Source organism: Trachypithecus francoisi, unplaced genomic scaffold (genome assembly GCF_009764315.1).
Source record: "Trachypithecus francoisi isolate TF-2019V2 unplaced genomic scaffold, Tfra_2.0 Lachesis_group21, whole genome shotgun sequence".
NCBI classification, from domain to species: domain Eukaryota; kingdom Metazoa; phylum Chordata; class Mammalia; order Primates; family Cercopithecidae; genus Trachypithecus; species Trachypithecus francoisi.
Window position 1 is genome coordinate 36,978,622 of NW_022681467.1, and position 288,358 is coordinate 37,266,979.

At 41.9% G+C, this 288,358-nt stretch overlaps 1 protein-coding gene across 1 annotated transcript; it reads right to left on the bottom strand.

Moving 5' to 3' along the window:
• Positions 1-9,860: 9,860 nt before the first annotated feature.
• On the bottom strand, positions 9,861-224,947 carry CHD6 (chromodomain helicase DNA binding protein 6). The gene is given in 38 exon segments (XM_033186434.1): positions 9,861-12,826; positions 19,561-19,583; positions 19,586-19,679; positions 20,689-20,880; positions 22,534-22,986; positions 23,926-24,132; positions 24,533-24,684; positions 28,126-29,697; positions 31,064-31,272; positions 32,766-32,982; positions 33,658-33,718; positions 46,777-46,837; positions 49,497-49,626; positions 55,539-55,642; positions 57,748-57,837; positions 60,795-60,954; positions 61,682-61,881; positions 62,591-62,793; positions 64,480-64,590; positions 65,667-65,846; positions 67,126-67,290; positions 83,723-83,918; positions 93,969-94,179; positions 95,013-95,268; positions 98,308-98,451; positions 99,068-99,244; positions 100,406-100,649; positions 102,272-102,393; positions 104,112-104,246; positions 104,432-104,518; positions 108,256-108,373; positions 109,038-109,096; positions 110,125-110,187; positions 123,719-123,868; positions 125,675-125,822; positions 143,626-144,146; positions 161,718-161,768; positions 224,875-224,947. Coding segments are annotated over 37 exon segments (8,145 nt in total). The 5' UTR covers positions 161,751-161,768; positions 224,875-224,947; the 3' UTR covers positions 9,861-11,929.
• Between the last annotated feature and the right edge of the window lie 63,411 nt (positions 224,948-288,358).

Sequence of the window (288,358 nt, forward strand, 5' to 3'; positions counted from 1 at the left end):
GGTGCACACCCATAGTTCTAGTTACTTGGGAGGCTCACAGAGGATCACCTGAGCCTGGGAGTTCAAGGTTACGGCAAGCACTCCAGCCTGGGTGATGGAATGAGAAATGAAACCCTGTCTCTAAATAAACAAATGAATAAATAAAAAGATCTGCCTCTGTATAACAGGAGTTTGAATTTAGGGCTCAAAAAGGTCAAGCACATTCTCAAAATCACTCAGAGAGTGACAAAATCAGGATTCAATTTCACATCTTTCTAATTCCAGAGCCTGACTTTTTTTTCACTCTGCTAAAAAAAAGTGAGGTCACAGGCACATGGCAGGCATGGAGCCCCGGGCGAGCCAGGTCTCAGTCTGGGTCAGTGTCGCACCAGGGCTGCGGTCAGAACCACAGTCGTTCTGGAGACAGGGCCAAGCTAGGGTTAGAGGTCAGGGTGGCCAGGCCTGAGAACAACAAGCTTTCCGGGCTCTTTGCCACCAGCCAGACGCAGGGTCCTGGGATTGGTGGCAGGGCCTGCTGGAGCCCCCAGCTCCCTCTTTCCACCCCCCATCTAGGGCCTGGCCTGACCTTCTTCCCCAGGGCAAGGAACTGGCCTGGCTTTTATCCTGGAGGAGGTTGCAGCTGCTCCTGCAGCCCTGGTCCCAGCAGACAAAGGCGCTTTCTTTCCTAGCACAAGGTCTTGATTGCATGTTGCCCTGGATCCAAAAGTTCCTATGGAGGAAGCGGTTCCCTCCCCGGGTGTGTGTGTGTGTGTGTGTGTGCACATGTGTGCTGGGTTTCAGGGAGTTGGGTTTCAGGGAGTGCAAGTCCTCTCCCAGCCTCCTGCGTTTAGCCTGGCATTGCTCGATCTGCATCCTTTGTGTATATCTCTAAGTGTTGATGCATGTGTGTGTACATGGTGGTGTGTGATTGTACGTGTGAGCATGTGTGCATGTCCCTGCAGCTGCAGGTGTGACTACCTAGTATGTACCTGTGCATATTTCTGTACACATCAGCACGTGCTTCTACACAGTCACAAGCCTGTGTATCTGTGTGACTTGTGTCTGTGCCCACATGCGTTTGGGGGTGTATGCGTATGTTTCATGTGTGTGTCTACATGAGACACCTGGTACCAGGTCCCTACCTCTGCTGCCTCTGGCCGTGCCTCCCCACACCTTTTGCTGCTGTGTGGGGGCTCTGCAGTATGCAGGTTCTCCTAAAATAGCCCCCTTTCTTCTTCCCAACCCCCGGCCCCGCCTCTGCATTTGTCTGGGAACAACCTGGCCTCTTTCGGCTCCGGGAGGGAGACAGGTTTGTACAGCTTGGCTTGGCCCATACACTTTCCAAAAGCTCTCTGGCTCCCAGCCAAACTCTTTATAAAAGGCTCATGGGGAATAGCCTAACAGGAAGGTGGGAACTCTGCCTGGGGGGCTCAGGAACCCTGCTCCAAGCCCCAAGATTAAATGGGAGCATCAGTCAGCTGAGCTTCAGCCAGAGAGGGCCCTGCAGCCTGAAGCCGAACTTGGTTAATGGACCCTTCACCCGCAAAGACGGGGACACAGCATCTCAGGGTCTCATGTCCAGGGTGGCAGAGCTGGGAGGGGTCCCAGGGCTCAGGCAGCTCAATTCCCCATGGGCACACCGGAGGGAGAGGCCCAGAGGGATGCCCCAGGCCAGGCAGGAGCTGAGCCCCTTCCTGGCATCCTGCAGCCCCAGGCCCTGGTGACCCTGCCATGGATAACCCTGGGTCTGCCTCTTCTGCAGGGAGATGGGTGCCACTGTCAGACTTCAGAGTAGCAGGCTCTGAGCCTGGCTGGCCCTTTTGCTCAAGGTCTCCTGAGTCCATATCACAAAGTCAGTGTTTGATCACAGGGTTGGTTTACCCAGCACTTGCCTTACTTGGGGTTCTGGGGACCTCCAGCTGTTTCTCCTAGTCCCACTGAGGCACAAGGGAGAGGCTTTCTGTACTGCTGTCTCCCCTATTGGGGCTCAACCCAGTTGTTTTTTTTTTTTTCTTTGAGACTGAGTCTCGCTCTATTGCCCAGGTTGGAATGCAGTGGTGTGATCCCAGCTCACTGGAACCTCCGCCTCCCGGGTTCAAGCGATTCTCCTGCATCAGCCTCCTAAGTAGCTGGGATTACAGGCACGCACCACTATGCCTGGCTAATTTTTGTATTTTTAGTAGAGACGGGGTTTCACCATGTTGGCCAGGCTGGTCTCGAACTCCTAACCTCAAGAGATCCACCCACCTCGGCCTCCCAAAGTGTTGGGATTACAGGTGTGAGCCACCGGACCCAGCTTCTACTGGGTCTTAAGGGTGCCTTAGGGTGAAGATGGGAGGGCGGTCCAACGGGTAAGAACCTATCCCAAGTGGATGCTCAGGGCACAGGTGGCAGCCCCCTCACTGGTTCATCACAGGAGGCACAGGGGCTACTGCTGGAGATGCCACAGTCATGTGGGAGGGGCAGGCTGGTGGGGCACCTGAGGAAGAGGAGCCTGGAAGCCTGGTTCCAGACATGGCTCCAGGGGCCTCCTGGGTGCTGGAAACAGATGAGAGACACCCTCAAAGAGGATGGTTCCTTCAGTCCATCCCCACTGACCCCCGCCAATCACCCCTCTCCTCTTCCCTTCAGGAACCCTTTTCCTGGCAGGAGGGATGGTAGTTGGGAAGCTTTGCTCTTATCTGTCATATGCCCAAGCCAGGCACCGAAACTCAAAAGCCAGACAGAGAATCTTTTTTTGTCTGCTTCCCATTGTCATATCTTGTCCTTGAGAAACACTCATGGACCAGTCCAGCTTGAAAGGGAGTCAGAGAACACAAGAAACAACCAGGAACTCCAAAGAAAGGTCAGGGTTTCAAGAACGTTGTGCCACCCCAGTTGACTGTGCAGAGAAAGTACCTCTTTGGACAGAGGTTTTATGTCTTTGAACTCTTGTTCCTTACAGAGGCTGGGAGTGGTTGGACTCATGGGGTGGGGGTGGTAGAACCCGACCCCTTGTCCTTGGGCCTGTTTTGGGGGTGCTGGGTTGTATAGTGGGAGTGGAGTTGGTGGGGGCTCTGAATCCTCCTCCCACACTCAGTCTAGGGATGGGAGCTGCCTCTGTGTTCCCTCATGGGATGCTAATTATCCTCAACTTGTCTGGGGGAAGAAAGGAAGTAGCTGCAGGGGCTTAGCCAGGAGGAACACCTGCTCCCCTGCTCCACCACCGTCCAGCTCTCCCTCCCTCCCTCCTTCCCTCTCTCTCAGATGCACACCAACACTAGGAGTATCCTTATATACGTATGTCCTGCTTCTTGACGGGGAAATTTGACAAGGGACTGGGGTCAGGGTAGGAGTATCCTCTACCTGGGGAGGCCCAAGGGGCTGCGCGGCTGGGGGCTTTCCTCAGCCTTGTACAATCCACCGCCGCACCCCCAACCCCTGCCCAAGGCACTCACCGGGCCTTGGCCTCCGGGCTCTTTGCCGGTCTGGAAAGTCTGGGATCTGTGAATGGAAAAGCCTGGGTCAGAGCTGGAGTGGGGAGTGGGTGGGATTTGGGAGCTGTGTCTACAGAGTTTAGAGTTTTCTTGGTCTGAGCCAGGAAAGAGTCTAAATACCCAGCAGTGCTGAGTCCTTGCCTGCCCTGTGCAGCATGAACCTTCCTTGGCCCGGCTCTCCTGACCCACGCAGGCTTTGGGAGTCCCTGAGGATTTTCAAAGAGCCTCAAGGCGCTGGATACAGAGAAAGGTGAGGCCAGGTTGTCATCCTGAGGGGGAACAGGCACACACGGCCAGCAGGGGCCTGATGGTAGATGAGACCAGGGGGACGTGGCAAAGCTGCTTCAGGCTGGCCACAGCACTCTGTCGACCTGGACTCTTGAGCCTGTCGTAGTGTCCTGCTTCTGAGAGCCAGCTGGACATCTCAGTGGGGAACAGGACAGTCACTCTTGAGGCAGGAGGATCGCTTGAGCCCAGGAGTTCGAGGCTGCAGTGAGCTGTGATCACACCACTGCACTCCAGCCTGGGTGACAGAGGGAGACCTTGTCTCAAAAAAACAAGAACAACCAAAAAAGGCTCCGTGTGAAGAGGGGAGGGGGACGGGCAGCTCCAGTGTTTCCTCCAAAGTGAAAGTATCCCCTCGGGTTTGGAGGCTGGCCCTCAAGAAGCATGCCCAAAGCCGAGGGCTTCTTGGAAGTATTTTATCTCAAAAGTAGACATGAATCTTATATTCCACTATGTGATTCACTTTTATACAAAACCATGTTTGAGTTAATATGAAATATACATACACATATATGTATTTTTTGAGATGGAGTCTCGCTCTGTTGCCCAGGCTGGAGTGCAATGGTGCTATCTCGGCTCACTGCAACCCCTGCCTCCTGAGTTCAAGCAATTCTCCTGCTTCAGCCTCCCAAGTAGCTGGGATTACAGGCACCTCCCAACACACCTGGCTAATTTTTGTATTTTTAGCAGAGGTGGGCTTTTGCCATGTTGGCCAGGCTGGTCTCAAACTACTGACCTCAGGTGACCCACCCACCTTGGCCTCCCAAAGAGCTGGGATTACAGGCATGAGCCACTGTGCCTGGCCATATGAAATACTTTTAATGAGTTTTTGCATTGAATCTATGAATAAAATTGATGCTGCAGGATGGGGATCGACAAACATTTTCTGCAAAGGATCAGACAGTATAATAAATATTTTAGACTTTGCAGGCTGTGTGGTCTCTGTGACTACTGCTTCATAGCCCAAAAGCAGCTTTGAGTATAGCTGTGTTCAATAAAACTTTATTTACAGCCACTGGAATTTGGATTTGGGATTTTTTTTTTTTTTGAGACGGAAGTCTTGCTCTGTCACCCAGGCTGGAGAGCAGTGGTGCGATCTTGGCTCGCTGCAAGCTCCGCCTCCCGGGTTCACGCCGTTCTCCTGCCTCAGCCTCCCGAGTAGCTGGGACTACAGGCGCCCGCCACCACGCCTGGCTAATCTTTTGTATTTTTAGTAGAGACAGGGTTTCACCGTGTTAGCCAGGATGGTCTCGATCTCCTGACCTCATGGTCCGCTCGTCTCGGCCTCCCAAAGTGCTGGGATTACAGGCGTGAGGGGATCATTTTTATGGTCATGAAATATTTCCCTTTGATTGTCCAATTATTTATAAATATGAGTCCTGGTTCTTGGCTTGTGGGCCGTAGCTCTGACTCCACCGCGGGAAGAAAGTGTGTTGGGCCTGTGGCTCCACATGCAAAGCCAAGGCCTGAGCAAGAACACTAGATTTTGGAATCAGACCCATCTCTAAGTTCTTGTACTTCCTCATTAGTTGTGCCACTGAAGGCAGGTGACAACCTACCAGAGCCTGGTCCTCCTGGAGAACATGGTTTGGAATGAGCTCACAGAAGGCCTACACAGTGGCCTGCAGAGTAGGTATTGACTAAGCAGTGCTGTGGCCACCTTTAGTGGTGCACGTGGCTGAGCTTCCCTGGGTAGGAGGAAGGTCATGGCCAGCGTATGGGTGGGTAAGATGTGCCTCTTCCCCTCCCTGGTCAGCTCCCCCATCCTTTTCCCCAGGTCATTCTAGCTGAACAGTTGTCCTACCCTCTGCCATCCTTCTTTCCACCTTCCAAGATTGGACACTGCTTCTCACAGGGCTCCTTGGCCCTGGGCTGGTGAGTCCAAGCATTTAGACACTTACTCCCTAGGATAAGCCCCAGCTCAGAGGCCTCCCAACACCAGCACAGCAGGGATGGGAAGGAAAAACTGAGGCTAACTGCCTCCCCACTGGCCTCAAGGATGGTAGCTGCAGCCCAAGGGCAGCAAGGGCCAGAGCAACCTCTCTCCCCTTGCTCATCATTTGTGCTTAGTGCTATTTTATGAAGCTGCACTCTAGAGGGATGGCCTGCTCCAAGCCTCAGACTAAAGATGCCCATCCTGGCTCCCCTCCTGATCAGTTTACAGTTCTGGGTTTACTCCTTCTGAGTCCCCGCAGCCCAGTCCTGACATTTTCCAGCTGGATGATTGGGCAAGTTACTTAGCCTCTTTAGGCCTGGGCCTGTTTCCTTGTATGTATGAGGACAACCACATAGGGTTATTGTGGGGATTAAGAATTTGGCCATAACATACATAGAACAAATCCTACTCACAGGAAGTGCCTAGTAAACAGCACACTATTGCTGCTAAGTAAGGTTACCAGATAAAATACAGGATGTCTGGTTAAATTTGAGTTCCAGATAAACAATAAATTTTTTTAGGCTGGGGGTGGTGGCTCATGCCTGTAATCCCAGCGCTTTGGGAGGCTGAGGTGGGAGGATTGCTTGAGGCCAGGAGTTTGAGACCAGCTAGGGCAACATATCAAGATCCCATCTCTACAAAAGATAAAAAATTAGCTGGGCATGGTGGCTCATGCCTGTGGTCCCAGTTACTCCAGAGGCTGAGGAGGGGGCATCACTTAAGCCTGGGAGTTTTGAGGTTGCATTTTTTTTTTTTTTTTTTTTTTAGAGACAGGGTCTGGCTCTGCTGGCCAGGCTGGAGTGTAGTGTTGTGATCACAGCTTCCTGCAGCCTCAACCTCCTGGGCTCAAGTGATCCTCCCACCTCAGCCTCCTGAGTAGCAGGGACAATAGGCACACAACATCATGCCTGGCTAATTTTTCAAAATATTTTTTGTAGAGATGAGGACTCCCTATGTTGCCCAGGCTCAAACTCCTGGATTCAAGTGATCCTCCCCGCTCAGCCTTCCAAAGTGCTGGAATTACATGGTGGGCCACCGCACCCAGCCAAAAATATTTAAATAAATTTAAAAAGGGAAAAATTTAAAAAGTGCATATACCAAATACTGTATGGGATATACTTACTCTAAAACATGTTTACATGGAATTAAAATTTAACTGGGTGTTAACTTTCCCTCCTAAATCTGGTACTCCTACACTGAGGGAGGCTCCAGAAACCCACAAACCTTCCTGTTCCCCAGCCCCAAAACAGTCCCCACATCCCTCTAGTCCACCCAGCACAACGGGCCCATGCAGAAAAACCTTCTTTCCTGTGGGCAGGACAGAAAGCTGGTTTCCCGCAGTGCTCTGAACCCAATCCCAGATCCACTCTGTACTTGCCTTGGGATTGGAACAAGCTCTTCCTTGCCCCTTCCTTATCCTACTTTTCCAGTGAGACTGGTAAATTCTCTTGCTGGCTATCCAGAAGGAGTAAAAGACCTGTGACTCAAAAGAATCAGCAGTATTAAGAACCTGATTGATTGGGCCAGTGGCTCACGCCTGTCATCCCAGCACTTCGGGAGGCCGAGGCGGGTGGATCACCTGATGTTGGGGATTTGAGACCAGCCTGACCAACATGGAGAAACCCTGTCTCTACTAAAAATACAAAATTAGCCGGGCATTGTGGTGGGCACCTGTAATCCCAGCTACTCAGGAGGCTGAGGCAGGAAAATCGCTTGAACCCAGGAGGCAGAGGTTGCAGTGAGCCGAGATTGCATCATTGCACTCCAGCCTGGGCAACAAGAGCGAAACTCCATCTCAAAAAAATAAAAATAAACAAAGACTCTGATCATTTCAATGAATCCCATCAACAGCCCTATTAGTGCAAATTATCATTATCCCCTTTTTACAGATGAGGAAACAGACTTGGAGAAGGGTGTTCCAAGTGACTGTTCCTTCCCTACAACTGGCTGTCATTCTAGTTCTTCCCATTGTCCTCCAAGGCTTGGGCTGAGCCAGAACTCAAACCCCAAGGCTGTCTAGGAGGCACCAACTTGTCACAGCCATGCTCAGACTCCATGTCCAAATCGACCTCATAAAACAGCTTCCCAGAAGAAGCCAGCATTGAACTCACTCTTTCCCCTATTCCCTACTTTGTCCCACAGATACCTTGTTGAGTTTGGATTATGAAAGTGGCCACAATGTCCGCCACTAGGCTGCCAAGATCCCACTTACTGGGCTGGGTGAACCCTACTTCTGACCTAAGAAAGAAATCCTGTGGTTTCCAGAAGAGGCAAATGAACAATACTTCTTACAAGAGGCCATTTAAGCAATTTGGTGTAAATGACTCTAGCATCAAGTTTTCCAGAGGGTGTGACACTTATTTGAGTGTTCTGTTTTTCCTGATGCCAATTTTTCTGAGTGTAATTTCTTCACTCAGTTTTGGTTTCTGAGATAGAGGCCCCAGACTGTTATCGCGAAAGGCAAAATTAGGGTGCCGTCTCCCCAGCTGGTGGGACTGCGGGGTCTAGCCCAGCTCTGCTGTTCAGGATTGACAAGATAGCTTTGGAAGTCTCTCTGCTAGTTTTCAGGAGGCAAATTCGATGTTGGCATCCCTCTACCCAGTGCCCAAGATGCTGTGAGGACACATGAGGTCACTAATGGCAAACACACACCAACAGTAGTCCAGTGTGCTGAACCAACTATTCCTATTCTGTCGTTGTACAAGGTAGTATTTCCTGGGACAGCGTTTTAGGTAAAAAATGAAACCAAGACCCTTTACTACTTCTTCTGTTTAAGTTGTTATGAGGGCTCCCTATGTCTTGATTAGAGGCCTGTAACACCTAAGGCCTTACTGTAACAATGGCCATCCATGCTTCAGGCCATTCATGCACCCATCTGGTGGTGTTTAGTTGGGAGCCAACAAGATGAGGCTGGGTCAGTCTCTTGCTCAGCCTTCAAAGAGGCTGTGGCACTTTCCTGCCAGCCTCATTGATAACTTCTGACTCCCCCCTTTTGGGGTTGAGACACCAGGCTCAGGAGCACAGTTCTGAAAAACCTTGAGAATTTCAGCTACCCTGGTGGTCCTGTGTTTTATGAACCTACTCTAACCCACTCAAGTCTAGTTCCCCTATACACTGCAAGTGTGTGATTGAGTTGGGACTCTTGGTATGGAGCTTAAGAAGTGGCACTGGGGATGTACCAGCTGACAGCGTTCAGGCCTTGAGTCAGTGGAGGAGGATGCTGTGCTGCCAACTTTTTTTTTTTGAGATGGAACCTCACTCTGTCACCCAGGCTGGAGTGCAGTGGCACGATCTCGGCTCACTGCAATCTCTGCCTTCCAGGTTTAAGTGATTCTCCTGCCTCAGCTTCCCGAGTAGCTGGGATTACAGGTGCCCGCCACCATGCCCAGTTTATTTTTGTATTTTCAGTAAAGACGGGGTTTCACCATGTTGGCCAGGCTGGTCTCAAACTCCTGACCTTAAGTGATCCGCCTACCTCGACCTCCCAAAGTGCTGCGATTATAGGCATGAGCCACCTCGCCCACCCCCGACTCCCTTCTAGGGCATGTTTTAACCAGGTGTTCTAGTCAGTCGGTCGAGAGACAGGCCAAGTCAACCCTCATGATGAATACTCAGCAAGTCCTCCACAGGGTGCCCAGCACGGATCGGACACCTTGGAAAGACAGTGGGCATACCATGCACTCATAAATGCCCCAGGCAGCAAGAGACACCCAAGTGCCACTGAATTCCTCAAATACAAATGTGACTTTTAAACTTTTTTTTTTGTTTTTAAATCCAGGATCAAGACCACAATTTATTATGTAAGACATGGGGTGAAGAATGATCAAGAAAAGTTATGGCTGTGAGTGACATGGAATTAGATGAAAAGGCTCAAGTTTGCTGAAGAGTTTAAATTTGGCTTTTGCTCTTGGAAATGTCAAAATAATCATAAGAAGCACTTGTGCCTTACAGAGCAAATAATCCACAGAGTGTCAGTTTCATTTTGCAAACAGGGTCACAACAGCAGTCAAATAGAAGCCTAAACACCCAGAGAGTTAACATACAGATTCGATAAGGTATCACAAGGGATTGAGCATGCTGGTGGGTTTTTAAGTCAGATCCACATTGAACCCTGTGACCTACTGGAGGTTATAAGTGGAACCCGGGGAAAGCAGCTTTTCCATACAAAACAACAACAACACAACGACAACAAAGAAAACCAGACTCTGCTGGATGTCTGTAATACTCATTTGCAGTAAGGCTTTCAAGATACAGGAATTTTTATAGCATTTGTATTTTAAGGATTTAGGGCAAATACATTTTTTTTTTCTACTTGATAAAAAGAAAATTAGTACTTAAAAGGTTCAAAAATATATTGATTGAGTTATTTTTTTTACATAAATAAATTATATTGATTTTTAGGATTTAACAGCTGAAAAAACCCTTTCTGCTTCCACTGGAGGCAAAACTGAACAAAATGTTAGTTAAATAGAGAGAGCAGCATTTCTAAGAAATCTGTGGTCAGCATGATAGACCATCTATGCTACAAGGATGTCATTGAATAGGATTTGTTCAATTATTGGATTCTTCTGTGATTGGTTATAGAATTTCTGGTTTATATCTGATTCATAAAACTGGGACTCCACTTTTTGAAGATACATCTGATTGACTTTTTTCAGTCATGATTTAACAGACTTCTTTGAGATGCTCATTTTAACATTTACATAATTTATAATCCCAAATGTATAAAAGACAATGACAAAAGCATCATAAATAAATAATGCAAAATGAAATAGTTACGTCAAACTTTTGGACCTTCTGATAAATTAGCAAAACTGTAACAGAAAAAGTAAAAAATACAGTAAATGTGACAACGAAAAGTGAAACTGGTACTAGTAACACTTGCAACATTTCCAAGGGTCCTGCGCAGCCCTGCGCCGCCCTGCGCCCCCAGAGTACTGAACCATGAGCTTACTTCAAGTCTTAGAGTGTGAACTACCTGTGAAGAGTGAGACCATTAGAAGGGACGTTAACACGAAGGTGAAAGGACATGGGGAAGTGCTGCTTAGGCAGGTTCTTTCTCAGTTCCTAAACAAGGAGAAGCTGAGGAAGAAGAGAAAATAATGTTGACTTGCAACATAGTTTCGATTAACTGATAATTTGGGATTTGGGTCCAACTGTAAGATATAAACAGAATGGAGAAATTAATGGAGAAGTAACTTTTCACAGCTGTATTATAAAGGATGGCACATATCTGACAGCCTCAGACATTCCTGATCAAAGGACCTACTAGCAAGTGTCAAAGTGTTGGGCAACTGTCTTCTTGCAGGCTCCAGAAAGAGCCTTATTGGTGAAGGAAAGCCTGAAGTGAAAATCCATTCGGTCTTGGTGCTCTTTAAACACAGAGAGGCAAATTAATGGCTGGAGAAATCTGTAAGCAAACCAGGTGGGAGCAGAGCGCCAGCTGTGTGTGTGTGAAGCAGCGTGTGGCTCCACGGAGCGCGGGTCCTGGCCCCACCCCCATCGCCAGCAATAACTCATGGTGGGTAAAGCTTTCTTGCAGCGAGAGGCATCTTTTCACTGGGGAGAGGGACGTATAGAAAATAATGCCTAGTCAGTCAGTATTTCTTCTTGCTGCAGGTGTCTGAAAAACCATGAAGGGGGAAATTATATTATTACCAGTAAGGTTTTTGTTTTTTATAAAGAAATGAATATATGTATTTTCAACCATTAGTTATATGCTTCTGTCTATACTACTCACTTAGGAATCATGATAAAATAGGGAATTATTTTAACTCAAAAATATGCACCAGCACTTCCTTTTTCTGTGCTTTTTGGTTCCCTGTGACATTCCTCCTGTGCAACCCAGCTCATAGAAAAAGAGCTCCTCTTTGTCTCTGTTCTTCAGCCCTTCAATGGTAAATCCCTAGACAGCTTTCTTTTGCCATTTTTCCTCCTCGAGTGAGTGGGAAACTTGGAAGAGAAGGGGGTGGGCGCGTCACCAAGTACTGTATTAGCTACGATTGCTGGAATGAACGGGATGAACAGAATGTGAATTCTGTGCCTCCTAGACTAGGTAGACAACACTTATCTAATGAAGTGGTGAGACCCCGCAACTATTAACATCTGTTACCATAGTTCTCAGACAGGAAATCAGGTAGGTCATCTTACTTATGGAAACACAGGTTCTTATGGAGGTGAAGTGAGGGAAGTAACAAACCTTTATGGGATAAGAAACTTACAAGTCACAATAATTTCTTAAACGAAAAAAGTTCTAATTGGGGTCGTTGTTGGAGTCTTTGAGTGCCCCCTCCCCAGCCTGTGCCACATGTTCTCTCTCTGCAGGCAAAAGGGCACTGGGTTCGGCACAGTTCTCATCACTGCTGGGCTCCCTTTCGCAGCTGGGAGCAGGCTCTGGGTGGGAGTTGGGGTTGTCCCCCTTTGTCTTCTTCTTCTTCCTCTTTTGGCTCTCCAGGCCTACTATTTCTGAGTGTCTGGCCTGCTGCATGGCTGGCAGAGCCATGCCCATACCAGGGGAGAGGAACATGGATGGGTAAATGAGTCCAGGAGATACTCCGGGGATGAGAAATGGGTTAAAAGCCACAGGACTACTAGTAGTTATTGCAGGTTCAGACTGATCAGAAAATGGACCTGGACCAGGCTTGTCCTCAGCTAAAGTGTCTGTTTTCACATCATGGCTACTCGGCTTGTCTCCCGCAGTCTTTTCAGTCACTGCCGTACCACTTTTCGTTGTGCTTGACAGAGACGCTGGAGCAGTGGAAGTGCAGGTGGTTGCCATGGGTGGACTGAGGAGTCCCCCAACACCAAACATCTGGGGCACAGCAGCCATGCCCGGCAGCATCATGGGCAGCATGCTCAGGGTACTTTTGACCTCTTCACCCGTTGGCATCGTGGCAAAGCCAGCTGGAAACCCCACCAGCCCGGTGAGGGGGATGCCTGCCATATTTCTCATGTTCTGAAGTCCTACCAGGTCCATCCCAGCAATCAGTCCATTCATGAACAGCGGCCCCATTCCAGAGGGAGAGTCTGCCACAATGGAAGGAGCCTTCAGGAGCTCGCTCCGAGGCCGCCTCCCCCTCCTGCGGGGGCCCGTATCTCGAAGCACAGCCTCACCCAGGGTGTGATTGAACTTGTTTTCTGGAAGAAACCCCTGGAGAAACAAAGAAACACAAAATGCTGAGGCGACAGGATGGCAGGTGGTCAGCTGAGGGTGACGACCAGGGCTCTGCACTGGCCTGGCCTGTCTCCAGCTGCACGAAGGGTTCCCAGGAAAAGGAGCACCTCCCGCCTACTTGTGCAGCTCTCCGGCCTGACTGTACCTGACAGGCTTCTCCCTCAGCAGCTGAGAGCATTTTGTGGCATGGGCACAACTAGGGCACCTGTCACTGCCCAGTGGTAATTCCAACATGCTGACTGGCAAAAGTGGCATCCAGCCTGTGAGAAGCTGGCAGAAGAGAGTGGGGAGCTGGAGAAAGCACTAAAAGTGCCCTGGTTCTCGGTGAGACTATTGTGGCTGAGACCCCTTCACCAGATCCCAACGCTTGCCTTCCTCTTGACACAGGTTTTTACTGAAGCAACAAAGAATATGTAAGACAGGGTTTTGAAGGCAGACAGACCCGAATTTAAATCCTGACGGCAACCTTCTAGCTGTGGGACTCAAGACATGTCAGTTAGCCTCTGAGTTTAAGTAAAAAAGGACAATGGCAGCTATCTTTAGAGTCTCTGAAAGTGTCGTGTTTAATACATTACCTGATCCATAGGAAGCAGTGCTTGCTAATGGCACATTATTTATTGTGTGTATGCCCCACCCCTCTCTGAATACAATGGGATGTGTACATGTTTGCTGAAGAAATGAAGGACTTCTTGAACATTGTTGGGGAAACTGCCACCAAAATAAGTCATGTTCTCCCTAAGGGAGACCATCTATTTTTTCTCTATTTGGAGGTTCGCTCTTCAATTTTCTTCATTAGCAGAGAGCTCTGAAGTAAAGCACTTCTGCTCCATGTGGACCACACTGTGACAGGGCCAGGGCCCTCAACACGGGTGATCTGGCACCTGCACTGGACATTCCCATAACCCATCAGGACGGCTGAGCTGCACAGAATCACAGGGGAGGGCAGACCGCTTCAGCAGCATCAGCAAGCCGGAGGCAGCACGTGGAGAGGGAGGTGCAGGCTGCAGCCCCACACCCTTCTTCTTGAGAGTGGAGCTCAGGAGCTCTGCAGGGCAGAGAGGATGCAGCCAGGAACCTGGTCCCTGGAGCGTAAACAAACCACTGCAATTACAATGGATCTTTCTCTGAATTTATAATCCCTAGAGAGAGAGAGAATTTCTTCCCCACAGATGGGGAGTGATTTCTTTCAGGACTTAGGGCCGCAGGCCCGGCGCCCCTGGAGAACTGCATGCCTTTCTCTCTTCTGATTGCCCTCCACACCTCACTGCTATCAGCTACTTTATCAAGTAGTACATGCCCATGGTATGAAAAAAGGTGAACTGTACTTGTGCAGTTGAGCAGTCTCAGAGTTTCCTCACACAGAGGAGGTGTACAGTGTGAGGACAAAGCCCTCCCCTGCTGGCACCCTCCCTGACTGCCTGGGCATCTTCTTCTTACGGTTCCTGCTACAAAGTCAGTGCTGTTTTACCCCCTTCCCTTTGATTACAGCAATGGTGAAGCAAAATGTTCACAGTGGCCTCAATGGATCTTGTCACACTGGATTCCACTGAGGTCAATGATCACCATCAAGGCCGGAATGTGGAGCCTACGGAGCAGCAAGAAGCAGGAGAGCTCAATAGTGAGGGGTGAGGCCTCCGGGCTGCTGAGGCGACTCCTCGGGCTGCACCTGCGGCCTTTTCAGGATTCTCCTTTGGAATACCTTCCCTTCCACTAGAGTCTGCAGAGTCGGGGGTGGTGATGTGATAAGCAGCAGCTGAGGCTCCATCAGCCCACAGCCTCCTTGTCTGTGGGAAATCAGAGGCAGGGATCTGGCTGTACCTCTCAATGGGGCACACTCTTGGGGCGAAAAAGGAGGTGCGGGTCTCACCAAGAGACACCAGAATGACTGAAAAAACCCCACAGAACATAGAGAAAGAAGGCAGGGAAGCTGAGGATATCTCTGGGCTGAGACTTGCCACCAGGCCTGAGGGCTATTAAGAAATCGATTTACAATCTGCCTAAGGGCACCTACTTTTAACTTTAGTTCGGCAGCCCTGACATTTCCCATTTTTTTCACTGCCTCTCTTCTCCTTAAACTATGAAAGAAGCAAATCCTTGGAAGACCCACCAGATTTTTATTTAAGGGGCAGCTGTAACCTTAGTTGGTGGCACTGGTTTCAGGTTCTCATGGGCTGTAAGGACACATGTGTGTGGGGGGCCCCAAATGAGCAGCAGCTGGACTGTGTTGGCTCCCATGGCAGTGGGCACTCAGCAGCGAGGGGAACGGCTGTCGGAGGCAGCAGGGAAGGCAGTGGTGATAAGAGGACGAGCAGCAGAAGAGTGCGAGACGCCATGAGGAAGCACTGATCACGTGTCAGGCACTGTACGGAGGGCTCCAGCAGCGTCTCATCGAATCAGTAAATCAGCCCTGTGGAGTCATGCCTGCTTTACAGAGAATTTACAGATTCATAGGTATGTGAAAACGTGCATATCTGAATGTTTCTGAGTCCCCAGAAATATTTTTTGAACTCCTACACCTGTCCTTCAGTTTCCCAAGAATATATATATATATAAAACCCCAGTTCATCATAGACAAAAAAGCTTTATGATGGCAACTTTAAGAAAATTCTTCTCAAAAAGCCTTGGTTTGCATCACAGGGCTGGAAGAAATCCCTGAAACTGTTATATTTAGTCCCCTTCGTTTTCACAAGTGGGGGTGGGGGTGGGGGTGGGCAGGGTACAGTTGGTCAGGGACATAGCAGGTGAGAACACAGGCCCAGCCCAGGCCTCTTTCCACAGCACACCGCACCCTCTCTTCTTCCCAGCATGACCTGCCACTTGCAATTTGCTAGGCTGACAACTGCCCCTCTGGCTCTAGGGAGGATCACTGGGGAAGCAATTCCTGGCTGGTTCCTATTTCTAAAGAGAGACAGTAGGACTTGATGGATCGGGGCCAGGCTAAAAGGATAATTTCTCACCAGTCTGTCTTGAGCTCATCAATGCAAATCGCCTCATTCTGGGCCAGCCACTCTGTCTACACGGCAGTCTCAGGCCCTTGCTGGCATGGCACCACAGCCCAGGGTGCTTCAGCCAGGGTAACCACAACTTGACCATATACCTTTCTGAGCCCTCTTCCTGCAGCCTACCCACAACCGAGAGGCAGAGAAGGATGCTGGGGAGTATCTTTCTTTTACATCCACAAATGTGCCCTCAAAACTCTCCAGCGAGAGGGGGCATATTCCATCTCAGAAGTCTTTCTGTTAGGAAGAAAACAAGCCCAGCACTAGATGAATGGTGCCTCCTTCTTATTTTCAAGGAATCTGCTATAAATCAGGTCTTCTTTAACATGCTTTGAGACCCTCCTCAGGGTATCTAGCACCAGGCTATGCCCCAAAGGACCTTTGGCCACCTTGGCCCTGGCCCAGTAAGTACAAATAGCAATCTCAGGATATGGGATGTCAAAAGCATCCTTTCCCTGCCCTTGCTGAGAACCATGGGTGTAGAGAGAATGGTGGGTCCTTTCAGAAATGAGAACTTGCTTAGAAGGCACAAGCTGATCTTTCTTCCCCTCTAGATGTGGAGAATAGCAGCAGAAAGGCCCCAAGGATAAAGAGAACGCTCTTCATTTGCAGCAAAACAAGAGTGCTGGCAAAGGAAGTCAGCTTTAACCACGTCCTGTGGAGGAGTCACCCCAGCCACCAGCTGCTGCCCACCCCAGTCAGGTGCCCCTCCCAGCAGCGCGGCGACCACACACAGCGACCAGGCGGGCTTTGGCAGCTCTCCCTCCCGGTAATTATACCCTGGGAGCAAACCTGCTTCCCCTTCCAGGAAAGGCCTGCGGAGGGGGCAAAGAGAACAAGGAAAAGGAGCTTCCTTATGTTCAAGCACACTGGAGGCAAATCTGCTTTCTATCTAATTTGCACAGGCATCCAGCCCAAGAACATCCTCATCAATGCATGGTAGCATTATTCCAACTCTAAAACTTAACTCTGGGTGGAGTTAAAAGAAGGTGGTGACCGGAGCTTCCTTTCTCCTCCGAAGGTTAGTACATTCATCCAACAAATACGTGTTGGGTGAAAAGAGACCTAACAACGAAAAGCGATGTCTGGCTCTTCATTTAAAAATCCTAAAACCAGACCAGAACACAACAGAAACCAGCTCTAAAGACATTTTTAGCATAACTGGTGGAATCTCAATATAGACTAGATAACAGGTATTATTAATATGCACATGTAATAATAGCAATAATTATGCAGGAAAACATTCTTTATAAGATGCATGCTAAAGTATTTAGGGGTGATATGTCATGTCTGCAACTTACTGTCAAATGGCCCAGCAAAACCCCAAAACTATACACATATAGGTAAAACCAATATATACATATGTAACTTACATATATAAACTATATTAAGTATATATGTGTGTATACATATATTTAATGAGTAACCACTAGGTACTGGGCATTAAAAATTGAATCCCACAACCTTCCATGCAGCCTGTGCTATAATTCTGTGGACAGCACCCATCCAAACCACAGCGCATATGGCAGAAGGGCCTTCGAACGAAGGGAGGAGGAATTCCTTGTGAGATTTAAATCTATTTCTAAAAACAGGGGTAGGGTTTCTGCTATAAATGTGTGTCCCTTCAGATTCCTATGTTGAAATCCTGTGCCCCAAGGTGATGGTAATAGGATGCAGGGGGTTTAGGGTGGTGATTAGGTCACAGGGGCTGAGCCTTCATGAATGGAATTAGTGACCTTATGAGAGCTGGCTGTCCCTTCCTCCACGAGAGGGCAGCTGTAACCACGTCCTGTGGAGGAGTCACCCCAGCCACCAGCTAGTATTTCTAAAGAGAGACAGTAGGACTTGATGGATGAGAAGTGATGGTGAGAAGACATCTGTCTGGATGATGTGGTATGGGGCCTCACCAGACACCCAATCTGCCAGTGCCTTGACCTGTCAGTACCTTGACTTTGGACATTTGGGTCTCCAGAACTGTGAGGAATAAATTTCTGTTGCTCATAAGCCCCCCAGTATTCTGTTATGGTAGCCTGAATGGACTAAGTATCTATGGCAAAGAAAAAGAGTACAGTGCACCCTAGAAGGCCCTGTTCCAAGAGGAGCTGCAGGAGACACACGGGTGCCCCTGTTGGGAAGGCTGAGCTGCCTGAGGTCTTGTTCTTGTCTTACTGCAGGAAAAGGGCCTCCGAGGCAGGGAGTGTGTTTATTTAACAAAGGAGGCTAACACATCTCTGGGAAGAGGCTGGCTTGCAAGAACAGCTAAGAGATGGGTTTTCTGGCAAAGGGTCAGCATCTGTAGGGAGGGATGAACATTAGTTTCCAAGGAACATGAGGGAAACTGTTAGACATGGAGAGGGAAACAAGCAAGCCAAGGGGGAACTACGTGGCTCTTCCTGACACATCTCTAAAGCAAGAGCTCAGAGACTACAACAAAGCAAGCATTGGAGGTCTTCCCTTGACGGCGTATCTGAGACACCGTGCGCCGAGACAAAAGGAGAAGGTGGGAGGCAGTGTGAAGGGGCGAGGAAAGACAGAGGGGACACAAACAAAGGTGAAACCAACTCATACTGCTGCGGGTGAAAGAAAGTGGGGGGGAGAATCCTAAGAAAAGGGTGGAAGGGACATTTTCTGAGACTAAAGCAAGAGGGGAAAGAAAGAGCAGCTTCTGCAACGTGACAAACTGTCTAGGGTCCAAGTCCCCCCTCAAAGGGGCTGTGGTAGCAGATGGAGATGAGCAATGGCCACTGGTGGGGCTACTAGACCAGCAGTAATCCAGGTGACAAACTCTGGAACAAGTTCCCTGAGAACATTAAATGCCAACCTCTTTCTGCACCAGGAGGAAATGACTAGGGTGGGCGGTCTTTTGGAGCTATAAAAAGAAATCACATTCAAGCAATCCCACCGAGAAGGGAATTCCTACTCCAGGAAAGAGGTAGCTGGCAGAGTACCTAAGAGAAGGCATTCAGGAAAGCTTGAGTTTATGGAACAACCTGGGAAAGGCAAAAGTCCCCACGAGGATCTTCAGAAGCTCCCTAGTCGGGCAGAAAGTGCTTTTAGGAGGTTAAAAGCACATTTATGTATAATTTGCCCAAGCTCAACACATTTTCAACTTGAAATGTTGTTACCGCCCCCTAGAGGTTATGACTTTTGTAGTCCAAATTTGTACTAATCTGTAAACTATCATTAACTCGGATTCGTTACACTAGAAGTATTCTGCAGAAGTCTTTGAAGTCCCTTCCAGTCTCATGATACTATAATAGGAAAAGGGTAGTGCTTAGAGTCAGCTGTTTTTCATTGCCAGTGAGGCCGGACTAGGAAGAAATGTCTTAAACGGTAGCCATAAAAACCTAAATTAGGAAACGAAAACTTCCAATAAGGAATTTTGTTCACTAACAAAGGTTAAAATTTCTTTCCCCTTGCAACTCTACACACAGGAGAAACAAAACACAAACCCAAGCTTTGGCAATGGTTTAACAAACAATTCTGGAGGTAAGGGTTGAAAACAAATGACCACTGGGAGTCACAGAGTGCTCAAAAATGCCACAGCACCATTTCTTGCTGCTAATCAACTTCCTGTGCTGGCTTCTAGTCCTCTTGAAAGATGTCTCCCAGCGAACCCCTTCCCAGCTGGGGCTTTCTCTCAAGTGTATAAGGCATGGCTCAACCAGGATGCTCCTCCTGCCCCCACACTCACGTGGCCTTCTTCCTTACCCTCAGTCCTGGCTCCTTGGGGACGCAGGAACCCTCTCTTCCCCACTCAGAGAGCTGACATCTAATTTTCCAGGTTCTTTACAGCGTGGCCTCCTCTGCTTTGGTTTGTCTGAAAAATTCTAGGATGAAAACGGAGACCAACATTACAAAACACGCTATCCCAGATTGTTCTGATGAGGCTGATGCTTTTCAACTGGTTTTGCTATTGTTCTCTTCAATGGCTGTCTGCACAGGAGCTGGCCAGGTTAAACTAAAGGAAATAGCTACCTGGCCTCACCTAGGCTTTCTCTCCTGAAGCACCAGTGTTCCTACAGTAAGCTGGAAAACAGGCTGTGTGGGCCCCCGGCGCTCCAGACTAGAACACATGAGCCAATTCACCAGGCTGCCAGGGCCCTGTTAATCCCTGGCCTTTTCCTCTTGATCGTTTCCTTGGATTCTCTCATCACTGCTACTTGCCTGGCTGGTTTCGCCTGTCTCTGGAGGGTGCGCATCTGTGAATGTGTTCTCCTCTTCTTGTGTGCTCTCTACATAGGTATCTTAATAGTTAGGTGCATTCAGGACAGAGACGGTGGTGGGGTAGGTGAGCAAGTGAGAAGAGAAAAACCAAAAAAGACATCGAGCTCAAGAGTCCTCTTCCAAAAATGTCTAGTCTGAGGGACTTAGGACAAAGGCAGTAAGGCGATTTGAAGGGAATGTCCCAAAGCAGAGTAACCATAAAACTAAGGACAGTCCCCCCACCACCACAAATGGTAATGTATTAACTTGAAAAGAATACAAAGGAACATTTTCATAGGTGGCCAAGTTTATGCAACGTGAAGATTTCTTTATGAGCTTATGATACTGTGTGGCAATGTTTGTGGGGACGGGGGACAAGTTCTGTCCTCTTAGGATTTTGCATGTCTACTTTTTGGCATAGTATTTTGAGATGGGCTATCATTTCTATTACTGGAGAATTTAATCAAAATTTAAACTTAAAAACAAAAGTCCTTTAACATGATGTTGTCAGCTGACAGATTTCTCCCAAATAGCTCCCAACTTTCTGGTTTCCCTCAGCATGCTTTCATCAAAAATAGCAACAAGTCAGCAGGAAGTAAACAGTGATCTCAGGCAGCACCAACAAACACTTACTGCCCCAAAACCAGGAACTTCTAAGGAGTAGTCAGCCTGCTGCCTCAGCCAGTCAAGCAGACTCTTGCTGGGAATGGCTTTCTCGGCTTGGCTGCTGGCTGCCGTGGCTGGCTCGGGAGCCGAGGTGGCAGGCCCTGGCCCCTCAGGGTGTGTGGTGCTCAAGGTGGCCTGCCCTGGGTCTTCATGGACTTCCTGGATGAAGGAAAAACGAGTATGTATAATCACGACAGAATGAAAATTAGTTTCTAAAAAAAGAAAACACGTAAGGGGTTATTTGGATCACGCCATCTATTTCCACCCTGATATTACTCAGCTGGGGTGCCTGAATTAGAACCCTACACATACCACTGACCCACACACACATAAGCTCTTGCAAGTGATTTGGTGTTCCGTTCACCTGAGCGCTCCTCTCCCGCTCTTGTCCACTTGGTACACTTTAACTGCATCCTGACTGCCGGATTTAGTTTTCCTCCTCTGTCACCACTGCCCACTGTCCCAGGCAGCACTCACTGCTCCAGCTCCTGTCCCCACAGCACTCTGTCCCTAGCTCTCTCATGTAAAGAAGACGCCATACCACAATTGACTCACCCTCTATAGTCTGAATGGCTGTCTTACCTCTGTTTCACCTTTACCTCTCTTTATAAAGCCTATAATGGGGTCTGTAACAATGTCAATGCTAAATAAGTGTTTGCATTAATAAATTAAAAAAATACCCTGAGGACAAGAGGGAAAATTTTTATTGGTCATTCCACTGGAATTCTATGATCATTATAGAGAAACTATGGTGTTGCACATCTAAAAAAGGTAACGAACTTCTTAAAAGCTTGCAGGATTGAGCAGGGAAAGGACGTGTCATTTCAGCCTCCCAAATTACTTTGGAAGTCTAAGAGGAAGACATAACCCAAGCAATATGGCTTAGCAGTAAAGTTCTCAGCCCCTAGAGAACAAGGTCCTTGGTTTGGTTTTCTGCTTTGTCACTTACTAGCTGGATAATCTGGGCGAAATTATTTAATGCTTTAAAGCCTTATTTTCCTCATCTATAAAATGGGAATAACAAGCCCATCTTCAGTGTGGTTGTGAGGAACAAAGAAGATAATCACGTAAAGCCTTGAACATGGTAAGTAGTAGGCACTCAGTGAGTACTAGCCATTACTATTCCTTTTAAAATAAGAAAACATCAAATGGATTCTCAAAATCCAGTAAATGGGAAAACCCAAAATACAACATTAAGCATCAAATAAAGCATAAAAGGGATCTCTCTTGGCCAGGTATACGGTTTCTGACCTTTTCTGTTGTTTGCAAATGATTTCCTTTGAGTTTGGAACAAACTGTCTTAGCATGATCTCCGTGAATCTTCAACCCTCCGTGGTAGATGCTGTTGCCCCACTTTATAGAGGAGCAAAGTGAGGCTCAGTTGTAGCCCAATGTCACCCAGTACGTCAAGCAGAAGAGCCAGGATCACATTCAGGTAGCCCTGACTCCTGTTCTTTCTCCCATACCCCAGTCTCGGAGAGCCTCACTACCCCGGAGAAAAGCCGCTGCACACTCAACCCTGCCATCAACAGTGGCTCTTCTGAAACCCTGGAGGAGCAGGGTTGTTCCTATTTGAAATGGCAAGACCTCCTGGCTCATTTCTCCAGGCTGTAAGCAGATTAAGCGCCATTAATGAGTTAGTAACTATCTAGTTCTACAGAGGATGGAGGGCATCTTATAATGAGAGAAAATAAAGCAGGACAACTGAAATAGAGATAAAAGATCCACAAATTATTTTGTGTCTGAGGAAGAAGGATTTGTTTCTCAGTGTAGAAACGTCAATGTTTTTAATCTAATGACCTCAATACCCACCAAGATTCCCGCCTGAAGTGTTTGCTCCTTCAAAAAGATGAGGTCCATCCCTCCTTCAACATGTTTCCGCCTCCCTCTCCGCCTCCTCGTGGCCGCATCATCTCTTCTGAGGTTTCCATTGACAATCTGTCCGGTCACAGGATGGATCAGGCCAGCTTGCAGAATCCCAGACAAGTCCATGCCAAGGGCTCCCTGAAGTGAACTGATAGCCCCAATCTTAGGGGTGCTGGTGCTCACTGGGAAAGGGGATGTGGCTCCTGGGGACCCCTCTGATGAGCAGGAGAGGTCCATAGCTGACTCCCCATGCCAGCCATTGAGGATGACAGGGGTGTGCCCGTGGGTGGCAGAGAACTGCTCCAGGCCCCGAGCCTTTGCATCCCTCTCCACCTCAAACGCATAGGGACGCCTGTGCTTTTGTTCATCCTTTGTGAATACTGGAGCTAAGAAGCTCTCCTGTGAACACACAAACAGCAAGAGAGGTCTGAATGCCACACAAGTGGCTGAACGCCAGCTCTTTCTCCAGGCCTGATTTCCCTAGGCCTCCTATTATTTCCAATCATCTTTTTAGGAGTTCTTCTAACTCGGGCCTCCTCAAATCCGAACAGCTTGTTAAAATGCAGATTCTACTTCAGTGGGTCTGAGGTAGAGCCTGAGAGTCTGCTTTTTTAACAGGTTTTCAGGTGCTGCTCAAGTTGCTAGTCCATGAACTACATTTGGTGTTGCAAGATGATAACTCAGGAATGCTCAACTTCAGCCGTGCATCAGAATCATCTGGGAAGTTTAAAACAACCCAGTACCCAGGACACACTCTGGACTGATTAAATCAGAATCATTAGCTTGTCAAGGTCCCCAGCTGATTGCAATGTGCAGTTGAGCATGAGAACCAGCATGTTAATAATGTACCTCAAAACTCATCACCCCCACCAAAATGCTCACTCCTGCCTTGATTTCCCTAATTTCTATCAACTTCCATTGTTAGCTCAGTTCTCTAAGGGTCAACCACACTGTTCCATTCATGCTTCCCTTTCCTTATATATTTGTTAGTCATGGAGTCATCTTCGTCAGTTCCCCCCATCTTTGTATCCACTCTGAACCAACTGGGGTCTAGAACCCTCTTTACCAGTTTCCTGCTTGGCCCTCCTAGTCAAGCTGTATACCACTCTAGGTGAGCTGCAAACCCCTGCTTTCATCATGCCTTCTCCTGCTCCAATACTTTTACTAGCTCTCCACTACATACAGGATAAAGTCTAAATTCCCCAATCAACACTAATGGCTTGGCAAAACAAACCCCTATCCACTAAGTAAACACTTGCTGAATGAATGAACTCAACTGAGACGTGGAACATGCCCACCATTCTCTGTTTTGTGGTCATTCCATTCTTGCCGGCTCACCTTCTGAATCTGGGCCGCCAATCCTGCGCCGTTGCTGAAGCTGTGTTCTGCTGCTTCCGGCTCTGAGAGGCTGGTTCGAGAACCAGCACTGCTGGTTAACACCGGGGCGGGCAGTGTGCCTGAGGGCTCATACTGCTGGCTGGAGGGCCACTTCCCCTTTAACACCACGTGGCAGATATTATCTAGGCGGTTAATTATCACGCGGTCCTAGAAAAAAGGATAAAGCTCTGATGAATAAGGATCGAGTTACCTAAACTCACAAAATCCTTTGAGATCAAGGGTGAAGCTTTTCACCAGAAGGAGTCGATAAGAAAAGAGCACACTCAAACATACTCACTTTATAAGCCTTAAAATAAAAATCATAGTTTAGACAATACAAATGAAAGCCATGGCACTATAAATATGAGGACAATCTGACACCTTCATCTTACAGTCGAATTAGTTAAGTGCATGTATCTTTAATGTTCAAATGCTACATAACTAATACCTTTTAAAGGTATAAAACATTTCTGAGTTTGTTGTTCAGAACTATTTCTAAAAGGTTTAAAAACAATTCAAAGCTGAGAATGGTTTTGGGGCGGGGTGGGAAATGCAAGCTCTGGGGTACCTTTGGCCACTCAGAGAAGGAATAGAGAGTTTTCTCCTGTAGCAGCTGAGCAATAGTGGGAGCTCGAGCCTCCTGTAGCTCATCCCCAATGTCTCCTGCGATGCCTGATGTTGAGCTCTTGCTCTCCTCTTCAGAGTACTTCCCTGGATAATCTGGGAAGAGGTTAAAAAATTACTCAGGCACTTAATTGTAGTAGTGAGATAATAGTGATCTGAGAGATTAGGATATCCTGATCTTTTCCTTTTTCTTTTTAAATTAGCTTACTCTGTGCTAATTTATTTTAAATGGAATATTAATTATGATATCTTCTATTTCTAGGAGAACCGTGTCAGTTAAGCCAGAAAAGCAAATCCTGCTCTGGGACTCCCAAGGCAAGTCCTCTAGTGAGCATTTGCATCCACATCCCAACACAAGACAAGACAAGAGAAAGGAAATTTTTCTTGTGTATCCAAGAGTGAAAGGGGATGACTAATCACAAAGAGGCTTCTCACTCAGTGTAGTGGTCAAGGGAAAGCTGAATATTCTAATACTTTGAGATCTTTGAAGGGACAGTCTATGAAATGGAACAGCAAGAGGGTGATTAATATGAGAAAGGATGAAAGTCATGAAGCTTACAACAAATGTCAGACAGACCGGTTCATGTAAAAGATGCCAAGAAAATCAGAACATTTCAATTACTTCACTCACGGAAAGAAATGGACATGCAACTTATTCTTTCAAGCTTCAGTAATGGTGAAAGTTTATCATCAACGTGAATAGATCTTCAAAGATCCACTTACAGGAAATGAACAGACAATGGCAAAGCACTTAAGGCAGGAAAAGTTGTTGACCTCTTTCTTGGTTCAATGACAAGGAGCATCCATGCTTTGAAATGTGGATATTTCATTTTTGAATGTGCAACAAGTCTCCTAGGGAACTGCAGCGACCTGACCATGAAAAACAGGGCCTTGCTAGGCCTGGTGGACTCAGGACAGTCAGACAGATATGGCCCAGGCCCTCAAGGTTCTTACGGCCCTATGAGGGAAGACAGCCAGGAAAGCAGTGACAATAAAAGAGCAATTAAAATTACAAGCTGTGATAAGTGCTATAAAGGGAAAGAAACCAAGTGCCATGATAGGGAACAACAGGGAAGAACCTACTCAAGTAGGTTGTTAGAGAGTCTCTCGGAGGAGGGAAGTCCCATGAAGATGAGGCGGCAATGGGGAAGGGTATTGTGGACATGCTAGGAACTAAGTGAAGGCCAGGTGAAAAGTACAAAGATGAGGCTAGAGGGGTGGAAATCATCTAGAACATGCTGAGTCCTGTAGGCCAGGATAGAGAATTTGGATTTTATTCTAGATTCAATGGGGGACCACCACTGAAAGGTTTTAAGCAGAGGAGTTGAATTTAAGTTTTTTTTTAAAAAGTGAAATCATGTGAGAGAGAAAACCTGGAAAAAGCCAGGAGACCCGGGCCCTGACAGGTGTACCAGTTAATTACTGCTCCTTCAGGACTGTAGATTTCTAGTCTCGAAAGCAGGGCTAACTCTCTCTGCCTTACCTGTCCCACACCTCTTATGTGTGGAGGATCCCTTCCAAGGTCTGCAGAAGCACTTTTAAAACCATCGGTGAAAGGGACTCCCACCCACACGTGCACATGATGCTCACCAAAGCTTAGTAAGGTCACTGCTTCCTCTACTCTGACTTAGCAAGGCTGATGCTGCCATCAAAGGATACTAGTTCAGGAACATAATTTCTCCTCTAAACCGTACCTTGTACTCACTTGACTGCCTGGGTTTCCAAGGACCGATAATTTGATTTTTACCCACAACAGGGTTCAAAAAGCAACGTGGGTTTTATAATTCAACACATGGCAGCAAAGCTTCGTGGCCTGCCGTGAGGAGGATCAGGTATAGTTGCAGACTGGTTCCTTCTGGCTTGGCTGAGGTTACGATTCTATCAAGCTACTTTCAATTTGGCATCTCGGTTTTTATCTCAGCTAGTGTGTAAATTTTAATTTGGGTTCAGAACTCTTCCCAAGAGTTCTGAATAAAACCAAGGAGTTTAAAAAGAAAAAGCTAGATAACTTGAGGCTGGGTGCAGTGGTTCACGTCTATAATCGCAGCACTTTGGGAGGCTGAGGCAAGTGGATTGCTTGAAGCCAGAAGTTCAAAACCAGCCTGGACAACATGGTGAAACCCTATCTGTATTAAAAATACAAAAATTAGTCGGATGTGGTGGCACACACCTGTAATCCCAGCTTGGGATGTTGAACCCAGGAGGCAGAGGTTGTAGTGAGCTGAGATCGTGCCACTGCACTCCAGCCTAGGTGACAGAGCAAGACTCTGTCTCAAAAAAAAAAAAAAAAAAAGCTAGATAACCTGAGGGACTTAGCTTAGCTCCTTTCTTTCCCTCTTTAACATAAAATTAGTGCCCCAGAAAGGGATGATGTGTCTGTCTACATCCCTCAGCATCACAGCGGACCAGGCATGAAGGGAGTTGTTTTTGGTTTTTTGTTCACCCTAATAGGCCTTCTTGGATCTGAAAAAAATTATTATTATTATTATTATTATTTTTTTTGAGACAGAGTCTCACTCTGCCCCCAGGCTGGAGTGCAGTGGCCGGTTCTCAGCTCACTGCAAGCTCCGCCTCCCGGGTTCAGGCCATTCTCCTGCCTCAGCCTCCCGAGTAGCTGGGACTACAGGCGCCCGCCACCTCGCCCAGCTAATTTTTTTGTATTTTTAGTAGAGACGGGGTTTCACCGTGTTAGCCAGGATGGTTTCGATCTCCTGACCTCGTGATTCGCCCGTCTCGGCCTCCCAAAGTGCTGGGATTACAGGCTTGAGCCACCGTGCCCGGCCAATTAACTGAAAAAAATTAAAACTACAGCTAACAATCATTTGTTGCTGTTGTTCCCCACGAACCCTAATCACTGTATGTCTACTCTTGCAAAGCCCATAGAATCTCAGGGTCACCTAGATTCTTAACATTTTGAAATTCCTTCTAGCTTGAACCCTTATCTAAGATCTCCCTATTTAAAAGGATCAAATCTATTTTCTTTATTGCTGTAAACTTTTTATTTCTTTTGAGTTACTGAAAGGAATCTAAACCAAATGCACTGACCTTAAGTCACACAGTTTTGACAACAACATGAATAAATGGCTTTTTTGCCCACCTTAACAAGGATCAAATTTATTTGTATTTTTGTTCAGTTCCTGAAAAATTAACTGCCCCCGTATTAAACTGCAAGTTCCTAACATCCCAAGGCTGTTCCACGTTAGCTAGTTTGAAGCACCTTATCTAGGGGAAGAACAAACTATTTCCCCTTAACACCATACACAGCATCTATTGAATGAACACACACAAGCCCCTGCCCAAATTATATGGGTGAGGCAGCCAAAGTGCTATGATTGTCTATGATCTTCAATTTGCTACAACATGACCACAGTTACTAAGCTATTTGAATTTTCGGTCCAGGGCCTATGACCTTTGGTGAGAGCAGGCAGGTCTGTTTCAGAAGCTGTAAAAATGTGAAGCACTCGCTCCCCCAAAACCCAACCCCCGTCATGTGTGAACTAGTTTATCCAAAATACGACAAGATCCTACATACTCTACCTTGACTATGGCAGTTTCCATCTCTATCATACTCATCTTTATTCTCAAAATCCATGTCTTCTGATTTGAGTTCACTTCCTTCGAGGGGATATGTGGGGAAAACTTTTTGCCCCTCTGCACTTTCTTTCCAAGGTTCTTTTAAAAGCTCATGCTTCACTTTAAACGGCTCTGATGGAACAGCAGTGGGTTCACCCTCCATGGCGATAGTATTGGTTTTGCTTTTGAACAGATCTGGGATATAAGCCTTGGGTTTCTCGATTTCAAATTCATCATTCTCAAGGCCATGCATCCACCTCTCCATGTGTTTGCAGTGGCATTGACAGGCTGCTGGAGGCTGGAAAGCCCTCGGTAGTCCAGGAGTCTGGTTTGCCACCTCTAAGCTTCCTTTCTTGGTTTCATCTGCATGGAAGCCTTGGTTCTTTTCCCTTGAGATGTCAACAGTGGGCTCTGTGAGATGCAATACCTCTGGCCTTTCCTCCATGCCTACTGCCATGGCTAAGTTTTCCTCTTCGTTTTCTTCCTCTTCCTCCTCATCACTGTGGTTCTGACTCAAAATCAATTTACTTTCTAAGCTTTTGTTTTCCAATAAATCAATTAATTGCTGATCTGATGACAGGTTTCTTTTGGAGTCACAGACACTAAGACTGCACATATCTACAAACCCACTTTCATTTCCTGGATTCAAGGAAGGGGAAGCTAAACACTTGGCTTCCAGCTGGCTGATGCTTTCGAGTCTCTGTCCTGCCTCACTGAAGCACAGCTCCTCTTCCTTTGAAATAGACATCAACAAATGTTTTCCATTTTTGATGTTTGCTTGAGCTACTCCTCCTGCTTCTAAGCTACCCATAAAAGTGGGGCCGGAAGCTATTTCTGCCTCATGGCCACCAGGCTGGCAGTTCCCATCTTTGCTTATTGAGATGGTAATAACATCTTTTCTACATTCTGTATTGGTACTTGGGCTCTCCCGAAAAGAGCCTGGTTCTTGGCTGAGCACCTTCTTACCATACATCATGCTCTCTAAGGATTCAGGCAGCAGGCTTTCATCATGGTTGATGGAAATGACATCCTGAACTTTAGAAATAAAGTTTTCACAAGTCACATCAGGCAGGCTGAGATGATCATCTCTGCTTTCCACTTTCACTAGATTCTCAGGTTCATTTTCAAGGGACTCTGAAGTCCTACTCATTTGAGTATATGTAAGAGATTCATACAATTTGGAGTTGGTCTGGTAAAGACAACAGAGATTTCCTGGTGCCTGGGTGTCAGATCTTTTATGCTGGGCATAGTTTCTATAGGCATCCAGGAAGGACAGCTGGGGGTCGTTCATGATGTAACAGTCAGTGCGGTTCAGCCCATGTTTGGCAGTGCCGATGAGCAGGTCTCGATCATGCTTCCCACACTCCCACCAGACTGGGAGGTAGAGGCTGGGCCTGCACAGCTGGAGGCGTTCATGCAGCTGAGGGCACTTAAGCACTTGCTCTCGAACTTTGCGTAACAGTTCAATGCGGTACAGAGTTCTTGCAGCACGTTCCTCAGTGATGGGTTCAACGTAGATGGTGGTATCTGGGGGACCTGGAGAGAAAGGAAAATAAAGGCTATCACTTAAGGTGGTAGCCTCAGACACTTCTGCCCACCTGAGCCCCTGCATCTTTGGCCGTGGAGTTCAGCTCTCTGGCTCCTCAGCACAGCAGTTTTAGGTGTGTGGGCCCTTGCTAAAACAGGAAACCTAAAAAGAATGGAAGGACAGACCCAAGGGGTGTGAAAGAAGAGCATTAAAACTCCAGTTCTGAAAATAGTATTAGTTTTCTTTAAATAAGTATGTACTAGGCCAGGCATAGTATAGTAGTAGTTCACGCCTATAATCCCAGCACTTTGAGAGGCAGAGGCTAAGAGGATAGCTTGAGGCCAGGAGTTCAAGACCAGCCCGGGCAACAAAGTGAGACCCCCTGCCAAGTCTACAAAAAATAAAGAAAATTATCTGGGCATGGTACCATGTGCCCACAGTCTGGCTGTTTGGAAGGCTGAGGCAAGAGGATCTGGGAGCTCAGGAGTTTGAGGCTATAGTGAGCTGTGATCATGCCACTGTACTCTACACTAGGTACTTTATACATGTTACTTAGTTCTCATGAAAATCCCACCATACCATCATCATGCCTGTCCTGTTTCAAGGATAAGGAAATTGGCTCAGATAAACCACCTTGCTCCAGGTGACAGAACCAGGATTTAAATCCAGGTTTTGTCAGTGTGACTCCAAGGTCCACATCTTTCCAATATATTCAGCTTCCTGGCTTGGATGACACCACTTTAGCCCTGCCACATAGGAGGCAAAGGCTGGGACGTCTTGTGCGTGCTGCCATCAGCCCTGAACCCACACTGAGTAGGTTCAATGTTTGCTTTAGCTTTCCTAAAATATTGTCCCATGGTCCAGAGGAACTCCATCTACAAATACGAGGCTAAAGGGAGGCGTTGCAAGTGTCAACCAGGAAGACATTTTTCAAAAGGGTTCTCTATTGGATCAGGGGATATTTAAATGACAGCCACTTACTTTCTATGGTTACAAGTCGACATGTGAGGAAATACTTCAAGTTATTAAGATTTAATCTAAGGAAGGTGCGAAGTTCAGAGTAGGATAGATCTGAACATGACTTAAAAAAAAACCCTTATACTTTGGAGAAAGCGGTTAATAGTATCTCAATATTTGTGATGTTTTAAGCTGAATTTCAACTTTCACTGAAGTTACATCATTTTGGGAGAGAGATTTTATTTTATGAGGTGGACCCATTTAGAAGTTTATGAATTTCTAAAAGCCCACTCATCTTTACCTAAATTCCTCATGTAGACTCCAGTTTTAATAGGTATACCTAAAGTAATTCTGCAATTTGAAAATCAGAATGTTCTTTCCTTGTATCATCTGACAATATACTGATAGTTTTCTCACCGCCATCTTTCCATGTGGGTAGACGACAGACATTCCGGCACATGGCCACAAAACTATAAAAATACTGTTCCAGGCTCTCATCCGACTTCTTGTCCAAACGGGAAATGATGCGGAACTGTGTCCAGTCAAAAGTTTTCTTTTCTTGATCGTAAACAACACCAAAGGAAGACACTGTTCTATAGAAGTCTGCTTGTTCTCTCCTGGTCCACCTTGAGATGTAATCAGAAAGGAAGAGTGAGCTGTTTCTTCTTTTTTAAAGCCAATAACTGCTTATTGAGAGCCTACTATGAAAGCCCATAAAGTCAATAAAGGAGGCAGAGCTGGTTTGTCTCTTTTGTTATTTTTATTTAAGTTAAACTGGGCTGAGAGGCTTATAATGAAAACAGCCTATTATTCTACTCCCAAAAAGGTAATCACTTCCAAATCTTTCAGCTCTTTCTTCTGGTATTTACCTCCCTATTTCTAAACCAGGTACCCACTTGCTACCTCTTGATTCATCAATTTTAGGAATCACCTAGTTAACTTCTGCCTGTAGAAGATGAATATTTTAAAAGTACTATATATACTTAAATATCTAGCCTTGTTTTTTTTTTTTTTTTTTTTTTTTTAACCTGTATGGCAATATAGAAGCAGAGAATCCTGGAGGGATCTTCCAGACCATTAAATTCAACCTCCTCATCTTACTGGTGTCCCGAAGGGAAGTGACTACTTCAGTGACACAACCCCTGCCTCCTCACCTCATACTGCTTTTCTTTGTGGTTTTATGTAGGTAGGTTGTCCATGACAATTATTTTCTCTGGGACACCAAAGTCCTCTAGTCTTTATATCCTATATGAGTAAGTCAATGACTTAAGGGAGGTGGATAATTATATACCACCACAGCCTTTACGTGGGGCTCCTGGGCAGGGTGCTCTCCAATCCAGAGGGAGTCTAGCTAGGCATGGGGGTAACAGGGTGAGGGGTCAGAGAAAGAGTGAGAAGCAGAGAAGAAGTGGCTCTGGTTCTTCTCTTTGGAGATGTGTAAGAAGGAAGAAATATATTCCCTCAAGTATCAAATTTCCTAAGTCAGGAGTACAGAGAAGAAACTGAATCTGTTATGCAGTCTTCTTTTAATTCATGGGATGTTTCATCAGAAGGATAGCGAAATACGACTCAAGGAATTGCAGCTTCATTGATACCTTCTGGTGACACCATTCCTAGCCTATGCTGGCCTTCTGTAAGCCTTTTAGAGCTTAATTCTCAGATGGGCAAGTAACTGCTGGTAATTTATTCCTTCCTTCTGGGCTTGCATTTTATGGTATTTATTACCCTGAAAGGCTTGATAAGGATTTAGCTGTAAGACAGCTTCAATGTTCCCTTTGTTACTAAAAGAATTAGGGGATCTGAAAGGGTCTGACACATTCCACTGTGGTGTTTCTAAACCACATCCCCAGACACTGGGGTTTAATTTAGGTAAGAGTGTCAAGTTAGAAAATCACAAAAATCTGGAAACTGTAAAGACAGGGTAGGGTGTTCCTAGACCTCATCAGACTCCCGTCACCATGACACCATCACAACTGAAGGCTGAAGGTAATGAATTCTGGAGGTAACCTAACTTCACAAGACAACAGAAATATACTCGCCCTCCAAGCTACCAGCTTTACCTTTTGAAAACGTTACCCAGTGGGTGGCTGAGCATGCCCCTTTGGCCACTGGCTTTTACCTCTTTTGGGCTTCCTTGTTCATGAGGTCCATTTCTGAGGTTCTCCTGAACATCTCTTCCTGAACCCAGTATCCTTGGCTACCTGGTCCCAGAATTTCAGGCCGGCACAGTTCCTTGCGGTTGCAGCGCTGGTAAACAGTGACCAGACGTCTGAGACGAGCTGTGAGGGCAGATGAAACTGGCCAGGGCGATTTGTCTGGGTCGGAGCCATCCTGGGCTTCAAACATCAGTGAGGATATTAGTATTTACAAACAGAACTAAAACAGGAATGACTGTCTTTTGGTTTTGTTTAAATAAAAACAAAGCTGACTCAATAACTTACTCAAAGTAGTTACTGTTTTAATAATTGGCCCAGGAGCTAGGCATGGCTGGAAGGGCTGCAATTTTGCCTTAGATACAGCTTATGCTGTGGTCAATTCTGTTATCTCTCAAACACAGAAGTACCTTTTGTGGTGGCAGAAGTCATCTGAGGACTTTGCTGTAAAGCACAGGAATGAGCAGACCCTTTGTTGCCTGGGCTTTCCAATTACCAAAGCTCCTGTCATGACTGAATTCAGAAAATTCAAAAACCAAACCAAACTAAACCAACCCCTCCAATCTTTCTTTAAAAAAAGAAAATCAATGTCATCACAATTCCTTTTTACCTCTCAGACCCTATTTTAACTTAAGATACTAACGTTTACTTCACTTTCAAATTTTAATGCCAGGTAGAGGAAGCTAGAGCCATGTTAAAGCTCCATGTGTGACTCCAGGGGATTTTGATGAAGGTCAACTTATTTTGCTTTTTAAAAGAGCCTCCTTAAAAAACTACATGTTAATTATATATAAATTCCATGATAACTAACAAACTAGGACCTTACTTTCCTATGCCTTCAGAAGGACATAGTCTCACCTGCCCGGCTGTCATCCTTCTTTTCGCCAAAAATGCCATCACCTCCATCACTGGAACTCTCCTAGGGATAAACAAACCCATCCCATCAGCAAAACTGCAGCTTAGAAGAAACCAGCTCAGAGAGGCTTGATACGGAAAAAGTAAGCATCACGCATAAGAGACGTCCCCTGCCCACGAACAACTCAGACCAAGGTAGGACCTGATAAAGCTTGCTTCTGTACAATCTTAAAAGAGCCAGAAAGCAGTTTATTTAAAATAAGTTTTTTCTTTTTTTTTCTTTTCCTGGAACCATGTGGGATGCTTCTGCCTGTAAGAAAATCAGCCTGAGCAATGATGAACTGGCACACTCTCTGGCAATTACATTTTACGAGTACTATTTTAGTTGTGAATTTAAATATTTGCCTTACCATCATCACTTGCAATTTAATACTGTCATTTCTTTTCATAAAGGTTGTGCCTGCATTTCTGTTCTTTTGCTGTGAAAAAGTGTCATGTTCGTGTTCATTATGCTTAACTTACTTCACAGCAACAGACACTATTTTCATAAAACACTACTGCTCCAGACATGAAACCTGATGGCGCAAAACCCCAGGAATTTAAAATTAAAATCATGACTTGAGCTCTAAGTGAATCTGGAGTAATATCACAAGCACTGAGCTTGCCCAAGTCGGTGTATGTGTCAAACTGCTTTAATGGATTCCTTCACAAACCCTTCTTGGTCTCAGGAATGGAACTTTAAAAACTCCTTATATATATAATTCAGGTGGGAATTTGAGGGGTAAGAGAAGTGACTGTGCTATTTTTCAACTGGACTCTAATTTCAACACTAAAACTTACTATATTTTGACTAGTATCTTTTGACCTGAATGACAGTACAGAACCACCTCAGGATTCAAGACTTTCCTATTTTGGAGCACAGGGTCAGAGAGAAGGGTCAGCAAACTGAGGCCTGCAGACTTTCTGTGTGGCCCTCAAGCTAAGAATGGTTCTTACATTTTTAAAGAGTGAAAAAAAGGGAAGAATATGCAACAGAAGCCACATATGGCCTTCTAGCCCAAGGTATTTACTCTCTGGTCCTTTACTTGCTACTTCCTGGAATACACAACACAGGAGACCAGTAACCTAGCATGGTAGGAATGCAGACACCCACGACTGCCAACAGTGAAAACTCAAAATGCTCTCTTTGGGCCCCTGATACCACGCAAAGAACAGGAGACTATTTTCTGAATGAATTTCTCTCTTACGCAGAACAGTGATAATAGCTAATATTACCGAGAACTATGTGTTAAGCATTGCACAAAACCTTTAACATGGCTCATCTCATTTAGTTATCAGCACTGTCTCATGAGATAGAAACCATTACTGTGCTCATTTTACTAATGCAGAAAACAAGTCCTAGAGAAGTTCAGTAACTTGCCCAAGGTCACACATCTGGAAAGTGGCAGAGCTGGGATTCAAATACAGGTAATCTGATTTGAGAGACAACACCTTCAACTGTCAAGCTGTCTAAAAAAGGACAAGAGAGTCTTAGATGAAAATTTGTTTTGGAGAGTGAAAACGTATTTATAACAGAAGTGGGGAACACTAGCTAATCTCCTTTGCCCAGGCCAGAATTGTCTCCCGTTATCTAACGTTAATGAAGAGTGAAAACCCAGGGCTGATCTACTGTACCATTTTGACGTGGCAGTTAAATATACCATCTTATCTTATACTACTCTTTAGGCAGTTAAAAAACAACCTACTATGCCTTATATAATTTCCTGCCAGAGAGAACCTTTTACATATCCCCATGGTATCTGTGAAGATCCTTTGAATGCTGAAATGTATAAATGTAGTACTTCCAGCTGAGAAATGTTCTACAGTCTGTACAACACGGGTGGCAGGCCCCAGAGCTGCCATGTTCCTTCTTGCCATGTAGTGGTGGATGACATGGGCATCATCATACCCCAAGTCCATGAGAGCAGGCTCCCAGCTTGGTGTGAGGCAGGCACACAGCAAATGCTAGCTTCCCTTCCAGTCCACCTAGTAGTTTCTGTTGGTAGTTAGTAAACATGAACAGTTTTAGGCAAAACTCTTAAGTAAGGAAAGCTTTTAGTATTCATAGTGTTTCTCTGTTCCTGTATTCTCTTGAAGGTACTTCCTCTGTCTAGAAATGATAGAATGAAGAAGACCTACTTTGTTAGTAGCTCAAGTGAAAAAGATGTCAGACTTTTAGTTAAGAACCAGTTTAATCTGAGTGTGTGAGGTGCTGTAGCAGTGACAGAACTGAGCATGCAGAGGCCCTGCATCTGAACTATGTAGTCTAATATTTGCTACCTCAATTTCTGCTTACATGAATCAACTTGAAAGAAATGTTCTGCCGGGCACGGTGGCTCAAGCCTGTAATTCCAGCACTTTGGGAGGCCGAGACGGGCGGATCACGAGGTCAGGAGATCGAGACCATCCTGGCTAACATGGTGAAACCCCGTCTCTACTAAAAAATACAAAAAACTAGCTGGGCGAGGTGGCAGGCGCCTGTAGTCCCAGCCACTCGGGAGGCTGAGGCAGGAGAATGGCGTAAACCCAGGAGGCGGAGCTTGCAGTGAGCTGAGATCCGGCCACTGCACTCCAGCCTGGGCGGCAGAGCGAGACTCCGTCAAAAAAAAAAAAAAAAAAGAAATGTTCATCTTCGAAGAGGTATGAATCAATCATCTCAGAGTGAAGGGCCCCAGAGTGCTGATAAGAATGTCAACAACAAAGCACACTGATTGGTTACAACGTGCAATTTCTCCATCTTGAGGACACACGTGGTTTGGAGTCCCATGATCCACGGCTCTCTGGCCTCGGGCAAGTTGTTTTGAGCTCTCTCAAGCTCATTTCTTTTTTTGCAAAATGGAGAATGGCATAATCTTCAGGTGGAAAGCAGATATACCTCAAATGCCATTAACACAATATTCGAGGATTTTATTATGGAAAGATTGCAGAATATAGAAAAAGAAGAGGGCAGAGGGATACCATTCTTGTGTCCCCTGGCTGTATGACTTTTTTGCAGCTGATTAAAACTTAGCTCCCTTTTGCTGTGCAGAAGAAACTACCATCAGAGTGAACAGGCAACCTACAGAATGGGAGAAAATTTTTGCAATCTACTCATCTGACAAAGGGCTAATATCCAGAATCTACAAAGAACTCAAACAAATTTACAAGAAAAAAACAAACAACCCCATCAAAAAGTGGGCAAAGGATATGAACAGACATTTCTCAAAAGAAGACATTCATACAGCCAACAGACACATGAAAGAATGCTCATCATCACTCGCCACCAGAGAAATGCAAATCAAAACCACACTGAGATACCATCTCACACCAGTTAGAATGGCAATCATTAAAAAGTCAGGAAACAACAGGTGCTGGAGAGGATGTGGAGAAATAGGAACACTTTTACACTGTTGGTGGGATTGTAAACTAGTTCAACCATTATGGAAAACAGTATGGCGATTCCTCAAGGATCTAGAACTAGATGTACCATATGACCCAGCCATCCCACTAGTGGGTATATACCCAAAGGATTATAAATCATGCTGCTATAAAGACACATGCACACGTATGTTTATTGCGGCACTATTCACAATAGCAAAGACTTGGAATCAACCCAATGTCCATCTGTGACAGACTGGATTAAGAAAATGTGGCACATATACACCATGGAATACTATGCAGCCATAAAAAAGGATGAGTTTGCGTCCTTTGTAGGGACATGGATGCAGCTGGAAACCATCATTCTTAGCAAACTATCACAAGAACAGAAAACCAAACACCGCATGTTCTCACTCATAGGTGGGAACTGAACAATGAGATCACTTGGACTCGGGAAGGGGAACATCACACACTGGGGCCTATCATGGGGAGGGGGGAGGCGGGAGGGATTGCATTGGGAGTTATACCTGATATAAATGATGAATTGATGGGTGCTGACAAGTTGATGGGTGCAGCACACCAACATGGCACAAGTATACATATGTAACAAACCTGCACGCTATGCACACGTACCCTAGAACTTAAAGTATAAAAAAAAACTTAGCTCCCCCGGCCGGGTGCAGTGGCTCACGCCTGTAATCCCAGCGCTTTTGGAGGCCGAGGTGGGTCGATCACATGAGGTCAGGAACTCGAGACCAGCCCGACCAACATGGTGAAACCCTATCTCTATTAAAAATACCAAATTAGCTGGGTGTGGTGGCGCATGCCTGTAATCCCAGCTACTCGGGAGGCTGAGGCAGGAGAATCGCTTGAATCCGGGAGGCAGAGGTTGCAGTGAGCCTAGATCGCGCCATTGCACTGCTGCCTGGGCAACAGGAGCGAAACTCCATCTCAAAAAACAACAACAACAATAACAAAAACCTGAGCTCCCTCATCTCCACAATGGGCATAAGAATAATGCCTAACAGACTGGGAAGTGTGCTTTGTAAGTGTGAAAGTATACACAAATACTAGTATTTGAGTTCACAGAACCCTCAAACTCCTAACTCACAAGAAGAGGGTGCTTGTTCAGTTCCTAAAGTTTTCGTACAATGGAATTTGGCCATTTTAGGCATTACATTTTCCTGTAAGCTCTTGGCCACGACCTCATCCTTTTACGCACTGACCTCATGGTTCAGAGAGCACCTGAGATGTCACAGCCACCTATGGTAGGAACTGTGGCACAGCACGGACATGCATCCTTTTGACAGCGTAACTACAATAATGAAAATTGTGCTGTTACTTATTGCTATTTCTGTTAAAAGACGTGTTACTCTCCCCACATACTGGCTGTGATAGAGAAAGACTTTGTTTACAATTCCAGGCTCCAGACCATTCCAACCCAAATATACTTTCAGACTAACTGCTTTAGAAGGTTTCTGTAGGTTCACTGAATCTGGCTGCATGTTGACATCTGTAATGATTTGCCAATCAAAAGTGCTATTGGTATTAAAACAGAGGGTGGGGGAAGCTGTAACTTAGATCATTTCAAATCTCCCTTCAAATTGTAACATTCTATGGCTCTCTGAATGCCACATTTTAAGAGGACAACAACCACTGTGGGCTCTGGAAGGTGCTGGAATAGCAAGGGGTCTGGAGATGATATGATATAGAGGGACTAGAGCTATTTCACCTGAAAAGAAATTTAAAGATATTAAGGTCATGAGCTGGTCTCAGGCAATTTAAAATTCTATCAGAGAGGGGAAAAACTACAGTACCATAAAGAAAGCTAGATGGAACCCATGGAACCAGATGGGAGGCAGATTTCTGGTGTGGTAAAAAGAAGTATCATCCAACAATAAAATAGACTCCCTTAGAAGGTGGCATGTTCCTCTTGTTTTCCTCATGAACTCCCGGGAGTCCCTCGTCGACCTGAACGACCCCCTGACAGCCCTGCTGAAGAGGGAACGCCACACTGAGACTACTCAGGCATGTGCCAGGGCTCCTTGTAATGCTAAGACTCTACCAATCTGCTAAATGGTTCCCTTTCTATGCCCAGGTCTGTTTAATTCAGGGGAACTGCTCTGATGAACAGACTCTTTTTACACAATGCTTTGAGCTTCTTTAACTCTGCCTGAGGACTGAACTGGGAGAAAGAAATACCCAAACAGTGTCTTCAGTGCAGGAGGTAGGGAGCAAGAGTGAAGCAGGGTGGGCAGCAGGCCTGGCTCAGATGCTGGCCATCCCTCTATGTGTGTGGTTTTAGCATGCGGACTAGAAGTCAAGGTGAATCCGTTTATAGTCTGTCCACCTCAGAATCTGGGGAAACTCACTCCCCATTTCATTTGCTTTTGATGATATTCTATACCCCAGGTTTTAAGGATGTGAAGAGCAAAAGAAATCATAGAAGTGTTAATTTTGTAAATGAATACAAAGTACTTCCAGAATGTAACCCTAATATATAAGAGAACTTAAGTTATTTTTACGGATTCTGCCATGGCCCTCCAGTGTCCTCCTAAGCATGTCCAGTTTAACATCAGTGGCTTTCAGAGGCTGGCCTCTTCATATGAGCTGCTGCTGGGAGGAAGGGGCATAAACGCACACCTGCAATACTCTCTACTGTCTGGACTACAAAAAGAATACTTGACTACAACAAAGAATGCCGGCATATCTAGAGAATTACAAGTCTTAGCTCTGTCATCTAGTGGTTGTGAGAATTTGGTCAAGTCCTTTAACTTTCAGGGAGGGTCTAAAGTTTTCTCAGCCCTCAAATGAAGACAGGGTGAGGTGAGGATCAACTTAAACAAATGGAGTAACTGGTTTGAAAAGAGTCAAGTTCCATATGAGAATAAGGTATTATGTTCATTTCTTTGGTACTTGAGTTGTTTCTACAGGGAACACACACCCCAAATTACACATAAAAGAAATAATATAAACTAGGGACTGAAATAGCAAAACATGATTTTTTTTTTTTTTTTTTTTTGAGATGAAGTCTAGCTCTGTCACTCAGGCTGGAGTGCGGTGGCTCGATCTTGGCTCACTGCAACCTCTGCCTCAGCCTCCTGAGTAGCTGGGAATATAGGCGCATGCCACCATGTCTGGCTAATTTTTTATATTTTTAGTAGAGACAGGGTTTCACCATGTTGGTCAGACTGGTCTTGAACTTCTGACCTCGTGATCGGCCCGCCTCAGCCTCCCAAAGGCTGGCATTACAGGCGTGAGCCACTGTGCCCAGCCCAGAACATGGATTTGAATTGTCAAGACAAGAACCTAACTTCCTTCATGTTACTGGGGTCTGAAGCTTCATGCTGATTTGCTTCAATCCACTGCTTCTCAAAGCTTGAGGACACAGGGAAACACATCTTTGAAAAATTACTATTATCTATTTTAAGAAAGGGATGCCATTGTTACTGTTACAGGGGTCAGAGCTGATGGAGGCCAAAGTGAGTAAATACAATACATTCTGCAAGCTAGAATCAACAGAAGAGAATGGAAAATAATGAATAATTTTTGGGTAGTGATCAGGAGAAGAAGAGGGAGGACCCTTGCAGGGGAGTCACTTGGGGACAATGCTACAGTAACTTCTGGGATCCAGAATCCATACATTCTAACATTTGCTCTATTACTCAATGCTAGAGAAAATTTGGTCACATGGTGCTGGGGCCCAGGTAAGGTTTCAGGTCTGCTTTCGCAAAATCTCAGAAACTCATTTTAAAAATGCAATACAGACTGCCGCTTCTGGGATGCATTTCCCTATTCTTTAAGTACAATTAAACCCTCTAGATATTAAATTTGAAACAAGCATAAGAAAACTCTGAAAGGTGAAAAAAAGAAAGGACAAACTAGAGACCTCAGGACCCAAGGAATGACATGATGAAAAAACCCTGTTTTTTTTTTGTTTTTTTTTGGCTTCATATATCCTAGATTTGGAGGTAAAGAAGCACGCTACCTGGAAATTGTAAAGGAGGCAGACAAAAAAAGCCCTCAAAAAAAACCTTCTGGGTGCAGTGGCTCACACCTGTAATCCCAGCACTTTGGGAGGCTGAGGCGGGTGGATCACCTGAGGTCAGGAATTTGAGACCAGCCTGGTCAACATGGTGAAACCCTGTCTCTACTAAAAATACAAAAAAATTAGCTGGGCATGGTGGCACATGCCTGTAGTCCCAGCTACTTGGGAGGCTGAGGCAGGAGAATCACTTGAAGCTGGGAGGCAGAAACTGTAGGGAGCCAAGATCATGCCATTGCACTCCAGCCTGGGCAACAAGAGTAAAACTCAGTCTCAAAAAAAAAAAAAAAGAAGCAAGCCTGCTTCCTGCTTTCTCTAGTTAAGGACTAGGAAGAGGCAGGTTTAACAGGTTAGGAACACAGAAAATATTAAGACAATAACTGCTATACCCCAGCCTAACAATGCAGAAGAAACTGTGTCTCAACTCTACCCAATGGCAGCAACAGTTGAGTGGGAGCTTAGACTTCTACTTTTTCCAGGTGGTTGGTAATAGGGTACTCCATTCCCTTGCTGGGGTGGTATCAGAAAAAGCTAAGCAGGAAGTCAGGACTTTCAACCCTGACAGGTAGTAATGAGGTTCCCTACCCCTACCCATGGTGGAGCTAAACTTCCATCCCTGCTCAAAGAAATGAGAAACATTCCCTTTAGGGGTTAATGGGAGAAGACTGGGAACATGAATTTTTGCTTCCACCTCCCAGAAACAAGGTGCTCCCCATCTCCACACCTCTGTTTCCCTGCCAAGACAGATGCTGAAAGAGAATGTTTAAATAAGATCCAGAGTCTCACAATATAATGTCCAAAATGTCCAGGTTCCAATAAAAAAATCACATACCAAGAACCAAGAAGACCTCAAACTGAATGAAAAAAAGACAAAAGAGGCCAATGCTGAGAGGAAAGATCTTAGAATGATCTTATGTAAGAATTTAACAGTCATCAGTGAGCCATTCTGAACACGCTTGCCACAAATGAAAAAAAACAAAGTTTCAGCAAAGAAACAAAGATCCAAATAATCTTTGGATTCAAACGGAAATTTTAGGTTTGAAAAGTACAATAAACTGGAACAAAAACCAAAACCAAAAATGAAAACCCAAAACCCTCAACAGAAGGCTCAACAGCAGAATGGAGGAGGAAAATAATCAGTGACCTCAAAGACAGAAAAATGGAAAGTACCCAATGTGAATAACAGAAAAAAAAATGAACAGAGCCTTAGAGACCCATGGGTCTATAACAAAATATCTAATCTTCATTTTATTGGTATCCCAGAAGGCAAGGAGAAAGAGGACAGGGCAGAAGAAATACGTGAAGAAATCATGGCTGAAAACGTTTCACATTTAGCAAAAGACAGAAATCAGATTTAAGAAGACGAGTGAATTCCAAATAGGGTAAACTCACAGAAATCCATAAACACATAAAATCATAAACTTCTGAAAACTAAAGTCCAAGAAAAAATCTTGAAGGCATCAAGAGAGAAAAGACACATTACCAAGAGGGAAAAAACTTGAATGACAAATTTCTCATCAGAAACCATGGAGGTCAGAAGGAAGCGGCAGAACATTAAGAGCTGAAAGAAAAGAACTATCGCCCCGGAATCCTCCATTTGGTGAAAATATCCTTGGGGAATAAAGGGGATATTAAGACATTCTCAGATGAGAAAAACTAAGGATATTAAGACATTCTCAGATGAAGAAAAACTAAAAGAACTGTCTGACAGTTCTCTAGCCTACCTTCAAAGAACAGCTAAAGAGATTTCTCTAAACAGAAAGAAAACAATAAAAGAAGGAACCTTGGAACACCAGGAAGAAAAAGAACACAGTAAAAAAAAAATAGGTAAATATAGCATACTTGAGTTTTCTCTTGAGTTTTCTAAGCGATGTTTGACAGTTGAGGCAAAAATTTTACCATTGTCTGATAAGAATGGTTAAGACAGCTGTATCACAAATGAGAGAGGATAAAGGAACAAAAATGGAAGGTTTCTACGCTTCACTTAAGCTGATAAAATGATAGTATTAGTAGACTGTGATACATTACATATAAATATATGAAACACCTAGAAGCATTAAAAAGCTAAAAAATATAGATAAATCAGAATAAAATCATACAAAATGCTCATGTAAACCAGAGGAAGGCAGGAAAAATAAAAAATCAGGGAAAACAAAGACAATAAAATGACAGGCTTAAGCTTTAATGTATCAATAATTACATTAAGTGTAAATGGTCTGAATAATACCGACTAGAAGACAGAGACTGGCAGAGCATATTAAAGATTATGATCTACCTGTATGCTATCTATAGGAAACTCACTTCAAATACAATAAAGTCAGGTTGAAAGTAAAAGAATAAAAAAGTTATATTTATGCACACTATATAAGGGAAAGTAGCCATATTAATTTATCAGATAAAGTATACTTCAGAGTAAAGAAAATTACCAGAGGCAAGAGACAGACATTATATAATGATAACAGGGTCAATTTGCCAAGAACATGTAATTCTCTCTATACATTTTTTTGAGACAGAATCTCGCTCTGTTGCCCAGGCTGGAGTGCAGTGGCGTGATCATGGCTCACTGCAACCTCTGCCTTCTGGTTTAAGTGGTTCTCATGCCTCAGCCTCCTAAGTAGCTGGGATTACAGGCATGCGCCACCATGCCTGGCTAATTTTGTATTTTTTGTAGAGATGGGGTTTCACCATGTTGGTCAGGCTGGTCTCAAACCCCTGGCCTTAAGCGATCTGCCTTCTTTGGCCTCCCAAAGTGCGGGGACTACAGGCATGAGTCACTGTGCCCGGCAAGAACATATAATTCTAAATGTGTATGCACCCACCAGAGCTGCAAAATATATGAAGCAAAAACTGATAGAACTGAAAGGAGAAATAAATAAATCCACAATTACAGTTGGAGGCTTCAATATTCTTCTCTCAACAACTGATGAAACAACTAGACATTTAATCAGTAAGGATACAGAAAAACTCAACAACTTCATCGACCAATAGGACCTAGTCAACATTTATGAAATGCTGCATCCAACGACACCAAAATGCATATTCTTTTCAAGTGCCCATGGAACATATACCAAGATATACCATAACCTGGGCCATAAAACAAACTTAATAAATTTAAAACAACTGGAATCATATAGAATGTGTTCTCTGATTATAATAGAATCAAACTAGAGCTTAGTAACAGCAAGTTAATGGGGAAATCTCCAAACACTTGGACACTAAATAATAAACACCTAAATAATTCATGGAACAAAGGAAATTTAAAAAAATTAAACTGAATGAAAGTGAAAATACAATGCAAAATTAATGAAACATAACTAAAGCAAGGCTGAGGGAAATTTATAGCACTAAATGCATATTTTAGACAAACAGAAAAGTTTCAAATCACTAATATAGAAACTCCCACCTCAAAAACTTAGAAAAGGGCTGGGCACAATGGCTCATGCCTATAATTCCAACACTTCGGGAGGCCGGAGAGGGAGGAATGCTTGAACCCAGGGGTTCCATACTAGCCTGGGCAACATAGCAAGACCCTGTCTCTACAAAAAAATAGAAAAATAGAAAAAATTAGCTAGGTGTGGTGGTAGGGACCTGTGGTCCCTACTACTTGGGAGGCTGAACTGCAGGCATCACTTGAGCCTGGGAGGTCGAGGCTTTAGTGAGCTATGACTGCATCACCACACTCCAGTCTAGGTGAAAGAGTGAGACCCTAAGTCAAAAAAAAAAAAAAAAAGTAAATGAAAAGGTATATAGTAAGATTCAGTATTGTAAAAACTCAATGAAGATGCCAAATCTCCCCAAAGTGATATAAAGGTTTAAAGCAATGCCTATCAAAATCCCAGCAACAGTTTCTGTGGATAAGATTATCCTAAAATTTATATGGAAAGCCAAAGGAACAAGAAAAGCACAAACAATTTTGAAAAAGGAGAAAAAAGTGGGAGGTATCAATCTATCAAATTTTAAAACTTATGGTATTACGGCACTCAAGATTATGTGCTACTGGCAGAGGAAAAGACAAATAGATAAATGGAAAACAGCAGAGAACTCAGAAATAGAACCCACAAATATGCCAAACTGATTTTTCATTTTTTAAAAAAAAGTTTTCATAGAGACAAGTTCTCACCATGTTGCCCAGGCTAGTCTTGAACTCCTGGGCTCAAGGGATCCTCCCTAAAAAGACACACTTACAGGGTGGGAGAAAATACTTGCAAAGTACGTATCTGACAAAAGACTAGTATCTAGAATATATAAAGAACTCTAGAAAATCAACACTAAAACAATGAAATTAGAAAACAGGCAAGAGACATAAACATTTCACTGAAAAGGATATACAGATGGCGATTAAATACATAAAAGATGTTCAACATCATTTAGCCATCAGAGAAATGCAAATTAAAATCACAACAAGGTATTATACACACCTACCAGAATGGCTCAAGTAAATAATAGTGACCACACCAAATGCCGGTGAGGATGGAGAATACAGAGAAAGTGGATCTCTCAAGCATTGCTAGTGGCAGTGTAAAATGGTACAGCCACTCTGGAAAACAATTTGGCAATTTCTTAAAAAACAAAACATGTAACTATCATATGACCCAGCCATTACACTCCTGGGCATTTATCCCAGAGAAATGAAAATGTATGTTCACACAAAAATCTATATGCAAATGTTTACAGTGGACTTAATAGTCAAAAACTGGAAACAACCCAGATGTCTGTCCTTCAATGGATGAATAGTTGAACAAACTGTGGTTCCTCCAAACCACTGAATACTACTCAGCAGTGAAAAGGAATGAACTGTTGATACAGAAGACCACCTTGATGAATCCCAGGGACTTATTCTGCGTGAAAAAGCCTATCCCCAAAGTTCACATACTGTATGATTCCATTATAGAACACTCTTAAAATGACATAGTCGTAAAAAATAGAGAACAGACGAGTGGTTGCCAGGAATTTAAAGAGGGGTGAAGGCAGAAGGAAGAGGATACGGTTATAAGACAGCAACAGGATGAATCTTTGTGGTCATGGAAATGTCCTGTATCTTTATCTATATCAGTATCCTGATTGTGATACTGTACTACGATATTGTAAGACGCCACTATGAGGGGAAACGGGATAAAAGGTATATGTGATTTCTGTATTATATTTTGTGACTGCTTCTGAAATACATAGTTATCTCAAAATAAAAAGTTTAATTGGAATAAAAATGCAATTGCAGTCTGTATATTTTAAGTTTTTATAATAAAATGTTGGGGAAAATGCAGTGTAACTGTAGCAATGCAATCAAGTTCCCCCAGATCACTACCAAGATAGGAATTTCCTTCTTTTTTTTTTTTTTTTTTTTTTGAGACGGAGTCTCGCTCTGCCAGGCTAGAGTGCAGTGGCCGGATCTCAGCTCACTGCAAGCTCCGCCTCCGGGTTTACGCCATTCTCCTGCCTCAGCCTCCCGAGTAGCTGGGACTACAGGCGCCCGCCACCTCGCCCGGCTAGTTTTTTGTATTTTTTAGTAGAGACGGGGTTTCACCGTGTTAGCCAGGAGGGTCTCGATCTCCTGACCTCGTGATCCACCCGTCTCGGCCTCCCAAAGTGCTGGGATTACAGGCTTGAGCCACCGCGCCCGGCCAGGAATTTCCTTCTTAATATGAAAGACAGTGTAGACAACCAGTACTGCACATTTGACTCACCATTTGTTTCTGGAGGCCATCTACTTTGTCCTCAGCATTGTCTTCTTTGTCTGTGTTGCCTCTAAATAAAAGTAAAAAAAAGGCATCACATACTACCTAGGTCCCCCTTATCCACAGTTTCAGTTACCCTGGTCAACCACAGTCCAAAAATACTAAGATATTTTTGGGGAGAGACAGGGCGAGAGAGAGAGATCACATTTACATAACTTTTATTATGGTATATTGTTATAATTGTTCTATTATTATTGCTGTTAATCCCTTACTGTCCCTAATTTATAAATTAATCTTTAGCATAGGTATGTTCATATAGGAGAAAACACAGTTTATACAGGGTTTGGTACTATCTGAAATTTCAGGTATCCCCATGAATAAAGGGGGACTTCTGAGTCAGCCCTCTGTATCCACGGAGGATTGGTTCTCGGATCCTCAGGGATACCAATATCGGCAGATGATCAAGCCCCTTGGTTAGCCCTCTGTATCTGAGAGTTCTGCATCCACAGACAAGGAGGGCTGACAATAGATCCCTTCTACCGCAGGCATTCCAAGTCTTAGTTTTTCCCTCCCTTGTGGGAGAACTCAAGAGACACTGAGAATGAAAGAAACTATTACCAAACAGTCACCACTTCTACAGGCAAGGACCTTTATTCAACTGAGACTGCAGCATGAGGCTCCAGCCTCATGTCTACTCAGGCAAGCTCAGAAAAAGGTAATTCCTGCCCATCAAGAGTCATCTGAACAAGTGATTCTGATAAAAGAACACACTCTAGAAACTGAAGGCTGTGCACATCAAATGAGGCCTAATGTTGCAACTCCCCGGTCACAGTAGGAGAGAATCTTCCCACAGAATCACATTGGGCAAAAATCACTCCTTGGCTTGGAAGGGAGCTCTGCTGTCACTGGTTAACAAGGACATTTTCCCCTTGTTACCATCAGACCCTTGACGCTAGCTCAGCTGCCTAATGTCTTCTCTGTCGTAAGCTTAACTATTGCTGATGCCTACCTGTTTTTCATGATTCTTTTAAAAACTAACTTTGAGGGTGGGTGCAGTGACTCACGCCTGCAATCTCAGCCCTTTGGGAGGCTGAGGTGGGCGGATCACCTGAGGTCAGGAGTTCGAGACCAGCCTGGCCAACATGGTGAAACTCCATCTCTACTAAAAATACAACAACTCGCCAGGCGTGGTGGTGGGTGCCTGTAATCCCAGCTACTCGGGAGGCTGAGGCAGGAGAATTGCTTGAAACTGGGAGGTGGAGGCTGCAATGAACCGAGATCATGCCACTGCACTTCAGCCTGGGTGAAAGAGTGAGACCTCGTCTCAAAAAACAAACAAACAAACAAACAAAAAAACACACACAAACAAACAAACAAAAAAAAAACCCAAAAAACTGACTTTGATATATTCCTGTCCCAAATACTCTTGTCCTTGCTGCTCAAGTCCTAGAGGCAAGATAAGCTCCTGACTTTACTGCTTAACCGTAGAAAGAAAAGCCAACCCACAAAAAATAGCCTTTATGCCACATTCAGGCACCCATCCAGGGAGTGTTTTCCCTGAATCACTGAATGTAACATGAGAATCACCAGTCATATGGGTCTTTGTTAACATCTCCCAGAATGCACCTCTGTTATCTGTCCTCAAGAAACATGCTGGGGCAGCTGAAGTGATCATGAGGGGTTAAGGACAGATGGAAAATGCACTGCACACTTTTCTTAGCCTCAGCAAATAGTTAGGGGCTCCTGGCAGTGCCACACTCTCAGGTCTGTCCACAGTCCTGGGCAACGCAAAGCAGTATCTGCTATTTTTGGGGAGAAACTAAGAGATAAATGCTAAGAGCTAAATGCTATGTTTTGGCCGGGCGTGGCGTCTCACGCCTGTAATCCCAGCACTTTCGGAGGCCAAGGCGGGCGGATCACGAGGTCAGGAGTTTAAAACCAGCCTGGCCAACATGGTGAAACCCCGTCTCTACTAAAAATACAAAAATCAGCTGGGCATGGTGGCGCGTGCCTGTAGTTCCAGCTACTCAGGAGGCTGAGGCAGGAGGATTGCTTGAATGCAGAAGGCGGAGGTTGCAGTGAGCCAAGATTGTGTCACTGCACTCTCGCCTAGGCGACAAAGCAAGACTCCATCTCAAAAAAAAAAAAAAGCTATGTTTTCAAAAATATAGATATAATTTGAAGAACTACAATTTTTAGCTGTTTATTTAGTTTTCCTATGTATTTATGTCAAGAGTAAATAAAAATCAGTCAAAGGAGATGCTTTCCATACTTTTTTGCACAGAATCCATGGACAAGCTGAAATGCCATGGCCGTCAAGGAGCGGCCCCTAAATCCATGTTGCTCAGGGACGATGCAATCCTTAGACAACACTGGCATTTCAGCTGAGGAGCTAGTTCAAAGTCAGGAAGGCTGTGCTTATGTCTGTTCTTAGCTTTCTGCCAGGCATGGGAGGTCTGAATTCTTCCACAGGAATCCTCTGACCAGACAAGGGATGGGCATGGTTAAAAAGCTGGGCAGGCTTTTAGAAAGGTGGGCAGCCTGGGGAACTCATGCGGAATAGGAACCGGTGTTTGGTTCAAATTATGAGAAACAGCAGCAGTGTGGCAAGGTGTAGAGAGATGCCAGACATTGAGGAAGAGATACAAAGTGTGCTGGGTGCATGAGGAAGGGGTCACAGATCAGTGGCATGGCACGTCACATCAGGGCTGGCCGACGTGGCTTCTCACCTTTCAGGAATGTCTGAAGTCCCATCCGTAACACCCTGTTCTGCAGAAAGGGACTTCTCATCGGGCATCCCAACTTTCTCCAGGAAGCAAAGTGCTGGATCTGCTCGCATGGCTTTGTACCTTTCATAACCTGATCAAGAGTGGTGAGAAATGCCCGAAGTCACGTTAGAACTCACAACATTTGCTTTGGGCCCTAGTCTTTTTGTTTTCCTTATTTAGTAAAGAACAAAACAAACACACAAAAAAAAACTTATTTAAGATTAATGAGATCCTATAAGACTATCAGGGAAAGATCCTGGTGCTAAAGTGGACACCTTTTGAGTAGTGTTTGACCAATAAACAATGGCTTACGGAAATACTCAGTGTCCACGAAAAGATGCAACTGTACAGATACAATTCTGTTTGCTGCTTCCTGTGAGTTGGTTTTGCAACTTCTTCCCCCATCCTCAACACTGGATACCTTGTTATGTCCTTAGTGGGCCTTGTTTTCTTATAGCTCACTTTTATCCCATGTGTTGGAAAGGGAAGCTGAACATGATGGATGACAGGACTGAAATTTAAAGAGAACTACGATGATTGTTTATTGCATTAAGACAGACCTGTGGCCTCTGTATCACAAACTCAGTATGAATCTTAATCCACACTGGCCAGGGCTTTGGAATTGCTCCTCATCACACCCCAAAGTTAACAACAGACAGTGTTTTGACCCCGAAGAGGGGCCTCAAAAAAGAAGCAAAACAATTTTAATAACCCTCATTTTCAGTTTGATAAAGTCTATGAGTGAGGATTTATTTTATTGAACCTAATGTACTCTTAGAATGAGACAGCATTTGGCCACATAAAAGGCAGAGTCCCCATGACAGGAGATGGAAGAGCTGAGTGTAAATAAGAACCAGCCTGGCTCTTAGGAACAAACCTGATTTTACTGCTTGGTATTTCATTTCTATCTTGGTTTTTGTTCTCGTTATCACTGTTGATGCAGTTGTATCCTTCACGCTGTAGGTAGCACCTGGTTCTTTTCCCTGAGGAGCTGTGGCTAGCTGATCTTTTAATTCACAGTGGCTCTCCTGCCATCTCCATGACAGGTGCTGCCCACATGGGGTACCTGGCATGAGAAGCTCTGCAGTGCCTTATGTTCTTTACTCACTTATGCCTTACGGCAATTACTTGACTGCTCTAAGTCTCTCATAAGGTCGTGAGCTTCCTAGGAGCAGAACCTGTATCTATTTTTGCTCATCATTATATAGTCAGTATCTAGCAAAGGGCCTGACACGGTACAGACTGAACAAACAACTGACCAGATGAGTCGATTTTGCTCAGATTATTTCTCTTCCAATCATTGTCGTAGGAAGAAGAATCGCTCTCACCCTTTCCCCATGTTCCTGTCTCAGCTCACATCAAAAGAGAAACTTCCCCAATACTCCTTTTAAGGAGGTTCCAGTCAGTTTCTCCACCTGCTCCTCATGAAGAGAGGGGTAATTTTTTTTTTTTTTTTTTTTTTTTTTTTTTGAGACAGAGTCTGGCTCTGTCGCCCAGGCTGGAATGCAGTGGCCGGATCTCAGCTCACTGCAAGCTCCGCCTCCCGGGTTTATGCCATTCTCCTGCCTCCGCCTCCCAAGTAGCTGGGACTACAGGCGCCCGCCTCGTCGCCTGGCTAGTTTTTTTTTTTTGTATTCTTTAGTAGAGACGGAGTTTCACCGTATTAGCCAGGGTGGTCTCGATCTCCTGACCGTCTCGGCCTCCCAAAGTGCTGGGATTACAGGCTTGAGCCACCACGCCCGGCCGAGAGGGGTAATTTAAATGACAGGTGAGATGGTGAAATCCTTCCCTTATTGTCCCCTTACTACTGAGGGAGGCCAACTGTCCAGGAGTATACCACCTTCACACTCTGTGCTCAGGCATGGAACAGGCTGGGACCCTCCCTGACCTGGGCAAGTTTTTATTCTGTAGACTTTCTCTTGTCATGTGTGGATCTGAAGCCTAGAGACAGATTCAGTAATTTTATTTCTCAATTAGGTGTGAAGCTGGAGGCGAGGAAGAATGACTATTTTAGTCCCCTAGAAAACCCTAACAACTGTACTGAAAAGAGGCGAGTAGGAGCTGCAACAGCAATACAAAGACAAACAGCAATGTGACAGGCCTGTGAGGGGGTGTCCGCTGCCTGCCTCTTTTCACTTAGTCTATAAGCTGCTAAGAATATCAACAGAAATACTAAAGTCCGTATGTCATGGAAAATTTCACAGATCCAGGCTACCTTGGAGGGGCAGCAGTCACTCAACCCAACTGAGCTGTCAAGAGCATCATTTAGAACAGGTTTGCCACAGAAGCCTTCTTGCTGCAGGCTAAAGCTCCAACCAAAAACTAAGCCAGTGCTAATGGGGTCAGCTTGGAGATGGATCCATGGCTATATTCATCTCATTTAACAGGGTTACAGCAGGCTTTGTCTGGAGCGGACTACAAGATCCACAAGGCCGGGCATGGTGGCTCACGCCTGTAATCCCAGCACTTTAGGAGGTGGAGGCAAGAGGATTGTTTTGAGTCTAGGAGTTCGAGACCGGCCTAAGCAACATATGAGATCCCCTCTTTACAAAAAATTAAAAAAAACAAAAAAAAATTTGCCAGGCATGGTGGTGTGCACCTGTAGCCCCAGCTACTTGGGAGGCTGAGGTGGACGGATCACTTGAACCTGGGAGTTCAAGGCTACAATGAACTGTGATCACGCCACTGTACTCCAGCCTGAGTGACAAGAGTGAGACACTGTCTCTTAAAAAAAAAAAAAAAAAAATTCACAAAACCTCAGTCAACGAATAGTCATGTGTTTCTTAACAAAGAAAATGGTTGCAGCCCTACAGCTCACACTTAACCAAGGCATGCAGGTGAAGTGAAGAGGGCTTCCTGACACAATATCCCTGAAAAGTGAACACTAGACAGACTGGCTTTCTGAAAATGGCCGAGTATCACATCTCCAGAGCTGCTGACTATCTGAGAAGCTGTCACCTGGTAAGACATGTTGTGTGTGCTTGGTTAAACTGTGATGAGGGCTAAGATTAGAAAGGGGTGATCAGATGTGCTACCCAGATGAAGACAGGTCTAAGACTAAGCTCATGGAATAGGTAGCAGCCAGGCAGGGGCAGGATCTGATGACTCCGGAGGGTGCCAAGGAGGATGGGCCCATGAGGCATCTGTCCAACCTCATCTAAGTTGACTCCAATGTAACCATCCAACTAAACTGATCTGGCCCTATGCAGAGTCTGCATTTATGGCTTAGGATTAGTCTCTTAGCACTGAGAACAGAGGCTGTTTCTTCTCTTGTCTTTCTAGCATTATCTGCTAAACTCATCCTGTACAATGAGACACTTCAAACACTGCACAAGTCACCTTCAAGGCCTCTGCCCCTCAGGTGTAACTGTAAATTCCAAGTTCACCTCCACTGACAATCTGTGAGATTCTGAATGGAATTTAGTGATGAAGTGTCATCTTAACATCTCACAGGTGTGATCAGGAAAAACAATTTATACTCCCCAAACCTGCTTCAATGAGCAGAAGAGTTTGGGAGCGACCTTATGTATCATCTGGGCTGACTCTATCTCCAATATGAGACTAAGAGATCAACTGATTAATCCCAATACACTGAATGGTGATTAGGGATTAGGAAACTAGAAAGTGGAGCACCAAAAATAACTTGTCTTTTCCAGGTGAGAAAGCGTCTTGGACCTCCTTAGATTCCTGTCCACTTCTACACATTCTGAGGCTGTGTCCTTCATGTGAGAATTATTATATCTTCCCAGTGAGTTGTATCTATCATCATTGCGTAATGACCCCCTTTCATTACACAATGAAAAATGATGCTTTTTGCCTCACAGACTGTGTGTGATACTGATTTGCCTTACTGGGTTGTTGTTAGTATTTTCTGGGCATGTCTTGTTTCACCTCTTGGATGTCAACTTCACTCTGTCCTCTACGTCTCATCTTCTCTTTCATGTCTTCATCTCTTTATCTCTCAGGGATCTGTTTCTTTAGCTCTGCTTTCTTGGACCAGAGAGCTTTTTCTTGCTTCCCTTTCCTGGAGGGGCAACCCTTTCAAGGCCATGTTTTCCATGTCTGTGGGTATTAAAAACCCAGTGCCTCTGGTCCACTATCATATTGGCCCCCTAAGCTTTCAGTTCTGCTTTAAATGGCTTCTGCATTGGGGACTTGCCTTATTTCTTCCAAGTCCTGATATGCCTTGATTTTCTCTATGTCTATAGTGGGTGTGTTGGGGTGGGGGAGGAAGAAGTAGCAGCATCTAAATTCTACCTGCCATACTTCTGGGACTTCAGATGTGTTCTCTTTTCACAGCATGTTGTTGCCATGCAGGGATCTGACAATGTGCCCTAAAACCACCACTGAAATGAGACCCAGGGTCACTGGACCTTCCCCACACACCAAATTCAGATGCTCTGGAATCTGTCTGTCTTTAGCAGCCTGTCGTCTTCTGGGGTCCTTCCAAAACTAGGTTAAACCAAGTCTGGGTTGCACTGTGGTCCCCTGTGACTAACAGGGAGGTCACACACTTCTTTCTACTTTGGAGCTGAGTTCTACCTCTGCACTGTCCAACAGAGGAGCCACTAACAGATGCTAGTAACAGATGCTAAAGTAACAACAAACAACAGAGGAGTCACAACAGAGGAGCCATGGGGCTATTTAAATTTGAATTAATTAAAAGTACATACAAATACACTTGCTCAGTTACATTAGTCACATTGCAAGTGCTCAACAGCCACACAGGGCTAGTGGCTTCCACAGCAGACAGTGCAGAATTAGGGCATTTCGATCATCGCATGTAGTTCTACTGGACAGCACCGCTTTAGCCTAACCCCAGCGGTTTGACAAAGGGTTCTCAGCAGCACTGCACCACTGAAGCCTGCATTCTCAATACCAGCATGCAAGTTTTGAGTGGATTCCAAATTAAAATATGTATAGGCATGGTTGTTACTTAAATATAGCTGGTTAGCCTGTAAAAGTTGAAGAATTCCCTTTAAAGAACATGCATGAGAAAGTTAACAACCTTCCAAAGGTAGAGTAATATGGTAGAGTGGAATAGCACCTAGCACCTCGTATGTACCAAGCACTGTTCTAGCTGGTCTACATTTAATGTAATATTTAATCTTTAAACAATCCCTAGGTAGGCTGTTTTGATACTATACATCCTCCATTGTATAAGTGAGAAAATAAGTCAGAGAAGCTTATGACTTGCCCAATGCCACACATTTAGTAAGCAGTGGAGTTGATAGCTAAAGTCAGGTATACCTAATTCTTTTCACTTTAAACCTTGCTCCTCATTTTAGAATTTCTGTGGATTCACCTGGCAGGGAAAGTGTCTATCAGGCATACTATGGGTGACTATCACTGGACCCTTTCATCATTCATTTTAATGGTTGGCAGCTGGCTGAAAGCAAGGGCAGCTGTTTAAAACACTGCCAGAGGTGAAGAAAGGGAGCACTTACTTCAGTTTTTCTAAGTGTTTAAAAAACCTCTCAGTCCCCTTTAGTGGCTCAATTACCAAATTTTTAAAAAAGATAGTCTATGCTATCTTCTGTGCTTAGTTTTTAAAATGCCAATGGAGTAAAAGATACACACTAGGAATATATAGATTATCTAGAATGACCTTATAATTCTGCACATATATGAAATGCTGAAACTTAGCATTTCCCACCATTTGTTTACTCCTTCATTCAAGGTGCCTACTATGTGCCAGGCACTGGGACTATTAGAGGCAGTCCCATATCTGACAGCATGGACAAGCAAGGGAGGAAGATATACACCAAACAGGTTCTTTGTGGCCTGAATGTTCCTCAATAATACAATATTCGCAGTATTACTGTGAGCCATATATTCCTCTGGTGGAAGTTCCAAGGGGGCAGCAGTGAAGCTCTACTTTTTGAGATGAATGTGTAACGGAATGATGGAGTTTTGCAGGAACATGCCGAGCTTAGAGCAGCTGAACTCATCCTTCCTGGGGGAAACTGATCCAGAAGGGAACGCCTTCAGAGAAATACACACCATGCTTGAACACGCCAATGAGAAGGGACTTATCGGCTTCAGCATCCCACCAATCCACTGGGATCTCCATGTAGTCAATGTCGGGCAGAGGCACATCCAGCTCCCTAGGGAAGGAAGGGTGTAGACTCAAAACAACACAAAAGCTACCGGCCCAATCCTGGTATTAGGCCACAGTCCTAGTGGCATGCTGAGATGCTAAGGTAACAATAAACAAAAGAGTTAGGAAGGCTATGGGTCATCGTTTCTCAACCAGAGCTTTGCATGAGAATCACTTAGGGAGTGATTTAAGCATAAGTACTTGATTTCCAGGCTCCACCTTTGACAGCCTGACACAGTCTTGAAGCACCTCTTGGAGAACCCAGTGTCAGTTGGTCCAGCGTGGCAATTTGGGATCCACATGTATGGAGTTCTAATGTGCACCTTATGTGAACCACAGCAAAGGCCATTGATATATTGGACATCTGAAGGTAGAGCTTCCCCAACAGTTGAATTCATACATGATTGAATGTTTAAAATAGTACCCAAATCATCGTGGCTCAGTATGTTGCCGCAACAAGTAGAGATTTTACATACCATTTAAGAACAAGAGTCCACTCTGGAACAGGTGGGTATATCAGGAGGCCTTTCAGAGGGTAAGTGCCATAACAGGTGGCACCTCCTGGCAGTGGTCCATTAGATTAAAAATGGTCAAAAACTGCATTGCCCCTGGCCAGAGGGATGCACATAACTCACCCTAGGCCAGACATGCAGGTGTTAGCCCCTCTCTGAGTTTCTGTCCGTGTTTTGAGAGCTCATATAAACCCTAAGTTCACTGTCCTCATTCATCTGAGTACAATCCTCGCTCTTTAAGGCTTTGGGGTTTAGGGAATAGCATGCACCTGGATGGCTTCTCCCTCCCCCTCCAGCTGCCTCCGAAGTTTCTTCTTCCGTCAGGCTCTTACTGTGACACAGGACTGAATGCTCCCTACCAGGTCCAGCTTCCTCTGTGGGGGTAGTGTTTCCTGACCCCCACCTTTCCAGGGATCCATGGCTCTGCCTGCACAGTGCCATGGCTGAATGACTTCTCTGGGATGAACTGCTGTTCACGTCTCATGGCAACTTCTCCACAAGAAGGTTTTCAACCTTAACAGGAGCAGTAAGAGACAGAGGAATGCAGAGGAAGGAAGAGGGTGGGCAGCGGACTTACTCTCTCCGTGTTCTACCTAGCTACCACCTATGACTTCCTACACATGACAGTGGTAAGTTCAGACTACTTCTGCCAGGTAACACCTGATGGAAATTATCAGGCAGAATTCTGCTGCATTTATAAGAGTCAAATTGAACCTGTCTATCAAACACACAACCTCCGCATCCCTGCTGGAAATTACAACAGTGACTCTGAAAGGCATAAAAAGTGACAACAGTTGCTGAGAAGCCTGGCCCTGATTACAAGTTGCCCCATGGGTAGGGTTGTCTATGTCCCTCCCTCTTACTTTAGAGCTCCTATGAACTCTAGAGACACTAGCATTGTCCAAAGGAAAGCAAGAGAAAGAAGAAACCATGGCCCCAGGTAATCTCAACACAAAGTCCGAATATCAGCACTCTTGGTATTCTCTAGGAATGACAGGTGTGCACAGGGCTAGCAAACTGCACCTGGTTACCCCATTTACAAACTGGGTCTTTCTGACAGCTTTATTAAGGGCCAGTTGAGAACCTGGTAGCCTCACTCTTGGAAATCTTGGGATACTCCCACAGGATTCTATAGCTTTCAAAACACTAATTTGCAAAACTAACATGCAACAAATCAAATAGGCCACACATATTATTCATATGATCAGCAAATAAAAGAAATATGTATATGAGTACTATCGCAAAGAATGGGATGGTGGGTAAAACTTCCAGTCTATACATGTCAGATCAGTAACTGACACTCATTCTACAGTAAATGACTGTTTCAAAAGAAAATTTACAACACTTTTGAGGGAAATAAAATGAACTAACACCAAAAGCTAGGTTTCTAAGAAATGGTTTTCTCCTTTATTTTATTTGTAGATGACCTGATGAATTGTCCTTATTCTACTTGCCTGTTCTCCCATCCGGGTCACTGGTCCTGGGCAGGGGGTAGGAGGAACATGGGCCTCTTTAAGCACAGGCACGTTTGGCCAGCTCCATGAATAGGCATTTTATGTCAATTCTTTAATGTTGACATGTTAAGTTTGATTTGTTTTACCTGGCAGGAGTTCCTTCAAATGCTTTCTCAGCTGCTTCTCCCAGTATTTCACCTTTCAGGTAGTACAGCATCCGGACTTGCAAAAGTACTCTATGAAAGTTGAACACATTATTGCAAACAAATTAGAACCATAACTGTCTGTGAACCACATGCCCAAGTTAACACTGGGAAATTCTGGACATTCCCATGTAGTTAATATTATGAAGCAATAGAAGAGAAGGCACTAGAGAAACAAAACATTATGGCAGACATTATTATTCTCATTCCCATTTTACAAAAAAAAAAGACTACATCAGTTATCTGTTAGATCATCCTGTGAGCCACAGGGGGCAGCAGGAACAGACAGCGCTTCTCATCTTTGAGAGTACTCCCCACTTCCATGTGGCCACAGTGACCTCTTAGGCAGAGGTGGCTTCTGAAAGGCCAGCTACTGAAGAGTGAGTAGGGTGAACAGTGGTGCTTTCAAACAGTTTCACTTGTACACAGTTAAATGAATAAATGAATAAAGGCAAGTGTCTATTTTTCATGGCAGTATGTCTTCTCTTCTGAGGTGCTCAATTCATTTTTATTCTGTATGGACCACAGTCAGGCTCCATGGGAATGCATCAAACATGTCTCAGACAAAGCAATTAAGCAAGTATTTGTCGGGCAACTACTATATGCTCTGCATCTTGCCGGATGCTATAGGTATGTAACAAAAGTAATGCCTTTCGCCATCGGAGGACCCTTGCCCACAAGCCGGCATCATGCTCTTGGGCATCCCAGCCCGCAGAGTCATGAGCCAATACCCAGTCTGTGGTATTCTGTTATAGCAGCAGAAAATGGACTATGACAAAGGCCTCTAAGAAAGCACAATTTCTATCTATTAGATCTGGGTAGAAAGTGCCACTGTGGGCTCAAGTTGTAAGTGGAAACACACAAAGTCAGAACATACAGATTGCAAAGAACCCTTATTATCTCTGGTATACCATTTCTCATCTCAGCTGTCAATCAACTCAAATAATTCTGAGAGTATTTATTATTATTATTATTTTTTGAGATGGAGTTTTGCTCTTGTTGCCCAGGCTGGAGTGCAATGGCACAATCTTGGTTCACTGCAACCTCCCGCTCCCGGCTTCAAGCTGTTCTCCTGCCTCAGCCTCCCGAGTAGCTGGGATTACAGGTGCCCGCCACCACACCTGGCTAATTTTTTACATTTTTAGTAGAGATGGGGTTTCACCATATTGGCCAGGCTGGTCCTGAACTCCTGACCTCAGATGATTCACCCATCCCGGCCTCCCAAAGTGCTGGGATTATAGGCGTGAGCCACTACACCCAACCTGTTTGTTTGTTTATTTTTAAAGCCCAGAGAATGAGAACTCTTAAGAATTTACAACCACTGCCAATCCTTAATTTGTAGATGGTCATAGCTGACAGCCTCCTTAGTAAAAACTACAACAGAATGGCAGAGTCCTGCCTGCTGAGACTTAGCTCAATTAAAGTAGGGCTTTCCTGAAAATGTCTGTCTCCTTAAGACAGGGAGAGCTATTTCCATTTCCACAAAGAGAAACAAACGTGTTGATGTCTGACAATATCTGCAGCATGAGAGAACAGAATTTAAAGCCAATAATATTCAATTCTCCTCCAAATGGAAGGGAAATAAATTCAGAGGATGGATGGACAATTCCTTCTAGCCAGTCCCTCCTCCCAGCTGGCATCTGAACTCCAAGGGACACACAGCTGCAGCAGCTTTGCAACGCCCTTGGTTTAGCCAAAGAAAACAATCCATTAATATTTTGGGTGGCGACATATCCTTTTTTTCTTTTTAAAAGTATTTTACTGATGTGAAATATACTTCCATAATGTGCACAATGCAAAAATGTATAACTTAATGAATTCCTACAAACAAAACATACATGTGTATTCAGCATCCAGATCAGGAAGCAGACTATTTTCCCTTAAGTCCCCTTGGTATTCCCTTCCAGTTACTATCCCACCCCCAGTGAATAACCATTATCCTGTCTGCTTTTAGCTTGGATTTGAAACAGTGCTTTTTCACTTTTTAAAGGTTCTTTAGATGATAATTTCATGGATAAAATAATAATTGTGCTAATAATAACAACACATTGAGTGCTTACTGCTGTCTCTGAAGAGCTTGTACTTTTGTGTACAATAGTTTTTATTACAGTATTGGGCATGAGACTTATCTTCAAATATTTGAGGTGATCAAGGGAAAGGATTAAACTTTATCTGTAAAAGAGGAAAAAAACACCACACAACCCAACAACTACAGAATCATTAAGAAGATGTTACAGGGAGATGGGAAAACCCAAGCAAAAGCTCTTAACCTATAAGGTAATAAATTCTTGATTACCAGAGGTATGCAACCGGACGCCCTCACACTGCCTACCAGGAATGCTGGGAAGATAACTCTTGCATGACTTTGACATGAATTACAACATTTCAAGGGTCAGATACATTGCACAGTGGTGCAAATATCCACATGCAAACTTGCCACTTGTCGCTGAATGCCCTAAGTCCCCAAGACTAAACTACATATGAACAAAGTTTCATTTTCAATCACTGTTTTCTTTTTGCTGCCTCCATCCCACTCAACCCCAGCTGTTAGCCTACAGATACAAAGCATACTACCTTAAATGCATGCCTATCAAATAACTGAAGGGCATGAATGGCAACAGCAAACTGGAAGAGGAGGGTGAGAGTGGCAACGACTAAGGCCACAATGTTCTGCCCTTGTTAATGTGACCTCAGGGGCAGAGGATGAACTCACTGGTTTTTGAGAGTCAAAACAGAAAAATCCTCAGAGGTATATACAATGCAATGGCAGAGGGGCCAGATTCTGTGGGAGAGCAGAGGTACTGTTAAAGGAGTTACAGGACCTGTAACATGAATTCTGACCCAGCTGAGACCACAGATAACACATCCTGTCTTTCTAGACCTCGCATGAAAGTAGCACAAGAGCATGAAGCAGTCTCCCTGTGACGTTCCCAGGAATCGAAGCAGTCTGAGCCCGGCTGCCACCAGGGTATGGGAGGAGGGACACTCACTTGTTGCAGTGCTGTTTGAGATGTTTCTTATAGCTGTCATCATGCAAGACCACCTCGGGGTTGCAGGTGGCCAGCCAATCTGCATCCTTTAGCTCTGGGATTAGTAGTTGGTTCTTCGTCTTCTTCCCCTTCCTCCCTCTAGGGACTGGGGGAGACAAGCCTGAAACAGAAAAAGAGCATAGGGCAAGTGGATAGCCAAGGGGGGTTAAACACAAGTTTTAGAACAGAGCTGGACTGGGGTTTGTTAGAACAGAGTTGGGCTGTGGTCTGGATAGCACACCCTACTCCTTAGCCCATAGATGGTGGTGGTGGGAAGGCCATGCACTTGGTCTCCTCCTTAGTAAACAAACTCCAGGACCACTTAGTCTGTCAGTAAGATTTCCCAAGTACCCTGTGAGGATTAAGAAAGGTGTAACATAACCTGTGCCCTTTGGGAACTTACAACCTGGCTGGGAGAAAAGGAGTAATTGACTTGAAACTTCAAGGGGAGCCTTAACCAAGGACAGGGAAGAAGGAGTGTGGCACAAGAAAAGGCACAGACAGAGGTGGGACAGGGACAGGATGGTGAAATGCAAAAGGCAAGTCAGAGAGCACTGAGTGTGCATCCCTAATTCAGAGGGGGAACCCGTGTGACACTCAGGTTAGTGGGCAGGACCGGATGCGGGAAACTTTAAGAGGGCCCAGTTGTACTTAAACAAAATATCACAGGTAACACTGGGAGATTCTGAGGCAGAACTGAAAGCAACATCTTTTCCCACTGGTAACATTCTGAAAAACATCTGAGAAAGAGAAGTCTCCCAAAGCACAGCAACACAGCCCTGCAGAGGAAGAGGGAATGAAGTGCATGGGAATCTGTGCTTCTTAGGTGTGGCCCTGCCACCTCTCACCTGAGTGGTTCTGGAGGGTCTGGGCTTGCCTGTCTTTGGTAGGTGTGATCAGTTCTCAAATGAAACTCTTGATCTTCTCGTCCCCCTTATAATGCTTGACACAGTACACCAGGAGGGCACGGCAAATCATCTCCATGTCCTTCTCGTTCAGATGCCATTTGAATCGGCCATGAGTCAGGATGTCCTTCCACCGGCCCCAGCTGACAGTGGACATACAGACAGGTGTTGGAGGGAGGATGGGCCAGGCCATGCATGCAGCCTCCCCACAGGAGGAGAAACAAGAGCCATACATGCTTTTGTTCTCTGTAGGTCTGTTAATCATCCCAAGGGCTTTGTCCCGAAAGGCCTTTGAGGACCACCTGACTGTAGCACACCAAATATCACTAAGGTGGACGTTGGACACTGAGAACTTCATATGGCCACTGCAATGTTAAAAACGGAGGGACCAAAATACTGGGAGCAGGGAATAAATTCGGAATTAAAGAGTCCAGCAGCATTATTCAAAAGCAATGATGAGCTCACAGAAGCTGAACCTTTGATTTCTACCAGAGTCAAAGCCCCGCATGAATCATGCCTTGACTATAACATCTGTTGTGTGGACTCCTCCTATATCCTTGGGGGATGGGGGGAAGCAGGAAATCAGTACCAGACAGCAAATTAGTACCAGAGATTTGCTGTGACAGGCATATGAGAAAACCATGGCATGTCTGCATTGTGGTTGCAGAGCACATGGTGACTGAGAGGGATTGTGGGCAGAAGGCATGGTTCTCTCTTGCTCCAAAAGATCCCCCTCTGCCCTATAATCCCAAAGGTGACTGGAGAGACATCCTAGACAAATCTTGGGGACTGAAAAACAGAGGGGAACAAACAACAACAACAGCAACAAAACCAAGCAGAGCCAATACCCACCCAAAGATGAGCAGGTTCTTCTCTACCCGGAAGCACTCCGCTCGGAGGTAGCGTCTGGCTTTGTCATTGAGGCGCCTGGATCTCGTAAGACTTTCATCTGAGTCGCTGTCTAACTCTGAAAACTCCATGAGCTCGTCTTCCTCAAACGAATTGTAGTGTTTGGTCTGCTTTCTCACGCGAGGTCGGTCAATTACTAAGCTTTCCTAGAAATGGAGAGGACTACTGGGAAGAAAGTCCTCTTTTCTCTACTCCTATCACAATGTGTAAGTGTATCCCCAGGACACATTTGGGATAGAACCATGCCCCTGTCTCATCCTCCAGCACTAAAGGCTCTTCCCAGCACATCTGCTGTCTCCATGACCACAGGACAAGGAGACAGGATTCTCTGGGACTTGCTCAAGTTGGTGTGCTCCCTGGCCCCCAGTGCTGCTTGTCACCATCTGTTCTTTCTGTAGTCATTCTACCCAGGGTGTGGGCAGGCAAGGCCCCCCCAGTGACCGAAGTGGTGGTCAGCTCTTGCTAAGAAAGCCTGGAGTGGTGAAGACCCAGCTGTTCTGCCCAGCATGCAGAGAGCAGTCTGCACTCTGGAGACAAGACAAGCCAGAGAATTCCATCTGCTCAGCAACTTTCTGAAGACAAACGCATATTCCTACTTTATTTATCTGCCTTCGACTGGTTCTATCCACTAACCCTTTGCCTTTCACTGAAAATACCATCTCCAGCTCAGGAGCCTCAGTCACTCTGATGGCTCCCCTGGCCATGTGTCTTCTATAGTCTCCATTGCTTCCTGCTCCTCACTCCTTCTCCCTATACCTCTTCCCCAAGCCAGGTTAACTTCCTGAGTACTCCACACAGCCCAGATAACAAATGTCCAGTGTTATCCCTGCTTTGATCACTGTGCTTCCCAACAAAGAAGGCTCCAATTGCTTCTGCCTGGCTACAGAGCCACAGTGCTTTCTTCCTCTGCTTGGACCCAATGTCCTGCACACACAGTAGTTTCTTGATTGTGACACTGTGAAACACTTAGAACAGGTTACTAAAGGGGACTGTAGGATCTTCTTAAATGAGGAAAATCAGCATTTCTATTTATAGGAGAGAAGGGGCTGGATTAAGCAACCTGTGGTGGTTCTGGCTGGGTGCTGGTTACTGAATTAGCTAGCTACAAGGAGGGACTGTCTCCCGGGTCTGTGGAACCATGAGAGTTCAATACTTACCTGAGAAGACACTCATCCTGAACTGAGGTGACAGGGTCAGAGATGAAGGAAGGGAAACCAACATTTAACAGGTGCCTCACAGTGGGCTGGGCACTGGTGCCAGTTATATCCACAAATGCTACCTTGTAACCCCACAGCGTGGGCCTCACCACCTCCTCTTCTACTAATCTCAGTGGGGGTCAAGTACTTCAGCCAAAGGCATACTCTGGTTTCACTCCAAAGTCCATTCTCTTTCTCATGTTTAGAATTAAGAAAACATGAGACACTGAAAGAATGGAGGTAAAGCCAACAAACTTTTGTCATGCTTTTTCCCTCTTCCTATTATGTGTGAAGTTTCTCTCACAGGAAGTGTTGAAATAGAAATAAAATAGTCACATGCAAGGGACAGAATGTTGGCTTGAGACAGAGGCCTGAACTTGACCCTGTGTCCAGTTCCAGTTCTAATTGCCTCCATCTAATTTCCCAGGTGCCCAACAGACTGAATGGCCATTTAAAAATGACAACAGTTAAGATTTACTGAGTGTTGTCTATGCGCCAGGCATATTTCAAGTATGGTACAAATATCATTTAAGAACCAAGACTCAAGAGTAAATAATGACTTGAGCTGTGTAGGAATTTACTATCATGTATGACATAAGTGAATGTTCCATGGAATAAAATATTATTATGCTGTACCTTTTCATTGTTTGCTTCAGTGTCCAGTTCAGCTATTTTAGCCCATTTCTGCCAAAAGTTAGGATCATCTAAAGAAATATCTGTTCTGTTTCCTGAAGCCACAAAGCTAGCCTGTGAAGAAGACAAGAATTAATAAACTGTGCTTGAACACAGTACAAACTAATAAAACACCAGTGTTACTTCAAATACAGGAGAAACCTAAGTATATTATCTATTTGCATTCAAAATCAAACCCTTAACAGGGCTTCCAAAATGAATGTGAAAATCTCAAGGTTATTCTTACTTTTTCCTTTTATTTTAAAGATTGGGTGAGCAAATTACAATTTCAACTGAAGGGATCATTTTTTTTGGAGCTTAAGCTTGGAAGCAGGAAGGCAAACCCTGGAAGACAACGGCAATGTGCCACTTGGTGTCTAGTTCCCTGTGAAAGAGTTAACTCTTAAAACTTTTCTAGATTTTTTTTCAGTGCAACAGTTACCAAATGTCTGCTATGGAAAAGGTACTGGGCTGGGCAGTATGAGGTGTAGAGACAAGGGATCGTTCACCCATATTCTCCTTATAAAACACAGAACGTCCCACTAAAAAACTTCTAGGTGTCACCAAACAGGAGATTTAATCAAACAGGTCGCAAAGCTCTCACAGGACTCTGCAGTGGCTGTGGCTACGGAAAACCTGAGAGTGATCTGCTAAGTTTTAAATCCAGTGGCCTCAACAGCAGAGAAAAGAGGCACCCAGACTAGAAGCTGGGAATTTTAAGTAAAATATCTTTCCCATTAAATAAACAAACTAATTGCTTGAGTTTGGGGAATGGAGTGTTCACTGGAGCTTCCGCTCTCTATTGGTGATTAAGAAGTGGTCTATAAGGAAATCAAGATGTCCACTGGAAGGTTTCAGAGCAGTCCTTGCAAATAGAGCCAACTGAGAATAGGAGTGTTTATTCTGTCTGTTAAAGATCAGCTCTCAAAGATGAGAAGTGGTATTTTCTTTGTATAGCCCCTGACTACCTATTCAGACTTCCTTCCTCCTTTAAGGATCTATATCTTTAGATAGGCACACAGACTAAATGTGCAGCCAATTTCTAGGATTTGCATTCAGAGAAAGAGAAGCCCTGCTAATGGGTTTCAGAGAACAAACTTTTTTTTTTTTTCTCTCCCACCCCCAACAGCTCTGGAGAGAAGGCCCTGTACCTTGGCAAAAGTGGACCCTTTCCCCTCAGACTGGATGGTGATGGTGTGCGTTCTCCTCTCCAGAATCTGGTCTATGTCTTCCTCACAGAACTTGGAACCTTCATCTTGTTCGTCCATTAAGGTTCCATAAGCACCTTTCCGGAGTAGGTCCTCCACCTCCATTTTTGAGAGCTGCTGTACCTGGACAGGTCACCAAAGGCTACTCACAAAGTGGAAAAATGTATAGAAGAAAAACAGCCTCAAATCTGGTTTTTGTGGTTTAGTGCATAGTTCCTCCATGAACTACACGTCAGAAGAACAAAGGACGTGGGCAACAAACTTCAGCTAGTGAAAACCCAGATGTGATACTCTGGGGAGGGCAGACAGATAGTCCTCTATAGGCAGCTCTGAAATAAAGCCAAGCACATGATTCAAGGTCCCTAACAGTCTTCAGGACGTTGGTTATTATCAAATGTCACAAGCCACTACAACTATGCACCATTGAAGATGATATTTTTGACATCTTTATATTTTAGTTAAAGCCTGTATCTTTAAAAACTTCCAGATGTACCAAACAAGCAGAACAATGATTTATTCATTATTAAATAAATACGTATATTAGTATTGTAAATGAAGTCATTTCTCAACTAAAAAAAAAAAATGATCCCATGACAAATGTGATCTTCTCAACTCTTGAGGAAAACAGGAAATGGGGTTCCAAACACCCTTTTCTGGTTCTAATTAAGAATCTGGTTCTCTTTATACCAATCACAAGAGAGAATTCCATGACTCTCTGCATGACTAACTTGAAGTATGATACTTAGCAACATATGCATAGTTAAGAGGATATGGAACATCTGGACTAAAGACAACTCATTTAGAAGGTTTAGGCATCCAATCTTTGATGCCCTAAGCCCAGAGATTAAGGAGATATTCTGCTTTGTCTGCCTATACTTTAAGACACTTTAAGAATCTTAGCTGCAATTCTTATGCCCGCAGAGGGTGAAAAATATTTTAACTGCCTTATTTTAAGCTGCTAATTTATTCATTCATTTACTGACCATCCAGCACTTTATGTTTCTAATACGCCGAGCACTGTTAGGGGCCAAGTGGACACAGATAAAATTGGTCCCAGTACACTCTCAAAGCTCAAAGTCTGAGGTATGAGATAAGGCACAGTAACAAATACAATGTTAAGATCTACTAGCTTCTAATGCTCACGGTTAAAAACTGTTTACTGAAATGTTACACCAAGCTGGGCAATCCTACCTCATAACTGCTTCTACAGATTTTCTTTAACCACCTAGAAAACACAGAGACCTGACTCTGAATCATGCCTGGTTGTAGGGAATTACCCAATAACGATGTGAGGGCTGGGTCAATGCAGCGAAAGTGAACCCTGAAACAGCCGTAAGAGAAGCCCGCCTGGGCTGTGCGACCAATGCTCCTTAAGACTCCAGAGTAGTCCCATCACACTCACCCCATTGGTGTCGCCCTTTCGGTTGATGTCCTGAAGAACAGCCTTGTCCAGACCCAGCTTTAGGCTGGCCTTGTCAAACATCTCACATTCGTAGGAATTTCAAGTGATGAGGCGGTACACCTTCATGGCTTTGCTCTGGCCTATGCGGTGACATCGGGCCTGAGCCTGGGAAGAAGAAGGGTCATATATATCACGTCACCATCTATATAAAACGGCAGCAGCCCTGGAAATAGGGGAGTGCTTACATGTCATGTGGTGTGAGTGGCCAGCTCTCGGTCACAAGTAACGGGACTGATTTCAGAACACAGTTCATACCCAAAGGTTGACTGCCACCTCCGTGGCCATTCATTTCTTTTCCCATCGTGTACTGACTGTGTGCCAGGGATAAAGCAATGAGAAGGACATGGTGTGCCATCCTGTGCCCCGCCCCGCTGTGGTCTGTGCAAGGCACCTTGTGAGCGGCACACATTCCCAGGATGCTGTCCTGTCCTCTTGGAAGATATGCTTCGAAGCTGGTAGCACTGAAAATTTATTTTTAAAATTTTGCTACTGAAATTTTCAAACATAGACAAAAATACAGGACAGTATAATGACCTCTTATGGACAATCTTGTTTATTTTTACCACACTCCACCCTCCCAGATTGTTAGGAAGTAAATCCTAAGTATGATACTGTTTCATCCTTACATATTTCAATACACGTTTCTAAAGATACAAACTCTTGTAAAATATATATTATCATTGCCACACTTAAAAACAACTGCATTTCTGCTGTGTCACTGAACAGGAACCTTTATTCCCTGTATTTTCTCTAAACTAGGAGTTCTACCTTGGAACTTGATCAGCTTAGGATTTGAGCATCTGAATATCCATCAAGAGGCACATGGTATCTGGTCATCTTTCTTTTGAATTGATGATCATTGCCTAGATCTGTTAATTCACAAGGGGCTACCCTAATGTACAGTTCATATAGGCAGGGCAAGCTAAATATTTGATTCTTTCTCTTTATGTAATCAGTTTCCAAAATAACATCCCAAAAAGTGAGCAATGAAATTTTTTTTTTATTACTTCTTTATGGGATACAATGAAGGCATGCATTTAAATATATCTGCCATGTTTTACTGCATTGCAGTTACTATTCTTATTGCTGTTTACATTTGGCCCACAGGAGCCTCACTAAGTTGGCTCCTGAGTTCCTTCAACATGACCTACTCAAATGTGGAAAAAACGAAGATGAGAATCAACTCTGTGGTATTTGAATGAACTGAAGGTATCAGTATGAACTGATGGTTAGGTGTATATGTATATATACACACATATACATACACATACACAGATATAGAAATAGGTATGGATATGTGTACATTTATGTTTGTATGTTATATCAAAGACTAGTAGTCTTTTGATAGTTCCCTTCCTTTCAACATATTCTACATTCCTCTTATACATTTCCTGTCCAGACCTGGCTTCAGCCATTATGTTTCCAGGAGTCCTAGTTTCTTTTAGTGGAAATGTTTTTCCCCCCTGAGTAAGCAAGCAGAAGGGTGATTACTGACACCGAGAGGAAGAGGTGGCCACGCCATGTGAGTGAGCCCTGCGGGTATCACCGGACACCCAAGGTCCTTCCTTATCTTGGCCCAGAGCAGTAAGAAATGTGGACCTTGCTCCTCTGTGAGTAGCAGAGCAAGACTGGAGCCTTGTACTTCTGCTTCTGCCCCATGATCTAGATCCTGGAGTCCAGAATTGCAAGCAATGGGTGTCCCCCATGTCTGAGGCCAGGCTGTTTGAGTTGGATTTGAAGTTACTGGACCCAGAGAAAGGGGTAAGTCTAAGCAGGAATTCTATGTTTGCCCATAAGGGGCTCACCCAGTGCCAGAATCCCTGGATAAGGACGCCTCCATCCATACCCTGCCCACATTCTTCCCCTAACCTCATGGCTGAAAATGACACCAGAATTCCTATAATTCAGTACTAAAGTGACCCAAAGACTAAGAAGCCCAGTAAGTACTGGGACAGAAGAGAAGCCACTGGGGCAGGGGGTACAGGAAAATACCATTAGAGCAGGGTTAAAGGAGGGTGGATCCCAGGCACCTCCTACCACTTGGTCCACTGTGTTACAGATGTCCTCCTTGCAATAAGAAAGCCTGAAGTTCATCTTGGTGCCCAAAATTTGCATATCCTATGATATGGTTTGGCTGTGTCACCATCCAAATCTCAACTTGAATTTATCTCCCAGAATTCCCACGTGTTGTGGAAGGGAGCCAGTGGGGAGGTAACTGAATCACAGGGGCCAGTCTTGCTAGTGCTATTCTCATGATAGTTAATAAGATCTGATGTCTTTATCAGGGATTTCCACTTTTGCTTCTTCCTCATTTTTCTCTTGCCACCACCACATAAGAAGAGCCTTTTGCCTCTTGCCATGATTCTCAGGCCTCCCCAGCCATGTGAAACTGTAAGTCCAATTAAACCTTTTTTTGTTCCCAGTTTTGGATATACCTTTATCAGCAGCATGAAAACCAACTAATACAGTAAATTGGTACCAGTAGAGCGGGACATTGCTGAAAAGATACCCAAAAATGTGGAAGTGACTTTGAAACTGGGTAACAGGCAGAGGTTGGAACAGTAGTTTGGAAGGTTCAGAAGAAGATAAGAAAATACGGGGAAGCTTGGAACCTCCTGCAGACTTGTTGAATGGCTTTGCCCAAAATGCTGACAGAGATATGGAATGGTTTCGGAGGGTGAAAGCACCAAACCTTGGCAGCTTCCACATGGTGTTGAGCCTGAGGGTCACAGAAGTCAAGAACTGAGGTTTGGGTACCTCCATCTAGATTTCAGATGTATGCAAATGCCTGGATGTCCAGGCAAAAGTTTGCTGCAGGGGTGGGGCCCTCATGGAGAACCTTTGCTAGAGCAGTGCAGAAGGGAAACGTGGGGTCAGAGCCCCCACACAGAGTCCAGGCTGAGTTGGTCTCAGATGGAGATGAGGACACTTGTTGGGAACTGGAGCAAATGTGACTTTTGTTATGTTTAAGAAATGAGACTGGTGGCATTTTGCCCCTGCCCTAGAGATTTGCAGAACTTTGAACTTAAGAAAGATGATTTAGGGTATTTGGTGGGAGAAATTTCTAAGCAGTAAAGTGTTCAAGGGGTGACCTGGGATCTGTTAAAAATATTCAGTTTTATAAGGGAAGGAAAGAATAAAAGTTTGGAAATTTTGCAGCCTATGCGATAGAAAAGAAACGTCAATTTTCTGGGAAGAAATTCAAGCCGGCTACAGAAATTTACGTAAGTAACAAGAAGCCTAATGTTAATCCCCAAGAGCATGGAGAAAATGTCTTCAGGCCATGTCAGAGACCTTCATGGCAGCCCTCCCATCACAGGCTTGGAGGCCTAAGAGGAAAAAGTGGTTTTGTGGGCTGGGCCCAGGGTCCCTGTGCTGTGTGCAGCCTAGGGACTTGTTGCCCTGTCCCAGCTGTTCCAGCCGTGGCTGAAAGGGGCCAACGCACAGCTCAGGCTGTGGTTTCAGAGGGTGAAAGCGTCAAACCTTGGCAGCTTCCACATGGTGTTGAGCCTGAGGGTCACAGAAGTCAAGAATTGAGGTTTGGGAACCTCCACCTAGATTTCAGATGTATGCAAATGCCTGGATGTCCAGGCAAAAGTTTGCTGCAGGGGTGGGGCCATCATGGAGAACCTCTGCTAGAGCAGTGCAGAAGGGAAATGTGGGGTTGGAGCCCCCACACAGAGTCCCTACTGGGTCACTGGCTAGTGGGCTGTGAGAAGAGGGGCACCATCCTTCAGGCCCCAGAACTGCAGATCCACTGACAGTTTGCACTGTGTGCCTGGAAAAGCTGGCCCATGAAAGCTGCTGGGAGGGAGGCTGTACCCTGCCAAGGCACAGGGGTGGAGCTGCACAAGACAATGAGAACTCACCTCTTGCATCAGCATGACCTGGATGAGAGACCTGAAGTCAAAGGAGATCATTTTGGAGCCTTAAAATTTGACTGCTCCGGTGGATATCAGACTTGCATGGGCCCCCTTTGTTTTGGCCAATTACTCCCATTTGGAATGGCTGTATTTACCCAATACCTGTATCCAAATCATATCTAGGAAGTAACTAGCTTGCTTTTGATTTTACAGGCTCATAGGCAGAAGGGACTTGCCTTGTCTCAGATGAGACTTTGGACTGCGGACTTCTGGGTTAATGCTGAATGAGTTAAGACTTTGGGGGACTGTTGGGAAGGCATGATTGGTTTTGAAATGTGAAGACATGAGATTTGGAGGGGCCAGGGGCAGAGCGATATGGTCTGGCTGTGTCCCCATCCAAACATCAACTTGAATTGTATCTCCCAGAATTCCCACATTGTGGGAGGGACCTGGGGGGGAGGTAATTGAATCATGGGGGCTGGTCTTTTCCGTGCTATTCTCACGATAGTTAATGAGTCTCATGAGATCTGATGGGCTCATCAGGGGTTTCTGCTTTTGCTTCTTCCTCATTTTCTCTTGCTGCTTCCACATAAGAAGAGCCTTTTGCCTCCCACCATGATTCTGAGTCCTCCCCATCCGTGTGGAACTGTATGTCCAATTAAACTTTTTTTTCTTCCCAGTCTCTGGTATTTCTTTATCAGCAGTGTGAAAATGAACCAATACATCCTGATTTACCAAGTTGTTCTTGGGGCAGGAGGGAGGGCTGAACTTGTTCTCCACTGTAACTTTCTTAGACTCAACAATGCTGGTCACTTCCTGGGAGACCCAGACCCCACTGAGGAAGGAGCACATAGCTGGCAGGCAAGGGCTTATGTGTGAGGCCACCAAGCATGGGCAGCAGAACAGACCCTGGGCTCTCTGTGCACAGCAGAGTCACCAGGAAGACCAGAGCAAAGGTCTTCATAGCATGGGAAGAGCTAATTTTTCCTCTCTCTTGCCAGGCTGCAAGGCAAGTGGCTGAGAAACAGTCTAGTCATAGATAGGAGTAGAAAACTTACAGAAAACAATCTGGATGTCCTAGGGGAGGTCCCTGCTACTAGGGATGGTCATGGTTTCCAGGGCCTGCTCAGTGGGCAAATATAGGAAGTGTTGGTGTGTGCACAGTGTATATAAACATATGCATATATAAAACAAAATATATAATGAGGTCATACTGATATTTTTAGTTTAAATTATGATTGAGGGATTTTAGTTTCATCAACCTCACATTTGTATTTCTTTGTTTCTTTTTCTTTTTTTTTTTTGAGACAGAGTCTCACTCTGTCCCCCAGGCTGGAGTGCAGTGGCGCGATCTCGGCTCACTGCAAGCTCCGCCTCCCGGGTTCACACCATTCTCCTGCCTCAGCCTCCCGAGTAGCTGGGACTACAGGCGCCCGCCACCTCGCCCGGCTAATTATTTTTTGTATTTTTAGTAGAGACGGGGTTTCACCGTGGTCTCCATCTCCTGACCTCGTGATCCACCCACCTCAGCCTCCCAAAATGCTGGGATTACAGACGTGAGCCACCGCGCCCGCCTGTATTTCTTTAACCATGTTGAAAAACTCAATTTTCAACAACACCAATATCAGTACTCATTTGATTTGTCCCATAATATAACATTTTCAGAAAACCAATACCATTATAACTCATTTGAAACATAATTACCAAAAACATGCAAGATTTTCTCTCCCTCAGCCACTTAGGGTTATATCCTGCTAAGTATGTATAGTGTTTTAAATACACACTTGAAAGTAGGTTTCTTTTCTATAGTTGCAAGGTTAGCAATCTTCAAACTACTTTCTGTTTAATCTAGGATTCAGCAAATGAGTAAAGATACTGGGGGTAGCAAAAGTAAGGGCTTTCACTGTTGGAGAAGGAAATTATAAACATGGAAAGGAAGAAACTTAAAATCTGTGGTGCTAGAATGAACTGGAGGTATCAGTGTTAACTCATGGTTAGGTGTACGTGTGTATTTATACACACATATACATATACATAAAGGTACAGAAATAGATATGGATATGTATGTTTATGTATGCACTTGTGTGTATACACACATATACAAATGAATGCACATATTTACACATATGCATATTTATAGTCTCTCTTTCTGTGTGTATTCCAGCTATGTCCACTGGGAGGGCCTAGAAGAAACATCATTGCAGTAGCAATGAATGCACCTAACTCCTGAATCTTGATTGCTAAAAATCATTCTCTATACAACAGAGACACAGTGTGCTAGAGAAATGGCTAACTGTAGCTAGGGCTGTGGTAGAGAAAGTATAGAATAAGTCTGAAACATATTACTGTGTCAGATGTAAGAAAGTACTCAATGAATGAGAGAGACATATGAGAATAACACTTAAAGCTTGAAGAGACTCCACTGGCTAAGTCTAGAACTATACGAACAGAACATCAAAATAAAGATAGTAACAGATTATAACTCACTACATAAAAAAAGAACCCATGTATTCATATTGACATAAATAAATGGGAGAAAAAGGGAACACTCTTCCTTATAGTAGAATGCTAACTAACCAGTTCAGAGCGACAGTTAGAAAATCACCACTTTGTAACCATCAAAGTGATGACCGATTCAGCCAAAAATAATCAATGGATGCTAAAACCAATGGATGATACTTTGATGAGGAATAGGTACAGTTCCAATTTATTTCTCCAAAATTACTTATTATTTTCAAAGGGAAAAACAGAAACTTTATAAGGGGAGAAATCTGATAGACATCACTGTACTAAGTGATCAAAGTTACCATCATCAGACAAATGGACACCATGTTATTCTTGATGTGATATATTGAGATGGCTGTGTCAGTTCTGTGGCAGTACTAAACTTAGATCCAACCCTGAGGAAATATAGACAAATTCAAACTGAGGGACAACCTACAAAAAAACTGGCCAGTACTCTACAAAAGCTTGAAGGTCATAAAATAAAAAGAAAAACTGAGGAACTGATCCAGATTAACGGAGACTAAAGAGACACGACAGCTAAAGGCAATGGGTGATCCTGGATTGGATCCTGGACTGAGGAAATGACAGCTATAAAATATGTTGAAACAAATGATAAGACTTGAATATGAACTGTGGATTGGAGAACAGTATTTTTATTTCTTGATTCTGAGAACAGAACTGTGAATAAACAAGAGAAAGTCCTTGTACTTAGTGAAATATACAATGAAAGTATTTAGGGGACAAGGGGGTACAGTGCCTGCAACTTACTCTCAAATATCTCAGTCAAAAAGTGATGTAGGTGTCTATACATGTACTCAGAGAAAGAAAGGGACAGAGACACAAAGGAGAGAGTGAGAAAGGACAAAAATGATAGAGTCAATGAGGCAAAATGTAAACACAGCTGGTGAATCTGGATAAAGGGTACACTGGAGTTGCAAAATGAAATTATATAGAAATAAAAATGTATAAACATCAAATATAGAGCCTTGAAATAATCCTTTTCTATGAGTTATATGCTATTCACTTGATACACAGCTGGATTCAATTGTTTCATTTTGCTTTTGAATTTTAGGAATTGATGTTTCCCCCTATTAATTTAACCACACTGAAGCAAGTGGTGAAGAAAACAACTAAACTAAGCAACTTTGGCAAATAGTATTCTGATTATATACTGTAATACTAAAGCCCAAAACCCATTACAGACCAACATTATATTCTGGTAAATGTATTTTTCACAAAATATGGGTTAGCAATTCTAAAACTACTTGATGTGTATACTAGGATGAAATAAATGAGTAAATATACCGTGTTATGATAACAAGGTCCAGGCTTCATCCTGCCAGAGAAAGAAGTCACAAATAAGGAAGAGAAGGAGACTATAATGGAACGCTGTGATGCTGCACTGTAATCAGAAAATTCACTATGGATGAATATATACAGAATAAATATAGCTGTGTGGTGTAAGTGTTTGTGTAAGTATGCATACATCTGTTTCCTAGCTTCATGTGCATAGAGGTTCTAGAAGCAACAACATTCCAGTAGCAGTGGGCATACCTAGTAGCCAGAGCTTGGTTTCTAAATGCTATTCTCAAGTAAAAGCAAGCAAGGATCGTTGGAGAATGGTCAATTCCAAGGTTGGGGCAGGAAAAATGTAACATGGACTTGAACATCTCATGGTGCCAGAAAGTAAAAAAGCACTCAAAAAACGATGGGAGCATGTCAAAAAAACATAGAAGCCAATGTGAAGGAGCTACCAATGGCCAAATCTGAACAACTTGAAAACAAAATAGAGTAATGGATTATAAAATAAAAGAAATATCCACAAGTCAATACTGATATAAATAAATGGGAGACAAAGGACAACTTTGTTATAATAGAATTCTTATTAATAAATGTAGAAGGAATGATGAGAATAGAAAATTACCATCAGCTAAACACCATGGTAATAATTTACTGAAAGCAAGAACCACTGATGGAAGCTAAAATTAATGAACAGAAGTAGGATGAAAACCAGGATAAGAGTCTCAAAATATTCACTCAGAAGATACTAATTTTTAGAGATAAATACAGTTATTTTATGGTGGAAAAACTTGGCAGATGGCATGTTAACCAAGTAATCAAAGTTACATCACAAGTAATAAGATGTAGTCATATCATGCATTCCCTGATAAAATGCACTGAGGAGGACGTAATATGATTTCTATGATACTCTTGCCTAAAATGCATAACCTCAAATCTTACCATAAGAAAACATAAGGCAAATACAAACTGAGAACATTCCACAAAACAGCTGGTCAGTACCCTTCAAAAGTGTCAAGGTCATGAAAGATAAGGAAAGACAAAGGAATTGTTACAGACTGGAGAAGGTTAGGGAGTCCTAACCTCTAAATGGAATGTGGATACTGGGCCAAAAAAAAAATATTTCTAGGAAACTGAAGGAATGAATATGAATAAGGTCTGTAGATTAGTTAAAGAGTATCATATCAATGTTGCTTTCTTGGTTTCAATCATTATACTATGGTTATACAAAATGTCAACATTAAGGGATGCTGGGTGAAGTGTACATCGGAATTCTACATAATTTTTGCAACTTTTTAAAAAGGTTAAAAAATTAATTTTGTTTTAATAATGAGGTAAAATACTTAAAATGGTTCCAAAGTCAAATACGCAAAACGGCATATTTGGAAAAACTAGTTTATTTCCCTGTCACTTCCAACCTGTTCGCTAAGGGTAACCATTTACAAATGAAGTTTGTAGGCCGGGTGCGGTGGCTCATGCCTGTAATCCCAGCACTTTGGGAGGCCAAGGAGGGCAGATCACAAGGTCAGGAGTTTGAGACCAGTCTGGCCAACATGGTGAAATCCCGTCTCTACTAAAAATACAAAATTAGCCAGGCGTGGTGGCACGTGCCTGTAATCCCAGCTACTCGGAAGGCTGAGGCAGGAGAACTGCTTGAACCCAGAAGGTGGAGGTTGCAGTGAGCCGAGGTCGCGTCACTGCACTCTAGCCTGGGTGACAGGGCAAGACTCCGTCTCAAAAAAACAAAAACAAAAACACACACGAAATTTGTTTTAGTTTTATCTTCGGTAGGGAAGGGACAGACAGATACAAAGACACACAGCCTTTTAAGATAAACTAGCATACAGTACAAACTTCTTCCACCTTATTTTTTTCCCCACTTAACAATATATCCAGGGTACAATTCCATAGCAGGATACAGTGATATTCTTCATTCTTTTTTCAAAGCTGAATATACTACAGTTTATTCAATTAGTCATCTATTGCTGAACAACAGAGTTGTGTAGTCTTTGGCTATTATAATTTGTTGCTGGACCTTCTTCTGTATCTTTAGTGGCAGCAAATCTCTGCTACTGGGAGAAGGTATGATGAATGATTCTGCAAATTAAGGAAGTGATCAAGCTAACCAATATGGTTTATGAGACCTTCAAGGCAGTAATCTTTTATGGCTCTTAAGTACTGACCCTGATTTCTTTTTCTGGCTCATACAGTGTTGAGGGTAAATTACAAGAGGGAGCTGAAAAGTTCTGAGCAAAAGTATCAGGGAGGAGCCCTGCAGACACTGCTAATGGCCTTCGTAGCACCCATCTCTTTCTTGCTCATTACCAGAACCCTGATTCTTGTACAGGGCAGCAACATGTTCAACCAAAACACTCCCAGCCTCCCAGGGATGGCCAGGTAACACAGTCCTAGACAATGAGGTGTAACGGAGCCTCCTGAAGATATGTGCCAAAGTTCTGCTTTCCTGTAAAAACCAACATGCCTTCTTTCCTTATTTTTCCTTTCTGGGATGGAACCAAGAGGCTGTAAACCACACATACTGAGGCCAGTAGAGCAGAAAGACAGGAAGAACCCGGGACTCCGACGACACTATGAGGTCGCCTCACTAGTCCTCAACTGCCTACCTCTGGACTTGTTAACTGAGAAAAATAAACCCCTGTTTGGGAGAGCCGAGGCCATAAGCAGCTAAATTACATAGAAATAAACATGTTCTCCCCCAAGGTGACTTACCTGAAGGACAACAGGGTGAGTCCCATCACATTTAAGAGACTCATCATTTTACAGTCAAATCTCAAACCATTCTTTATTTTCCTAAGAGAACTCGACCAGAAAAACACGAGGTAGAGAAAGAAACATTCAGAACCAGGGCCAGGAACTCAGGTGAAGTTCAAAGGAAATGCATCAGCAAAGGTATAAATATAAAAACCTTTGGAGTAAAACACAATTAGGGGGCGGTGGTGCTACAATACCCCAGCCCTAATACCTGGAGAAAATTATAGAGCTCTAATGATTTGCGGGCTCACAATTTGTTCTTTATTTTTTAATACATTTCTGGTGGGCAAAGGCCAAAGAGAAATGAGTAACGATGTTCTGACAATGAAAAAAACAAACAAACAAACAAAAACAGGCTGGGTGTTGCGGCTCTTGCCCATCTTCCCAGCACCTTGGGAGTCTGAGGTAGGACTGCTTGAGGCCAGGGGTTTGAGACCAGTCTGGGCTGTCAACATAGCAAGACCCTCTCTAAGGTTAAATCTGTCAGGTAAATAAATCAAGAACTAGCTGAGAACAGGAAGGACAGATGAATTCACAGAATGGGAAAGGGGTGCTTTTGGGCAGCAGAAAGGAGTTAAAAAAAAAAAGAGGACATTGACAAGGAGAGGCAGCAGCATACTCAAAAGGAACCTGATTCATTCTGTTTAGGACTAGTGCTGTGTAATAAGTGCCTGTCCCATCCTGAGCTTCAGGGGTGCCACCTATTTACATCCCACTCTACATGGTCATACTCTTTGTTCTGTCTGGAACAGTCTTCCTTCTTATCTCGTAATTTAAGATCCTTTTCATTATTTCTGCTCAAATGTCATCTTCTTAAAGAAGTCTTCCTAGACCACTCTTACCTAAATCAGAGCAAAGAATTGCCATCATTCTTCTTCTTCTTCTTCTTTTTTTTTTTTTTGAGATGGACTTTTGCTCTTGTCGCCCAGGCTGGAGTGCAATGGCATGATCTTGGTTCACTGCAACCTCCACCTCCCAGGTTCAGGCAATTCTCCTGCCTCAGCCTCCCGAGTAGCTGGGATTACAGGTGCCCACTCCCATGCCTGGCTAATTTTTATATTTTTAGTAGAGACGGGGTTTCCCCATATTGGCCAGGCTGGTCTTCAACTCCTGACCTCAGGTGATCTGTCCGCCTTGGCCTCCCAAAGAGCTGAGATTACAAGCATAAGCCACTGCGCCCAGCCTCAACTCCCATCATTCTTATCCCCTTATTTTATTTTCTTTGCAGTAAATATTGCTTATTTGTAATTATCTTATTTTTCCTCATTTATTGTCTGCCTATCCTACTGAAATAAAAGTGTCAGTCTGGCTCACCAGTGTCTCTCCAATACTTTAAGTAACACCTGGCATGTCCCAGTGATCAAGAGATAGTCACTGAATAAATGACTACATAGTATAGTATTTGTGTATACATTTACAAATCATTACTTTCTCATAGCAAAGAAAACTCAACAAGTGCAATCCTCCGAACTCCAGACACACACACTGTCAAGAAATAGGGGATGTAGGCGGGGCATAGTGGCTCAGGCCTATAATCTCAGCACTTTGGGAGGCTGAGGTGGGTGGATCACTTGAGTTCAGGAGTTCAAGACCAGCCTAGGTAACATGTGAAACCTCTTCTCCTCAAAAATTACAAAAATTAGCCAGGCATGGGGATTGTACCTGTAACCCCAGCTGCTCGGGAGGCTGAGGTAGGTGTAGGTTGCAGTGAACTGACATCGAGCCACTGCAGTCTAGCCTGGACATCATAGTGAGATCTTGTCTTCTGAAAAAATAAAATAAAATTAAAAAGACAAGAAATAGGGGGTGCAAGCAACAGGGTGGCAGCAGAGTAAGAGGCACAGGGGTCCAGTGACCTCTCCCCCTCGGAGCAGTGTGGGAGTTTCCTGAGAACTCCTTCTGGCGATTGTGGAAAGGGCCTGGCTCCTCACTCTGGACTCCCAACTCACTTTCAAAATCCTGCAGACACGCAGCAGCTGCATTATCCTGTGGCTGTGCTGTTGGCCAGGACATATGCTCCCACACTTTCTGAATTCTGCATTCAGGGACCTTAGCAGCAGGAAGGACACAGAACTGTGTAGCCCACCACTGTTATCTTGAACCCTCTTCAACCCTAAGGAACTCTTGCCTCCAGATGCAAAAGGTCCCCCAGAGAATAAGAAGCAGAAGTATCAGGGAACAATGGAAGGGGAAGGTGCTTATTGTCTCTGAGGGGGGCATGATACCATGTTATTCCCAAGAGGTCTGCCTTTGCCCTCAGGGGTAGCAGCAACAGTGGCCTACTTCTAAGAAGAGAGAAGATAAAAACCCAGTTTTTCATTTGTCTTTCCTTCTCAGGCTACTGTTATCGACCTGTGTCACTTCTTAACCTTAGGTGTTATCGGAAACCTAGACAACACCTGCTGCTGCTGCTGCTGTGCCAGGACTAAATTAGAGCCTATGTCTTCTAAATGATGGTGAGAAAAGGCGAACTGATACCCTTCAATTTTGCACACACATTGATGCTAATACAGACATACTCAAGGTTTGAGAGAGGGTGTGGCACTTACCTGACTCTAGATAAGATCTCCTCATTAAGGGGATGTAAAAATTGGTTTTCCTTTCATAGTCCAGATAAAACAATAATATTGTTAAGATCTCTCAGTGCTAACTTTAATCTCTTTTGTTATTCCTAAGTAGTATGCAGTTTCTATCCTGGATCCTAATGAACCTGTGCCTTCATTTTCTGGAAAGCAAGAGGAGGAGAGGAGAATTTGGGAAGAGGAACACGATGATCTCAGCGTCCCAGACTCCACACTCTCTCTGGATTAAATATTCTATATTTATAGCATGTGGGTGCAAGGGCAAATGCCAAGGGGCATGGGAATGTGTGTGTTTGTGTGTGTAGTGTGCATCGCTCCGTGGACAGTCTCCAGCCCTCTTGCTTTTGGAAAAACCCTTTTGCTCTCTTCCTCATCACACCAAGCAAGCAAGAACCTTGCTCCATCTCTGTGGGAGACACAGAATTTGGAACTCCCTCTATCACATCTTTTTTATAGCCCACCAGTCCCACTCACTAACAGCCATTCTTCTAGTCCCCTGTCCTAAAACTGCTCTACATTTCTCACTTCTTTCATCTCTACCTAGACTGGCTAGACATTAAAAAAAAAAAAAAAAAGGATGATTCCTTCTGAGTTGTACAAATGTTCTCTCTCACATGGTAACCTTTTGTTGCATTCTCCATACGAATTCCCACCCTGTATCTTCCACCTTGGATCTTCCGCAGTGCTGGTCTTCTTCATTTCTTCATTCAGGCTGGGCATTAGAGGAAGTTCAGAAACTGACTCAACACACTAATAAAGTTCACACTATCCAATTTCAGTTTGGACTTCACTGCTATTCCTTAATTCATCTCTTGCCAGCTCCCCAGCAGTGGACATTGAGAACAGCTACTCCAAAGCTTCTCCCTTCACCCAAGACCCTTATTCTGGACAGCCCCACCCAACCTCTCTGGTTGCTACACATATAAATCAGTCACCTCAGATGACTTCGCCTTCTCCACTAGGTTTGAACATTCACGTTCTTGCTTTTCCCATTGGCACTGCACCTATTCAATTGGTAATATTTAGACTTCACCTCGGTGAAGCATGGTCATTCCAAAATCTTTGCCTCTGGCCATGAGCTGTTGCCAGCCCCATGCTTCCACTGATCCTCCTGGATATCCCTTTAGGAATGTCCAGCCAGGTGTCCTCAAACTGGCCATTCAACTTTGGTTTCCTGTGCCATTATTCTCCCAGCTGCCATGCCTCACAGTCAGGTGAGCATCACAAAGAAGCCGAGAACTTTGTAACTGTCAAGGACTTAAGAACTCATGTTTTGGGGTTGGCAAAAATCTGAAAAGGGCCTGAAAGTAAATATTTTAGGTTTTGTTGGCTATGAGGTCTCTGTTGCAACTACTCAACTCTGCCACCGTAACATGAAAGCAGCCATAGATTATATACTTACAAATGGGTTAGATTATATTCCATTAAAATAATTTTTAAAAACAGGCAGCAGGCCAAAAGGCAATCATTTTCCACCCCTTAATCTGTATCATTGTTGTAAGTAAGTTCTTGATAATGAGCTGATCAAATATTAGTTTTTGCTTATTATTATTTCAGTGTTCAGTGTGTTACTCCTTTAAAAATGGGTTATTCATTATATTTAGCAACTCATTTTCAGCCACCTTTTCACCAGTAGAAAGATGGTAAGCTAGTTATAATCACTGGTTTTGAGGTTGCATGTTGAACATAGTTTACTTTATGATGTATAACATGAAATATTTTCAGAGTTTTTTTTTTTTTTTTGAGACAGAGTCTTTCTGTTGGCCAGGCTGGAGTGCAGTGGTGCAATCTCAGCTCACTGCAGGCTCCGCATCCTAGGTTCACGCCATTCTCCTGCCTCAGCCTCCCGAATAGCTGGAATTACAGGTGTCCACCACCACGCCCGGCTAATTTTTTTTGTATTTTTAGTAGAGATGGGGTTTCACCACGTTAGTCAGGATGGTCTCAATCTCCTGACTTTGTGATCCGCCTGCCGCGGCCTCCCAGAGTCCTGGGATTACAGGCATGAGCCACCATGCTCGACCGTTATTTTCAGAGTTTTAACCATCACTAACTTAGTAATTTAAAGCACTAGTTTTCAACTAATAGCCTGCTTTTTTCAAACACAAGTTTATGTGGAAACTCATTAAATGAAAAAGACAAAGGGCCGGGCGCAGTGGCTGACACCTCTAATCCCACCGCTTAGGGAGGCCAAGGCGGGCGGATCACCTGAGGTCAGGAGTTCAAGACCGACATGCCCAACATGGCAAAACCCCATCTCTACTAAAAACAAAAATTAGCCAGGCGTGGTAGCAGGCTCTTGTAATCCCAGCTACTCAGGAGGCTGAGGCAAGAGAATCGCTTGAACCTGGGAGGCAGAGGCTGCAGTGAGCTGAGATCGTGGCACTGCATTCCACTCTGGGGGAATAGAGCAAGACTGTCTCAAAAAAAAAAAAAAAAGAGAGAGAGAAAGAAAAAGACAAAGTAGCAACTCTGTAGGAGTGGGTGGGTAAAGAAGAAGCCCAGATACCCATCAGCTTAGTGCCCTCTTCCCTGCAACTCTTCTCTTGCAGTATCCCCTAGTGTACCTCTTGAATCCTGTCAAACAGCAGCCTCCAAACTTCTTTTGATCAATCACCTGTATTATGAAAAAGGTTTTGAGCCACCCACCCACCACCTTCACCACATACCCATAATCATCCTAGTATTAGTAAACATCTCAAGATATATAAAATATACACTTAAGATGAAGTTCATCATCAATGATATTGGCTGTAAATCTATATTCCAAATAGTCTTACTGACAAGTTAGAATCCTTTTTGGCTGACTTCACATCCCATATAGTCAGAATGCCATTGTTTTTACTTTGATACAGGATTGATGAAGAACTCCAAACAGGACCCTGCCATTTTCTTGCTTGTTTATGTTAGCTTTTAAAAAACGTTATCAACTCCAATCTTTGTAGCAATCTTTTAAAGCCACAGCTTATTTAGTTTGGCTAAAACCAGAAAATAGAATCCATAAAGCCACTTAACTGGACACACATACACTCTAACGTGTTGCACTGTGTGGAGAGCAAAGGAACTAGTGAGGCTGTCCCTGTTGCCCCTGCCACGCCATGGAACTTCCCCACCCCTCTGGGTTAACTCGTTTACTGTACATGAAACATGACCGTCTTAACCAACAAACTGAGTGAAAATGCCCGAATCATCTACATATCAAGAATTAGAGAATTAGTCAAGCTTAGTATCTTTATTTCTGATAATAATAATAATTAGTAGTTCTAGTCTGTATCCGGAGGCTACCACTGTCAAACATCATTTGATTTAATGGAAAGAACCACACTCTCTAATTAGTCGGAAGGGTCGACATTGACTTTTCATTCAGTTTCACCCCCTGACCAAGGCCCTAAGCCTGTCATCCAGCTGACACCACAGCAATGAGCATCATGGATGCTCTGTAGCCAAGCCAGGCCCTATCATGATGTTCTGGGATCCAGGGCAGCTAAGGTAAAGAGCAATCATCCTAGTGGTTACCTGCAAGTCATTTTGTGGGTTCCAGTCAGAATCAAATATGATGCAGGTATCAGCAGCTGTGAGATTGATCCCCAGGCCTCCCGCTCTGGTGCACAGAAGAAAGACAAAGCGGTCTGAATCTGGCTTACAGAACCGGTCGATGGCTGCCTGGCGCAGGTTTCCCCATACTCGCCCATCAATTCGCTCATAGGTGTATCTGAGGGGACCCAAATGAACGAAAGCCCAGGCGTTAATCATGACTTCAATGGAGAACAGCACAAAATGCAGGAAGCTGTTGACTGATGGCCTTAAATCCCTCACTTCTAAATTTGGACTAAATGACAGCAGTCTAGAAGGAATCCCGCCCCCTACATATGCAGCAGGACAGACACTTAAAACTGTATTGCAAAATGTCCCCCTCTCAAAACAAAACAAAAAACCAAAACAAAGCCAAAAAACCCAGCTGTAAACTAAGGACTGGAAGAATTAAATCATAAAATACTGATCCCCATAGCCCAAGCAACTTACTCTCTCAAGTATTTCCCAGTTTATACTTGTACTAAATCTAATCATAAGACCAGGAAAAACAAATAAAAGCCTTTCCCATCTACTTTGAGTAGTACTCATAAAAAGGACTGAGTTCTTATCAGTTTCCAGCTACTTTAGGGTAAACCAGAAATGGTAAGATTACACTGTGAGGCAGTCCTTTTATGCCATTTCTAGCCTACCAAGCTCTTCAAAGCTTTGGAGGTACATAGCAAAACCTCCAAGTTTATAGCTGAAACCAAGGTCTTCTGGGCAATATATTGCCAAGTATAAATCACAGGAAAGGAAAGGTTTTTGAGGTGTTGTGTGTGGGGTGGGGGTGAAGGAACTGATGAATAGTAAGAGGAAAATAAAGTAAGAAAGTAAAGCTGAATATCATTGAGAAGATATACACTTGTGTGGAAAATCAAGAAACGGGGTGGAGTGTATGGTAGAGGTAAGGGTAAAAGGAAAGAGAATAAGAAATGAAACTGTTAAGGGAACATATTACTCATGTCCATCTAGAGGGAAAATAGAAGGGACCTTTATGTTGGAGATCATGGGATTAACATAGAAGATCTGGACAGCTGCTGGGCATCTTATTCTTTTCTTATTTACCCCTGACAACATATGAATTAACAAGGGGGATGTTACTTTGGGCCCAATTTTGACCTATAAACATGAACTGGCTAGTGAAGTAGAAGTAATAGGAAACTTGTGAGAAAAGAACCAAATCATCCCAAACCGACAACAGCCAAGATCATGAATCCTGGCAAAATCCTATCAGCAGACGAGAATTTGGGAAATCAGATCTCTAAAACTTACATAAATAAGCAGTAAGAAAATAAGGATAGATACCCTAGGGGTAGATAATTCTGTGTGAGGATGGCTTTGGAAAACTAAATCTGGCAATATGATCTTGACTTCCTTGAAGAAAAGAAAAACCATGTAAAAGAAAACACCCAAGGAAATGCACATGAAGAAACCTGACCAACTCAGACTTATAAGGGACATGTATAAAGTAAAGAAACAAGTCTGAAAATGCTGTCTGCCTTTTACAAAGCCACAATACAACCATGCCTAAAATTAAGGGCACAATTTTTGTTTCCTCTTTATTTAAAATTATAATACACTCAAGAATAATAAATGAAAACTTCAGCAGGAAATGAAATGGGTGGTGGTGATAGGACTGTCATGAAGGCAGACTAAAAAGATTTTGTGTCATAGACAAAGGCTAAGGATTAGATGTCTGAATTCTATAGATTAAATTATCACCATGATTCATAACAACCACAATAATAATATTAGCAGTAAGTTCTTAAGTGTCAGTTCTATGCCAAACCCTGTGGTACATGCTTGGTATACATCATTACATTTAATTCTCACAATAATCCTATGAGGTAGTTTCTATTATCATCCTCATTTTACACTGACAAAACCTAAAAACAGAACAAAACAAAAATTTATACAAGTAAAATATCTTGCTCAGTCATCCAGCTGGTTGAGCTAAACCCATATCCATTTGACTTATAGCTTTCACACTGTACCTTACATTTCAATGCATTAGGACAGAAAGGTTTTCCTAAACAATAAAGAGGAGAAATGGAGAATACATAAGGGACACTAGTAAACTTTGGAAGCTTGTAACTCTAACAGGAGGTGGAAACACAAACTATAACTAGGTATCAAAACGTTTTTGATAAATCAATGCTCAGAGGATCTGTAACAGTTACAGAAGTTTAGCCATGTATGTGATGCAACAGAGGAAGCACAATACTTGGAGTCAAAAACCAGGTTGAGATTCAATTAAAGAACAGCCATTTACCCTCCTCCACCCTCCACCACCATCACACATATGAATGATTAATGCTGCAGGAACAGACTCTATGCTCTTTGAAAAGACACCCTTAGTCATCAGATAAGAGTTAGATACCACATGGATCAGAGCAAGGCTGGGAATTAGCACAGCCTTAAGGGGGAGGGGAAATCAATAGACAGTGATGATACAGCTCAGCCATTACCTAGGGAAAACGTTCCCATAAAATTACATAAGTGTTTTTCTGTATTATAATGTAACAACACTTTCAGAACTTTTAGAACAAGATGACGGAATAATTCTCTATCACTTGTTTAGTTTTGAGGGAGTGCTCTCAAAGAACGCAAAACTTAAAAAAAAAATTGAATTACTTGAGCTCCTCCCTCACTTCTGAGCCAGATCCACTGGCCATGCCCTCATTCCTGTATCAGAGTCTGCCATGAAATCATACAGGAACAAAACCAAACTGACAGCTGGAGAGGCAAAGAGGCTCAAGAACAAAGAAAACCTTGAGGGCAAATAAGTCTGAAAGAAGAAATCAGACATCATAAAATTTTCCACACTGAACTTCAGCACAGCAATTAAGTCTCTGTGACAACTGTATTTTTAACAAGATCCCTAGGAGCTGATATGGTTCAAACTGTAATTCTGAGTCACTATCAAATACTATCAAATATCAACAAGCAGCAGGTGGCACTCTGGAAAAAACCTCTATGTGACTGGCTGGGAGCAGACTGGTAGGGAGTGGAGTGACATGTTTTTGGCATAAAAAATGTTGACTTTAGAAAGGCCTGAAGGGAAATGAACAACTTTCTGGTCTCCCAGCAATAATCAACTGGAAAACATGAAGAATTAATTTTAAAAAAGGAAAAAAAAAAACCAGCACAAAAAAAACACTCACAACAGTTACAAGCATATAAAATACTTAGGATTTAATTCAGTAAGAAATATGAAGGATTGGTAACATAACACTAAGGGGCTATGCTTTGTTCACCATTATGACTGTAAGTTCTAGCACAATGCAGACACTTTATAAATATTTACTGAGACAACAGTGTATATGAAGGACCCAAGTTAAGTGTAGTGAAAAGCATGTTCTTTGATTTTGCAAAGATGTCAGTCTAAAAAAAAAAAAAGCTAAAAAAATCCCAACACACGAATATATGTATATATAAACATGTAAATGTGTATGTATGTACACATATATCTATACATACACATTTTTCTGGAGTTAGGGGCTGGAGCAGACACAGACAGATAAATAAGCCAGGTATGGTGGCTCACTCGTAATCCCAGCAGTTTGGGAGGCCAAGGCAGGAGGATCACTTGAGGCCCGGAGTTCAAGAGCAGCCTGGCCAACATAGTGGGACCTCGCCTCTACAAAAAAGAAAGAAAAATTAGACAGGCATGGTGGCCAATGTGTCTATCGTCCTAGCTACTCAGGAGGAGCAGGTCGGAGGATTACTTGAACCCATGAGTTCAAGGCTGCAGTGAGCTATGATCATGCCACTGCACTCCAGCTTGGGAGACACAGCAAGACCCTATCTCTAAATATAAATAAATAAATAATTCTGAAGTTCATCTGGAATACTAAATGTGCAAAGGAATAAAACTACTGATCAAAAGAATAGGAAGGCTAGACATATACCCAGTATATATAATATCTCCCTATATTTCACAGAATTTTATGAGTGAGGGAAATAGACTATTTTAATAAAGAGAAAATGAGAAAATTCAATATATTTGGAAATAAATGAAAATCAGACTTCGAGTATATGCCATTTACCAAAATTACAGAAGGGCTAAAGACTTAAATGAAAAAAGAAAATCAAATAATCCAGTTAAAGATTATGAATGAACATACACATTTAATTCTTTGATCTCTCCAAACCTCTAGTAAAATGACAGTAAGGGATTTTTAAAAAAGGTATAATCTCTTCCCCAAATAAATACACCAAAAGAACAGAAGTGATAAAATTCTGGAATCTGGAAAGTCGTATTTGATTTGAAGAAGGCAGAATCCCAGGCAAGACACAACCTAATTTAATAGTGCAGAACATCTGACGGGATCAAACATTGGTGGCACTAGGTTCCCCTGAAAGCAGCAACACAAAGAGTCCAAAAACAGGGAAACTGGTAGAATGTTTGCTGAAGTATTTACTTAGCCTCTAGATCACCTACTCCAACCTTGAAGAGGGTAAAATAAAAGATCTTGATCCTCTCTACTCTAGAAGATACTAACCACAGTTAAAAGTGAATGTGCCACGCTGAAAAGGGGAAGAGAGACAGAAATAGTGGGAGCCCTTACTGTTTCTCACCCCTCCCCCACAATTAGCTCTAAATACAGTCAAGTTTCCACCTATAGGCAGGGGAGAGTAAGAGGCACAGGACCTCAAAATGCTGATACAGGAGGGTCCCCAATGAAAATGGTCCAGCCAGATGCACAGTGCTCACATACAGAAAGTGAAATGCACAGTCAACAAGCCTTGCTCACATACTCAGAGCTTCTGGTTGGCTCCACAGTGCCTCCCATCTGATGGCCTAAGATATCAGACATGAGGCTGATATGAAACAGACAGCCTCTGCTTCTGGTAAGGAGGGGCAATGTCCTAACACACCAACCCTCTAGCAAATGACAAATTCTGGACAAACTATAAAAACCAAAATGAATGAACAGAAAAACCTACCTGAGGGCACGGGTGAGTTAACAAAAACAGACAGATCTTGGAGAAGAAAAGAAATTTGTGGTTTCAGCCAGAGGAGAGGCCACAATTATGGTGGCAAGATGTTGATCAGCTGTAATTGATAAAAGTTGTTGTCTTTCTGACACACATGAGGGGAAGATGCCTAGGGCAACTAAGACTGCCAGAGAGTGAAAGGGGATCCCCAGAAAGCAGAGAAATAGAGATGGGAGCTCCAAACTCTGGGTATAAACTCTGCCCAAGTTTCTGGCTGACTTCTGACTCACACTTGCTCGGGGCTGACTGTGGTAGTCTGAAATGGGAATTACTGTCTAGCGGAGACATTGACAGAGTTTGCACTTTGAGGATAACCTAGTTAGCTGCTTCCAAATAAAACCCATCAACATCTTCAGAGCACTGTAACAGAATCCTCTATCTCTAGAACATACTATTCACTAGGTCTAGGGAAAAACTCAGTTATTCTCATTCTCAAGGGAACAGACAACAGACGTCAACGTCAAACCTACAATGTTATAATTCAGACAAGAACTTTAAAGCTGCTATTATGCTTGCGCTTAATGAAGTCAAGGAATGTTAAGTAATGAATAAAAAGATAAGAAAACTTAGCAGAGAAACAAAGCGTTAATAAACATAGAACTAAATGGAAATTTTAGAACTAATAAATAAATAAAGCATGGAGTGTGCTTAATAAGCATGATGGAGATGATAAAGAGTCAGTGAACTTGAAGACAGATAAAAGAGAGAGAAAAAGGATTTTTAAAAAAACAGAGCCCATGGACTTGTGGGGAATATCTCAAGGTCAAATAAACAGGTAATTAGTCTCACAAATAACCAAGAGAATGGGGCAAAAACAAAAAAGAAATGGAAGAAATAATGATCAAAAGCTTCTCAAATTTGATGAAAGACATACATTTACAAATTCAAGAAGCTCAGTAAGCAGGATGAATCCCAATGATCACAGTTAAACTGCTAAAAACCAAAAATTAAAAGAAAATCTTAGAAGTAGCCAGAATAAATCAATGTATTGCACACAGGGAGCAGCAATGTGAACGACTGCAGAACTTCTGATAAGAAATCACAGGGGCCAGGGCACAGTGGACTAACACTGTAAAGAGCTGGAGGGGAAGAAAAGGAAAAAAAAGTGAACCTAAAATTCTAATATGAAAGACAGATATAAACAAATGGGAAAAAATATGACTTGGAGAAAACAGATGAAGATAAAAAAATTCCGTCATGATAAGCCATAGAAAGATAGGAGACGACACCGTACTTGTGAAATAATGGTGCTATTAAAAATGGAAAAATTACAAAAAATGTTCTGTGAAATTAAAAAATATAATTATAGTGAAAGATAAAGTCAAGAAAATTCCCCAGCATGTGAAGTTAGATTTCAGATGGGAAAGATCTTTTTAGTATCCAGCACCAATGAAGCAGTTCATTATAAAATTTCACAGGACTGGGGACAAAGAGAATACATAAAAACTTCTAAAAAGAACAAACATAACACATAGACAGACTAAGAATCCTAAGGGCTCTGAATTTCTCAATGGTAACCCTGGAGGCTAGAAGACAGTGGATTAACACCTTCAAAATTCTGCAGGGAAATGATTTACAACCTAGAATCTCAAATCCTGAGAAAAGATTCCTTAAGAATGAGAGCAGAGTAAAACAGTTTCAGGCAATGTCTCAAAATTTACTTATCATTCACCCTTTCTCAGGAGCTCCTGGAAGAGGTGCTCCAACATGGAATCCACCAACAAGAAGATCTGATTTAAGAGGAAAATAAAGAAAGCTGTCAGCATGAGAAAGAAGGCAGATCACAGCTGACAACTGTGTACTCTGTGGGGAACAGCAACAGGCCAGGCAGGAGCAGGTCAGGAGGCCCCAGAAGGTATGGCCTAGAGAAGAAGAAACTGATGAGTTGGAACATAACCAGAGGGGATTTAGACAACCAGGGTAAAGTTTGCTGCTGAATTATAATAGGTGTGTAGAAAAATAAGCAATCAAAAAGATAATTTTTAGTTTCGAAGAAAATAAAAACTGTACAAGAATGAAAATTAAACAGCACATGACATAGCTCAGCTGTAATTTCACATTTTCATAAGTCATAATAAACAACAAATATTAACCTAACTCCAAGTATTATGTGGCATACTGGGAAGATGAGAGGACAGGGAGCTGTATACATGATGGTATGAGGAGCAATGAAAGAAGGCTCAACATTCATCTTCCACAGTGAGAACAGATAATACCTACAACTGAAAAAACCAAGATATTGCAACTTATAGCATTATTTAGATACAGCTATAAATACCAAAAGAAATAGCATAAAGAGTTGAAAGTAAATGCTTCTGGGATAGGAGAAACTGGGGGAAGGTAGAGGGTGAATAGGCACATAATGTTTCGTAAGTGTAATAGAATGACATGGCTTTTTAAATCATGTGCATGTACAACTTTAATGAAAATAAAAACTACACTAAAAAGAGAAAGACAATGATAATATTAAGGCCAGAAGAACCCTGTTGAATGCAACTTGGGTGAAGAAGCCATAAACATGAAAAGAAGGGCTGGGTATGGTGGTGTACGCCTATAATTCAGCTACTCAGCAGGCTGAGATGGGAGGACCACTTGAGCCCAGGAGTTTGAGGCTGCAGTGATTGACCCACTGTACTTCATCATCTTAGGTGACAGAGCAAGACATTGTCTCAGAAAAAGAAAAAAAAAAAAAAAAAAAAATATATATATATACATACTTCAGAATATTTATATGGGTCTCACGATTAAGATGAGAGAGAAGTCTTTTAAAGCACATTAATTTATGCTTAAGTTTAGGCCTAAAAAAGGATTTAAAGTTGTTTTAAGACAAAGATTTGACTACTATAAAATTTAGGACATCAAAAAATAAAATAAATGAAAACCCATACTCATAAATAAAATTAAAGAACAAAAACAACACTGGGGAAAGTTTTTGCAACATGTTCTCAAGTAAACAAATAATTCTTATAAATTAATAAACAAAAAGTCAAAGACCAAGAGAAAAATGCAGGAAAAACATCAATCCACAAAAATGAAATATGAATAACTAATAAATACGAAAAAATACTCATTCTCATTAGTAATCACAATTACAAAGTAAAGAGATCATAATTTTGAATTGCTGAATTAGCAAAGATTAAGAAGTAAAAACAATATTGATCAGAATATGAAAAAAAAGCATTCTCACACGATATTTCGGAAATGAATATAAATAAAACACTCAACTAGAAGGCATTTTGTAAATACTGAGTGTATCAAATGTTTTTAAAAATGTGCACTGACATTTATCCTAAAGAAATAACTGGAAACATTCATAACTACTTAAAAGGGATATTCATTTATAGAGTCCCTTAAAACGCTGAAAAATTGGAAATGTTTAAAATAGAATATCATGTAGATCATTAAAATTTTGTTGTAGAAAAATAAAGAAAAAATTTCATAATATATTAAATAAAAAATGACTTACAAAGTACAATGTAGAACAGCACTGCAATTCAAACAATAAAGCTAAACATATTTATGCAGAAAGAACAGACTGAAAAGATAACCCCCAAGATGAATGGGGAATTGTGCAGGTGGTAGTGTTACATGTTTCCGCATTTTCAAGAGAAGCTATAATCTTAAGTAATTTGAACACAAAATGAGCAATAAATAATAAAGAGAAAATAGCATAAAAGAGAGCTAAAGACTTCTGTACTTACCAAAAGTCTGTTATATACACCATTACTCATTTTGGGGGGTTCTTTTTAAAAAATCTGCAAACTAATAGTTGTACATATTTTAAAGAGTAAGATAATATAAGAAGCAAGTGCTCTGGCAATGGGCTCCTAATCTACAGTGAATTCAAAGCTACAAAACTGCTTTACAAGTTTTGATTTATTCATGTAATACAAGTTTCAAGAATCCTTTACATAGAAATCTCTCCTATAGAGCTCTGATGAATTATTTTATTGTCTAATCAGACTTTGAAGAATTATTTATGTTATATTAAATGTCAGCATAGCCATAGTTTAATTTGTCATTTCTTTTAATCCTCTTGCTATAAAGTACATGTACAAGGGCAAACAGAATGTTAAAGAATAAGAACATCTGTGAAGACACCCGAGATTTGCTAGGAAAACAAGATTTTCTTTAGACTTAGCAATGCCTAGGCTACCAGTTTCTATAACCTTGAAAGTCTTTTATCATTAAGAATGAATTTTTAACTTTGGGAGGCCGAGACGGGTGGATCACGAGGTCAGGAGATCGAGACCATCATGGCCTACACGGTGAAACCCCGTCTCTACTGAAAAATACAAAAAAAAACTAGCCGGGCGAGATGGCGGGCGCCTGTAGTCCCAGCTACTCGGGAGGCTGAGGCAGGAGAATGGCGTAAACCCGGGAGGCGGAGCTTGCAGTGAGCTGAGATCCGGCCACTGCACTCCAGCCTGGGCAACAAAGCGAGACTCCGTCTCAAAAAAAAAAAAAAAAAAAAAAAAAAAAAAAGAATCAATTTTTAAAAACTCATTTATCATCTTCAGATCATTGATGTGTCACAATGACTGAAAATCTAAGGTAATACATGTGAGGTAACAAATGTAGTTCCCATACAGAATCCAAATAACCCACACAGCACCACAGACTTTTTATTTGCATGAGGAATGGAACTTAGATTCAAGGAATTATAAGAGTACGAACAAGAAAATAAATTGGGATGCCATAGCCAGTGCATCATAAAACCTTAGAGGGTTTGCTGAGAAAGGACATAAAATATCCCCAAATTCCTTCTCTGTGAGTTGCCAGTTTATGCTCTTTTAGAAATTTGATATAGTGATGATTTCCAGGATATATTTCTTTCACCATTATGAAACAACAAAAATGTAAATACATGATTTTCCTAGACCTTTCTAATGCTATTTGAATTGTTTCCTCCAACTAAAGTGAATATAAATAAATATGTGGAATTTTTTTTTAAGCAAAGCAAGGACTCTACATCATAGGTCATGAAATTTACTCTTGACAGTTAAACTTGGGTCCATTTGGTCATAAAATTTAACTCTGAATTTCAGTCAGTCTTTAAAAGGAGATTCCTTTTCTCCATTTTTGAACGTCTTCTTGTGTTTAAACATTTTTGAATGGATCAAAAAAAAAATATCAAAGAAAAGGAACTGTCCCAGTGTTGAATGCAGGGCTTTGACACAAGTCTTACCTTCTCTGGATGAGGTAATCTTCCAGGATGTCGAGGCAACGCACCATCTGGGAGAAGATGAGTACCTTGTGGCCACCTGCAATCAGCTTAGGGAGTAGTTTATCAATCAGCACAAGCTTCCCTGCTGCCTGAATCATGGCCTGCAGCTGAAAGTCAGGGGCATCAGGGCTGTGGGTTTTTCGGAAATCTTCTAGAATTTTCTCCTCTGCTCCTGAAAAGGAATGGAACAAAACTATTCCCTGGACAGAATATAAGGATAAAGGTTGTACTCTGCTTTACAGATCCTGGGAAAAATGAAGTGAATTCTTAGGTCCTAGACCAGCAGTCCAGTGAGGAGATGCTGGGTGCACGCTGGTCTGTCCCTTCAGCAGAGGGCTCTGCAGTGGCAGCAGGAGAGAACGCGGGTGCTCCACTCTCCTGGGAAGTCTCACCAAGTAGAGTGAGGATCTGAGATACCAAGTCCTAAGCTGACTCACCCAAGAAACCTTCCCAGACAAGAAGGACTTTCACACCTCTTGACATCACAAAGACTATAAGATAATCCAAGCCACATTGTGATTTAAAATTTCTCAAAAAGTTTCATTGTAAAAAAAAAAAAAAAAAAAATCCTCCCAACATTTTCTCTAACTAGTTTGGTTAACTGTTAATTTGTCTGCAGAGTTTTAATGTCATTGCAGCATTTTCACTGATTCAGCTAAGTAACACATTTCCCTGTCCCCAAGTAGAAAGTGTGTGCCACACTTTGAACAAATAAAGGGCAGCAAACTGGTGAGTGATATCTCTTTCCTGCCCAGCAGAGTACATGCTATGAGGCAGCGTGTTGGCAGAAGTTAAGTTCAAACCTTGGCTCTTGGTCCCTAGTAGCTATACTGCTTAGGCAAATCCATCAAGCTCTCTGAATCTCAGTTTTATACTCTGTAAAAAGGTGAGAATGCATACATGCTAGCATATAATGAAAATTCAATACATGAGTTATTTGATTATCATTAGCTTCTGGCAGAGGCCATGGCAGTCCTGAGTAACTTCATAGTGCCCCTGACTCACCATTGATCAGGTAGGGATGGTTACAGCACTTCCTCAGCTCCATCATGGTGTTGATGAGATTGGGCATGTTGTGCTGATTTGCCCCCTTGGTCAGGAAGGAAAAGTTCTTCTCCAGGATGGCACGGTAGTACTTTTTCTGGATATTGGTTAGTTCCACCTCAATGATCGTCTCTTGTTTGGGAGCAAGGTTCTTTTCCACATCATCTTTCAGCCGTCGAAGCATCATTGGTTTTAGGATAGACTGCAGTTTCTTTACCTGTCCAGGGAAATGAGACCTATTTACCTGCCTCAATCCTGATTTAACGATTACTGGGGTATTCCAACTTTCACTCTTATTTCTTGAACATTTACGCATAGTACTGTGGTAGCAGACTAATAGAAAGATCATGATTGACCCCCTGAAAATGGGGCTTATAATAGTACTGAAAGGGAATTAGGGATATGATTTTAATTCACAAGCAATTACTGAGAATCTAGTGGCAATCTCAGAAGATAAAAAGGGAGAAAGGTATAAAAGAGTACCTATTCTCTAGGATGGAGAAAACACGTCTCTCTGTCATTCTTTCTCTAATACACACACCACATGCACAGTAATTACCTGAAGAATATTTTAAATTATGTTAGAAGGCATGAGTGATATATTACAAAAGAAACTTAGACGCTGAGAGAACGGAGTAAGTAGAGATGATCTGGAAAAGAATTCCTTCTATTACCTTTTAAGTAACAAAAGCAGCATACATGTTTGGGTGTAGCAGTCTGTAAAGAATTAATGTTATAGGTGACATCTGTTCTATCATGGAATCTGTCACATCAGGGGCACTTTAAATCTGATGGTGTTCTTTGCTACAACTTGTCTGTTCTTCCCCTAAAAGCATAGGCCTGGACAGCAGATCTTTATGTAACTGACTGCACCAGCAAGGTGACTTGTTCCCCCTCCCAGTGAGACAATGACAGACTAAGGGATTCAAAGTCCAAGAACCTGAGTTAACCTGGAGCTAAAACATGATACCGGTAAGATTAACTCTGGTGGAAAAACAAAATAAGGGAAGATGAAAGTGCAAAAGAAATCAAGTTTCAAGTCAGAAACGGCTGTTTAAAAATTTTAAAAGGGGTAGACTCTGCATAAACAAGTTGTGTGCTGCAGGACTGCTTCCTGAAGAAATACAAAGTGATTTACAGAGAGTGATTTAGAAGAGTTACTTACAAAAGCAGATTTCAGACAATGATGAACATGCTTTATTTTGGAAACAGATGCTTTCCAGAACTTTTATTTACTGTGTTTTAAAATACAGACATCTCATAGAAGCAGAGATTAGAGTGGTGGCTACCAGGGACTGGGGGGTGGGGTGGGGTAGGGAGGTATTGTTCAAAAGATAGAAAATTTTAGTTAGATAGGTGCAGTAAGTTCAAGAGATCTACTGAACAACATGGTGACTACAGTTGACAACAATGTACAGTATTTTTGAAGACTGCTGAGAGTGGATTTTGAATGTTCTCACAAAAAGCATGTGCTAATTAGTTCTGTTTAGCCATTCCACCATGGATACATATTTCAAAACATATTGTACATGATCAATACATATTTTTGTCAATTAGAAAATAAAGCCAAAAAATTTAAAAATAATTATATAAAAATAAATATTAAAGATAAAATATCAAATAAAATATTTGATGTAATTTGTATGGTTTTCTCCTACCTAACCCCAATCTTAAACTTAATCTTTTTATAAGACCTTCATTTTACCAACAAAGGGTACTTAGAAATCTGATCCCCCATGTGGGTAAGGAATTACTATATAAGAACCTAAAGGGAAAAGACTCAGCTAGCTGATTGTTAAAGATAGGGACAATGTCAATCTGCCACATGCTGGGTTCAGCTTTTGCCCTTCACTTGGTTCATACCTTGAATCATTTAGAGTTTACTATACGCCAGACATTGTGCTGGTCAATACAACAAACACAACTTGGGAGAAGGTGTGGGCCTTGTCCTCAAGGAGATCTTTGTCTAGGAAGAAGAAAAAATGCATACCACAAATTAAGTGCAATGGGAGAAGAGGATGCATTTCTAATGGTCCAAAAACGGAGAGAAGATTGGAGCTGGCTTTTGAAAGTCAATAGATACTGCAAATGTAGGAATTAAGTTTGATTATTCACTGCTCTGATGCAAGCCTGACTTGCATCAGAAGTAGCAAGAGATTGGAACCCCAGAGTGTACACTTGACATGTGGGCAAAATTCCCAAATGTTTTCATTCCCCTCATTCTTTGCCCCAACCCACTTACACACCATTGCTGGATTAATTTGGCAGAGCTAATTATGTCATTCCTGTAATAAGGCCTTGTATGGCTTCTCCGTTACCTACTAAATTCTTCAAACTACCTTTCAAGATCTTCCCACAATATAACCCTAAAGCCTTCTGGCCTTATATTTCCAATTCATTCACTGTTTTCAGCTTAATTAGATGTTTCCCCACTAGTGAATAACTACCATGACTCTGATTTTGCTGGGTTTTTTTTTTTCTATGCAAAATTGTTACCACCTCTTCTTTCTATACCTGTGAAAACCTGCCCATCCCTCAAGATGCATTTTCAAATTGTACTCTCTCCCTGGAGTCTTTTCTAATTCTCAAATAGATGTGACCTGTCTCTCCTCTGAAGGACCAACTCTATTATTTGTTCCTCTTATGGCACATAAATTTGTCTGGGTTATTTCTATAATCCCTAGTAGAGATTTCTACTCATATGAAATAAGTATTTATTACTATCAGCTGTTTTTTATTAGCTTTGAGTCCAACAAGGCGACTTGGAACTGGACCTTGAAAACTGCAGAAACGCAGCTTATCTGGACGAAAGTGGACTTATCAACTACTCTAGGTATGTGACAACCTTCTTTTCCTCACTACCTGTGTATTGCGTTGTACTCAAGAAGATGGGCCTGGGAACGAGTTGCAGATTTTGAAGGGGAAAGGATGAAGGATGAGGGAAGCAGAAGAAAGCACCATACTCCTAAGGCCAGAGCTATAAGCAAAATCAGTGAACACACAATATGCGAAATTAGTGAAGCAAGGAGGCCCGATACACAAACATAAGATACACCATCTATCCTTTGGGGCAGTAAGAACCGCTAATAATCAGCTTACCTTCCCCAACACAAACAAACACATAAAATAAAGGAGGTAATGCTCATTTTGCCAGGAATGTGACAACTTGCGAAATCCTGGCCCCATAGCATCCTGCTCTTTTCTTGATGAAGATAATGATCACTTTGTCTCCTCAATTCTTTGGGTCCCTAATTACCTGTTCCTCTGTTTTCAAATCTCCAAATTCCTCCAAGAAAGCGGTCTCTGAAGGAAACTGTGATGGCTCCAAAAAATTTAGCAAACTGAAGAGCTCCTCCACGGAGTTCTGCAAGGGTGTTCCCGTGAGAAGCACTTTATGTTCCTGCACAAATTAAACACACATGATGAATAGTGCTTGAGCCATCGAAATAGTGCATTTGCGTGGGGAAAATTAAGCCAGGGCATTGAGTGCTCAATTTGGGGCAATTCTGATCTGCTTTAACGAAAAGATAATACACCCTCGTAGGGTACAGTCAATAAACGAATCAACCTTCCTTTCACATCATTGATTCCAGCAGCCATTTCATGTTAATTAAAGCAACTATTCACTCATTCACTAAATATTATTGAGGGCCTCCCCACCAGATGCTGGGCACCACGCCAAGGCAGTGATGTTAAAAGGGCATCATCTTTGGTAGCAGTTCATTTAGGGGCCTGGAAACAAGCCAAAACACCTTACATTTCCAAGTCACATATTTCATGGTATTTAAGAGTCCTCCTAAGTCTAGGGAAATCAATCTGTGGCAAAGGCCCTTGTTGACCCAGTTTGTAACAAAAAAATCTAGATTCCTATACTCTTGCAGTTATAGAGACCAAAAAAGAAAATCGAATGTAAAAGGACCAGGCAGAAATAAGCTACATGCAGAATGGCTAAGGAGTGTTTCCTCCAAACTGAACAGAATGAACCTGTGTTTATGTAAAGAGCTGCTAACTCTCACCAGGGCCATAAGCTTTAGACCCTCCAGAAGTTTGCAGTTCCTGTGCTTTAATCTGTGGGCTTCATCAATTATCACACAGCTCCAGTGAATCTTCTCCAACTCTGGCCAGTCTGCCAGGATCATCTCAAACGTTGTGATGACGACGTGGAACTTGAAGACTCCTGAAAGGGGGTTTCCCTGAGGATGACACAACCAAAGGCAAAGCTTTACACCATGGCTACAGAATTCTGCTAATACCTGCTGGTTGAGAGGAGGCAGCACTACAAATGCTGGGGACTAGGTGAGAAGACAAGCACTGCTTTTCCTCATGTGAGAAAAGAGAATATAAGAATGAACGAGCTAGTTAGCCAAAAGGCCTCACACACCATCAATGAAACAGAAGCGAAACATCTGCCCTCACGAAGGTGAGGATGGGCAATATGGAAGGCACAGCAAGGGAGTATTTTTACTTATTAGCTGCTACGATAAGGAAATCAGATGGGTGTTGGTTCACAAGTTCCCAGACAGGAGTCTAAACCATAGTTTGAATGCCCAAAGGAAACTCTCTGCTATTTTTCAGACTTAATTTCACCTTACAATTTGAGTTCTAGAACAGATTTAAGGTAATGATCCTGATTCACCTAAGACAAGTGCTACTAGGCAGGACACAGCTTTGTTGTTCAGCCTGCCTTGGTGTTGCCAACACATTTCAAGAGCAGAGCCGCATCATGTGAGAGCAATTCTTAAATTTCTTCCAAGTGTCTCTGCTGTCTCTGAAACCTCTGGGGAGACCACTGGCTTTCCTCTGATTGAAATCGTTTAATTTTTACCTTAATTATAAAAACCAGTGTGCAGGACAAACACACAACTATATTCAGCTAAATGATAGCACGTAAAAACTTAAAGAGAAAATGTTGCTGTTGTGTATTTAATTATTTGAAACCTGTTTTCTCTTTATCCTTCTCTGTCAAATCTGTTAACCTCTTCTCCAAACTCCCTGGCTGGGAATCCATTCTCTGTAGAGTAATTCTTTTGCTCACTTTCTTCATTGAACACATAACAATTCAGATAAAATCTTTTGCATATAAAAGTAACTTCATAAACCAACAGGTAAGTCAAATTTTCAGTGTCCTAAAAAAGGTATATCTCAGAGTTGAGACAGCATGCCCTACAATCCTGTGTTGTATCATAAATTAAAATGAACTACCAGGGAGAGCAGGAGTCAGCCTTGACAAACATATTACAAAGTCATTCCACATTAACACAAGATGCAGGGCACTGGAACTTCTGAAGTTAAGTGACAGAAAGGCGGTTCCGAGCTTAGGCAGTCCCTGGGTCTCTGATTCACGTGAGGCTCACCTGGGCGTCTCTGTACACCATTTCATATTGCTGGATCATCTGCCTGCTGATCTGGCTGCCGTGGTACACAATGGCATTCATCTCTGTCCATGTCCGGAACTCCCGCTCCCAGTTAGTGATGGTGGAGAGAGGGGCAATAATGAGAAAAGGGCCGTGGATTCCTCGTAGAAATATTTCTGAAAGGAATGTGATGGACTGGATGGTTTTCCCTAGGCCCATCTCATCAGCCAAAATACAGTTTTTTCTGCAGAGAGCGAGAAATACAGGTAATTCATTATCAATATAGGAAACTTATAGAGGCTGGTTATAACTTGAAAAGATGCTTCACAAATAGACGTTTACCTATAAGATTATCATTGAAGACTTTATCATCATTTTACATATTAAACTGAGGTTAGTTGTTATTATTATTCATACCTTGCCTACTTCCAAAACAGAACTGTGCTAATTTGGGAGAAAATATAGTCATGTGTCACTTAAGGATGGGGTCACATTCTGAGAAATGCACCACTGGGTGACTGTGTCATTGTGGGAACATCAGAGAGTGTACCTACTAAACCTAGATGGTATAGCCTATTACACACCTAGGCTATGTGGTATATAGCCTACGGCTTCTAGGCTATATGCCTATATAGCATGTCACTGCAGTGAATACTACAGGCAATCGTAACACAATAGTATTTGTGTATCTAAACATGTCTAAACACAGAAAAGACAAAGTAAAAATAGAGCAAAATATAGATTAAAAATGGTATACCTGGCCAGGCGCTGTGGCTCACACCTGTAATCCCAACATCTGGGGAGGCCAAGGCAGGCAGATCACCTGAGGTCAGAAGTTCGAGACCAGCCTGGCCAACACAGTGAAACCCCATCTCTATTAAAAATACAAAAACTAGCAGGGAGAGGTGGCAGGTGCCTGTAATCCCAGCTACTAGGGAGGCAGAGGCAGAAGAATTGTTTGAACCCAGGAGGCAGAGGCTGCAGTGAGCTGAGATCACACCACTGCACTCCAGCCTGGGTGACAGAGCGAGGCTCTGTTTCAACAAAAATAAAAATAAAAAGTAAAATGGTATACCTAGGTGATAGGTTGACAGCTGTAGCAAACCATCATGGCACACATTTACCTATGTAACAAACCTGCCTATCCAGCACATGTACCCTAGAACTAAAGATAAACATTAAAAAACAAAAACAAAAAAGGTATACCTATATACGGCACTTACCATGAATGGAGCTTACAGGACTGGAAGTTGCTCTGGGTGAATCAGTGAGTGAGTGGTGGGTGATGTGAAGGCCGAGGACATTACTGCACACCACCGTAGACATTATAAATACTGTACACTAAAGCTACACTCAATTTATTTAAAAATATATTTTCTTCAATAAATTAACCCTAGCTTACTGTAACTTTTTTACTGCATGAACTTTCAATTTTTTAAAAACTTGACTCTTAAGTGTTATTACAAAGAATCAAGAAGTTTTAAAATATTTAAAAGTTTTTGTATAGCTGTATATTCCCCCCCCCCCACATATATATATATATATATTTTTTTTGGTTAAGGATTTAGAAATAGAAAACAGCTTTAAAGGATCTTCTGGATTTTATTTCATCTAGATTGAGCCCAACCTTTTGGTGTGGCTGGCCAAAAAAAAGGGCACAAAGTCAATGATGTCATTCCTATTGGTTGGAGAAACAAGTGACAAAAATAAAATTAGTCTTGGATGATTAATGTGCAAAGATTACCACCCTAAATTGATGGCCATGCTGCTCCTCTCACCAGTCTGCAACTGCGACTCTAGGTTTTCCAGGCTAAGGCAATAATATACCTCTGGGTACAAACATCTGGGCTGGTTTTGGTTCCTTACCTGTTATACCAATTAAAAAGAAGCCAGTTCATCCCCTCCAGCTGGTATTCCCGGAGCTGGTTACTGTTCTTATACTCGCGAGACTTCTCGAGTTTCTGCCAGGAGTCTGAAGCAGGCCGCTCCTAGGGAGGAAAGCGAACAGCATAATAGATAGAGAACGATGTTTTAGGAGCATAACATGGATACTAATGAAGACAGTGGTAAATCTCATTGTCCCAAGGCTGGTTTTAAACTATAGTTATTACCTTCTGAGTAATGTATAGGTTGGGGGAACTAAGTAGGAGTCAGGCTGAGAGAATGGGTAGGAATCCTGATTGCTTCTAGATAATAACTTACAATTAGCTTCAGAATGAAACTCTCCCTGCTCTCTATCTGGTCTGTCACTGCATTACGCCACATACCACAATTAGCCTGGTGCTGTATTTATTTATCCATGTACACACATGCTTCTTCCATTAGACTGTGAGCTCCTGAGGGCAGGGCCTGTACCTTGTTTCTTACCATATCTCACACAAGAATCAACCTATAGCAAATGCTTAATAGATGACTGACAAGTTGAATTAAAAGCAGAAAACAGTATATACGAGAGAGGGTTGAAAGAAAAATAATCAACCATGTAATCAAAACACTATGAACTATGTAAGTTTCTACACAGTTCTGCATCTCAAGACACCTCTATCTACCTTTCATATGCTAAAAAAAACAAAAACAAAATACTGCTCTTGAATGGACTCCTATAGGGACCTAAGTTTAATGTTCTGAGTATCAACCTTCCAGTGATGTAAAAGCAACAAATAATATTAATATGGAACTAGATAAGAGTTTTTCATATAAAAATGGTAATTTTTCTTTTTTAAACAGAAACTATCATTCCAGCCTATAGCCATATTCTTTAACAACTGATTCTCTTTTCAAGTTAGTTACACCTTAATAAAAGCTCTGGCCCGGGTGTGGTGGCTCATGCCTATAATCCCAGCAATTTGGGAGGCCAAGACAGGTGGATCACCTGAAGCCAGGAGTTCAAGACAAGCCTAATATGGTGAAACACTATCTCTGCTAAAAATATACAAAAATTAGCCAGGCGTGGTGGCAAGTGCTTGTATTCCTAGATACTCAGGAGGCCAAGGCAAGAGAATTGCTTGAACTCGGGAGACGGAGGTTGCAGTGAGCTAAGACTGTGCCATTGCACTCCAGCAACAGACCAAGACTCCATCTCAAAATAAAAAAAAAATAAAAGCTCTGATCCCAACTCTCCCTCCTTTTAATTGTTGGATAATTTATATACTTCTCAGGTGCCCTGGGAGATCTTGGCAGTTGAGTGGTAATAATCCAGAATCAGAAAAACAAATAGATTCAATAATGTTGATCAAAAACCTATGTTCTCTCTGTGGGTGTTACAGGGATCTGCAGATAAAGGACAGTTCTTCCGCTTAATAATATTCCAGGTGAGCAAAGAAGGGAAAATCAAAGAAAAGAGCTAGCTGATGAAGAGATAAGAAACAGGAAAGATACTAGTGAGCTTCTCTTGCATACCAGCCATTTCTTACAAATTTTATTTTACTGACTCCATATAACAGCCACACACCAAGAATTCTAAGCCAATAACAAAGCTTCTTAAATGTCACATACATCAAAATAGACCTGAGACCTAAAGGTGACTAGGGTGCTGGCAAAGTTCGATCTGGGGAGGAAAACACTGAATTGCAGGTTCAATGAGAAGTAACAAAGGTAAAATACCACAGAAACCACTTAGGAACACAGCCAGGTGAACTTCCATGATTGCAAAGTTCATAAAATTACATGTTCTGAGAAGTGTCAGAGAGAGACAAGAGTACTTTACCACATGCTTAATTTCAGGGAGAACTTGAAGAGATTCAAATTCTTTAACTTTTGCAGGATCCACATCTTCCTCTAGCTCCCAGGTGCTTTCCTCATATGGTAGTGAGCACCACTTCACCAGGTAATGTGTTACCTCCTGGTAGGAAAATAGGAAAGAAACTTAATGTTCTATCAGATTAAAGGAGTCAGTCATATCTGCCAACCTCTGAAAAACCACCCTAAATGACTAGACAGGAATACCATTAAGACAAAGGCCACATGCTAAAACAAGTGAAATATGTGGAAAGAAGGGAAGATGCTTTAGGAGAGGCGAATACCCACCTCCCCTGTTTCTGCATCCTTGGTGTGGGCCACCTCCAAGATGCGATCAACTTCTACATAGTCTGGATTGAACAAGTCTTCATCAGGCTAACACAAACAGAGGAGAACAGTTAGAAGTGTGTCCCCTTCCCTCAAATCCAACACCTAGGGTGTTATCTCTAAGTGACCCCTACTCTGGGCCCTATCAACAAACACAAAAGAAAGGGTTTGCTTAATAAAAAAAGTCACAGGCATTTATTCAGTGTCTCCAAAGCCTGCTCTCCATGACTAAATTTAAAGGATCCAACCATCTTAGAGGCTACACCCTAGCCAGGTAATAATTCCCTGTTGGTCATTATAGCAATGTACAAAAATCAGCAGAAGGGTTCCCTTTTCCTTACTGGTCCTTATTTCAAACATAGCCCTTGGCAACTAGGAAATACGGTTTCTTTTTCTTCTTAATAACAACAACAGCTAACATTGGAAGGGGGCATGAGGCAAGCTTCCTGGGTGCTGACAATGTTCTATTTGCTGATCTAGGTAGTAGTTACACAGATGTGTTTACATTGTAAAAATTCATGGAGATGTATACTTTATCTTTATGCACACTATGCTTCAAAAAAAGTTTGCCTACAAAACAAGAAGCAACATACAGAAATATTTAATGTATGTCCAGAGTAATGCTAAGTACTTTCATTTAAGCTCCAAAACTACCTTACGGAGTAGGTACTATAATTACCTTACAGATTAGGAAACTGACTCAGATATTAAGTGATGTGACCAAGTTCATGGAGCTATGTTAACTGGACCGTTCACCCAAGTCTTTCTTACCCAGAAGCCGAAGTCCTCCTCCAGGAGTGCTGGAGAGCTCTTACTGACACTTACGCTGCAAGGCACTTTAGGGCTATCTAGTTTCATCGTCTAATCAATGCTGGATACTTTTTACAACATCCCTAGCAAACCTCTCAGATTCAATTATTCCCAGTTAGGAAATTAACTACCCTCCAAGACCTGATTCACTGTCGAAATAGCTTTATCTCTACCTCTTTAGTAGTAGTATCATGATCTTTATCATTAGTAAATTATAACTTAACTTCCTTCCTTATAACTGTTGCTCATTGGTATGAACTGCTTCCTCTAGAGCAGCAATAAGTAATTTGATTCCTTCCTCTCTGTTTAGGCTCTTCAGCAATCTCCTCCCTATTTGGGTTAAAAAAAAACCCAGTTTGTTCAACAGTTCTTCATATACCATTTCCATCTTAACAATACGAAAAGCTAATATTTATGGAATAGTGCCTATGAGCTAAACACTGCTAAAAACATTGTGTTCTTTATTATTCACAACAGTCAAGATACAGAAACAACCTAAGTGTCCATCAAGGGATGAATGGATAAAGAAAGTGGGATGTATATATCCACACAACAGAGTATCATTCAGCTTTAAAAAGAAGGAAATTCCGGCCGGGTGCGGTGGCTCACGCCTGCCGAGGTGGGCAGATCATGAGGTCAGGAGATCGAGATCATCCTGGCTAACACGGTGAAACCCTGTCTCTGCTAAAAATACAAAAAATTAGCTGGGTGTGGTGGTGGGCGCCTGTAGTCCCAGCTACTCGGGAGGCTGAGACAGGAGAATGGCGTGAACCCGGGAGGCGGAGCTTGCAGTGAGCCAAGATTGTGCCACTGTACTCCAGCCTGGGCGATGAGCAAGACTCCATCTCAAAAAAAAAAAAAAAAAAAAAGGAAATCCCATCATTTGCAACAACATGGATGAACCCGGAGGATGTTATACAAAGTAAAATAAACCTGACACACAAAAACAAAGATAAGTGTATGATTTCACTTATATGTGGAACATAAAATAATCAAACTTGTAGAAGCAGAGAGTAAAATGGTGGTTGCCAGGGATGAAAGGGATAAATGGGAAGGAAGACACTGGTCAAAGCGTATAAAATTTCAGTTATTCAGGATGAATAAGTTCTGGAGACCTAATGTATAGAATGGTGATGACAGTTAAAAATACTATTTTATATATTTGAAATTTTCTAAGAGGATAAATCTCAAGTGTTCTCACCCTAAGGTGGGAAAAAAGAAAGAAAAAAATCCCCTAACTATGTGAGGTGAAGGATATCCTCACTAGCTGGACTATAGTGATTATTTCACAATGTACACATATATTAAAACATCAAGTTGTACACCTTAAATATACATGTTTGTCAATTATACTCCAATAAAGCTGAAAATGGCAAGAAAATTATCGTCTAATCCTTCCAGGTATTCTATGAGGCTGATTCTATCAGGAGTCCTGCTTTTTCCTATGATACTGAGTTTGAAGGAGCTTATGCCATGGCCTGAGGCCACCCAGATGTGTGTGAGGCTGGGCTGGGAGGGGCAGTTTGACTGCAGAGCCCAGGCTCTTAGCATTGTGTAGCCCGCTCTCCACCTATGCCCCATTCCCACCATGACAGTCCTCTTGCAGCTGCCCTCAGGTTTTGCAAAGTCCCTCGCTGAATCCTGGTACCCAAATGAACCTAACATTTAGGAATGAAAAGAGCCTGGTACAACAGGACTGTTCTATTGGTGCAGTCCAGGATTAGTAGGATTAGTTTACTTTTTAAGCAGCCACTTCCTACTCTTGACACACAGTAAATGTGTAGTTAATTCAACTGGCAGTATCTTTTCTCCCTAGAACTGCTACCCAGTCATTTTCCTCACTTCAGAACTAGAAAGATTCCAAGAACAATGTAGGATATTACATTTATTCCTACATTTATGCATCCTAGCTTGTCCAGGCAAACCCAGGCTGATTCTGTCATTTATCCTCCCAGTATTGGGTCTGGTTAGGACGTCTCCTGGGTCTTCAGGAGTTAGGATTTAGTCACGAGTCTACGTCTGTGCATGTGGGAAGTTGCAGGCTCTTGGAGCCTGAGTTTCCTCCACGTGTGGTTTAGCTACCTCATAAAGCAGCTGGAAATAATGGATATAAAGCTCTACTCAAACTAAGTTACTATTTATATCACAAAAATATTTACCCAAGTTACTAATAAATATGTTGAATAGGTCAGGACCAAAGGCAGTGTTATAGGAACTACTCTTCAGTATTATTTCTCCTTAATTTCATGTGTTCCAATATTCTCATGAGCCTTTCCCTTCCACAAAAATATGAACTCTTGTTGCATTATTTCTATATACCCCAGCACAGTTTCCTCTATTCTCAGCCAAGGAAAAACCACTGCTTTAGGAATAGATCAGAAAACAGACACAAAGGGCTATGTAGGCTATATTACAGGGTTTAGACTTTATTCCAAGAATAACACATTAAGGTTAAGGTTTGTGGCATTTTCTGATATATACCACTTACAGATTTGTTTAATATTAATATCCATCAGTCCTTCCTCTTGCTGTAGGTACAATATTTAGAAATTCCCAAGTTTACATAAATAAAATTATTTGTTTACTTTCTCACACTTTTAGATTTGTTTTTTTTTTTTTTTTTTACATTCAAACTTTAGGACCTTCTGAAATGTCCTTTTGGGTTGTGGGGGGTTGAGGGAGCAGGGACGAAAGAATTGTGCGCATATTCCTCTCACTCTAGCTATTTATTAGTCTTCACACCAAGATGCATGCTCTTACGAGTTGTCAGTTTATAAGGTTTCATCCTGAACTTTGGTGGATACTTTTCTTTGACTTGAATCTAGACTAGTTTTGTTGCAAATCAGCACACATTTATCAATTTGACTGGAGCAACAGATCTGTATAGGATTTTAACTTGGACTTAGAAACATAAACACAGTATTTACTGCTGCAAGAAAAGCAGCAGTCAAATGAGTCAGTAAATATTGCTTCACCTCCGTAAAAATGTGCTTCATCTGGGCTTGTTTATTCCTAAATCGCTTGATCTTCTGTGCGATGCGAGGATCCTTTTCGAGCTCTTCCATTGTGGCCCATTTACAATGTAAGTAGGAACTATCCAAAGACATACAAATTGTCAGGCAAGCACATAACTAGCAAATGATTGAGCTTTAAGGTGTTCAATAAACAGGGTGACCATCTAACACAGAAATAGTAAAATGGTTTATTGTGCAACTGCTGGAGATTGGGCTTAGAAAGACCCTCCTCTTAAGGGCAACAACAGAAAACAAAACAAAATGGAGTAATTCCAAGCAACTGATCTCTCTGCAGCTTCTAGAGAAACTGGCCAAGAACAGAGGCAGTGCAGGTGTGGGCAGGTTATCATTAACACACGTTAGTGAAAGTGGGCTGTAGCAGAAACGAAAAAATATAAGAAGGGAAAAGAGCATATGCTACAGGAGAGTGGTTCTCTATCCTGGTTGCATATGAGAATTGCCCAAGGAGTTTTAAAAAAACAACAATCCTTGGGCCCCACTGAGTCTGAGTCGATGGTCTTGGGTGGAGGAAGGGCTTCAGAAGTTTAAAAAAGCTCTCCAGGTAATTCTGTGTGCAGCTATAATTGAGTGTTACTGCCTAAGGTAAACTTTAGTCAGCCAAGACCTGTGGGTCATGCCTTAGAGGCAAGACTCTGAAGATACAGAAGATAATAAAGTCACAAGAGAAAGAAAGTTTTATTCATATAAAACCCAAATACAGAGAACACTTTAAATAGACGTACAAATTTCTATACTTAACGTAGAACAGCTCCAAGTCAAATGGAGGTTCTCCTGGGTGAACCTGTAACAAACAGCAAGCAGTTATCAGCCCAGATCCCAGGCAGATCACCCTTATTGAGCCAAAAGAAAACAGGTAATCAACATCTCTGCCTGATTTCCATAAAGATTTCTTGAGCATATTTTCATTTTTCCAGGCCTTTTCCTGACACCTATTGGTCAGGTTTTCCAAAGGTGGAATACACAGCTGCAAAAAATTGATCTTCATGCTGTCCTTCCAAGGTCTAGGCTGGGACGGGCACTCAGCTGATAAACCCAAACTGGCCCAGGTCTCTTGAGAAATGTCAGGACCAGAGCCTGGTATGGAAGTGACTACATTCTTCTTTAGTGGTGTCCCCCTAACGCCTCACTTCTGAAATGCCAATGGTATTCCCTCTCCAAGTAAGGAAGTTTACTGTCATAAATACTTGAAGTAAAGATGAAGCCATGCTCTCACCAGCACCAACATACTCTACCACTCCAGGAATTTCCTCTAGGTGATTCCTACAATGGCCCTGAGATGTCTGAAGAAAAGAACCCCTACAACATTTCCATTAGGACTCATATGGGGTGTGTGTGTGTGTGTGTGTGTGTGTGTGTGTATACTTTTTAAAATAGAGACAAGGTCTCACTATGTTGCCCGGGCTGGTCTTGAACTACTGGGCTCAAGCAATCCTCCGATGTTGGCCTCCCAAAGTGTTGGGATTATAGGTGTGAGCCACTGAACCCAGCCTCCACTACAACTTTTTTTCCATCTCTTCTTCTTGGCCCTCTGCTAAATTCTGGTGGGCTACAGCAGCTAAGGGATATATGGCTTTTGCTAGGATCAGAATGGAGGAAATCATTAGCTTGAGCCATTCTAGATATTTTAAGAGTTTTATGTCCTAAAATGCTCTATAGGGGTAAAAGTAAGTGTTGGCTAGCCAGACAATATTCTTGCCTAGCTCTCACTCCAGCCAATAACAGTCATTCTAGGTTCTCTAGCCAAAAATCTCTTCATAGAAGATGTAATCTGTGCTAATGATACAAAAGTGAGAAACACGAGCCACCAACCTCCTGGACAGTCTTAGATGCCAGGATCTTCTCAATGATGTTTGCATCATCTTCTGGAGGCTCCTGGGGACAAAGATGAAAAAAAAACCGAAAATTGTTGGAACCACAGAATCCAAGAAAACAATTCTATAAGAAATACTACAATAGGTACTACTTCATTCGAAAGTTCACCTTTGAGTACCAAGGCCTCCTGTCAGGCCACAGAGTGGTCAAAAGGTCACAAACATTTTGCAACCTAGAATTCAAAGTGGTGGTGGCTTCTAAGCTCTGGACACAACTACATCACAAGAGCAGAGATGTTTTTCAGATTCAATTTCAGATCTGCATTTAACATACTTAAAATTGGTCTTGGACCTACGTGTTGCTGCATAAAATTTTCAGAAAGTTCTGAGTCTGGGGTCTTAAAATTAGTTCTAATAGCTACCAGCTATTGACTTTAGGCAAGTCAATACCTCCTAGTCTTCAAATCTATTAAAATAGGAGTTAAAAATACATCTCTCACTGGATTAGTGGGAAGATAAAATAGTATTACTGTGGGAAAAATGTTTTCACATACTACTCAAAATCAAGGTATAATTATTCTCTATTAAATTGTACCACCTTTCCCCTTTTGTAGCTGGAAAAGGCTATTTCACGGATCATCCTTTGAAGGTAAATTCCAACTGAAAACGTATTCCTTTTTACCCTAGATAAACATCAACACTTCTGTGCTCCATGTCTCCATGAAATCTCTTTCTACAGAATATTTATAGTTAAAAAACACTGAATGTTTAACACTCTTTCTAGAACCTCGAGCAGCATTATTTCTTAGCGGTTTCGTATGCACAGTGACCTTTTCAGATCTATTACAATATGAAACTTAAGACACCACATGAAAAGAACACTCATCACAACAACGTAACTGCCACATTCGGTCTTCTGGGTTCCTGGCTGGAACGTCCCAGAAAGGTGATTTGTATACCTTCAGTCTACCCATTCTAGGGCGTAAAGCCATAAAATTATAGAAAACATCTCTTAAGATCTTAAATCAAGCTTTTCCCAGGAAAGTGATGATGGGTTAAAAGAAATGAGGAAGGCACATGGCAGAAAAGAATTATGGAAATCAGTAAGCAAGCACAGGCAGATGCTCCCAAAGGTTACAAATATTTACTAAGCTCTCTCAGACACATGGCATTGTGCCAGATGCCATGCAGAAGTTAATCCAAAACCACACACATCCCTTCTCACCACTCAACAGGAAGGCAAATAAACTATAATTACCATACAATAGAAGAAAGGGGTGCGAATACAGACTATGGTTTTGTTTCTCTGTTTAAGTATTTGTTCTGCTTGGTTCCTAAATATAGATAGGTGGCAGGGAGGAGGTGGCAGTTCACTGTTTATTGCTGTCTTCTCACTTTACTACATAAACCTTCAGAGGGCAGGGATCCTTGTTTTATATACCGACATAGCTAGACCACGAAATGCATAATCAATAGGTATTTGTTGAACGCTGAATAACAAGGAAGAGGAAAAGAAAGAAGGAAATACAGTGAGGAAATAAAGTGTCAAACTCTCTGAGGCCACAGAGTGGAGACAGCTATTTTTCTTGATTTATGTCACTTAATTTAAGAAGTCTCCCCCTGCTCCATACACTCAGACTTATATACTGTCAGGATGGTAACAGCAAAGGGCCAAAGCCAGGTGTACTTTAATGAGCAGCAAAGACCACGACCACTGATCTTGCAGCCAACTAACTAAAGTCTGACTATGGCAAGCGGTCAGTGAACAGGTGCTAGGTTAAGAGAAACTAGACTAATGAACCAGCTTCCTACCTCATTTCCTTCCTAAATTTTTATCCCACATTATTTATGGAGTGCTTTTAGTTTATGCACCGGTCTTACAGAAGTAAATGAGATATGTCTAGTCTTAGTCATCAAGGAACTATCAGGCATGCTAACATAATGCTTAGTTATTGAGGTATGGCATACTTATAGTATGCAGAAATCTCAAGTGTACATCTTGAATTTTTACATACACATATGCACTTATATAACTACCACTCAAGATCAAGTTATATAATTTTTCCAACACTCTGAAAAATCCTGTCCCCACTGTAAGTAACCAATATTCAGACTTCTACCACCACAGACTGGTTTTGTGTACTATTAAACCTTATGTAAACTGAATCGTACAGTAAATAGTTCATTCTTCTTTAACACTGTGTAGTATTTTGTAATATAAATACACTATCCATTCTACTGTTGAGGAATATTTGGTGTGCTTCCAATTTTTGTATTACACAAGAAATTTGTATAAATTATGTCTTTGGTGGAAAAATATGCTAATTTATCTTGGATATATAACTAGGAGTAGAAATACTGGGTCATGGGGTAGGTAGATGACTAATCTTAATAAATATTATCAATCAACAAATAATATTGTCAAAAATTTTCTCAGTGATTGTAAAAATTTTGACACCTACCAGCAAGGTATGGGAGTTCTGGGTGACCTGATACTGTCAGTCTTTAGCATGTTAGCCATTCTGGTGGATGTGTAGTGTTGTCTCTTTAATTCACATTTTCCTGATAACAGAAGATCCTGTGCCTCTTTTCATACACTTACTGGCCATTTGGATATCCTCTTTTGTGAACCTCCTATTCAGGCCATTTGCCTATTTTATAAATTATTCTTTTTAATTTATTTTCAAGAATTATTTTAAATAAGAGTCCTCTCTCAGATACACAGATTACAAACATTTTCTACCAGTCTATGGTTTGCCTTTTCAATCCCTTAATGTGTCTTCTGATGAACAGAAATTCTATATAATCCATTTTATCAATCTTTTCTCTTATGAATAGTGTTTTTGTGTGCTGTTTAAGAAATTTGTGTTGTCACCAATGTCATTAAGCTACAAATGTAAATTGTAATTTTATTGTAATCAAATTTTAAATTTAAATGTAATGTCATTTAATTTTAAATGTAATTTAAAATTTTCTAGTAGCCACATTAAAAACGTAAAAAGAAACAGGTGCAAATAATTTTAATAATATATTTCACTTAAACCAATATATCTAAAATATTACCAATGTGTAATCAACTAAAAAATTAAAAAAAATTTTAATAGTCATTTCATACCAAGTCTTCAAAATATGATATTTTATATTTATAGCACATCTTAATTCAAACTAGCTACATTTCAAGCACTCAATTGGCATATGTGGCTGATAGGGTCCATACTGGACAAGGTAGCTCTATTTTGTTCAGCTGATCTATTTGACTATCCTTACGGCAATACTGCCCCGTCTTCATTCCTATAGCCTGATTACAAAGTCTTATAGTTAAATCTTCCAATTTAGTTCTTTTTCATGACTGTCTCAGGTTATGCTAGATAGGTCTTCAGCATTTTCATATACATTTCCACCAATTAAAAAATGCTTTGCTTAGTTTTTGACTGGATTTGAATTATAGACATCTTAGCAGTATTAAATACTCGTATGTAGCCAGGCGTGGTGGCTCATGCCTGTAATCCCAGCACTTTGGGAGGTCGAGGCAAGTGCATCACTTGAGGTCAGGAGCTCGGGACCAGCCTGGCCAACACGGCGAAACCCTGTCTCTACTAAAATACAAAAATTAGCTGGGTGTGGTGGCGCATGCCTATAGTCCCAGCTACCCGGGACGCTGGAGTATTGCTTGAACCCGGGAGGTAGAGGTTGTAGTGAGCAAGATCACGCTACTGCACTCTAGCCTGAGTGACAGAGTGAGACTCCATCTCAAAAACAAAACAAAACAAAGCAAAGCAAAACAAAACAAAACAAAACCCCATATGTGCTACATCTATTTGTTTAGGTCTTCTTTTTTCACAGCAATGTTTTTAGAATAGACAGCTTGTGTATTTTTTTGAGTTATTCCAGGGTATCTGATACCTTGATGCTATTATAAATGGGATTTAATAATTATCCTTCCCTGATATTATGTTGCTAGTTTATAGAAATAAAAAACTAATGTATTTGCATATTGTCTTTGTATCCAGCAACTTAACTAAATCTACATTTATTATTTATAATGATTTGTTAGTACATTCTGTTCAATTTTCTACATATGCACTCATGTCATCTACAAATAATAAAAAAGCTTTACTACTCCCTTTCTAATCTTTTAACTTTTTATTTATTCTTTCTCTTTATTGTAGTGGCCAGGTCCTACATTGTATTTCTGAGTATAAATTATGACAGTGAAGTATTTTTCTTACTCCCAAATTCAGGAAAGAATGCATTTAATATTGTACTATTTAATACAATATTATCCATCAGATTTTCTCTTGTGGCTTTTAAATGTTCTCTCAGTCTTTGGTTTTTACAGTTTAAGATATGCCTAAGTATGGTTTTCTTTTTCTGTATTTTTCCTGCTTCAGAGTTATCTGATTTTGAATCTACTAGTTGATATCTTCCATCAGTTTAGGAATTCTTGGTCATTAGTTATATCTTCAAATGCTACTCTGCTCCAATCTCCTCTATCCCTAGGACTCCAATCAGAAATACTTAGAACTTTCGGCTGGGTGCAGTGGCTCACACTTGTAATCCCAACACTTTGGGAGGCCGAAGTGGGTGGATTATCTGACGTCAGGAGTTTGAGACCAGCCTTGCCAACATAGTGAAGCCCCATCTCTACTAAAAATACAAAAATTAGCTGGGCATGGTGGTGCACACCTGTAATCCCATCTACTTAGGAGGCTGAGGAAAGAGAATTGCTTGAACCCAGAAGGCAGAGGTTGCAGTGAGCTGAGATAGTGCCACTGCACTCCAGCTTGGGTGATAGAGTGAGACTCTGTCTCAAAAAAAAAAAAAAAAAGAAATACATTAGAACTTTTAACTGCATCCCACTTGTCTTTTTCTCTCATGCTTTTACCTTTTGCTCTGTTTGATTCATTCTTTTTCCTCTATGTGCTTTAGAAATTTTCCATTGATCTGTCTTCATATTCACTCATCTTCTCTTCTGCTGCATCTAATCTACTTACAAACCTATCCACTTGGTCTTGAATTTTATAAACTGGTTTTTTCGTTCTACACTGTTACCTGATTCTCTTTATAGATTTAATTCTCTGTTGGAAGTTTTCACTTTAAAATTCATCTTATCCATCTTTTCCTCTATTTTTTTTTTTAAACAGGATCTCACTCTGTCACCCAGGCTGAAGAGTGCAGTGGAGTGATCTCACCACACTAAAACCTCCACTTCCCAGGCTCAAATGATTCTCCAGCCTCAGGCTTGCAAGTAGCTGAAACTAGAGGTGCAAGCCACCACACCCAGCTAATTTTTGTATTTTTTGTAGAGAAGGGTTTTGCCATGTTGCCCAGGTTAGCTTCGAAAGTCTAAGCTCAAAGTGATACTCCAGCCTTGGCCTCCAAAAGTGCTGGGGTTATAGGCATGAGCCACTGTGCTGGCCCCCTCTATTTTCTTTAACATTTTAATCACAGTTATTTTAAAGTTCTTTCCCCCTGCCAACTCTAATATCTGGGTCACCTGGGGTCTGCTTCTATTATATAATTATTCTCTTAATTTTTAGCCACCTTTTCCAGCCTCTTTGAATGCCTAATATTTTTTATTTCATGTTGGACACTGTGGATAAACGAATTGTAGCAGCTCTAAACAGTATTTTGTACTACAAGTATTTCCCATTTTCTCTTAGACAACCAGTGCGAGGGGATGGTCCCTTTGATCCAGTCGGAGACTGAGTTGGGTTAGGACTGAGTGACTGTTTTAAGATTCAATCCACCTCTTATTTTACTGTTTTTGGAACATGAGTATCCAGGGTCACTGAGTGAGAGACTGGCAGGTCTTTTTTCTCTTGAGCCCTGAAACATGCTCTGTGGAGGTTTTGAGCTTAGCGTTTTAGTCTTCTGCCCCACGCAGGTTAAAAGTCCGACAAATACCTTAAGCGAGAGTCAGTATTTTGTGGTAGGTCCATTCCTTTAGTGATTTTTTTGTCTCCTAAGTACCAGGCGACTACGAAATTTCAATCTGCCTTCTGGCTGAACTCCTAGCTTCCTGGGATACCCCAGAATTCAGTAGAAGTCTCTTGAGGAAATCCCCTTGCTTTGGGGATTTCTTTAGTTTCCAAACATTCCACCAGCCCTGTATATTCAATCCCCAGTAGTGTCAGATGGTTTCTCTTCTACCCAGAACAGTCTCTTTTGTTTGGGCCAAACCTGACCCTCAGCCCACTCCCAGAACTGGGAAATGTCTCCAGAGAAGAAAACAGCCAGTCATCATCAGCCCACCTAGGGATAAGCCTTACTGTCTGATATTTTAGTTCATCTCATTCTTGTTGCTTCCACAGCTATATGATGCCTTTAAAAAGAGCTTTTTGCAATTTATATATATATTTTTTCCAATATTAACTCTCATTACTGGAGCGGTCTAGGGCTTAGTTTTTGGGTTTCTTCTCTTTTCTATCTGTATTCATTGTCTTGGTGATCTCACTCAGTCTCAGGGTTTTAAATACAGGCATCATCCAGCTCAGAACCTCTCCCCTGGCAATAGCCTCATATATGTAATTCCTATATGCCATCTCCACTTGAGTATCTCAGAGGTATTTCAAATTTAAAATATCCATACACTAAACTCCTATCCAACTCCCCTTTCCTACCCCTCCTACCTACAGTCTTCTCCCACCTGAGTTAGAGTAAACTATGCTTTCAGGTACTCAAACCAAAAATCTTGGTGTAATCCTTGACTCTTCTCTTTCCTTTCCATACACCATATCTGACTGGCCTAGAAATCTTGTTGGCTCTATCTTCAAAGTATGTCCAAAACCCAGCCTATTTTTCACCATCTCCATTGCTTCTAACCTGATCTGTACCACCTTCATTTCTCACCCAGATTATTCTCAAGAGTCTCCTAACTTGTCTCCCTGCTTCTGTTCTTGCCCCACTAGTCTATTCTCAACATAACATCCAGAATGACCTTTTTTATTAAGCTATTCCTCGGCTTACACTGCTTAAAAGGCTTCTCTTTTAACTCAAAGTAAAACTAAACATCTTCCAATGTCTACAAGTCCTACAGGGTCCATGCCCACCCTCCTACCTCATCTGTTATGGTTCAGTTATCCTTGTCTATTCTTCATGCATACCATGCATGCCTCTACCTCAGGACTTTGTATAGACTATTCCCTCTGTCTAAGATGTTCTTCTGCCCTGCACAACTCCCTCTCTCCTTTACCTCCTTCTATTATTCGCTCAAATATTATACTTTTAGTGAAGGCAACTCTGACCACCCTATTTAAAATTGCAATCCTCACCCTGAATTCTGCATCACCCTTATTCTAATATATTTTTAGAATAGCATTTACTGCCATTGATGTACTAGGTAATTTTCTTATTTAAGGTTTATTAATAGCCTCTCCCTATTTACTTCTACTCTTTGGAAGTTTTGACCTAGGTCCTTTGGCCTCCCATGCCATGTAGGTTCAAAATGTGGCAAATGTTGGAGGGAGAGACCAGTTGTGAATTTGTTGCAGGCTTTTCCATGAGGGCAGGAATTTCTATCTCTTTTGTTCCCTGGTGTTATTTCCAGAAATTAGACAGTCCTTGGCATATAGTAGGTGCTCAATAAATATTTCTGAATAAATAATGTTAGGAGATTTTGCAATAGAACATGGTAACAGTAGTAAAAAGCGAGTACTATGAGAATACAGAAGCCAGAGCACTTGGGCGAATTAGAAGAGGCTCTGGAAATGATGTGACATATGAGTTATATCTGTGGGCAAGCAGTAAACTTTCACGACTGCTGACTACTTTCACCACCCCAGACTAGCAAGCAAGTATCCACACATGTACACACACACTCAAAGGAACAAAGTTCTCTTCCTTACTACTAGATTGCTTCAAATATTTTCTTATTCTACCTACCATGAAGAATAGATAAAAATGGTTTCTGATGATAGGATTTTGATTACAATTCAGAATATTTAACTAGGACCAAATCTAAAGAAACTTTAATACACGGATGAAGAAAGCACAGGACTTTGAATATTAAAAGAAGTCAGGGTTTAAACACTTTTCATTATAAGAAATTTTCAAGTGAAAATTAAGGAGTTTGAAATAAAATTTCAATTTGTTTTTTTGGCACTGTTAAAAAAGAGAGGGTAAGCACTCATGTTAAACAATCAATAGAGATCATCCAAATATGGAAAACGGGTTTTTATTTTATCCTAATGAAATGAAAAGGGAGCAGCATTTCCGAAATACACATCGAAGTAGGAAGGAAACTGGAAAATCAGAATCTTTTTTTTTTTTCTGAACAGAGATTGTGCATAAGTACGATCATGTGTGTATAAACACTCAGTGTATACAGATACACACAGATATAAACTAAATCTGCTTGCCAGACACACTTCCATAACAACCATCTGTTCTCAACTGCTTGGAATTTCCTTAAATTATCCTTCAAAGAAGACCATTTTAATTCATACACTTTTTATGTCAGAGATTTATATAATCTTAATATTTTATCCTTAGGGAAAATTTTCAAAAACTTTTAACCCTATTTGCCTTCAACCTCAACCAACTACCTCTCTTACTTCTATTTAGCAAACCATAACGAGGGAGCATAACAAGAAGCAAATCAGGTTTGAAACCACAGTATTTATCAAGTGCCATGCAATATACAAAACCAGTATTAAGCTTGATGCCCAATTTCAAGGGGATTACACTCATTCAGGGAAGACAAAATAAACATATCTGTCTTAGAAATATCCCAGGGTAAATGCTAATTGGTCAAACAGTAACTACAGTCCAATGAGAGTTCAGAAAGTGAAAACAGCATGGATTTCAAAGCATAGGTGAGGTTTTAGTTGGGCCCTAAAGAACACTGGCTCGTAAAAGAGGACAGCAAAGAGAAAGGTAAGATGAAATGAGAGATGAAAGAACAATCTTATAGGATGTATGATGCATATCTAGAATGCTAAGTAACCTGCCTTATTAGAGTGAAAGCATTACACAAGATGAGGAGTAGGAATGAGAGTAAACAGGTAGTGTGTGGCCACATCTTTAAAAAAAAAAAAAAAAGAAAAGAAAACACAGGAGTTTTGATCTAATAAGGGAGTTAAAAAGTACCCACCTTGGATTTCGTGAGCAAGAGACTGAGAAATACCAGCAATTCCCTGGTATTTTGGGAAAGTTAGTCTGCTATCCGACCGGGGAGAGCAGAGACTTGTGGCAGGCAAACTAGAGAAGTGTGTGCTGCAGTAAATTGTACACTGGGCTCAGCACAGGGGGTGGCAGCAGAAACCAAGAGGAAACAAATACAGGAAACAACCTAAAGACAGTGTGGGAATTGGTGGTTGTACCCAGTGAAGAAATGGGAAGACTCAAGAAATTACCCACCCAGGCAGAGCTGATAGGAGCCTTATGATGAAGGGCCCTAACAGACACTTCTGCACCAAGTCACACACGCTAGCACAAAGCTACGGCAATGCCAAATAGCAGCAAGGAGCCTCAGAAAAGAGGCCTGTCTGAGGGTTTAAGTGAGACAGAGATGAATATCAGTGAGGAAAAAATGCCAGTATACGGAAATGAAGGAAACAAGAGCCTGGAAGAAAAGAAAAATCTCTTTCCTTTCTAATACAGAGGTTTAAACAAATCATCCCAGTTTGAGTTTTAAAGCAGTTGAGGTTTAAACAAATCATTACCAGTTTCATACCATAATGAGTTTTAAACATATTTATTCACTCACTGAATAAGTATTTGATAAGTTCAGCTAAGTAGGTCTTTACATTAGCTACCAACCAGCAGAAACATAAAGTGCTACCTATGCTAAGAAAAATTACAATAAATTAAAAAGTGATGCCTGTTTTTGCAAAACTCTGCAATCTGACTGGGGAACAATCAGGAGTGATCATCAAAACAGTATGGCAGAGGCACTGAAAATCAGGACCATCACAGGCTCGAATGAGTGGTACAAGGGTGCCAGCTGAATTTAGACTTAGGGAATAATAATTACAATAATGAAAAACATTATCGAGCAGAAGATGGAAAGTGCCACTCCATCTGAATAGTTCCTGGGAGTAAATGTAAATTTTATTTTATTGAAACTCTCCTACCTGAGAGGCACATAGGACAAAAAAAGATACAAATCATACACTAACATAACTCATGGTTTAGAAGAAGGAAACAAAAAATTTGGCAGGTGTCCGAAGGACAATGACAGTTAAACATATTAGAGTGCACTAAGAGTAGAGGGGAGGGGCACTTATCCCCAGCTCGGAGGAGCAAGGAACTTTCCGGAGGAGGAAACAACTGAGCTCAGCCTGCCAGGTATAGAAAAAGGCCTATCAAAGAAGAGTGCACTGTACGCAGACACAGAGCACAGCACAGGAGAACACCACGAGCCAAAGCTTTATTCAAATTCAAGTCCTTCTGTTCCAAAAGGCAAAATCACACAAACCACCCAAATTGCAAGAGGCAAAAACTGAGACAGCCTTGTCAACAGTCTATACATTGTAAATAAAATACACCACAGAACTCTAAAAGTTTGTTTGTGTTCCAGACACCAAAATGAGTTTGACAAAGAATAAGAAAATAAAGAGTCACATTTAGGATGGAAACTTTTCTACCCCTGAATCCCAAGCTCAGGATTGTGCTACAGAGTCCAAAGCACAGCTGTGATAATATGCCATTCCTGAGCTAAAGTGAATTGTGTGTAAAGATGTTTTAGCAACTCACCACTTGGTAACCAATGCTGAGGTTGTGATCTGGGGCTGGGACAGTCACAGAAGTGGGCTGAGCATGCTGAGAAGATACTGCATAGATCTGCAGAGAGATGGTAGTGGGGCCATTCTGGTGCTGACTCCATCCCCTTCTCTGCCCTGAGCTAAAGCTAGCAGGCAGGCAGACACCCACCCAGAGGGCCCCGGGAGAAGGATATAGGAAAAAGCTTCCTCTTCTTCAGTGATTTTCTGTGCCACTGGATGTGCCTTGAGATTGCCTGGAATCCTAGATGAGATTCAAGGCTTTCAGGCTTTTCGTTAGTGTGGGAAATCTTTGTTCAAACTTCCTCAGGAAGCCCAGTATGTAAAAACCGTTTTAAGTGGAGCTGTTTTGGTTCTGCAGCAACTAGGACTCTACAGAGCACCAATTTTGAAAATCACTCGGTAAGCCGATCTCTCCAGTCCCCTCACTGGCTGTGTGGCCTGCCCTGCATGTTAGGCCAGGCCTTGGCTCAGAGGCCAGCCCCACATGGTCGCACTTCTCTGAATGTCAAAGCCAAAACCATGAATCAGGCCTCTCTCTCCCTTAAATTTGGTAAATTTTTTTGAGATATAATTCAGATTCTAATTTATGTCTCTCCATATATAAACCCTCTCTTTGCTATATCCTTAGAAGAAAAAAAATGAGTCTTAATAAGATACCCAACATTTCCTGAACTATTTCTGTTAGTTAGATCAGCTACTGCTGCCCTTCAGGTGCCAGGGGAGAAGTCATAACAACATCTGAAAATATGGTCAACGGCTTAGGCTAAATGGCTACTAGGAGAAAATCAAATTCCGTATAGTGTTTTAACTACCAAACCAACCATAACATCCCCAAGGAATGAAAACCCCATTACAAAGCAATACAATTCTATCACCTCATGGCAGTCTTGCAAGGGCTATTTTTAAATATTAATATTTGCTTGAAAAGTATTATAGTGACAATACATCAAATTATTATTCCTACTGTTATAATCATTAGTTGGATAACCCTTAGCAGAGACATGAAATCAACTCTTACACGCTAGTCACTGATTAATTGCTGCTATGTAACTCTGACCTGGATTGTTCTGGGCTTTAGTTTCTTCACTGTTAAAACAGGGACAATAGTCCCTGCTCCCTGCTACTTTCTATGCAAACACAGAGTGAAAGAATATGTGGAATTATATGAAAATGGTTTAAGTTGGAGGCAAGGTAGTCGAGGAAGATGAAGTACTATCAGCTTCCATAAGATACACTAGCATCCAGGAGGAATGACAGGTATTTGTGATGCTACTGCTCCACACAGAGTGTGAATTCTGCCAAGTCAGCCCAACAGTTGACTCCATAACAACAGACAGCCATGTCCCAGAATGTGCTCTTGGCAATAACGCCCCTCCTACATGCACAGCCTGCTTCTTCTCTTGCTTTTCACTTCTTCTCTATAAGCTCCCTGGCACAGACCTCTTTCTTTTCAACATTTAACCCTTCTCTCCTTTCTAGTGCCTCTGTATCAAGTGCTAATACTATCATCTTCTTCCTTGACACTGCTGCCAACAGAAACTGCTAAAATGTAAATACGGTGGTCCTACTCCTCTGCTTCAACTCATCAGTGCCTCCTATCCCTTGTCCAATCTGCAGGATGAAAACAAAATACCTTAGGTGATATTCAAGGCCCTTCACACTGTGACTGCTCCTACCTCTCAGTCCTCCTCTCTCACCACCCCTCAAAATACACCCCAGCATCCAGCCGAGATTATCCATTTGTCATATCACAGCTTGTGGTGCCATTCAGTTTCTGGGGCTTTATGAAGTTCATGTTGGAAAAGTTCCTCCTAAGTCCTTGTCTTCCTATACATCTGACCACTCTTGCTTCTGTGCAGCCTCTGTACCCAGCACATCTAGACTCGCAATACAAGCCTGTTGAATCAGAGCTCCGAGTTCCAACTATAATTACTAGTTCATTTGATCTCATCCACTTAACAGCTATTTATTATACAAAAGACTTTTACATTCTTTTTTTTTTTTGAGACAGTATCTTGCTCTGTTACCCAGGCTGGAGTGTAATGATGCGATCTTGGCTCACTGCAACCTCTGCTTCCCAGGTTCAAGTGATTCTTGTGCCTCAATCTCCCAAGTAGCTGGGATTACAGGCCTGCACCACCATGCCCAGCTAATTTTTGTATTTTTTTTTTTTGTAGAGATGGGGTTTTCCCATGTTGATCTCGAACTCCTGGCCTCAAGTGATCCACCTGCCTCAGACTCCCCAAGTGCTGGGATTACAGGTGTAAGCCACCATGCCTGGCCAAGACTTCCACATTTTAATGAGAGACAGACAAAACAACATCAGAGATCAGACACATTCAAATGCAATTTGTGTTGTGGTAAGTGCTTTAAGGAAGTACACAAGGGGCTGAAATAGAACATCATTGGGATGAGGGGCAGGAATCTACTTTAGATAAAAGAGTCAAGAAGGACCTCTCTAAGGAGATAACATTTTAGGCAAAACTGATAAACCAGTCATGTAAAGCATCCCAAGCAGAAGGAAGAACAGAGGCAAAGGTCTGCAGGTGGAAAAGAACTGTTAGTTCAACGCATTAAAAGACAGCCAGTCTTTTGGCTGGAGAGTAATGAGACAGGGAAAAATTGTTTATCTAAAAAAATGAAGAATTTGGTGAAACAAGGCGAGAGTGTGACTGGAGAGGGCCCTGCTGAGCACAGTAAGGAGTCTGAATGTTATTCCCAGTGCAACAAGAAGTTATTTGAAGCCTACAAGCAGCAGTTAAAATGATCTGACTTATGCTTTAGCAAAGGGCCAAGAAACAACTCTGTCATCTAGGTCAAAATGACTGTCCAGCCAAAGTCAGGACCCTCATGCAAAGGCCATACCTCCGCCTGCCAGGCCAGTGTAGAAGCTGAGAGTGCAGACGTTCGACCAGCTCCAAGAACAGCAATTGTTTCCCCATCATCATCCACCACTTTGAAGTCCAGGTCCTCATTGTATTTTCTGCGCTTTACTTGCCTTCCCGAGCGTCGTTTCTGCAGGGCAAACACACCCGTCAGAGAAACTCTCTGAGTGAAAGACAACAGCCTACATAAGAATACCCTCATCTACATTTACTAATATGCCAAGGAGAGCTTTCTTGCCTTACAAAAGAAATCTTTCTTAAAGACAACTCTTTTAAGGACTAAATTCAGTCAAAATGGGATCTAGCGGAGTAGGGGACAGAACAAAAGCTCAATCTCCAAATTGCCATGATCCACTAAAAAGAAGGGGTAATGTCTCACAGTCCAGTAAGACGTGTTCTGTTGATCAAAGGTAGTGACTTCCCCCCTTTCAGAATCCACTTTTCCTCCAATAAAACAAGGATGGGAGCTGAACTCTATCATCTTTGGGGTCCCTTCCAGCACTTGCTGGAAGCACAGATTTTATGACATGATGACAGTTTTTTATTGTTTTTGCTTAAATTCACCATCCTTACTGTGTACTTCTAAAAATGTAGTTAGAAAACTACTTAGTATCAATTTTTTGGATTTACTTTGAGAATCTCGTAATGCTTCTTGAAATGCAGGGAGACATCTTAAGTGTGACAAAACAAGGTTCCTAAGTCACCTCGATTGTGATGATCTAAGGATTCATCTCTAATTAAGAAGCCTGTACTTTTTAATATTCAACAACAAAACAGCCCAGTGGCTTTCCACAAACAGAACAGCATACAGTTCATTTCTACATACTCATCATATCTCAACAGTAGAATCACTCCAGGGAACCATTTACCAGCCAGTTCACTCTCAAATATTTAAACCTTAAAAAACAAAAGCAAAATCAAAATCCCACCTCTCTTTTCTTCTACAAGATACCTCCTGAGCATCTCTCTTGTGTTCCTATCACTTCTTCACTAAGTTGCCTCTATGATGTTTTACTTTATATGAGAGATTCCACATAAAAACCTCTCCCCAACACCACATACAGATCACCATTCTACAAACACCTAATTCCCTGCCAAATTCCATCAACTCAGTGTGCCTGGCTCCTCTGCCAATCTAGACATTTAACAGCCACCAGCCCCAGTTTATAGGCAGTGAGGAGTCTGCTCTGACACCAGACACTGCTGCTTATTAATACTATGACATTACTAGCTGTCATTTTCCTACAGGGAAGAGCAGTGAGAAACCCATGAAGGTCCAGCTGATCCTAGAAGGTATAGTATGTCAGTCTTATTCTAAATGAGCCTTGCAGCAGCGTGGCTCAGATAAATTGCTATGAATATCAGAGGAAACAGAGCACTTTCAAATATTAGACTTCATGCTCAAGAGAGGTTCTCAACTCAGAAAATCCCTAACACTGTCACGGGCACACTTTGGCATATTTTTAGGAATCTGGTTTAGACGGGCAACTCCATGTTTCCATGTTTGGCCAAACTTTCCTTACTTGTTGGCATAATGGATACATCTCTGACTTTCCCAGCATCTGGGATTATGAAAATGTCCTTGTACAGGCTGGCCTGGCACTCTGAGCACTAAATGCATTACCTGCATGGCAAAAGAGGCCTTACAAGCTTGGCTCACAACTTCGTTTTCCACATCAACTCCCTCTGCAACCTAATATCCTGCAACTTTTCAGGAATGAGGCAAACACCACTAGAAAACTGGGATATCATTAGTATACTGATCGGGCTAGGGAAAAAGACTACAGTCTACCTGCTCACCCACCAAAACAGTAAAAGCCCAGGCCAGAGCTAGGGAGTGTGCTAGAGATAGGCATAGAGGAGCAACAGGATCAGTGTGAGCCAGATCCCATCCAGCAGCTGTAATCTCCACCAGGCCTCCCGGTCACAGCTGTACCTGGCTGTCTGTAGACTCAGTGGACTCCTCAGGACTCCGCAGAGACGGGTTCGTCAGGCCCTGATCCAGCTCTAAACTCTCCACTGTAGTTTCACTTTTCCTTTTTCCTTTCTTCTTTTTCTCCACTGGGGTTGGTCCTTGCTCCTTGCTACAAGGAGAAATTCAGAATTAAAACTGTTGGGCAGTTTTTAAAACTAAGATTTCTCATGTGATCAACATCATGAAATCACATCCTGGAATTCTAGGGCCAGGGCAGGCTTTAATGGGGAATCTACAAGAGTTTCTTCCCAGAAATAAACAGAAACATGGGAAGAAATATCTACATGGATCAACGCAGAATTCACTTTATTACACCCCATCGTGACTATTATAGCTACAATTAATATGTAAGAAATAATATGAACATCTCCAAAAACTTCACTGTTTATACAAATGTCTTCTCTAGGAAGTTCAACTGCTTCACAGATACCAAGAATCTTCAAATTACAATCTCCCTTTAAGTTTCTTAGGAAGAGACATCTCCCTAATCTGTCACCATCCTCTACTGAGTACATGCTGGACCTGGAGTGAACACTAGGCACTCAAAATTGAAGAGAACACTGCCTCTGCCCTTGACGAGCTTATAATTATGAAAATCCTACAGTTCACCTACAACCACAGCCCAAGGCAGAACAAGAATGCTTCCTCAGAGAGGCAGAGATGGGCCAAGTCCATCCACCCTGCAAGGCCCTGCTAAGATGGCAACATTTTCTCCAAAAAGCCTTCCCTGGCCTTCCTAGGTGGTAAAATCTCTTTCCCACACTCCCAAAGCACTTCAACTATACTTTGCTTAAATGATCTTTCACCAGAATTAGTTGTTAACTACAATATCAGGCTCAGAATTCACATAACTACATACAGTGCCTGGATCCTCTACAGTTGCTCAATAAACATTTGCTGGATAGATGAGTATTTTATACTTCTCTGATCTCTCTTACCAGACTCGAAGTTCCTAGAGGGCAGTATGTGCTTGACTATGCTTTGTATTCCTCAGAGTGAGTGGTCTTATGCCTTATACATAGTAAGTATTCAATTAATATTTAAGCAAGTTTTAAAATTGTTTTTTAAGCAACGGATAGATGGATGCATTAATGAATGGCTATGATTAACTGTGGTTGGGGAGATTTGAGAACATACATTTGAGCAGAGATACATATATATGTACATATAAAAACAATTCTGACAGTAGTGGGAATAACAGTAACTAATGGTTACAGCTAATACTTTATATAATAATTACTATATGCAGGCACATTTGTTTACATTGCCTTTGATCTTCACAACAGCCCTGTAAGGCAGATGGTATTCTTCTTTTTTTTTTTTAAAGACGGAGTCTCGCGCTGTCACCCAGGATGGGGTTCGGTGGTGCGATCTCTGCTCACTGCAACCTCTACCTTCCATGTTTAATTCTCTTGCCTCAGCTTCACCAGTAGCTGGGATTACAGGCATCCGTCACCACGCCTGGCTTTTTTTGGGGGGTATTTTTTTTTTTTTTTGAGAAGGAGTCTCGCTCTGTCGCCCAGGCTGGAGTGCAGTGGCGCGATCTCCACTCACTGCAAGCTCCGCCTCCTGGGTTCGATCCATTCTCCTGCCTCAGCCTCCCTTGTAGCTGGGACTACAGACGCCCGCCACCGCGCCCAGCTAATTTTTGTATTTTTAGTAGAGACAGGGTTTCACTGTGTTAGTCAGGATGGTCTCGATCTCCTGACCTCGTGATCCGCCCGTGTCGGCCTCCCAAAGTGCTGGGATTACAGGTGTGAGCCACCGCACCTGGCCAGCAGATGGTATTCTTATTCTCATTTTATCATGAGGAATCTGAGGCATGGTGAGGTTAAGTTAGATTTCCAGGGCAACAGGGTTAGTAAATGGCAGAGACAAGATTTGAGCCCAAGTGGAATCTGTGCTCATCTGTGATTATCATAGCATTCTTGGGGGAATAGAACAGTGTTTTGGATACATTTAGTAGATAGTTGGTTGTGTGTCTGGATAACAGGGCAAGTGAGCAGAAGCACCATGTGATGGAGCTCAAAGGAAAAATCAAGGGTGCACCAGGCCAGAAAGTTTAGACTTCATTCTGTGTGAAAAGGGCCATGAAAGCAGGTCCAGGAAAGAAGGAATGAAGCCTTTCAAGGGTGGAAATGCTTTGAAAGGCCCAGCAGGAGTAGAACCAGGAAGTCTTGGCAAGTGACAGAATGTGGGTGACAAGGAAAGAGCCAACACTGGTACTTCCCATTAGGAGATTTAGTAGAAAGCATGGGGAAGAGAAGGAAACTGCATGACCTTGTTCAGAGGGGTGATCAAGGACACAAACCAGCCAGTGCTGATAGCTAAATCTGTCTGCTTCCCTCGTGAATACCCTTCACCCTTCACATGCCCCCAACCAGGTCAGCACAAACTCTGCCCAGCTTTTATTCCCCAGGCTGGAGACTGGCTTGCCTACCTACCAGGAAAGTTCATGATGAAAGCTATTTGCAAACAAACACAGGGACAGAAAAACAAATACTGCATGTTCTCACAAGTAGGAGCTAAATGACGAGAACACATGGACACACAGAGGGGAATGACACACACTAGGGCCTTTTGGAGGGTGGAGGATGGGAGGAGGTAGAGGATTAGGAAAAATAACTAATGGATACTAGGCTTCATACCTGGGGGATGAAATAATCTATACAACCAACCACCATGACATAAGTTTACTTATGTAACAAACTGCACTTGTACCCCTGAACTTAAAAGTTAAAACAAACAAACAAACAAACGAAAAAACTATTTTGATCCAACCTAACGAACTGAAACTCAAGGGGTCGTGCCATTTTCGAGGATTAAAGATTTTTAACAAGGGACTTGTACTCTTAAGCAGGGGAAAAAGCACAAGTTCTTCCATTTCTTACCAGTTCAGAAGAGGAGACTCAGCTAAAACAGTTTTAAAAGATGCTAAATTTTCACGAGTCTTTATCTCGTGAAGTAATTATGTGGCTCCTCATTAAGAAAACTGCATAGTAAATTACATTCTACAAAATACCTGTGAATTCCATGTCTCATCCCAATCCCATGAGGGAGCCAGGACAAATAATCCCCATATTCCAGATGAGGAAAACTGAGATTTAAAAGCAGCAAATGTCCCAAAGTCAGCAGCAGGGCAGAGGCTTATGCTCAGGTCAGCTGAGTCACAGGGTGTTACTTTTTCACACCAAATCGTGAATTTTGCCTCTTTTTTTCTAAAATCCCAGTCTCCCTTTTAGTAAATGTAAAAACTTCAAATATCCTTTAATGTTATTTGAATCTCAAAATAATGGCTTAAAAAATCAGCAACATTCCAATGACCCAAATATAGAAAATTCACAAATCCATAGATGTTGATAGTTTTTTACAGCTCTCTTAGAAAAAGGCTTAATTCTTTGACACAAATTTAAAGAAAGCTTACAATATGCCAAGTCACCCTAATAGTCACATGCTCAGTGGCCTTTGAATCTTCTGTAAAATCTTAAATCTTTCTTTCCAGCATTTGAAATCAATTTAATCTACTTACTAAATGTAACTTCATTATATTAGAACACTTTGTCTGTATATGCTTAATCTTCATTCTAAATATTTATTATGTGTGTGTGCGCGCACGCGTGCCCACATGCTAGAATTGTGCTTCACTGTGGAACATCATACACCAGTTAAACCAAGTCCAAATCATAACTAATGAATAGAACTTTCTCAAAATATGACACTTTTACTAGGAGACTTGTGTGCATTTTGAGCAACACATTGAATGTTGAAAGGAAGGAGGAGTCATGGTGAGGCACTTTCCAAGTCAAGCCTGAGGCGCTACTAGATTTTCCCAGCCATAAGCTGGGGTTCAGGTAGCCTGGGAATACTTTCTCAAATATTTGTCAGTAAAATAGGAAAATACTGGCTGAAACCTGCTCCCTTATTTGCAGGTAAATAAGAAGATACTCTACTCGGGAAAGCTTCAAAGTGATTTTTTGGAGGTTACCTTTGGCAAGAGAAGCCATTTTAAGTTCCAAAAATTCTTCCTGGAACTCTTCTGATAAAGGCAAGTATCAGGAAGAAAAGATTCCTTGTAAGCTTACAAATGGGATCTTCAAATACGATATTAAGAAAAATATCATCTGAATTCATCCTCTAGGAAGACTAGATAAGGTGCATCTTTCTGCTCTTTGGAAAAAGTTTTAAAAACCTTATGCTTGAGAGTTTTATCAGTTGAGGACATTTTAATCTCTAAACTGCTATACCTATAGATGATTTGGCCCATGAATGTTTGTTTTGCTCCTTGAAGTTCCAGGTTCTTCAAAAATAATGGATAGGCCAGGTGTGGTGGCTCATGACTGTAATCCCAGCACTTTGGGAGGCCCAGGCAGGCAGATCGCTTGAGCTCAGGAGTTCGAGACCAGCCTGGGTAATATGGTGAAACCCTGTCTCTACAAAAAAATACAAAAATTAGCCAGGCATGGTGGCATTGGCCTGTGGTTCCAGCTACTTGGGAGATTGAGGTGGGAGAATCGTTTGAGCCTGAAAGGCAGAGGTTGCAGTGAACAGACATCATGCCACTGCACTCCAGCCTGGGTGTCAGAGTGAGACCTTGTCTCAAAAAAAAAAAGAGGATAAATAGGATCTAACAAAACTACATATGCAAATAACCTTTGACTCAGCAATCTACTTACTGGAATGTAATCTAAAGATATATCACATGATATAAAAATACATATTCAAGAGGTTATTTATTACAACATTTTTTGGTAATTATAAAATAATGAAAACTACCTATCTAAACATAAATGACTGAATAAATTAGGACATATACAATGTAATACTAGACAGCTATAAAAACAAGAAGTAATTCTACAAACTGATAGGGAATGATTTCTAAAGATATATCAAGTGAAAAAAGCAGTGTTAAAAGAGTATAATATGCTACCTTTTGTGTAAGAATAAAGGGAAATTTAAAAAACTGTACACATCTATCTATTAATACAAAAAGAAACACAGGAAGGATAAACAAAAAAACCCACAATGCCTATCTATCTACAAGGGGTAGGGGAGAGAACAGGGTAGCAGGGATACAGGAGGGAGTGACACTTCTCTGAGTATACCTTTGTACACAGATCTGACTTTAGGAAATCTGTTAAAGTTCTACATATTAAAACACAAAAAACTAAAGATGAAAACAAGCTGAAACAAGTGAATCCATGTATGTTTAAAACAAGTAATATAACTGCACCTCATAAAGAATAAAACCGCTTCCATTAACTGACGAACACAGCATTTGACTACATACTCTCAACTTCTGGGGGAAGGGGAAAGAAGAGCAAACCAATTCTGAACTTTTTTTTCTTGGTAGTTAAGAAAAAAACTACCATGGTGAAGTCACTCTGAAACTACTTCAGATGTGGTACAGGACTAAGCAAACGAGTAAATGTGTTGATGTTGGGAACTGGCAAATACGAAATGCTATAAGGCAAGGGAGATACTGTGAGATGAATCTCAACTGCAGGCATCATCATTTGAACTCATGAGTTCTATAACATGTATGAACACATGCATGTATATGTGCATGTATGTATATATACGTGTGTAGATATATGTATGTATATACATGTGTACATATATTCATATGTGCATGTTTGTATGTATTTTCCCCCTAGTTTTGACAACAGAAAGGGCCTAAGAGCAAAGATGCCCCATCAGCAATGTGTACACTTAACACTCAGATCTTGGTGTTTAATACTGAAGCTCCTCACAGAAATGGCTGATTCCAAGGCTAAAGCAGGGAAGACAGAGGATGAGCCCGAAACATCCTGCTATGACAGAAAGTAAGAGAGTGTTTAGAAAAACAAATATGGCAAGTCAAAATGAGAAATAAGTCAGCTTGAAGAGCTTTTGTTGCCCAAAACTGAGACCATCTGAACACCAAAGTAATTGAGGACAGTAAAGAATTATAAGTCATTGAAAACAATAGGAATCTATACCAATGAGACATACATAAATAATGAATAAGGGATAAAGGGGAGCTCTTGTTCACTACAAAACACAAATGGTAACTGTAAAGGAAGTGGTACAGTTAGAAAATCATTTTGAGGCTGGGTGCAGTGGCTCATGCCTGAAATATCAGCACTTTGGTAGGCTGGGGTGGGAGGATGGCTTGAGGCCAGGAGTTCAAAACCAGACTGGCAACATATTGAAACCCCATCTCGGCCGGGCGCGGTGGCTCAAGCCTGTAATCCCAGCACTTTGGGAGGCCAAGACGGGCGGATCACGAGGTCAGGAGATCGAGACCATCCTGGCTAACACGGTGAAACCCCGTCTCTACTACAAAAATACAAAAAAACTAGCCAGGCGAGGTGGTGGGCACCTGTAGTCCTAGCTACTCAGGAGGCTGAGGCCAGAGAATGGTGTAAACCCGGGAGGCAGAGCTTGCAGTGAGCTGAGATCCGGCCACTGCACTCCAGCTTGGACGACAGAGCGAGACTCCATCTCAACAACAAAAAAAAAAAAAAAAAAAAAAGAAACCCTATCTCTACAAAAAAATTGGAAAAAAAAAAAATCAGCCAGGCATGATGATGCATGCCAGGTACCTGGGAGGCTGAGATGGGAGGACTGATCGAGCCCAGAAGGTCGAGGCTGTAGTGAGTCATGATGGTGCCACTGCACACCAGCCTGGGTGACAGAGCAAGGCCCTGTCTCAAAAAAAACCAAAATGACAAACAAAAAAACCCACTTTGTAACTAATGTAGAAAAGATGGGCATGGTGCAGAATCATCAAGGGATGCTAAATCTAGGGAGAATGATGTGAAGAGAAGCAGGATATTTGCATGATCTTAAAGTGTCTCCCTGCAGATTACTTAGTAGTTATAAGGGAACAAAAAGAATAACTAACTAGACAATGGTTATAGAAGAATGACTTACTCTTAGGAAAGATACACCGATGTATTTGGGACAAAAAGGCCAGACATATGTAACTTGTTTGCAACTGGTTCAGGAAACGTGTGTGCACACGCGCGTGCACGCACACACACATAAATATTTATTTATTATTATTATTATTTTTTTGAGACGGAGTCTCGCTCTGCCACCCAAGCTGGAGTGCAGTGGCCGGATCTCAGCTCACTGCAAGCTCTGCCTCCCGGGTTTACACCATTCTCCGGCCTCAGCCTCCTGAGTAGCTGGGACTACAGGTGCCCACCACCTCGCCCAGCTAGTTTTTTGTATTTTTCAGTAGAGACGGGGTTTCACCGTGTTAGCCAGGATGGTCTCGATCTCCTGACCTCGTGATCCGCCCGTCTCGGCCTCCCAAAGTGCTGGGATTACAGGCTTGAGCCACCGCGTCCGGCCATAAATATTAAAATAAGTTTATATATAAGTGTATGTGTGTGTGTGTGTGTATATGTATATATATACACACACACACACACATACTTTAAAAAATAATTTATCTTGACATACATCTATTCCACTGCAGAAGTGGACACTGCGTTTGGCATCTTTTTTCCTGACAACCAATACTGATTCCTAGACTATAAAAGAGCTCTGGCAGAAGGTCAGAGTGGGCTATGATACCCCGTTCCTTTTACCATGGTGATTGGTCCAGGATGGACACATGACCTAGCCAGACTAATCTGGGAGTCCTTCCTTTAAAAAAAAAAAAAAAAAAAAAAAAAAAAATATATATAATATATATATATATAGAGAGAGAGAGAGAGAGAGATAGATAGAGAGAGAGAGAGAGGCAGGAGTGGGTAGGAAAATGAATCTTTCTTCCTACGTCATGAAGTTGTTAAGCTGTAAGCTCACAGCTACGGGCAGCCATGATTCCAGCCTTGAGAGGAATGCATTTGCAAAGGATGGAGTGGCACCCAGACAGGCTCAGGGGGTCACTGGAGACAAACAGCTTTGGTCTCAACTAAACCTAATGGTTCTGATTCCTTAAGCCACTGAACCTCATTATCATTTTTTTCTAACTTAAGCTAATTTGACTGGGTTTATGTTACTTGTAACCAAGAGAGTTCTGAATAATACAAACGCCTAATACTCCCACCAATTAATGGCACAGGGGCTTGAATCAAAGTAATCTTATTTCTATAATCCTCTTTTTTATTAATAGCGTTCAGCATTAGACTAACTTGCAAGGAAAAAAAGGAAGAAATAACATTTTTGAGAGTCAAAGTAACTGTTTTTTTATTCAAACTTGATTTTACAATCAAACATATCTCCACTTTAAAGAAAGTACCTACTACGCATTTATGACATGCAAGAAACTCCCAATCAATTATTTCATACATGCAGGACAACTATTAGTTATAACCATCAAAGCTTTTATCCTGTCTTCCACGTGGCTTCATCAGCCAAGAAGACTGTGCGCATCTTTACTTTCTGTAGTTTGTCCTAGAAAAAAAATTTTTTTTTTTTTTTGCTTTCCAAATAGAAAATTTCATTATAAATATGAAAGCACTAGGTAGACAGGATTTCTCAAACTTTCTCTGCGACCATATCTCCAGTTTCTAACCTCCAGGTTTCTTTGCTAGAACTCAGAGTTAGGAAGTGAGTGCTGAATCTGAGTACGAGGAAAAGATCTGGGTACATGTCATGACACTGTACTCCTATGAATCTTTTATGGCTCTGTCCCCGTGGATTCCAGGTATTGAAAGCTCTTATCTACTAAGATGCATTAATTCAAAATGATTCATCTTCTCATTTTAAAATTAAAACCTTATTAAATATCCATCAGAGCCTTACAGCAAGAATGAGTTACTACTACAGCCACTGAAAATAGCTCATGATCCCAATAACTACCTCCAAAGACAAGTAGAGACTCAGGAGTCCAGTCCAGGAACCACTACTCCACTCCAGCAACAACGCTTCAGAGAAGCTTCCAGCACTGACCTTCCTATAGGCTTTGATCCTCTTCCCAGGAGTACAATACTGAAAACATGGCTATCACCTTGAAAAAGCTCATTTGCACACTTGATTCAGCTTTTCCATAATGCCCGTATTAATTGAGCCTACATAGAGAACTGAGTTGCTATCGATTTTTTAAAGATACTAGTTAAAAGAAAAAATACAAAAAAACCCTAATTATTTTGGTACAGATATAATCTGCTGTAGATAAACTGTGAACTAAATCTGCCCTGTCAGTCCCTTTAACCGTATCAACACCTTCAAAACAGAGATTACAGAGGGTAATATCCTAGTAAAATGGAAACAAAAAGATTACTTCCTCTTAAGATGAAAAAGCAGTTTTACCAAGTAATTCTATTAAAAGTAATAAAAGCAATTGAAAATAAAAATTCAGAAAGTATAGAAGAGTTTCAAATAAAAAGTATAACCCATCCTTAGTGCACCAAATCCCCAGAAGGATCGCTTTTGACTGATGCCTCTCTGATGCGTTCATGCTTCTAGTTCATTATTTATCAACATTAAGCAATGGCTACTGACACCCTGATAGGAAAGTTGATGAATTCAGATCTTTTTTACCTCCCCGATTCTGTCCCTACTCAGTATTTTCTTTGAACTCTTTTAGTGGAGGCAACCACATTTTAAATTTTCATTAATTCTTTGTTTTTCTGATTGCTCCCCTGTCATGACCCATTCTTGTGTTGCAGACAAAATATTCTCACTTTGAAGAGCTAATTTAAAGTATGTTCATTCTTTTCCTTGAATTGTTTCTTCTTATGACAGTTGTTCTTTCATTCTTCCTTTTCCTGCTTTATGCTGCTCGTTTTCCTCTATGGTCTTGTGCTCTTCAGTAGACTGTTCCTATTGAAAATCAACTAGGTTGGTACTACAGGTGCCTGGTGAGGCTCTCCTCTGCTTCCGAGTAAACTGCTTCCTCTATAAGCCTCGCCCCTGAATATGAAGCCTGGCCTAGAACTCTGCACACATGGCAAGACTTGTCAAGTGGCTGTCCCTCCCTCCACTTTTTAGGGTATGGGCAGGGAAGGGCAGAGAAGTTAGTGCTCTGTGCCCCTTTCTTGTGGGTGTCATTCCTTATATGGAGCCCTAGCCCCTTCCCCAGGGCAAACTGCCTAATATCCGTAGAGTAATTGCCTGAGTTCATCCTAGAGCTGACAAACCACACAACCGCTCTGCAGACAGTCCCTTAATCAGCCACCTCCACTTCTGGCCTGCCTCCAATCGCTCCTCCAGAGCTGCCTGCTCCATTGCAAGGAGAGAGCACTTCTATCTCTGCTGCAAACATAGTGCCTGCATGAGCTCTAAGCTGGGACTCCCTCCATACCATTTATCCACCAGTATGATACCAGTGGACTTCTTTGTCCAGAAATTCAGTAATAGCTCTCATCTTTGAAAAATTTCCTCCCCTCTGTTCTTCCTATCATTTCAGTAAGATTTGGAGAAGTGAAAATGAAAGCAGGTTGCATGTACCATCTTAAAATCTGGAAGCCCCTAAAAAGAACATTTGTTTAAGTGTCTTTTGGTCCTTTTGCTTTAAGTCTTTTCTCATCTATAAATTTCTTTAACAACTGGCTCAATACTCGTCTCTTCCAAGGGACTCCTCAGACCAGAAATGACATACTCTTTATCTTCTAAATCCTTTCAGCTACTCTGTAAGCAGTTATAGCAGGTTTTTCATTTGTTTATATTTCTGCTTGTTTCTTGAACACTTGTCAAGGTTGCTTCTTGTGAAAAGTACCTCAAACTCATAAAGGTACCTCAATGACTGGGCTCACAGATACTTCTGACACCTTGCTTCCTTCACTATTGCATTCCCTATAAAAAAAAAAAAAAACAACTCATAAACAAAGCAAGACACAGAAGAGGCACTAAAAATATGCTGGATAAATGAGTAGGCATTTATCAAGCATTATTATTTAGCAACTGCTCCCTTATAGATTTGGTATAGGTCTACTATGCACCAGGCCACAAAGTAAGCACTTCTGATGCTCTAAAAAAAAAACAAAACCAAAAACAAACAAACAAACAAAAAAACAGAAAGACTCAGTACAAAGCTTCCAAGGTGGGTCTCTGACATTACCACTTAGATTTCTTCCCTGGTTAACACAAAGTCCAATGGGTTCTAAGCTCAGGGTCTCTACTGAGGGCTCATACACACCTTTATGTCTTCTTTATTCTAATAAATGGTCACAATGTAAAAACAGGTCTCCCAACAGAAAGAACCCCATTAATGTAATCTCTTGAACCTGAAATGAGCCTCAATAAAGATCTCTCTAAACAGAGATAGCTGATTGACCTTCAAATAAACGAGAAAGAGCCACCAGCGCCTGTGAGGAGGAAAGCTAGCTGCTTTACTACTCTTCCTGCACCACACAGTTATCAGCTGACTCAGCGGCAACCACGCAGCTCAGATGGTTATATAATCAGAAGGCCTGGGGTTGAACACTTCCCAGAAGCAGTCATCACAGATGAAAGCAAAAAAAGGTAAAATGCTGGATTTGGGAGAAAAATCTGCTTTGGGTTGACAAACCAAACAAATGGGGATGAAAAACTGAAAATGGGGCTGATCACACCAACCACTTCTTTTCCTCTTTTTGCTTTTCCATTCCTAGCAGATGTTACATATAAAAACTTACACAGGCTCCATTTTCCTGTGATCTTTCACCTGGGAAACATGTTTCTCAAAGGATAATCTGAGACTCAGCCACACTCTAATTACCTGGGAGAATTCTGAACTGCAGATTCCTGGGTTCCACCCCAGACCTAATAAATCATTCTCTCTGGGGAATCCACTTTTCTAACAAGCTCTTCAGGTAGTTCCCTAGGCACAGCAAAGTCTGAGGACCAGAGACCCAGGTAGATAGACCTCCACTTGGGCCAGCACACTAATTTCTTGACTTGCAAGAAAGAATATGAACCATTCTGGTATGTGTGGAAATCCCAAAACTTATACTCTGCCCTCACCGACAACATGAACACCAAAACTCAAGACCCTAGCTTTTAAAAGCAACACTCAGTCTGGGCACCATGGCTCATGCCTGTAATCCCAGCACCTTAAGAGGCCAGGCAAGCAAATCACTTGATGACAGGAGTTCGAGACCAGCCTAGCCAACATAGCAAACTCCCATCTCTACTAAAAATACAAAAAATAAGCTGGGTGTGGTGGTACACACCTGCAATCCCAGCTACTCAGGAGGCTGAAGCAGGAGAATCACTTGAACCTGGAGGCAGAGATTGCAGTGAGCCGAGATCGTGCCACTACACTCCAGCCTGGGCAAGACAGCAAGATTCCGTGCCCCCCCAAAAATGAAATTCACAGGCATTTAGAAGCATTAGATGCAAAAACTGTTGTTGAGCACAGAATCCACTGCATAACAGTTCTTGCTATAATCTGAATTTGTCCCCCCAAATTCCTGTGTTGGAAACCCCATCTCCAATGCAGTGGTGTCGGGAGTTGGGGTGTAATAAGAGGAGATCAGGTCAGGTGGCTCTGGCCTCATGAATGGATGAATACTGTTATCACAGGAGTGGATTATCTCAAGAGTAGCCCTCTCTCGTTCTCTTTAGAGTAACATTTCATCCTCTTTTGCTCCTCTGCCTTTGGCCACAGGATAAGGAGCAGCACACAGGTCCTCCCCAGATTCCAGCACCATAGTGTTGGACTTCCCAGTCTCCAGAATAGTGAGCCAAATAAATTTCTGCTCACTATACATTATCCAGTCTGTGTATTCTGTTATAGCAACATAAAATGAACTACAACAGTTCCCTAATATGAAATTTCTTTCTCAAATGGTAAAAACTTAGCTTCTCTGAGAAACTGTCATGTTGCTTTTCTAAGACTGAAACATTATATTCAATATAATGAACAATTTTGGGAACAATATATTCCCAAAGCCCTTATTAACATTTCATGACCCTACATGATCTGACCCCTGCCTCTCTGATCCCCTCCTCCAGCTATACTGGCCATGTACAGGTATGTATGCATAGGTATGTGTATATGTTTGTATGTATACACACACACATGTACATCTGTGTATGTCTTCTTAGGCAAGTGGCTCCAATCCTCTCTGGAATAAAGCACTATAACTTTAAAAACAGTATAAGCATATAAGCTATACCAAATGAAATTTTAATTTCAGAGTCAGGAAAATGACAGAGCCTAACTTGGCTTCCTGAAGGAGCTTTCTTTGTTGCTTAAGTTTTACACAATAAAGGAATGAACTAAACTCATACTCAAAAATAATTTAGAGAAGCCAGGTTTAGTGATATATATCCGTAATCCCAGCTATTTGGAAGACCTCATCTCTAATAATAATAATAATACTACTACTACTAATAATAATAATTTGGAGGGAAGAGACACTAGTTTCAATTGAAACTTCTCCTATTTAAGAATTTTAGGCTTTTATCTCTCAAGCAATAAATGAATACTGATCACTATTAATATCATCCTTGAAAAGGAAAATTTGCTAGACTCTACCTATCACCTGTTTAGAACAGACATGTTCAATAATCTGTTTGTTGCCTCTCAAATGCAAACATAAACAGCAAAGGAAAAAGTTGAAGACATTAGTCCTTGAAAGGATACCATGAAGTATGCAAAATGAAATTCTATAGAAGAGGGACTATTTCCTACAAATAAAAACCAATTCCTCTGATACTGAAATCTCCCCACGTCCATTTCTGATCTTCCTTAGCAAAACATAAAGACACACAGCTAAGGGGAGAAAAGTCAGTTTTACAATCAGGTGAACGTGGAGTCAAATCCCAAGGATGGTGCTCACTAGTTTTGTGCCTTAGACAAGTTACTTAACTTTTTGAACTTTCATTCAATTATAAAATGGATATATTACCTACTGTTATATAACAATGGGAGTTATAAGATACCTTACACAGGTCTTAATTTCAAGGAGAAGAGCTCTATCCATTAATTCTTGGAATATATTTATATCTATATATAGAGAGATATATAGATATATATAGATCTATCTATCTATATATCTCTCTATATATAGAGAAATATATAATATAGAGAGATATATATCATGTGTGAACCTGACAAACCTCTCTAGTGACCAGCCCCAGGAACATAAAAAGGCACAAGGCAAGTTGATCCTGACCTCAGACATTTAACTTTCATTGAGGAAAACAAGTCACACATACCTGAAAACCGTAATTAATGATGGGGAAAGTAGCCTGTTTTAGAGGCAAACATACAAAACTGGGAATCAGGCCTGAGTTTATAACACATATCTGTGAATGACCTTAGACAAGTCATTTCTCTGTGGGTCTCCGTTTCCCTGGCTGCGGCCCTACAACAGGGCTGAACTAAGTATCTTTTAGCCTTCCGAGGTCTACGGTTACGATTTACAATGAAAAGTGAGGCTCCAAATGCTATGGAAGTTCAGAGGGGACACACGGGTACGCTGGTTTGGGGAAACTCTGATATATATATATATATATCTGTACTGATATATAGCAGAACTCTGATACATATCTGAACTTAGACTTGCACTCAGACCCGAAGAATGGAAAGGACTTGGGATACCGAGAGGATAAGAGCTGGGGAAATACCCAGAGCAATCCAAAGGAGAAGTGGGTCAAGGACCTTTTAAGAGCTAATGAGATTAATTGAGTTGGCGAGGTACACTGCCAGAGATGGAAAGGGAGGGAGACGTCAGACCCCAGAGGGTCTGAATAACAGAGGAAGGAGTCTGGATTTTGTCCTGGAGGCAACAGGAGCAATCAGGGGGCAACAGGAACAATCAGAAGATTCTAAGCGGTTATAAATTGCTGAGGGAATCCCATTTCCCTGTCTCCATGTTTTCATGAGGAAAAGCATATTTTATTCCCAAGGACTGAAAAATACTGTAAATATATTTTCCACCTTTCTTCAAATTTAGCTTACTTCCCCGATTGGAGAAATACCCAAATAGCAAGACTGGAAGAAGGAACGGAGCACACAAGGCCTAGGACCGCCACCTCTGCTTCCGAGTGCCTGCAGCGCTGGCAGATAAACTCAACCGAGGGAGGAACAACAAGTCCGATGGTGGCCACAAGCTAATCAATGTTCTTCAATCCAGTTTACCAATAACAGAGCTGATAAATGAATGCCCATTTCTATTGACTATTTATCAACTGATTTAGAATTGAAAAGGGAGAAAAGGCGATTTGATTTACCACCACCACCACCACCACCACTGTTGCCAACATAAATAAAGGGGCCAACAGCAGTGCTTCAGAAAGACTAGCCAGGTGGCAGCTGGCAAGATGGACTGAAGGAGGAAAAGGCCAGAAGCCCGTAAATCAGTTGTGGAGCTCCTACAGTAATCCAAGCATTAAGTGAATCATTTATAACCATCAAGTATTATCCAGGGTCTAATCGATATCTGCTTAAATCAAAACATGTACTTGAGCCAATCTGCAAGAGTAAATCAAAGAGAACAAAAAACTAAGGCTTAATTACTAACATATGCATATATATATGTACGTGTGTGAATACATATATGTATTTTTAAATCAATTAACATGCTTAATATCTAAAACTGCTTCTGCCTACCAGTAGGATCACTAATTAAAGGAACCAAAACAATTTTATAAAGATATAAAAGAGAAGCAATCAACCAGTCCAGAACCCTGGAGTACACAGAAGACTTTTATTATGTTACAGACCGATATAATATAGCTCCAAAATAAAGAGAGAGAAAGCTCATGTAACTTGTCCACATTTTTAAAGAGATGATCATTTCTGTCAACCTCCTCTAACAGGATGTCTCTTGGACTTCTAAACCTCAAAAGGTTCTGCCGTTTTCTAAGTTAGCAGCCTTTGAAAACACTACCAAGCACTTCTCTAAGTCACTTATATTTCATACAGCCTAATTAGATCAAATCAAGTTGTGTTAGTATTGCTACATTTATATAACAAAAGCCTGTACATTTTCACTAGTCAGAATCCTGATTTTGCCTATACATTTGGCATCCAACACTTAGTTAAATGCCTCCTTATTCCCCCCAAAATGGAATTTATGACAATGTTTGCATACTCATCACTTTGTTTCAGACCTCATACAATGTAAACATGAATTCCTTAAAAAAAGAAGAGTTGTTAAAATTGTAATCAGAAACCAGTGGCTAAGTGGGCTCAGACACCTATGGCTTTCTAATGTCTTCTAGATACAAACCAAGACTCCTTATTAGGGCTATAAAACCCTCCTCTAATTATCCTAAATTCTCAAACACAATCTTTACTTCTTATTATTCTCTGTAATAATAATAATAAAAAGTCGCCACACTAGCTCATGTCCGATCCTCCTTCTTTATATATGCTATTACCCCAAAGTACCACCTCAGCTCCTCCAAAGTAATCTGGAGATGAAAACTATTTGCAGAGGTCGAACAGTCACTCACTCTGCTACTCCATCCACACACTAGAGATTAGAGTATGCTCACTAGGTTCACTAAGAAACAAATCCTGTAGAGTTTTAGTTAGGCAGAATCCTGAGTTTTGTCTACCTCTCTCTTGACCTTCTGTAAGGTATTTTACAGGCATTTTCTATAATCTACATTCCTGGGATCCCACCCAAGTTTCTTTGGTAGAAGAACGATGAAATCCTCTGCCAGACAGAAGGGAGTGAATATTATGAGGCAAATTTTTAATTTGGATTAAGAAACCATCCATCTGGTCCCAACAAACTGTCCTTCTGAAAAAGAAGTGAACCATACAGTAAACTCCAGGTTGCAACACACACCACTTAAAATGCATTCTTAAAATTACCTCCTTCATGCCTGACCAACACAGGTGTGATAGCCTCATTACTTTATGTTTTGTTAGTATCCACATCAGTCTCTGTGTTTTTTATGAGTGCTCTTGGTCTAAAATAATAGATACATAGATAAATGTAATTAACTTTCCTCTGCACTTAGATTTTAGACATGTAAATTCCTTAAGATAGGAGTCATATATTTGGTGTTTCCTCAAAATTCTAAATATAAACTTCTGCACAAGGAATTTAGAAACAAAATGAGAAATATCATATTTGTATATGATGACAGATATTGAGTTCCCTGCACAATGAATGCATTTGCTATCTTGATAGGATCTATACAGTGATTCTGTACCTATGCACTCTGGTCTAGCTGTAAGTCATTATGGTCTGCTCTGGTCTCATTTACTCAGCATTTCCTAAGCACTTGTCAATGTATCAGGCATTGTGCTAGACATTGAACTAGATAAATAGATCAGGAATGGTCCTGCACTCAGAGCTTGGAACCTAGGGGAAGCTAGTCAGTCCTCAACTATCTGGAACTCTGTGCATACCGACGGCTCTCTTGGGCTTCCTGCACGACTGATTCCCGTGACTGTGCATCCTCCTCACAGCAGCTCCTCTGCCACTCTACACCACTGCTGTTCCAAAAATCACTGCCCTCTGTATCACACCTGGGATGTCACTTCCCTTACACCCTGTGCATGTTAACATTTTAATTCTTTTTTGTCCAAAAGGAATGGCAAGAAACTGCATGGCCAGTATTAATTAAGGCTATCTTTCTCTCATTAGGAGGTAAGAAAGGTGGTTCATTTTTGGCTGAAAGCTAATATGGACACAAAGAACACATAAACATGGATATAGGGGGCACATCTACACATCTGGCAGGATACCAGCTAGCAACTAAAGAATGCTAAGTACTAAGACCAAAAAGAATGGTTGGGGTCTGAAGAGGGTGGGGAATTCTTGGGAGTATCCTAAAAACACAAATGTTTTTTTGAAATGCCGCGACTTCAGAAATGCAATGAGAAAACAGCAACCTTCAAGGACAGTCCCTTGCATTAGCACCAAGGGGTTATCCCTGCTCCCCATCCTATATAGGTGAGATATGAAGCTTAGGCCCACAGAGTGCAGCAAGGTTGTGCCCAGGGGCTTGGGCCAATGCCAAAGGCAAATCATTCTGCACTGGCACAGGCAAGTGCTCAGAGAAGGAAGAAAGGAATGTACCTGGCCTTCCTGGACTTCGTCCTGGCTACAGAGTCAGCGCAGCTCCTCTTCTCTTTGGCCTCCTTGGTGCCTGAGGCCTCCCGGGGCTTCCGTGCCTTCTTTACCCCATCTTTTTGCTTCGGCTCCTTGTGCTCCTTGGCCTTCTTCGGCTCCTTGGCCTTCCTGGGTTCCTTTGGCTCTTTCGGTTCTCGTTTCCTCTTTGGCTTGGGCTCTCTGTCCTTGCTTCCCTTTGCTGCACCCTCTTGGTCTCCTGGCTCCTTTTTCTTCCGTTTCTTCTTCACTCCAGTACCTCCTCCTCCACTGTCCTCCATCCCATTATGGGATGTCATTTTCCTAGGAAAAAGGGTAGCAGCTTCCTCTTCAGCAGTATATAGGTCCTTCTGGGGCAGACAGTGACTAGCAACATCTTCAATTTTCTCTTCTTGATCAGTGCTGCAGTCAAATGGGGATGGAGATTTGTAGTCAAAATTGACAGAGGCATCAGACATTGGGGAGTGATTCAAAACTTTTAAATTTGACAACTGTAAAAGAAAGAGAAACAAGCATATTACCCTTCCAATGCATACTTCATACAAAGAGACTTACCCAGTTTGAATACATGGATTTGCTCAACAAATATTTACTGAGTTCCCACTCTCTGTTAGTTCCTATTGTGATAGGCCTTGGAGACAGAGTGGCAAACAGGACATACACGGCCTTTAAACTTGGGGAGCTGTGCCAACGTGTTGTTAGCATACTAAATCAGGATCATCCAAAGATACACCTTTGATTTTAACTAAAAATTGTGCTGTTCTGTATGATCATCTAATCTAGCCACCAGACTGAGCACCAAATAACCTTTGGCCACTTGCAGAAACCAAACTACCTGTATAGGAGGAAGTTTTATTGTGATAGATGCCATTAGAAAGGATGTGTCACAGGTGCTGAAGGCATCCCCAAAATGGAAGTTGCAAAGCTGTTTTTGAGCACCAACAAACAAAAGTACAGCCCCCCAAAGTGACCACTTTTTAAGAAAACATCCCTTTGGGTATAGAAGTTATATCTCATTCTTTCAGGTCTGGTGTTGCAAAAAAATACTTACAATTTCATAACAAAGCTAAGGTTGGTGATAATCGGTAACAATGCGGGTGTTAGTTTCAAGGAATAGCACCTTCTCCTTGGTCTGGAACAAAGAAATAACTTAAGGAGAGCCTGGGAGGGACAAGCAGGCTTTCTAGGAAGACAGTTACAATCATCTTTGCATGATGGCTTAGAAACAGCACCATTTGTGAGGAACCTGTTCTCTTTACAAGAGGCCCAGCATGTGCTAAAGGGCACAGACAGTTGCCCAGGTGGCATGGTTTCCCGTCAGTATGCCGGTTATCCATTCTGTGCTCAGACTTCCTGGCCCACCCTGGTAGTTACAGAGACTGTAACATTCAGCTGCGTATTTCCCCTTCTGTTTTTTCCAGTTTCTTTCCTTAGTCCAATGCTCCCAAACATAACAATGAGAATCCCAGGAGAAAAAGATGAAAGAAAAGAAAGATTTGGGGTGAGGAGGGGAAGAGATCTTTATCATATCAATACAGTCCAGCCTCATAAGCCTAAATACAAGAGAACTGGTCATTCCGGCAGGACTCACTACTTTAAAAAAAAAAAAAAAAAAAAAAAAAAGAAAATAATTCAGTTTATGATCTCATTACTGATTGAGCACTTGAGATGGCTTGGGAAAGGAGCTAAGTGGACAAAAGGAATTTAAAATCAAATGCAAAAAAAAATGGTTAAGGTGGTCAATTTTCTATCATATGCTTTTTACTACAATTTTAAAAACTGTTTTAATGGAATAAAAGGCAAGAAGAAATCTAGCAACGAGGTGACAGGTATCCAGGTGAAGCTCAGCTCCTGTGAAGTGCAGAGCCGTCCTCGGGAGATTCTTGAATTCTGTGCCAAGGACAGCTGGCCCTCAAGGAACAAGTTTTTGCTGAGCATGCAAGGGTGTACAGACTGAAAAAGGACAAGTCACAGGTTTCTTAGGCTTTCAAAGATAACATAAAAGATCTACTCCCACCGAGGCAGCTCTCTGAAGGTCAGAGTGAGACCCTGTCTTTTCAGCTCATATCTCACGTCCAGGTCTCTTTTCTGAAGGACAGGGGTCCCCAAATAAGCTAGAAGCAGGTGGCAGTAAGGGGGTATTCAATCCTTAGGCAATAGCAAGAGCAGCAGCTAACATTTATTGAAAACATGCCATATGGGTACACTAGGGCTTGTGCAAGGCATGTTTCATGACCTCTAAATCTGTATAACAATCCCACAGGGTCAATAAAAAGATGCCAGTTTTGTACACAGAGAAATGGAAGGTTAGTGATGTTAACTAGTGTGCCCAAGGCCAACGGCTACTGAGTGCAGGAGTTTAGATTTGAACTATCCATCTGGCCAAAGCTAACACTCATTTCATTGAGCATTGTATGACCTCCCAGGGAACTACAATGATTGCTAGGCCATGAGACCAGCATGATGAAACTTGGTTAGAAATGTTAAATGCAGCCAGGCATGGTGGTTCGCACCTGTAATACTAGCACTTTGTAAGGCTGAGGTGGGAGGACCGCTTGAGGTCAGGAGTTAGAGCCCAGCCTGAGCAACACAGCAAGACCCTATCTCTAACAAAAAAAAAATTTTTAAACATTTGCCAGCAGTGGTGGTGCACACCTGTAGTCCTAGCTACATATGAGGCTGAGGCAGGAAGATCACTTGAGCCCAGGAGTTTGAAGTTACAATGAGCTATGATTGTGCCACTGCACTCCAGCCTGGGCAACAGAGCAAGACTCTATCTTTTAAAAATAAAAATAAAAGTTAAATGTGATGGCATATGCAATCACTTTGGGAAAGGTCATGCAGTTGTTGATGAAAAAGCAGGTACTAGTAATAAAATATATAAAATTACAATTGAAAAGTCTACCAGAAATGTTTGTATTTTTAAGGCACCTTGTTGGGAACTATGAAAATATATTTGCTGAAGATTAAAAAATATTAGACAAAAAATAATTTCTTTCATGTGTCTCAAGGTCAGTGGGGGGAGAGGCAAAGAGCCTAAATAAAAGCTTTGTCTCAGCTTCTACCAAGGGCATTAAAGTACCACTTTGAAACTGGCCCTAAAACGAACAGGGTGGAGATGATGGGCCACAAGGTGCCAAAAATATTTTACAAATTATAACAACAATTTAAATAGAGACAAGAGGCTAGGAAAACAAGAATGAAATGGAGAGGGTCCGCGGGTAACACATGCAACAATGCTAGCTCAAAAACTGCACTGTTAGTAAAAAACCTGTTTCTGTGATTCAAAATTGTCAATCCACAATAGTCCTGGAAAAGACACTTAAAGACATGAATCTAAATAAACCAGATCAGGTCAGTTGAAAAGGAGTTAGGAACTAATGAAAAAGTTACGGCCCTGGGCAGTGGTTCCCAGAGGTCCACAGACAAACCTTTAACAATTATTCAAGAACTTGAAAGTCAGTACAGATTCTAATTAAGAAAATCATCCAGAAAAACGAGTGTATCTGTTACATAATCTTCTTCATCAGTTATAACCATTTCCACACCTTTTCAACAGAAGGCCTTGAAATAATATGCTAAAACTCAGGCAGCAAAAACCAGTAAATTTCAGTACATCAGGCTAAAAAAAAATTAAACAAGCATATTTCACTGTATTTTTTTGTTTTGGGTCAGGAAACACAGATTTCTATCTGTAAGGAATCCATACATGGGTACCTGACATTCATTGCCTGTAAGCTGCTTCCAAGCTAGTCTTGTTCTCTATCCAAGTTCCCAAGGGATAGAGAGAGACAGCTTTTCATTCTTATTCATATAAACAGTATTTACTGGCCATTTAAATGTTTCTTCAAATACTGGCATGGCAAACAGGTATATATAGAGATGGAAGGTTGAAAGGGAAGATACTCTCCAAGTTGTGATGACATTTCCTGCTCCCAAATTTAAGATGATTCTTTCTTTGAAAGAAAAATTAAATAAAGTGATAATATAATACTATTAGACTTCCCTCAATTTTTCCTAAAAATTATGCATATTTTATGTGAAATACAGTAATTAAGGAATTTAAATATTTTTCGTTTAAAACTTTAATACACTTATCAAAATAAATAACTTTTGCACTTTAAAGAACATTATCAAGACTGTACAGGGAGGGATTGCATTGGGGAGTTATACATGATATAAACGTCATGCACATGTACCCTAGAACTTAAAGTATAATAAAAAAAAAAAAAAAAAAAAAAAGACTGTACAGTCTGCCCTTTAAATCCATAGGTTCTGCATCTATGGAGTCAACCAACTGAGGATTGAAAATATTTGAAAACAAACAAACAATTAAAAATGACAATACAATAAAAATACATTTTAAAAACAATATACTACAACAACTATTTATGTAGCATTTGTGTTATGTTAGGTATTATAAGTAACCTAGAGATGATTTAAAGTGTACGAGAAGATGTGTATGGGTTATATACAAATACTACACCATTTTAAATAAGGAACTTGAGCATCCTCAGATTTTGGTATTCACGGAAGGCATTAGAACAATCCCCCATGGACGCTGAGGAACAACTGCATAAAGAAAATCCCCAGAATCGGTGAAAGTATTTGCAAATCATTTATTGGAAAAGGTCTAGTGTCTAGAATATATAAATAATTCTTACAATTCATAATAAAAAAGAACCAAATTCAAGCCCACAATGAGATACTATTTTATACCCACCTAAGATGGCTATAATAAAAAAGACAGACAACAATAATTTTGGCAAGGATACAGAGAAACTGAAACCTTCATACAGTGTTGGTGAGAATATAAAATGGTGAAGCCACTTAACAGTGTGACAGTCCTTCAAAAAGTTACACAGTTAGCAAATGATCTGGCAATTCCATCATAGATAGACACACACACAAACACACACACACACACAGAATTGAAAACAGGTGTTTAAACAAAAACTTATACACAAATGTTCACAGCAGCACTATTCACAATAGCCAAAACGTGGAAGAAACCCAGTCCATCAACAGATGAACAGGCAAACAAAATGTGGTATGTCCATACAATGGCATATTATTCAGCCATAAAAAGGAGTGAAGTGGGGCTGGGCACAGTGGCCCACACCTACCACCCCAGTACTTTGGGAGGCCAAGATAGGCAGATCACATGAGGTCAGGAGTTCAAGACCAGCCTGGCCAAGCATGGCGAAACCCCATCTCTACTAAAAACACAAAAATTAGCCAGGTGGGGTGGCACGCACCTGTAATCCCAGCTACTTGGGAGGCTGAGGCAGGAGAATCGCTTGAGCGTGGGAGGCGGAGGCTGCAGTGAGCTGAGATCATGCCACTGCATTCCAGCCTAGATGACAAAGTGACTGTCTCCAAAAAAAAAAAAGAGTGAAGAGTGAAGTACTAAAACATGCTATACCATGGAGAGACCTTGAAAACATGCCAAATGAAATAAGCCAGACACAAAAGGCCACATATTGTATAATACAATTTATATGAAATACTCAGAAAAAAACAAACTCAAAGAGACAAATTGGGGGTTACGAAAACATTCTGAAATTAAATAGTGGTGATGTTTACACAATCTTGTCAATATTCTAAAAACCACAAAATTGCACATTTTAAAAGGGTGGATTTTATAGTAAATTATATTTTCATTTTGAAAAATCCAACAGAAGGACATACCGAAAATGGTGCGCTCATATATTGCTGGCAAGAGTATCAACTATTAAAAGCCTTTTTTTTTTTTGCAGGACAGAGTAGCAACATGCAGTGAATTCTTGCAATTTTATGTTGCCTCAACATCCATTTTGGATGTACACTGGACTTTCTCATACCAGAAGTGGAGCTTGATCACCCTTGATACAGTTTCTACCCTTGACACTGCCTCCTCCCAGTTCCTTAAGGTGGTCAATCCCGATATCTGCCTTTTACAACTGCCTCCTGGTGACCACCCACCTATGGGACAGCCAGAGAGCCTACCTATGTGTCTTGTCCCACTGACTCCCATACCCTGCATGGACTGCCCAGATACGCCGCAGTGACTCCACTGAATTCTAACTGCTTGCTCTAAACCCAGCAGTTAGAACTCCCTGCAGGAAACCTGCTAGGGTAATGGGTAGTGGCCTGGACCCCATGAAGGCTTTGATCCATCGGTTCATCTTTCTATCTCTTGCTCCCCACACAGTGACTGAACATGCATGCCCTGGACAGCTCTTCACTTCTCATGGGGCCTGTGACGTGTGCTGCTCTCTTCTCTCTAGGATCTGCAAGTAATAAAACTGCCTCTGTTATTTCACATGTTTTGTTATGCTGTCTTCTCTGTATCTCACCTGACTGACACACATTAACCTAACTCTCCTTCTGGTCAGGGCTATCCTAGAGAGTGGTTATCTTGGTAGGAATAAATTGGACACAGGACACAGGTTAGACAAGAGCCACAAGGAGTCTGCCAATATAAATAAGTCTTCTGTGAAAGGGACACCTGGTCACTGGTCACTTGCATTAGGCTGCCTCCAGGATAGAGAAGTATCTGGTGAAAGGCACACTGTAAACACACATGACCACCTCCCTGGGGCCCCATCAGGGCAGGGCTAGAAATTATAGCCACTGTCCAGGGAGTAACCTTAAGACCAAATTAGAGAAAAATATAACACAACAATATAAAATTTTAATTGTGGATATCCTTTTAAACCGGGCAACTTCTCTTCTAGGGCATAAATAAAGGAAACACGTAAGTACTCCAAAGGATTATGTATAAGAATATCTGATACACAATTGCGTTTAATAGAGAAAAAAGCTATAAATAACCTGTTTGCCAATCTTTAGGAAAATATTTAAATTAATAGTGCACCCACCATCTGGAATAATACTATGCAGCCATTATTATACAGAGGTTTAAAAGACATGAAACATGTCTACATTTGGGAAGCAAAAAAAGAAAACCTATGGTCTAATCACATTGTTTTTAAAAACAAAAAGCTAGCTATATGAATGCTGGCTTTTTAAAACAATTTTTTAAAGTCTGCAAGGGCACAGACCAAATGTTAACCATCATTATGTGTGGGTGATACGACTATGGGCAGCTTTCACTTCTTTTTTGTTCTTTGTTTTTACCTGTCTCCCATGAGTAGAATGTAAGCTTCAAGAGGCAGTGATTCTGTGGTAGTATCTAGAAAAGTACCTGGCTTATGGTATAATTCAATCCTGTGGTTACTGAATGAAACAGTTATCTACAATTTGGAAAAGAGAAAAACGAAGTCTATAGAAATGTACATGTAAACAGAAATGGCAATAAATATCTGTGCATAGAAAAATAATGGAAGAAAAACAAAACGTTAATAGTAATCATTTGAGGCTATGCAAATTTGGTTGTTTAATTTTTAACAGACATCTACAATTTCAATAATGAGAATGTATTACTTTCATGGTATTTTTAACAGAAAAACTTTCACATACATGTAATAGAAAATCTTTACAGACTTCTATAACAAATGGGAAAAACTGTTTTACCAGACAATTCATGTTTCTCCCAATCATAAGGATTCAAGAATCAAAGGCAGAATGAGAGGTGCCAGCACTGACAGATTACATTTGACTGAGGTGCAGGACAAAGTGCACACTTTGCACCTGGGCTGGAAAGGCCACCACACCCCCTTCATCCAGCTGTACTTCCTTGCACCTCAAACCCAAGTAGTGAGCAAGGCCTGGCCAACTCCTGCTGCTGGCTGGCTTTGGAGTCTTCTATCTTTCCCAGCAGGGAGAAGATGGTGTTCTGTGTCAGAAATTAGCTAAACATAAAAATGAGTAGAAAAAAATCATAAAAATTTGCAATCTTCTATCTTTTTTTAAAGTTCAAATAATAAAAATGAGAATTCAAAGTAAGAGGTAACTGTTCCTATTAATAAATCAGTTCATGGACAACATTTGAGGTAGCTAAAGTTATTTCCTAATTAAAATTAGGATTGTCTTATTTTTTCACCTTCACTTTCTTCTGAAAGTTTTTTTTAAAAACAGGTACGGAACATACTAAATGCAGAAACAAAACAAAACAAAACAAAACCCACATGTCCTCGGCTTTTATTTTGCTGCAATTGTACTGCAACTTACCCATTCGGCAAGGATATCTGTATGGAATTAGCAAGACTGACCAGAGTGGGGGCAGGAACAACGTCTGTCCGATTGTTCGTGCATTTGTATGTCTCCTTCTCTCTCTGTTTCTTTTTCTGTATTTAGTATATAGACAGTCCCCGACTCATAATGGTTTGACTTACGAATTTTCAACTTGATGACAGGTTTGTCAGGACATAACTTCATTGTGAAGTCCAGGAACATTTCTATTTCACTCTATCTCTACTGAGGAGACCTGTGCTTTAGGTGACAAAGCAGGTACTTTGATCCTGATGTTCTTCACACAGTCACAGCTGGTTAGAACCAGGAGGAAGAGAGTTCAGTTGCAGGTATTTAAGGATAATTCAGGTGGAGAAATCCAGTAGGTTCTTGGATAATTTTCCAAGAAAAATTTCTACAAGAATGAATTAGACTACCCAGCAAGAATAAAGAGAGAAGGAGAACAGGACCAAAACCTGACACATGCTAATGTTTCAGGATCACCAGAGGAAGAAGAACCTACAGAGTGAGAAGGAACAGTGAGATAAGCAAAGTGGGTGGGGAAAAAATGTAAGACTGAAAGCATGGTTATCTCAGAAGCCTGAAAAAGAGAGCATTCCAAGACAGAATCATCACAGGTGTCCAACACTACAGAGAAGCAGGTGAGTGAAGCACTGAAGAGTGTTCAAAGCTAGCCGGGCGCGGTGGTGGCGCCTGTAGTCCCAGCTACTCTGGAGGCTAAGGCAGGAGAATGGCATGAACGCGGCAGGTGGAGCTGGCAGTGAGCTGAGATCCAGCCACTGCACTCCAGCCTGGGCGACAGAGCAAGACTCCGTCTCAAAAAAAAAAAAAAAAGAGTGGTCAAAGGATTTGGTAATGCCATTTTTTTCAAAACCTTTCCACCCCCAAATACTTGACTCATTTTTAGTCCCCACTTCTACTTCCATATTTTTGCAATTAAAACGGAGAGATGGGGATAGGAGATACTTTTCTCTTATGATGTTTCAAGAGTCCAAGAGTCTTAGAAATTTGAAATCTTGGCCGGGCGCGGTGGCTCAAGCCTGTAATCCCAGCACTTTGGGAGGCCGAGACGGGCGGATCATGAGGTCAGGAGATCGAGACCATCCTGGCTAACAAAAACTAGCCAGGCGAGATGGCGGGCGCCTGTAGTCCCAGCCACTCGGGAGGCTGAGGCAGGAGAATGGCGTGAACCCGGGAGGCGGAGCTTGCAGTGAGCTGAGATCCGGCCACTGTACTCCAGTCCGGGCGACAGAGCGAGACTCCGTCTCAAAAAAAAAAAAAAAAGAGTGGTCAAAGGATTTGGTAATGCCATTTTTTTCAAAACCTTTCCATCCCTAAATACTTGACTCATTTTTAGTCCCCACCTCTACTTCCATATTTTTGCAATTAAAATGGAGAGACAGGGATAGGAGATACTTTTCTCTTATGATGTTTCAAGAGTCTTAGAAATTTGAAATCTCTAAATCTGCAGTCAACCTAATTCTTGTTAACTCTAGGCAGTAACAAAAACTGTGGGCTAGTAAATGACTAAATGTGGATGCTGAGAGGGAAGAATGAGGAGGAGAGAGGGAAAGTAATAATAAGCGCCTGTGTTGTTTTTGGAAACTACTTTTATTTCCAACTATGGTTTTGGGTAGACCAAAACCTCACAGTAACTCAATTTCCTAATCTGCCTAAGTGGAATGATGTTTGCTCCACCAACCAAGGCCAGGAGGTATGTCTTTCAGAATTATTTGCTGATATATTCTAGGACAAGTAGATGCTGAACAGGAACTAGCGGTGTGAATAAGACTATTTTCCTACCTCTTCATTCCTGGCCCACATGTAGTTTTACTGTAGCTTTAGGTTACCGGAGGCCCAAGGCCCAAAACTTAGGCCAATTCTGCTCCTATCACTGCCAATAATAAACCAGCACCCGGGCCTAGAGTTAGAAAGACTGTATTCATGGATAAGGAATTGTTCTTTTATATATCTCAGCCTTGTAGTCACAATGACTTTGAGCACCCAGAATTGTTCTGATATTTTAAATATAGAATGGATGCCAAGGCCAGGTGCGGTGGCTCACGCCTGTAATCCCTGCACTTTGGGAGGCTGAGGCTGGTGGATCACAAGGTCAGGAGATTGAGACCATCCTGGCCAACATGGTGAAACCCCATTTCTACTAAAAATTTAAAAAACTAGCTGGGTGTGGTGGTGTGTGCCTGTAATCCCAGCTACTCGGGAGGCTGAGACAGGAGAATTGCTTGAATCCGGGAGGCGGGGATTGCAGTGAGCCAAGATCATGCCACTGCACTCCAGCCTGGCGACAGAGACTACCTCAAAAAAAAAAAAAAAAAAAGGATGTCAATAATAATACTAGTTAATTTTACTAAGAATTGGGTATTAGGAAGATACTAAGTTTACTGAGTGTATCACCAAAACAACCTTAAGATAGAGGCACATTATAACTCCATTTTAGAGTAGAAGCCTAGAAAGACTAAATAACTCACCTTGGTCCCATGGCTAATAAGTGGTAAAGCTAAGATTTGGGATTTGACTCCTATTTCAAGGGCCACTGCTCTTAATCACTTCACATTGTCTCGTGTACTGGATACAAGAAACTTAGAAATAAGAATCAGCAAGAACCTCTAACCAACCTCTATTTCGTTTCCATCACCCATTCCCCAACACAGCTGTATCTCCTCAACCTTTCCCCAGATGACTTTCAATTCACTAACTTTTCCTCTTCTATCCATTTCTTCATAAATCCACTTGTTCTCCAGATCAGATGAGAAACACATCAAGAATAAACAATTTATTAAATGAACGTATATTAAATAAATGTAGTAGGACATATATTAAATAAATAAGACTTTTCAACTTCACCCAGAAGGGTCCCAAGACAAGGGTCATTTTAAACAGGGACTTGGCAGCTACCAAAGATCTACCACCAACATCGTAAGAACATAGTTAGCAGTAGACATATTTCTTTTATCCTTACAAAATGAGAACGTTTTATTCTCAGTATCTAAATATTACATAGTTCCTGGACAGTAAGCTCATGATAAAGTTACAAACCATATCAAAATGAAAAAGACGCTCCTATTGCACTTCTGTTTTTTTCATAATACTTCAACCCTTTGGGGTAGTTTTCCCAAGGATGAATCAAAGTTATGCAGAGCGGCCAGGCACGGTGGCTCATTCCTGTAATCCTAGCACTTTGGGAGGCCGAGACGGGAGGATTGCCTGAGCTGAGAAGTTTGAGACCAGCCTGGGCAAAATAGTGAAACCCCATCTGTACTAAAATACAAAAAAATCAGCCAGGCGTGGTGGCGGGTGCCTGTAATCCCAGCTACTCAGAAGGCTGAGGCATGAGAATTGTTTGAACCCAGGAGGTAGAGGTTGCAGTGAGCTGAGATTGTACTACTACACTACAGCCTGGGCAACAAAACAAAACTCTGTCTCAAAAAAAAAACAAAGTTAGGCAGAGGAAGACAATTCTTCACAGTCACATCAATACTCGTGTGCGAGCTAAAAATGTCACAGATCCAAATCCTTCATCATCACTTTGAAGCTGCGCCAAAAACGTGGTCACCAGAGGTTCCCAGACTCCTCTGGTCAAGACAGGAGGCGAGGCAATTCCATTAGCTGTCTTTAAGTAGCCTTTTTTATGATAGTGTTTTCTACATGTAAACTTACAAGACTTACAGCTTCTTTATGCATAGGATTTTAAAATTAGCAGCTTATTTCCATTAAAATTTTGTGTCTGTCTCATAAATGCTAGTGATAACATTAGTAACATGAATTAAATGAACCACAGTGCAATTTAAATATTAATATAACTAATCCTACTATATATTTTAATGTTAATATTTTATACTAAAATTAAAATATTAGCATTTTAATACTAAACTATACATAGTAATATGATTACTACATAATCATATGTACATTACATAATCATATAATCATGATACTATATCATAGTAATCATATTACTGTGTATGTAGAGTAATATTACTATATCATAGTAATATAGGATTACTATGTAATATTTTAGTTAAAACTGTGTCAACTTACATACAATTTACTTTGGTCTTATAAATACCATAAATAAATGTACTGGCAAACTCTATGATTCTAGTCAGGATGGGCCTCTGAGGTTGAGTTCAAACTCCCATCTCATTCTTTCTTTTTTTTTTTTTTTTTTTTTTTTTGAGGCGGAGTCTCGCTCTGTCGCCTGGACTGGAGTGCAGTGGCCAGATCTCAGCTCACTGCAAGCTCCGCCTCCGGGTTTAAGCCATTCTCCTGCCTCAGCCTCCACAGTAGCTGGGACTACAGGCGCCCGCCACCTCGCCCGGCTAGTTTTTTTTTTTTTTGTATTTTTAGTAGAGACGGGGTTTCACCGTGTTAGCCAGGATGGTCTCGATCTCCTGACCTCGTGATCCGCCCGTCTCGGCCTCCCAAAGTGCTGGGATTACAGGCTTGAGCCACCGCGCCGGCCCCATCTCATTCTTTCTAACATACAAAGAATTAGGAGAGAGAGAAAATAATAACTAATAAGTTCTGGAGACAGGGAGCTTTACTGCTTACAAGGCACATGGCACAGCTGTGCAGCTCAACTTCTCCGGATGTCCTTCTTTTTTTTTTTTGAGACAGAGTCTCGCTCTGTTCCCCAGGCTGGAGTGCAGTGGCGCGATCTCGGCTCACTGCAAGCTCGATCTCCCAGGTTCACGCCATTCTCCTGCCTCAGCCTCCTGAGTAGCTTGGGACTACAGGTGCCTGCCACCGCGCCCAGCTAATTTTTTGTGTGTGTTTTTAGTAGAGACGGGGTTTCACCATGGTCTCGATCTCCTGACCTTGTGATCCGCCCACCTCGGCCTCCCAAAGTGCTGGGATTATAGGCGTGAGCCACCGCGCCCGGCCCGGATGTCCTTGTTTATATGAAGCTAAAGCCTATCCTCCTCTAACTCTCCCCACATGTCCCATCGTTTCCACAGGTCCAGCAATAGACACATTTAACCTCTTTTCCACATGATGCCCTTAAGTCTTCACTTCTTCAGGTTACACAGTCCTAGCGTCATCCACAGTTCACATTATATAAGTCAGTGTTATTTTGCCATCCCAGTGACTTATTCTGGCCTCGAGTGTATGTTTCAGAACATAAAGTGAGTAAGAATAATGAAAAAATAATCTATTAAGGTATGTTCAAAGAGGGAAAAGCATTTAATGCTCAGACTTCTTTTCCTTTTTGGAGGAGGGAGGAGAAAGGAGGTGGATAGGTACCTTTTAAGTCCTTTTGAAACATGATTCTAGGGTGAGGCTGTTTAGTCATCTAGGCTAGTATTAGCCCAGATGATCTTCAGAGCCTCCGCAGATGAGGCCACAAAGTCTTAAAAGTAAATTATTCACTCAACTGTATTACCAACTTTGCTATTCTTCCTCTTTCACTATTCTGAATTATGGATCATGATTTAGTGAGCCATACTACTAGTAAACTTGAGTCCTCATCTCTGCCTAGAGGACTTCTGGGACCAATTCTTTTGGGAACTATTCTTTGTCCTAGTTCACCCTTGGTCACCATCCAAAACTTAGCACCACACTCCACGCCTTTCCTTTCTCCCTTCCCACCATGTCTTTCAACTTCCCAAATCCACCCTCTTCCCTTCTAAGCTTTCCTCCTGAGGCCCCTGAAGCAAAAAGCCTGAAACCCAGCTCCCCACAGAAAACATTGCCTCTTTTTAGAACTCTCTCAATCTCTTTGGTGGGGCTGACCTTCCCTCGGCCTCCATACTCTCCAATTCCAGGGCATGATCTTCCACCACACGGTAAAATTCTGGCTCTTCCAAGGCATATTTCCTTCCCTGGTTATATTAATAGCTTGTAATCAGGCTAGAAATTTCTTGAGAAATTGTTTTAGTTACTACTGGACCTGACCCCAAGTAGAATGCAAATATTTCTGAATTAATATTAATGAATTAATGCTGAAAAACTCAACAAATATTTGTTGAGTGAATAAATTATACCCATATTCACTCCAGGGAAGAAACTAAGGTCTAATAATCTGAAAGTCTTTGAGATCCTCACAGTACATCTGAAGAAAACTCTTCTCATCTTTATGTTTTCTAGAGGACCTAAGAATTCATACCCAACTCTTGGCATGGGGTCAGGAAGCAAGATTCTCCTGTAGTTACTCAGGTCTGGGTTACTTCCTAGGCACAGCTCCAAGCTGTCATCCTACTTATAATATTATGTATTTCTATTGCATTCACTGTTTATTAACTGTCTTCTACACTGGATATGTGGTCCCAAAGCCCTCTTACCCCTTAAGATTACACTTGCCTGCAGACCATATTATATATTACATAATATTTATCACTTTTTATGTTTTTTCCCAGTGCCAAGCAAGGAGCTGAGATGAATAAAAATCAATATTCCTATATCACAGTTTTGTTGTTGCTAACATTAGGATGTGCCCTCTTGCAAAGAAGTATTTACAACGATGTTATACACCAATAGTGCCACATAGGTTTTCAATGATTAGAGTTCACATTTTATTTTTATAATTTTTCTTTTGCCTAATAATGCTTAGTCATCTTAAGAATTAAACATATTTCCTAGAAGCAGTTTAGTTCTTTATAATGTAGATAAAAGTCTATAGCTCTCCTGAGTGATTCACTTTTAAACATTTTATTAAAGTCTGTTTTCTCACAACGCTTGTTTAGGCAAAACAAAGTCAATCTCTAAACCCTTTGTTCTGGGCACATTACACCTATTATGCCTTTTCTGGTTAATAAGAAGCACTATTGTTTATTACTGAGTTTTGATTTAATTTGTAAAAATCTACCATCTCAATTTACCTTGATAAGATTTTGAACAAAGAAATGAGGAATATCAAGATCAGAGTGTATTTACATGCTATTTTTCTCCAAGGAAGAGGAAAGTGAATTAATAGGAATGAGGGTTTTTAAAAGGTGGATGTTTTATTTGCTGCTACTTCTAACACCTCAGAATCACGGTAAAAGACAAAGTTAGATGGTTACTTTTATTGTTAAACTGAAAGATTTCCTTGTCACTGACAAACTGAACACCAAGTACTTGACAAATTACCCCACTTAATCCTACTCTTAGGATGCGAGGCACGTTATGATTACTCCCATTTAAGTGACAGAAAAACAAGGCTGGCTTTTGTCTTCCAGCTCAAAGGAGGCCAAGGTGCAACTTTCTTTGGTTGTCCTGAATTGGATTCATCTGACACCAGCTGCCTCCACCATGCTTCTGAAGTTTGACCCCAGTGAGATCAGAGTCTGTACGTGAGGTGCACCGGGGGGGAAGTCAGTGCCATGTCTGCACCGGCTCCCAAGATCAGTCCCCTGGGTCTGTCTCCCAGAAAGGTTGGTGATGACATTGCCAAGGCAACTGGTGGCTGGAAGGGTCTAAGGATTACAGTGAAACTGACCGTTCAGAACATACAGGCCCAGATTGAGGTGGTACCTTCTTCTTCTGCCCTGATCATCAAAACCCTCAAGGAACCACCAAGAGACAGAAAGAAACAGAAAAACATTAAATATAGTAGAAATATCACTTTTAATGAGATTGTTAACATTGCTCGACAGATGCAGCACCAATCTTTAGCCAGAGAACTCTCTGGAACTATTGAAGAGCTCCTGGGGACTGCCTAGTCTGTGGTCTGCAATGTTGATGGCCACCCCCTCATGACATCATGGATGACATCAACAGTGGTGTGGTGGAATGCCCAACTAGTTAAGAAGCACAAAGGAAAAATTTCCACAAAGGATCATTTGACAAGGCTGAAGTTATCCAAAGTTATACAACTAAATCGTAGGGTCAGAGTTTCAATCCTGTTCTATGGAAATCAAAGCTGAAGTTCACTCCAGAACATGAGCCTCTTCTCTGTTAGGCACTGAATTCTCCATCCTGGAGTCTATATATTGCTTTAATTTGAACATAATTTTCTATTTTCATTCTCTGCAACTTCTTGCAGTTCAGTTATCAGTATGGCCTACCATCAGTATTTATAAGAGGAGCAGGATAAAGTCTTTCTGAAAGTTGCTCACTTCTTTAACCTGCTTCTCTATCCTATCTAATATTAACTTTTAAATGAAAAATCCTATTCTGTTCATCATCAACATTACCATGAGGTCTAAAACAAAAACCATCCAACTGAAGCTACGTAACAGCTGGCTAATATACCAAAGGTCTTAACATGAACCAGTAAAATCTCACAGAAAGAAACCAGAATTCATTTTGGTGTAATCACTATAGAAGGTTTTGATTTAAATAAATGTTTATCTTAAAGGATGCCTAAAAATAAATAAATGTGAAGACTGCTTTAAGAAATATAAACCTGCTCACATATCACAAATGACAATAGTTTTGAGGGTTTTGGGGTTCTCTTCAGTAATGTGTTCTTTGAGACGGAGTCTTGCTCTTGTCCAGGCTGGAGTCCAATGGCACAATCTCGGCTCACTGCAACCTCCACCTCCCAGGTTCAAGTGATTCTCCTGTCTCAGCCTCCTGAGTAGCTGGGATTACAGGCACTCGCCACCATGTCCAGCTAATTTTTTTGTATTTTTAGTAGAGACAGGGTTTCACCATGTTGGCCAGGCTGGTCTCAAACTCCTGACCTCAGGTGATCCGCCTACCTCGGCCTCCAAAAGTTCTGGAATTACAGGTGTGAGCCACTGCGTCCAGCCAGTAATGTGTTCTTTTTAACAGCAGTATAATATTCCACTAGGTGGGTGAGCTATGATTTAAACAGTCCCCTTTTTGATGGATATGTATGTTCTTTTCCATTTTTGCTATCATACGTGAAACAGCAATTTAAGCCTTTATATACACAGTTTTGCACAATTGAGTATATCCACGGGAGAAGTTCCTGGTACATGGAACTGCATTCCATGTAGTGTTTGCCTATCAGCTGACAACTCTCTGAGCTAGGACAGATATAAATCCAGTGTGTAGACAGTATTTAGTCACTGCTCTTCTTGTTACCTGGCAGCAGATGAGTTAACTAATTCCCCAAACCAACCTATCCATTGAGGACAGACCAGGGGGTAGTCTTTGTAACCATAACCCTGAGCCATAACCCTACGTCACCCTATTATTAGACTAGGGTTCCCTAGAAGCAAACTGGAAAAGTAAGAGTGGCTAGTCTCACCCAACCTCTTTGTTACAGAGTCCCAGTGAAAAGTAGGGATTTAGATACCCCACTTCCCAGGTTGTCATTCAATTCTGTAAAAGAAAAACCAGCCTATCAGAAATAGCCCATTTCCAAGAGACAGAGACAGGTCTCCCATCTGACCTCCCTGAGTGAGGTCTCAGAGTTCCTTTGAATATATTACACTCAGGGCACAGCAGTACCAACCAAGGAAAGAGATCCTGGCAAGATAAATCACACTCTCCATCCCACACCCCCTTCAAAAAACCAAATGCCAAAGAGTTGATGCTCCTGTTCTTCTAATTATTTCGCTATTCTTCTCTCTAGGAGGAACCCATCCACCGATCATTACTTACAAAATCATAAATAAGGATTTTGTAAGTAAGAATGCTTTTAGTTTAACCAAAAATCCAGATGGACAGAAGGATAAATATATAAACTATAAAGAATTGGTCACATCTCTCTTTCAGAAAAGACTCAGAAAGCTATTCAAAGGGAGGAAATATTTCTCTTCTACTTGGCTAAGTTGAATAATATTCTGATATACAGTTTTCATTACATTTACTCCTACGTGAAGATGAACTGAGCAACAAGAAAAATCCACATTATTAAGTCATTCAGAACAGAGTTCTCAGTTACTATAATACAGGCAACAGGGAAAGTACCAAAGATTAAGGGATGAGCCAACACTGCCAGTGTCTCCCCTTGTTGAAAAAGCACCAAGATACCCCAGATGCATTCACTTAAAAGAAATGTGATTGCTTACCTGCTTCTCTTTCTTCTGTATTTTCATTTTCATCTATTGAGGAAGATATTTCTGTAAAACATTTTTAAAAAGGCAAAGATTATGACAAAACCCAAAATAAAACATTTTCAACATCTCCAGATTAACTGTAACACACAAGGAAAACAAACAGGGGATTACTTCTGCAGAACATTTATGTCCAACAACCCCCAGAGCCCTAAGTGTAGACCTAATTAGATCTAACTCTATTAGACCCTAATTTATTGCACCCAATAAAATGATGTCAAAAGGATATTGTCTTTGTAGATTAAATCAGTCATAAAAGATGCTGGCATGTATGAAAGTTAGTGGTAACTAATAAAGGAACAAAAACAATAACATGCCTTCATTGAGGGGTATTAGGAGATGGGGAGGAAACAAGGTAAGCCCTCATCCCTTTTGGAAGAAAACAATCAATGATGTCTATAATTGATAAATCAAGAAATAGAAATATAGACAAGGCCGGGCGCGGTGGCTCAAGCCTGTAATCCCAGCACTTTGGGAGGCTGAGACGGGCAGATCACGAGGTCAGGAGATCGAGACCATCCTGGCTAACACGGTGAAACCCCGTCTCTACTAAAAAAAATACAAAAAACTAGCCAGGCGAGGTAGCGGGCGCCTGTAGTCCCAGCTACTCGGGAGGCTGAGGCAGAAGAATGGCGTAAACCTGGGAGGCGGAGCTTGCAGTGAGCTGAGATCCCGCCACTGCACTCCAGCCTGGGCCACAGAGTGAGACTCCGTTTCAAAAAAAAAAAAGAAAGAAAGAAATATAGACAATAAAAAAGAGCTAAGAGTTCAATGCAATTCTCTCTAAGGAGACAGGATTTGGTATATTATTTGATGTTTTAAACCATGTGCATCTATTACTTGAAAAAATAATTTCATTGCAATACTTCATATGTTTTTTTTTAAAGGACTGATTTTATTCTACCCAGGACTTAAGCCCCCATCCCCACTGCAACCATAATGTCCTTGATGACACTGCACTTCTCATAAATGACTTGTGAACACCATAAAAGCCCAGTAATTGTCTTCAGAGGTACAAAGGCATGTTGGGGCATCTCAGGGAAAAGAATAAACCCTAGTGTAGGAAACCCAGAATTTGGGGCTGCCAGCATCACTAACTAGTACTACTGCTTCAGATCTGAAGCTCTTAACCTTCCTCACATACAAACAATACAAGGATCATAGTATCTCAGGCTTCTGGTTCTAGCCGGGATTAAACACTACTTCCTATTTTTTGTTGACTTTGATTTCCTGGTCATCCCACACAGCTACAAAACACCACTCACTCAGAAAACCAAATTACCCTTAAGTTTCCTAATTATTTCTCATATCCAAATGAATGGGATATGTAGGCATTAAGTATTAATAGAGCTTTTAAGATTACAGCTTTAAGATTAAAGTGAAATAAGTATTTGAGGGGGTAGATATGTTAGTTTGACTTAATTATTCCACATTGTATTCATAAATGATGACATCACTCTCTACCCCATAAATATATACTACCATAATTTGTCAATTTCCAATTTAAAAAAGATTAAAGTGAGTTCCAGTTCTAAGTGAGTTCATGGCATGCTGGATGCACACAGAAAAATGAAAGACATGATTCCAATCATCCTTGGGACTGTAATTACGGTTTATCATTTTAATGTCTGTCAATTTAGATTTTTTTTCTCTAAGAGTTAGAGGCATTTTCTATTAAAAGAACCACAAAATGCCATGGAATCTGTCCTAGAGAGACATGTCTACCAAGGTACTGCTGTTTGCAAAGAGTGCAGCGGCCAAGAGTGTAGCTCGAAAGCAGGCATGGTCGGGTGGTGCTAAGGGGAAGGGGACGAGGGCAGAGACTAACTGGCTAAATCAGGGAAAGGCAAATCCACTTAGTAAATGGTGCTTCTAAGAATCAATGCAAGGGTTAGTGTTTGATAGGACAATTATTTACCTGAAGAAGCCATAAATTCCAGATAAATGGTAAGTGCTCTGAACCAAGGCAGTTAAAATTTAAAAAAAAAAAAAAAATTATCTCCTAGGCTTCATTACAGTGGAATCAGTTCTAGGTAAATTATGTTACTACAAGTTTATCTCCTTTATCTCTATTCTTTAAATTATCAGATCCCAGAAAACTGACATTCTCAACCATCACAAACTGCTACAAAGTCAAAACTGAAGAAGTTTGGGGGAAAATTCCAGCTAATAAAAAAGGCTATTCTCAATAATAAGACATATGTGTAGAAAGTAAAAAGTTTCGTCTTCAAAGTTCGCCTTCTTGTTAAAGAATAAATCATAAGTGTTAGAAATAATAGTTTCTTTTAAAGACTAACTTTCTTCAAAGCCTCCTTGCTTTGGGTTAATAACTCTTTGTTAGGCCCTATCCTAAGTAACTGTTGGACATGCTCATAGGCACATTCCATCTCACAGCCTATGCCCATTCCTTATTTGGAAATGTTACTGTTTTCTTAAACCTTTCGTAAGCAACCTCCTCTCCTTCTTTGTTCTTCCCTGCACTTACCTATTTAGGAAAATTTTAGGCTATTAGCAAATCGGGTGTCAGTTTAAGAGTGTGAGGTCCAGCTCCAGCCAATGGATGCAGGACACAGCTGTAAGGATGATCCAAATGCACAAGGGATAAATATGTCTGCTTTCCTTTGTTCAGGTGTGCTCTGGCCATTGTTTCATCTGCGACTGAGCACCCTTTCTGCAGAGAGTAAAGATCGCCTTGCTGAGAGATCTTTTGTCTATGTGCTAACTTTTCTTCGTGGCACCAATTACTTCTAACCATTTTGGTATTTCTAACAATATGTCTCAAATAAAATTCTGCCCAACAAAATGAAATCATTAAAAATTACAGAAAGGTCAGGTACAATGGCTCACATCTGTAATCTCAGCACTTTGGGAGGCCAAGGCAGGTGGATCACTTAAACCCAGGAGTTTGTGACCAGCCTGGGCAACATGTCAAAAACTTGTCTCTACAGAAAATACAAAAATTAGCCAGGTGTGGTGGCTTCCACCTGTGGTCCCAGCTACTCGGGAGGCTGAGGTAGGAGGATCATCCGAGTCTGGAAGGTCTAATCTGCAGTGAGATCACACTACTGTACTCCAGCCTAGGTGACAGAGTGAGGCCCTGTCTCAAAAAACAAACAACACAAAACACTACAGGAAAACTCCACCAATGTTAATAAAAAATTACCTTTGTCGTGTACAAAAAACCGATACAAGTACGATGCAGCAGGGACATCAGAAAGCACAATTTCTGATTCACTACCACAAACGAGCACTGCAATAAAAATAAGCAGGGTGTATAACACTGCCAGGAATGTGGGAAAACAGGTCCTACTTATCATTGCTAATGGCACTTTTAACTGTTTCAAGCTTTCTGAAGAGCACTCAGGCAATATGCCACTAGATCTATGAACGTTTTCAATCCTTTTATAGGCCAGTTCCACTTTAAGGAATATCTCCCAAGGCCACGAGCGGGTAGGAAATGAACCTGACTCCAAGGGGAAGGTCAGAGATGAGGTGGGTGAAATGTGAAAATATCACATCAGACTTGGCCAGCCTCTGAGACGAAGAGAATGTGCATGTGAAATCTGGATGGTGATGTTACTGTAGAATAACTGTCTAGTTCACTGAAAGCAAATTCTGGCAAATCTCATGTTACTGTCAAATCATTTCTGGCATCCCAACAGTTCACAAAACACACCAGCATGCTGCCAACCAACGAGATAACAAATGTCAATAGGTGTTCAATAAGCATTTATTGACTTGTCCTTCTCCAGACAGCACCCCATAATTTATAAACACCCTTAAATTATCTCTACTTTTAAATCTTTTTAAAGGCACACATTAAAAAATGTATAAAACAATGTCATCTTTTTGTAAGGCTAAATTTTATGTGCTAGGAATAGATGACTAGTTACACCCTAAAGCTTGTACTTCTGCACAATGCTGGAAATGGCCCTACAGTCTCTGCTGCCATCACTCAGAAGTTCTGACTAGATCCTTCTGGCTCAATAAAGAACAAATCAAAAAGTAATTTCAGGGTCTCAATACTTAATCAGACACATAATACAGATAATTCTACAGACAATTCTGTGTGAGCAAACCAGAAAACCTGTCAACAGCGGAAAATATCAAGTGTATAACTTCTGAGTTGGGGAAACTGGTGGGAAGCTAGTGGGACTCCCACTCTCCTTGCTGCAGTATGTATGAGTGCTTCTGTAGCAGTGCAGCATTTAATTACCTTCACAAGAAGGTAAGCTGCTAATGATGTAAAAACAAACAACATAAAAGCTCCCATTCCTTCTTACACTCACCCATCTAAGGATGCTCCTATTAAGAAAAATGGGTGCCAGGTTTCAGTAAGAACATTTTTAAAGTTTTCTTTTTTTTAAAATTACTATCTCTCTCTGGTCCAAAAATTCCGCAACAGTGCCTGTGCTATTTCCAAGTTCCTCAGTGCTGTGTAATGGTAAGTTTTTAAAAATAACAAAATATCAGGTTCACCCTATTCAACCATTTATTCACAGAAATGATTTAAATTCACTATACCTTGAGAACTCTGCCATCCTAACAATCCCCGCTCAGTCCAAGGGTCTATTTCATTACGAGAGTGTGTGTTTTTGCAAACACAAACAAGTGCATACCCAGCAGACCCCTACCAAGGTCCTTCATATTCATAGAAGACGAGAGTAGACACAAGTGAACACAGTAACGATGGAGAATTTTGTTGTTAACAGGCCCCTACCCCTCACCACTCTATCAGGCACTTTGAGACACAGTATGTGGGAAGTAACTCTAAACCTCTAAGTTTCCACAATGAACATGTATTTTTATAATCTACTCATGCCCATCCTCAACCTTGAGATTGTTTCCTATGAACCACTCTAACAATAGCAGGCATAAATAGGGTAATCCCACATGGTTATACTGTGGGGATTTTAGGAATAGGAATAAGGACACAGAGAGTAACTCATCTGGGAAGAGTGAGATAACCAAGAAAGCAGAGATGTCTTGAGGAATGCCACCTGCCTTAAATCCTGGCCCAAACACCTCTTATCAAGACTCCTGACCCCGGAGGCAGTCCAATGGATAAGAAATCCCCCAACTTCCCATTTCCCCACCTTACTACCCTCCATGCCCACAAACTGGACACATGTACCTATCTCTACTGCGGGGTGTGAGCAGTCTACAGGACGTACTTTAATAGCAAGCGTCTGAAGTACCAGAAAGCAGTTTGGATCTGGGCTGTGATGATGACGAGACATGTGAAACCTCTTTCAGACTTTGTTTCCTCCCTGTAAAATGCTGACAACGTATGCCTCAGACGGCCTTAGGAGAATGAAAAGGGATAACAATCTATGACATCTGTCACATGGTGAAGACTAGTTATAGGCAGCCATTTGTGCTACTTGTCCTTAAGGTCATCCCTCCAGTGTCACGGCAAGAAGACGTAAATGACAAAGAAGATGTTTTAATGATGCAAAAACAAACAATATAAAAGCTCCCATTCCTTCTTACACTCAGCCATCTAAGGATGCTCCTATTAAGAAAAATGGGGGCCAGGTTTCAATTAGAACATTTTGAAAGTTTTCTTTTTTTAAATTACTCTCTCTCTCTCCAGTTCAAAAATTCTGCAACAGTGCCTCATCTCCTGGGGACAACTAACCTTTCCATCTGTATTTGAGATCCACCCTCTCTCCCCCTACTCAGTCACCTCAATCTCTCGATTACCTCCCAGTTACTCTTTCCTCTTTTCATTCAGGACTCTCCTCAAATATCACCTTAGCAGCAACACCTTCCCTAACCACCTTACAGAAAACAGCACCCCCACCTCCCACCCACCCCCACTCTGTAATCCTCTTATTCTAATTTTATTTTCCTCCAGGTCCTTATTACTCCCTGATATTATATTATAGTAAGACCTTACTTAATGTCCAGACTCTTGGAAAAAGCTATGACTTCCAGTGAAACAACGACTTTAAGTGAAACAACTTAAGCCAGCTCCTCTAATCAACATCATTTCATTACAATGTTGATGAGAAAAAAATTAGTTTCCTTATATGCTGTTTTGCTTAAAGTGAGGACTTCCTATGTATCTATTTGGTTTTAAGCTTATTGTCTGTTCCTGACACACACACACACACACACACACACACACACACACACAGAGTAAACTTTGTCTTGTTCATGCTATACTCCCTGAGTCTGGAATAGGATTGAGCTCCTAGCAGGTGCGCAATAAGCATTCTTTGAATGGAAGAATCATTTCTTCTCCCTAAGTTATCACTGAATGTCTCCCTTTGTATAGCTCTCCTCCTCTCAATAAAGAAACAGGTTTAATTCTATCTCAAAATAGTAACAACACGAACAAATCCTCTACACACCTGAAAGTTCACTTCCTCCCGTATTACTTCCCTAAAGCTGTTCTTGACAATCACTCCCTAGCTACCAAATCTAACGGCCATTTTTAGGCTTTGAGTGCTTTGCAGCATTTTAAACTATGGATCATTTCCTCTTAAAATTCTCATCTCACTGGTTTCTTGATCCCTCTGATTGCAGGCTTCTAGGCTCAGCTTCCTCGCTAGAATCCTCCTCTTATAAAACCCAATCCTTAAATATCACTGTTCCCAGGGTTCAATGCTGGCAATACCAGAAAGGGTCCCTGAGTTTTCTACTCAACTCCCAAACTTCATCTCTTCGCACAATGACCACTGCACATTTGCAAATCCAAGCCCTCCTCTTGACCTCTATGTGGCTATACCCAACCACATCCTGGCCAGTTCCTGAGACACTGCACAGGTACCACCAAAAAACCCCACAACTCTTCCAAAACGAAACTCACACACACCTTTACACACACACAGACACACACAAACTCTCTCTCTCACCTGCTCCTGTGTTCCCCATCAGAGGTTAATGTCCTGCGACCTGCCATGTCACCCAGCCCAGAATTGAGTCATCCTTGATTCCTTCCCTTTCCCATAACTCTTTTAATTCCAGAATCCCTTGGTTCCTCTCCAGTCGACTCTGGTTTATTCCCATATTTTTTTGTTGTCATTTTTGCTTGAAACAGTTTCATAAGTGCTTCTCTGTTTTCAATGTCTCCTACCCTCACCCCCATTACCCTCATTGCTACCAACAGTATGTTTTCCTAAAGTGCAAACAAAATCAGATGCTATCTCTTCAGTGGGTATTGTGTCTTAAAACAAAATAAAAACATACTCCTCATAGCAAAGAGCCCAGCATAAGCGATCTGGCCTCTGGTTCTTGTCTACTGCTCTGACATTATTTTCCAACATTCATCCAACTATACTGAACACCTGTGGGTTCTGATGTCTGCCCTGCTCATTCAGGTCTTGTTCAGGCCCTGCCTCACGTGGTCTCATCCTTCAAAATTCAGATCTGGTGTCATGTTCTCTGGGATGTCTTCCCTGACCTGCCTAAATCGTATAAGCATCTTGTGATAGGCACTAAACTACAGCAGCTGTATCACCAGGTTATTATAATTTTTTACCTGTCTGTGAGTGCCAGCAGCTGCGGAGTGCCCAAGCACCTTCTGGGGAGGAACCCTGTTCTGCAGTGTAGCACTCAGTGCCTCACATTTGAACTCTTCAGTGATTAGCTGTGGAATGAGTAAGTGAATTAATGGGAAAGCTGTGTTTACTGAAAATGCTTTCAGCTCCTCCTTTCAATGTAACTAGTGCCCTCTTTTTTTTTCTCCTAATCCAATCAAATTTCTCAGTATTCTTCCTTCACACCTTTCAAATACATGTACTTAGCTTAAGAATTCAATAAAAATATAAAGCCTAAAACAAAAAATCCAGTCCCTGATTCTACTCCCCAGTCCTGATTCACTATTCTCAGAGGCAATCACTTGAACCTCATCTGTTCCTTCTGCTCCTTTCCAATTTACTTTAAATAACATGGTTATTACTGCTATTACATTTTTTTTTAATTTTAGGCATTATTTTATTGGCTTCTTCCTATGGAACAGGAGTCAACAAGTATTTTTACAAAAAGGCCAGATAATAAATATTTTAGGCTTTGTAGGCCATATGGTCTGTTGCAGCTACTCAATTCTGCTCTGATGCGAAAGGAGCCACAGACAAATATGCAAACAAATACGTATGGCTGTGTTCCAATAAAACTTTTTTTCAAAAACAGGAAGTCCCCCTACTATGGAAGATGAAGTGTTATCTTCCCAAAATAGTTACTATCACGCTTATTTATTAAATCAACATTTAATTCACAGCTAAGCCATATACTTTGCTAAAACTTTGTGTAATTTTTTCCCTGAAGATAGTAACTACCTCATTTTAAAATTTGCATAGTTTTCTATGAGTCACTAACTTCTCATGAAAAGGTCCTCTAAATTTCTCCAAAAATGCTCCTCTAAAACCTTGAAACTCCTTTCAATCTAAGCTCAAAGTTCTTCCCTTGGGTCATTATAGGTGGAGTCCTCCATCATTGTCTCTTATCTACCTCCTGGGACTTCTCATCACCATCCTCGCAGAGATTCATTCCCTCAGTGTCTCTCCATGGTGGACTCCGAGGTTTCTCCTCTCCAGGTTTACACTCTCATTTTAGTGAAGCACAACATCTAGTAATGCTCTAGAAAATCCTAAAAATGAGATGTAAGTTTTTGAGACCTTCATGTCTGAAAATGTTTCTCTCCTACCTGGATGGACTGGTGGGTTGCAAATCACAGGCTGGAGGTCGATTTCTCCTTGGAATTTTGAGAGCACTACTCCATTGTTCTGTTCCTTCCACCACTTAGGTTGAAGAATCTGAACAATTCTGATTTCTGTCCATTTGTATGTGATAATCTCTTCCTTTTTGGAAAGCTTTTAGAATCATCTTTTCAAAATATGTGCCTTGGGGCTAGTTTCACCCATGAGGTTAGGTACCTGTGGATTCTTTCACAATCTGGAAACTGTCAGATTTTTCAGTTCTGACAATTCCTCTGGTATTATTTCTTCATAATTCCCTCCCTATTCTTTTCTTTTAATGGAACTCATTTTACTGTTTGAATGATGGACCATCTGAGCTGTACCTCTTAATTTTCTGTCTCATTTAAAACAGAAAGAAAAACTCTTCATGTTCTACTTTCTGAGAAGTTTCCTCAACTTTCTCTTTCAACCCTTTTTTCTTTACAGCTAATATGTTTTTAATATTCAATAATTCTTTTTTGAGTGTGCTCTGATATTTTATTTTTATAGTCTCCTAAACTCACGTCAACTAACCAACAATGGAAGGGTATTCAAATGGCAAATGGTTACTCTTTTCTTTCAAAGATGACCTTGTGGTCCAGTGGAAACATTTCTGCACAACCAGAATACTCAAACTAGCATGAGGAAAGGCTTCTGTAACAGCTTTAAGGATTTCTCATATATTCAAGCTCTGGCGGAGAAAGTATTTTTGCCTTAAAGGTGACAGAGCAGCAAAATATACTGAGGATTTGATTTTTTTTTTTTTTTTTTTTGTATCTATGAATTCTTTTAGATGCCCAAAAGTTTTCTTTGAAACATACGGCAATTTGTAAAGCAGATCAACTTCTGTGAAAATTTATCTTTTGCATGTAAGTCAGGCCAAATAAAGTCTGTATAGGTGAATTCCTGACGTTCTCTACTACAGGCTAGCGAAAACCTTAAACTCAAGACTGCATATCAAAAAGTATCCATATCTGTAAGATTAAAAGAGGGCCATGAGGAGAGGGACCACATCTATTATGACTACTGTCTAACTAATATTAGCATAGTATTTGATAAATTAGTAAATATACTAATAGTATATACGGATTTATCAATAGTGGGTCAAAAGAGAAAGATCATACACATAGCTGTAAAGCTTGGGCGAAAAATCCATCTCTCCAAAAATGTGAATACTTAACTTAAAATATCTGCCAAATATTACTTGTGAGAAGGCACTAGTACTGTCATCACTTCCAAAGTGAGAAAGCTCTGTGCTTGGCTAGTCTGAAAGGATGCATTACCATCATTAACATTAAGACTCTACTCCTCAAAAAAAGTGTTTTAAACATTCAATGAATTAATTTTGAAGTAAAAGCTCTGTTACCTTGCATGTGGGTAATACAAGCCAAAAGGCAAATCAACAGTAATGATTTCAATCCTTGTCTGTGAGGAAATGGCAAAAATCAGTAGTAAGAGTGACAACAACCTCCTAAGAAACTCTCACTACTGAACCAAGAGTATTAGGAAAGTCCATTCTGAGAAACTTCCTGTGGGCCAACTGCTGAATAACAAGACTTTTACTCACTGAATGAATCTCCTCTGGCTATTCATACTAATTACTATTAACTTGAAGCAGTATCTTATGTTGCTATAATTCCTATAATTGTTTTACCTGAGATGATATAAAGGTATAAACTAAGGAAGCTTTCTATAGTCCACAAATACTTCAATGCCGCATTCACACAATCAGAACTGAATGGGATCTCTGAGGTCACATGGTCAAACTCTTTGATTTTCATGATGAATGAGGCACATTCACACAATTCAAGAAGAGAAATACCAACTCCAGTTCATCTTCTTTGGTCAGAAAAAAATCATTTCTAAATCCTAATCTGCTGATAAAAATCAATTAGCTTGATAAGAATTACTATTAAGAAGAGCAGCAGAAGCAAGTGGCCAGGCCCTTCTAGAGCTATCATATATCACATTGTATGGTAAAATCTGACTGTACTTTTTTGTTGTTGTTGGATCCTATGCCATAATGTCAATTGACCCAGATCAGGAATGAACACAGCTGTGAACACAGGACTGAATAAACCAATTTCTTGACAGCCAAGCCCATTCAAGCTTCAGAGCACTGAAAATTCAAGTTATAATCTTATGGGGGAAGACAAAAGATTTTACAAATAACACTCTACATATTCAGTCTCAAGAGGCCTCACCAGCAACACAAGACCTTTTCACTTATTACATTTTAATGCCTTTTGGGGTAGAAAACACTACCTGTAGACTTGGGAGTGAAGATATCTAGGTTCTGAACACCAGGGATGTGTGATTTGGGCAATTTATTTGATCTCCCTGGGTCTCCGTTTCTTCATTTACAGACCTGGTACAAAAGCCAATCATATAAGACTGACACATGGGCTAAAAACAAGTTATTCTGTCAACACTGAAATGAGACACAATCTACAAAATAGCTTAAACATGTTTTGGGGCACTAAAAATGATCTAGATGACATTTTCTCTTCTCGTTTTCCAAAACAGCAGATAAGACACAAAAAACTCACAACTCCCAATGTAAACTCCCTCTTGGGGGTATTTTAAAAACAGAGTTACAAAAAAGAACAAACCACTTATACACACAACATGGATGAATCTCCAATGCATTATGCTGAGTGAAAGAAGACAAACTGAAAAGTCTATATACTGTATGATTTCATTTATATGACATTCAAGAAAAGGTAAAATTGTAGGAACAAAAAACACAACAGTGGTTGGGGTTGGGGACAGGAGAGGGTCAACTATAAAGAGAATTTTAGGGATGATGGAACTGTTCTGTATCTTTACCGTGATGTTCATTACACAACGGTATGCATTTGCTGGAACTGAAAGAATTCCTCACCAGAAAGAGGACATTTTTCTGTGTGAAAAAAGTTAACAATTTTTAAAAAATCTTAAAGAATATGTTAATCCAAAGTTAATGAGTAATTCAATTAAAAAATGTTTTCTAAACACCTAACATGTACAATGGGTGACCAACAGGTGAAGAGGAATCAGCAAAGGCAGGTGAAGTTTGGGGCTGGAGATAAGTGATGGAGAGAGACTCTCAAAATGTCTGGCTAGGCAGTCTGAATTGAATCTTTTATGTAATGGAGAGCCATTAATTGAAGATTTCTGAGAAAAGGACAAAAATTATCAAAGTTTGTTTGATGTAAAGATTCATCAGGTAGGACTAGGTAGGGCAGGCTTGGGGTCCAAGAAGACCAGCAAATCATACCCAGGTAGAAGTAACAGTAAACAGCAGGCTAGCAAATAAAACAGAAGAGAAGCCACGGAGTCCAAGAAAATGAAGATAACGGATTTTTTTTTTTGAGACGGAGTCTCACTCTTGTCACCCAGGCTGGAGTGCAGTGGCACGATCTCAGTTCACTGCAACCTCTACCTCCCAGATTCAAGCAATTCTCTGCCTCAGCCTCCCGAGTAGCTGGGATAACAGGTGCTCACCACCATACCCAGCTAATTTTTGTATTTTTAGTAGAGATGGGTTTTCACCATGTTGGCCAGGCTGGTCTTGAACTCCTGACCTCATGATCTACCCACCTCGGCCTCCCAAAGTGCTGGGATTACAGGCATGAGGCACCATGCCCAGCTGGATTCTTTTTCAGTGGTCTAAAATGGTAGAATGCTGGTATTGGCAAGAGACATCAGGGCATGAGAAAGAGGTAACTTGGGAAAGTAGATGGATGAGTTCTATTACAGACAGGCTAAGTTTGAAGGAACAGCGAAGACTGAGTCACAGTGAGGAGGAAGAATCCAAGGCTCAGGCAATGTAATCCTTTTATCTTAAGATAATGAAACTTAGGGTTAGAGTTGTCAAACGATCTGCCCAAAGCTTCACATTGACTCAGAAGTACAAGAATTAGATTTCTTGAATTCCAATTCACCTACCTTAATACTACATCAAGCTGTCTTGTAGACAAATGAAAATAATAAAGTGAGAGATCAGGACTGGAAATGTTCTATTTGGGGCACTCAGAGAGTGGGCAGAGGTTGGAAAGGTATTCTACGAATAAATTACAACAGTCTGGAAGTGCAGCAGTAAAGATGAAATGAAATTAACAAAGGCGGACCAACGATAAATAATAATTCCATGGAAAGTGGGAGAACAAGTACAAAGAGAATACTAACTTTTCTAGCCTGGAAGATTGGGAAGATGGTATTAGTACCATTAAAAGGGAAAAACAGTCAATGGGAAGAGCTGGTTCCATGGACTACGGTAACGCACTTGGTTTTAGACATGGTGACTTTGCTGACATCCAGGAGAAGCAGTTCTCAATAATGGCTGAACCACACTAAAAGAAAAATTCACTCCCATCTCCAAAAGATCCCAATTTAATTGGTCTGAGGTGAGACCCCACATAATTTTTTAAACTCTCTCAGATGATTCTAATGGACAGCCAGGTTGGAGGACCTCTATTCTGGAAAAAGACCTGAGCTGAAACTCAACCGTGCAATCACTATGCCATGCACTTTCCCTGACAGACTGCATTTTCTAGTACTTATTAGACAGTAGGTAGGGGGAGAAATGAAGGGGCAGTGAGATAGTGAAGGAAGGGATAACTACTAGCTTTGGGGGGAAAGGAAAAAAGTCTTCAAAATCCCACACAATGGTTTGTGTGGTGTAAAGCCTAAAATTCAGGCCCAATATTATGTGCTGCCTTGGTATCTGAAATTGGAAAGACCTTCAATGGTCTATCCACTAGTTCCCTTCCCCACTCTGCTCCTGTGGATAAGGTCCCCTAACCAAACCACCATCCTTACTGAGGGGAGCATGTGCAGTTCCTTCTTATGCCCAAGTAGAGGATTTCCATTTCTTGCCAGCCGGTAGAATTACTCATGCAAGCCAATCACATCCTTCCATGAGAACCAGAGGTCACCCCGTCCTCTTGGTACTACAAAGTCTGCCTCCCACAGACCTTGGATGTTCACCCTTTTCCCAAGTACAATCCCTGTGTAGCCTGTGTGGTGTGTGGTGTGTGGTGTCTCCTCTTGCAGGGTATGAGTGTATGTGAACAATAAACTGCTGTTGATCTCATCTGCCCAGTGTTAGGTGTACTGTGCTTGGTCATCCCTATAATTCTGTGTCAGGAATCTCACACAAATGGAGTGAATAGTAAGTAACTAAAGCAAATGGCATCATGAACAAGAGGCCCAACCGTGACCAAGGACACCTGGTTAGTTTCAACTTATTTATCTTAGCTAACTAACTAGTTCCATTATATGGTGAAGGTCACATGGGACAGAACCACCAATTGCTGGTGGGCATGAACTATGGCCTACACAGCTCTTAATTGTCTTTGTTAGATGTTGTCATCTCTTCCCACCCTAAAAGGCACTTGTCCCCAAGATGAGACTCTGTTGTTAACTGTATCCTGGTGTGATGCACCATCAGGTTTGGCCTATGTGTGGCAGGTGTTCTCTGAGGTTCCTGCCTGTAAAGTGGCAACAACACAGTGCCTTAACCAGCCAGCACTTGGGTCCCTCTTATCAAGGGTCAAGCTATAGCTCCTGGGTCACTGTGTCTAGCCTGATGACCATCACTGGTCACTTGGGACAGGCATACACACACTGTTTATGATTGTATACCCCAGGAACAGGCTCAGGGACAGCTGTTAAGTTTTTGGAAAGGGAGAAGACCACCACCCTGGGAGAGACTTAAGCATGGCACCTTGGTTGTATAACAAGAGTCACTGTAGTTCCGGCAAAGGTAGTGGTGGCCTTGCCTGTCTCCTGTGCTGCTGCTTCCCTTGCTGTTGTCGTGTACACTCTCCTGATCCCCAAGTAGATATCAGGGTGCACATCCATGGTGGCTTGTGGTTCAGGTACTGATGAAAAAAAAGGGAGTGAGCATTTGTTACCAGCCCCTCCCAAAACACAGGAGGAGAGAAATCAAATGCTCTTCCCATGTGAAACTCCCAATGTGCCTGGGCTCTGCTCAGTACTGCTGCTTACCAGCATGCCAAGGAGCTAATTTTGTGATCACAGGGCTCAACAAGGTCACAGACAAAATGATCTTGCTGGATGTGGACTCCAACCCAGGAAGACTGACTGACACTCCCTGAAGGAACACAAGGCTGCTATGAGGCAGGCTCACAGGCTCCTAAACCTCTCCCTGTAACTACGCAGATATCTATATAGCATGAGTGATTGGATGGAGACAAACACTGAAAATCATACTCTACATGGCTAAAAATCCAAAATATCCTGAGGAAATATGTAAAGAGAAAAAAGAATAAAAGTAAAAAAGCAAGGCTGTAGCAGAGGATGGTTTCAATCCATGGGTGAAGTACACAGAAAGCAATTAAAACAGTTTGATAAAACTGTCATTTAAAAGGACCATGTAAGCACATTTTAGACAAGATGGATGGATACTTCAGATAATATTACATACAAGGAAACAAAATATTTCAAACAAATAATTCATATGATAATTAAACATAGATAAAATCTTGAGGGATATAACTGTACATAATTCTGTTTAAATTCTTTATCTACATTCATACAGTCCTCCATTTGAATTCTGAATTGTTAAACAAAATTGTTTTGGATCAATTTATGGTAAGGAACAAAGTTTAACTGATAGCTATCCAAGATGGCAGGGAAACAAAGCAAACACATTAACAAAATCATAACAGACAATACTTAGCAGAGAAAAGTTTTCACTTTGAGATAATTAATAAAAGAAAAATCACATATTTATGGTTGCCCAGGCACAGCACTCTTCAATCTACAGAAAACAGAAGAGTCAGCCCAAGTGGCAAGTCAATCTATAATTAGAAAATAGCTCCTCAACTAAATCTGTGGAATTCCTAGCAATAAAAAGATGAGCTTTCCCCTATTTCTATAAATCTGCTGTATTAAAGTAAAAATTTAAAAACCCAATATTTTTCCACAGTGTTTTTTTTTCTTTGTTTAAAGAGAAAACAAATAATGGATTCTGAATCTGACACAAATTCCTTCCATTCAGGTTTTACGAATGAAATGCTAAAACCTACTTCCACATGCTACATCAATTGCCTCTGCAAACCGAGAAGGATATGGCACCCTGATGGCTTCCACAGTCATTTCTGCCTCCTAAAAGCTGTTCAACTCTGGCACCTCCTGCACTTTCCTTAGGGTCTGAGAATTTTTGTTTAATATAAATTGAGAATGGTTTTAAACTCCGATTTTTCAAAGACAAGAAGCAGTTCTTAATCCTCTCCCACTTCCAATTCCTCCCTCCTAGAAGCCTAAGAGGAAGGGAGTACTGAGGTAAACGTAAAACTAGTCTGTTGGGGAAAATACATAAAGCAGGACACAGCACATGGTGACCAAGAGGTATGGGAAAAGTTCTCCTTGCAAAAGCAAACAGAAAGCTCTGGGTGAATGATGAGGCAGGTGGCTGGCAATAGGATCCTCCTGCCAAACAGACAAAAAATGTCCTGGTTCTCCCAATCTGGCTATAGCACACTAAAAGCAGAAACTGCAGGCTATAAGCAGAATACTTAGGAGGCCACTTTAGGCCATCTTAAGCCAATCGACAAAAATCTGTTAACACCATCTACACCATATGCCATTCATTTAATTTGCCTACAAACTGGTACAGACTTGGTCACCTACTTTAAATTTATACTACATTAGCAAACCACGTATTGTTAAAACTACTAACTTCTAATATCTAAATAAAACTAGTTGTTTGCCTAAAAGTGAAGTTTTCAGATTGGCATGGGACACTATTTTAGGAGGATTGGTCTGAGAGATGACAGAATTCATGCCCAGAATGAGCACAAGAATCACAGAGTAAAGTATGTTTGTTTCTTGGAAAATAGTACCAATATCCAGATCAAAAAATAACCATTTTATAATATAAACTTAACTTCTTATCATGTATCACCTCCTGTTTATACAGTCAGCCCTCCACATCCTCAGAATTAACAGATCAAAAATATTTAGTAACAATAAGGCAAGAAAATTTTTAATACAAAAATACAACTTTTAAAAATACAGTACAACAACTATTTACATAGCATTTATACTGTATCAGAGATGATTTAAAGTATATGGGAGGATGTCAGTAGGTTATAGGCAATTACTATGCCGTTTTAAGTAAGGAACTGGAGCATCCTCAAATTCTGGCGTGGGGTGGGTGTCCTGGAACCAATCCCCCACGGACACTGAGGGACTACTGTACTTATGTTACCTGTTCCAATGTACCCTTCCATCATCAGTCCAAGCACTAAGAACCAGCTGCAATGGCATGATTTAAGGTTTTTCTAGATACAGATGACCAGTTTGGAGTACAGCAAATTTCCAAACTGCCACTCTAGAATACATGTGCAGAATGAGACTTGTATCTTCAATCACAGGCACCTTTCCTCAAGATGTTAAATTTGAAAATGACAGTCTTTACTGGTGGCAGTACAAGCCCAGACGAGTAATAAAATGAAATAAATTAAAAGTCAGGAAACTCTCATTAGGTTGAATATGAAATCCAAGTATCACTTCTTAAAGGTTCATCAAAATCCTTAAGGAGTTGGTGCAAAGCTGGGTATCACGTGATGCAGGCGGCCCTCAAAGAGAGGAATATAAAATAATAACACTCAGAGGGCCAAGGGACTGCACCGGATTCCAGTATCTAGGACAGACCAATAATATAAGTACAGTACACAGATACTGGTTGGGCAAGTAGGTGGAATGAATTTATATGTGAAGGGCCCACTGGCTAATTTCACCACTTACGCTGTTTTCTTCCTTCATCTCCAAATGACTTAACGGTTAAAGATTATAAGGAAACAATTTTTGCAAGGGAATCATTCTAGATTCTCAGCTTTCTGTGATATGCTTGCAGTAACTCTTGCCCTGGGCAAATCCTCTCTATGTACAAGAATACCACCAGCTATTCAAACCACAAAAACAACCTCATACGCTATATACTGGGAGAGATCAAGCTTTGTCCACAAAATTGGAATTAGACTAATGTGACTCACTTTAACAACTGAGCTTTAAGCAGCTGGCTCCACTTTCAAATTCACCCTAAATTCTGTCCACAGTGTAATGCCAGAGTTTCTTAACAACCTCTGCTTTCTGTGAACATGAACTCTTTCTAGATTCCATAGCCATCCCTCAGATCCAGGTTTAACCACTAACTTGGTAGATTCCTTAACTTCTGCTCCCAGAGTTACCTACTCCTGAACAAATAACAGTACTGAACTGCTTCTGCTTAAAGCTTCTAAAAGCCACAAACTGAGTCTCTCCTATCACCACCAGTTAGTTCCCAAACCAAAGTCTACAGTTGTCGTTATCATTAACTCCTATATGGGAGTTACAGTGGGTTTCCAAATCTCTTAGTGAAGAAAAAGGAGGTCTGGTGATTTGTCAGCTGCGAGAAGGATATATCACGACAAAGATAAAAGCAAAGATAACACTTACAGAAGACAGCAGTGATATTTTATTTAGACCAAGAACAAAGAGGTATCTGGGAGGCCATAAAAAAGCTTGGAAGTTGCTGCTTAAAGACTTGATCAGAAGAACGACAGCAAAATGAAGAAGTATAACTTGCTCTACTGAAGGCCTCAGAGTTACCAAATTTGATACCAAAAGTAAGGAAGTCTGGACATTAACTTTTTTTTTTTTTTGAGACAGAGTCTTGCTCTGTCACCCAGGCTGGAATGCAATGGCGCGATCTCGGCTCACTGCAACCTCCACCTCCCGGGTTCAAGAGATTCTCCTGCCTTAGCCTCCGAAGTAGCTGGGAATACAGGTGCCTGCCAACGTATCTGGCCAATTTTTGTATTTTTAGTAGAAATGGGTTTCATCATGTTGGCCGGCTGGTCTCAAACTCCTTGGCCATTAATATTTTTGTTGAATGAATTAGGTATCTGTTTTTAGACATTAAGTTAGACAACCTTCAAATGGTTTTCAAACATTTAAAAAAAAAAAAAGAATGAGATACCCTGGATTATATTTCCTCTATTCTAGACTGGATCTTGAAACTTTTACTTTTTCAATCAGGTTATGTCATAATCTTAATGAAATATAATAGATGTTTACAATAGAAAGCACAGCTCTTCACAAACTGCACACAGCTGTGTAACCAGCATCCCCATCCAGAAACAGTACATTAGCACTGCAAATCCATACTCCTTTCAATACTGCTTTTCCTCAAAAGTAACCAATAGCCTGACTTCTCACAGTGTAGATTAGATTAGTTTTACCTGTTCCTGTGCCTTACAAAAGTGGAATTATGTAATCTGTATTCTTGTACTTGGCTATTACTTAGTCAGTACTCTTACATTTGGCTTCTGTGCCAGTTATCAATTTATTGCCTTTTAACTCCAAACTCACCCTTCAGTACCAGTTAATGTAATAATGGACTGGACTCTCCAGAATTTCACCTTTACAGAGCACATGATGCTAAACCTGGTCAGCAGAGGGAGCTGGAGGGACAACGCAGGAAGGGAGCTTGTCTTTTGGGTTCAAAAGTGCTGTGCTTTTGCTGTTCTTGCTCCTGCTCCAAGGTCTAGTGCGAGTATGTGGGGACATATGGTAGTGTTCTGCCTACCATATGCACAAAGCACAAAGCACACGGTCCCTCAGCGACCACACCAGGCCTGGTGACCACCTTTCTGTGCTCCTGTAGACACGGACAGCAGGGACTCCAGGCCTTAAACACACAATAGCCTCCTGATGGCCTCTGCTGGCTTTTATCCCAGAGTTGTTTCCTGCAGCCCTCCTAAAAGGAGGCCTTCTACCACTTCCCTCTGCATGACCACCTACCAGGCCTGGCTCATCTGGACCCTGAAGGGTTATTTAACATGGCCTTCCCAATGCGGACTCTGCAGGCCTCTGCACCTTGTACCCACAGTGGCACCCAACTCCCTTCTGCATGCCTACCCACCAGGTTTGGTTTCTTGCTTGCCCGGCAACTGTGTATTAACTCTGGCCCAGGCAACCAGGGAACTCCTCTGCCACCCAATGGGCTACAACCACACCTTTACCAATTAAATCTGAACCCTAACCCTGGGGAAAAGGCTCTCTTATCCAGTTCAGAGTATAAATAATTACCTTAAATTATTCAACTTTAATAACTAGGAGAGCTTAGATCTGCACCCAGGACAGTATAATAATAAAGACCCTTTTTTTTTTTTGAGACAGAGTCTCGCTCTGTCACCCAGGCTGGAGTGCAGTGGCATGAGCTCGGTTCACTGCAAGCTCCGCCTCCCAGGTTCACGCCATTCTCCTGCCTCAGCCTCCCAAGTCGTTGGGACTACAGGTGCCCGCCACTACGCCTGGCTAATTTTTTGTGTTTTTAGTAGAGACGGGGTTTCACTGTGTTAACCAGGATGGTCTCGATCTCCTGACCTTGCGATCCACCCGCCTCGGCCTCCCAAAGTGCTGGGATTACAGGCGTGAGCCACCGCGCCAGGCCAAGACCCTTCTACTACCACCAATCTAGAAGAGATTAAGGACCTTTCACTAAACTCTTCTAAATTCTATGAAGTTTGAGGCAGTATCATACTTTTCATTACCACTACATTTCATTACCTAGTGCCACTACATTTCATTACCTAGTATATACTGCCTTGCACACAGAAGGTGCTCTATAACTATCTGATGAATGAATGAAGATCTTGACATTGGAACTACCCATTTTATGCAACCTAAAGTCTCATATTCCATGATTTTTAACCTTAATGTATTATGTTACACGACAACCCTGACTGGGAAAACAGTATTGCAGATTACTGTGATTAAACCATTTAAACATCCAGACCAAGTGACAAGGAAGAGCTAAATTCTGGAAGTTTCAAATTAGGAGTAAGTGATACGAATATCTGTGACCCAAGAAAGAGGGTTAAGACCTATGATCTAGTAAGGAAGATAAGACTAACACACAAGTAACTGGAGAACAATGCAAAAAGAAAAAACAAAAACAAACATCAAGACCTAAGCTTTAAAAACCTAAGAGCCATGCGAGTTAAGAGACTATAATATCAATGAAAGTTTGACAATCTATTTCATAAAGTAAGTAAGGACGGGAAGTGAAGACAAAGAAAACATGGGTAGTTCACTCTACGTTTCATCACGGGAGGGGTCTCTGACCATAAGGCAGCTCTAGAGAAATCAACTCAGGTAAGGGCTACTGCAGCCCCCAGATCCAGCAAACTAACTCCAGCTGTGGGCCTTTATAGACCACATGGAAAAGGGCAAGAGTAGATTCCTGATCCTTATAAGCACATGGGTAAAAGCAAGGGCCCACCATGCAATGTTCAGATAAATAGTGGATCTAACTTTCTCCTAAATGCAGGTCGGCAATGCCTTCAAGGCAAGCAAATGTTATTTTAGCTATCACTATACTGGAAAGGGAGAGGGGAAGAGGGAAGGGAAGCGGGGGTGGGGGAGGAAGGAAGAGAGGGACAGGGGGTGGGGCGAGGGAGCAGCAAACAATCTAAAATTTAAATTTTATGTATTTCTTTGTATGTTATTGTACAATAAAAAGTTTACCAAAGGGAAAAAAGTGAACTGTTTTTTCATTCTCAAAGATGATCTGGGAGCTTCAAAATGCCAGCGTGGGTTCTACCTATACTTAGAGATAATGAAATCATCCCCTAGTTTTTTCTTCTCTAAGATAAATATACCAGGTTCCTAGCTTCTCTACTTGGGTATTATTTAGTCATTCATACATTTTCTGCTCTCTCCTGAACCTTCCATGTTCCATATACTCCTTAATTTACAAAGTCAAAGCTGAACTAAGGTACTTTATCAGGTTAAAGTAGTATGAACCCTCACAAATACTCATCAAAATCAAGTCGAACTTTATGATGAAACGCTAACTCCCGTTAACAAGCTGGGACCAAGACAAAAATGTCAGCGATCAGTGTTACTCTGGACAGTCTAAAGAATATGGGGAACGATTATGAGATAATACACACTGGAAAGAAAAACACAAAATTATTATTTATATATGATGTGGCTGTTTTATCTTGTAAGCCCTTAAGAAACGACTTGAAAACCATGAGAACTAAGAAAAAGAGTTTATAATGAGGTAGGAAAACAGGGTCTGGGGGCAGGGAACCTGAGGCAGAGAACCTAAGGACGATTCACACCTAGAGCTAAAGCCAAAGGAAAACCCCAACTTTCCATACAAACAAAAGGATCGGAGGCTACACCCTTTGCAAAGCCCCCTCCTTTCCCGTGTGGCAGAGGGAAAACTGATCAGATATCTGAATAGGAGTGTAACTTTGTAACTTCACTTTAGCCTCTGATTGGTTGCTTTCCCCAACCAATCAGGTATTTGCACAGGAATGGGACCTTTGTAACTTCACTTCACTGAAGTGACTGCAGGCCACTACTTCATTTACATAGGGTGTACATCAAGTAATCAATGGGAAACCTCTGGAGGATATTCAAACCCCAGAAAGTTCTGTAACAGGTCCCTTGAGCCCCTATGCTCAGCCTGCTCCCACCCTGTGGAGTGTACTTTCGTTCTCAAAAAATCTCTGCTTTTGTTGTTTCATTCTTTTCTTGCTTCATTTGTACATTTCGTTCAATTCTTTGTTAAAACACCAAGAACCTGGACACCCTCCACCAGTAACAATAAGATGACCAGTAAAAATATATATTTATACAAACATTAATAACTTTGTGAAAAGAAACCTCAAGCTTTCTTTGTATGCACTTGCTATGGTTCATGTCATGAATACCAAGTGAATACCAACTGGCTGCAACTGCATACTCAAGGGACTGGTGCCAAGGGAGGGCCCGTCCACTCACACAGACCAGACATGAGAAGTCAACCTTCCAGAGGACAGTTCGGTACCACACTGGAACCGACCCCAACAGACAAAAAAAAAAAAAAAAAAAAACCGCCACAGAAGTAGACCTTATATTTATCCTGTCTCCATTAATGCACCTAGAATTGTGCTAATATGTCCAACATAATATTCATCTTGAATTTCTACTACACCAAATCCAATCATTTCTCACATTTCTCCCTTTCATTGTATGCTTTGTCCCTCTGAGGAGCTGGTCACCTCACTCAACAACCAACATGAGAAGCTATCCAGGACAGTCATTAATGAAACTAAAGAATCAACTCTTTTTTTTTTTTTAACTATAAAGTGAAGCCAAAAAAAAAAAAATTCCCTTTCTGAAAACTCTATGCCATAAAATCCCATAATTCTATGACTCATTACCTAAAACTACATACCATGAAAAAAAACTCTGCAAAATGAATTCTTTTGAAGAAACAGTAATATGATCTCTATTTATTGAGTTATCTATTCTCTAGGTGAAAAAGAAAGCTTCTTTTAATATATAAGAAAAATTAATTCATTTTTTTTTCTTCAAGCAAAATTTACTAAAAGGAAAAGCTGCAGAGAAGTCAGGAAAATGATTCAGGAAATGTTTCTGTGAGAAGACACAAACATCTTTACCAAAACATGTTAGGTACTTGAAGAAATTCTCTATACGCGAAGAAAATTAATCCTGTAATAATCATTACCAAAACAATATACAGCACCAATATTCGAATCTGTAAACAGAATAAGTAAAAGTAAGAAACATGTTGTCTCTAAGCCCATCCCCACTATATATGTAAAGAATCAATCCCTGGAGGCCTTTACTGTTAAGTTTTACCACTGGCACAGGCCACCTGAAACTTCAAACACAGTCCTGGCGCGGTGGCTCACGCATGTAATCCCAGTACTTTGGGAGGCCAAGGTGGACAGATCACCTGACGTCAGGAGTTGAAGACCAGTCTGGCCAACATGGTGAAACCCTGTCTCTACCGAAATACAAAAATTAGCCAGGCGTGGTGGCATGCACCTGTAGTCCCAGCTACTCATGAGGCTGAGTGAGGCACAAGAATCACTTGAACCCAGGAGGCAGAGGTTGCAGTGAGCTAAGATCGCACCACTGTATTCCGGCCTAGGCAACAGAGCGAGACTCTGTCTCCCCTCCACAAAAAAGGAAACTTCAAACACAGACTCAAACTCACAAGATGAGTGAGTACATCTCAGTAAGAACCAGACCTGAGGATGCTCCCTCATCTTTTTCTATCTTATCCCTATCAATAACATCAAACTATTCAAACCATCAGATTGTTATTATAATGTCCAGATTCTTGAGGATCTAGTCATGTTCTTATCCACACAGATTAACCTCTTATCAGACCAACACAAAAGAAGCACAATCCAAACATAAAAACAGAGAAAGAGAAAGGTGGTTAACTTTTTTGTGAAAAACATGCCTGCTCAAATTATCTACAACTCCCATCTGAACTAACATTTGGTAGAATAAATACACATGCTAAAGTAAAAACAGAATGAGGGACAGAAAAGGAAGGAAAGAGAATTATTTAAGAATTTGTTAAAATATAAGACACATTACTTCAACTAAAAAAAAGAAAAATCACTAAGCAAAGAGACGGCAGAAATAAATTTAGAACCAGACAGTCTCTACAGTACCTCCTGGCTTGGTTCTACAATCAGAGACTTGTGGCCGCTATTTATCATGATTTGGAGAACGTGAAAAATTGTTTCTTTGGTATTGGATACCAGCTATTCGGCTTTCTGCTCCAAAAATAGCCTGAAAATATATAGCTAAGATTTATCTGGGTGGCTGCTTTGTAACAAGCAGCTTTAACTTCAGTGCAAATAGAGTCCAAGGGTCAGAGTGGTATCCTGTGTGAATCTGTGACCTCAAGCTGTCTACGAGGTTTCTCTTGATTTTTCCATCTACTCTGACCTCAAAGATTCTCCTACAGAATTTGGGGGCTATTTCTGCTCTAAGGTCAAGTAAAGAGATTCAAAAAAAGTTATACATTAAGAAGGACTTTCCAAAGGGAAAACCCTAAATATTTGCTCCTTTAGGTGGACATGTAGTGTGTGTGTGTGTGTGTGTGTGTGTCTACACACACTACGCATATGTGTAAACAAAATAAATATATGTGTAGCAAACATAATAAAGCAAATATATGTGTAGATTACTGGATGTTGAATAAACAGATTATCTTCCAAGGCTAGTGGGACAGTACACTTGAGTTATTTTTCTAGTAATAGAGACACGAGACAATTCATTCTCTTCCTCTCTTGTAGTACAAATCCTATAATCAGCTGTCTGGGTCCACATCTTAGCCCTTGCTAATTGTTAGCCACATGGCCAGAGTAAATCACTTAACCTCCTTGCCTCAGTTTTCTCATCTACAAAACATGACAATCATATGAGGATTAAATAAATTAGTAGATGCAAATTACAAAGTACAGTGTCTGGCACATAGAAAATACTATATAAGGTTAAATACTGATATTTAAACAATAGCCATCCTAGGTTACAGACAAAATACATGATAACAGCAGTGAGAATAAATGACCTATATGGATTTCAGTCTTTACCATGATTCATACTCCTCAACCAAATAAACTTTAGCATTTTATTTTCCCTGGTTGAGGAGCAAGTCCCCCACACCCCCAATGTAGACAAAAACCACAAATGCATAATGCAGAAACACGACTCCAGATCAAAATCTGTTACCATAAAACTGTTTAAAAACAACACATTCAAAAACAAATAGGGGGCACTTAATTTAGCAAAATACAACTTTTAAACATTCTTATCACAATGACACTTCTTTTACAAGGCATAATCACAGAAAAAGGTATAGCGCATAGTGAATAAATGGATTTTTCAGACACCTCAGAATTTCCTCACATTTTAAAAAAAGAGTTTTTTAATAAAAAATTTCCATGTCACTTATTAACAAAATGAAAGTTTGCTCTTCTTAAAATGCAGCAATAGTGAAATAATTATTTAGGCAACAATCACCAGTGAATGTTCAGTTCAAACCAATTAGCTGAGCACAGTGGCAGGCACCTGTAATCCCAGCTACTCGGGAGACTGAGGTAGGAGAATCACTTGAACCCAGGAGGTGGAGGTTGTAGTGAGCTGAGATCACGCCACCGCACTCCACTCCAGCCCGGGCAACAGAGTGATAGTGAGACTCTACCTCAAAAACAAAAAAAAAAAAAAAAGGAAAGAAATTTTCTATAATAAAAAAATTTCTTGCTGGGTACACTGATGCACACCTGTAATCCCAGCTACTTGGAGGCTGAGGTAGGAGGATCACTTGAGCCCAGGAGTTGGATACCAACCTAGACAACATAGCAAGGCCCCCACTAAAAAGAAAAAAAAAATCTACTTTGGTAGGCCACGGTGGGTGGATCACCTGAGGTCAGGAGCTTGAGATCAGCCTGGCTAACATGGTAAAACCCCGTCTCTGCTAAAAATCTAAGAATTAGCTGCGCGTGATGGCATGTGCCTGTGATCCCAGCTACTCGGGAGGCTGAAGCAGGAGAATCGCCTGAACCCGGTGGTGGAGGGTGCAGTGAGCCAAGATCACACCACTGCACTCCAGCCTGGGCAAGAGAGCAAGACTCCATTTCAAAAAGAAAAGAAAGGAAAAGGCCAGGTGCGGTGGCTCATGCCTGTAATCCCAGCACTTTGGGAGGCCGAGGCAGGCAGATCACCAGGTCAGGAGTTCGAGATCAGCCTGACCAACATGAGGGAACACCCCATACCTACTAAAAATACAAAAATTAACCGGGCATGGTGGCTTACGCCTGTAATCCCAGCTACTGAGGAGGCTGAGGCAAGAGAGATGCTTGAACCCGGGAGGTGGAAGGTTGTAGTAAGCCGAGATCACACCACTGTACTACAGCCTGGGCGACAGAGTGAGACTCTGTCTCAAAAAAAAAAAACAAAAACAAAAACTTAAAGGCTAAGAGAAACAAGAGACAGGAACTCATAACCAATCATAAGTTTGCCCACCATCCATGAGGAATGAAAAACTGCAGAAGGCCTATATTTGTAAAACACAAAAACATGAGATACTAGTGGTCTCTAAAGACTGTATGTGAGATGCTTTAAGCATACCTCCTTGTCAGCAGAAATTTTCTGCACATTCCTATGGAGGTGTGCTTTCCACTAAGCAATGGAAATCTATTACCGAAGTATAAACAAGATGTCTTGATACCAAACTGAACTCTTCCAACCTCCTCACCCTTAGGAAAATTATTTAAAGAAAGTGACTACTAAAACATGCTTGTAAATAGGATATACATATCTCTAAGAGTTCAGCAGCTTGCCTCTTACTACTTTTCAAGCTTTTCCAACATTCATATATTTTTATACAATCAAAGAAATAATCTTTAGTACAATAAAAGAAAAAAATGGGTTTTTGTTTTATTTTGCTTTCTGAAGTACATTTACAGCAATCTCTTCTCCATTTCCACTATTCCCAACTTAGGTCAGGCTACTATCACCATATACTTGGTATCAGTGCAGTTAAAACATTAACTGAATACATCACAGATTCATAGGTCAAGTGCATCACCAATTTCCTTTCAAAACTTAAGAAAACATTGGTCTACTGCATGTATAGACAAGGACACTGTTCTAATGTTACAAACTACTATTTTTATAACGGGGTTCAGCAGGCAACACAGGCACCAAAGCTATGCAAAGAGTGTTTACTTTCTGCTCTATAACTGTCCTTTGTATCCCTTCTTGTTATGTAAAGAAAACAGTGAATCCAAAATATTGTACCTTAACAATATTTTCCCAACAGCTGTCTGCCAAATGTATTTTACCAGGCTAAACTCACCTTTCTGTGACTCCCTTCTCTGCTTCACACATCTCTTGATAGGCTCACCCCTGTAATCCTAGCACTTACAGAGGCTGAGGATGGCTTGAGCCTAGAAGATCAAGAACACACTGGGCAAATTAACGACACTCCATCAATACAAAACATAAAAAATTAGCCGGATATGGTGGTGCATGCCTGTGGTCCCAGCTACTTGGAAGGCTGAGGCAGGAGGATTACTTAAGCCTGGGAGGTCAAGGTTGCAATGAGGCATGATTATGCCTGGGCAACACAGTGAGACCCAGTCTCAAAAAAAAAGTAAAAAAAAGAAGAAAAAGACAACAAAAAATACATCTATTGAACATGTTTTGGCCAATAATGGTGGTAAAAGGAGACACTATAAAAACAACAATAAATGATGCCTTACCTTTAGGTAAGAATGAATACAGTTTTAACATACAATTCAAAATAAGCTATAAGATGAAGTGTATTTGGTTGTAGTGAAAGCTAATCTGGGAAATTTATTTCTCTACTGATCTTATCCCCCCAGGAACAGGGCAGACTGTTCCTAAGGTAAGACAGAAGAGACAACATTATTGCTAGCAAAGTTGAAATTAATTAGCTCTGCCCCCTTTCTGCTGTTAATATGCCAAGCAAAGGTGGTTACTTCCTTGATTAATACAGAAGTAGTAGTTATATTTATCCACACTGATAGATGGCTTTCCAGTATTAAAGTCCTTCTACTCAAAGAACTTATCTTCTAAGAACTTAAAATTGGATTTGTCTAATATTCACTGTTAATAATAATTAAGGTAGAATGCAGCAGCTAACATTTACTGCATTTTGTCTTAATCATCATAATCATCCCATGAGATAGGTACAGTACTATTATTGTTCCCATTGTATAGACGAGAACATTGAAGCACAAGAAGGTCAAGTAACTTGCCAAAGATAACAGATCTAATAAATAGCTAAGCCAGGATTCAAATCCAGGCAGTCTGGTTGCAGTCTATATTCTTAGCTACACATGATATGCCTGCCACAATGAAATAATATCACCATTATCAGCTGACCATGGTGGCTCAGGCCTGTAATCCCAGCGCTTTGGGAGGCCAAGGCGGGCGGTTCACGAGGTCAAGAGATGGAGACCATTCTGGCCAACATGGTGAAACCCCGTCTCTACTAAAAACACAAAAATTAGCTGGGCGTGGTGGCACGTGCCTGTAGTCCCAGCTACTCAGGAGGCTGAGGCAGGAGAATCACTTGAACCCGGGAGGCGGAGGTTGCAGTAAGCCGAGATCATGCCACTGCACTCCACCCTGGCGACAGAGTGAGACACTCTCTCAAAAAAAAAAAAAAAAAAAAAAAATCACCATTATCACCACTTGAAATCTTTAAGGGGTAAACTGAAAAAGTAAATCTATTAGTACCTTCTTCTAAAATCCATCAGTCTCATTAAATCCTGTGAAGAAATATTTAATGAGCATCTGCCGTGTAGCCAGCATTGTGCTAGTAGTAAAGGGAATACTGGGGAAGATGACGACAGCTATTCCCTCAAAACCTTACTGTCGAGGTAGGGACACAAACATACATGGATAACTAGGAGAGAAAATGTATGTCTTCTCTGTATAAAAGCAACTTCCTCATAAATTCATCCATGGCCAGCCCTCACTTCTTACTCCAGTGCATTTTTTAAGGTACATCACAGTTGACTGTAGAAACACAGAGACAATCTTCCCAAAACCTGTTGGTGGGCGGGGTAGTGTGGGTTTCTAGGGAATAAAAATCATTAAATAATCTCAATTCAATTCAATTATTTAAAAAAAAAACCTTACACCTAAAATGTAGTTAAAGAATCTACATATCCAAATACTAATAAAACCCTGTACCTGCTTTCAAGAAATCAGTCTCATGAAAAAGACAAACTTGCTACCAAATGTGATTTGATGCAAGAGCTGATATAACTAAGGAAGAGTTCCAGACACGGTGAGTAGAATTTAAGGAGTAAGGCAGCTCCAAGGGGAAATCCTTGATAAGATGAATTTTTGGGGTATTGTAAAAGGAAACAATATGGAAATGTGAAACTTTATAATAATTGAAAATAGTAAATCCTGTAACAGGTGCTGAATATTCTGTATGCACAAATATGACTCCCTGCCAAACCCCAATACCAATGTAACAGTAGTAGTCTCAACATCAATATTTAATATCCATCTCAGTCTCTATTGTTCTACAATAATGTCCACCAGTAGATCAAAAATTATAAGGCATATGAAAAAGCAAAAGGGGGGAAGAACCCATATCGAAAGACAAAGCAAACAAGAGAGCCAGACTAAGAAAGAGGACCAAGATGTTGTAACTGTTGGAGAGGAAGTTTAAAATAACAACAATTGATATGCTAAAAAATTTAGTAGACAATATGTATGAACAGATGGAAAACTTCAACAGAAAGATGAAATATGTGAGAAAGAATCAAATGGAAATGGTATAATTTTTTTTAAGTCATCAGAGATTTAAAATTTCTTTTGATGGCCTCATAAGAACACTCTACACAGTCAAGGAAGCAATCGATGAAGATAGGTCACTAGAAATCACCCAAAGTGCAACAAAAAAGAGGAAAAAGAAGCGGTGGAAAACACAGAAAGAAGGCTGGAGAGCTCTGGGATATGATCAATGGCATCATATACATGTAACTGGAGTCCTAGATGGCAGAAGGGGATAGAGAGGGGAATGAGGCAGAAACAGTATTTGGCAGGGGGTGAAAAAAGGCTAAGAATTCTCCAAAAATAAAGTCATCAAACCACAGCTCCAAGAAGCTCAGAGAATCCTACAGAATAAATATAAACAAGTAAGCACACAAATAAATATAATAAATACAATAAAGAACATACATCTAGACACTTTACAGTTGAACAGCTAAAAATCAAAGTTAAACAGAAAATCTTAAAAGCAGCCAGAGGGGGGAAAAAGATATTACCTCGGAAGAAAAAAATTAAAATAAAAAATTCACCAGACTACTCATCAAAATTCTTGCAATCCAGAGGACAATAGAGTAATATCTTTAAAGTAATGAACGAAAAAAAAAAAAAAACACACCTCACAACCCAGAAATATCTCCCCAAAATGAAAGCAAAACAATGAGTTTTCAGACAATTAAAAGCTAAGATAATTCAATGTCAGCATACCTGCACTAAAAGAAATGGTAAAGGAAGTTCTTTAAGTAGAAGGCATACGACACTGAACAAAAATGAGGACCTACATAAGAAGTGGATACCTCCAGAAATGGCAAAAACAGAAGTCAATGCAAGATCTTTTTTTCACATTTTTAATCATTCTAAAAGATAACTGCCTAAAGCAAAAACAGTAGCAGTGTATTGTGGAGATTATAAAAAATATAAAAGTAAAATGTATAACAATATCATATAGGATACAGGGGAAAAACTGGACATATACTGTATTGCTAGGATCTCATACTATATGAGAAGTAGTATAATATGGGAAGGTAGGTTGTGATGTATCTTGTAAATCCAAGAACAATCACTAAATTTTTATAAAAAGGTATAACTAATACATCAATGATAGAGGTTAAATTGAATTTAAAAAAAACCCTCAACCTAAAAGCAGGAATAAAGGGGAAAGGGGGAACAGGTCAGAGACAAATAGGTATCAATTGGCAAGATAACAGACTTAAATTAAACCATATTAATAATTATGTTAAATGTAAACAGTCTATACATACAGGTTAAAAGGCTGGGATTATCACAATACCCAGTTATATGCTTCTATGAGAAATCCATCTTAAAGACATAGATAGATTACAAGTAAAATGATGGAAAAAGATACACTATGCACATACCAATCAAAAGAAAGCTAGAGAGGTTATATAAATATCACACAAAATAGATTTGAAATAAACAGTGAAAGCAATAGAGACATACCATAATGATAAGTGAGCTAATTTATCAAGAAGATATAACAATCCTTAATACGGATGCATCTGACATTAGAGCTTAACAGCACACAATGCAAGAACTGAGAGAACTGTAAGAAGAAATATACGTATCCATAATTAACAGTGGACTCAACACTCTACTTCTGGTAATCCATAATGTGCAGAAAAAAATTTCTATCTGGAAGATAAGAATAACACTACAACCAACTTTACCTAATTAATATTTACAGAACACCCCACCCTACAAGACCAGAATATACATTCTTTTCAAGCGAATATGGAATGCTCACCAATATAGCCTATATTCTTAGCCATAAAACAAACCTCAACAAATTTGGAAGAATTAAAATTCTATTATCCAACTACAAAAGAATTAAATTTGAAATTAACAGAAAGGTATCAGGAAAATCCATAAATAAAATAAAACACTCTTCTAAACAATACATGGATCAAAAAGGAAGTTAACAAGGGAAACTAGAAAATACTTTGAATTGAATCAAAATCAAAGCAACATATGAAAATTTATAGAATGCAACTTAAAACAGCGCTTAAAGTTTATAGCATTAAAGCTTATATTAGGGAAGAAGAAAGACCTCAAATCAATTAAACTTCCACCTAAGAAACTAAAAATGGAGACCAAATTAAACCCAAAGGAAGCAGAAGAAATCATAATAACAAAAATCAATGAAATTAAGAACAGAAATATAGTAGAGAAAAGGAAAGAAACCAAAGCAAGTTTTTAATAAACCTCTAAGCAGAATGGTCAAGTAAAAAAAGGGAAAAGACACAATTTACCAGTATTAGGACTCAAAGAGGAGACATCACAAGGTATACATTAAAGGATAATAATGGAATATTATTAGCAACTTCCTGTATATAAATTTGAACTTAGATAAGTTGAATAATTCCACAGAAGTACAAGCTACCAAAGCTCACTCAAGAAGATATAGAGTAGCTGGGCGCAGTGGCTCACACCTGTAATCCCAGCACTTTGGGAGGCAGAGGCGGGTGGATCACCTGAGGTTGGGAATTCAAGACCAGCCTCACCAACACACAGAATCCCTGTCTTTACTAAAAATACAAAATTAGCCAGGCATGGGGGGCATTCCTGTAATCCCAGCTACTCAGGAGGCTGAGGCAGGAGAATCGCTTGAACCCGGGGGGCAGAGGTTGTGGTGAGCCAAGATCACACCATTGTACTCCAGCCTGGGAAACAAGAAACTCTGTCTCAAAAAAACAAAACAAAACAAAACAAAACAGAGAACTTGAACAGTCCTTTATCTATGAAAGATGGTAAATTTACAGTTAAATGCCTTCCAACAAAAACTCCAGACGCAGATGACTTCACTGGTGAATCTTACCATATTTAAGGAAGAAATAATACCAATTTTACATAAACTCTTCCAGAAAATAGAAAAGGAGGGGACACTTCCCACCTCATTTTATGAGGCCAGCATTACCTTGACATCAAACACAGCAAATACAAGAGACCATCAACCAAAGACAAAGATCAAAACAAGTGACATTAAACTCCTTAACAAAATACTAGCAAATTGAATCCTGCAATATATAAAAAAGATAGTGAGAGACAGGACTAGCTGGATTTCCTAGGCTGACTAAGAATTCCTAAGCCTAGCTGGGGAAGGTGACTGGTACCCACCTTTAAACATGGGGCCTGTAACTCAGCTCACACTCGACCAATCAGGTAGTAAAGAGGGCTCACTAAAATACAAATTAGGCTAAAAGGAAGTAAAGAAATAGTCAAATCATATACCGCCTGAGAGCACAGGAAGAGGGACAATGATCAGGATACAAACCCAGGCATTTGAGCAGGTAGTGGCAACCCTCTTTGGGTCCCCTCCCATCGTATGGGAGCTGTGTTCACTCTTATTAAATCTTGCAACTGCACACTCTTCTGGTCCATGTTTGTTCTGGCTCGAGCTGAGCTTTTGCTCCCCATCAACCACTGCTGAATGCCATTGCAAGACCCACCGTTGACTTCCACCCCTCCGGATGCAGCAGGGTATCTGCTGTGCTTCTGATCCAGCGAGGCGCCCACTGCCGCTCCCAATTGGGCTAGAGGCTCGCCACTGTTCCTGCACTGCTAAGTGCCTGGGTTCGTCCTAATCGAGCTGAACACTAGTTGCTGGGTTCCACGGTTCTCTTCCGTGACCCACAGCTTCTAATAGAGCTATAGCACTCACCGCATGGCTCAAGGTTCCATTCCTTAGAATCTGTGAGGCCAAGAACCCCAGGTCAGAGAACAAAAGGCTTGCTGCCATCTTGGGAGTGGCCCACCACCATATTGGGACCTCTAAGAACAAAGATCCGCTGGTAACAATAATACATTAAGGTCAAGTGAGATTTATCCTAAGAATGCAAGAGTGAGTCAATCCTCAAAATATCAATAAATATAATTCACTGTATGAACAGACCAAAGGAAAAAAACCCCATGGTCATCGCCATACACAAAAAGCATGTAACAAAATTCAAAATCCATTTATGATACAAAATCTCAACAAATTAGGAACAAAAGGTAACTTCCTCAACTTGATAAAAGGCATTGACAAAAAACGTATACTTAATGTGACTGAATAATTTTCCCTTAAATTCAGGAACAAGGCAAAGACATTTAATCTCATCACACTGATTCAGTATCATGTGACGAGGAGGGATCCTAGCCAGTGCAATAAGGCAAGACAAAGAAACAGAAGGCATAAAGAGTAAACAGGAAGAAATAAAATGGCTCTTTACACTTGACATAACTATCATAACACAGAAATCCCAAAGAATCTATAAAAAGAGCTTCTAGAACTATAATTTAATAAGGTCATAGGCTGTAAGATTGACATATAAAAATCAATTACATTTCAACATACTAGCAAGAAACAACTGCAAATTAACATTTTTTAGTACCATTTAAAATAGTATTCAAAAAACATACTTAGAAAAATACTTAGAGATAACTCTAATTAAGCATAGCCTTGTAATTGTTATAAACTAACTTTAAATTGGCCAATCTCTTCTGTTACAGAAATACTATGGGATAGTCTAAGTAGCCGAAACCTTCCAAATGAGCTGATTTATTTTCTTCTTATCTTTGGAGGTGAGAAGAAAATAAGTCAGCTTATTCAGGATTTTGGAATAATAAGCAAGCCTTTCAGATGAGTAGAGGGTCTCTTCTCTCATGCTTTTCACTGACAAAGGTTCATCCCAAGAGTTTACACTGTAAGGTTAGTATCTTGGAACTAGGAAACAAAAAAAATGAATGCAGCCTCAGAAAATTAAAAGCTTGCAAAACTAAAGTTCCCTCTGGCAAGTGGGGAACTGCTCAGCCTGAAAACTGATAAGCTTTAATATTCACTCCCCAAAGCATGTCATAATGACATTAATGCTGTACAAAGGACAGCCTCCTGTTAATAATGCGGTGCCACATCTAACTGACCAGAGGTGGACTCCCTAACCCAAGAGCAGTCAATGCCTGAATGGGCCAGCAACTGATGACATTTCTGTGGTGAAAAACAAACAAACAAAAAAATCCTGCTGGGCAAAATAGATTCTCTCAAATTTGAAATGGAATGTACCAAAAGAATAAAGCATTAGGCAACAGGAGTAAACGCTGAGAAGGCATGAAATTCAGAGAGCCTGGAGGGGCCACGAGGGAGGGACCTTGGGCATGGAAAAAGTAAGAGGGAGCACAGTGTGTAAGCAAGCAGAAGCTATAAAGTAGAGGCAGGTAGCAGCAGGTAGGATGAGGAAGCCGGTAGGTGGGAAAAGAAGGGTGAGGTTGACCCACAGGGAGTGAGGTAAATGGCAAAATCCTATAGAGACTATCCAAGAAAACCTGCTTACGAAAGCCCCTGGAGTTGTCCTGGATCCAGCAGGATAAATGTGTTAGTCATCATCTACTGCCGCAATAACGCTGAACAACAGACCACAAAATCTCAGTGTCATACAACAATAAGAATTTTATTTTCACTCAGGCATCTGAGTTGCGCTGGCACTGCTTTAAGCACAGGTCGTCTCGGGTGGCTCTGCGGTATGGTCTCACAATGAGAAACAAGCTGAAGAGGCTGCAGCGATTCAGGGTTTTTCTTCTCACAGTCATGGCAGAGCCACTAGAGAGTTAAGCCCACCAGCCCAAGCATCCTACTAACCTCTGCTTTTATCTTCTCCACTAACATCCCAATGGGACAAAGTAAGTCATATGCCCAAGCCCAAAATGAAGAGGCAGGGACAAAAACCCATCTCCCATGAGGTTATGGCAAGGTAAAGATGTAGAAAACTACTACAGGAGAGTGAAGAATTGCGATCAATGATTCAGTCTCTCACACCACTTCTCTAAGCTAGTTAGGCCTAAATCTCTGTACCCTGCAAACTGAAAGAGTCTAACTAAACACGGGGATCAAGAAAATTTTCTAGGACCAAACACATGCTACCCTAGCTCCCACTCTCTAATGCAATGTCATCTAAGGACCCTGATCTCCCCTTTCTCCCCTTACAGGATATGGTCTAAAATTATTTTGTTGAAATATTTCTAATCAAAAGGTGATGGGGGGACTCTTAAGAAAGCCAGGAGATTGAGAGGCCAAGGTGGGCGGATCACTTGAGGCCGAGAGTTCAAGACCAGCCTGACCAACATGGAGAAACTCCGTCTCTACTAAAAACTAAAAAAATTAGCCAGGCATGGTAACGCATGCCTGTAATCCCAGCTACTTAGGAGGCTGAGGCAGAAGAACTGCTTGAACCCGGGAGGCAGAGGTTGTGGTAAGCCAAGATTGTGCCATTGCACTCCAGCCTGGGCAACAAGAATGAAACTCCATCTCAAAAAAAAAAAAAAAAAAAAGTCAAGAGACATGTCTAGAAAATACGGCAGCAACCATTCAAGGATTTTCACAGATGGAAGGTGCCGATAAAACATACAGACTACCCTACAAGGTATAAAGAATTTCAAATCAGACTCCTGTGAATCCAAGGGTCACAGGTTCCCAATATCCAAAGCTTTTGAATACTATCAGTACTTTGTATGGTTAAAAAAAAAAATTTTTTTCTAAGTGGTATTCTCTACCTAATTTCTTTTTTTTTAAAAAAAGCAGATGAACCACACACACAAGAAAAGTGGGTAAAGTCAAATCTAAGTACAGAATAGAATGAAATGATAGAAAACAAAATAGACTTGGAAAGTTAACACATTTAATTTGCTAGAGTAATAGGTAATATTTACTGTCTTAGAGAGTCTTTTGAGAACAATAGTTTTCCTCAAAAATAAGTAAAATCTGGATACACTTTTGAACTATGATCCATTTCAAACAATGAATTTACTCCTTTTTAAAAGAATTAACAATGACACAATAGTAGTACTTCATTCAAAGACAACGAGTACACATATTCACACAAATAGAAACTGGAGCTACAATGCACACTACATTTGCTGCTGTTCAAAGATTTAAAAATGCCTGCTTCTGACCTAGACTATCCTGGCAAAATCTAATCAGTGGTCAACAAATCCATGACTAAGGGAAGGAACAAAAAGGCAATGGACAGCACTGGCATTAGCAGGGATGCAACATGAATGCTGTGAATTCCCAAGATTCTCTGTTTTACAATAGGCTGGGTCTAATACCAGTGGGTGTGAGTTTACATACCTTAGTAAACTCTGTGACACACACCATTATGATAAATACTATTACACTGAATATCAAAGATTTCCAGTTCTCAGGTACCTAAAACATGCCTCATCTGCTACCACAGAATTCCTATTCATGTAAAAACAAAAGCAGTCCCTCCAAAATTCAATTTAGGAAACAATTTAAGAAGTGACTATGTAAAAGCACTTCCTTAAAAGACTTCCTTAAACAAGAAAGAAAAACACCTATCCCTCCACCCTCTTTGTGGCAATCACAACAGAAAAATCAAAATACAATCCTTCTACAGAAAACAATTTCTTGCCTCCAAGGAGAAGATTCAGGCATTTTAAAACAGTTCTTTGGTATCCAAATGTTTTGATAAGGAGAATGCCAAGGCTGTTTAACTCAGCTCAATCAAAAAGGGAGGAGGGGGTGGTTTAAATAGTAAAAGAGGGATATGGTTTGTTCAGCACTAGAATAAACTTAGAGTTATAAAAGTTATGAAATTATCTCCCTTGTGATGCTCACTGGCCTTTACAGTTTGGTTTCTTTACTTCTTAGTCTGTATTTTCAGCATTAATTTATGAGAACACACAAGGAATTAAGCTGTACTACCCAAAGGGTTTGTGTATGCACAGACCCAAGCCACTAAGAACTCAGAGATGGCACTTTAAAAGGAAGCCCAGCACCCACAGGGGTCCCACATGACTTCGGCCTACAACACTGCTACCTGCTGATATTGCAGCTCTTCTAGCCTGTTTTTCTCTGGTGACAACCCCCGAAAAGCCCAACTCTTATTATAATAAGTTTTGAAACATGGGTGTTATGAGCTGCAGTGTCTGACTCCCAAATTCATATGCTGAAGCCTTAACTTCTCTTTTCTCAGCATGTGACCATATTTGGAGATAGGGTCTTTAAAGACTTAAGTTAAAAGGAGGCCATTAGGGTGAGTTCTAATCCAGTATGACTGGTGTCCTTACAAAAAGATGAGATGTGGACACAGACAAGTACAGAGAAAAAGGCCATGTGAGGATATGGCAAGAGGCAGCTATCTATAAGCCAAGAGAAGAAAGAAGAGACCAAACCTGCTGACATCTTGATCTTGGACTTCCAGGCACCAGAATTGTGAGAAAGTAATTTCTATTGTTTAAGCCACCCAGTCCACGGTATTTTGCTATGGCCCTAGCGAACTAATGCAACGGAGAACAAATTTTGCTTAAAAAAAAAAAAAAAAATCCCATGATCAAGAAGAGAAGCTACTTCTAAATCTACCCTTATGGGATTTTTGATGGCTTAATGTAACACCTCAATTCATCTCAATTATTGAAAAAAACACCACATTCATAATAAGCATTCCTATAGTTTTTATCTAACCTCATAAAGGTCTTCCACAATATCAATAGTAAAGCACTGTTGGAACCTTTTTCCCTAGCTGAAGCAATCACCAAAATTCACTTCCACTCTTTGCCTTCTCCACTATGGTATTTTCAGGACCATATGCTAAAGTGGTCACATCCCATGGCTCCAGCCTAAGATGGAAGTCAAACTTATTTGCCAATGTTTTCCTCAAAATTTCTTCTCAAAGTGATGTTTTTGGCATTCTTACACCAATCTAAAATCAAAGTACTGATACTGCAGGTCTCTGAAGACACTGCTCTGCTTCACACCTCCACATCTGTGCATGAGCCCTTTGACCATTTGGAAAACTCTCTTAGTAATCCCTTAAGAATCAGAAGAAACTCACCACCTCTATAAAGTCTTCTGAAAACCATTTTCACCACCTAAAAGATGACCTACCACCCATTGTGATTACTTGTGCCAGAAACAGTAAGTTCCTCTTCAAAGTTTCCTTGGTCTGTCTTGCTCTGTACACAGCCCTTCCTGCTTAATCTGTAAGGAACACTTGTTTCTCTGCTTAATCTATAACTAGCAAACCTCTCACTCTATAAACAACCCTTCCTGCCTAGTCGGTAACGGACAGCCTCTCCCTTCCCGCCTAATTGGCCTTATTCAATTTCAAACACTAGCCAACTGGGTCAGCTTAGACTGTGCGGTAGACTCCAGCCAATGGGGGAAAGGACACAGAAACAGGAACTGTTAGGGATAAAAACCCCCGCCCTACCCCGCTGGGTGTGCCCTTGCGATCTGAGGGGTGCAGGCAGCACTCTTCCATACAAGTAAATGTGCCTTGCTGAAAAATTTTCTAAGTGCTGGTGTGTGTGTCTGTGCATGGCACTGATGAGTACATGTCTCTAACAATTTGGGGGATCGTCCGGGATCCCATTCTCCGGGGGAGGGGTCTCTGTCCCGCTGCCTTGTTGCAGCGGCCTCAGGGGTGAGGGATTGAGACCCACCTGGTGTGATGAATAAACCCAGACTCTCAGCAACGCAGGAGGAAAGGGCCTACAGATACTGCAGCGACCTGGTAACTCTGTAAACATACCAAGGTAAGAAAACCCATGGGGGCAGTGAAGTACTTCCTGGGTGGTCAGGACACCCTGGAAGTTGAAAGTGTGTGAATGAGACGCACAATTAAGTGTGAAGCAAGTGTAGAGTCCGGATTTGCAGTTTTGTGGTCACCTCATACAGCTTAAGGTGGCTTTCCTGTTGGGGGTTTATACCAACCCACCAATGCTAAGAGGTACCTAAATTGCCACGAGGGAAGTGACCAACGAGGGACGAAAAGAAAGCAATGGAGTGCAGGAAACCTCCAGTGTGGGAGGTAGAGGCTCCAAAGAAATGGTGCAAGAAATCGCTAGTAAGAGAGGTTTAGCCCCACACATGCAGGAAACTCAAGGAAATGCCTAAAACTTCCAGGATGGGAAATAACCCCAAGCAGGACAGGGAATATAAAGGACAAGACAGACAGTAAAATTCCCTCTAATAGCCCTCTAGGTCTCATGTTAAAATACTGTAAGGATAATGAAAAGACCAAACATAAGAAAAAGCAACAAATGATAAAATATTGTTGTTTTATTTGGACAAAAGAACCCATCCTCGAACGCTTTTTTTTTTTTTTGGGCCAAAGTTTGGGTCAAATGAGGATTGGATTTGTCAACTTTTAATAGAATATGTTAATGACAAAAGTCCTGTCTCCCAGGAGGAAACAGACTATGCCCTGTGCTGGCTGGCAAGGGCCTGTCCTCCTCTACCCCCTAAAAGCTACAGGAAATAAGCCAAAAGCTACCTCCCCTGAAAACAGAATCCCTACCCCCAAGCAGTCTAATACCACATGGAACTCTTAGACAACCTTCCCCCACCGACCACTCTGCCCCAAGCTGAACACTCAGTCCCTCCCCCATATAACCCTGCCCCGCGGGCCCCGTCACCCCACATTCCCACTGGGCAGTTGCCCAAACATACCCCTCCCTCGGGGAAGCTCCAACGAGAAATAGAACAATGCCAGAACAATGGCACAGGGACACTCACAACTTCCCTTTCCCCTCCTCCTCAAAGGAGTCTACCCCAACCCATTTTCCCTTAAGAGAAGTACCACGTGGAAGAAGGGGAATTGGCTTTGTAAATGCCCCCCTTAACTAGTTCAGAGGTCAAAAACTTGAAGAGGGAACTTAAACCACTATTAGATGATCCTTTTGGGGTCGCGGATCAAACTGACCAATTTTTAGGACCACAGGTATACACATGGGCTGACCTAATGTCCATCTTAAGTATTCTCTTTTCTGGGAAGGAAAGAACCATGATCCGCAGGGCTGCTATGATAGTCTGGGAGCACGAACATCCGGTCAAAATATCCCTGCAGCAGAACAAAAATTTCTGGCCCAAGACCCACAATGGGATAATAACAATGCAGCCCACTGAGAAAACATAAAAGACCTTAAGGAAACGATAGTTAAAGGGATGCAGGAATCAGTGCCTCAAACCCAAAGTATTTCCCGAGCATTTAATATACAGCAGGCAAAAGACGAAGGGCCCATGGAGTTTTTAAACAGACTCAAGGTAGATGAGAAAATATGCAGGCTTAGACACAGAGGATCCCCTTGGGCAGGGGATGTTAAAGCTCCATTTTGTTACTAATAGTTGGCCAGATATCATAAAGAAATTACAAAAAATAGAGAACTGGAAATGGAAAGATCGGCCTATAGAGGAACTTTTGAGGGATGCCCAAAAAGTGTATGTAAAGAAGAGATAAAGAAAAGCAAAAACAAAAGGCAAAAAATCATGCTGTCTGCTTTACAACAATGTACCAAAGGGTCCAAAACCTGTAAAGAACTTAAGCCCCGACTCACTAGGCCATATAAAGGGTATGAAAAAGCAAAGCGAGGAAACTTAAAAATAGGGAGACAAAAAGGGCAAAACAAATGTTTCAAATGTGGAAGAGGTCACTTCAAAAGAGATGTCCCGAATGGGAAAAGGAAAAAGAAAGAAGTCATCCCACTTATGGCCTTCGAGGAAAAATAGGGAGGTCAGGGGCTCTGTTTCTTTTCTCTCAAGTTCCACCAAGAGCCCCTGATAAATTTAGAGGTGAGACCTAAACCTGAACTGCTCCCCGGAAAGACATCAGCTTATCCCTTATGAAATGCTTTATGGGGCCGGGCGCGGTGGCTCAAGCCTGTAATCCCAGCACTTTGGGAGGCCGAGACGGGTGGATCACGAGGTCAGGAGATCGAGACCATCCTGGCTAATACGGTGAAACCCTGTCTCTACTTAAAAATACAAAAAACTAGCCGGGCGACGAGGCGGGCGCCTGTAGTCCCAGCTACTCGGGAGGCTGAGGCAGGAGAATGGCGTAAACCCGGGAGGCGGAGCTTGCAGTGAGCTGAGATCCGGCCACTGCACTCCAGCCTGGGTGGCAGAGCAAGACTCCGTCTCAAAAAAAAAAAAAAAAAAAAAGAAATGCTTTATGGGTTGCCTTACTTAAATTCCACTAATGACTTCCCGACATTTGAGACAAAGGATCAGTTTCTTAAAAACTATGTATTTGGTCTGTCTTTCACCCTTTCCTTTCTCAGGACTCAAGGCCTCCTAGCACAAACTCCATCCCTCGAATTCGCAGTTCACCAACACCAACCTGGAGATCACATCCTTATCAGAAGTTGGAAAGAGGGAAAGCTCGAACCCACCTGGGAAGGACCTTATTTAGTGCTCCTAAGGACTGAAACAGCAGTCTGAACTGCTGAGAAGTGGTGGACCCACGGAACCCAAGTCAAAAGGCGTCGCCCTCTCCAAAGTCATGGACCGTCATCCCAGGACCAACCCCCACAAGAGTAACGTTAAAGAAAAAAGCCTAATCTATCTATCCTTTTTTTTCTCTTCCCTTTCCCTTAGCTGGCCTACATCTCATTATTCATGTAACCACATCAGAGTCACCGCAAATCACTACTTTTGATGCTTGTCTTGTTATACCTTGTGGAGACTTGCAAAGGCAGCTCTCTACTTTGCCCTTCTTTGGAAATTCTCAGACTGGGCAGATTCTATTAACTGGGCAGTTCCTTTAGACTTGGAATATTATTTAAAAAATTCTGTTAACTGGGAATCTCGTCCTCCGAAAACAGAACTTCTCTGCCGTAGCTGGTCCAATGTTCTATGGACTACCAAAAATCAGGGTTGGACCTCCCCAACAAGTCTCTGTGTATCCCTAAAACTATACACTCATTTAACTAAAGGAAGCCCCCCTGCCAAATGCCAGCAAAACCAATGTAATCCAGTACAAATTTCCATTACTATCTCAATTTCCCAAAATTCCTCCCCTTCATTAAGTCGTTTCTATGGTATGGGAACAGAGGTCGCAGGGGCAGACTCTATAGGATTTCTCAAAATGAGTTTCATCGCCTCATCATCCCTTCCTCCCTCTCCTTCTAAACCTTCTAACCAAACTACTATTCTCTCCCTACAATGCAATGGCTCCCAAAGTAGCCACTGTAGAAGTTAAAGATTTAAAACCAACCCTAGCTATTGAAACAAGGTACCAAGATGCAAATGCCTGGCTGGAATGGATTAAATATTCTGTCCGCACACTAAACAAAAGCGACTGTTAACGCTTGTGCAACAGGCAGGCCAGACACCCAAATCGTCCCCTCTCCACTTGGATGGTCCTCTGACCAACAGGGTATGAGCTGTATGGTAGCGCTCTTCCAAAACCGCACAGCTTGGGGCAATAAAGCATGCCGAACTTTCTTGCTGTTATTCCCGGAAGTTAAAAGCCCTGCAGGTAAGCCCCCAAGAGCCATCTGTCCTCCATGTACCAATGTCAGTTTCACCTCGTGTCTCTCACAGGAAGGGGAAAACTTGGCATTCCTTGGAAATCTAGCGGGATGCAGTAAGCCTAAGCCTTTTTGGGAGCTAACCAATCAGTCTGCCCTTGTTCATCCCCAAGTAGATGTATGGTGGTATTGTGGTGGACCACTACTGGGGACGCTGCCAAGTAACTGGAGCGGAACTTGCGCCCTAATTCAGTTGGCCATTCAGTTGGTTGGCATTTCATCAACCAAGCAAAAAGGACAATCACAAAAAAAGGAATACCCCCAACGGGGTCCTTAAACCCTCACATTTATATAGATGCCACTGGAGTTCCACGAGGAGTGTTAAATGAATTTAAAGCCTGAAATCAAATAGTTGCAGGATTTCAATCTATATTGTTCTTGTGGGTAACTATAAACAAAAATGTAGACTGGATAAATTACATTTACTATAATCAACAGTGGTTTGTCAATTTTACTAGGGATGCCATTAAAGGAATAGCTGAACAATTAGGCCCTACCAGCCAAATGGTTTGGGAAAATAGGATAGCCCTGGATATGATATTACCTGAGAAAGGTGGGGGTCTGTGTCACGATTGGGGTCCAATGCTGTACTTTTATCCCGAACAACACAGCCCCCGATGGAACAATTACAAAAGCCTTACAGGGCCTTACCACCCTAGCAAACAAATTAGCCGAAAATTCTCAAATAGATGACCCCTTCTCTGGTCTCATGGAAAAATGGTTTGGAAAATGAAGGGACTCAACCTCAATCTTTACCCCCCTTGCAATTGTTATAGGTATACTCATTCTTGTAGGTTGCTGCACCATACCTTGTATTCGTGGATTAGGGCAAAGGCTTATAAAAACAGCCCTCACCAAAACCCTTCTTGATTCTCCCCCACCCTATTCAGATAAGTTCCTACTCCCAGACAACTAAGAGGAGCAACAAAGCCAAGATATGTTACAAAAATTTGAAGAGGAAGAACTATAAACTCAAGAGGGGGAAATCTGCCAGACACAGTAAGTTCCTCTTCAAAGCTTCCTTGGTCTTTCTTGCTCTGTACACGGCCTTCCTGCTTAATCTGTAACGAACACCATTTCTCTGCTTCATCTATAACTAGCAAACCTCTTACTCTGTAAACAACCCTTCCTGCCTAGTTGGTAATGGATAGCCTCTCCCTTCCTGCCTAATTGGCCTTATTCAATTTCAAACACTAGCCAATTGGGTCAGCTTACACTGTGCGGTCCAACTCCAGCCAATGGGAAAGGACACAGAAACAGGAACTACATAGGGATTAAAAACCCTGCTCTACCCTGCTCGGTGTGCTTTTGTGATCGGACAGGCACAGGCAGCACCCTTCTGCAGAAGTAAATGTGCCTTGCTGAGAAATTTTCTAAGTGCTGGCTTTTCTTTGCGGCACCAAGTACTTGTCTGTAACATTTGTGTCTGTCTCCTTCGATATCCTGAAAAGTCCTTGACGGCAAGAACTGTATTCATCTTTAATCTATAAACCCCTGTAGCGCTCCTGTAAATGTGTATTGAATAAATGAATGCCACCAACAAATTCAGACCCAACCCTCAATGGCACAAATCATATGTTATAATCAATGCCTCCCAACAATTTGAATCTCAAAGATACACTTTGCACTAAAGAAGCCAGATACGAAGCAGGACATTTTGTATTATTCCATTTGAAGTTCAATAACAGGCAAAACTAATCTTTTACAGAAGCCAGAACTAAGCGGACTGGGGTAGAGTGAGGGGGATGTTATCTGGGAAGGGTCACAAGAGAACCTTATGGAGTGCTGGAACAGTCTCTATGTTGATCTCAGGGTGGCTGTTACACAGGTATATACACACCTAAAACTCCACTGAGCAGTATACTTGAGATTAGTACCATTTACTGAAATGTATGTTGTATTTCAAAAACCCAAGTTCTATATATGGTCCTCATCTGCCCCAACCCCTATCCAAACATGAATGCTCAATAAACATTTGTGACTAAATGCCTAAATACTTTCTAAATAACAACAATCAACTACAGTATTTTCATATAAGGGAAGAAAAATCTAGTCAAGCAATTGCAGTTAGTTTGGGTTGGAGCTAGGCTAACCACCACCATAAGCTCACTCAAACAAGAAACTTGCTTCTGTCCAGAGTTGCAGTATGCCTACAGGTGTTGCATGAGTAGCATTTGCCCCTCCCTATGACTGGCTGGAAACATAATTCCTACTTATCCAGCCCCACTGCTGAGGCATAAGATCCCAATGGCATTTCAAGTCACTAGGGGAAAAAAGTGGAATTTTACAACTGAAGGCTCTTTCTATCACATCGAAAATCTAGACACACTGGCAATAAAATCAGAAGAAAACCTCTGCCCATCTTTCCAGGAATTTTCACTTAATCTTTCTGTGACTGTTACCTGCCTGACAAACTCCTATTCATCCTTCAAAACCCAACTCAGATGTCAACTCTTCTGGAAAGTTCTTCCTAACCTCCTCACCCTCCTATGTTTCTTTTACTGTTCTATTACTTTGGTTCACTTCAATTTAAATATTGGTCATGTTTATTTCCCCTGTGATCATATCTGCCATTGTAGCATGAAGTACATGGCAGGGCTCTTTCGAACATGCAAACGTCTGCTGAAGTGACTTGAAACATGACTACTACTGGACATGCCTTACCATTTATATGCCCAACTCTAGAGTCCCAAAATAAGTGGTATTTTCCAGATAAGGCACAGTCTGTACTTATGAAGAGGGAGTGAAAAAACTATAAATATTCTCTAGGACAGGGTTATTTTTAGTATTATGGTCACCAGCCTCTAAGAGTGAATTTCAGGGTAGTAACCTGGAGACTAAATGACTCAAAGATTATGGGATCTGCCAGGAAAGGTATGCTCCTGAAGCTATGGTATAGCACATATGGTCCCAGAGGCAGTGGGTTCACTCACTTCAAGGCAGGATCTTTAATGCCCTGCATTTATATAAATGTCAGAACAAGTAACTGTGCAACCCTGAACAAGTTACTTTACCTCTCTGTGCCTCAGTTTCCTCATTGGTAAAATGGGGTTAATAATGGGACCCAAAATTTCATGTGGTGTTAAAGGATTAAATGAGATGATACAGTGCCCGGCATATCATGAGCACTCAATAAATGTTTGCTCTAATTATTTCACTCTGGGATGGGACAGGGATCCCTCAGTTTTATTTGGTCCTATCTTATTCCTGCCCTACCTGGCACTGGCACCAAATCTCTTCTCTGAGCCTCTCCACCACCGGTTTCCTTGCTTGCACAGCTGATTACCCTCACCATACAGGGCCTCCCTCTGGCCATGAACACAACCCAACAAAGTTACACTGCATTCTTTAGTCCCTCTCCTCTTCCACTCTCCTAATGAAAACTTAGTTGTTTCCTATTTCATTTCCTTGGTGCTCTATCTCCTTTTAGTCAGCAGATTAATGACAGCAAACTGATCAAATACCCATGTCCCTAAAGTCACTCTCTCAAAGATTCTCATGAATAAACTCAGTTAAACAGAATAACATGAATTACAAGAATTTGAGGCTCTACTGTTTAATGAGACAAAGCTTCCTTTCCTCTACCCCCTCATCTTCCTCTCTCTTTCTTCCTTGCAAAGAGGAGAGGGGATGCTGGCACCACAAAAAGAAGGTGCCCATTTCACCTTCCTATGAGGCAAGCCCTTTGGTTGACCGCCAGAGCAGTTTCACCTGTGGGCTTACCCCAGCCTTCATCTCACACCAAGGAGTAAAAATGCCAGTTTGCTCAAGTTTAAGGATGTTTAATGAAACACAATCCAGTGAGGGCAGTGAGCACAGTGGTTCACGGCTGGGTGCTGGTCTTTCTTGCCTCCCTGGTGGACAGTCTCTAGACCAGCTGTGCCTCTGCACTGTTCCCCGCACTGTAATGCTTTTACAAGTCAGTGGGATTATCACCAGCATTTCTTTTTACATTAAAGAAAATGTATAAGTTTAAAAGGACAATTTTATAGCATGTAAATTACATTTCAATAAAACATTTTTTTGGAGGCAGGGTCTCATTGTGTTGCCCAAGCTGAAATGCAGTGACATGATCATGGGTGATCCTCTGACCTTTGTCTCCCAAGTAGCAGGATCTATCTACAGGTGCACGCCACCACACCTGGCTAATTTTTTAAATATTTTGTAGAGATAGGGTCTCAATATGTTGACCAGGCTGGTCTTGAACTCCTGGGCTCACACGATCTGCCTGTCTCAGCCCCTCAAAGTGCTAGGATTACAGGCATGCACCACTGTGCCTGGCCAAAACTATTTTTAAAAGATTAGAGAATAGAAAATCGAGTGCATCACAAGTGGTGAGAGTAAATACTGAATATTAAAATACCTGAATTACGCCAGGCATGGTGGCTCATGCCTGTAATCTCAGCACTTTGAGAGGTCAAGGTGGGCGGATCACTTGAGGTCAGGAGTTCAAGACCAGCCTAGCCAACATGGTGAAACCCTGTCTCTACTAAAAATACAAAAATTAACCGGGTGGGTGGCGGGTGCCGGAGGCTGAGGCTTTGAACCCGGGAGGCAGACGTTGCAGTGACCCAAGATCACGCCACTGCACTCCAGCCTGGGCAACAGAGTGATACTCCATCTCAGGAAAGAAAAAAAAAAACCTTTGAATTAGCAATGCATACATATGCACATGTGTGTGTACTAGGCACAATATAGTGTTTTTATCACTGAGTTATGGTCACAAGATTACAAAACTCTAGTTTCAGCATTCAGGAGCTGGCCTAAGGTAAACTCCTTGTGCAACGAGAGCTAGCAAACCCTTTGGAATGCTTCCTTTCAAGGCATTAAGGTTGAGAAACACTGAATTAAAAAAATTTATTTTGGGCCAGGCGCTGTGGCTCACACCTGTAATCCCAGCACTTTGGGAGGCCAAGGCAAGTAGATTGCCTGAGTTCAGGAGTTCATTGCCTGAGTTCAGGAGTTCAAGACCAGCCTGGACAACACGGTGAAACCCTCTCTCTAGTAAAATACAAAAAAGCTAGGCTTGGTAGCAGGCACCTGTAATCCCAGCTACTTGGGAGGCTGAGGCAGAAGAATCGTTTGAACCCAGGGGAAGTAGAGGCTGCAGTGAGCCAAAATCGTGCCACTGCACTCCAGCCTGGGCGAAAGAGTGAGACTCAGTCTCAAAACAAAACAAAATAATACAAAAGAATTCATTTCATGAAGCCTAACTCCCAAGATTCTATATCCAGCTGGAAATGACATGGTTAGCAAGGCCTTACCCTGGGTTCACCTCTTCCCGTGTGTGTGTGTGTGTGTGTGTGTGTTTACGTGCGCAGACGCGCGTTTGCACAGGTAGGGTGGGGGTGGGTAGGTAGGGGGTGTCAAGGAGAACAGGGGCTGCTAAAGAACGTGATCCTCATGTTCCCAGGCCCCTGGTTAAATATCATCTCATTCTCCATCCCATGCTTAACAATCCAACCAGTGCCCAGGTTTACACAAAAAGATGCTGAGTTCAGTTTTGCACTTGGACAGGCAGGTAGAGCTGCTGAGTGTGTGGCTGGAAATAAAGGTTTGGATCACAGGAGAGGGTAGGGATGGAAAAATAGATTCTAGAGTCATCAAAAGTTGAAATAACAAGAAAGAATAGCCTGCCCAGGAAGGAGTATAAAACTAGAAGGGCACAAGACCAATAAGATATGACTGAGGAATATTTAAAGATTAGAGGAGTCCTTAATAGTTTTTTAAAAATTAAAACCCCAGGAACTACATAATGACTGGTCATGAAAATCTGTGGTCCTCAAGAAATAGCAGAAGACTCCTAACTCTTTGTGTTGCAGATGTCTTAGAGTTGGCTATGAAAATCATTTCCTAAAGTCTCATTAACACTATCACATTTTCTTAACTAAGCATGTGGGTGACTCAAATGGCCTTAATCCTAAAACGGAAAATAAACCGTCCAGATAAAGCCTCTCTGAGTCTCAGGAAGATGTGAACAAACAGGTCTGCACTGGATGTGAGGTTCCACTTTAGAACTCTGTCACCCATCTTCTCTAAGGCCAATTCCCCACCTGTGGCAGGGAGCACAGAAAGAGGTAAGCAGGGAAGAAGACTCCGGAAACTGGGTCACACCATTTTCCAGGTGTTTTCATTTCCATTTCTGGAATCCTCGGACTACTAGGTCAAACTAATTGATACTGAAAGGTAGGGGCACATGACAACGTAATACAACGCAGGATCCTTGACTGGATCCTAATGAGGGACAAGGAGTTGGGGGTGGGGAGGCTACAAGTAACATTTTCATGGGAAAATTTTAAAAACGACTGCATATTGGGTTTTACTTCAAGTTTCCTGAGGGATATAATTACACTCTGATTATTCTATGTAGGAGAGTGCCTTTTTCCTTAGGATAAATATGTGAAGTATTTAGGGGTGAAGCATTACAGTGTCTGCAAGTAACTCTCAAATGGTATTGTCAAAAAAAAGTGCATATATAGAGAGACAAAGTTATAAAGCAAATTTGTCAAAATGTTAATAACAGGTAGTTCTAGTTGAAGGGGAGATGGGTGCTCATGGTACTGTTCTCACACCTGTCTGTAGGTTTGATACTTTTCTAAGATACAAAGGAGTATAAATCCTTTAGGTATAAAAAAATGTTTTTAATTTCTACCGGTTCCAACTCCCTTCCATTAGAATGGAGAACAAAGAGTTGACTCAAAAACGCCTTAACACATTCAATACTATCCCCATTCACAAATAAATGAAGTTATTTGCCAAAGAGAAACTGAATTTCAAGTGCACAGACCAAGTCAACCTCTATACCACACTGAGTTCCTGAGTTACATAAATTAACAGAAGTTAGGTGTTATTTTTAACGTAAACCTCCCATATGTTGTTGGATACTTCATCTGAACTCTTTATTTTAAAGGACGTGTTAGTACTAAGGAGTTTTACACAAATGCCAAGGATTAATGGCAAATTTACTTATTTGTGCTAATATAGAGAGACAGTATGGATAAACCATATGTAAGACTTACTGTTTTAACTAGTGAATTTTAATTTTAATCAGAACTATTAGTAAAATTGATTTAAAAAATTTCATCTCTATCCACTCTCATTCCTAAAGGAGATTCTATTTAATAACAAAAAGGAAAGAAGTGAAATGAAAATATCCAAAGTACTCAAGTATGAATACTTGACCAAAGGAAAACTGACTTTAATGCAGGCAAATACTTTTTGAGAACCTACTAGGTTCAAATCTCTATGAGGAATTCAAGGTACAAAGAATGGGCCTTGCGCCCATGAGGACCACAATTTTGTAGGAAAAGACAAACATTTAGAACACTGAAGGAAAAGAATAATGGTTGACTCTGTCTCACCTCATCCCAGCTCCTAATGCCTCAATTCAAAGACTGATCTTGGCCAGGTGCGATGGCTCACGCCTGTAATCCCAGCACTTTGGGAGGCCGAGGCAGGCAAATCACGAGGTCAGGAGTTCAAGACCAGCCTGGGCCAACATGGTGAAACTCTGTCTCTACTAAAATTACAAAAAATTGGCCGGGCGCGGTGGCTCACGTCTGTAATCCCATCACTTTGAGAGGCCGAGGCGGGCGGATCACAAGGTCAGGAGATGGAGGCCACCTGGCTAACACAGTGAAACCCCATCTCTACTAAAAATACAAAAACAAAATTAGCCAGGCGTGGTGGTGGGCGCCTGTCGTCCCAGCTATTCAGGAGGCTGAGGTGGGAGAATGGCATGAACCCAGGAGGTGGAGCTTGCAGTGAGCCGAGATTGTGCCACTGCACTCCAGCCTGGGCAACAGAGCGAGACTCTGTCTCAAAACAAACAAACAAACAAGCAAGCAAACAAAAAACAGAAAAAAATTAGCTGGATGTGGTGGCGGGCGCCTATAACCTCAGCTACTCAGGAGGCTGAGGCAGGAGAATCACTTGAATCCAAGAGGTGGAGGTTGCTGTGAACAGAGATCATGCCACTGCACTCATGCATGCCACTTTTGCCTGGGCAAAAGTGCGAGACTCTGTCTCAAAAAAAAAAAAAAAAAGACTTACCTCCTAGTCAGTCCACTGCAATAGTATCTGAATTCCTTACTCCATCAGGCCCCTCTAAAAGAGTAGTTCTCAAACTCAGATACACATTGGACTCACCTGGGAAATTATCAAAAATCCAATATCTGGGTCTCTCCTTCAGAAAATCTGATTTTACTGTTTGTAGCCTGGGTACTGGTATTTTTATAAGCTCTTCAGGTGATTCTAATACACTACAAAGTTTGAGCCCCACTCAACCAACCTCTGCTGCTTGAGTGTAGAGTACGAGACACCCTCCTGCATTAAAACCTCTGATGACTCCTCACTGCCAACACAAACCCAAACAACTGACCATGATCTTCAATGCCTTTCTCAACATCTCCAACCTATCCCTCCTCCAGCCCCTCACCTACCAGTACTCCATGGCTCTCCACCATACTCCAGCCAGAATGAACTTACCATTTGCCTCTGAACCCCCAGCAAGATGTTTCTCATGCATAAAAGGCTCTCCAAGCTCACAAACACTAATCTGTCTCTGATTATCAAACTCCGAATCAATTTTCAAGTACCCGTTTAAAAGGTCTTCCTTTCAAAAGCCTTAACCTACTCCCCTGGCTTAATGGTTGATCCTTCTTCTTGAGTCTTAACAAAATTTGGACATAGCTCTAACCTGACATTGATCATGATGCTTGTAGTGGCAGTTTACCTTTCTGTGTCTTCTAATACAAAGTGCATTCCACAAAGGGAGAGACCATGTGCATTTATCAAGTTCCCAAGGCACATGAATGGCTGAAACACAATGAATTTTCAATAACTGTTTACTAAATACATGGGCATCACATACCTGTGGAATAAATGAATAACAATATAAGAAAAGACAAAGGCAATTCAATATGAAATTCCAAATTAGTTACAAAGGGAAAATCTAACTCAAGAAGTGTTGTGGGGAGCGAGAGTGCTTCAGGCTGATATAGGGAGAGAAGGCTCCATGAAGACACCGGTCTTGCTCTGAAGTCTCATGGAAGGAAAATACCTGGATGGGCCAAGAGGGAGGGGCAGAAAACAATGAGCATGGGAAACAGTACAAACGTAGACCATCTCACAGGGGCAAAAAAAAAAAAACTCATTAAAAAAGCTCAGTGCTTTAAAGCAAAGGTTTACTTGCTTACACTATGTAACCATCACATATTTCTTTAAAGTGAGAAGGTACCTGCCTACGAGGGACACACATCACTTCCACTGAAATGTCAATATCCAAAGCAAGTTACACAGTCATGCCCGATTTCAAGGTGTAAGAGAGAATGTAACCCTACCACGTGTCCTTAAGGAAGAGAACCAGAATACTGAAGAGTCCTAATGACCACACCATGAAAGAGTCTAGCACCACACCTGGCACACAGTAAGCACTCAGTGATTGACAGCTATTGTGATCATGATTATTGAGAGATCTGGGGAAAAAATCTATCCTAATAACCCTAAGTCATATAAAGCACATGTGAAAAAAATCTTATGCACATCATTTACAAATAAAGCAAAGGTTAATTTACAAGCATTTTACTGTGATAAAAGGGAGGGATATGCTGAAAAGTTTCCATTAAGCAAAAAAATAGTAAACAAGATTTACCAAAATAGTACAAGCATTTCACCATGATGAGAGGGACATGCCAAAACGTTTCTAGTAAAGAAAAGCTATTAAAATACCCATTCTTACTAATTTAAGACATGTAATATTTCATTGATAGTATCTTTATTATTTTAGAGAACATTAAAAAAATTACGGAGCCTTTCACACGTTCACTCCTAATCTCAGAGCACGCCTGTCCCATATTCCCCCCATGAAATTCTAAGGGAAATTCTCCTCTGTGGGTTTTCAGGACCCTAACCCTTGGAGGTTAAGGGAAAAGTCCTATACAGCAAAATGAGAACTGAATTCAAATCAAGGCTTGACCACAGATTAGCTCTGTGACCTCACAAACATTTACATGACTAGGACCCTATTCCATTATGCGTAATGAAAATGGATAGATGTCTTCAGAGGTACCTTCTAACTCTACTCTTCTGCAATCCTGACAAGCTAGAAAGAAGCTTTGCTTTCTTTTCAGAGAATCTAGTAATGATGGTGACCTGTGTAAGACCTGGTAACAGTTAAATCTGCCACAACCACACTCATAAGGGCAAAAACAAAGCTTAGTTCAAGAGTAAATACGCAACACAGTCAAGAACATGCAGGGAGAGCTCTGCTACATGAAAAGGTGCAGATACAAAGTGCAGATAAAAATGGACAGAGTATGGTTATTTTGTGTGTGGCTTATGAAATCACAATATTTTAGTAACATCTCACACAGCATTCCAAGGACAAGTGGCAGGGATGGGAACAAACCTGAAGCAAGGAACCTCCAAACCTTTTAAGCTTAGGATCTGTCCAACTATCAGATCTAAATTCCAACACACTGGGCTTTCCAATTCTTTAAAACCCTATGGCAAGAATTCAAATACATGCCCAGAGAGCTGGGCACAGTGGCAAGTCTGTAGAACCAGCCACTCAGGAGGCTGAGGCAGGAGGATCACTTGAGCCCATGAGTCTAGCCTGGGCAACATAAGAGACCCAGTTTCTATAAAACAAAAACAAAAACAAAATACATGCCCAGAGATCTAGAACTTGACAGCCTTACAAGAAAGTCAGACAAAAAAGCTCAAAGCAGCAAGTTACAAAATGTTAAGCTCCCTAATCAGCGACACTTGGGTCAAACAGGAGCACCTGCCCAGACAACCTACCACCAGTCCCTGCTCTGTGAGTATACAACCACCCTTACAACCAAAATTAATGAGAAAATAGTGCTGATCTGTAATGAACACCAACGAGAGACTACACAGCATTAACTCACGCCATAAACAAAACAGACACTGCTGCATTATAAATTTTGCTATGCTGGCAGCCCTATCCATGATTTTTAAGGAACCTTCCAATTCTAATGTTCTATGAGTCTATAAACCACATGGGACATCCATTACTGTCTCTCTTGCTTCAAGAGTCACTGCCTAAATGACTAACAATTTCCTGCTTGAAAATCTAAAACCTAGTAAATATATCTAATAAAACTGCTGTATGATTAGACTCACTTTGTTATGACTGGACAGCATTTTTTAAGCTACAAGTCTACATGTGGATCTGTGTTTACTTTTTTTTTTTTTTTTTTGAGATAGAGTCTCACTCTGTTGCCAAAGCTGGAGGGCAGTGGCACGACCTTGGCTCACTGCAACCTCCGCTTCCCGGGTTCAAGTGATTCTCCTGCCTCAGCCTCCCAAGTAGCTGGGATTACAGGCATCTGCCACCATGCTTGGCTAATTTTTGTATTTTTAGTAGAGTCAGGATTTCACCATGTTGGCCAGGCTGGTCTCGAACTCCTGACATCAAGTGATCTGCCCACCTCACCTACCAAGTGTTGGGATTACAGGCATGAGCCCCTGGTGCCCAGCCTGTGCTTACTGCTACAGTAATTTCCTTCTTGTCAATCACAACATAATTTTCAATTTTGCAATAGATTTCGATCAATATACTAGAATCAATCTTATCACTGATTTTTAGGAGTTTAAAACTTGTATTCCCCCTTTACAAGTAGATGGGGAGAGGAGATGGAGAAGAATGTGCAACCCCGAATGAACCAAAGAAACTGCTTCTATTAACAAATCAATTTTTAAAATACATTGGAAAGGGAACAGAGAATAAGACTCAGTCTTTCAAGGCAGGCTTGGTAAATGTTATTTTGAAAAAACAAGATTCTCTTTATAAAGTTAATTGATAAACCTGATATACTTTGTATGGTAAAAGTATCCATTACTGGTCTAAAGTAACGGGAACCCCTATAGCCAGTAGTTTTTATTGAGAACAGGAGAACTACAGTGTTACACTTAAAAGCTGCCTATCTTCAATCTTAGTATGAAAGAAAAAAGCTTCAACAGTCATGTTGAAAGACATCATGCATGTTAGTCATAGACAGGAAGGGTCATAAGGCCTTGCTGAAACAGCTACCTTGATTTTTGTAAAGCCTTACAAGACACATCTAAATTTATTCTCTCATCTTACTATTTTCTGAACATTCAAATCAACTTTCAGATAAAAATAAACAGACAAATATAAATAGGTAAATAACTGTCGAATTTTATTATACGGTTTGCTTTGACTCGTTTTAGGTTAAAGGACAATCTTGTTTCCTATTATATTTTCCTTCACAGACACAAAAAAAATCCACCTTTGCTCCAAAGAGGGTAGAGATGTTAAAGGGTCCAGAGCTGTGCTGTTCAATACTGGTACCACTGGCCATGTGTGGCTATTTAAATTTAAGCTAATATTAAATAAAATTTCAAATTCTCACCCTCAGTCATACTAGCCATATCTTAAGGGCTTGAAAACTACCAGTGGCTAGTAGTTCCCATGCAGATACTGGACACCTCCATCATAACAGGAAGTTCTACTGAACAGTGCTGATCTAGAACAATGTTTCTCAAATTTCAATGTGCACAAAATCATCAGCATGTTAAAACACAGATTCTGGCCGGGCGCGGTGGCTCAAGCCTGTAATCCCAGCACTTTGGGAGGCCGAGATGGGCGGATCACGAGGTCAGGAGATCAAGACCATCCTGGCTAACATGGGGAAACCCCGTCTCTACTAAAAAAATACAAAAAAAAAACACTAGCTGGGCGAGGTGGCGGGCGCCTGTAGTCCCAGCTACTCGGGAGGCTGAGGCAGGAGAATGGCGGGAACCCAGCAGGCGGAGCTTGCAGTAAGCTGAGATCCGGCCACTGCACTCCAGCCCGGGAGAGAGAGCAAGACTCCGTCTCAAAAAAAAAAAAAAAAAAACACAGATTCCTGGGAACCCCAGGTGGTCTATTTCAGTAAGTCTGGAATGGGGCCCCAAAACTTGCATTTCTTTTTTTTTTTTTTGAGACAGAGTCTCACTCTGTCACCCGGGTTGGAGTGCAATGGCGTGATCTCAGTTCACTGCATCTCAGTTCACTGCAACCTCTGCCTCCAGAGTTCAAGCGATTCTCCTGCCTCAGCCTCCAGTGTAGCTGGGATTACAAGTGCACGCCACCATGCCCGGCTAATTTTTGTATTTTTAGTAGAGACAGGGTTTCACAATGTTGGCCAGGCTGGTGTTGAATTCCTGACCTCAGGTGATCCACCTGCCTCGACCTCCCGAAGTGCTGGGATTACAGGCGTGAGCCACCACACCCAGCAAAACTTGCATTTCTAACATGCTCCAAGGTAATGCTGAAGTTTCCCAACACTATGATTAGTGAAGAACTAGTTTTTGTTTTTGCTCTTTCCCAATCTACAGCCAAGACTTTCATAAAACACCAGAAAAAATGAATTTTCAGGAAAAAATAAAAAGGACTACAATTATAAACGAATTGCTTTTATTATTAGATTCAACAAACCATTTTTCCAACCATCTGCTATAAAAGCATCTACATGCTTCTTTTCAAGTTCTGTACTCACCTTGTCAGACAGGTAAGCAGTCCACAGACCTGCAGGAATCTGTAGACTACTTTTAGTAGCCTGATCCACAAGAGCTTATTTTTTTTACATTTTTACATTTATCTTTCTGGAGCTGGTCATTAATGACTTCTTTCATATCCTCTATCATTTCCTCAGTGCATTTTTACAACTCAAGGCAAAACTGTTAATTCCATTAAGCAAAATACCCCTAAATCCCTTAAGTGATATTATACCAGGTTTACTTAAAGAAGCAATCTAATGGTGTCATCACTTATAATGTGATCTGATTCTATCACGAGATCAACAATAATGATGCCTTAACTTTTTCATCCAAGCCCATAGTTTAATTTAGACTGCCAACAGTGCAAGAATTGCTAAGCCAAAATACACAATGAGCAATAATAAAGTCTCTGTGTTAAATTATGCAAAATTCTTTCCGTAAATAAAATCTATGATCTAGACTTAGCTTACCAGACATAATCCTTCAAAGTATTTCTTAGAATACTGATGGTTTTTCTTGGACCCAAAGTAGAGTCCAGATATATTTCTTTACTCATATACACTTAAGGAAGGAACAAACCAAATAATCAAGTCAATGCCCTTTGCCATCTGCCTAAAGCTTAGGTATTTTCCCTAATCTAATTATTATTATCTATTATTAAACAAAATAAACTGATTTTTCTTCTATTCAACTTCTGGTCTGGCCCAACAAAAAAATCTCCAGAATAACTTCAAGTTTGACCACCTCCTAGAGTTATTCTTAGAATTTTTTTGTTACTCTAATATTGTTTTAGCAATTTGCTTGACTTATTAAGTAAATAATAAGGCTCTGAGAACTTTAATATAAAATCCTTTTTATATAGTAACACCTGGTTTTGTATGTATGTTCTCTGTAAAATTTTTAGGAGTCTAAAAACAAGCTTGGCCGGGCGCGGTGGCTCAAGCCTGTAATCCCAGCACTTTGGGAGGCTGAGACGGGCGGATCACGAGGTCAGGAGATCGAGACCATCCTGGCTAATACGGTGAAACCCCGTCTCTACTGAAAAATACAAAAAACTAGCCGGGCGAGGTGGCAGGCGCCTGTAGTCCCAGCTACTCGGGAGGCTGAGGCAGGAGAATGGCGTAAACCCGGGGGGCGGAGCTTGCAGTGAGCTGAGATCTGGCCACTGCACTCCAGCCTGGGCGACAGAGCGAGACTCTGTCTCAAAAAAGAAAAAAACAAGCTTTTATGTTCAACCACACATTATTTTAACGAAGAACTCCACTAAAAATCAGCACTAATGGAAGTTGCAAAGCATTTCATAAAAGTCTGGGGAATATAAAAAATGGAGGGCTTCTTTTAATTATTCTTCAGTGTAAGAAAGAAAATCCCTTTTCCTCCTAACATATTGAATGAAGCAATAGCAGAATTAGTAAGAAGTAGTATTTAAAACAAGAAAATGTCAGCCGCATTTGCCATAGCCACCCTTCTAGTCCCATCTGCAGAGTCAGATGTGTGAAAAGGAGAAGCCGAGGACCCTCTAAGAGCCCCCATGGCTCCCATTCCAACCTTTAACTCTATCAGGCTGCGAGGGCAAGGGCAAGGAATGCTTCCATGTGATCGCAGGGAGGGAAGAATTTGGGGGATAGTCCCAGGGAATGCCTGAATGCTGCCAGAGGGATGCACTTCTTCCCCAAGCCCAGGCCAACTGATCAAGGCTGAGATCGCAGAACTTGCTAAAGGACAAAAAAGGTCCAAAGAAGTCAGCATCCAGGCAGAAGATTTTGTTCATGCAAAGCAGTTGTTCTAGAATGACCTAAATTAATGACCCTTAGTATTTTTTTGTATGCTGCTGGAAAGGTATGGGGATAGGGGTATGAGAGTCATCGATCCGTTTGAGAATCATAAAAAGCAATGGACTGTCCGCTTATAAAATACGCAGACACAAACAAAAATTTGCATACTATTTTGGGGCATTCACAGACCAGCCAAAGACTCCCTAGGGGTCCACGAACTACAGGATAAAAAGCCTAAACCTTTAGGTAGGAACTAAAGATCTCTGTTACCCCAGTAGCTGGAACTTTTAACCTGAAGCCAGGCTTTTACATAAAGACAATCTTAGAATTAAAAAAAAAAAAAAAAAAAAATTCCAAAACCAAAATACCTTGGTCACATAGTATATAAGCAAATCCAAAATACATTAAAAATTTAACTACTTGATAAAGAATAACATATTTGATCCATAAAGTGCGATCAGTGACTATCCCTTACAAGTATCCTTAATAAAGGGGTAAAAAAAATGGAAATCTCCCTTTACTTATTTGGAAAATTCAAATATGTATCCATCGCTTTCTACTTATGTTTGGATTCTTGTCCTGGTTATCTTACAATTTGACTTCCTAGCATCCTGAAATTTTCAAATACTGTCTCAGTATATTATTGAAACAGATAACCAAAGCACCACGGGAGTCCATTGAAAACTTAGGTTTGCTCCTTGCTAAAATTTCTAAGTCCTTCGTTATGACTATAAAGAAAAAATGTCCATCAATTAAAAAAAAAAAATCCTGATTCTTCAAAATAGGAGCGATTTAAGTTATATCATATACACCCCATTACAAATTTTAAAGGTTGCAAAATAGAACAGTGATGGCAAACAACATAATGAATAAATGTAAGAGGATGCACAGAATCACTATTTACTGACTGTAAAAACGAACAAATACAGGTACTATAGGCAAAAATAAACATTTTTCTTTGGATTTTATGCAGATGATTTAGTTCAGAAACAGGGACAAGCATGGATATTTTAAAATAACTCCATTTTACTACCTTCAGGACTTTTATGGAAGTAACAGAATTTCTCATGAGGGTATCAACGCCTCCACAACATGAACCGAAGAAAAGAACATTTTGGCAAAGGAAAAAGTGACTGCATTCTCCCTCTGTACTTCATGGTTATTACTGTGCCAGGGTACACCTGAACTCCTAAGTGCCCCAGGAAGACCACTCCTACGCCATGGAGACAAAGCGGGGGAAAGGGTGTCCTCACTGTATTTCAACACTCCTCTTCAGTGACAAATTCCTGAAACGGAAAAGTAAAAATGGATGCACGTGTAGAACTTAGGGAAGGTGTGTTAGTTAACTAACCTAACACCTTACCACTAAAATGCAACAGTATGCTTGAGCTTTTAAACAAATCTTTAGAGAGAACTACTGGTGAAAAGGACATGTCTTGGATACAGCTGATCTGGGTTCAAATTCTGGCTCTATCATTAACTACCTTTATGGCCTTTAATAAGTTACTTCATTTCTCTGAGCTGCAGCCCAGCCTCATGAAGTGGCTATGAAAGCAAAGGTATTTTCCCCAACTCTGTAGCCCCAGTATCTGGCTGAGAACTGGACAAACACCAGGTATTCAATCAATGCTAATTCTTTTTGCTCCACTCACAAGTATGTCACATTCCATTGCAAAAAAAAAAAAAAAAAAAAGTTCTCTAGGGAAGAGGTATCTCAGCCCTAGCTATCATTTTATGTATTTCAAAGAGTTTTCAATATAATAACCTGGTATAGGAGAAGGCAGGCAATCCTATGGAATTCACTCCACCTCTCACTAGAATTAAACTAAAGCTCTGCATGAGCAATGAAGTATAAGAGAATCATAAAATAAGTATTAAAAACAAAACTATTTCAAGCCGCCTTACACCAGGCAGGGAAAGGGGAAGGAGAGAGGGAGAGTATAGCCTCCTCAGTTGATATGGATATACTGTCACTGTCCTATACCAAAGACATTTTTGCAGGTAGAATCTTTGAATCCTTAAACTTGTTCAAAGAGATTCAGAACATGGGTGGTCCGTGAGTGATCTCATTTAGTAATTACCAATTAAAGTCTTTCCATGAAAGGTGAAAAACATAGGCACCTACAGGGAGAATCAAGCCTGATGTTGTGGAACCTCATGGTATAACACAGGAAGACATAACCACAAACTCTGCTTGGGGCAAAGTCATACTTCCAAGAAAACCAAAACATTTCTTTGAAACTTTTATAAACCAAGGAGCTCTCCAAGATGTAGTAGCCCAAGGGCCGCCTGTTGTTTCTGACAGGTTTTCTGCAATGTTAGAGCAAAATCATAAATAAGATGTGGTTTCTAACGAGATATGATTCTGCTTCAGGTTTTCTTTGGTATTTGAAATATACAAAAAGTAAATCAATAAATACAAAAACAAAACTGCCAAAGGTTCTTCCAGAAATGCAGCAGTTAGTCGTATTTTTCCCACTTCACTTCTAACTTGTCTTTCAATTTCTCGTGTGGTTTGCCTCAACTAACACATTGATGAGTTCAGAGAACTTCCAACTACACGAATAATAAATTATAAAAATTATAAAGACATAGAATATTTAAAAGTTGTAAAAATGATCATATTGAAAGAGTCTGCAGTGCTACTAAATGTAACAGAAGAGCTAAATGTGAAAAGCAAAGAAATAACTGTAGAATAAAAAACGTGACTCCAGGGAAACTGTGATACCACACTGAAACACAACTCAATTTCGCAACAGATCTAGATTTACTTCGCCCATGGCCAGACTACACCAAGAACAGTACTGTAGTTTGGTTACTAGTAGAGAGACTCCAAAGCTAACAAAAAGGTGGGGAAAGATGTGTGCAGGCTAGCTTTTAGTCGCCCACTAATCAAGAAAAAAAGTTTAAATTCAAAAGAGCTTATAATTCACCTATGAAATCTGCCCTGGAACAAAAAGAACTCCAAAATTAATAATCTTACCACTCCGCATTTTCCCAAGGCCTTTGGTTATAATGATGCATTGCTTATAAGAAACCACCTGCTCTGTTTGGCATAAATCATGTTACTTGAGGATTCATGCCTAATCATTTTATCATACACAGATCTCAAATCTTCTTTCTGTTGCCAGAGAGCCATAAAGTTCACAAAAACTCTCTCTCTGAGGTTGCCAGCCTGATTTTCCAATTTGGCTTACAGTCAAACTCGACTGTGCCATGAAATCAATGGGACAGACCCCCAATAAGTCACACAGCTCACATCAGCCTAGGGAGCAAAACCAAGTGGTCTGCCCCAGTTTTTTTCCCCAAACGCCACAAACATATTTCCGCAAAGTACATCGAAATTGGGGGCCCACTGGGATGGTACTCTTACATACCATCTGGGAAACCATAATCAAATCTCGGCAATATTTCAGACATCCTGAAAACTGTAAATATTTAAAATGTGTATTTTCTGTGTTCGTGGATCTGCCACCAGAATCGAGGAGTTTTCAGGGGGTGGGAAATAAGGCACACAGTCCCAGAGAGATGCTCAGAGATGCCAAGGATTCACCAGAAACCTTGGCCAGATTACTAATGCTCCATAAGCCCTAATTTGGAGAACAGGGGCCTACAAGATCAAAATTGAATTATACTGCCTTATTAGATCCCACACGACTGAAACCATAGTTACATTAGTCATAACTGGAACTAGGAATACTTTATGTACACAAATATAAAGTGCCTGCTTATGCATTTTTAATTGTATCAAATAAAACTGAAGCTGCAAACTAACTCAAATTTCAATTATCTCACTAGTGAGGGGATTTCCTAATAACGCCTTTTAAAAAAACACAAGTAGCTGCCAACCCTCTGCACATCCGACAGGCAAGTCCCTGGAAATCTGGGCGCAACGGACTCCGTTACTTCTCAACAGCGAAGAAAATAAATACCTTGAAGAGGACAGATAGATCTTTTTTTAAAGCTCAAACATGCAATCTAATAATGCACAAAACTTGGCAGCGGGGTTGCAGGACCCCTCCAGGGCTCCAATTTTCGGGGCGAGTGCGCGCTAGTGCGTAAGAAGGGGGCGGAGGGGGTGCGAGATCCCAGGCCGCGCCGGGGCCCCCGCCCCCTCCCGGAGCAGCAACCTGGCACCAGCCCACCCTCCTCCACCCCTGCAAACAGACGCAGGACGCGAATAGAGCAACTTCTCCGCGGGGGCGGCGGCGGGAATAGCGGTCACCCCCGCCCCACGGCGGCCGGACCCAGGGGTCCCACCGCGCCCGCCCCGGGGGGGCCTCTGCACGCCCCGCCCCCGCCCGCCAGGCCCGCGGCCGGGGTCTGCCCGGACCCCCGCCCCTGCGCGCGGCCCGCGGCAGCGCACTCCCAAGGACGGCCGCCCGACCCAAGCGAAAGCGGGAGCGGGCGCAGGAGCCTGGCGCGGCAGAGGCCGCCCCTCTCCCAGGCCGCAGGCCGCCGCCTGCCCTCCGCCAGGCCGCCCGCCCGCCGGCCCCGCTCGGACCCCAGCCCGGCCGGGCCTGGACGCCGCCGCAGCCCCTCATCCCGGCTCCATTCATAGGGGCACCCTAGCCCGGTCGGCGGGGCGGGGCCGGGGACCCGCGGACAAGGCCGGTCCGCCGAGGCCAGGAAGGAAAATAAAAAGTTAAGAGAAGAACTTACCTAAAATGGCTCCTGCAGCAGCCAAAATACAAACAGCTATTATTTGGTGAAGTTTAGCTCAGACACCCTGCAAGGACACCCTAACCCATCTCGGGCCCGCCTTCCCTGTCGCGCCATTGGGCTTCGCCGGTCCAAAACACAGAACCATTGGTCATGCCGGCTGCCGCTCAGGCAGAAGCCCATTTCAAGCTTGCTTGCAGGGGCGAGTGATGGGCTCGCTCCATTGTGCTCGTATTTGCATGGATGTGATCGCGGCCTTGATTGGCCGGCGCTGAGACCGCCCCGCCCCCTGCCTCGTGCCCCCGCCTTGGAGACGCCGCTGCGCGCGGCCCCGCCCCCCCGGGACTAGCGGCGGGGCCACGGGGGCGGGGCGGGGCCGGGGTCCCGCGGGCCGAGGGGGCGGGGCGGGGTCTTGCACGCCAAGGATCGCAGGCAGGGGCCGGCGGGGGTTCAGCCCGCAGGTGGAGGTCTCTCAGGTAGCTGGCTAGCTCTCTGGAAGACCCGGGGCTGGCGTCTCCGGGGGTGGAAGAGGATGTGGCTGGGGTCCCGCGACACAGGGGTTCCGCAGGGGCCGAGGTCATGCCGACAAATGCAAGGAGAGGCGAGGGACCCGCAGGTCAGGAAAAGAAGATCCTGAGTGGCCAAGGGAACAGAGGAGCAGCCTCCAGCCACGTCTCCTGCCGCTCAGCGCGGCTCCCTGGCACTCCTGGCTCCTGACGGGCTTCTTCCCAAGGCCCCGCGCACCCGGGAGTTTTCCAGCCCCGCGGACCCTGCAGCGCCTGGGCTAGATCTCCGTGAAATCAGGTGTCGAGCTATGGTACATTTATTTTCGGGCCTGTCGCCCCTGCTATCCTTGTAGCATCCTCAAGGACAGGGCCTAGTGTTTGGCAGAGATTTAACTAATTGTTACACTCTCGAATTCATTCGTTAGCAGCTAATCTTGGAGTGCCCACAAATTCCAGACGTTGATATAAAACGGGATATTGCAGTCAACAAGACAAAGCCCTTGCTTTCATGGAGTAGGCGAAAGACAAAATACAAGGGGCAGGTAGTGATAAATGCTGTAAAGAAAATAGATGGCAGAAAGGAGGGAAATTAGACCAGGGTTTAGGAATTAGGAAATTCCTAAATTAAGAAAGGAGGGATGGAGAGTTTGCGCTGCCTGGCTGAATACTCTGTATGGCATCTCATTACTGCCCCCTCCCACCCTGACCTTGGCAGCCACCTGCCCTCCTCGCGCCCTGCTTGCCCATCGTGTTTCCTAAGCACCGACTACAAAACTGATTGGATTCTGACTGTAGAGGCTTATTCTACCTCAGGTAAAGCAGAAATGATCTGAGTCTGATGATTCTAAGAGCAGTTTGTGGGATACATTTAGGATAAGCACATTTTGACTGTGTCAGGGGCCATGATAATGATTTAGCAGAGCCTTACTGTACCCCCAGAGAGAGAGTATTTTTAGCTTCCTTGAAATCCCAGTTTTCCGATGGCTTTCAGCCTGTGGCCCTAACTCTCTTCTGAGTAACACTCTTCACTTCTTGGCAGACACAAGAGATTTCTCCAGCTTGGAAACAGAGGCAGCAGCCCCCTGCTGTCTATCTCTCTCATTTGTGTGCATTTCTGTCATTTGACTCAAGGCTGGCCAAGATGTCTCATGGTCTTTCTTTCCTCGTCTTTCTTCCTCCCTTAAACAGATATTTATTAGGCACCAACTATGTTCCAGGTATTGTTCTAGACACGAGGGATGCAGCATTAAACAAGACAAATAAAATCTTTGCCCTCAAGGAGCTTACAATCTAGTTGACGATGAGATAGAGTTATGCATAGATCCTGAGGATCTCCAATTTTGCCAAGCTGCTGGTGAGTGAGTATACTGAGGGTGACCCGCCTGCTGCTGCCTCCTGGGGACAGCATGCTTGACCTTCTGAACCAGCTGCTTCAGGAGCTGAAGTTGAAGCTGAGGCAGGACCAGGCAGCTGGCAGCCACAGCCTCTCCAGCTCAAACACCAGAATTACAGGTTCCAAAGCTCTCAGCAGTGCCCATGGTACTCTTGGCTCTCATGTCTTGAAAGAGGCTGGGAGCAGAGTTGGTTTTTTGTTTGTTTTTGTTTTTGTTTTCTTGAGATGGAGTCTCACTCTGTTGCCCAGGCTGGAGTGCAGTAGTGTGATCTCAGCTCACTGCAAGCTCTGCCTCCGGGGTTCACGCCATTCTCCCGCCTCATTCTCCTGAATGGCTGGGACTACAGGCGCCCACCACTATGCCTGGCTAATTTTGTTTTTGTATTTTTAGTAGAGACGGGGTTTCACTGTGTTAGCCAGGATCGTCTCAATCTCCTGACCTCATGATCCGCCTGCCTCAGCCTCCCAAAGTGCTGGGATTACAGGCGTGAGCCACTGCGCCTGGCCAGGGAGCAGAGTTTTATCAGAGACAGATTTGGTGGGTCCTATGTGGGAGTCAAATGGCCCTTGCTTTGCATAATAAAGTCTCTTGCCTACAAAAATTGAAATAACATAAATGAGGTGGTACTCTAGACAGAAAGAGGAGCATGTATGTACCAATGCAAGAGGCAACCTGGGGAGGTGTGAGAGCCAAGAGAGAGATGGAAGGTAGACTTGTCAGTAATTGCTGTTCTTAAACATTGAGAAAAGTCAGTAGCACATAAGAAGTTAGATATACACAGAGACACAATATTAAGTCACCAAAAAAGAAATCAATAGAAGTATATGACTGATTCACAAATGAGTGGGACAGGTACAAGCCAAGGAACAATCTGGGGACTACATTTAGGAGAGGTGGCAGGCTTGACCTTATCCAGTGAGAGTCAGGTCTGCAGAACTGAGAGGAGTTAGTGGAGTCTGACCCAAGGTGCTTCAGCAGGAACCAGTGGGGAGGACCTGGAGGGGAAAGGGAAACAGAGACAGTTAAGTTGCTTTTAGCTATACCCATTCATGGCAGTGTCTTGGCCTGCGTCTCCAGAAACAGAGCCTGATTCTATAGGGTAGGAGTAAAGCAAAAGGAGTAAAGTGGGGAGGAAGGAAGAGCCAATACCAGGATGGTTATTAATCTGGCCTCCACTAAGTATGGCTGATTGCTTCTGCTCAAGGGATTATCCTCTGAGAAGCCATATAAAATGAGTCTCAGAATAGCCTATGGGAGGGGGAAGGGAAGGAAATCTATCCATCAGCTCATCTCATTGGATAAAGACTCACACCAGTTGTTCATGCATAGGTGCCAAGTGGGCTTCTGCAGTGTCCCAAAACTCAGTGTCAACAGGGAACCTAGCAAGAGGCACGTGGCAGGGCCACGAGGCAAAGTACTGTCAGGGTGCAGCTGTGTGAAGTCAGATGGTGCCCACGCAGGGCTTGATGCCACAGCAGCTGCTGGAACGAAAGATGATTGATGCTACAAGGGTGATGCCAGTGATGCACAAATTTTTGTACCATATAGTGTGCCCCATTTCTAAAGGGCCCCAGAAAAGCAATCCTTAGGAGCTCTGAAGGGAGCCACAGAAGGGCTTTCAGCAGTTCTAGAACTTTCTTATAGTAACTCCACAAAGGAAGAGTTGCATCCCACCTGACTCTGTTCTCTCTTGCTTTCATGTCTCTGTTCACTTGTCTGTTTCCTTTGTTAGACCATGAGCTTCTTTGTTGTTCTTGTTAATATACCTGTGGCAGGAAAAACAACTCTTTTCACCAGCCCATTTCATTTTCCTCCTAGGCTCATAACAAAACTACATTTCTCAGTAATCAGGTAGGCCCATGTGACTGAGCTCTGGGTAATGGAATCTGGACAGAAGTGGTAAATATATCCCATTTCTGGACATCCCCTAAAAACTCCCGTGAGATCTTCCAAACTTCTCCTTTCCTCATGCCTGGCCAGGTGTAAAAATGTTGAGTGGAGGACTCAGAGGCCCCAGAAAACGGCAATGGTGGCTCCCTGCATAGAGTAGAACCTCTGTGCTCACTTGCACTGGATCGTGTTGTAAGCAGGAAATAAAATGTCACGGTGTCAAGTCACTGAAATGTGAAGGTTGTCTGTTACAGCTATTAGTATACCCTGTCTGATACAGTACTTGTCTAACTTCATTTGATTCCATGTCACTCCAGGGCAGGGACTGTGTTTGTAACTCAAGCACAATTGCAATGCGTGTCACATAGTAGGCATTTCTTGAAGTATGGACAAGAGTGAATGAGCTGATACCTGAGCCTGGTCTTAAAGTTCAGAGGTAGAATGCCAAGCAAGGTGGCAAGTAGAAAGTGTTCCTTGAAGGGGGCGTAGCATGTGTAGAGTTAGAGAAACTGGGGAAAATAGAGTCAGTTCTCAGCACTGAAGAAGGGTCATGGATACGGTTAGAGTGAGGCTAGAGAGAAGGCAAGGGCCAGATCACAAAAAATCTTGTACGTTGTATGAAGGAGTTTGAAATTTATCCTACAGGAATCATTCAAGGATTTAAAATAAGAATATGATATCATCAAGTTTATCTTTAACAAACATCTCTCTACCTGGAAAAGGATGGATTAGAAAGGGAGAGTCAAAAATACAAAAAATTTTTAAAGCAACATTTCATCTTCTCAAGTTATTTGTCCCATAAGATTTTCCACTAAAAAGAGGTTTTGGGGACAAGTTAGTTTGGGAAGTTGAGTACTGTAGCCCCTCCTGGAGGTTCTTGGAGATTCCTGTTCACATATTAAAAACCCTGAGAGGTCCTGCACTAACAAAATCTGTTAAAGTTTAATGTAATAGTTCTTAAAATTATTTGACCACAGAACCCTTTCTTCATTGAACACCTGTTAAAACTGGTATCACAGCTGGGCGTGGTGGCTCACATCTGTAATCCCAGCACTTTGGGAGGCCGAGACGGGTGGATCACGAGGTCAGGAGATCAAGACCATCCTGGCTAACACAGTGAAACCCCGTCTCTACTAAAAATACAAAAAATTAGCCGGGCATGGTGGTGGGCACCCGTAGTCCCAGCTACTCAGAGGCTGAGGTGGGAGAATGGCGTGAACCCAGGAGGCAGAGCTTGCGGTGAACCGAGATTGCACCACTGCACTCGAGCTTGGGCAACAGAGCAAGACTCTGTCTCAAAAAACAACAAACAAACAAAAAAACTGGTATCACTTAGGACTCAATTTGCCTGCATAAATATGAGAAAACAATATAAACAGATTAAAGTTGATTTCTGCCTTACATAAAATAAATTTGGGAAGCAGGCCCTCCAGGGGTGGCATGGCAGCTTTCCGGTACCTTCAGGAATCCAGGCTTCAATGTTTTTGCCCCATTATCCTTAGCTTTCATTCTCAAGGTCACTTCATGGTCCAAAATGGCTGCTGGAGCACCAGTCCACGTGTCCTTGGAAGGAAAAAGGAAAGGCAAAGTAGAAAAAGTGGAGTTGAGTCCCTTAAACAACCTTCCTGGAAATACTACACATTTTTGCTTATGTCTCATTGTCCGGAACCTGATCATGTGACCATGCCAAGCTGCAAAGGAGGCTAGGAAATCTGGTCTTTTATTTTGCTTTTCTATGTGCCAAGTTAAAAATTGGGTCTGTCACTAAAGAGTTGAGAGACTCAACTAGCAGTTTCTGGCACAATGCCCTACAGAAATAATGTTCCACAGAACCTAAATTGGGATAAAATGACTAAGTAAGGAGATTGATTTTTTAAACATTTTTAGCAGCTTTATTGTGGTATAATTCACATACCATACAATTTGCTTACTGCAAGTATACAGTTTGACGATGTTTAGTAAGTTTATACAGTTGTGCAACCATCACCACAATCCAGTTTTAGAACATTTCTGTCACCCTCAGAAGTTCCTTGTTCCCACTTGCAGTCAATCTCCACTCCCACCCCCAGGCCTGAGAAACCATTGATCTGCTTTCTTCTTTAGAGTTCTGCCTTTTTAAGAAATGTCATATAAACAGAATAGTACAATATGTAGTCATCCGTGTCTGGCTTATTTCATTTAATGTAATGATTGTGTAGTTCATTGTGTTGTAGAGAGTTTTGTCAGTTTGTACTTTTTAAAATTGCTTGAATGGCATTCCATTGTCTGCATATGCCACCTTTTATTTATCACTTACCAAATGATGGACGTTCAGATTGTTTCCACATTGGGACTATTATGAATAATGCTGCTATAAACCTTCAAGTAGAAGTCTGTGTGTGGACATATGTTTTCATTTCTCTTGGGTAGATGCCAAAGGAGATTGATATTTAAAATTGAATTTGTTCATTGAAAAGATATTTATTGAGTGCCTATTACTGACAAGTACTGTGCTAGATGCCAAGGATACAGTAGTGAATAAAATTTGACACAAACTCAGCCCTCATGGAGCTTGCAGTCTGTAGAAGAGAAAGGCATTAGTCCAGTAGTCATGTAAACAAATGTAACATCACAGCAGTGGTAAGTGTATGCCATAAAGGAGGGGTATAAGATACTGTGAGAGATTATGCTAGAAGGATCTGCCTTTGTCAAGGAGGTCAGGAAAGCTGCCCTTGAGCTGAGATCTGGAGTGTGTGAGAATGTAGTCACTCTGATTTCTGTGTTTCAAAGTAATATATCTTAGGAAGCCATATACTTATTTCCAATAATGCTGCCCTTGCAAACATGTCTGAGCCAGTTTATAGATATGCTGGTCTTGGGCCTATTTGTGCTTAAAGTCTCTGTGTTTCAATCTCTCAGAGGTTTTGAAAACTGTGAAGCAAACACAACTCCCTGTCAGTAAAGGTACATTTTCAGTCATTTCTCTCTCTCTCTCTCTCTCTTTTTTTTTTTCAGAGACAGGATCTTGCTATGTTGCCCATGCCAGTCTCAAACTCCTGGCCTCAAGCAATCCTTCTGCCTTGGCCTCCCAAAACACTGGGATTACAGGTATAAGTCACTGTGCCCAGCCCATCTCTTATATTATTTTCTGTATGTTTGAAATAGTTCGTGATTAAACATCTTAAAAATGTACTTTTTAGTTCCCTTGAGAATTGTACCTGCCAAGCAGCCCAGCCTTTCTTGTCAGACCCTGACCTTATTCTCTCTCTGTGGGAAGAGGAGTCATGATCAGAAAGTGACTTCTGGAACCTGGAACTGAGGGGATGATGCTGATAGCCAGTGTTCTGGAACTACACTGGTCCAATCTCTGTATCTCCACTGTAGGGGTGAATCTGCCACAAGGCATTCTCCTGCCAGAAGCTCCATTCTTCAGAACAAAGCTGGATAGACTAGTTAAGCCCACAGGCTTTGAAGCCTTACAGATGTGGTTCAAATCTCAGCTCTACCACTAGTGTCCTTAAGAAAGTCACTTAACAGGCCAGGCATGGTGGCTCATGCCTGTAATCACAGTACTTTAGGAGGCTGAGGTGGGTGGATCACCTGAGGTCAGAAATTTGAGACCAGCCTGGGCAACATGGTGAAACTCTGTCTCTACTAAAAATACAAAAATTAGCTGGGCATGGTGGCACACACATGTAATCCCAGCTATTCAGGAGACTGAGGCAGGAGAATTGCTTGAACCTGCGAGATGGAGGTTGCAGTGAGCCAAGATTGTGCCACTGCATGCTAGCCTAGGTGACAGAGTGAGACGCCATCTCACAAAAAAAAAAGAAAGTCACTTAACTTACAGTTTCTTGATTCCAATAATAGGGTTGTTGTGTGGATTAAATGATTCATGCCAGGTGCTTAGCACATGCTTAACAGACTGGTTATTACTGTGTAATTATTACAGCCTTTCCTCTGTCTCCCATTTCCCCATGTTCTGTATAGACTTTCCCCCTTTGTTGACTTGCTGTTTTTGAAACATGTTAATTCCATTGATTGAACTGAAGTCAATCTCTGTTCTTGCATTTGAGTTGGGGAACCTTCTGTCTTTTGGAGTGCCTTCTGCTGATATATGGCCTCCATCCCTCATGTATTAATCTCGCTGATTTAACTCTTACAGTGCCACAGAGCTCTCATTCTCACCCATGTATAGCACTACCGCTATTTTGATTTTTTAAATCCAAGGTTACATATAAAAATGACTGTAGTCCTTTTCAGTTACTATGATTTATGGAAAATCACACATCAAATGTTCTTGGGCAGGATTTTTCAAAAACACTGGTCACGCTACCCTGAAACAGCTTCGTAAATCCTTCATTCTTGCTCAACAGTGTACTTTCCTGCAATGACCATTAGACAGTTTCAACGATAAAAACTTGCTTAAGGCTGGGCACAGTGGCTCACGCCTGTAATCCCAGCACTTTGGGAGGCTGAGGCGGGTGGATCACTTGAGGTCAAGAGTTCGAGACCAGCCTGGCCAATGTGGTGAAACCCCGTCTCTACTAAAACTACAAAAATTAGCTGGGCATGGTGGCGTGCATCTGTAACCCCAGCTGCATGGGAGGCTGAGGCAGGAGAATCATCTAAACCTGGAAAGCGGAGATTGCAGTGAGCTGAGATAGCACCATTGCACTCCAACCTGGGCAACAGAGCAACACTGTCTCAAAACAAACAAACAAACACAACAACAATACCAAAAAACTTTCTTAAGCTTTTTACTAAGCCTTAAGTTGCTGTGGAATCCTTTTCTTTATGTGTGCAAATCTACCATCACCTTTACTGACCAACTTGGAGAGGCTACCATCTGAAAACTGGTAATAAAAACAAGCAACACTGTTGTACATACTAGAAACAAAAAACTATAGTTTTAAAAAATTAATTAGTTTCCATGTTTTTTCTGAGGTGAAGCATGGTAGCTGTCCTTCCAGTTGGCCCCCAGTGATACTCATCTGCTGGGATTCAAACCCTTATACTGCCCTCTCCCGTACTGAATAGAGCTGATTTATATATGTAACCAGTAGGATATTGTAACTTCCAATGCTAGTGATAAATGGCATTGCAGCATCTGTCTTGCTCTTTTGGGTAATTTGCAATAGGTAGAGTCTGTTTTCATGACATGAGGACATTCAGTCAGCCTTATGGAAAAAGTCTTTGTAGCAAGGACTCAAGACCTCTTGTCAGGAACCATATGAATTGGCCATCTTGGAAGTAGATCCTCCATGTCTAGTCAAGCCTTCAGATCAGACTGCATCCATCCCCAGCTAACATTTTGACTACAACCTCATGAAAACCTAAGTCACTCAAATTTCTGACCTATGAAAACTATGTAAGATAATAAATGTTTATTGTTGTTTTTAAGCCACCAAGCTTTGGGGATAATTTGTTATGCAGCAATAGATAACAGTGTTTCCTTGGGTGATACAAGTGACAGCCATCATTAAGTGACTGTTTATGTAAAATGTGCTTGGTTATTGTATAAAATTTGCCCCACATTTTAAGTGTTTTCTTAACATATGATCTGCATCCAGATATTTTAGGTTATTCAATGACTCATTTCAGTCCCATTCAGCAAACATGCTGTATTGGTCTGTTCTCACACTGCTATAAAGAACTACCTGAGACTGGGTAATTTAGTGAGAAAAGAGGTTTAATTGACTCACATTTCTGCAGGCTGGACAGGAAGCATGATTGGGGAGGCCTCAGGAAACTCACAGTCATGGTGGATGGGCAAAGGAGAAGCAAGCATGTGTTCACATGGCAGCAGGAGAGAGAGAGAGAGAGAGGAGAGAGAGAGAGAGAGAGAAAGAGGAAGTGCTACACACTTTTAAACAACCAGATTTCATGGGAACTCATTCACTATCATGAGAACAAAAAGGAGGAAATCTTCCCCCATGAGCCAATCACCTCCCACTAGGTCCTTCCCCCAACACTGGGAATTACAATTCAACATGAGAGTTGGTTGGGGACACAGAGCCAAACCATATCACATGCATTGCCTACATGTTTCAAAACCTGTTCGTGACAGAAAACTCCAAATCAACCATCAGCAATTTGAACCAAACTGATGGCAGTAAGTTGTTTTTCTCCATCCAATTCTGTTTCTTGTGAATGATTCTTATGCTTTCATGATTGTAGTTAAAACTCTGGATGCCAGGAAGTCCAGCTCCTACCACTTCTTTTGCTTCTTTTTGGAATATATGCCAGAAGGGAATAAAGTTGGAGAGAAGGATGCCCCCATGTTACTAAAACATGCACTGTTACATTGACAGTTTGTAATAGCTAATTTTATTGCATAATTAATATGAACTAAGCACTGTTTTAAAAATTTTTTTTAATAATTTCAATTTTTATTTCAGATTCAGTGGGTACATGTGCAGGTTTGTTACATGTGAATATTGTGTGACGCTGAGGTTTGGGGTATGAATGATTCCTTCACCCAGGTGGTAAGTATAGCACCCAATAGGAGTTTTTTCAGTCCTTCCCTCTTTCCTCCCTCCTGTCACTAGTAGTCCCCAGTGTCTATTGTTCCCATCTTTATGTCCATTTGTACCCAATGCTTAGCTCCCACTTATAAGTGAGAACATGTGGTATTTGGTTTTCTGTTCCTACATTAATTAGCTTAGAATAATGACCTCCAGTTACATCCATGTTGCTGCAAAGGACATGATTTTATTCTTTTTTATGGCTACATACTATTCTATGGTGTGTATGTACCACATTCTCATTATCCAATCTACCATGGACAGCCACCTAGGTTAATTCTGTGTCTTTGCTTTTGTGAATAGTGCAGCGACGAACATATGAGTGCATGTGTCTTTTTGGTAGGATGACTTATTTTTGGGAGTGGTATATACCCAGTAGTGGAATTGCTGGATTGAATGGTAGTTTTGAGTTATTTGAGAAATCTCCAAACTGCTTCCCACAGTGGCAGACTAATTTACATTCCCACCAACAGTGTATAGGTGTTCCCTTTTCTCTGAAGCCTTGCCAGCATCTGTTATTTTCTGACTTTCTAATAATAGCCATTCTAACTTGGGTAAGATGGTATTTCATTGTGGTTTTGATTTGTGTCTTGATGATTAGTGATGTCGAGCTGTTTTTTTTTATGTTTTTGGCCACTCATATTTCTTCTTTCTTCTTTTGAGAAATCTTTGTTCATGTCCTTTGCCTACTTTCTTTATTTTTTGGAGGCAGGATTTCATTCCCTTGCCGAGGCTGGAGTGCAGTGGTGCGATCATGGCTCACTGCAGCCTTAACCTCCTGGGCTCAAGCAATCTTTCTACATTAGCCTCCTGAGTAGGTAGGACTACAGGCACATGCCACCACATTTTTTTTTTTTTTTTTTTGTAGAGATGGGGTTTCACAATGTTGCCTAGGCTGGTCTCAAACTTCTGAGCTTAAGTGATCTGCCTGCCTTGGTCTCCCAAAGTGCTGGGATTATAGGCCTGAGCCACTGTGCTTGGCCCTTTGCCTACTTTTTAATGGAGTTGTTTGTTTTTGTTTTCTTGATTTGTCAAAGTTCCTTACAGATTCTGGATATTAGACCTTTTTTAGATGCATAGTTTGCAAGTATTTTCTCTCATTCTGTAGGTTGTCTGTTTACTTTGTTGATAGTTTGTTTTGCTGTGCAAAAGCTCTTTAGTTTAATTAGGTCCCACTTAACAATTTTTGTTTTTGTTGCAGTTGCTTCTGAGGACCTAGTCATAAATTGTTTCCCGAGACCAATGTCCAAAATGGCATTTCCTAGGTATTCTTCTAGGATTTTCTTATAGTTTGAGGTCTTACACTTAAATATTTAATCTATCTTGAGTTAATTTTTGTATATGGTTAAAAAGTATGGGTCCAGTTTCATTCTTCTGCTTATGGCTAGCCAGCTATCCCAGCACCATTTATTGAATAGGGAGTCTTTTCCTCATTGCTTATTTTTTTCAACTTTGCCAAAGATCAGATGGCTACAGCTCTGTGGCTTTAATTCTGGGTTCTCTATTCTGTTCTGTTGGGCTGTGTGTCTGTTTTTGTACCAGTACCATGCTGTTTTGGTTACTGTAGCCTTATGGTATAACTTAAAATTGGGTAATGTGATGCCTCTGGCTTTGTTCCAAGCACTGTTTTAAATGCTTTACGTGTATAAAATATTTAATTCTTACAAAGGAAAAGTTGTTATTACCCTCATTTTACAAATAGTAAAACTGAGGCACATCACTGGAAGGAAGGCCCCATCTCTGTCCATCAGCCACAGGCCCAGGTGCCAAAGTGCAGCAGTAACTACCACACCAATAGCAGTTCAGTCCAGTGTGTTAGCTTCCCAGACTCCTGCTGTAGGTATCACAAGCAAAAACAAGGCTGAGATTTTACAGAAGGAAAAGTGAAAAGAAAGCACCAACAAAGTATACAAAGAAAAATATTTACAGAACACAGATGCTGTGATGGTTAATGTTATGTGTCAACTTGATTGGGCTAAGGGATGCACAGATAGCTGGAGAAACATTTCTGGGTGTGTCTCTGAGGATGTTCCCAGGATAAATTAGCATTTGAATCAGTAGACTTAATAAAGAAGATTGCCCTCACCAATGTTAGTGGGCATCGTCCATTGAGGGCCCAAAGAGAATAAAAGTATGGAAGAAGAGTGAACTCCCCCTCTCCTTGAATCGGGACATTGGAGCTCCTGGTTCTCAGGCCTTTGGATTCTGGAACCTATACCTGCACTCTCCTCACCTCTATTCTCTGTTCTCAGGCCTTCAGGCTTGAACTAGGGATTATATCATAAGATCTCCTGGTTCTCAGGCCTTTGGACTCATACTGAATTAAACCACTGGATTTCCTGGTTCTACAGCTTGCAGATGGCAGATTGTGGAAATACTCAGCCTCCATAATCATATGAGCCAATTCTCATAATAAATCTCCTCATATATGTGTGTGTGTGTGTGTGCATGTGTGCATGCTTGTGTGTGTCCTATTGGTTCTATTCTCTGGAGAACCCTAATTCAGATGTCTTATAGTAATTTTAAAAGATGAGACTGGGTGCGGTGGCTCACACCTATTATCCCAGCACTTTGGGAGGCTGAGGTGGGCGGATCACCTGAGGTCAGGAGTTTGAGACAAGCCTGGCCAACATGGCGAAACCCCGTCTCTACTAAAAATACAAAAATTAGCCTGGCGTGGTGGCAGGCACCTGTAATCCCAGCTACTCATGAGGCTGAGGCAGGAGAATTGCTTGAACCTGGGAGGCAGAGGTTGCAGTGAGCCAAGATTATGCCAGTGCACTCCAGCCTGGGCAACAAGAGTGAAAATCTGTCTCAAAAAAAAAAAAAAAAAGAACAGGGCCAGGTGCAGTGGCTCACACCTATAATCCCAGCACTTTGGGAGGTGGAGGTGGGCAGATCACCTGAGGTCAGGAGTTCGAGACCAGCCTGGCCAACATTGTGAAACCCTGTGTCTACTAAAAATACAAAAAAATTAGCCAGGCATGGTGGCAGGCGCCTGTAATCCCAGCTACTCAGGAGGCTGAGGCAGGAGAATCGTTTGAACCTGAGAAGTGGAGGTTGCAGTGAGCCAAGATTGCATCAACACACTTCAACCTGGGCAACAGAGTGAGACTCTGTCTCAAAAAAAAAAAGAAAAAGAAAAAAAGATGAACAGCAACAGCTTAGCTTTACTGACTTAATGGTTCCCAAAGTGTGGTTCCTGGACCAGCAGCAGCATCTAGGAACTTGGTAAAAATCCAGACTGTTGGACTCCAACCCAAACCAACTCGATCAGAAAGTTTGGGGGTGAGGCTAGAAGCCTGTGCTTAAATGTATGCTGAAGTCTGAGCTCTACCGACGTAGGGGACCCAGCTGTGGCTAAATCTGGGCTGTGTGACTCAGAGCCCATGACAACTCTGGGGAGTCATTACAGCACCAATTTTGGAGTCCAACAGCAACAATGAAAGATATTCTAGCCAAAAAGAAACATGACTGTCATTCCTTCGTAGGAATGGAATAAAGCAGGGACCTTCAATGTGCTTTTGATGCCCCTGTCAAATACAGATTCCTGGGCTAGGATGAAGGATATCCACCTAACTTAACTTGAAAATATGGATTAAGTGCCAACTATAGTGGATGAAAGCATGTTGAGAGGAGGCTGAAAGAAGCTACGTCACTTTAGAGCAAATTAAGTAGTATAATATTCACTAGCTGCTATAATAAATATACACACAAAAGAATAATGGCTCCAACAAAAAGAAGTTTATTGCTTGCTTATACAGTACTTCAAGGTAAGTATTTTTTTTCTTTGTTTGTTTCTTTTTTTTTTTTCTTTTTGAGACAGAATCTCACTCTGTTGCCCAGGCTAGAGTGCAGTGGCACAATCTTGGCTCACTACAACCTCTGCCTCCCCAGCTCAAGCGATTCTCCTGCCTCAGCCTCCTGAGTAGCTACAATTACGGGCACATACCACCATGCTGAACTGATTTTTGTACTTTTAGTAGAGATGGGTTTTCACCATGTTGGCCAGGTTGGTCTCAAACTCCTAACCTCAGATGATCTGCCCGCCTTGGTCTCCTGAAGTGCTGGGATTACAGGGGTGAGCTACCACGCCCAGTCTAAAGGAAAATATTTTTGGTTGACAAGTCACAATCCTCTACCTATTGATTCACGGGGATTCCTTCTGTGCCATAACTACATCACCCCTAGGGTTTTGTCTTCATCTGCATCCAACTAGCAAGAAGAGATTGTGGTTAGGACACACCCCCTTTTAAAAAGCCTAGAAATCACACATATCATTTCTGCTCACATGTCATTGACTAGAACTCAGTTACATGGCCACACCAAACCACAAGAGAAGCTGAATAAGGTAGTTTGTATGTACCCAGGAAGAAGAGGAAATGAATTTTTGATGAAGAGATAGCAAGATCTTTTATCAGGAACAGAATGGGATGATAAAAATAACTGGGTTGTGGGCTCCAGTTATTTAGATAGATTTTTAAAACTTTATTTTTTTGTTCTTCTTCAGTATTCTCAGCACCTGACAGGTACCTTGCAGAGCTCAGCAAATGTTGGTTGAATGATGGAAAACACTGGAAAAATGATGGGAAATGGTGTCATACCTGTTTCTACTTCTCCCTCCCATATCCATGGAGAAATCCTGGCTAATTTACCACCTTCTTTCTTGCTAATCCTGTATTTAACCCCAGAATCCCTATCAACTCAGAGCTCCAGGCAGACATTATTATTATTATTATGATATATTGTTTTGAGATGGAATCTTGCTCTGTCACCCAGGCTGGAGTGCAGTGGCACGATTTCAGCTCACTGCAACCTTTGCCTCCTGTCTTCAGGCAATTCTCCTGCCTCAGCCTTCTGAGTAGCTGGGACTATAGGCACCTGCCACCACGACTGGCTAATTTTTGTATTTTTAGTAGAGCCAGGGATTTCACCATATTGGCCAGGCTGGTCTTGCACTCCTGACTTCAAGCGATCTGCTCGCATTGGCCTCCCAAAGTGCTGGGATTACAGGTGTGAGACACCGCACCTGGCCAGGCAGACATTATTAGTCAACTAGGAATGGCTCGCAGTATGAAACCTAATTGCTATCTTGGGACATTGACTTTTTGCTATAGTCAATTTCATCTGTAAAATTGGTATAAGCCCTATCTAGGCAGTTTCTCAGAGGTACCTTTTTTAAAATTATAATTTTTTATTTTTATACACAGGGTTTTCCTGTCACCCAGGCTGAAGTGTAGCAACATGATCACAGCTCACTGCAGCCTTAAACTTCTGGGCTCAAGTGATCCTACAAGTAGGTGGGACTACAGGTACACACCACTGTGTTGTCTAATTTTTTGTTTTTTATTTTTATTTTTGTAGAGATAGGGTCTCACTATGTTTCCCAGGCTCAAAGTATAAACCTTTTATGTATAATTCACTGATGTCTTAGTGCTGGCCAGAGCTTATGTTTATAAACCAGTGATCTTACATTGTTGAAAAGTTAGTGCCTTCAAAATCTTTTGACTCAGGGCTCTAGAATCTTCCAACTGTTGAGGAGTGACATCTTCCCAGACCAGACTGCTGATCACAAGGAATTGTACTTCCTCATTCATTTCTGAAATATTATTTTGGCCAAGGCTCTGATAACATCACATTTTCCATTACATTTTTCTTGAAAGATTTTGAAGTGGTATGAACTATGGCCTCATGGACCAGTGTTGAGCTCCATAAAGGAGTCTCAACACTTCTGCATACCCAACAAATGAATGGTATCTCCAGGAGAGGAGCTGGGCCACTCTGACTCACCCAAAAAACTTCACTCCAGTTTTAACTTACGTGCATGATGGCTTATTGACCTTAAACATGTTCAGAAATCTAGCAGTCATTTAGCCGCGCTTCTCAGTGGTCACATCTTGACATGATCAGTCATGAGGTCTATGGCCAGTAATTTGTTACCAATAAAGCACCACAGTCTGAATGATTTGCCTTCTTTTAAAAAAAATAAACAGGAGGCCGGTGCAGTGGCTCACCCCCGTAATCCCAGCATTTTGGGAGGCTGAGGCAGGTGGATCACCTGAGGTTGGGAGTTCAAGACCAGCCTGACCAACATGGAGAAATCCTGTCTCTACTAAATATACAAAATTAGCTGGGCATGATGGTGCATGCCTGTAATCCTGGCTACTTCAGAGGCTGAGGCAGGAGAATCGCTTGAATCCAGAAGGCAGAGGTTGCCGTGAGCTGAGATCACACCATTGCACTCCAGCCTAGGCGACAAGAGTGAAACTCCATCTCAAATAAATAAATAAATAAATAGGAACAGTTATTCTTATAATAATGTCATTCCTATTCATTCGCATTCTGATGTGCTTTCCTGAGCAACAAGGCAGAGGGAGACATTTTAGTTCAGCACTGGGAATTTCACACTACCCTCAGTCTAACTTATCTACGTCTCAGCCTGTGATGAGAGACCATTAACAGTTTTGACAACTATAAATTATGGTCATGTTTGTGAGTGGTGATGTTCATGGTTACTGCCACTGCTTATCCTTTTGCTTCAGGAGTATGTGCTTTCTCACCTTATTACTAGTACCTGTGAGGGGAAAGCCTGGGGCAAAAACCAAAACTTGTTGTTAAAAATAAAACTAGCCGGGCCGGGCGCGGAGGCTCAAGCCTGTAATCCCAGCACTTTGGGAGGCCGAGACGGGCAGATCACGAGGTCAGGAGATCGAGACCATCCTGGCTAACCCGGTGAAACCCCATCTCTACTAAAAAATAAAAAAAAAAATTAGCCGGGCGAGGTGGCGGGCACCTGTAGTCCCAGCTACTGGGGAGGCTGAGGCAGGAGAATGGCGTAAACCCAGGAGGCGGAGCTTGCAGTGAGCTGAGATCCGGCCACTGCACTCCAGCCTGGGCGACAGAGCGAGACTCCGTCTCAAAATAAATAAATAAATAATAAAAAAATAAATAAAACTAGCTGGCCGGGCGCAGTGGCTCACACCTGTAATCCCAGCACTTTGGGAGGCCGAGGCGGGCGGATCACGAGGTCAGGAGATCGAGACCATCCTGGCTAACACAGTGAAACCCCATCTCTACTCAAAATACAAAAAAAAAAAAAAAAAATTAGCCAGGTGTTGTGGCAGGTGCCTGTAGTCCCAGCTACTCGGGAGACTGAGGCAGGAGAATCGCTTCAACCTAGGAGGCGGAACTTGCAGTGAGCCAAGGATCGCGCCACTGCACTCCAACCTGGGTGACACAGCAAGACTCTGTTTAAAACAAAAGAAACAAAACAAAACAAAACAAAATAAAACTAGCCATATTTGTTTAGCTTTTTCTTATATAATGGCAATTTTTGAGCTCTTTAATTTTTTTATTATTCAAGTAGTTGCAAAATGCTTTTATGACCGTCATACCACAAATATTTTACATAACTATTTGTCTCATTTCCTTGGAAAAAATACCCAGCATAGATTGTGAGGAGCATGGGTTGCATCTAAACGTCTTCACAGAGAGGGAGGGCATGTAGCAGAAAAGATACTGGGATGCACAGTTTTAACCCAGTACTTCCCTACACATTCACATATTGTAGGGTTACCTATTGCCCTCACTCCTTCTGGGCATAACCAGGAGAAAGGCATATCTGGGTCAATACAGACAAAATCAATACTGGCATGGCTCTGTAAACTAAGTAAGATTCTGGAAAGATCCATTGGCATAAGCCAATACAAAGTATCACAGGCAAAACTGAGTCAGGGTTAGGAGCTACAATCAAATAAAAAGGTGATTGAGAAGAATGACAAAGATTCAGATAGAATGATCTGTTTTGGTAAGTAGGTCCAAATTGTGTGTGTGTGTGTGTGAGAGAGAGAGAGAGAGAAAGACAGAGATAGAGTAGAAACAGGGACAGAGAGATGGAGAGAGGGAGAAAGAGCAGGGAGAGAGAGAGAGACAGAGAGAGTGTGTCTTTGAGGTCTTAGAAGGGTACCGTTTATTATAACTAAAGGGTCAGAGGCAAGGCAGATAAGGGTAGCTCATGAATGATTAATGGAGGGTTGAATAGATGGATAAATTGATGCATGGATGATTGGTGAATGAATGAATGAATGAATAAATGGATTTAATAAAATTAGAATGGATGGCTGATGTTACTGATAAATGAATGGTGGGCAAGTGAATGATTAGTTGGATGAATGAACAAATAAGTGGAGAATTGGATTGAATGTATGTATGGATAGAAAGATAGATAGACAGATAAATAGGTACATACAGACATCCATATGAGTGAATGGATGACCAAAGTGATGGATTGATGGATGAGCACAAAGATGTATTAATGAATAAATGGAAAGATGAATGCATAAATGAATGGATGTTGTGGTAGGCAGAAGAATGGACCCCCAAAGATGTTCGTATCTTAATTATTGAAACTTTTAATATGCCAGATTGCATGACAAAAAAGAATTAAGGTTGCTGATCATTTTATCTTGAGATGGGTGAGATTACCCTGGATTATCTGTGTGGGCCCAATGTAATCCCAAGGGTCCTTATAAGTGCAAGTGGAGCAGAAGGGACAGAGTCAGATAGAGATGTGAAGATGCTATGCTGCTGGCTTTGAAGTTGGAGGAAGAGGCCATGAGACCAGGAATGCAGGCAAGCTCAAGCAGAAAAAGTCAAGAAAACAGATTAACCCCTATAGCCTCCAGAAGGACTACGGCTCTGTCAACACTTTGGTTTTGGCCCCTTCAGACACATTTTGGGCTTCTGACCTCTAGAAGTAAAAATAATAAATCTTTATTGTCTTAAGCCACTAAGTTTGTGGTAATTTGTCACCACAGCAATAGAAATGATTGAATACATTAACGGGTAAATAAATGGATGGAAGATAGATGAATACTTGGATGAATGATAAATGGATAAACACATGGTTGGGTGGATGGAGAGAATGGGGGAATAGATACATGAATAAATGATTGGTTGACTAGAGGAAGGAATAAGTGAATACATGGATACATGGATACAGAAATGAATAGATAGATTCATGGGTAAATGAAAGAATAGGTGGGTGGATTGATGGATAAATGGATATATTAACACAGAGAGAGATAAAATGTGGTAGATGTATAGATACATGGAGGGATGGTTGTCTGGTGGATTGGTAGACAGATACATGGGTTGATTATTGGTGTGATGAATGATTAAATAGATATATGAATGGGTAATCAGTGAATACATGAAAAAGTAGATACTTGGTTAGAGATATGATTAGATATATGGGTATTTACACATGTGTATTATGCATAAATACATAAAAAGCCTTTCATGGCCGGGTGCAGTGGTTGACACCTGCAATCTCAACACCGTGAGAGGCAAGGCAGAGGATCGCTTGAGGCCAGGAGTTCAAGACTAGGCTGGGCAACACAGTGAGACCCAATCTCTACAAAAAATAAAAAAATTAAGTGGGCAAGGTGCTGCGTGCCTACAGTTCCAGCTATTTGGGAGGCTGAGGAGGAGAATCGCTTGAGCCTGAGAGTTTGAGGCTGTAGTGAGCTATGATTGTGCCACTGCACTTTAGCCTGGGAGACAGGACAAGACTCTGTCTCAAAGAAAAAAAAATATATATATGTATATATATATACACACACACATACACATAAGCTGGGTGCGGTGGTTCATACTTGTAATTGCAGCACTTTGGAAAGCCGAGGCAGGCGGATCACCTGAAGTCAGGATTTCAGAGACCAGCCTGGCCAACATGGTGAAACCCATTTCTACTAAAAATATAAAAATTAGCTGGGTGTAGTGGTGGGCACCTGTAATACCAGGTACTTGGGAGGCTGAGGCAGGAGAATTACTTGAACCTGGGAAGCAGAGATTGCAGTGAGCCGAGATTGCGCCATTGCACTCCAGCCTGGGCAATAAGAGAGAAACTCTGTCTCAGAAGAAAGAAAGAAAGAGAGAGAGAGAGAGGAGAGAGAGAGAGAGAGAGAGAGAGAGAGAGAGGAGAGAGAGAGGAGAGAGAGGAGAGAGAGAGAGAGAGAGAGAGAGAGAAAGAAAGAAAGAAAGAAAGAAAAAAAAGTATCTCATGCTTAGAGACAAACACTATCTTTGACATGAAATGTGGATTTGTTGGAGATTAGGGGAGTTTCCAGTTAGAAAAGGAGACATCCAGATAGTCTGTAAATTGTGTGTAAAGCTCTGAACGTGGACTAAGCCTCCGTCCTCCAGGATGAACCAGTTAAAACAAGGGACCTTTGCACTTGATGGTTTCTCTATCTGGAATATAATACTCTTCCTTTAAGTAATTAACTTCTAATTCCCTGCGTTGCAGCACAAGCATTGCTTTCTCAAGGAAACCTTATTAAATATACTCTTATAGTATTGTGTACCTTTGCTTTGGAGAGCTTATTAAATTAGTAGTTTTGCCTTTATTTGTATGATAATGTGATTAGTAACCATCTCTTCCATTAGACTATGAGCTGCATAAGGACAGAGATCAAAGTATTTTTGCCTACCATTTTCTCCCCATCTATTAGGTCATACCTGGCAAATGGAAAAGTACCCCATAGGCACTTTTTTGAATGAATGGAAACCTTCCTGTGGCATTCTTACTCAGGAAAGTTATTGATGGGTTGCTAGGGCATTATTAATACTATGACAATGAAGTCTGGCTTTCCTGATGGAAGACTTTGACAGGGAGAGTACTTCTCCTAAATGGAAGAGCCAACCATCAGATTCAGGGCTCCCTCTTCCTAGAGTCCCCTCTGCCTCCAGAGAGGCCAGAGCCCCTGTCTCTGGGCCAGGTCAACCATCTCTTTGCCTTCACTCAGATCCTCTTCACTTGGCTGTCCTTGAACAAGCATCCTGTCTGACTTGACGAGGTTCTAGCCATATCCCATCCCGAAATCCATCAGTTCCAGCTCCAGCCACCTGCCCCTGCCTTGTTCTAGGCTGGTAGATTCGGAAACCCTACCTCTTACCAAAGGCTAGCACATCCTCTTCTGTCACTCTGATCATCCTTCTCTTTTCTCATCTCCAGTTAGTTTCCCTTTGATCTTTTCAGTTATCTGCTAGACTTCAGTTTGAGTTTTGTGATCTGTTCTTCCATTCTGTACCCAGCACACTGAGGATCTAAGAGAACTGTACTCAAATCCCAACTCTGCATGAACTAGCTGTGTGCCCTTAAGTGAGTTACTTAACCTTTCTGACTCTCAATTTCCTAATTCATGAAATGGATGCAATAAATCTATGTCCCTCGGTGATTAGAGGGGATTAAACAAGATGATGCACGTGAAGCATCTCGCACAGTGACTGGCAACAGTAGGTGATAATCGATTATTAATTCCCCTTCTTTCTTCCTAGGTTTCTTTCTCCCTTGTTTCTTCCTGCAGCACAATAGCAATCTCTCTTTCTATTTTTCCCTTTTCTGTCTACGGAACTTTTTCTAGCCCTCATAAAAATAGCAGCACATAAAATGAAATTGCACCGTATTTTTATATCCTCCAAATAACTCAATTCAATTATAGACTGGTCAATTTTAGTTATTTGAGCATTACTAAAGATCTGAAACTGGTAAATAAAGTTCTATATTCACATTCAGAAAATAAAGAGCTAAATGGATATTTTGGAAAAGTGTAAAGGAAAGATGCTTTCCTTGAGGCTTAAGACCTTATATGGAATGTGTCAGCCTAAAGCTAATCCTTCTGGCTAGAAGACAATGTACAGGAAACCCTTTATAGTTTAAATTCGACACAGCCGCAATGAAACTAGTGGAAGAATGAAGACTCACATTTTCTGGGAAGAGGGATTTGGCAGGAGGTCCCTGTGTGTTATCCACAGAGTGCTCACGTGCATGATTTAGTACAGGAGATCTGAAAATTCAGAGAGAGAGGGAGGAGTTAGTGGGAAGGAGTTTATCAACTTATTACTGGGATGGTTACTAGAATAATTGGATAACAGTTTGAAGCTCCCTAAACTAAAGGGAGGTTTCAAGACAGAGTCATAATCAAATATTACAAATGCAAGCACATAAGAAAGCAGACAGTTCAGGGTTCAAATACGGGCAGCACCAGGTGCTTGACTTCGTAATTTCGGTAAAGTTACTCCATCTCTCTGGGCCTCTATTTCTTCATGTGTAAATTAGAAACTAAGATTGTATACATCAGCCAGGCACAGTGGCTCACGCCTATAATCCCAGCACTTTGGGAGGCTGAGGTGGGCAGGTCACCTGAGGTCAGGAGTTTGAGACCAGCCTGGCCAACATTGAGAAACCCCCGTCTCTGTTAAAAATACAAAAATTAGCTAGGCGTGGTGGTGTGCACCTGTAATCTCAGCTACTTGGGAGGCTGAGGCAGGAGAATCACTTGAACCTGAGAGGCAGAGGTTGCAGTGAGCTGAGATTGCCCCACTGCACTCCAGCCTGGGTGGTAGAGAAAGACTCCATCTCAAAAAATAATAATAAATAAAAAGATTGTGTACATCACAGAAGTGTGTGGCTGTTAAACACTTCATTAAATGCACCAAGAACAGTGTTGGGCACCTAGCAAGTACTTAATTAGGGGGTAGGGTTGATTCTGAATTATTATTAGTTATGGAGTTTCTGGCACATTTACCTCCACGGCTTATTATTGAGAAAGGTATTTGCATAGTAATAGAAATGTTGGGGAATTATCTCTAAGAAAAGGTGGTAAGACTAACATTTTTCAGCAAAGTCTGGGTGAATTACAGCCGAGTCTGGCTGTCAGACTTATAGCTCAAAAACCTGATTTTTTTCAGTACTGAGAAGAGATCTATCTCTAGGGCAGATTCATACTTATCAAATTCATTAGACCAATGTATTAACCAGATCATAGTCAATTAATTTCCAATGAGAAATACAGCTTTTGGAAAGGACCAGAATACTCAGGTCAGTGTGATCAGTTTCTCCCTGGGCTCATACCTATTGGGAAGCCAAATCTTCAAAGACAGACTACATCATATAAAACTTAGAGTCAGGGAAGTGAGACTTAGGAGATCTAAATGTAAAGTGGGTTCAGTCTAAGCTAGCCCAAGCCAGACATCTCATATTAGGGATAGCCTTTCCCACACTGTATATTGTGAAACTTTAGCCTCTTTGCCAAGCCAGAAATGGAAAACATTCATTGATGATTTTGACTGCATAAAAAAGTTTTAACTTCTGTACAACCAAAATACCATAAACAAAGTCAAAAGACAAATGACAAACTAGAAAAATATTTATTACACTCAGGTCAATCCAAAGGTTAAAATCAAATACATAAAGAGCTTTTTTTAATTGGTGCAAATTTTTTATGCACCAGTTAAAAAAAGACTAAAACTGTGTCAGAAAAATGGACAAAAGGTAGGTATGGGTAATTTACAGAAAGAGAATACAAATGATTTATCAATTGTGCAAGGAAGCACACTGCACTTATGGTAAAATGCTTGATAAACTTTGTCAAGCTGATAAGTGGAAATGATATTTTATTATTGTTACAATTCACCAATTTGGTTAATGAAATTTGTATGTATATGGCTGTGTATTTTTATGCATATATTAAATTTATAATATTAATAACTATTAATATATATTTTTATTAATTATGTCTATCATTTGTCTATTGTTCTGTTGGGCTATTCTTCCTCTTATTGATTAAAAGAGCTCTTTATATATTCAGGTATTAACCCATTATGCATGTTAAATAAAGCCTCCTCCCCTTCTCTTGGCTTCTTGAGGCAGGTTCATGGGAGAGAAGCAGAAGATAATTCCCTTTAAATGAACATCCAATATGTACCAGATTCTTTCACATGGATTATCTCATTTGTCCTTACAACGTTCCTAGGAAGCAGGTGCTGTGATTCCTACTTTATAGCTGAGGACCCAGTGTCTCAGAGAAACTGAGTAACTTGCTTAAGGACACATAGCTAGTAAACTGTATTTGAACTCTGAACCTAAAAATGTGCTCTTTCCTCTTGATCATGCAAGTGCCTTCCCAGAAGGCTCCCAGCTCTTTTGACTATCACCTAATCTCTACTACAACATCTGGAGACCCAGCTGAGGTTGCCCCAGATCATACCTGAACCAATACCAACTGGGCAGGGGCTCCATCAAAAGCAAGGGTAGGTTAAAGTTAGTTGTACTGCTCCTGTTCCAGCATCCTGTGTGTTTGGGGTTGAGTCCTGGACATCTGATTACCCACTGAAATGCAATTCTCTCTTATTTTTGCTTTAGTCTTCCTCTCTGCCTGAGGTCAGACCAAGTTATCCTCCTACACTTAAAAAAAAAAGGAACTCAAACTAAACAGCAGCAAACCATCTCCCCTTCTTAAGAGGAGGAATTGTAATTTGATTGGTTTAAATACTGGGTGGGATCTCTAAAACCATATGCAGGAATAAGGCCTTTTCTTCTGCCTGCTGTCAACATCTGCAACATTTGCTGCCACGTGCTCATATCCATGTGCTCATATCCACTCAAAGCATTAGTCCCACCCAGTTTCCTACAGTGCCCCAAATAGGCTTTGCTCTAACACACCTCCATGCCTATGCATGGACTATCTTTCCCACCTAGCAAATGCTTTTACCTCCTTTAAGTTCCATCTCACCTCTGCTATGGAGAACCCTCAGACCCTCCCTTCCACTGGGAAGGACCCTCAAGCCCTCCTTTGAAAAAGGCAGAGTTAAGTCCTCCTCATCTGTGCTCCACAGCTTCTGTGCTCACCTCTGCCACTGCCTTGACCATGTTTTTGTTGTTGTTGTTTGTTTTTTAGAGGCAAGGTATTGCCCTGTCACCCAGCTGGAGTCGACTCCATCATACCTGACTGTAGCCTCAAATTCCTAGTCTCAAGCAATCCTCCTGCCTCAGCCTCCTGAGTAGCTGGTACTACATTGGCACACTACCACACCTGGCTAATTTTTTTTTTTTTTGTAAAGACGGAGTCTCCATGTTTCCCTGGCTGATCTCGAACTCCTGGGCACAAATAAGTGATCCTCCCACCTCGGCCTCCCAAAGCACTGGGATTACGGGCATGAACCACCATGCCCAGCCCCTTGACCATGTTTTATGGTAGTTTCTATTTATGTGTCTGGGGGATTCCCCACTGAACTCAAGCAGGGATTTCCTCAGGGCAGGAGCCGTAATCAACTATCTCTTCATCTCTGGAGCCCAGCACAGGGTGATGAATGCATGAGGATGCCTCTAAGTCTGAGGTCTCTCCTTCCCACCTAGCCTATGCCCAGACTCACAGAGCTGGTTTCTGCTTTGTATCTCACTCTGATTTGCTTGTTTGAGTAATTTGCTTCCTTCCCCAGCTCTATAGAAAGATTGCTTCCATCTCAATCTTGCTGTGAGGGCCCAAATACTTCTTGATTTGTATCACCTGCCCCTGGTCTCCTTATCACTATTTCTGGCTGCCTGTTGGGAGAATCTTGAAGCCTGGGCTTCAGTGACAACACTGCAACCTCTTAAACACTTTCTGAGCTGGCAGAGTTCTCACAGCCCCTGTCCTGTTCCTGGAGTAAGTACAGGACCAGGCCTTAACCCTCCTAGCCCTCTCTATGGTCTTATGGGCATGAGGCCAGGCCTCCTCACGACCAGAAGACTCAAACCTTTGTTCCAGCTTCACTCCTATCAGTCTGCCCCTCCTACACCAATCCAGGCATGCAGAAGGCAAATCAGCTGAGTCACTCTCGGGCTGGGAGTCCTGCAGCATCACAACAGAAATCAACAGAGCAGGAGGAAATTGGCTCATTTCACAGAGAGGCACTTGGAGCAGCCAGGCAGCCCAAAGCCCCTGGGAAGCCAGGCAAAGGACCACCTAGGTCGTAACTGCATCCTCTCAGCTGTTGTCACTCTTTAGAGAAATGTGTTTTCAGGACCCGGTCCTCAGACCCATTCACACCTGAGCCAACTCCATCAAAAGAGAGGGCAGGTGGGACCCTACCAGGCTATGGGGTCTCAAAGGTGAGCTGCTGGACCAAGGGATGGAGGACTAGTAAGACTGTGTGTCCTAAACTCTAGGGGAAGGATGTTTGAAGGTTGTTGCTGAGTTAGTCTTTAGAAACTCACTGACACTCACCTTGGCCAGCTCCAAAGATTACTGAGACATAATTCCTGCCCCAGATGGTTCATAGTCTAGCAAAAGAGGATGTTAAAACTTTCTAGGTTGGGATCTTGTAGAGGAAAGAAAATACAAGTAGAGACAGAGAAGTACAAACAAAGCCCCCTGGTGTGGAGTGTAGTTGAAGGAAGAGTGCATTGGCCAGAAAGTTGGAAGAGCTGATTTCATTTTATGAAATATGTATTGAGACGTTCAGATAGTTCTGGCACGATGGGAATGGAAGGAGATTAGGCTGGAGAGGTAGGTTACAAGAGGGGACTTTGTTTGGAAGACCAGGTGTCTACAGTGGAACATTCACTAAGTTAAGGGACACAGAGTGAACAAGCAGACCTGTGAGTGAAGATGACATGCTTAGGTTTGCACAAGTTGAGCCTGAAATGCTGGACTAGAGTGGGCTCTGTTCACTCTGTGTGTTTGCCACATCCTTAGCCTTTCTGAGGAAAGTGGCTCTAGACCTATAGTCCTCGTACAGGACTCTCTATGAATAGTAATCAACAGATCTAATCACATCCTTGTTTGGGAAGTTTGGATCTAAGAGATAAACTTAAACAGCAGAATGGCCCGGAAGTTGAGAGAAATGCAGAAAAAGGGATCACACCTGTAATCCCAGCACTTTGGATGGCTGAGGTGGGAGGATTGCTTGAGTTCAAGATTATCCTTAGCAACACAGTGAGACCCTGTCTCTACAAAAAATTATTTTAAAAAAAGAGCTGGATGTGGTGGTGTGTACCTGTAGTTGTAGCTACTTGGGAGGCTGAGGCAGGAAGATTGCTTGAGCCCAGGAGTTTGAGGCTGCAGTGAGTTATAATCGTGCCACTGAACTCCAGCCTGGGTGACAGACTGAGACCCTGCCTCCAAAAAAAAAAAAAAAAAAAAAAGCAGCAACAGCAGTAGCTATGAGGTTTTTCTTGTGCTGTTCTCGTGATAGTGAATAAGTCTCATGAGATCTGATGGTTTTATAAAGGGCAGCTCCCCTGCACATACTCTCTTGCCTGCTGCCTCCTAAGACATTCCTTTGTTCTTCCTTTGCTTTCTGCCATGATCATGAGGCCTCCCCAGTCATGTGGAACTGAGTCCATTAAACCTCTTTCCTTTATAAATTACCCAGTCTTGGGGATGTCCTTATAGCAGCATGAGAACAGAATAATACAAATACTTAGAAGCCAAAAATAGTAAATATCCTATTCTGAGATCAGTTAGGTCTCCCTCCAGCCTAGGTCAGTAAAATCCTTCACATTATTCAATCCAGCACAACCAGAGGCCAGAACCTCAGAGAAAGAAAGAGTGTGCATTTGTTTGGGCTTATTCTCTGGGCTCATATTTCTTTCAAAGGCTTGGGGAGAAGGGATGGGCAGTAGTGGCTATGGCAGGACAGGTTTCAGGTCTCAGGAATTTTGGGCATCCTCCAAATTCCATTATCTCCAACAAGACTCAACTCATCATAGTTGGCAACCAACCCTGGCCAAGAGAGCTCCAAGTTGAGAACTGAAGGGTGAGTAGCTGATAGGCAAGTTGGGGGAGGTGGTTAGAATATTCTAGGATATGCGAAGGCTTGGTGCATTTGGGTAACTGAAATTGATTCCATGTAGCTGGGAAGGTGAGCACAGGAAATACTGGGATGCCATGAGCTAGAGAGGAAGGTGTCTTAGGGAGTTTGGATTTTGTGCTGAGGACAGAGGGATGCCATTGATGTGTTTTAATCTGGGGACAGACATGAGAATATCTGTGCTTTAGGAGCCATAACTGGCTTCTGTGAGAATATTAGTTCCATGAGGATGAGGGCTTTGTTTTGCTCACTACCGTATCCCTAGCACCTAACACTCTATAGATACTCAGCAAACAACTGAGAAATGAATGAATGGATAACTGCTGTGTAGAAAATATGTCCAGAATAATCAGTGAGGAAGTGACTATGTAGTCCAAATATTAAATCACAAGTGACCTGGCTGTGGGGATGAAGAGAAGGGCACAGATTCATGGCATGTTTGGGAGGTAGAATAAATTAGATGCTGGTAGGGGCATAGTGAGGCTGATGGTAGGGAGTGTGGTATCAAGGATGAGATCCTGGTTTCTAACATAACAACTGAATAGCTGGAGGTACCATTACCTGAGATACAAATGACTGGAGGGGTAGGTCAACGGTAGAGAGTAACAAATTCATGTGCCAACACATTTAGCTTTAGGTGTCCATGGAACATCCAAGTGGAGGCTTCAGCTGTTGCCAGTCTTTACCCTGGAGAAACACACCTAGACCCAGATGGATCACAGGTGGAGCTTTAGCCTCCCCTCTGGAGAGCAATGCCAGGGTCTGTGCCAGCAGGGGCACCTGAGCCCAGTGTGCTGGGACCCAACCCAGTCTCTGTTCTTGACTCTGCCATTCAATATCTGTGCAGTAAGGATTATCGAGGGCCTACTCTGTGCCCTCTCCTGACATCCTCCACTCCCCATCCCATTCCTAGACTTACCATTTCATTACTACCGTAGGGAGGACGGCCAGCACTGCTTTGATGGGGACTGAGCCTAAACACTGCACCAGAACTGCTTTCTCAGAATTACATAAGCTAAGACAGAATGCAGGAGCCTCAATTTCAGACAGCACAGACTGACAAAATGGAGTGCTCACATCATGCTTGTCTTGCTTGTGTAGTTAAAATAGCAAAACTAAACTAAAACAAATCGCCTAACAAAAGTGTTTGTTTATACACATTCTAACACCTTAGATAAGAAAAAGAATCCTGTTTTATCATTGCACTGTTGTCACGTCACTGTGTCACTCCCCCTTCTCTGGGCTCTGATGTGAGGCCAGTCTGCCTTACAGTAATCAGCAGCAAGGAAATTACAGAAGAGAAGGCAGCAGGCTTGGGGAAGAACTCGGTGATTTGAGTTCGTAAATCACCAAGTGGTAACTGCCATGTTTCTTCTCTCATGTCTCTGGGGCCTGGAGTTTTGGGGACACTGGGCATTGCTTCTGCCCTTGCAACTGCAGTTTGGGGGTTACTGTATCCCTTCTCCCTACAAATATCTGTACAATGTATGAGTACAAGACAGTGTCATCAACACAAACAGTAAAGAAAGAAACAGACCTGTTGATTACATTGAGAACACAATCAAGATACAAAGCATTTTCTAGTCGAGAAGACTTTCCTATTGTGTTTTGTGTGATAATATCTAATTTAATAAGGAATTAAAATTGTGCATACCTTTTGAACCTTGATATGCACATATTGCATGCTATTTATTTAAATGCTAAAGTCATTTTATTCTAAATATTAAATAATACTTTAGCAAATATAATTTAAATAATGAAGCAGGTGCTGTCTGTATTCTGTGTCCTCTCAGATCTGCTCCTTGTCCTTCTGCTTTGCTCTGTGCCACAGTGAAACTGACCTCCCAGGCTCCTTTCTCGGACTCCTCTGCTGGCTGGGTTACAGCTAGCTTGAACATGGGAGGTAAGAGATGAGAGGACAGGAAGAAAAGAGAACCCAGGTGTTTCTCCCCTTCCCTCTGCCACAGGTGGCATCTTCAGCAGTCACTGCATCTTCTCCTTGACTCCAACTCTCATCAGATGTGCTTACCATGGTCCCAGTTTGCTCCAGTGACCCTAAACCCTGAGCACCAGTAACATCACCTCCTTTTGTCCTTACAGCCTAGGGCTGGTAGCAGTTTCTGCTATAGCTAAGCTCTGAGTTGCTTCACCATCTTCGGTTTGGTTTATCAGCTCTTCTGTCACTTGGAAACCCAAATCTCAGCATTAAATTAACTGTTTTCAATACTTAGAATGGTTCTGTTTTCCATTCTGTTGAATCCTGCCTGATAAATGCAATGTTATTTAAAAGGGATCATGGATGGAGGATTTTTGTTGTTTAAACTGAGGATGGCTGCTTTCTGAAAGAAGGTACAAGGAATCAGAAGCTGAAGTTTGCCTGGATCTTGCAGGAATGTGGCAGTGGGGAAGATCTTGAGCTTCCTGGCTCTAAAATTAACAGCTTTTGGGAAAGGATACCCAGGCGACAGAGAACGATGGTGAGAGGGCCATCCCTATCAGGTAGTACTTTTTGGTGGCAAGCAACAGAGACAGACTTAGGCTAACTTAAGCAAAAAGGGATTTATTGGAAGACTATAATAAAAGTCACAGAATTGTAAAGAAGGCTGAATAGGTCAGCTTTTGGAAAGAGGAAAAAGGGCATCTCAGGGATCTAGGGAGTAGGAATTAGCAGCCCTTTTAGGAAGCTTGGGCAGAGTAGCTGTACTACAAAGTCATCACTTTCATTCCTGGATCATTCTGCTCAAGATTCAAAATCCAGAGAGGAAAAGGGTCCAATGGGTTCAGTATAAATTAAGTGCTTGCTATTGCCCAGGGGTGAGCAGGACCCCGAGGCTATGTGCAATGCAGGCAGAGATTCCCCCCAAAGAGAGAACAGGTTGAAAACTGTGTTGTTTGCACCCTGGACCTACCATAAAAATCAGAAGTAGGGAATGAAGAAATGGCCCAAGGAAAGTAGAATAATCTTCCTCTACAGCCAAGAAATTAGCCAAGAACCCAGATGGAGGTAAATCTAAGGATCCAGTGGCTGTACCTTTAAACACTGGCTGGAGCCTAGATGATCCATATGGACTTGCTTCCACTTTTGTGCCAAAGACAGCTCTGCCTGCCCCCAAGTAACCTGGGACCCAACAGGACTAAACCAGTCAATTCTGGGGATGGATGAGATGGGGATGGAGTTGGGGGGACAGATTCCCAGACAGGAGGCCAAAGCGTAGGACAGGGATAGGACCTACTCACTTTGTTCTTAGAGAATAGCAGTTGTTTGTACTCAGAGCTCTTTAGCAAAGAGTTATTTAACATGTGATGTCATTGTCCCTGAAAGCCACACTCAAGAAGCACCCAAAGGCCCTGGTCAATAAAAAAAATTATATCTTCATTCTCTGTGGTGGAATTGTTGGGTGAAAGCAATGACAGCATGAAAGGGATTATGAATGTTTTACTGGGATCAAGTGGGTATCAGCTGTGCCCACACAGTGGGTATGGCATGTCTGGGTATGTCTGTATAGAGCTGTTGAGCTTGCCAACCAGACATCAGTTTGCATAAGGGCTTCTTGGGAGAAAACTCACCCTTAACAAAGAGGGAACCAGAGAACAAGCTGACCTGGTAAATGGGGCCCTCATCTTGGGCAATTCTAGTTCAAAGAGGTGGCTTCCATTGAGATTTGTGTTCAGTAGGCACATGTCTGAATCTTAAGGTGGTGATGGAGGAGGGAGACAGAGAGGGGAGACAGGCACACACACACACACACACACACACACACACATATATATATATATAGAGAGAGAGAGAGAGAGAGAGAAAGGGGAGGGATATAATAAATTCTGAAATTTGAAAAATGAAAACGTGCTATAAATGGGAAAACTGGAAGAGATGCCACACTAGATACTTGGTCAAACCCTGTCTTCAAGCAGTTCAGCTGTGGATCTATCATTGATTCCCACTGGCATCTTGTGTTTCTCAGCATTGGTGGCAGTGTCTGGAAGAAGAAAGCATAACTGAGCAGATGCAGCTGTGCTCACTGGAGTGTGGGTGGAGTCAAAGACGAATATACCTGCAAAGCTTTCAGGATCACCTCCCAGGCTTGTAAATACATGGGCTCCTGAATAATCTGTTGTGAGGCTGTTATCTAGAAGCAGGGGTTTGGGGTTTGAAGCTAGGGTCGAGAGCCATCAGAATACAAAGTACTGGAGAAAGAACATTTTCAGGCAGAGAGAATGGCAGGGCATTTGAAAAATGTCTAGCCATCTTCATGTCGGTCGTGAATCTGCAGTGGAAATACCTTGGCTGGTACTTGCACCCATGTTAAAGAAGCCCAGTTTCTTGAAGGCTGAGTATGTGGTTCAACCTGGGGGCCAGCTGGCCTCTCTCCCTCCTTCCGAATGCATCCCTTCCTTTCTTTGTCTGCATCCCTTTCTCTTTCCCTCTTCAGTCCTTTTCTTCTGTAAGACCAATGCTTTGCAGTAGCTACCTTCAGGAAAGCTGATGGTTCATGCCTTCCAGGAGAGAAAGTTCACAAATTGCAGCATGGTTTTGTTTTTGGTTTTTGTTTTAAAGCTGAGCAGCAGGATCACAGAACCTGCAGGTTTGCTGTCTGCTCAGTAGGACAAAGAGAGCAGAGGGAGGAACATGAAAGCCAAGCGGACCAGAAGAAAGGAAAACATGAAGGAAGCTCATTTAACGGGGGAGGAGACTTTGCTTAAGATACTGGCTTGGGGGAGGGTGACTGCATCAAGCATGTGCTGTTTCTAGGGTCCAGATGGTGTCATTTGCCCTGCAAAACAAGTAATAGACAACATGATTTTGATGCTGAGAAATAAATTTGTGGGTAAGTCATTTGGGGGAAATGATGCCCATGGCTGTTGTACTTAAAACAGAAGGGATTCAACTACATTTGTAAACAACTGCCCTGCCTTGCTGGCCTCTAGTTCATTTAAATATTGTATTTACATTGTTACCAGCTGTATTTGCACAACTAGAACTTCCACCTGCTTGATAATTTACTTAGGGTACATACTGTATTTACACGGTATAGACCAGAGTGGGGAAACTGGTCATACCAGTTTGGGGCTGGAAAGTGCAGCAGCTAACCTGAAATTTTCATCTTGGCAGAGACCCATTGCCTTTGCTATAGGTGCTGGCACATAGTCAATGCTGTACAATAATAATAATATAATAATAATAATAATAATAATAGTTAACTCTGATGGAGTGCTTTAAGGTATAGAGAGTTTCTGTAACTTACCCATGGTAAAACAGCTATTCATGTACTAAAGCCAGCATCTGAACCCAGGCTGAATCTAGATGTTTTAGTACTGGTCGTTCTTCAGCATAAAGACCCCTGGTTCAAGATGGCAGATTGAACAAGTGCGATTGATGACTAACCCTCTCTTCCAAAACCCTACAAAAACAACACTGCGAGAAACTGTAAAACGTTTAAATGTACAAACACAAAGAGTGTGGGAGGGCAGACGTATCCCTATTCCTAAGCAGCAATACAATTTTAGAAGCTGGAAAGCAGATGAATGAATGGTGGTTGACTTCACAGACCCAGAAAGCTGAATCCTAAACTGGCAGTGAGAAAAGCCAAGAAACAGCAACCCGATTTCATGGCAGAAACTCCCCAAGGCTCAGGAATTAGTGGCACCAGATGGGGTTGAAACAGGAAGATTGGTTCAAAGTCTGATATGCAGACTCCTAGATCCTTTCCTTAACCTCAGCAGAAGATTGCATGTTTCTTTTCTGGTGGAGGTAAAAGAGGGCTTCTGAATTGGGGGTGTCAGGTACAATTGAGGACTGGGATATTCCCTGATAATAGTAGGGAAATTAGATTTAAGTTTGCATACTGACTGTGAGATTCCCACCCTTTTCTTCTCTCACAACTGCTAGGATACTAGTAGCCAGAATTATACCCTTGAGGCAGGAGAGTGGGAGACCCTTTTCTCTGGGAAAATGACCAGCCTGAGAAGGAGGACCTCACAAATGGACCCAGGAAGATCACCAAACAGGGTAGCCCATAGACCACATGCCCAAGCCAAGTGCAAAGAGCTTTTGATCAAGTTTTTAATGCTTTACTCTTAAGCAGGTCCAGGCAACCTAAACACTTAAACCTAAGCCTAACCCAAACATCAAATTATCCAAACAACTATTAGAGAGCAAAAGGAGCTTTCTGCCTGATGCATTAGAAGCTATTACTAAGACACCAGGCTTTTGAGAAAAGAAAAGATTTTTATTGTAAGTTGACTAACAAGGAGACAGGAGTCCAGCTCAAACCTGTCTCTGTGCCAGCTTTCAGGCAGTCATTTTATTAGAAAAGGTTTAGGGAGTGAGTTTTGAGATTAGCAGGTGATTGGTGGAAGAAAAGGGGAGGTCTGGACAGTCCTTGGGCATGTGCAGTTATCTTTCTATGCTACCTCATGGAGCACATGTGCACATTTGGAGGGAGTTAGCATGAAACTTGTGGCGGAAATTCAAGCTGCGATTCAGAAAGCTGATTCTGCGCAGACTCTAGTTGGCCGTACTGGTTCCGTTTGATTACAGCCGGTTTTGTTATCTCATAAGCAGAGGAATGTTCAGCATTTCAGCAAGTTGTTTCTTTTCTTATCTGTTGTTCTGCAAACTCAAGAATTTCTGTTAGTCGTTGAACAGAGAGAGCCAATGGGAGGAAATTATCAAAGAAGTAACTGAAATCTATTAAAAATAATTGAAGTATTCCAGAAAAGAAAGGCATGAGTTTCTAGATTTAAAGATTCCAAAGAGTAGCCTACATAAACTCTGGAGATATTTCCATCTCAAGTCACATCTTTCTTTTATCTTTTAGGTGGAGTTTCACTCTCATTGCCCAGGCTGAAGTTCAATGGCATGGTCTTGGCTCACTGCAACCTCTGCCTCCCAGGTTCAAGCATTTATCCTGCCTCAGCCTCCTGAGTAGCTGGGATTACAGGTACCTGCCACCACACCTGGCTAATTTTTGTATTTTTAGTAGAGACAGAGTTTTACCATGTTGGCAAGGCTGGTCTGGAACTGCTGACCTCAGGTGATCCACTTGCCTTGGCCTCCCAAAGTGCTGGGATTACATGCATGAGCCACTGTACCCGATCCAAGTCACATCTTTCAGAAGTATCAGATCACTGGTGACAAAGAGAACATCCCCAAGTATTTGAAGAAAGGCTCTAATGTGAAAGATAAAGACCACACTACTGCATACAATTTTGAGGAATTTGGGATGATGTAGGGAGAAGATGGTATTAGACACTGCACTCATGAAAAAAAAGGACAGGATGTTATGAAAGGGGGATTGATCGTTAAAAAAAATAGACTGTCGGAATGAAAACAGTTGTAATAGAACAGATAAAACTATTTTCCTTGGATTTTTAGTGGATCTTGCCCCATGGTGTTGGATCTGCCACTTGAGTAGTCTGATGCCATTATGGTTTTTGACATTTTCTATGAAAGTTGCTTTTACTCTCTGGAAGCATCTTTTCTTTGTCACCAGTGATCTGATACTTCTGAAAGATGTGACTTGACATGGAAATATTTCCAGAGTTTATGTTGGCCACTCTTTGGAATCTTTGAATCTGGAAACAACTCATACCTTTCTTTTCTGGAATATTTCAATTATTTTCAATAGATTTTAATTATTTCTTTGATAATTTCCTTCCACTGGCTCTCTCTGTTCTTTATTTTTGGAATTCCAATTATTCACTTGTTGTGCCTTCCTCATTGGTGCTCAAATTCTCTTATATTTAGGCCAGGCGTGGTGACTCATGCCTGTAATCCCAGCACTTTGGGAGCTTAAAGCGGGTGGATCACCTGAGGTCAGGAGTTCGAGACCAGCCTGGCCAACATGGTAAAACCCCCGTCTCTGCTAAAAATACAAAAATTAGCCAGGCATGATAGCAGGTGCCTGTAGTCCCAGCTACTCGGGAGGCTGAGGCACAATAATCACTTGAACCCAGGAGGCAGAGGTTGCAGTAAGCCGAGATCACCCCACAGCACCCCAGCCTGGGCAATAGAGAGAGACTTTATTTCAAAAAAAAAAAAATCTTAATATTTCCTCTGCTATTGTTTACCTCTTTAGCTGTTTGTCCTTCATAGAGATTTCCTTATTTCTAGGCCAATCCTGGAGAAGAAGCTGCAGGAAGTTTGGACTGGAAAACTGGGGAGGCAGGCCCTCCAAGGAGACAGTAGCATCCCCTGAGGTGTCATCCACTTTCCTCTAGTGTTTGAGACGCAGGTGTGGCAAGGTGGCATTGTAGGGAAATCCCTGTCTGGCTCTTGTGCTACTGTAGACCTGGGACCCTGGAGCAATGCTCTTGTCTTCAGCCTTTCTTCAGCTTTTCCATTGTCCAATCCAAGCCTTTTCCATTTTGCCTCTACAATGGAATCTAAGGATAGAGAATGGGGTAATTGGGGATATGTGATTGTCTCTTGAATCCGAGTCTATTAATATATCCTTCTAAAGGCATTGTTCCTACTGACCATCCCAAAGAACTGGATTCCATGAGTGTGCAGCAAGTGACTAAGATTCCAATTTAGGCCTTCTCTTCTAAGAGTCAGTACCTGGATAAAAGACAAAATTCAACCTGATAGTCTCCTATAGCAGTTTAGGGAACCACAACTTGTCAGGAATACAGGACAGCAGGATTTTTGTTAGGCCTCAGGTAACACACCGCTGCCTAGGCCTTGCTGCGTCCTGGGATGCCAGAGGACTTGTTTCCTTAGCTACAATAATCATGTGACAGGAACACACAGAGATTCCGAGATGTTGCTTAGCAACTGTGCTGCACCTGCTGGGGCTCTGGGCCAGCAGCTTGGGCCAGGGAGCCTGACTTTGAACTTGGCAACTCCCATAAGGGCTGTCAAAAGGAGGAAGACCTAATTTGGGGAGACTGCTTTGGCCCTGGGCTTTTGCAGAGATGGTAAAGGTACATATGGAGAACTGAGGCAGAGGGAAATGGCTTTCCCATAGTAATAGGGAAGGGTGGTGGGTATGGGAAGAGCAGGACTAGTGGGCAGAGACAGACTGTTGGGCTGATGTGGGTAGCAGTTCCCTGCCTGACCTACTCTGGAGAAAATCCTTTTGTCTCAGAGGATGGGTGTTCAGAACCCTGAGGAGGGATATACTTGGCTCAAGAACCAGTTCCATAGGGCTTCTTAGGGGCCTGAATCAAGCCAGAGGATCTGTTCCCTAAGAGTCAGTCCAAGGAGAATTCCCTTCTGGAAGGCAGCAGAGTGCGTCACAATGGGTGACATTGGTGGTGGTCAGGGAGGGCATTGAAGTAGTCTCAGAAATTGGGCTGTTCAACCACAGGGTCACCTGGGAGCTGTCCATGGTTTGGCGTAGGCTTCTCACCAGTTCTGGCTGTCTCTCTGACCCTCTGCCAGGGCCCAGTTGACTTGATAGGCTGTGGAGTCAAATTGCCTAGATTTGAATTCAACTTCTTTTCCCAAGGGCAAGGGACTAAATTTTGTGTTTCAATTTATCTGTACAATGGGGATGGGGATCTCCAGTACTGTTGTAAGGATGAAATGAGTTAATCACACTTCTTGGCATATACTAAATGCCCAGTAAAACTATCATCACCCTCATTCCCACCTCTGTCCTCACCCCCAGCAACTGGCCCAGGGGACAAAGTCTATGGCCAGGTATTCTCTAACCTTTCTTGATACCCCTGGAGCACATGGGAATGAATAATGGTGAGAATCTATACCCTCTGCATTGGCAGATGGGAGGAACATTCCCCTCCCTGCCGAGGAGCTTGCTGAGGATTTGAATATCCTTAACCAATTGACTTTGTTTTAGTGAACCAAGTACTCCTCCAACCCTTGATGCCCCAAATAGCCTAATGTCTTCACTTTGGTGCTGCTCATATTAAAATTGTACATATAGCATGGCACTTTAGGAGGCAGTAAGATCATGGGTTCAGGAGTTGAGCTCAAATCCCAGCTTCTGCTGTATCCTAACCATGAAATCTTGAACAAGTTTTGTCTCCTCTCTGAGCCTCAGTTTTCTCATCTCTAATACAGGGAAGTGATAGTACCTAACCTTCGTATGAGATATGCCCAGCTCTTGATAAATGTTAGCAATGTTACCAGATTTCTCTCTTTGTGGCTTTATGAACTGGCTCCAAGTGAGAATGTGAGGACCAAGGGGGCTAATAGATTCCAACTGGTCCCCTAAGGGTAGAAAGGGAGGAGTTAAAGAATCTGGTGGTTGAATTGCCCCCCGCCTTAATTCTCCAACATGGGACTGGCAGCTGCAATAGCATCTTTGTCCTCCTGTGTTTGGACACTGACTATTCTGCTGTCTGGTGCTGAGGGAATCCCAGCCAGCCTGCCTTAAGCAATTCTCGCTACCCTCCACTCCAGCCAGCCCAAGGTCCCTCAACACCCCGCCTTTCTCTAAGCCATGACAAATGCTGGCGCCTGCTCTTCCTCCTTTCTCAACTTAGCTTGTTCCCCAGATGACCCTACAGCTGCATGGTTCTAAAATTAGCTGGATCCTGCATTTGACTCTGATAATTAATTACCCAAATGGAGAAAATTGAATAGTTAACTGGTTCACAGGAAGATAATTAGCTTTTCTGAGCCCCTGTTACAGGCAAATAAAGAGGAGGATTGTTTCTCAATTGCCTTCATTAAAGGGAGTCCCTCTCGCCCAGGAGCCCTGACCCAGAGGCCCTTGGGGGCCCTGAAGGGTTCTGTAGTGCTCCTGGTGCTTTATCTCAAAATAGAGAGGCAGCTGGTACAGTGTAGCCAGCACAGACTTCGGACTCCAAGCAAGCTTGGGCTCAAGCTCCTCCTCTCCCATGTATTACCTATGAGACCTTGGTATTGCAGTACAACCTCTCTGAGCCTCCCTTTCCTTATCTGAATATGGAAATAATGCTGTGTAACTCACAGTGGTGTTATAAGCATTGAACTACATAATGTCAGTAACATGCTGTGTTCTGCACTCATTGATAGATTTTTCATTGATGAAGTTCTTCATAAAGTTTATTGTTCATTGATGAAGTGTTCATTGATTGGGAACCATTTTACCGTATCATGATTGTAGCTCCCATCACAGCATATGCTCCCCTGTCATGGAAACAAGAGAAACACATATGGAAGCCAGGGGAACAGCAAATCAAGATTAAATTAAGCATCCTATGCTGATTGGTGAAGAGTCTACACACAGCATGGGGAAGATTCATGAAAGTCTTCTTCAGCCTGTTCAACTTGTCTTTGTACTGATATTGGCTCTGCCCTTTGGTCCTAGGCTTTCTGGGTCACCATGTGGCCACTCTTCTGTCAGCAGCAATCTCTCACCAACCCTCTCTCAAGCACAGAGACTCATCCCTACCTACTTGACTGCAGTCCTTCTAAAATTTTATTTACTCTGCCCAAGCCCAGATCCCTGGAGTGTTTATCACTCTCTGACACTTTCAGTACATATAGATACGTATGTAGAGGTCAAGAGCATGGGCCCTGAGCCAGACTGCCTGAGTTCAAATTCAGCTTAGGTACCGACTCTGTTAATTACTTTGTGCCTCAGTTTCCTCATTATAAAATAAGGTTGATAACAATGGTACCTATGCCATAGAATTATTGTGATTAAATAAATGTGAAGTGTTTGGAGTAGTGCCTTGTAATTGCTCACACGTGTTATCTATTATTATTATTCAGTTCTGAAGCTGGATTAGGACAAGGAGAGGTCTACAGATTGAGGAAAAAAGGCAGGGCTGGAGGCCTTCACCTGGCTAGTACAGGGAAGTGATAGTACTAACCTTCTAAGTATGAGATATGCCCAGCTGTTAATATATTTCAGCAATGTTACCAAATTTCTCTCTTTGTGGCCTTGTGAACTTTATGAACTGGCTCCAAGTGAGAATATGAGGACCAAGGGGTTAATAGATTCCACCTGGTCCTCTGAGGGGAGAAAGGAGGGAGTTAAAGAAGCTGATGGTTGAAGTGCCCCGCCTGAGTGGACTCAGAGACAACTGGACCCTCTCCACAGGGACGATTAACTCCTGGGTAGCAACCTCACATTCTCTTAGGTAACTATGTCATACTTCCTTATTTCTGCTTAAACCCCCAACAATTCTTCCCCTAGTTTCACTCTCAGCTCATAACTTTGCATCTTGTTTCACTGAGAAACTACAGGTCATTAGAAAAGAGCTTCAACAACCTCCCCCACCACATTTACTTCCTGCCAGGGTTCTGTCCATATATTCAGTTTTCCTTGTTAACTACCTGTGTTCTTTTCCAAGGCCAACCTTTTACTTATTGCTGGATCCCATCCTTTCTTGCTTACTCAAGGAAATTGCTCCAGCAATTTTCCCTCTCGTTCCTGAATCATCAGTTTTTTTTCTCTCTACTGGAACATTCTCATCAGCATAAAAACATGCTGCTATTTCTTTATTGTGAAAAAAAAAAGTAAAACTCTTTATCTCACAATGATTCCAGCTACTACCTTATTGCTTTGCTTCCTTTTGTAGCAAAACCTATTGAAAGGAGTTGTTGTTGCTGTTTTTAACAATTGCTGCCCCAAATTCTTCCTCTCCCATTCTTTCTTCTGTTCTTTCTTTCTTTTTTTCTTTCTTTTTTTTTTTTTTAGACAGTGTCTCACTCTGTTGCCCAGGCTGAAGAAGACCTTCATGAATCTTCCCCACCCTGTGTGTGGGAAATGCAGTGGGAAATGATCATGGCTCACTCGCTCACTGTAGCCTCAACCTCCCAGGCTCATGTGATCCTCTCATCTCAGCCCCTCAAGTAGCTGGGACTACAAGCACCCACCACCATGCCTGGCTAATTTATTTTATTGTGTTTTATTTAATTTTAATTTTATTTTATTTTTGTAGAGAGAAGGTCTCACTATGTTGCCCAGGCTCTTCTCGAACTCTTGAGCTCAAGTGATCCTCCTACCTCGACCTGTTAAAGAACTAGGATTACAGGCATGAGCCACCATACCTGGTCCTCCCATCCTTTCTTGAGCCCACTCCAATCAGTCTTTCACATTTACCACTCTAGCAAGACTGAATTATCAGGATTACCAATTGCCTCCATATTGCTAAATCCAATGGTCAATTCTCAGTTCACATCTTTCTTGACCATGTGGTAGAGGTTAACTTGTTTACCAAGTCTCTTTCTTCTTTCTCCTGGGCACCAGCTGGATCACATTTTCCGGACTTATTTGTAGCTAGGTGTGGCCATATTGCTGGGTTCTGACCAGTGGAATGTGGGTGGAAGGGATTTATGCAACTTTCAAGCCTGACCCACAAAACCTTTCTGTGCTGGAGGTCTGCCTTCTCTATTCACCTTTTTCCACTCTGCTCCTGCCTTAGGAGCCTAATCACTAGACACTTTATCAATGAGCCCTCTGGTTTCTGATTGAGTCAAGTCAATCAGAGGTATCTGTAGGAGACTGGGAGGAAGAAGGAGAATGAGGTCAGAGTACTTATTCCCTTGGCTTCCTCTCTGTAGGGTTGCTTTGAATGGGCTGTTTCCTTTACTGAAGCTTTGGTTAGGCATCTCACCCCACACAGCTCTTCCTCTCTCCCAGTTCCACTAACCATTACTTTCTCTTGCCTCTTCAGACCCAGGGGTGGTAACAGCTCCTACTGTCAACCATCTCTGGGTTATAGCAACATCCTTTGATAGCTTTACTGCCCCTGCTCACACCTTTTTAAGCTGTCTGTTTATTAAACCTTTCCTAAATTTGAGTGTGTCCTCTATTTCTTGCCAGACTCTAACCAATGCACTATCCTCATCTCTCACCTCCATTTACTGGCTGATAGAGTGACCTTGGAAGCCAAAAACTGAAGATAAGGATCAACATAAGACCCTGACTGCTGTCATGGAGCAGAGAGCTGCTGTTTCCCTCCTTTCATCCTCCCCTCTGCTGCTAAACATACTTCACATGAATGAGAAACAAAGTTAGGTTGTTGATACCACTAAGATATGGGGTTGTCTCAATTTCAGCATCTAGTTTGACTTGACTATTATAACCTCTCTGCAGCATCTTGTGCAGTTGATGATTCTTTGCTCCTGGAAACACTTTCTGTGCTTAGCCTCCATGATATTGCATTCTCCTGGTTTTCTTTTCACTCCAACAACACTCTTTCTTGGTCTTATTTGTTGGTTATTCCTTATATCCTCATCTAAATGTTGAATTTCCCCAGGCTTGGTCCTTGGTACTCTTCTCCATGTCCAGTTACCTCCTGGTGACTTCATCCAATCCTCATGGCTTTAAACACTCCACAGTTTAGATCTCTAACCCAGACTTCTCCCAAGAACTTATGGCTCGTACATCTAACTGCCTGCTTGACATCCTCTTTTAGGTGTCTAGTAGCATCTCAAAAAGAACACATTGAATTCCAGACTTCTTTAAAACTTGCTCATTCTGTATCTTCCCTCATGTCAGCAAATAGCCACTCCATACTTCCAGCTGCTCAGGCCAAAATCTTTGGAGTCATCCATGACCAATCTTTTGGTTTCTAATCCTACATTGAATTTAAAAGCAAATTCCATCAGCTTTAGCTTCTAAATATATTTAGAATCTGACAAGTCTCACCACCTCTACCATTGGTGAGACAAGAAGTAAAAGATAAAGTGCTGTAATGGCCAATAGGACTCTACATGATCTGATTCCATTACTTATCTGACCTCATCCTCTGCTACCCTTCCTCTCACTCCACTCCAGCCATATGGACCTCCTTGAGTTTCGTGAAGATACCAGCATACTCCAGCCCCAGGGTCTTTGCACTTGCTTTTCTCTTACCCTGGAATGCTCTGATCCCAGATAGCCATGTGGCTCATTCCTTTGACTCCTTTAGGTCTTTGCTCAAATGTCAGCTTGTCAGGGAGGACTTTCCTGACCATTCTACAGCAAACCCCTTTCCCTTATAAGACTGTCTACCCCTATCTTCCTTCCTTTATTTATTTTTTTACATATCTGATGTGCTGTACATTTTACCTATTTATTGTCTGTCCCTTCTTGCCATGAGAATGTAAGTGCCTTAATTGTAAGGATTTCTGATTGTCATGCTCACTGCAGTATCTCTGGCACCCAGAACAATGTCTTGCACATACAAGTATTTGCTAAATAAATGGATTTATTTCTCTCGAAATGTTAAAAGGGTGTTGACTGGGCGCGGTGGCTCATGCCTGTAATCCCAGTAGTTTGGGAGGCCAAGGTGGGTGGATCACCTGAGGTCAGGAGTTCGAGACCAGCCTGGCCAACATGGCAAAACCCCATCTCTACTAAAAGTACAAAAATTAACCAGGCATGGTGGCAGGCACCTGTAATCCCAGCTACTCAGGAGGCTGAGGCAGGAGAATCGCTTGAACCTGGGAGGTGGAGGTCGCAGTAAGCTGAGATCACTCCACTGCACTCTAGCCTGGGCTACAAGAATGAGACTCTGTCTCAGAAAAAAAAAAAAAAAAAAGAAAAGAAAAGAAAAAGAAAAAGTGTCATCTGCTTCCCAACCTTGACTTACATGATTTCAGAGCTCATTCCAATATCGCAGCCTCATGAGGCACCAGGCTTCGAGGAAAAGGGAGAAAATATATGGAAGCAAAACCATCCTACCACATCATAGTCACCATTATTATTACTGAATCTCAGCCTTGAACTCGTTTAAATGTGAAGTCTTCCGAGAAGAAATCTCTTCCCCAAGCCCTATCCGAATCTGCCTGGTTCCTCTCTCAGACACAGATCTACAGACCAGAACTTTCAGAGAACTTATCCTCTTATCTTAGCAGATATAAGACTGTCAGGGCCTTCTGTAGGGAACATACAGCAGAGGAATGGGACAAGCACAGTTACTTTTATGACCATTTGAACTGGCTTTAAAGTGGAGTTGAAAAACAGTTTTGCGGAAGAAATCTGTACCCCTAAGCCTCAAAGGATGGTCACTGGATTCTCATTTAGCTTTGTTTCACTAGAGCAGAAACTAAGTTTCCCCCTAGGAGCCCAAAGAACATATTACTCCTCAGGTAGAGATTCTGCCAATCAAAGGGTGGAAGCAGATGTCCCTGGGAGCTCACCTGGGAAAACTGCATCGTATAGAAGTCAGGGTAGTTCTTTACTGACTCCTAATAACATGTTTTAAGCAGAAAAATGGTATTATTAGATTTGAAGTCTAGAAAATATTACTTTGAAACACAAAAGGAAAGAAAATCAAAACAAAGGAGAGGTGACTGTGGAAGCTGGTGTGAAGAATGGATTGAAGAGAGACAAGAACAAGTAGAAGGAGACCAGGAAGTTGTTTGCAGCAATTCACGTGTGTGGAGAGGGTGGACGGGGTGATCCAAAGAAAGGCAATGCAAGTAAGAATGGAGAGAAATGGGTGAGTGAATTCAAGAAATGGTACTTTATTTTCTTTCTAAAAAGTGACCCTAATGCTATAACTCTTTACTTTACTGGTCTTTCATAGCTGTCTATGTCTTCCAGGGTAAAGCACAGTGCTTAATATGACTCTTGCTCATTGCCATGTGTACCATAAGCTCCAGCCTTGCTGAAAGGTTTTTCAGTATCCCTTAAACACTAGGGGAGCTCAGGCCCTCAAATATTTGCACAAAAATTCCCCTTGGGCCTGGTTGACCTTATTCCCCAGTGTTTGTTCTGTGGCTTCTGCCCCTATCATTAAAATACTATCACTAAGTTTATCAACGACTTTCCTGTTGCTAAATCAAAAACACAAAAACGTGTTTTTGTAGACATTATTCTTGCCCTTCAGTAAGATGTAATGAGGTCCAATCAAGGATAGAAGTGTAGGAGCACCAGCAATTGAAGGAGAGGAATAAGAAATAAGAACATGGGCTGTTATTACTTATCATGGTCTTGGAGGTTCTAGAAAATTCCAAAAATAAATGAAATGGCTAACATAAATACTGGAAATAAAGACCTAAACCTACTCTTTTTTTTCTGATGTTATTAACAAGAAAACGCAAGAGGTTTCAGTTAAAAAAAAAAAAAAAAGAGTATATGAATAAGATAATTCGATAAGGCAGCTTGTTAGAAAGTAAATATACAAAAAAGATCCATATATTTTCTTTATTCTGTCAATAAATACCTAGAAATGGTATGGGAAAATGTTTATAATAGCCTCAAAAACTACAGAATAGTTAAGAATATATTTAATGGGAAAGGCATAGGAAAAACTATATAAAAACTCTAAAGTTTATTGAAAGACATAAAAGAACCCAATAAAAAGTTTACCATGTTCTTGGATGGAAAGGCATAACACAAAAATTTTATATATCAATTTATTGTAATTCCATTTAGAATCTCATAGGTTTTTGTTTGAATTGAATAAAGTGAGCTTGTTCTATGAGGAATAAATGGATGAAAACTATGAAAAGAAGACATAGGAGTAATATATTGTCAGATTTGATTAATAGTCTGGGAGAAGCAAATTGAGGTAACACCACTTTATGTCCACCAGACTGCAAAAAAGTAAAAAGGAGCTATTGCTGGTGGGGATGTGGCAAAGTGTCTCTCATACATTGCCAATAGAAATCTAAGTGATGCAGGCTTTCTGGAAAGCAATCTAGTAATAGCTATTAAAATTTAAAATAAATATATCCTTCACCCAGCTAGCCTACTCCTAGGATTCTCTCTCTTAGAAACAAGAGCAACAGTATGCAAGGATGCAGATGTATTTCTTGTTAGTTGTGGGGGGCGGGGTGGGGAAAGGAAACAAATCTAATGCCCACCAATGGGAGAATAGGGGCATACATTTTGATACTTTTTTGAAGCCATCAAAAAATACGAATTAGGCTGGGTGTGGTGGCTCACACCTGTAATCCCAACAATTTGGGAGGCCGAGGTGGGCAGATCACCTGAGGTCAGGAGTTCAAGACCATCCTGGCCAACACGGTGAAACCCTGTCTCTACTAAAAATACAAAAATTACCCAGGCGTGGTGGCAGGTGCTTGTAATCCCAGCTACTCGGGAGGCTGAGGCAGGAGAATTGCTTGAATCCAGGAGGTGGAAGTTGCAGTGAGCCAAGATCACACCATTGTACTGTAGCCTAGGCGACAGAGTGAGACTCCATCTCAAAACAAACAAACAAAAAATGAAAACCATGAATTAGATCTATACCAATGAACATGGATAATATTTCACAATGTATTGACTGAGAAAAAACAAGAAGAAGAAAGTTTTTTTTTTTTCTCCCAGAAAACAATGACAGAAAACTATATAAAACTTATGTGTGTGTACGTTTTTTTGTATAGGTCTGAAAATAATTATATAAGCATGGGGGGAAATATGAAGGGTTATTTTAACAGTATTAGATTCACCTGTGAGCAAAGAAAACCCAAAATAACAAGGGCTCAAATAAGATATGTAGTTCATTTCTCTCTCATGTTAAGCTCCATGTTAATCTGGAGCTGATGTGGTGTCTCTCTTTCATGAAAATCTCTGGAACCCAGGCTCCTTCCAGCTTTCTGCTCTTCATCTTGAAAGTCCAGCCTGCACAGTTTCATCCTCAGACTTCACGTTCCACGTAGCAGGATAGAGAAAGAGGAAGGGGAAAGGGTATATGTAAATTGTCTCTTAAAGATTTCTGGATGCAGCAACAAAATGCTCCCATTGGTCAAAACTTAGTCACATGAACACATCTAGCTGCAAAGGAGAATGGGAAATGTAGTCTTTATTCTGTGTGGCTATGATCCCACCCAGAAATTTCATGATGCTTCACACGCATGCATTCTTGTAGACAACTTTAGAATCAGTCTTTCAAGTTCCAAAAATAATCCCAAGGGGAGTTTGACTGCAACTGTATTAAATCCATAAAGTGATTCGGGGAAAGCTAACATATTTATACCATGTAATGTGGTATACCTCTCCAACTTTTTCTCTTGTTTGGAATATTTTAGAATTTTCTTTTCTTCTTTTTTTGTTTTGCTTTGTTTTGTTTTTGAGACGGAGTCTCATTCTGTCGCCCAGGCTAGAGTACAGTGGCGCAATCCTGGCTCACTGCAAGCTCCGCCTCCCGGGTTCACGCCATTCTCCTGCCACAGCCTCCCGAGTAGCTGGGACTACAGGTGCCCGCCACCACGCCTGGCTAATTTTTTGTGTTTTTTAGTAGAGACAGGGTTTCACCGTGTTAACCAGGATGGTCTTGATCTCCTGACCTCGAGATCCACCGGCCTCGGCCTCCCAAAGTGCTGGGATTACAGGCGTGAACCACCACGCCCAGCCAGAATTTTCTTCATGTAAATTTTCTTTATTTCTGGTCATAGTTACACACAGTTATTTACAGTTATTGTTGCAATTAGGAATGGAAGTTCTTTTCAGTACAATTTACTAAGTGGCTATTGTTGGAGTATAAGAAAGTCATAGATTTATATTTCTTGTATTGAACCAATTTATTGATCTCTCTCATTAATTTCAGTAATATTTTCTGTTGGGCTTCATGGATTTTCTAAGAAGAAAAGACTATAGTCTGAAAATACAAATAATTTGCTGTTTCTTTTAATATGTATTCTCTTTGTTTTTTTTTCTTACCTAATGGCACTGTTCTGAGACTCTAGAAACATTTTGATTAATGGCAATAATAGTGAGCATCCCATTTAATAGAAACGCCTCCAGTGTTTAATGTTTTACCATTAAGTTTGCTGCTTCTGGCATCTGATTTTAAAAAGTGTCCCTGGGCCCTCTGTTCTTTGCTTAGTAAGGTGTTCATCATCATTTTTGTCATCACTGTCATTATTATCATCATCTGAAATGGAGGTTATACTCTAATTAATGCATTTGGGCATATATTGAGATGATCATATGGTTTTTTTCCTTTCACTATCTGATGTATTACAGGATGCTTAGTTCAACAAAAATTTCTTAATGTTGAACCAATCATTCTTCCTGAAATAAACACTACTTGGTCACGGTACATAATTCTTTTAATATACTGCTGGGTATGACTTACTAATATTTTATTTAAGACTTTCATACCAGCAAGTGCTTGGTTGGATTTTTGCATTATAAAATGAAATTGGATCTTTTTTGATGCTAGTTTAAATATCTAGTTTAAACAACATACAAATGGTATTTTTAATAAGATTTCCTAGAACCTACTCATAAAACCATCTGGGGCAGAATTACCTAGGGGCATAGATTATTTACCTTTTCAGTTTTATCAATAGATGTTAGTATATAGGTTCCTTTTGTTTTGTTTTAGTTTTTAGAGGTATGTACTTGCTCTGTTACTCAGGCTAGAGTGCAGGGGCACTATGATAGCTCACTGTAGCCTCAAACTCTTGGGCTCAAGGGATCTTCCTGGCTCAGCCTCCCAAGCAGCTAGGACTGCAGGTGCTTGCCATTATGCCCGGCTAATTTTTTTTTTTTTTTTTTTTTGAGACAGAGTCTCGCTTGTTGCCCGGGCTGGAGTGCAGTGGCCGGATCTCAGCTCACTGCAAGCTCCGCCTCCCGGGTTTACCGCATTCTCCTGCCTCAGCCTCCCGAGTAGCTGGGACTACAGGCGCCCTCCACCTCGTCTGGCTAGCTTTTTGTATTTTTTTAGTAGAGACGGGGTTTCACCATGTTAGCCAGGATGGTCTCGATCTCCTGACTTCGTGATCCGCCCGTCTCGGCCTCCCAAAGTGCTGGGATTACAGGCTTGAGCCACCACGCCCATCCTCTGGCTAATTTTTTAAAACATGTTTTGTAGAGACAGGGTCTCTTAGTGTTACCCAGGCTGGTCTTGAACTGCTGGCTTCAAGAGATCTTGCCACCTCGGTCTCCCAAAGAGCTGGGATTACAGGCAGGAGCCACTGCATCTAGCCTATATAGGTTTCTTAGAATCAGTTTTAGGAGCTTATATTTTATGGAATACCATTCATTTTAGGTAAATGTTCAGGTATGTTAATATCAATTTTAACATAAAATTTTCAAATAACTTAATTCTTCTAAATATGTGGAGATAAAGATCCTACTCCTTATCCCTGGCATTGTATTACTTGTGATTTATTTCCTAATTTTTTGCTTATGCTTAACAGTAGTTTTTCCTTTTCTTCTTTTTAGTCTTTTTAAAGAACAAGCTTAGTTTTATTTATCAAGTCTGCTTATTTTGACATTTTAGCTTTTATCTTTAATAATTCCTTTCTCCTAAAATATCGATGGTCTACCCTCATACTTATTGATAGCTCTGCTAAGAGAATTCTAGTTCAAAATTTTTTTACAAAGAAATAAAAAAGTCATTGCTCTATTATAATAAGAAATGAGATAAAATTGTTCGTATTAGCAATGTGTTACATACCCAGCGCTGTCAAGTGTGTGAGTAAAAGCCACTTTCAGACACCACTGCTGAGAATGCATGTTGGTACAACCATCTGGCAGGCAATTTGACAATATGTATGGAAACTTTAAATGGGTATACGTTTGAACAAAAAATTGTACTTCTAGCAATTTACACTTAGGAAATTAACTAGATCAGTAAGCAGAGATGTATTTACAAGGATATCCTTTAGAGTATTATTTCTAGTGGTTAAAATTGGGAGATTGATTGAATAAATGATGGCATAGCTATATAATAAAATACTACACAGTCATGAAAAAGAAAGTGATAGGTGATTTTTTTTTTTTTTTTTTTGAGACGGAGTCTCGCTCTGTCGCCCAGGCTGGAGTGCAGTGGCCGGATCTCAGCTCACTGCAAGCTCCGCTAGGTGATGTTTTAAGTTGATATCAAACAGCTGGTTAAACCTCACAGAATATATGATTCCACTTATGTAATTATATTACATACCATCTGGAAGGTTGTACATCAAAGTGTGAAGTGTGGCTATTTCTGGAGACAGGCAGTAGATCTTTAACATTCACCATTTTGTGTCATTCTTTCAATAAATATGCCTTATCAGAAAAAAATAATTTTGAGGAAAGAATTCCCAGCTGTTTACACATTCTGGATTATATACCACAAGGATTTGTTACATGCTATGCTGGGTAGCAGAAGTGATGAGGAAAGGGAGGGTTAGTAGGGTTCTGCACTTGGATGGTGAAGAGGAGGTAATGTTTTTGCCTAGAGAATATGGAGGATTGATGAAAGTTTCTTTCCCCCATCCCCCCAACCAGGTAGTAGACACTTCAAGAGATAGGGGAAGAGTCCCCTGAAAACCCGACAAGGGCTGGGCACGGTGGCTCACGCCTATAAACCTAGCACTTTGGGAGGCAGAGGCAGGTGGATCATGAGGTCAGGAGTTGGAGACCAGCCTGGCCTACATGGCAAAACCCCGTCTCTACTAAAAATACAAAACTTAGCTGGGCATGGTGGCACATGCCTGTAGTCCCAGCTACTCAGGAGGCTGAGGCAGGAGAATCCCCTGAACCTGGGAGGCAGACGTTGCAGTGAGCCGAAATCGTGCACTGTACTCTAGCCTGAGCGACAGAGTGAAACTGTGTCTCAAACAAAACAAAACAAACCTTAAAAAAACAAAAACGAAAAAGCCAACAAGGAGGCAGGGCTCTTACTGTGCCCCAAGCTGTCTAGACCTTTTGGGTTTCCTCCCACCCTGAGATCCTGCCTCAGCTTGCTTGCTATATGTCCTGGACATCTCTCACAAGTGTCCTGAGCTTCTGCACTTTGAATCACCCATAATTCCTAAATGTACCTTGCATCTTTGTATCTGTCTGCTTTTCCTCATGTGGTCCTTCCTAAGGAACAGCATATTCCACTTCCACAGAATATTCCATTCTAGAGAAGAACCAATACTCCTTGGTTCTTCAAGATCTTGGTTCATGATAGATTAGATTATTATCCCACAAATATTCACTGTTTCTTACTACATCTCCATGGAGGAATGTTCTTCCTTTCATCTTCACTTTGAGCTTCCCCATGTGACTTACTTTGGCCAATGGATGTTAGTACACATGATGTGAGCAAAGGCTTAAAATGTGCTTGCATGTTGGGCTTGGTCTCTTGCATGCCTATTTTTTGCCATGATAACCAGGTAGCCACAGGTACAAGGAGGTCCCAAATGCACGGAACAGACTTGAACCAAATACATGGCCTAGAGTGAAGCCTATATAAGCCTAGACAAGATCAGAGTCCCTGCACAACAAACCTCTAGTCACCTGGATGAGAAACTTACAAATACGTATTGTTCAACACTGAGGTTGCTGCAGTGTTTGTTATGCAGCAGTAGCTGCCAGATGCATAGTTTTCAAGGTCTCTTGCCCTTTATTCTCTGGGTTCTCCCCCCCAAATCCCACCTGTAGTACAACTGCTTAAAAGCCATTATTATACCATATTATGATTATCTGATTGACATGCTTATATCCTACATTAGATTATGAACTTCCAAGTGTAAGTAAATGTTCTGGGAGAATTTTGAGGACCTAAAAACACCCCTTGATACTTGTCTTACAGCTAAAAATTGTGATTATTGAGCAAGTTACACCAAGATCTGTGAGCATATATTGCAGCAAGTGAAAAATATAATGCTTGGTGTTTTCATGTTGCCATTGGATAATAAAGAGGGGCCAGTCCATTGAATCTATCTTAAATGAGGTAAAAGAATATGGGTGGGCACCATGGCCCACAAATTCTACCCTAGGGAGGAATAAAAGAGGCCCAGATGCCTCCTTTCTTTGAGGCAGTAAAGTGTTCTAAAAATTACAGGACATCTGAAGCTGTTTAGATATTTAAAAAAAGGAGAAGTCTCACCCAACAGAAACCGAAGGCAGTGTAGGTGAGTGTCGAACATTGTTTGGTACTGTCTGGATAAAGAACAAATGGGTGGGGGAATGATCTTTGATCACATTCTGCCTCATAGTACTCAAAAACTTCCATTTTATTTTTGATTTAAAAAATACCGAATACTAAAATTGAGCCCATAAAAAGGAGAGAGTCACCCACGATTTTGGAAAGGCTGTAAATCATCAAGGTGTGGTCCAGGGTCATTACTAGGCTTGGCACACGTGTTGATGAACAAATTGATAGATAAATTAATATTTAAGTGTGCAGAAAGGGGATTAGGTCCTTAAGAAACCACATGATCTGCAGAGATATTCAGAATGTGAACGTCTTCAGGGTCCCTGGAAAAACACATGACCCTGTTTTAAATCTGAAATTGTATGACCTTAAAGAAGTCCAGTTACATGTATGACATTGCTGTAAAAACTATTTTTCCAAATATACCTACAATAAGCCTTAAAAGTGTCTATACCCTTTGACTTAAAAATGTCATATCTAGGGAGTACAGCAGCCTTCAGGAATTAATCAGATATGTAGATAGACATCTAAAGTAATGTTCATTACACGGTTATTTATAATAGCAGAAAACAGTGAATGTGTTAGTACAAACTACATTGAGACATGTGAGTTTCTGTGGGCAGTGTCAGATTTGCTGTGTCATCTGTCTTCAGAGACATAGACCAATTTAATTAACGAGGCCAGGACTGGGAGAAGGGATAGGCAGAGGGAAAGGAAGATGTGATGAGAGACGGAGGAAGGAAGGGACAAGGGGAGAGGCAGGAATGGAATCAGGGAGAGACAGAGAAAGAAACAAAAACAGAGACAGGGACAGAGACTGTTGCGTGGTATGTGGTGAATCAATGTCTGTGGAATAAAGATTCAAAAGGGAGAATGAGTCAGATACAAGAGTGGATTCGGAGGCAGGTCCCCCGCTCCCTGTTTTCATTAGAACTCACTGGCCCTGGAGCACCCACTGTTAGGACTCAGGCCACATGGAGGGGGCAGCTGGCAGCAGGGCTGAGGAGTGGGAGGGCAGGCAGGAGCAGGGCTATTGGCACAGCTGCTGAGTCCCAGGTGGTTGGGGAGAGAGGAGGAAGTCCCAGGGCTGTGCTAGCTCTGTTATGGGCTGGAGGAGCAGGGAAGGGGCTCAGGTCATAGGTAGGGGGAAGGATGCTGTGTTCTAAGCTCCGCATTATGGCATTATGGGTGTAGAATTCACTGCCTTAGCTTATCCTTTCTAATTGCATCACCCACCTTCCATTAACTCCTATGTTTGCTGCAGGATCCTGTTAACAGATAATCATTAGGAAATCCTGTTTTAGGGTTATAGATGCCTTTGGATAGTTTCTTAGGATGATTTTATAACTTACCCTTCAATAATTATTTCAAGTTGATTATTTGGATGCATAATCCAGATCTCAGGGGATGTATTTTATTCCTTTCAACCTCTTGGTGGGTTGGTGTGTGACGGGGGGTGGGAGTGGGTGGGTGTGGCATGCTCATGGTGGATAATGTCCTTCGGTGGCTCAGAGTTTCTGCTGCCACGAACTGAGTTCAGTTGGAGGATTGCTTTGCTTTTCCATTCCGCTCTTCTGTTCTGCACTGCAGCATCCCAAGCAGCCTTTTCATTGGATACCCTTGCCCCAAACCTCACACCCACACAGTCTGCGTGAGCAGCAGCCTTGCTGAAGGCTTGGTGCAACAGACAGCTTTCACACCCTGCCCAGCCCTTCTCCACCACACACTCCCAGCTCCCTCCTCTCCTTACCACTCCAGGTTCCCTTCAGAGGCCCAGTGCTCTGCCTTGAATTTAAAGAAGTAATTGAAGTCTCCACCCTTTCCTCACCTCAGAGTCTACCTTGTTACACCCACAGCATCCTTAATGTGCCTAATAAACAAAGGGCTACTGGTTTTTCAATTTTTTAGTAGCAACGAGCCAGCAAGGACTCTGAAATAGGAGGCTGTCTTAGGTTGAGTTTTTGGAAGCAGACTCTGAGAAGAGGATTCCTATAAAAATTATTTATTTAAGAAGTGTTCCTAGAAAAAACTGGTTGGGAGTGGGCGGGAAAGAGGGACCAGGAGAGAAAGAAGGCCAGGCAAAAGAACGGTAGCAGGCAGAGTCTGGGGAAGGCTGCTTTGGCTCAGTCTCTCCTGGGAACTCAGGAGACACCTTCCAATTTCCCCCACCAGGAAGCAAGAGCCGGAGGATTGTATTCCCTTGTTTGTCAGTCACTTGTTAAGGGCTGTCCCAGGGGGATGTTAATTCCCAGGCTCTCCACCAAGAGAGGCAGGTGCAGGCTGTTGGGAGTGAAGGTGCATGGGGAGCTGGTGGACACAGTAAATGGCCCAGGGATCTGAGGGGCTACGGGCAAGGCACCAACAGTGTCTGCCGTGAGTCTTTCCTTCTTCCCTCCCTTACTCAACTTCATGAGTGGAAAGGCAGTTGTGTGAACAATTTCCTCATTGATGTGAGTTCTGCCACTCTGTAGAAAACAGAAGCAGCTTGGTCAGGTGAGGTGGTGCACATCTGTAATCCCAGCACTTTGTGGGGCTGAGGTGGGAGGATTGCTTGAGGCCAGGAGTTCAAGACAAGCCTGAGCAACACAGGGAGACCCCATCTCTACAAAAAGTAAAAAAATAAAAATAAATTAATAAATTATCCTAGTGTGGTGGTGAGCACCCGTGGTCCTATCTACTTGGGAGGCTGTGGCAGGAGGGTTGCTTAAGCCCAGAGGTGGAGGCTGCATTGAGCTATGATAGTGCTACTACACTCCAGACTGGACAACAGAGACCTCTCTCTAAAAATAAACAAACAAAAGCAACAGCCATCCTGGAGCTAGCTTGCTTACTCAGGAGGACAAAAGCAACTCCTCCAGGCCCTTCTCCCATTTTCTGACTCCTGTCTGGCATGACTTAGCTCTCAGGATGACTGCAGCTTCCAGATTGCTCAGCATCAGAAGAAAAGGGTGAGCATTCACATCAAATCAGGGGTCCGTTCCTCAGAAATTCCACGTGGAGTTGCTCAGCTCCCCTTCTAGATGGGGGCTTCTCTGGTTATCTCCAAGAAAATGCCCCAACCCCAGGTCACAGAGCCCTGGGCGCATAGGAGCTACTATACTGTCCTCCTTCAGAACCTGCCCCTCTGCCCTGAGTTTGCCAGATGCAAGGGGGTAGCTTATCCTGTTTGAGACACAGCTGTCCTGTTTGGGGCTCTCTGCCCACACTGGAAGCAAGGTAGCTGGTAGTCGTTAATCAAGTCCTACCCTTTTGGGGATCCCTCTGACTGGAGATGAGAAATCTGCTATTTTCCTCCTTCAGGAACTCAACCTCGGGTGTTGGAGTCATGTCCACCTTGACTCCAGGAGTCCGAGCTGGGGCTGCTATTGTGAACTCTGCCACCCTGGGCTATTTCTCAATAGCACTCAAGATTGCTTCCCTCTCCTCCTTCCCCAGCATTAACTCCAGTAATGAGAGAATGTGGGAGAGGTTTATCCAGATCTTGGCAATCAATGCTTTTCCAATAGACTTTTGCTTGCTCTAACTGAGCTGGATTCTCTTTCTCCAGTTCAACAGCACCTTCTTAGCTGCTTTTTGTGAAAGTGTCACTGATCTGAACAAACACACAGAGAATTCCTCTTGACTTGCCACATAACTGAATACCGACTGTGTCAGGCAGTCGGCCAGCGGTATGGAGGCTCTTGAAAACCAGAGGCTGCTGCAGACATCGAGCGAGGCCCCACAGACTGCCTGCAGTTTCTTAGGCTTCTCCCCTCAGGTACTTGCCCACCTTCTAACATCTCTGCATCATGGGTAGTGACATGGAAAACATATGCCTTTATATCTTCTTCCTTCTCAAAGCCTCAAAATGACAGTGGAGAAATGACAACAAATAAAACCACAAACGTATAAAGACAAAGACTTTTAGAGAGGATATAGAAATAGATCATGAATGTCAAGAAAATTTTGGAAGGTGATCAATTAAGTCAGTGGTAATTTACTTAGAAGAGCAGAGAAAGTTGAAATTTAAACCTAAAAAGAGGGGTGGTACCCAGTGAAAAGAAGTTGGTAGATTGCTTACCGCAGGACCCCTATTGGAATACCCCTGAAGATGGGGATGAGGGTGACAGAGGAGTTAAAAAGGAATTATTTAGGCAGATAGTGAGGGTAAGGAAGTCCTCGGTAAGCTTTTCCTTTTAATGAAAAGCAGCCTCTAAATCATTTTCTTTTCTAACAGAGAGCAGCCGGTAAAATCAAGCTGCAGACATAGAAAGGCAGGCTAGAAGCTTGCATGGGTGAATGCTGGCAGTTGTGGCGATAGGAAAGGGGCTACCTGGAGACTAGGTATGTTCAAAGTGATGACTCCATCTTCCTTTTTCCTTGCCAACCACGTGTGCAGTCGGGAGAAGATAACATAGCCCCAGTCACACAAAGACTCCATTTGCATAAAGAAGATTAGGGTGGGGTGGCTGGCTTCCCCACACGCGATATAAACATCACATTTGGTCCCACCAATCTTTGGGCCCTGTGTAAATCAGACACCGCGTCCTCAAGCCTGTCTGTGAAACCCTGTGCGCTCTGCCGCGGGCCAGAAGTTCCGCTTGGGCGCCTCTCTCTCTTGCAGAAGAGAGAGCTATTTTCCTTTCTCTTTCTTTTGCCTATTAAACCTTCACCTTTTTTTTTTTTTTTTTTTTTTAAGACGGAGTCTCGCCCTGTCGCCCAGGCTGGAGTGCAGTGGCCGGATCTCAGCTCACTGCAAGCTCCGCCTTCCGGGTTCGCGCCATTCTCCTGCCTCAGCCTCCTGAGTAGCTGGGACCACAGGCGCCCGCCACCTCGCCCGGCTAACTTTTTGTATTTTAAGTGGAGACGGGCTTTCACTGTGTTAGCCAGGATGGTCTCGATCTCCTGAGCTCGTGATTCACCCTCCTTGGCCTCCCAAAGTGCTGGGATTCCAGGCGTGAGCCACCGCGCCCAGCCACTAAACCTTCACTCTTAAACTTACTTCTCGTGTGTGTCCATGTCCTTGATTTCCTTGGCGTGAGGCAATGACAAAGCTTCAAGGGATGGGGCTGAAAATAGGAGACACATCTTGGCTATCTGTTCGAGGAGCAAAGAGACTCCCAGATGTCTACCCCATTTCTGCACAAGCCAGGCAATTATCCACTCTAGCTGGAGGGGATGGGACATTCAAATGAGAAGATGCTAACGTTGGAGATGCCAGGTGCGGTTGAGAACAGGGAACTATACTGAAAATGGGCACAAAGTGGACGTCTACCTGTGGATGGCAAACCCTCCAACTCGCTTTCCCTGCTCAGCAGCCAGCATGATGGCAGAGCTTATAGTTTCCAGGAAGAAGAATGGAAGATTCCTCTGGGGATACTGACTAGGCCAAGAGAAAAGACCTACTAACACAGGTTTCCCCAGTGAAACAGCTGGGTCCCCACTGGACTAGCCTACTGTGAAGTCCACTGGCAGATGAGCCTCACCCATACACACAGAACTTGAAATTACCATTTTGGTCCCTGTACTATTATGTCTGAGCAGGTAGATTAGCATCACTTGACATCAGAGGGGAGTTTCTAACATGAAAGACAGAGGCATAAGTGAATCAACCACCCAACCAGCCACAGTAGAGGAAAACAGACTGCAGAAAGCAAAATAAAATTTCAAGAAAATCCTAAACCTTGTAAGTCTGGTATCTGTGAAAACTATGAAATAGTAAGCTATACAAAGGAATATATAGCCGGGCATGGTGGCTCATGCCTGTAGTGCCAGCACTTTGGGAGGCCAAGGCGGGCGGATCACCTGAGGTCAGGAGTTTGCGACCAGCCTGACCAACATGGAGAAACCCTGTCTCTACTAAAAATACAAAATTAGCCGAACGTGGTGGTGCATGATTGTAATCCTAGCTACTTGGGAGGCTGAGGCAGGAAAATCGCTTGAACCTGGGAGGCAGAGGCTGCAGTGAGCCGAGGTTGCACCATTGCACTCTAGCCTGGGCAACAGGAGCAAGACTCTGTCTCTCACACACACAAAAGGGAATATCGAAAGAATAAAAGCTCTTGAAAATTTAAAGTACCATCTGTTGGGTAATATGCTCACTACCTGGGTGATGGGATCCTCTGTAACCCAAACCTCAGCACCATACAATATACCCATGTAACAAACCTGCATATGAAACTCCTGAATCCAAAATAAATGTTGAAAAAAAGGAAAATTCAAAATACGATAGCAGAAATCTTAAAAAATCAACAGATGAATTAGAATATAATTTGAGGAATTCTCTGAGATAGTAGAAGAAAAATATAAAGAAACAGAAAATGAAAAAAAGAAAAGGTAAGAAAATTCAAGGCTTAGCCCAGAAGATCTAATAAATAAGTTTCACAGAGAAGAGAGAAAACGAGGGAAAGAAATGATCACTAGATTTCTTTATTTGTAGACTAGACAGAATTTTTAAAAGAGGGAATAACCTAATGCCTGTTGTTGGGAAAATAGATAACTAAATTGTGGTATCTTCACACAACAGACTGCTACGCTGCAATGAAAAGGTAATGAACTATAGCCACGTATATAGGTAATTCTTAGGAACAAAGTTGAATGAAAGGCAAACCGTGGAAGAGTGCCATCTCTATGCAGTGCCATTTCTATGATGATCAAAATAAAGCAAAAGTGAATGAGGTAGCCAGGCGCGGTGGCTCACACCTGTAATCCCAGCACTTTGGGAGGCCGAGGAGGGCAGATCACAAGGTCAGGAGATCGAGACCATTCTGACTAACACAGTGAAACCCCGTCTCTACGAAAAAAAATACAAAAAAATTAGCCGGGCGTGGTGGCAGTTGCCTGTAGTCCCAGCTACTCCAGAGGCTGAGGCAGGAGAATGGCGTGAACCCAGGAGTGAGCGGAGATCGTGCCACTGCACTCCAGCCTGGGCGACAGAGCGAGACTCCGTCTCAAAAAAAAAAAAAAGTGAATGAGGTATAGTTTAGCAATACGTACATATTTAGTGAAACAATAAAAAGAAGCAACGTAATTGGGGAAAAAGTCATGAGAGTGATTATGTAGCTGGTAGGGGATGAGGCATGGCAGGCAAGGGAGAAGATGGAATGAAATCAGAAAAAGTCAGTACACGATGATTCAAGGGCATGTTCCATTTCCTAAGTTGGGTGGTAGGTTCTTGGGAATTTGTTTTACTACTATGTTTCATAACTTAAATTACCTGCATGTTAAGTGTCTCTCTCGCTCTCGCTCTTGCTCTCTCTCTCTCACACAGACACCCGAAATAATATAATAAAGTCTCCCTGAAGGCCGGGCGCGGTGGCTCAAGCCTATAATCCCAGCACTTTGGGAGGCCGAGATGGGTGGATCACGAGGTCAGGAGATGGAGACCATCCTGGCTAACACGGTGAAACCCCGTCTCTACTAAAAAATACAAAAAACTAGCCGGGCGAGGTGGCGGGCGCCTGTAGTCCCAGCTACTCGGGAGGCTGAGGCAGGAGAATGGCGTGAACCCGGAAGGCGGAGCTTGTAGTGAGCTGAGATCCGGCCACTGCACTCCAGCCTGGGCGACAGAGCAAGACTCCGTCTCAAAAAAAAAAAAAAAAAAAAAAAGTCTCCCTGAATTAAGGATGTGAGTTTTCAGATTAAAAGGGCCTAACAGTCCAATGCAATGAGGGAAAAAATACTCTTCCAAAGCATATATGAAATTTCAGAGCATCAGAGATAAAGACTATCATAACAGCAGGAAAAATAGCTCACATAAAAAAAAACTAAGAATCAGAATCACATTGGTGTTCTCATTAGCAAGACTGGAAATGGAAGACAATAGCCCTTCTAAGATTCTGAAGGAACAAGATTCCTACCTAGAATTCTAGACCCGACAAAGTAACATATGAGAAAGCAGAAGTAAGACACACTCAAGACAAGTTAGACCTCAAAAATTTTATCTTCCACCTACCCTTTCTCAAAAGGAGAGAATGTACTCCACCAAAAACAGCCAGTAAATAGAGGAAATCATGGAAACCATGGAAACACAGATTCCATACAGGAAAGAAACAAAAAAGAATACAAAGAGTGTTAGTCCAACGAAGTCCCCCCCAAAACTGCTGGAAGCAGGCATAGAGCACAAGAGATCTAGGTTGGAGGAAAACAACAAGAGATCCCCAGGAGAAATTTCTCCATGAAAAACATGCACCTGGTCAGTTTCCTAATCTTTCAGTATATTGAGAGGAGATTTACAGTTCTGCATGACAGTCTCAATAAATTAAGCCCCAAACAAACAAACAAAGCAAGAGAGAAAAGAAAAGAAAAAGGAGGCTATTAAGCCCAAAAGTTGTACAGGAAAGGATATATAAATATATTATGTGGCTCAATAGCATATAATAGTTATGTAATTCTGATAATGTGAAATATTGACTGAAACAGAAGCTATAACTATATGGGAAAATAAAGGCAAGTGGAAGTATGTTTAAAGGAATTTCTAAAGTGAAAAGAATCAACCAAAATACAAGTACAGGCTATATAGCCCTGAACCAAAACTAGACGAGGACAATAGAAGACAGGTAATTACAGTCACTTTCACTCATCAGCATAGACACAAGAGTTCTGAAGAAAATGTTAGCTAGCTGAATACGGCAGAATCAAGCTGGTCTTTCTTTAGTAATGCAAAATCGATTCAACTTAAAAATGCTATATTAATATAAATCATCACAATATAGACTAAAGGAGAAAATCTACATGGTTATCTTGATAGGCAAGGAACAAATATTTGATGAAACTTAGCAGTTATTTAAGTTAAAAACAATCTTAGCCAACTAGAAGTAGGAAATTTCCTTAATTTGATGAAAACTCTCTACTAATAATTTACATCAGATAGAATACATAATAATAAAGTTTTAAAATGATTCACTTTGAAATCAGGAAGATGACAAAGGTGTCCTCTAATACCTTTCTATCCAACATTGTATTTGGAGAGCCTAGTCAGTGAAGACAAGAAAAAGAAATAAAACTGCATCACCCTTAAAAGGACCTTTGTGAGAACATTGAGCCCACCTGGATAATCCAGGAACCGCTCTCCATCTTAAGATCCTTAATTTAGTCACATATACAAAGTCCTTTTTGTCATGTAAACTACCATAGTCATAGATTTGGGGGATTGGGACATGAACATCTTTGGGGGGCTGTTATTTTGCCTACTGAACATCACTTCCATGCAATTATTCACAGGTTATATGATTGTTTACACAGAGAAAGCCAAGATAATTGACAAACAGGCTTTCAGAATCAATAGGAGAGTTTACCAAGTGATTCAATTGTTTTCAAGCGGTTCAGACACAGAGTTAGAAAATACAATTTTTAAAAAGATGTCATTTATAACATCAAGAAAGAAAGGATAAAGTACCTTGCAATAAAGATAACAAAAGATGTTTAAAACCTTTATGAAAAAATTCTAGAAAGTGATGAAAAAAATATAACCTATTAAATAAACAGAAAAACATTATGAACGTGGATATAAAAATGTAATATCATAAAGATGTCAATTCTCCACAGGAATATATAGATTTTACTGCAGTTCTCTTTTTATTTTATTTTATTTTTTGGAGACGGGAGTCTCACTCTGTCAGCCAGGCTGGAGTGCAGTGGCATGATCTCAGCTCACCACAACCTCCTCCTCCTGGATTCAAGTTATCTCCTGCCTCAGCCTCCTGAGTAGCTGGGACTACAGCCGCGCCACCATGCCCAGCTGATTTTTTGTATTTTAGTAGAGATGGTGTTTCACCATGTTGGCCAGCTGGTCTCGAACTCCTGAGCTCAGGCAATCCACCTGCCTCGGCCTCCCAAAGTGCTAGGATTACAGGCATGAGCTACCGTGCCCGGCCAATTTTACTGCAGTTCTAATCAAAATTCTAACGTATTTCTTTGGAACTTAAGCTGATTCTAAAATGTAAATAGAAATATCTAAGAACAGATAAGACACAACGAGAAGTAGAGAAAGGGTGAACTCACCATAGCATACAACAAGACATATTAAGTATGGTAACTAAGGCAGTGTGGCCCTGGCGTCATGGCTCACTCCTGGAATCCCAGCACTTTGGGAGGCTGAGGCAGGCAGATCACCTGAGGTCAGAAGTTCAAAACCAGCCTGACCAACATGGAGAAACTCTGTCTCTACTAAAAATACAAAAGTAGCCGGGCGTGGTGGCACATGTCTGTAATCCCAGCTACTTGGGAGGCTGAGGGAGGAGAATTGCTTGAACCTGGGAGACGGAGATTGTGGTGAACTGAGATGGCGCTATTACACTCCATCCTGGGCAACAAGATTGAAAGTCTGTCTCAAAAAAAAAAAAAAAAAGAAAAGAAAAGAAAAGAAAAAAAAAAGTGTGCCATTGAAACGAAGATATATAACTGGACCATCAGCACAGAATACAGAGCCCAGAAACACACCCATAGATTGATATCTGATATATATGACACAGTGACATTGCAGGTAAGTGGAGAAAAGATAGACTTTTCAAAAACTGATGAGTAATAAGTTATTCATGTAGAAAAAATAAAACAAAATTGGAATTCTCAGACCAAATAAAATTCCAAGTGGAATTCAGGAATCTAGTTAGAAAACTTTTAGAATGTGGGAATGTATCTACACTCTTGGGTTAGAGTAAAGATTTACTAAAATACAAAAAGCACAACTCATAAGGAAAAAAGTTGATAGTTAACATCAGTGAAATTAAAAACACCTGGGTTCCAAAAACCATCCTTAATGCGGTGAAAAGAGGGCGGGCACGGTGGCTTATGCCTGTAATCCCAGCAGTTTGGGAGGCTAAGGCAAGAGGATTGCTTGAGGCCAGGAGTTCGAGATCAGCCTGAGAAACATAGTGAGACTCCATCTTTATGGAAAAAAAAAAAAAGAAGAAAGAAATATCTAACTCCAGATTAGGGGAAAATGTTTGCAATATACATAATTGACAAAGGATTTGAATCCAGAACATATAAATAACTCATAAATCAATAACTTTTAAAAAACCTGGAAAATGGGTAAAAGTCAAACAGGTAAATCTTAGAATAAGAAACCAAAATGGACAATAAATGTATGAAAAGATAATCTCATTAAGAATCAGGGAAGTGCACACTAAACTGCAATAAAGCACCATTTTAAATGCATCAGATTGGGAAAATGGAAAAGTCTGACAATTTCAGATGTTGGTAGCTAGATGGAGCAATGGGAACTCTCATACACTTGCAGAAGTAAGTGTAAATTGGCACAAGTACTTTGGAGACTCAGTAGGCAACATCTAAAGGTCAAGGTGCTTATGTCCTGCAACTCAGCACTACCACTCCTATCATGTACAAGAGGAGACATTTGCAAGAAAGTTCATTGTAACATTGTTTGTAACAATTAAAAAAAAAAAGAGAGAAGAAAATCACCCAAATGTCCACCAACAGGGGAATCGGTACATACATTGTGGTATATTCATATAATGAGACACTGTACGACAAAATAAATTAATGAACCACAGCTAGATGTGCCATTGTGAATTACTGTCAAAAACATAATGTTAAGTTAAAAAAGCAAGTTTCAGAAAGTATTGTACCATTTTTATAAAACTTAAAAACATGAAAAGTAATATATTTTACAATATAGACATATATCTATTAGTTAGGCTGATGCTTTTTTTTTTTTTTTTTTTTTTTTGAGATAGAGTCTCGCTCTGTCACCCAGGCTGGAGTACAGTGGCGCGATCTCAGCTCACTGTAAACTCTGCCACCTGGGTTCAAGCGATTCTCCTGCCTCAACTTCCCTAGTAGCTGGGATTACAGGCATGCACCACCACACCGGGCTAATTTTTGTATTTTTAGTAGAGGAGGGGTTTCACCATGT